This window comes from Melozone crissalis, unplaced genomic scaffold, assembly GCF_028551555.1.
Source record: "Melozone crissalis strain CALT ecotype California unplaced genomic scaffold, PUWL_Pcris_2 ptg000012l_1, whole genome shotgun sequence".
NCBI lineage: Eukaryota > Metazoa > Chordata > Aves > Passeriformes > Passerellidae > Melozone > Melozone crissalis.
The window spans coordinates 8,103,092-8,391,449 of record NW_026535790.1 but is presented as its reverse complement, the minus strand read 5'-3'; the positions used below and the strand labels follow the sequence as shown (position 1 = coordinate 8,391,449).

The following is a 288,358-nucleotide window of genomic DNA, read 5'->3' as shown; positions in this document are numbered from 1 at the left end:
CTCTGGTGCCAGACAGGAGCTGCAGTGCCTGAGCAGCCCTGGGAGGTGCTCCCAGGATAAATGTGAGCAGTGCTGGAATGGCTGAGCCCCACCATGGCATCAGCACCTCTGCTCTGGGGGGTCTCAGCCCAAGCACTCTCAATTTTAACTTTTAGCATTTTTAACAATTCTTGAATGTGCTTTTTAGTCTTCCAAAAGATGGATTTTGTAACTTCCCAGATATGTAATCTGAAAGCCCACTGCAGAGCTTCCCTGGTGTAGATTAATGCACTAGAAATGCCATTTTATGAAAATACATATTGCCAAATACTAGGAGTTTGCTTTATACAAACATCACCAACCCTTCTTGGAGTTTTGTTCTTGCATTTGGACCTGTGATCTAAGATCATGCATAGCAGAGTTTTTCTACCAACCTTGTTGCAGACACTTTCTTCCTGAACATAAGCGCATTGTTCTCCAGATGTAATTAGACCAAGTGTTATGACAGTTGGTAGGATTACAGCACTTTGATAAATGACTTGTTTCTCACAAGAGAAGGTTTGTGAAAACAAGACCATCCATCTCATTTCTCACTCATTTCCTCTGCCCAGCTTCCTTCTTGAAAATATGCACATGGGCTTGGATGTGAGCTGGGGGAAGGTTTTGGTGTCTCCCACAGCCCATGGCTCCCTCTGAGGGGCAGCCCTGCCCCAGATCAGCTCTTCCCCCAGGATTTGTCATTCCAAAGCTGGCAGGAGGGCTCTCAGCCCCTGCAGCTCTCTGACAAAGGTCCCAAGGAGGACAAACCTTGGAGCAGACTCCAACCCTCTGCAACTCAACCATCCATTCCTTTCTCCATCTAGTTGTCTCCTCCACCTTTTTTTAGATGCACATTAAATCATATAAAACACTGTGGGAGGGGGGTCAAAAGCACAGTGAAAGTCAGGGTGGATGAAGATCAGGGGCACCCACAGCTCCCCCTTATCTGCAGCCCCAGATGTTCTCCCACAGCAGCAGTCAGGTTTGATCAGGCAGATTTTACCATTAATCAGTCTATTCTGATTGATCCAGGCTGCTGCCTGCTCAGAACTCCAACAGGAACCAAGCAAGGCAAAGTTGATGCTCCCCAGACCATCTTTTTGGTCTTTTTTGCCAATGGGTGCAATGTTTTTTTCTCTTCAGTCATTGGGGACACCCCCAGTCATGACAATGTCTCAGAGATGACAGGAGTGGCCTTCTCATAACATTGATCCTCTCCCACAGCACCCTTGGTACACCTTATCTGGTGCTGTGAGCCTGGAGCCAAGAGATGGGCTGGGAAATCTTCACTTTGTGATTTTGGAACCACAAAATGTTGGTTTTTTTGGGTTGATGAAACTGTTCTCTGGAGGTCATGGGCACTCAGAGCCGTGTCCCTTCCAGCCCCAGCTGCTGCCAGGAACCTGCAGACCTGTCCTTGCACCCAGGGCAGCTAGACTTGCCTCTCAGCACAAATTTACCTCCTTACAGGCTGTTCTGATGGCTGATCATCAACAGCTAGTGTGGCCCTTTCTGGCCATGCTGGAGCTTCAGAGAGATTTCAAGGTCATTTGGCCATGACTGCTTTTCCAAGGTGGCTGGAGAGAAGCATGAGGACTTCCCTATGAAGTTCTGCATGCTGGTGTTAATAATTTATCTATTTTCTGAGTAATTTGTGTGTCAGAGCTCAAGACAGTAGCTCTTCAGAGGTTTGAACAATGGTGACCATCCATTCCACTTTACAGCACAGTTTTTTATCTGAAATTGGGTTTTAGGCTTTCCTCTGTTGAGCTCTGTGACTGATCTTAAAAGCTTCTTGATATATTACCCAGGCCTATTAGATTCTACTAGACCTCTCCATCACCAAGAATTGATTTCCCCCTCTTCCCCCCTTAATGCTTGAACTCAGAAGGCCCTTAGGGCTTCTGGCTTAATTAAAAATTAAATTTACAGATCATTTCTCAAATCATCCCTTAAGCAGCCAGTAATAATGATCACCCCTGAGTGGTGTGTGTCACTGTCATTTTAATGTGCTGTGTAGTAAATAGTAACGTGTCCCCTCTGTGAACCCTGTGTGCAGCAAGCTGCCCTGTGCTGCTCTCTGTTTATTTATGTGTATAATATACAATTCAGTGTGGTTTGAGTCCTGGGCACCTCTACCTCACTCCACTTCAGTCACTTTTCCTTCTGACCATAGTAAAGGAGACAGTGAGTTTTCCTGCATTTACGAACACTTCTGTTTGTTTGGAAAACTATTGTCATCTCCCCCACTTGTTTCCCCTACAATTTGAAGATTATTTTGATTTTTTGTTCCCTTTGCTGGGGTATTCAGTTTCTGGAAATCCTTTTTCTTTCAGTTGAAAGGGAACTCATGTTGCACATGAAGGGAGTGGGAAAAAGCTGCCAATCCAAACTGGTACAAAAGGTTCTTGCTGTGATGCTTCCCAGCAAACATTGCTGAGAGTCTGTGAGGGGCTGCACTATTACAGGGGGCAGAGCTCATTGCAAACAGCTCATCCGACCACCTGTGCCCTCTCCTGTGAGCATTCCCTGCAGGCCAATCCACAGGCTTGCTCTGTTTTTTCCTGGGAATAATTTGCCAAAATTCTTTAATCTGTGATAAATCTGCCAAGACTTCTCTGATTATTTACTATTTATCCTATGCACTTGATTGCATGAAGCATTTACTGTATTTGTTTTTCTTTTGTTGCTGTTATTTTGTGGGTTAGCTGTGTGTTTTGAAATAGAGAATTAACATTAATGAATGGTGACTGGTTTTGCTAATGCTCCAGTCTCTGCCCTCATGAAATGGAAGGTGTTTGTGTGAAGCCACTTTGAGCATTTGTGCAATAACATCTGGCTGAGCACAGATTTGTGCTGCAGATTTGTACAGATGAGACATCAAGGGTCCATCCATGTTTGCTTTCTCATGAGATAAGTGCTTTTCTTCCCTTGTATATATGTTTGTCCTCTCAACTCAATACTCCATTTATTGTTGTTCCCTTTCTGTATCCTTTTTCTCTACCATTCTCAAAGGCTCTTACCTGAATATTTGAATTTACTCTGGCTCTCGAGTAGAATGTGCTTTTTTCTAACCTGATCTCAGTAGTGCCATGTGAAGCCTGGAACTCCTTGTGCTTATTTCTTGATTTGGCCAGTTTGGCCATTGTTCAGAGCTCCTCACAGATGTTTTAGAGGGCTGTCTGTGCTGTGTCACACCTTCTGAGCTGTTGTTGCCCAACAGCCTCAGCTCCACCAGTCAGGCCTGCACTGTGCTGCTCTGATCTGTGGCTCAATTGTGCTGCTCCCTTCCCTCTCCAGGCACCACTCTGTTCTATTTCCAGATATATTGTTACTCATTAAACTGCTAAAAGAGAGGCTGATCAGAGGACAGTCCCAGGGAGGATTTGGCCTAGAGATACTTTGCCAGATCCTCTGCACTGAAGGCTGAATTTTGATGGGGATGAACATTTAACAGCTCTGCAAGTGGTCTCTGAGCTGAAACCCTGCAGTCATAGTGAGGAACAGAGTCAGGAAGGAAAAAAAACCTGACCCTTTGAAACTCTTCTTACCAAAGTAATGCATAATTAATAATTGTTTGAATTACTCCTGCGGAAACCCCTTGCACTCTAAGAAACATCACTACAGAACAATCAGTGAGCCCCAGCTGATTGCCAAACCATTAACCTCAGCTGCTGGAGTGCCTGCTCCTGCCTGTGTGAGTCAGCTGTTGAGCTGGTGCCACCACAGGAGTGCCTTCCCTCCACAGTGTCCAGAGCATTACCCAAACCACCAGGGCAGCTTTAAACAGGGGCTTGAATCCTGGGATTTGCAGAACCCTAAATATCCCCCAGTGAAAGTTTGAGCTCCTGCCTCCAATGGGGGCCCATCAGATGCCCTGGAGCAGTGCAGAGGAGCCTGTCCCAGCCAGGCTGAGAGATCCTGGGCTCTGATCTGTCCCTCCTGGGGCTGGGGATGCACTGGGCCATGGCACAGGCTGTCCTAGAGCAGGGCATGCTGAACTCCTCTGGAAGGGCAGATCAGCTGAGGAGCGGTGCAGTAGCACCAGGCCAAAGGAAAATGCTCTCAGTTCCTGTCCCAGAGCTGTTGTGCTGTGGCAGATGCAGCAGAGCAGTGTCAGTGTGCAGCCCCTGCTGTGGTTTGGGGTTAGGAGGCAACCACTAATGTCCCATCAGCAATTAGTCATGTTTGCATTTCATTCCCAGCTGTGCAGGATGAACTCGGTGACCCAGCTGCAGGAGGGCTTGGCTGCCTGTGCCCTTGGCTCCGTGTGCCAGTGGCACCCCTGCCCTTGGTCCCTGTGCCACTGGCACCCCTGCACTGCTGGCACAGGGCAGCTCCCACACCAGCCCAGGGGTGTAGGGCATGGAGACCAGGTGGACAGGTCAAGGTGAACCACAGCCACTCCCCCTCCAGGTAGCTTGAGGGCTCCTGGAAGGAAGGAAAAGGCTTCTCCTGAGTGTTGCTCTTGAGTCTGCCTGTGTGCATGCCACACACAACCCCAGGGCCTTCTCACCACTTGGGCTGTCACAGCAGATAGAGTCTGAGGCATCTCTTGCATCACTGATTTGCTTTTTCCTGTTCTCTTCCCTCAGTTAAGGATGTTACTGCAGGAAAGTCCTTGTTCCTGATCTCAGCCCTTTCCAGGGGGTCCTGAATGAACAGCTGAGGTTTTTGGCTTGGCAACTGAGTTGTTGTCCTGCTGTTTGGACTTGCTGGATTGATGCTTCCCCATGGGAAGGCAGGAGAGCAGTGTCCCTGCAGGCTGGCCTGAGGCAGCCTGGCATGGCAGCAGCTTCCCTTTCCCCTTTTCCCTTTCCCCTTGGTTTCCCCAGCACTCCCCAAGGATTTGTTCCTCTCCTGTGGCTACTGCTCGTGGCAGGGTCTGCCAGCACCTCCAGGCTGATCTGGGTACAAATCCTTTCTGGAAGAGAAGTCCTGCTCCAGCAGGGAGGGGCAGGGACCACCCTTGCTGGTGTAGTCCTAAACAACAGCCTGTTTATCTGTGCTCTTTGATAGGGTGTTATTTCCTGGGGTAATGTTGAGGATCAAAATAGCCCAGAAACACCTGATTGCCTGTAAAAGAGAAAAACTATAGATTGCAAGTGCTCTGGAGCTGTTCTAAAGTAAATCTGTTCTGTGTAACTGCAGAAGGTTATTGAACACAGCTGGGAATTGTGTCTGTCTTAGATTGGGCACATGTTGTGGGGTGTCCTAAAACCAGTTCAGTCCTAAGGGCACCTGTGTATGGCTAAAATACAACACTGTACCAGGCTCTCTCACCCTGTGTTCTAGGATCCCTGACTCTCTAGGACTGCCTGATGTGAACTGCCTGGAACTTTGGCAAGGAACCCTCTCCCTCTGACTCGCACAATCTTCCTGGGAGAGAGATCCTGGGGTGGGTGAGAAGGAGAATGCCTGTGTGGGATCAGTCAAAACAGGGATTTTAATCCTGATCTCTTATCATAAGGCACATTCCCATGCCAAGCTAAAAAAGAATTCCAAGTGAAAAGTAGCATTAGGGGAAAAAAAAGATAATTTTTTCCAGTAATGCTTTTTTTCCAATAATGATTTTTTTCCCCCTCATTCCTTCCACTTCTCCCTCCTCTTTCTCTGTGATGTTCTGGCAAAATTTCTGGTATCTTGCCAAGTATTTAGCAAGGAAATGGTTCAGTTTTAGTATTTTTTTGACAGATCCATCACTGATCATTCTCTGGAGTCTGCCCTGTCTGCTTAACAGCTGGTTCTGCTCAAAGAGTCTACTGGAACTATTTGTGCATATTTGTAAATGATGGATTTAGATAATACCCACAATGATTGTGGAGTCCTGCTGCTTTGGCACAGTAACATTTTACATTTGCTTTGCACAGGGATAAAGGATGATGCCAGGTACACAGCAGGGGACATGAGCTCTGTCTTCCTTTAATGCCATGTGAGGTCATGCCAGGTCTGGCTGCTGTGGAGGGAACAGTTGAGTCCTGCTGGGCTTTAGGGGGGTTTATACTGAATGAAATGAGCCCTGAACCTTCCAGTGCTGCTTTGGGGACTGGTTTTGAGCAGCTGTAGCTTGGGCCAGTCGTGGTGTTCAGATAAATCTTCCAGTGATGGGTGCAATAGGTATCATTGGCGCAGGAACATAATTATCCCATTGTCTGAAAAGTCCCTCTTTGGCTGCATGTGGGGTACAAACAGAATTTCTGGGATTCAGAGGCACCGGTTCAGCTCTTGGGGCTGTTGGGTTTTGGGGATGTGCCAGTGCTGAAAGAGTGACATTGACTTCAAACCTGTTGGACGTGTTCTTGTGTCCTTAGCCCAGCTTCTCGGGGGCCTCTGGCATGCACCAGCTCAGGAGCAGATTTCCCTCTGTCCCCCAAGCTGATCACCTCTGATTTGTGCCTGTCCTTCCAGCTGAAGGCACAGCTGCTGTTCCTGTCCCTGGCTGCAGGCTCAGGGCAGAGCTGGTTACCTGTGCACTGCTTTGCTCTGAGCTGCTATCCTCTGTATTGATAAGCATGCACAAAAATTCATGTGTGTATCTCTTTAACAAATAGAATTAAACCCCGCTTTCTCCTCTGCCTTCTGCTGTTTCTCCTGCCAATCTGTGCCACCAGTCCCACTTGCAGACCCAATTCCACTGATGCTGTGCTGCCTGGTTTTTATACACACTTATGTGAGCTTGTTTGATCTGGTTGTTTCAGGGGAAAACATTGAAGCAGCCCCTGTGCTGCACCACGCTGCTGTGTGCCCAGCACACCTGGGCTCTGCTGCAGCAAGATAAGCACAGCAGCTCTTTCAAGCTCCCCAGCAGAGCTCAGATGGTCATCTCAGGGGACTGCTCTGCCAGCAGAACTTTCTGCTCGTCCTGCTGAGCCCTGTGTCTTGCCTCCAAGCTTGTTTTTCTCTCTACTGACTTGAACTAAATTAGCTTCTACTCTCTTTCTCTCTTCCCTCCCAAAAATAAAAAAAGAGAGGAAAGGAAGGATAAGAGCTAGCTTGGGAACTGTTGCATATGTGAGTGCAGTTTTAGAGTTCATCTGTTTTCCTTGGAGGCTGCAGGCAGTGTGTGCAGCCGTGCTGTGTTCCCCGCTCCCACCAGGCTCCCATGTCCCAACATCTTGTGAGGGTCCAGCTCTGCATCCTGAACCCCAATGCAGCCAGTTGGGAAAGTGTCTCCTGCTTGCTCTGCCCCTGGATGCTGCTCTCAGCTGGGTTATTGCTCAGCCATGGTGATATTGCTGCCTGATTTATGTGGCCTCTCTCCTTCTTGCTCCTCTGCTGCTTGAGTACAGCCATTATAAAAGCCATCTGCAGCTTGTGCCTTTATTCCTTGGGTTTCTAGGCTGGCAGATGGCATGGACAAAAAAAGAGCCTTCCTCTGTCTAAATTAAGCAATAACACATCAACTTCCAATCACATTCTTATTATCACCTCGTGATCGCACTTTCATAAAATCCCTGTTTCCACAGCTAAGCATGATAGATATTTCTCAGCCTTATGGCTTGTGTCTGAGAGGAGTCTCTGTGCCACAAGCCCTAAAAGGACATTTCAAGAAATTACACACCTGTCCTTGCCTCCTACTTTGCAGTTTGCAACAGCTCTGCCCAGCCAGCCATTTGTTGCTGCTGAAATAAAACCTGGATAAATTCCAGTGTTTGGTGGGGTCAGAGCTCAGCCTGGCTGCTGTGCTGGTGCCTGAAAGGGCTGCCTCCTGTGCCCTCATTTGGTGTGAGCTTGGGTATCACTGCAATTCAGAATTCTCATTTCAGAGCTTTTATCTTGTCACCATAAAAAGCAATATTTTGATTCTGTTCATTTAGAGATTTTTTTTCCTTCGTTTGACCTGCTGGTTTATTATCTTTTCCTCATTTGGCCTAATTAAAGTGCTGTGTACAGCAGCTTGTTAGACTTAACTACATTCCTGCATCTCGCCAGGAACTGAATCTTCACTGATGGCTTCAGCAGCAAGATTGGCCCTGGGCAAATAATTTGTAGCAAATCACTTGACTGACTGAACATCACCTCCTTTTTTGGGTTAGGATTTGTCTGTGGCAGATCCTTGCTCTTGTTTCTCGTAATGATTTCCCAGCTAACTCCTGGGACTAATTTTGGGCTGGGGTTGCTCACCCCTGGCTCCCTGTGACCCGGATTTGTGGGTCAGGCTGCTCCAGCTGGACCTGGAATTTGTAGACAATGCTTTGGTTGCTTGATTGAATCACTCTAACCACATCAATGCTTAATGTAAATTCCAGATTTTCTTAGACATTCTGAATAGTTTATTAAATCTTTCAGCTTTACTGAAGACTTGCTTTGTTGTATGTAGAAGTTGAAGACAAAATATAGAAAGAAATTAATTACAGAAAATGTTTGTTTTATCCCTGAGTATTTTAGTATACTTTTTTTTTTATTTTTTCCCCTTGGTTCTAGTAGCTAGTATCCCATCACCCCATAAAAAAAAAACAACTGGTTTGTTCTAACTTGGAGAGACATCTGTACCCAAAACCTGGGAGAGCAGAGATGATGCTCATGTATTGGTGTGGCAGGGGAAACCTGTAGCTGAAGGTAAACCCTTCTGTCTGTATCCTGCAGCAGATACTGGAATTTGCCCACACAGAGCAGTTTCTCCTCCTTGGTTTTGGCTGAGTGTGAGCAGGCTGGGAGCAGATGAGTTTTGCAGCTGGGTGCTGCACTCTGGGGCCCTGGGGCTCTGTGGTTCAGCACAGCCATGCAGGGTCACACCCAGCACTTGTGTCCTCCTCTGGTGCTTCCCCAGCTGGGCAGCTCTGTGCCCTGCAGGTGAAAAGTGTCTCACTCCCAGGAGAGGCTTTTACTGTGCAGCAGGGGATAAGTTACAGCATAAATGAAAACAAAGCGCTCAGTTCTCTCTGCACAGCGCTCTAATGGAAAAATATGCTGACTATTTTCTGCTCTTCCCTCAAAAACTGATGTGTTTGTAAATTCTAAGCAAGTACTGACAGGTGACTAATTTATTTTTGTCAGCTTAGCAACAAAGCCTACCCTTTGCCACCACGTTCATTTGTTATGGCAGTGCGTTGGCTGACATTGAGATTCATTTGGGTTTTTAATGGATCTCAGTGATGCAGCATCGCTGCCATTCAGCTGCATTCCTCTCTTCTGAAACTAATTAATGCCTAATTTCTACCCATTATTTCCTTAAGCTCTGTGTGCATCTATAGACAGGCATTTACAGTTTTCCTGAGGTGGAAAACCTAAAGCTGCAGTTTGGAGGCTCATGGGGTCATTGCTGACTTCCACCTCTTATTTTACAACTCAAAACACGAGGAGAAATGGAGAGGAATAGAGGCAATTTGATTTTTTTTTTTCTGGAAGATGCAACGTGCCATTGCCAAAAAAGATGAAGATTGATGTGCCACCAAGCCCATGGATATGTCAGTGGGTGCTGTCAGAGTCAGTGGGAGCCTGGAGCAGTGACAGCACTGAGCTCTGTGCTGGCTGCTCCAGGCAGGGTGAGCCATGGGAGCACAGGGCTCACTGTGAGCACACCAGCACCCCCCTTATGGGGAGAATGGGGATCCTTATTGCAGGAGTCATCTGGGAACAGATCCAGGGCTGCTCTGACACGGAAAGGGCCGGGAAAGTAAAAGGATGGACCTTTTGTATTTCCTATTTTGCTCCTACTGCGTCGTTCCCATCATATGAATGAAGATCACCCTCTTGACCTGCTCCTGCTGTCACCTTCCAGAGGGTGTGACCCCAGGGACAGCAGGACCCACCAGAGCAATGCTCTGATGGTCACTCTGGGGCTGGCTGCAGTGTTTGACCCCGGGCAGTGGTGCCAGGATGGCACAAGGCTGGTTCCCATGGGGCTGGATGTGCCCCAGGAGCACATCACTCACCCAGAACCAGCCACGTGTGTTCTTGTCCTCACTCCTCCTCCAGATGTGCTCTGCTCTGCTGATGGCTCAAATCAGCTGCGCTGAATCCTGTCCAAAGCTCCAGGCATCCCCAGTGCTGGGAGAGGGAGCTCACTGCCCTGTCTCCCACTGCCTTTGGAGCTCCTCGTGTGGCCAAACTCCACTGAGCTCACATTGACAGGTTTGCTCATTAGAGTTTCTTGTCAGTCTCCAGCAGGAGCTTGTGGATGCAATATGGAAAAAGCCAGAGGACATGGTAGGCATCACCTAGTGGTCATTTGTGTGCTGCTTTCAGCATGTTAGTGTAAATAAGCCTGGTAGCAATCTTAGAAATTATTGGTTGGGATTTTTTTTTCGCACATCATTCTTCAGTAAAGCAAAGACAGCAATGGCTTGAACAGGTTTATGTCCTTTCACCTTCGTGCATAAATTTAAAGCAGCTGAACCTTTTTATTTATTTTCAACAGAGTTGCTGGAAACATCTAAATGTTATCAGCAGCCATGTCAAAACATATTTTTATAGCACGTTTCTAGACCCTTTAAGTTCAACAAAGCATTGAACAGCTTTGATGGCGCCATCTCAATTATCTGTCCTCTGTGCATTCCTCTCAGCTCTCAGACACAGCCCTGTGCTAACCATACATCATTATTAGACTGACTTCATAGCACTAATTGACACAGAATGAAATTCAGAGCAGGAAACAGAGAGACTTTAGCATTCAGTATGAACAGAGTGCAAATTAGTGTTACTGCTGTAAAGGTTAACTGAGATTGAAAACTGTTCCATTACTGCCATGTAAGCTGAGTGTTTCCCTTTTCTGGGAAATAGCCATGATTGGCATCTGAGGAGTGGAGGGGATGCAAAGGGAAGGAGAACACCTGAGGAAATCCTACAGCAGATTGCATTTGAGTGTCAGCTTTAATCAGAAGTGGCCACCTGAACTTCCCAGGCAGCTGTGAAACTCCTGAGCAGGGAGGTCTTCAAAACATCCCAAATCCTGCAGGGAAGGGAACAAGTAAACTACAGCTTAGTGAGCTGCAAGTCTGGGACATCTGGAGCCAAACCTGGGTAGAACTGAATGCACAAGTGCACATGGGCACAATGCTTATTTCTATTTCTTACCTAAATCTGTATTTGTGTGACTGAAAGAAAAAGTTATGGAGCAAGTCTTGACTTTCAGAAAATTGTCTAAAGTCCTCCTCCATTTGTTTTTGGCAGTTTTATGTTAAGGTTTTACTGTAAACACCAGAAGTATCTATAGCTGAGTCCATAGAAAATGCTAATTTTGGTTCAGGATGAACAGACACTGAGTGTTTACTGCTGAAAGCAGACCACAGCAGAATCATCACCTGCATTGTGCAGATTTTGTCATATGATAACATGGCAATCTTTTCCATGATTACAATATTAAAATACTTAAAACTATGTTTTACCTTCAGTAGCAGTCTGCAGCAACCCAAAAACATCAATTAAAGGGTTAGCAATACATATAAGAGCCAATAAAACAGTTACTACTTACAAACAAGCTCATTAAAACAAGCTCATATATATAAAATATATTTTTCTTCTCTGTTACTGTGGTGGCAGCTCATCCAAACCAAACACACAGCTCATGTTTCGCTGCAAGGTGAATTTCCATATGGCAGCAGGTGTCATTTCAGCTGGCATGCACACAGAGCCAGTAAAACCCAATACCAGGGTGTTGTGAGAGTGCAGGGGGAGGCCAGAGGTGGCCCAGCCACCCTCAGTGCTCACAGGAGTGCCCAGCCAGGGCTGGGGGACAGCTCAACAATGACAATGCATTGCACAGCTTGTGGAACAGGGCAGTGCTGTGGAAATGGTTCAGCAAATTCACTGTAAATGAACCACAGAATAGAAATCTGATACTGCTAATCAATGCTGTTAACAAGAAAAACTCATTTTAAAAAAACCCTTTTCATTTTATATTAAAAAGGCATGTGCTTCAGAAAGTCCTGTGTAAATGCTGCCTCACACCATGGACCTTTAATTCTTTCCTTCTCCTGGCTCCTTGCTCATCCATCAGCTGATGTGATGTAGCAGGAGCCCTTCAGAGATTTGACCCCACTTCGTGAAATGAACCAAATCTGCTTTGCCCATCTGCAAGTTACAGTGCCATGGAGAGCAGGTCTGAGTCCTACTTTCATCCTTTCAGCACAAAGTGTAAAAAGCCAGAGCACAGTCTGGACCCCTCTCACATTAAATTCCTGCTGCTGTCATGGTCTTTAGCAGAAAGTTTTTAAGGTATTGGAGTCAACAGGAAAGTAGGCAAACATTCTGTAGCTTGAACTTGATAATAAAATAAGTTTTGTTTATATTTTTAAGTGGAAAGTGAATTCTGCATTACCTGCAGAAAACATAATTGCATTTTTGCTTCCAGCCCTTTGGCAGGTGTTATATCCAAGAATGGGCTTAGGATAGGTAATTGCAGCTCAGAAATTCATTCCTAAAACTGTCTAATCTCTTGTTCCATCAGCTGAAATAGTGTACGTTTCACTTAGTTTTTTTTCATTTTTGTTTTTCTTGAAATGCATGCCAGTGCACCAATTAAGTAATTCCTATCTCAGTTTTAAGAATAATTTATAGGGAGATCCTCCTGAGTTAAATAATCTTTTGTGAAAGAGTGCAATGGAAATGTCTGTCTTCACTGTGATCAGACAGCTTGACTCTGAACAGCTGCATTTCATCAAAGATGAATTCATGCCATGACTTGCTAACAGCAGCCTGTTCCTGTCCTGTATCTGTGCTATTAGCTTACCAGGAGAGGGGAAAATAATGTAAATATTCAGTGATGAATTTAGCACTGACATATTGCAAAACACAGATGCTGAATCTCAAAACTGTGAAATGAATGGTTCACAGGGTCTGATATTACCCCCAACATTCAGAACATGTTTTGGTTTATTTCTGAATGAAAATATCTTTTTCCATTTTCAGCACCTCCCTGGTGTGGGAAGCACTGACCATGTCCATCCAGAGCACCTAAAAGTTGTAGGGGGAGCCTTGTGCTAACAATGCCATGATTCTAATCTCATTTGGCTGGACAAGGGCCTGATCCTGGCTGGTCTTTATTCATGGAGAAGCTGTGAGCTGTGGACAGGAGTGAGTGCGGCCTCTGTGGAATAGTCAGAGGTGGATTTTGAGAAGTGAAAGGCTCAGCAATGCCTAAATCCCACACATTGGACAAGGTACTGGTATTAAATAATTATATCAAGGTATAAGAACAGGCCCAGCACTAGCTTGTTTTCAGTGTCCTGTAACAGTTCCCTTTATTATTTCATCTAATTCCTCCTGGAGGTGGATTTAGAGTTTCTTTCTTGAAACCCAGTGTTTGCCCTGTGCTCCTTGCTTGCTCCCCAGTGCTGTGATTTACAATGTAGCTGCATGTACACTCATTACTAATGGCAGATTTGGTTTCATGCCATGTACAAATTCTTTTGCTAAGAACCATGTAGTAACATATTCTGTCACTTTGCTTTTTGGGTTGTTAATGCATTTGCTTTCCTTCCCCTCCCCGAAGAGCAGAGGGATGAGGATTATGCACTTAAACCAAAGTGTGTGCTTAAGGCTTGTGTCTAGGAGAGGAATTTGTGCATCAAATACACACTGAGGCCACTGAGTATTCCCTGACTAAATAGAAGGATGCACCAGGCCCCATAACCCCTCTCTGTAGTCATTAGGAATGACATATTATCAAGGCTAAATTGTTTTCCCAAGGAAAGCAGCGCCATGGAGCTGATCCATGCATGCCACCAGGAGCCAGCCTTCAAACTGCCTTCCTGCCCATTGATTACAGCTCTCCAAACTGCTTCCCACAGCTCACTGTAAACCACCTCCAGAACTGGGGTTTGGCAGCTCCTGGAGAGTCTGGGCGGGCAGTACCTGGGTGCAGGTGAGAACAGGGTGGCATTGGCAGCAGGGCTGCCTGAAGCTTTTGTGTCACTTTAACTTCCACGGGGTTGCCAGAGGGTTTAGTGGCTTATGTAAATTATTCCATGCTTCAATTTTTGCTTTTAGAAACTTGTGCTCTGGCCCAAAACCTGACTGTGCCCCTCTGGCTGTGAGCACAGTGCCCTGAGAGACACCACGCACACTGGGCTCCTGCACTTCAGGCTCAGGAAGATATTGGAAAACTTTGTCCTTAAAAGAAAACTAATTATAAAAAACCCACCATAGTCTGGGTGCAGTTTTGCATTGAAGAGAGGTTTTTAACACAGGGTGAAATCTGCTGTCCTTCAGAAGCTGGTTTTGTTTACCTCAATCAGTGCTGAAATATTCATTAAAGACAGCAGAACTGCTTTGTATTATGCAAAGAAACTTCATATTAAGTGTTGTCTGTATGTGTTCAGCATATGAATACATTATATTCTTAATGCTCAGACACCAGAAATAGTTGTTGTAAAAAGGATCCTGACAACTTTCTAAAATATCTATTTGATTAAAAAAATCCCCAACCTCTGGATAATTTTTTTATGAAAGACTGGACAAAACTTCCTCCCAAAGTTTTTCCAGAGGAATAAATTGATCTAAACAGAAAATGTGAAATGGACAAAACCAACCAGCTGCTGTATCTCTTCCAACAGTTGTTGTCTCTTGTTGCTTTTTCAGGCATTCCTGTGTGTGTTTTGCTTTTGCTTTTGTGGATTATGGCCCTCCCTGCTGGGCTGACTCTCCCTAACCCTGCTCCCCAGGCAACACCTCAGCTGCACTCTTCCAATGTGCAGGAATGTCAGGAATGCCATTCTGGTGGCATTAGTCACATTTCTCACTGAAGCAAATTAAAAATGCTTTGCAAAATGCGCAGAAATGGTTTGTAATCCTCAGCCTAAGAAGCTAGGGAATTCCAAATTAAAACTGGCTTTGGACATGTGTGTTGGTAAATGGCAGATTGAGCTGATGCCCTCCCACCCTATATTTGTGTCCCACAGGCAGTGTATTTCCTGGAGCCTTTGTAGGAAAACATGTCTGATCTGCAGTACATCACATTATTAGGGTGGTTTTTTTTCCAACAGATTGTCATAATATTTTAGGGAGTTTGTGTTGATTTTGCTGTCAGGAAATGAAAGTGAGATTCATTAATAAGTACAAACTAATTGGGCATAGAGATAAATCTGGTTTCTCTAACAGCAACAGTGTTAATCTGGAGTAAATGAGGGTGCTGACTCCTCACAATCAGCTTTGCTTATTGTCCAGAAGAGCAGAGCAGCACTTGTGCAGCTTAGAACAGTATCTGATAATTTCTGAAAAAGGAGTAAAAAGAAATTACCTGAGAGCCACTTAATAAGGCAGTTTTTAGTCAAAATATTGTTTATCCCTAGGAATTATGCCATTCAAGTTCCCTAATTTGATTCTTTTTGCTATTCTAATGGACACTTAGTTATTAATACCATTATTGAGATGAAACTGTGGTGAAAATTTCCTCACCATTTTTATTCATCAAATGTCCTGAGCATATTCTTCTGCCTTTTGTCATAATCTTCTACAGAGCTGCTTGCAAGTGAGCACTTTGCTATTCCCCCAATTGCTATAATTCAATGTGATGGCTTTCAATAATGGAAAGCCCTAAAATATGATGGAGTTAAACAAATTCCAGAGGAAATAATGGGGAAAATATTATTTAGATCAGATGTAGATCTTAGCTTTGGTTTTACCTGTCCATTGCTGCACTAAAAACTATTCCTTTTATGATCCAAATCAACAAAATATAAAACTCCTAAAGGGAAATTTCCTCACCTGAGTAGTGAGTCAGCATTGCTTCTTTCCATATATCTTATTAAACAGAATATAATTTAATGTCTCTTTTATGTGAGACTTTTAAGCATACTTGGTGACATTTGGTTTTCATTGCTGCTGAGGTTAGCCAGAAGGAACAGGGGAGGCCGAGGTGGAGGTAAAGTGCGATCAGCACCAGCCTGGCTTTTTGTACTCTGTGTGTGTGCTGTGGTTTCATGGACAGGGCAGTGCAGGTGCTCCCTGCAGGGCTGCAGCTGCACTTTATTCCTGCTTATGGCAAAACTGCAGTGGGAAAACTCAGGGGACACAGGTCCTGTCTGTGATTTTAGGTGTGGTCTGCATGGGTGTGATTGCCTTCCTCCCATCTCAGGGGTGTGATTGCCTTCCTCCCATCTCGGGTGTCCAGGCAGCCTGTGGGGCACATGGAGTTTGCTTTGGCTCTGGAGGGAGAACAGGCAGAGTGTGAGAGCTCAGGGATGGCTCTGCAGGGAGAGCAGAGTGTGAGAGCTCAGGGATGGCTCTGCAGGGAGAGCAGAGTGTGAGAGCTCAGGGATGGCTCTGGAGGTGAACAGAGTGTGAGAGCTCAGGGATGGCTCTGCAGGGAGAGCAGAGTGTGAGAGCTCAGGGATGGCTCTGCAGGGAGAGCAGACAGAGTGTGGGAGCTCAGGGATGGCTCTGCAGGGAGAACGGAGTGTGAGAGCTCAGGGATGGCTCTGCAGGGAGAACGGACAGAGTGTGAGAGCTCAGGGATGGCTCTGCAGGGAGAGCAGAGTGTGGGAGCTCAGGGATGGCTCTGCAGGGAGAACGGACAGAGTGTGAGAGCTCAGGGATGGCTCTGCAGGGAGAACAGGCAGAGTGTGGGAGCTCAGGGATGGCTCTGCAGGGAGAGCAGAGTGTGGGAGCTCAGGGATGGCTCTGCAGGGAGAGCAGAGTGTGAGAGCTCAGGGATGGCTCTGGAGGCTCCTTTCTTGTCCATCTACAGCCCCTGGGGCTGCAGGGTGTCTGTGCTCAGCTCAGTGGCATTTCAGCCTGGCCTGGCAGAGGGGACAGAGGACGTGCCTGTGGCACTGCCAGGGTCCTGGTGCTGCTCAGGGAGGAAAATGCCTCATTGAACCTGGGCCAGGTTAGAGGCTCTGCTGCTCAACACAGGACACAAACTCAAAGACAAGGATGAATGGCTGTGATTTGTATTCTGCATTACTGTGTGCATGATGATTTTTGTGGAGAGAGGAGGGACCAAAACAGGCCGTATGTCCAAGAAGAAAGGCTGTGCTGACAGCAGGACTGAAGTCAGGTGCATCCTTTACTGCATCAGTAGCCAAAACCAGGAGCACAAGTACTGAACTCTGAGGGGTGCTGACCTCCAATATTTCTTATCTCCATCAGAGGATGCAGTTAAACCGACTCCCCACTTGGTCCTTACCTGGGTCTGCACTCACTGCCTGACCTATAAGGTAGGCATAAAAATATTTAATAAAAATCTTTACTTACAAGGGGAAAAAAGGAACAAATGCTCAAAGGAAGATGGTAGAAGGAAACTTCAGTCTAGGATTTCTGCTAGAATAAGCAGGGAATTATTAATTGGTGTTTTGGGAGAAGTAATAACATTTCAATGGCTAAAATTAAATCCTTATCTCTTTGGCAACAGAAACAGAAGACTACAGAGGATATATTGGGAAATGTTGTACAGGTTACCCAAGTTCATGTGGCCTTTCAGAGCAGGAACACTTGCCAGCTCCAGTACCAAAATTTCCAGCAGATATTTTGTTTTTGATAAGTCTGAATGCTTTTCTTCCATGGCTGAAGGGTTGCAGGAGGCTTTGCTGACTCCATGGGCTGACAGGGTCCTGGAAAAACAGAAGGAGCCCTTGGGGAGGGTGGAGAAGGAGCTGTTTCTCACCCCAGCCATATATAGTTTTAAGATCTGAGGGAGTATCTGAAAGTGCCAGCCCATTCCCTAGTGCACAATGGTAATAATTGTATTTACAGTTGGATGTGAGCAGATTTGCAGAGTCCCATCAGAGATGAAGAGGCTGATGTGGTGTGGCTGCCACATGGAGAGAGGTGGGAGGTGCTGTGGGGAAGCTGCAGGGGCTGCTGGAGCTGGGAAGAGCCTGCTGATGGTATTCCTGAGTGATGGCAAAATCAAGGAGACCCCAAACACAGTTTTTCCAGATAAAGTGCTCATGGAAGGTGCAAGAGAAGCCCAAACACATTTATCTTTCTTTAGCTCTGATAAGGGAATGTCTGAGGACGGGTTTTGTTTGCTCTCTTGGTATTTTATGATTCACACCTTGATTCCAAGCTTTGCCAAAAGCTCTGACAAATTTTGCTTTTATTAGACATTTCCCTTTTTAGCCCTTCTCTCACGCATTCACAAAGCCAGTGGTTTACAGACACAGCCTTAAGCAGTTTCTGCAGCTCCCCAGCATGCCTGCCAACCCCAGTGAGCACAGGTACTGCAGCACAGCCTGTCCTGGGCTGTGGGGCTGCTGGCAGGGCTCCAGCCCAGCCCTGAGGGGCAGCTCCATCCCTCTGGCTGCTCCCCACCTGTGCTGCTGCTCAGGGTCACCTCACCCTCCATCCCTGCCACAGCCCCTCTGTCCCAGACCCCTTGGTGCACGAACACCTGCGTCCCCCTGGTGCTCTCCTGCTGTCTCTGGTACCTTTCAGTGCATAGCAACAAATCTGGGCCTTCAGTTAAATTTTGTGTCTTGACACCTTTGAATTTGATTTTGCAGTTGAGGTTGTGTGTAGGAGATGCTGATCTTGGCCAGATATTTGACCCAAATCACCAAAACTCAACGTCAGGCAGCCCTGGCGATGTGTTTGGGGGCTGGGGCAGCTCACAGCATCAATAAATTGGTGGAGCTGCTCTTCCCTGAGGTGTGTGGAGGTCCCCAGCAGATGAGGGTCCATCAGCCTGGCTCAGGCAAAGCTGGTTTTCCTCTACTGCTCCTAAAAGAGCCTGAAGCAAGCAGCTCAGCCATAGGACACCAGGGCAGATGAAGGCACTGAATCCTTCCCAAGCAATTTTTGGTCTTGCCAAGTACTCTGCTTTCTGTGAAAATGAGCATTCCTGGGCTGGAGAACAGAGCTGAGGTGCTATTCTGGAGAGGGTTTCTTGCACCTTTTTTTCCCCTGCATATTTTCATCTAAAATCCAGAGAGCCAGTACCAGTGAAAGGTCCCCCCAAGGAGGGACCTTTCCTGATATTTGTGTTCCATGGAGCCACTGAAATATGCCCTGTGCATTGCCCCAGAAGGGATGATTAACTTCTCATTGCATAAGGTGAAGGATTTTCCCACAGGGAATTTTCCCAGCCAGCTTGTACATGCTCCTGTATGATGTGCAGTGTGTTGTGGAGGTCTTTGATCTGGTTGTTTGCAACCTTCTGTCCTGGAGGAAACCGCACTTCTGTAGTGGTAGAGTTATACAAAAATAATATACTTTAGATGTCTTCAGCCAGAAAAACACAAGAGACCATGCCATGAATATTACTGAGACACCAGCCTGGAACCTGGAGTAGTTCTTGCTTCAGACAATTATTCAGCTGCAGGTTTTCCTGTGGCTGCAGTGATGGATGCTGCAAGGGGAAAAATACCCTTCAAACTTCACGTCCAGTTACTTGAATGAGAAGGGTAAAGAGAATTTATAAATGCTGCTGGAATTCTGAGAGAGGATTGTGAATAGATCTATCCTCTAATAGAAAACTGAGATGTAAATCATAGTTGGATTTGTTGAAATTTTCCCCACTGGCTCCCCCTGGCCATGAAAGGACTCTCAGTGAGCCTTGCTCCTCTCTCTCTGCTCTGTGTTCTGTTGAATGCTTTTCTCTGTCAATTGAAAATGAGACTCTGTAATGTGGAGACATTCTGGCAGGCAGGGTGTCAGCAAATCTGTGTGTGATGCTCTTGTAATGATGTTTTCTAGTGGGTGCAGCTTTTGTCAAATGAGCATGGACATCCATCCACGGTAATATTCCATAAATACACGACAGAGCCAAATCACTGGGCAGTGCAACACATGGGCTGAAAAGGATTTAGCCTAGAGTTGAGCATTCAATTTATGATATCTCTTTCCCAGACCATCCTTACTTTGCCTTTATGAGCCTCAGAATGACTGGGAGAAAGTGTTTGCTTCCAATGGTCCCTGCATTGCTCGGTGCTGCTTTGGCTTCTGGTTGTGAGCAAACGTTGTGTTGGTTGTCATCACCCTCCTGTCCTTGGCACCCCATTTTGTCTCATTATCCAAGATGCTGATGATGTGCTGTGCAGTCTGCATGGGTTCTCCTCAGGTCTCTTGCTGCCATATGTCTAATGGCAGATAAGCAGGATGCAGCTTGTTATCTCAACAGAGAGGCAGAGCCTGACTGAGGCTGCTGGAGCCAGGATAATCTGTATTGGCTGGCTCTAAAGCATCACTGCAAGTTTTTTGTTTGTTTAATGCACTTTCCTACAGCTGAGCTGCTGGATGAGGGCAGCTGGGCTGGTTTTTGAGGTGGTCATTTGAGCAGTAGGATCAGCAGAAGGTATTTCTGAGCAGCTCTTAACTCTGGCTTCACTTTTTAGCTGCAGTTGTACCCTGGCACTAACTCTATTGCTGTTGTGAGGAGATTGATGGAATAACACTGGAATACTGAAGAATGCAGGGTAGGAGCTGTGCTCACACCCTGTAGGTCTCTCCAGCTATCATCAGTTCACCAAGGGAACACGTGGTAATCTCCTAGAAGAGTACATTTCTGCCTCTCAGCTAAAACCACATTTAATCTGATCTTTTTGTGGCATGCTATTACACAATGCTGAAGTTTCCTTGTGTAGATTTATTTGTTATTTTTCACAATCTGACTGCTCTAATATGTCAGATTTATGACCTAATTATTTTACTTTACTGTAAGATCCCAAATTAATTAACATTGCAGTGTTGCTGGCTCATTAGCAATATTCATTGGGGTCATCCCACACACATAAGCCTATCATCAACCTAAGGACGTGATTTCCTTTTCATATTGTCACATTATTCACTTGTCCTTCGTGCCTCAGTGACACTGGGTTGCTCTGGAGCACCACAAGGGCCCACTTCTCTGTCTCCCTGCCCATTCTCCATCATCACCAGCTCCCATGAGTGCTGCTGGAATGTTTGCTCCTGCTGGGCAGTGTATCTGTTGCAGTGCTCACTCCTTTCTGAGCCCTCTGCCTTTGCTGCTTGTGTGCAAACCACCATGCCTGATGTCTCTGTGGGGATCAGGTGATTTATTTTGCATGCAAAAGAGAGATATCCCAGTGCATTCCCCTGCTTTGGCAATAACCGGGTATCAATATATCAATTGTCAGGTCAGGTCTCCTAAATAACATCTGGCTGAGTGTGCTGTTCTTTATTTGCTAATAAAGCCATTTTTCCTCCTATCATCTTGCAAAGTGCTATTGCTCAGAGCCTGTGTTTTCTTTATGTTGTGGCTCTGAGTCTCATTTGAAAACAAACCTCTGAGCCCCAGTTGTGAAGGGATTGTCTGTCAGAGGTGGTGTTTATCAAATACTGCCTCCACTCTGCAAAGTATTAACCCCCAATACCTTCAAGTACTGTGTCTCAGACACTTCAGGAGCCTCCTGGCTGCACATCATGGTCTGAGACAGCTACAAACTCCTGTGCTGGACTCTAGATATCACCTAAAGATTTGAAAAATGTCTCTCTTTGGGAGGTTTTGACACCTCTGCCCTGTGTTAGATTAAGTGAGGAAGAGATCTAGTGAAGTTTTGCCATCCTGGTTGTTGCAATCACATTGGGGTTCCTGAGGTCACCACTCTCCATGAGCCTGCAGAGAGCCAAGCCTGCATGGCCCTGGAAGTGGCACCACTGCCCTCACCTAACTCAGACTGGGGAACAGAGAGCCAAAGGCTTCCTCAGGGTAATTCTGCCTGTCCCAGGTCACCTGCTGCAGAGAGCAGGATCCAGGTGCAGTCTGGGCTGCCCATCCTTGAGTGTGTGAGATTTGTAAACAAGACTTTGTCCCATCATAACAGACATTTATTTGCTATAGAGAGCCAGGATTTGGGAAATGCCCCTCACCCATGGCCAGTCAGTGTTTCTATCATTTGGGGAAGGGCTACAGGACAGGCAGCTGAGTCCTGCATATGAAACAGGAATGGCTTGCTGAGTTTTGGAGTATATCACCAATGTTTTAAGAGTTCAGCCCATCTGTCAGATAAAAGTCGAAAGGAATGGATTAAAATTTCCCAATATAAATTTGACCTTGTTGAAACATTTTCATCTCCTTGACCTTTATTTCATCAGTGTCACAAATGAAATGTCATTCGCTTGTGTTTCAAGTCACAGCCAGATTTTGAGGCCTGAGAATTTCCCAGGGACGGATTTTGGTCATTCCTATCATTTGGAATGAACACAAGGACATGGTGGGTTGTGGTGGCCTCCTGGGGAGGGAGGTCAGGGCCCCACGAGTGCCTGGCAGCAGGAGCTGCTGAGCTGTGTCCTGGGACTGTGCTTTCCTCAGCTGGGCAGTCTGCAGGGCAGGGCTGGGGCTCCCCAGGGTCACAGCAGCTCCAGAAGGGACTGCTGGGTGTGAGCAAATGTGTTTTAACAGTGGCACAACAGCAGGAAGGGTGAGGCACAGACACTGAGAGTAAAAATGTGCCAACCAAAACAAGAATGTATTTTCTGCCCTGCAAGGAGTGAGAAGTCTCTGAGTAGTGTAGGGGCTGTGCACTCAAGCACAGCCCTCCCAGTGAAGCTTGCAGGTGATGGAGCAGGCAGTAGATCCAAAGGAAAGGGCAGTGGACAGTATTTTGGTCATGATGATAATCAGAATTGTCCTCATTTATCAGATCTACCCAGTAGCTGGGGTGCCTTGACCGCCTCTGCCATAGCTTCCTTGGCCTATTTTGGAAATGTCAAAATTAAATTTCCCAATGACCCCTGAATCAATAAAGAGCTCAGACTCCTGCACAGCTAAAAGATGCTAAGGAGAGCAGAAGCAGTTCAGGACTGTATAAAGCTCCTAGAAGAGCTGGAATTGATGTGCTTTGCTATCTAAGAAGTTTCTTGCTACAGGCACTGTATTGACATTGCCAGTATCTACTGCCTGTGCAAGGAGAATGCACCTTGAGCAAGGACTCTGAAAGTATCAGTCTGTTCAGGAGCCAGACAGCTGGGAGCTGGAGCCAGATATCATAAAGATATTAACCTTTCATTTAATTGCAAACTGCTGTGTCTTTCAATGACCAGCTCAGGAATATGTCCAGAATTTCCACTTTCACTGAAGTCTAAGACTGGAATTGTATTTAGGATTACAATTCCAGTATGCACTGATGAGCTAGAAGAGGTCTGAAGGGAAAATAGATGTAAGCAATTTATTATTGTTGTTAGAGATATCAGGGTTACACAAAGAAAGTTACTCTAAGATTTTGGGTTCTTTTAAGGGGAGATAGATAGATAGATAGATAGATAGATAGATAGGCAGTAAATAGAGAAGTAAAATTCTTGAGCCTTTAAAACATGCAAACAAAAGCACCCAGATGCCTAATATGCCTCAGTGCATGTCTGCAACCAGTCTGTAAGCGGTTCACTGCAGTTGTCCTTCAAAGTTCCCAGGCTGGGATTGCAAACAATTTGGAAACAAATTATTTAGAGAGAGGAAAGAAAGGGTATGGCATCTGAAAGTGTAATAAATCCTTTGGAGCTTGATCTGGGGTGGAGGAAATATTTGGGAATGTCTCCAGGTCAAAACAAATCTAACAGGATTTTGATTTAGCGAGACCCAAACCCTGCTGGCCTTACTGCCAATTCATTAATTGCAGCCACCCAGTGCCATTGCACTGCTCTCCCCTGGGAGTGTGCCTGTTGTGAGGCTCATAGGATTGGGATTACAGTGTCCTGGAGAAGGAAGGGATAATGCCACTCATTGGTATGCACTCCAATTGTACAGTTGTTGGATCTCGAAATGAGCAGAACGGCAAAACCTCTGTTTAACTAGAATTAGTTTCTTTATACGAAAGGGAGAGAGACTTCACTTGATTAATTTAAGTCTGCTTCCTGCCTTTCATTAGCAAATAAAAGCTTCTTTGTGTGCTGGGGTGGGGGATACTGAGGTGGGGAGGGGGAGATCAAAGGCTGCTGTTTCTGCCGGCGCTTCTCCGGATCCAGCCCGCAGGAAGCGGCCGGGACTGGAACTGCCGCGAGGGGACTCAGACACAGATTGGGGCTGGCAGGTTTGTGCTCCAGGCTCCATGAGAAGTCTTAGTCAGAAACTATTTTTGTTTAAAGCATTTCTCACCCTCTGCATTATTCAAGACTTGAGGCCTTTTGCAGAGTCCCTCCGGCTTCCCCGTGCGCACAAAGGCCCATCTGTGCCCTGGCTGCCGGCCACTGCCCATGGCCAGGGGAGCTTCCGTCCTCCCAGCCCTCAGAGCAAACCCAGAAAGCAGAAAGAGACCTGGCACTGACGGCTCCTGACGCTGGGGACTGGGCAGATTTGCTCCAGAGTTTTACCACTGCCTTATGGGGTTGCAAATGTCTGCAGGAGTCTCAAAAGATTTGTGTTGTAGGTGAAGCTGGATCCAAATTTATACCAAAGTTGCGTCTGGCAAATGCAATATGAAGTTAGACCAAGGCAGTGAATTTTTTATTTATTTTTCTTCTTTTTACTCATGAAAAAATTACCTGCAAGAAGCATCATGCTTTTCCTAGAGAAGTCACTCATCTTGGGGTGCTTTGTTAGTGTTAGAAGAACGAAGTTTCTGTTACATTATGCAGACTGAGTGGTTTATACAACCATGAATCTCCATTTGTTGTCCTAGAAGGATGTTCAAGACTACTTTCTAACTGGTAGTTAAGGAAAGCAAGAATTTATCTGAGATTTCTTGTGCTTTTTAAGAGGGAAGGCCCTATGTCCCATGGATGGTGCAGAACACATTGAGAATTGCACCAGAGCCAGTCACCAGGCTGGAATATTGCTGTTCTTGAGAGTGTCCTTAGGACAAAATGCCTTGGGATCTCATGTTGGTTAGGCAGACAGCATAAAGATGTTGGTTTTAATGATGGGGTTTCTTTAATTCTGTCACGGATGTAAAGGTCACACGAAACATGCACTGAAGGAAATGTTACCTGAAGGAAATGAAAAGACTGCTCTTAGCCTTTCCCTCCTCTAAATCCCAAGTGTCCATCCTGGACACCATGGGCAGAAAGGGAGACTGAAGCAGGGAAGTGCTGAGCAGCTCTTGAAAGCCACAAGACCTTGCTGAGCATTGTTTCTGGCCATTGCTGCTCCCTGGCAGAGCACATTCTCACAGTGCCCTTTGTGTCTGGGATTGCTGTGCTTGGTCCTTAGCCCTGAATATCTATGATCTGAAACCCTCTGTGGGGTGAAGAGGATCAGAAACAAAGCCGTGGAGAAGTGTTAAAGGAGGTGCTTTAAAAAGCACACATAAGGGAGCAGGGATCTAGCACTGAAGCACTTCCTGCAGAAAGGAGAGCTGTGCACTGAACCCTCTTGACTTGAGCGTGAGTCAGAGCCTCCCAGGCACACTCTGGTCAGGAGAAGGGAGTGCTGGCCTCACAGCACTGACTCTCAGCTCAAGATGATCAACTGCTTCTTGGAAGGCTTCTGGAGATGAGTCACAGCTCTCCCTTTGCTCTGCAGCCTGAGCAAAACCATGTGATAGGGCAAGAGAGAGTGAAGGTATTGGCCATGGAGCATCAGGCTTTTACTGTGGGTGAAAATTGCCAGGCTCTTGTGGAGCTGTGCAGTCTGACAGCATGACAAATTCTGTTTCCTATTATTTTGGAGAAAAGAAAAAAAATTTTGAATGGAAACAAATCTAATGTGATTTTACAATTTCAAACTGTGACAGTACCCAATATTTTTGAGCTGTTAATCCTCCATCAGAACATGAAAGCAGTGGTTGCTAGAGATGGTGGAGATGTGACTCAGCAGCCTGCTGTGCTCTGCAGGGCTTCCATGGCTTGTGGCTGCAGGGTGGGGGCCTCTTGGGCACCTGCCTCCGGTGGGGTGACCCAGGGGCTGCTGTTCGTGAGGAAACAGCAGATCAGGGCAGGTGCATGGGCACAGGGGCTGCTCTGAGCTGCTGCTGAGCCCTCCTGAGGTATCAGCGAGGGCACTACTGTGTGCAGCTTGTCAGACATAGGGGGCATTAGAAACCTTACTTAGAGTAAAAATTTTACTCCTTACTTGGAGTAAAAATGATCCTTCACATTGGGCCATGAGTAAATTGTGAGTAAGTGCGTGGTGCTGTAAAAAAAAAAGAAAAAAGATAGTGGTCAGAATGAGAGAGCAGAGTTTTGAAAGGCTCCAACACATCTGGAAGTCTGAAAAAGATTAAGCAGCATTTTCCTGTGTGTTTGTATGAGCTGAGCTCTGCCACAGAGGAAGATGGCCAGAGGGAATGTTTCTTGGAGTGATAGCCCTGATTCATTTCACGTGTTTGAATAATGCTGGAGTAGAACAGAACCTGGTCTGGGGCAGAGGTTTTGGGGATGCCATCCTGACATGGCACATCTCAAAGAGGATGATTTTAACTGAAGGATGTGGAAGGTGTGTGGGGCTGCAGCAGAACCCATGAGTGACTGAGGTTGAAGCATCCATCTGGAAATCTTGGCAGGACTTGTGGAGTTTGTGATGAAAGTTTGTGATGATTGGGACTGGGATGTGGAACAAACCAGCCTGAGATGATCTTGCATTAACAATTACCGTGTGGTGTGACATTCAGCTTGCTGTGGAGCACAGTGGCAGTGTGACCTCTCCCTGGGCAGTGACCCAGCACACTGAGGGTCAGCAAAGCCCAGGGGCCCTGCAGAGAGGGGGTGCTGAGGAGGATCCTCAGTGCTCAGGTCACAGCCTGCAGAAACTGCTGCCTGCTGGAGCATTTCAGGCACCATGGTGGTGTTGCATGGGAGGTGACAGCCCGAGCTGCACAGGATTATCCATCAGATTAATATTATCACCGCAGCTGAAGATGAATGGGCTGGGAACCTGAAAAGGAAAGGGACTAGTACTGAGTTAAAATTGAAAATTGATACACAGCCCCATGTATTATCAGAGACAAAAATTGTACTACTGAAAAGGGAGGCATATGGCGTGGAAGGTGAGCAGGTGAAACTCTTTGGTTTTTGGGGATCAGTAAAGGAATGTGAGCCAAAGGAGGCAAGGGTAAATAACTGAAAAAGATTTTGTCATTATAACATCTGGGAAAGGTACTTGTTATTGTGTTTGAGTATATTCAAGTCCTTGGTGTTTTTAGATCTGGGAGTTAGTTCACTGAAAGGTCAGAGACTGAGTTGGTGAGAGGGAATTTAAGGATGTCTCCAGGGAATGAGAAAGTCTCAACAGAACACGCCTAGAGCTGAGAAAGCCCTGCTGCCTGAAGCCATGTCTCAACAACCTTTCCCTTCTGCTGTGGCAGGAATTAAAAGATGAGCTGAATTTCTACTGTTGGTGTCAGATACTGGAAATAAGCATGTTCACTTTGGCTTTTATTAGTTATAGCAGGGGAGAAAAATGGAATATTTAGCTAGTGCTGAAGGAGGTAAATTAAAAGTGAAAACTCTCTACAGCTTCTGAAAAACCTGAATTGCTGGCTTGAGAGGAAGCAAAGCAGGAAGGGCTGCCGTGGGCAGTGTTGCTTTATCTCCTTTGCACCAAACAGTGTGTTCAGCACTGCCATACCTGCAGCAGAGCACCAGGGTCACTGAGGATGGTGGCAGTGTGTGCAGGGTGAGTGTTTGGCACAGCAATGGGTGGCAGTGTGTGCAGGGTGAGTGTTTGGTACAAGAATGGGTGGCAGTGTGTGCAGGGTGAGTGTTTGGCACAGCAATGGGTGGCAGTGTGTGCAGGGTGAGTGTTTGGCACAGCAATGGGTGGCAGTGTGTGCAGGGTGAGTGTTTGGCACAGCAATGGGTGGCAGTGTGTGCCTGGGTGAGTGTTTGGCACAGCAATGGGTGGCAGTGTGTGCAGGGTGAGTGTTTGGCACAGCAATGGGTGGCAGTGTGTGCAGGGTGAGTGTTTGGTACAAGAATGGGTGGCAGTGTGTGCAGGGTGAGTGTTTGGTACAGGAATGGGTGGCAGTGTGTGCAGGGTGAGTGTTTGGCACAGCAATGGGTGGCAGTGTGTGCAGGGTGAGTGTTTGGTACAGCAATGGGTGGCAGTGTGTGCCTGGGTGAGTGTTTGGCACAGCAATGGGTGGCAGTGTGTGCCTGGGTGAGTGTTTGGCACAGCAATGGGTGGCAGTGTGTGCCTGGGTGAGTGTTTGGCACAGCAATGGGTGGCAGTGTGTGCAGGGTGAGTGTTTGGTACAGCAATGGGTGGCAGTGTGTGCCTGGGTGAGTGTTTGGCACAGCAATGGGTGGCAGTGTGTGCAGGGTGAGTGTTTGGTACAGCAATGGGTGGCAGTGTGTGCCTGGGTGAGTGTTTGGCACAGCAATGGGTGGCAGTGTGTGCAGGGTGAGTGTTTGGTACAAGAATGGGTGGCAGTGTGTGCAGGGTGAGTGTTTGGTACAGCAATGGGTGGCAGTGTGTGCCTGGGTGAGTGTTTGGCACAGCAATGGGTGGCAGTGTGTGCAGGGTGAGTGTTTGGCACAGGAATGGGTGGCAGTGTGTGCAGGGTGAGTGTTTGGTACAGGAATGGGTGGCAGTGTGTGCAGGGTGAGTGTTTGGCACAGCAATGGGTGGCAGTGTGTGCAGGGTGAGTGTTTGGCACAGCAATGGGTGGCAGTGTGTGCCTGGGTGAGTGTTTGGCACAGGAATGGGTGGCAGTGTGTGCAGGGTGAGTGTTTGGCACAGCAATGGGTGGCAGTGTGTGCAGGGTGAGTGTTTGGTACAGGAATGGGTGGCAGTGTGTGCAGGGTGAGTGTTTGGCACAGCAATGGGTGGCAGTGTGTGCAGGGCGAGTGTTTGGTACAGGAATGGGTGGCAGTGTGTGCAGGGCGAGTGTTTGGTACAGGAATGGGTGGCAGTGTGTGCAGGGTGAGTGTTTGGCACAGCAATGGGTGGCAGTGTGTGCCTGGGTTCCCTTCCCATCCCACAGAGCTGGCTGTGCTCAGAAGGAACACGAGCAAGGACTGCAGTTATCCAGATTGATCAGAGAGCTCTGCAAGAGGGAGCAGCAGCCCCAGAGACAGGGATGCTGCAGCACACGATGTTCTTGGGCTTTGTTTCCCTGCAGGAATGGGGACCAGAGTTCAGCTATTTATGTCCTTGCTGGCAGATACTGGAAGGCAGTCACCACGAGGGCAGGGGGTTCTCAGAGATTTAAAATCACAGTAAAATGTTCTGCTCTTTCCATCTTTGAAGGGACACAGTGAGCTCACATATGCAAATGAGGATTGAATTCAGTGACAGGTGAATTAGCCAGGCTTGCTGTGGACAGGAGCTACTCGTGGTTTGTCACAGAAAAAATGTGATTTCCTCTCACACTGCTCATCTGTGTGCTTGGACAGGGTGTGAGAGGGAGGATTACATTTTCTTTCTCCTTTTTTTGGGGTTTTAATTATTTAATTTTTTTTTAGCACAAGTGAATGGGAATTTATTTCCAGAAATGTGTTTGAAGGAACTCCTAAGAGGCATTGCAAACACTAAGGCATTCAGGCACACCCCACAAAGAATAAATGGGGAATTGATAGTTGTGAACAGACTGTAGGTCTGAATAATTGTCCTCCCAAATTCTCTCCAGGGAATGCTGTTGGAGTCTGAACATTGTGGGAGGAGAAGTAGGATTTATTCGGTGAAGATTCACTTACCATAAATAAATAAAAATAAATAAGTAGGCTAAATTAGTAATGAATAGTTCAGCCAGCTCTAATGCTAAATAAACACACTGAATTGTAATGAAAATACTAAAGCCTGTTTGAACTGCAGCTAGAAATCCAAGGAGAAATAACTGTGTGGCACTTAAATTAGCACTCACCATAAAATATAAATATATAATATAAAATATAGATTTTTTTTTTTTTTTACCTCATGAGATTTTAAAGATTCATCTGTTCCCTGTGTTTGGAAGGCTTGAACTAGACACTATTCAGTGCTATAGAGTGACATAAATCACTGAAGAGTTATAAAATCCCTTGATGTATGCTCTTGGACAGTAACTATATTTGTAAAGGCTCTCAGGGGGGTGCATTTATACTGATAGGAGACTGTTTTAAATTCACACAGTTATCTCCATATAAAGCATTTTTATAGGATTTTCCACACCACGGGGGGTTGTGCGACTTTAATTATACAACTCAGACTCTATTGGTAAAACTTATAGGCAAAGATAAGCCCTTTAGCAAGGCAGACTCCTGCACTTGAACTTAGAAGAAAATAATTTCCTTCTTGTGAGTTCCCCTAGGAACAGCTGGAAAAATCAATGTGTGCAGGGGCAGGGAGGAGAGGCTGTGCCTGCAGGCAGCCCAGGGAGCTGAGGAGCCAGCCCTGCCCTGGGCCCCTGTGCCTGAGCTCACTCCCCTCGGAGGGGCTGGGGGCTGCTCAAGGGCCACCAAGCACTAATCAGCCTTTTGTGGCCACTTTAGACCATTTATTAAACTCTGCACCGGAGCTGCAAACGGTAGAGTGAGGCAAGGACTTTAAAGCAACTTGAATAAAAAAATAAAGTAGCCATGTAGTTGAGGCTGAGAAAAGCAATGTGCACATGGACCTCTCAAAAATTGAGTATTTCCTTTGGAGAAAGTGCAGCTGCCCTTTTTTGATGGGTGATGGGGTAAGGCTGGCTGCAGACTGCAGCTGTGGTTGGTGGGCAGGGGATGAGCAGTGATGGTGTTCAGGTCTCACTGGCTTTTTAACCAAGAGAAACCAAGAGGGGCACTGGAGCTCAAGGGGCAGCTGGAGACTGATATCAGCATCCCAGAGGTGGAAAGAAATCTCTCAGTATCTATTGCAGACTGGCAATTTTGTGCCCCTGAGGGTGTGGCCAGTTTCTGGCAGTGATGTGGAAAAGAGCTCTCAGGAGGGAAGATTCAGTAGTTCACTTGATGAAAATAGGATTATCTCCATCCCTAAGTTCAGCAAAGCAGCTTTTAGAGGCAGAATATATCTGTGCTCTCTGACTGCATTACACAACAAAAAGAATATAAGAACTTAGAAGAAATGAATAAGGTATGTAGTATCCCAATGTGAACTGAAAATGAAAAAATGAGAGAGCTTTTTGCTTTATTATAATAACATGGAGCAGAGTGAAAGAATGGCTCTGCATATGAAATAGAGTTAGGAGGATAATCAACCCAAACCTCCTATGATCCTACAATAGAGGCACCAACACTGGAGGCAAGCAGGAGAGTTAATAAATTAAGGCGCAACCAAAATAGATTCATGGTCATTTAACAATGTGTCAGGGCTCCTAGAGAAATGAGAATAATGTATGTAAGTCTAACGTGCAACCAACTTTAAACAGGAAAGAATAAGGGAAGGAGAAAATGAGAGAAGATTTATTGCAGCCAGCAGCTGGGGTCAACTTGCTTTCACAGGAGAACAGGAGAAGAAAATGGCACACAGATGCCTGGAGGTGGCTGTAGCTCTTCCACCCTCCCTCAGCAGGAACAAAAACACACTGAGGAAGTATCTGAATACCCTTAGGATGAGTTTTGCAAGGGCCTAGGAATGGCCAGGTGGGATTTCTCACCTTGAATACTCCTGGAGCAGTCACTTTCTGCTGAAGCCAGCAACCTCACTCATGCCATGAGGAACAACACCAGCCCTCCTGCTCTGAGTACCAGCTCTGGGATTTGGCCGCCCAGCCAGCATTCACAGGGGTCTGAGGGTTTTTTGTTTGGTTGGCTGTTTTTTGGTGGGCAGGTAGATTAAGCCTGAGCCATTGATTCATTTATTTTTGGCTCCTCTGCACTGTTTTCAGCTTTGAGAAGTTGCTGTGTCTCTTGGGTTTGCTATCAAGGGATGATAATCACCAATCCATCTCAGGCAGGACAGATGGGAATCCATCTCTGTCTGCACACCCTGGCTGGGCACTTTCAGAGAAGCATGTACAGCAGTATAAATCCTTACTTTAAAGCTCTGCCCTAAGGAAAGTGGGGAGAATTCCCTTGTGCAGGTGTTCAGGATGGTTTCAGGTTGGCCAAGGGCTGGCTGGGTGCTGGAATGCTGTGGGAGATGTTTGTGGGCAGAAGACAAAGCCCCTTTTTGCTGAAAGAGCAGCCAGGGGCTGAGCCCTCTCCGGGCACGAAGCTTTTCCTTGCAGAGCTCCAGCACAGCTGTCCCTGCTGTGCTGTAGGATGCAGTCACTGCCTTCTCCTTCTCCTCCCAGGAGCTGTGGCTCCTGGCTCAGCTCAGTGGTGCCCCAGAGCCTGTGCCCTGCCAAGGCACCCTGACCAGGCACGGAGCCAGCCCTCACTGCTGCAGGGTTAACCCTCGCACCTCCCCCGGGCTGCTTGGCATGGAATGTTTCTCATTCTGCCTTCATCCTCTGCTCTGTGTATTAGGAACTGGGGCAGCACACAGGACCCTTGCTCCTGCAGCTTTTCTCCTCCATTTCTCCTCCATGCAGAGGCTGTACCAGCTCTGATGCTGTTTGTGGTGAAGAAAAAAGGGAATAATTCTATTTCTCACAGTGGTATTACTTTCTCTGCTTCTCTGAAAGCATGTATGTGCTTAAACCTGCTCCCAAGAGCTGCACTTTAAATTATATATATGTGAATACTATAAAAGAAAACCTCTCATTTAAAAAAAATTATGGGATTAAAATAGAGACGTTAATTTCAACATTTAATGGTTTTACTGTGGTGATGTTCACAACCCTTCCATGTTCATTTTTTTGACTTGTTTAGGACTTATTGTCAGTGCTGTTCACTGAAACTGCATGTTGTAAGACAGCAGGCTCCTAGATGACATGGATGATTTATAAATACTTCATACAGTCAGAATGTATTTATGCAGGACAACAATTTGTTTGGTTATTTCCAGAGGCTGAGCCACTAACAGTTACATTAGAGAGACAAAAAGGACTGAACTTGTGCTCAAGAAGGGCTGCTTTGGGCTGTTAACCTAATGAATCTACAACTGCTAGATAAAAATAGATAAAAAGTCTGAGCTTCAGGCTTTGTCTGCTTCAAAGATACCTTAGAAAAATGAAAAATAACTTAGAAAAATGAAATATAAGGTTGTGCATCTTCTAATGTTGATGTAAAACTTCACTGATGTCAGTAGCACAGGTGTCAGGCTTGGGAAGAGTTACAGTGTGAGAAATATTCTTGTTCTTTGCTTTATGAATCAAATGTTTGATTTAAACTTATAAATGTACTTTATAAATCCCTGGTATAAATTTCTTATTTGAGGCAGTAAGTTATCTTATGTCACAGAGCTAAGTCTAAAAAGAAATGTAAAGGAGAAACAGATGTAGACAAACATGAGCCTGATCCTGCTGTGAGATCTCAGCAACCAGACTGGGATCCTTGGGCCAGCACATTGGGATCCACCCGTGTAAATCTCTCAGGGAGCAGTTTTGCTGTCAAACCCAACAAAAACTTGTCTAGATCATGTTTCAGTGGTGCTGCAAATCTTCTCCTCAGAGAGAGTTCAGCAGGAGCCGTGGTGCCCAGGATGGCAGCTCACAGCTCTGTCAAGGCAGGTGCATTACTTTGAGTTTGAAAATAACCTTTGTAGTTAAGCTGTCAGTGTATTTATATGAGAGATTTGTAGGGGAGAATTTTGTCTTGGTTTACTGTAACTCTGTCCAGCTGTAGCTCCTGGAGGTGTGTGCCAGACACTGGCTGACCCTTTGCAAATCCTGGGAGGTTTCCAGCTGTTGCAAGGAGCAGAGCTTGCTGCAGCATCTGGGAGAATCTGCAGTGTTACTCTCTACAACAGGGCAAAGCTAACACAATTGCAATTATAAAAATGCCCCTTTCACAATTCCTGCCATTTCAGGTCCCTCACTGCAGAAGAACTTCATCAGGATGCAGGACAGGTTCACAGAGCCCTTTTCCCTCCCGTTCCATCATCCCTGAAACTGCTGCAGATCTTCCCAGCAGCTCTGCTGGGTTTGTTTGTTTATTTACCTTCCATTATCCTCCTTGTTCCCCATCCTTTGAGGTCAGTAGATGACCTGCAGATCTGCCCAATTTATTCCTGTGTATGACAAACAGAGCTGGGTCGGCCAATGAGCCGTGATCTTCTATTTCTATTTCGCTGCGGTTGTACGCCCATGATCTGCACACTGCCAGTCACCCACCATATTGATGAGATTAGCTGCTAATTAAAAACCCAGCCAAGCCAGGCAGAGGAAGATGACTCAATTAGCAGAATGTCACTGAATCTAATTTACTTTGCTTATCACAGACTTATTCTCTAATGAATTAGAAACTAAGAGCAGGACACCTTCAGAGGGAGATCGAGGGGCTTAAAGGCTTAAATGCTTTCTAACCCCTTTGTGCTCATGGTTTGGGTTGCCGGGAGTGTGCTGATACTGCTAATCACACACCCAAGGGCTGCTTCCCAATACCTGTGTCCTGAGGGAGTGTATGCAGGGAAGCCCTGCTGCTGGCTATTTCATGTGACTGATTAGGTCAGACCTTCCTTTCTTTATAAACCTACATGTACTTATAAGCTGTGAGCAAGCAGGGGCTTTGGATGGCACATCTCTGGAATTGTTCTCAGGGATGGTCTCTGTGATTGTGGAACTGACACTGAATGTGGTGTTTGGCCAATGAGAGTATGAGGGATTTCCTGGAAACAAAAGCATGTCAGAAATAGACATTTCCCACTGTAACGAGTATTTTAAGGCACTTCTCAATGCTTTTCTCACTTCAAATATGATGTTTGGATGATTAACAATTAGAATAACTCATTTTACTGGAGCTCTTTGGAAGTACTTTAAGAGAGCATTGGACAGATGCACAGCTGAATTTGTATGTTAAGTGGAGACTATAAACCATCATTGCTGCTGCTCTCTTCATAGTAGATAACAGAGCATATTATGGCTGATTTAAGTGAGGATATTACTGGGCCCTGAGCTCTTAATCTGATCTGCATGACAAAGCCCACATGGCTTCATGAGCCTTACAGGGCTCACGGGGAGCGTGTGGAGGTCTGGATGTGCTGGTCATGCCAGGGGAGCAGGACTGGAGGCTGGGAGTTTGTTACTGTCACTGAGCTTGTGTGACACTGATCAATAGCTGGCCTTTCTAGCCTGGCCTGGCAAAGAAAAACAATTGGACCAAACCATCTCATTCTCATAGCTTTGTTCAAGTAATGATCAATATAGCACAAAATATGAAGGTTTTAAAGCTTCTAAAGGTATTTGGGAATCTCTCTCCAGAGACTTAACCCACACTGGCTTCTCTGGCAGACCAGGGAGCTGGTCTGGAAACTGCAGTGGGCTGTAAGCTCTTCTGCAAGCACCTGTGCATATGTTGATTGCAGGAGGAAGGGCAGAGTTGGTAATGAGAATGGATGGGATGGGAAGCCTTCTCTGTTTCTGTCCTGAATCTGTTACCAAGGTATGAGAAATGTTGCTTCAGTGACAGTAACTGTCCTTAAAATTCACCACTTTCACTAAATTTATAATGCAGTTTCTGCACAGAAGAAAAAAAAAATTTAGATGTGGATTACTGTGCAGAGATGGACACAAGTACTTTGCAGTTTTACATTTTACACATTCTGCTAAATGTCCTGCCATTTTCAATCCCTATTTCCTTGTTTCTTTCCCCAGTAGTTCTCCATTTTACAGAAACCAATTTCTTTAGCACCATGCAGTCATTAGAGAGCTGCTTGTCTACCACATCTGGGTGCAACAAGCCATTACCCAGAGGTTTGACCATTGCAAACACACCTCTAGAAACTGTCCTGGAGGAAGCAAAACTCAGTAAGATATTCTCATTAAGCTAATAATGACAAGGAAGTCTTGTCTCCACCGAGTCACTGGAGCTGTAGTGCCAGCAGATATCTTGCCATGTTCAAATGCTGTTCACAGCTCTTGGTGAGTGGGAATTTTGGACATGTGCAGTTACTGAGATCACAGCCCTGAGACTTCTGTTAAACTAAGCGAAATATATAAATTTGTGATGAGGTGATTGAAATTAGCAATTATTAATTCCATTCTAACTCTGCTGTTAATATAGTGATTATCCTTGCTATCATTAGTTGTTTTGGTTGTTATCTGGAGAACAGTGCTCACTCACATTGTTCCTCTCAGGCATATAAACCACAAAGCCCAGCTCAAAGACCCTACAAGGTCAGAACTAGATCTGATCTCTGCCCAGTGAGCAGAGATTATTCCCTAAATTTTTCTGGTGACTTTCTTGAGGTAAAATGTTGTGAATTCCACAGTGCCGTTCCAGTCTGGCTCTAAGAAGAATAAGATAGGCCGTGAAAGAGATTTGATAGTCATTGATTTTGCTTTTGGATTTAGCAGCTACAGAGGCTGGGACTTTTCCTGGTTTCTGTCAGTGAGCAATTTCTCAGAGGTTTGGAGCAAGGATTACAAAATTCAGATAACTTTAGCATGGCTCTGTTGTTGTAACTTTGGAGCTGGTGTAGTGTTAAGTAGAAGTGTTAACCCAAAGAGGTGGGAGTGAACAGAAGTGGTAGAGAAAGCTGGGGAGCTCCTCAAGGACAATCTCAGTGCTGTGAAACAGAGGGAACAAGAGAAGTTGAAGGATCACCAAAATCAGCAAAACTTATGCCAGCAAAGATGAGGCTGGGCTGGAAACGTGAGGAAGCCTGCAGGAAGGTGTGCTGGGCTGGGGCTGGGTGCTGCAGGGGATGTGTCACAGCAGAGGAAGGAAGGAGAGGTGCTTTATAGGCAGGTGTAAATGTCTGAACACCTATCAGCTAAAAACAAAGGAAAGCTGTGAATCAAAGCCAGTGGTATTAGAGGAACTGGTGGTTTTACACAGTGTAAGTCTCAGGGAAAGGACAGATCAAAGGGGAGGGGATCCCAGGATTAGGAGTATTGAACTCAGGCTCTCCCCTGAGGCACTGGGGCTGTAAAAGTCAGGGCAGGCATCACTGCTCCACTCAGAACCACTGAAAAGGACTGTTCAAACACTTCCTAAGCCCAGACATGCAGCATTCCTCAACTCCCTGGGATCCCCAAGTGCTTTATAAGTCAGATACAGCAGGAACAGGTCTCTGCCATCCAAATATTTTTTAAAGTTATATCATTGGCAAATACAATTGATAAAAGGGACTAAAACCTCTCTGGCTTGTGTGTAAACCAGTGACAATCATCTGCTCTGATGTTCTGGAGTATCTTGTTTAGATTGCCATCATCATGCATGGCTCTCCCATGGTTCCTTCAGGGATTCCATCCATGGGCCCTCTCTGCAGTGAGGCAGTCATGGTTCATTGAGCTGGAGAGCATTTGGAGGCAGACAGAGGCTGTGTGGATAATGAGGCACAGGAGGGCCTTTTATTGCTGTAGTGGGAGCTGAAGATGAGCACAGCAAGGGATGGTTTCATTCACACATGGCAAAGCTGCCACCACCAAGTGTCACTTTTAACTCTCACTCAGTCAATCAGACAGAGGTGACAGGGAAGCTCAGGCTGGGTGCAAAGCAGGGTGTGCAGTGCTGTCCCCACTCCCAGCCAGCTGTCCTGTGGTAACTGGGGCCCACAGGACATTCATCCCAGCTCATAATCACCATTGCCATCCCCCCTGTGAATGCCAGCTGGTGATGGTGGCATGGGGACACGAGGGATGCACTGATGAGGAGGAATATCCATCTCTGCTTCTCTGGAGTCACATCCTGGCAAAACATGGTTCTAGAGGGAGAGCATCCATGTGAGGGGAATGAGAGGGGAGAGCAGGGATGGATACAGGGAGAAGCGCCTGGGAAGACAAGATGGTTTCTGCTACCTGCAAGAACAGGAGTGAAAATTTGAAATTTTGTCTGTGTAGAGCTGAGGAGCTCCTGGGATGGTGCTGATGGCATCCAGGGCTGCTCAGTTTTCCCATGGCTCACCTGCCAGGAGGCAGCTGGTGCTGCCCAGCTGTCCTGTTCAGCACATGGCTGGCTGCAGATTGCATTTCAACTGGGGGTTTTCTCTTCCTAAAAGTATCTCCTGGCATCTGTTTGCCCAGTCACAGTGCTGCTCCTTGCACATTTGAATGAATGTGTTTTACTCCTGAGCCTTTCAGAGGAGGCTTGTGGGGCTGGCCAGTGTCTGTGCCCTGGGGCTCACCCTCTGCCTGGCCCCAGGAGGGTGTCAAGGCACTGAGGGGAGCTCAGGATGGAGAGGGGGATTGAGGCATTGTCTCAGCACAAGGATGTGCTCTGCCAAACCCAACAGATTGAGTTTGGCACCAAGAAATTTTAACATGACCTAATAAACACACTGCTGCAGTCAAGGAACCTGTCCTGCAGCTCTGGGGAAAGCCAGAGCCCTGCACCTGAGGGGAGTGAGCACAAATGGGGAAGAGAAGGCACAAAAGTGAGAAGGGGACTGGGACACCTGCAAGCCTTTGTCCCATCCCTCTGACTGCTCCTGTGTGCTGAGACCCAGAGGTGGGACAGCTGGGGCAGCCTATCCCTCCTGCCATGGCACACCAAGGGCAAATCCACAAGGATTCACAAGGAAGGGATTTTCCTCCATCATCTGAAAAAAAAAATCCCTTAAAAAAAACCCAGCCAACCAACCAATACCCAGAAAACCTACCAAAGAACCCCAAACCCACAAAAAGCCCTCCCAGGAGTTGCTTTACTTACCATGGAGGGAGTTAATGTGGGCCTTGAATGCAGTAAGATTATGAATCCTTTAACAATGGTCTCTATCTGTGTCAGCCAAATAACATTTCTGTCTTTGACCCAGCCTCTCAAGGCCTTCCACAGATGAATACCAATGACCCAGGCCTTCATTATCCCATCATTACACAAATCCTGCTGTTAATTTATGTATAGGAAAGAACTAGCAGCTACATAAGGCTCCATCAGCTGCATAATTACTGCATGTATTATAAAACAGCAGCAAATGCTTCCTGTGAATACAAACCATCTCTGCTCATTAGAAACCTTGCAAGAATTAATTAATGAAGGTGTGATTGTGCCACTTGAAGCCATGGGTATTGTCCCAGTGTGCCTCAAGATTCAGCTGTCTTGGGTTTTCTGATGACTTTAATGTGGACTCCAGAGAAACTGAGATGAGGATGTGGTCTAAGCCAAAGCTGAAGGAGGCCAGAATTGGGTGCTGGAGCTCCCAGCAAGCCCCATGGCTCCTCCCAGCCTGATCCATGGAGATTTGCACAGCCACATCTGCTCTGCAGAGGTGTCTGTCCCTGGTCCCTCCCAGCAGGGATGTGGAGGGGCTGTGTCCAGCCTGGGTGTCTGGATGCATTTTCAGTGCTCAAGCTTTTGTGATGCAAGTCTAGATCCAACTTCTAAAACAAATGAAATGATCCTGCAATTCAAATAAAAGAATGAAAGGATTTAGGAATTTTCCACAGTGACATTTGTATTCTAAGATTAATTTGCCAGCACAGCTTATAACTTCCTAGCTTTCTGTTTGCTTATGTACAAGAAGAATGTGCTCTGCTAGACTGACTGTAGTGATTAGTTAAATTACTCATACATCCATTATTTTAAAAAGCTTCTATTCTGCTTTGCATCTGTATTTATATAGTGCCACCTGATATTAACTTTCTGCTTGAATGATGGCCACTAATTCTGTGTGGGGCTCGTGAATGTCAATCAGCAGGGGTGTGAAAGCCAGCTCAGTCTGGAGGGTGAGGGTGGGATGGGTCTGTGCTTCCATGGCACCTGCTTTCATTCCATGGGTTTCCTCTCTGGGCATGGGAAGGGGAGCTGGGCTTTACCTGCTGTGTGACCTGAGTGGGACAGGGGGTTTAGTGCCTGTATCAGTGACAACTGGAAAATATGGAATGGAAAATATGTGTGAAAGGGAAAAAGCTCTGCTGGTTGGCCAGGAATACTGGGACAGAGGGGTGAAGAATTGCTTCAACTCTTGATCCTAATTTTGGAGGAGCACTGGGGCAGTCAGACACAGCAGCACTGATCATGCATTTCACGTGGACTTTCTAACCAGCCATGGGAATAGCAAACCTCCCTTGAGTCAAATCTGGCTTAAAGGGTGGCAAACCTCCTTTCAATCTGGCTTAAAGTATGGAAAAGCTGTTCCCCAGGGAGGAAAGTGCTTACTAATTTCAAGATGATTGAGATTTTGAGTTTGTTGCTACTTTTTTAAAGCAAAATGCACATTCTGAACAATTAAAAAAAAATCTAGCTTTGACACTGAATATGCTGCTTGTGTTGGTGTTTTGCTTCTGGATACAAGTAAATAATGTCTGTTTATTCAGACTTGAACTATGGGCATATTCCTGTGTCCATTCTTTCCTGGTGAAAGGCCACTTTTGCTTTCCTGCTGATGGACATTGTGCGAGCCATGGTGCCTCCTCTTCCAGAGCCTGTGAAGGGCTCCAGAGTGGCTTAAAATAACTCATTGTTGAAGCAGCCACAGAGGACCAAAGGCAATCTAATCCATCAGGCAGGAACATTTTCAGTTTGACTATTTCTTCCTCCAAAATAAATAAAGCATGTCCTCATTAAAATGAGAGGGATACATGGAAACTGATCAAATTTGATTTGACAAAAAAGATAAAACATAGATAAAATTTATGTATTACTGATCAGGAAGGCATTTACTTTTCTTGATGACCCTCATTTTTCAGGGAGTGTGTTTATTAAAGATACAGGTTGTGAGTTTGTACCTATATTTATTTTTGTTTCTCCCTCACATGCTCTCTGGCTGACAGAGAATCTTCATTTCAAATGCCTTTTGTCTTTGAGAATTGTCTTCTCATTTATTTACTTTCATTTTGCCTGCTGGAAGTTCCTATTAATAGTAGGAAAACAGTGCCATGCCAGCATGTCTTTATCAGGGGCTTTACAGAAGTTGTCAGTTTAATAATATAGCAATAAATTCCATTTAATGTAAAGCAGGACTTTCCCCACAGCATCTCTAAGTGGTTCATTTTTGTCTTACAAATGTAAAGGTCTTGCCTTGTGTTGGTTTGCCATGGTGAAATATTTCAAATATCAGCTACAATGAGGCCTTTTTGTTGTGTCTCAGGCTTCTGTGCTGTGAGGATGCTGCTTCATTATCAATTCCCCATGAATGTTTCTGGAAGGAGAAAAGGAAAACTTCCTTACAAGTGTTGTCACTTCTCTTGTGACTCCATTTGGGTTTTTCTGTGTATCAGATGGCGTGTGGGGGGACACAGAATTTAATTTGAAATCTTTGGCTCGTTCTGTGTAATCTCACCCCAGCATTTTGATAGCTCTGATGTATTTGTCATTTTAAAGGGTATGTAAGCACAGTAAATTTTATACTGCCAATAAAATGTCTTGGTGAGTTCACTGAGAATTCTCAGATCTTGGAGGCCAGTAATGTTTGAAATACATAGTAACCTCTTTATTGCAACATTTTACACATCTACAAAATTAGGCTACCAGTCAGTAGCTAGCTATAAGCTGCAGTGCTGCGAGATAAACCTGAAATAGTAAATATTGTATATTACACTGTATGATCTTTTTAATAGTCTGATTTTCAAAGGGGTCTTGTAGAGAAAATGCATACTATTTCCAGCTTATTTTGAAATACAAATAGTGGAGATACATAGCTTATTAAATGGCTCTCTGACATATGGCAATTATGCTGATTCTAATGATGGTTAAAATCTAGCTCCAGCTAAATGCTAATAGGGTAGCAGCCTTAATTAAATCCACATTTAGGTACTGCTGTCAATGCTCCCTGGCCATCTGAGCAAAGCTCCCAGTTGCTGCCTAACCAAGCTGAGAGTGTTGGGTCCCTCAGGAGAGCATCCATCACAGAAATACCCAGTGATGGCTGGGGAGGGCTGCTCCTGTGTCCTGGGACTCAGGAATTGCCAGGGCAGCCCTTGACATGGACACAGGAATATGCCCACAGTTCAAGTCTGAATGAACAGACATTATTTACCTGTGTCCACAAGTAGTGTCCTTGACAGCAACCCAGGATCTGGTGAGAGGAGAAGCCCCCATTGAGGGGCAGCACTGGGAAATCTGAGGGAGAAGTTGATCCAAAAACCACCTGGCTCTGCTTGCTCTGGCTGCAGCAGAGTTTTCTGCCAGCACAAACCACCCCTATGGCTTTAACCCTTTGCATTCAATATCCCTTTTTATCCTGCAAGAATTCCTTCTTGCAGAGATCTGTTTCAAGCTGCTTCAAGCCCCTCAGCATTGAGGTGAGGTGTTACATCTCAAAATATGCCCTTTGATAGATGAATTATTCTCAAAGTGAGAGAAGGCTGTAAAGGAATTACATTTGCATGTTCTTGATGGTCTCAAAGAATGTAAATTCTAAATTTAATTGAAGGAAGTGATGGATTGGAGGTGATTTTGCTGTGCTGAGCAGTTGGGTTTGGAGAGAGCTGGTGCTCAACCACTCCTCTGACATCTCTCCCAAACTGAGGGCATCCTCTGCTTCCGTTGCAGCACTGAGCTCTGGATCATTCACCTCTCCTAGTTCCACTCAAAGAGTCAAACTGTTAAAATGGTTGGGGAGGACTGTTTAAGAAACTCTTCACATCAAAAATTGCACAGTAATGAAGTTCTTTGCAAGATATATAATGAAGAGCTTGCAGGTTTCTGTCGGTAGCTAAGTAAATCTGTAATTATCAACCCTGCAAGGTAGAAATTTAGGATGAGGAAGGCTGATCTGGTGCTATAAATACATTGGTTGATAGTGTAATATAGATCACATATGCCTCTCTTGAGAATTCGAGTTTAGGTGCTCACATTATTGCTGCCTAAACTGTAAAGTCTTAGCCCAGGAAAGTTGAAAATGTGTCCTGGCTTGCTGCTCATTCATGTCAACTTCATACAGACTCCTCTGGCTTTTGCTCAGTGGGAAGGCTGGGGACCAGGGAAAACTGAAGGCAGGGTGAGACCTTTGCTCCTTCCAGAAGGCACTGATAAACAATTGGTGCCTTTCAGGGCTGCAACAGCCTTTTGGCAGAAGACTTCCTCCTTTTTCTTTTTCTGTGTCATTGACACTGAAGCATTCATTCTTGATATTCCTGTCTAGTTAATGACCACTTGTAACAGCTCTGTCTCCCTGAGGAAGCTCAGAGAGGGTAACCCAAGGCCAGCCTCAAACTCATCGACAGGGAGGCACTGTTGTGTGGGTTTGGGCCAGGACACAGAATATAAATAATGATTTCCTGATCCTAATGGGCAGAGGGCAGAAATCTAAGACCTTTTTTTGACCTTCTGCAAAATTCAGGCACAAAAAAGCAGATATTGCTGTTCTGTCAAAAAGGGAACCAAGGTCCAGAGATATCTAAGAAAATAACTTCTATTCCTTGTTGATACTCAACTAAAAGAAAACCTTTGCCCCTCAGGTGCTGAAGTCATGTTAAGAAGTCTTTATTCTTTTCCCCCAGTGATATTCACCATCTATTTTCAAAGATTAAGTAAATATATGACTTTACCTCATATCACCACATCCCTGCTCTCTGTCTGACTTTCCCTATAGGTGACTGAAGCAAGGCACATGTGCTGTCAGTGTCTGATAGGCTTTTTATCATCTCTATTTGGAAAAGAAGCTTTGTTCTAACCTCCTTAGGTAGGGTCAGACCCTACCACACAGTGCTGTAACTCACCTGTGGTTGACTGGTGCTTTGGGCAGGACTGAGAGTGCACCCTGAGCTTGCAGTGTGGAGGTTAAAGCTCCTCCTGCAGCACCTCCTTACTGCCTCTGCACAGTCACTCAGCACCAAGTTCCTTTATAGGGTATTTTGGCTTTTTTCTCCCAATTTATGCAAAGAAACTTCCCTCTGCCTTATAGGACTTGCCAAGCACTTGTCCCAGTTCTGGCAATCATGTATAAAGAGAGTTGAATGCATCATAAAATGTGTATGGCTTGGAGAGAGTTTTTGGTCTTTTGAAGAGGTCTGCTTGCCTTCCCCACAGTAAGGCACTTTGAGTCCTGTGGATGAAAAAGCCCAGCACAGTGCAGAACAATGAAAGCACTAACAGTTTCTGGGATAAATCCTACAGGATTAGGCAGGCCTGAGATAATTATCGTTTCCAGCAGAGGAAAGAGGCAGCAAGCTGCGTAGGCTTCTGAGTTTTATCTCTTCTCTTTTTGCCATCAGAAGAGGAACTTTCATGCTCAGTTAGTATGAAAAATATGTAATGAAACTCTACAGCAAGTTACTTAGAAGCTAAATAACTCATTAGTACTTCTGCCCTCCAATTATATCCCAGTTTGTGCACCCCATCAGGTGCTGGTTAAATCCTCCTTTATTTTGTGTTTCTGTCCATTACACCAGTGATCACCTGGATGCCTTTGAGGTTTATCTGGGCTGCTCCCACAGTGCTGTGCCTGGCTGAGAGTGCAGACTGCAGCACAGAGCTGCCTTTGGACACACTTTCCTGCCCACAGCTGTGTGCTTTCCAAGATTGCCACTACCAAAGGTTGTCCTTTCCCTTCCCCCAGGGTTATAATTTGCAGTGAAGCAGTGACAGAATCTCAGAATGGCTGAGGTTGGAAGTCACCTCTGCAAACTGCCTGGTCCAACACCCCTGCTCAGAGCAGGGTCAAATAGAGAGGGATGCCTGGGGCCACGTTCAGGTTTTGAATATCTGCAAGGATGGATACACCACAGCCCCACTGGGAAACACGTTCCACTGTTTGCCAGAGAGATCAAACATAAGATTAAAAATGTCAAACCTTTTCTTAGGTTTAAATGGAGTCTCCAGCATTTCAACAAGTGTCTCTTGTCCTGCCACTGAAAAGAGCCTGGCTTAGTGTTTTACTGCTTCCCATCAGATATTTACATGCATTAAAGAGACACTGCCACCCCTGAGTCTTCTCTTCCTAGCCTGAGCAAACCCATCTGTCCCAGCCTTTCCTCACATGAATGATTCCAGCCCTCAATCATTTTAGTAGCCCCTCACTGGGCTGGCTCCAGTATTTAGTTGTCCAGAACTGGATGAGCAGTGCTGCAGCCCTGTTTTCCCAGGGCTGAGTAGAGGACATTAATCACCTCCTGTGTCTGCTGGTGATGGTCTTCTACCAATGCAAGTTGCTGGAAATGTTTGCCTTGTTTGCATCAAGGGCACATGGCTCACTCATGTTCAGCTTGGCACCCACCAGTACCCAGATTTTTTCTGCAGAACAGCTAAACCTACATGTTACTCTGTTTTGCCAGAGAGATACAGGTAAATGAAAATGTTTTTATCGGTAGAGTGATTTTGCTTTTCTTTAAACAGGCCCTTTGATCAGAGCTGTGTGAAAGAGTCACCCCTGCATGGTTGTGTTTGAGAGGGCTGTAACCTGTGGTATACCTGATCTGGGATGTCCCAAACGCTGCTCTGCTCTCCCAGCACTGTGTTCATAGAGTGGTTTCTATCATTTGTGCAAACACGATGTGAGGCTCAGCCTGGTGTTAGCTAGCCATGAACCAGCAGCAAGCACACGAGCAGGTCCACGAGGCAGAGCTCAGCAGAGGCACTGGCCAGGCCTGGGGAGCTGTGTTAGCCCAGCACAGCCCTCCTAGCAGGGCTAATTAACCTGAGCCTTGCTTGTCACTGCTCTCCTGCTGCCAAAGCTGGAACTGGTCTGGACAGGGATGAAGTGCACTGCATTTATTGTATGTTGTAAATGTGCCTGTAGGTTGCTGTTTCACTTAGACTGAATTCCATGGAAGGATTTGGATACTTAATTCTGTGCCACCAGCAGGAATTAAGCATCCAGCTCTGCCTGAGGATCTGGTCCTGAGGCTTTTAGGTCAGTGTTGCTCAAGAGATATTCAATATGATTCAGTGGATATAAATCACCATTGTTCTCTTTATCTGAAAAAAGGTGGCTTTGATTTATACCAGCTCAGGAGCTGGCACGCTGTTTGTGTAGGAGAATGCTTGCATTCCTCCTGAAGCCTGTGGCTGTGTCTCAGAGTGATCTGTATTCCACTGCAGTGTAAAGTTTTTTCAAAATTTGGGAGCCATTTGCAACTTCAGTGCTATGCTGTGACATGATGTATTGCTTTGTAAACAGGGCTTTAAACAACTGAGGTCTTAAATCCATAAACTGACTGAGGCTTGGCAACCCTTTGAAAATCTCTTTGCCAAATAACATGCATTACAGTACCCTCCAACAAGATCTGACTGAAATGTTCAGGTTCCTTTTGACACTCTACCAAGACATTATGAGACTACCTAGGGCTTATTTCCCCTAAAAATAATAAGAAAAATGTATTTGTGCTATGTGTAAAGTGATGCATCCGAAAGACATGACATGCTCACTTCCTTTGATGCTTTGTTTCCTTGAGGATAGCATCCTTTCTGTAAAAAACAAATTATTGTTATCAATTTTGTGTTTGGAGCCTGCTTGCTAAGACATCCCCCAGATGTAATATCCTTCCTGAGACACTTCAACACTTGTGCCTCTTCTCTTTCCTCTCAGCTCCCTGATCTCCAGATGGAGCCCAGTGGGGATGGTTGCTGTAGGTACTGATTTGTCTTCTGTTATTTTTGTGAACACATTTCAATTCATCTGCTTTCAACAGTTGGGGTTGTTTTTCCCCTCCTCTTCATGAAGACATGGTTTTATTTTTCTGCAGTTTTACTTTTCACTAAGGCATCCATACAACCATTCTAATTTATCATTTCACAGCACTTTGCTGCTTTTAAACACCAAGTTGTCCAGGAGCACTCGTGTTTGTCAAGTGATGTGGTTGCCTTACAGACAGCTCCAACTGCTGTCCAGGCTCTTGGTAAAGAGCCTTCTCCAGCCCTGATTAGTGTGGTTACATGTGCTGCTCTGTATTCTTCTCTGAGACACATGCTTAAGTCTTAAAAGCAGGGAAAAAAGTGAGAAGTGAAGAAGCAGAGTTCTTTGGCACAGGTTTGATGTGATTTTTGGCTATAAAATCCTTAGTCCTGTAAATTCTGCTTGTTTCAAAGACACAGCACTGAAAGCTGACTCGGCAAGTGCCCATGAGGTGCCTGCAGCAGTTTGGTTTTCCTACTGCAGCCACTTGAAAAGCAGCAGTTCCTCAGTGCTCATGCCCAGTGATGGCCTCGCTGTGACCACATGCCAAGTTGAAGTGTATTGTAAAATCTGAAAGAAAACAGGAGTTTTAGGGAGGCAAAAGCTCTGCACACTGGTGCAGTGTGTTCAAAAAATAATAAAGAACATTTTCTGGGTACACCTGCATGTCATTCAGCATGGAAGCAGTTAATAACCCAATTACTTCACAGCATCCTCTTCAGCTTCCGTTTCCATTCTCTTTTACAGCAGTCTAAGGGCCGTTTCCAAAGTGCCCAGACATTCTTAGAACTACCTGGTGAATCATAAATCTGCAGACAATGTTCTCTGAAAGCCAGCAGACACAAATGATGTAAAATGAATTCCTGCCTTTTGCACCAACACCTCTCAACATTTATATTCTCCCTTAACAGACTTTATGGACTTGATGAAGGAGCAGTATATTTTGGGACTTTTGTTGCTTTTGTTGTTAGGCTTTGTATTGCACACCCAAATTTTCATGTAAGAGGAAAGTGCTCCTCTGTGGTGGTCTAGAGGCCACTTGGCACTTGAGGAAAACCAGGAGCTAATACCCAGGAAATACAAAGCATGTCTGGAGATGGGACAGTTTTAGACCTTCCTTCTGGGCACAAAGCCAAACCCATCATACATTATTTATCATATACTGAGCAAACAGAGAGAGGAAATCAAGATCTCAGCCAAGTCACTGATGAATTAGGATGCCTGTATCATCCCAGCCAACACTGCTGACTGAATGACTGTAAGAACCCATCTGTGCCTGGGGCCACCTAATTGTGGAGGTTATTGGCAGAGCCTGATTTGGGGTCAGCACAGTGGTGCCCATCCTGTCATTTTGTCATTGCTCCTCTCAGATCTATCACTCAACTTCTCTGCACACAATCACAGTCAGAATTGTCTCAAAGGGGAAAAAATTATGTCCAGTAATAGATCTCTTTGGTTCTCTGTATACATGGGCTTGTGGAACCTGAGTGGTTATTGAACCAACAATCAGTGCCACACCACTGGAGATGGAGGCCTTTTTGAGCTGTTGTTTAATTTTGGCACGCACTGCATGAAAGAGCAGCAGGGTGGAAAGGGTGTTCTCCCCCTGCCATTCTTCCTTCAGATTCATTCCTAGGCTTTGCTCCTTGGCTGCCCAGGATGGGATAAACAGCCATTGCAAGCCTTTGATAGATAAGCAGGAGGTTCTGAGGGAGGAGGATGTACTGAATGTGAGTAAGAAAGGCTTTATGCAAACTGTTTCTTACTTTCATGTCCCCTGGGATGGGCTCAGCTGAGTTCAGTCTCCATAAGGGGCTCTGATGCCAAGATATGTCCAACCTGGAACATTTCCATCCTCTCCTCAAGCTGCACAGTGTTAGCAGGAGTATGAGAGCAGCTGTGGCCTCTGATTCTCAAGTCCTGCTTGCTCATGGAGCTCCTGAGCAGCTCCAAAGGTCAACTCCTGCTTGTTTCACAGAGAGATGAGATGCAAGCAGCCCCTCCTAGGTCTAAAACCAGGGGCTGTTTTGAGAAATTTCCTTCAGCTCCTCTGTGGGTGCTGTTGGGTCAGGGAGAGAGCCTGGTGTAGCCCAGATTTGGCCACTTCTAGCTCTTGAAAATTCCAATAGACAAAGTGTGGCAAGCAGGCAGATATCTGCCTCCTTCCCAGGCTCTGTTTCTTAATGTATGCAAACCTGAATAGAATGATAAAAAAGTGGGAAAATTTACAGACACAGCATACAATAACAGAATTATATTTGGAAAAAATTATGGAGATTTTGTAGAAAATCTGTAATTTGCCTGAACAATGCGAACAAGCAAATCACCTTCTATCTGACTCATTATGTCTTATTGAGAACTGAATTGTAAGTCTTCCTTGTTCAAGCATGATTAAGACTTACATGTCTCTTGTTGGCAAGATTTCCTATTGAGCAGAGTAGCAGCCAAAGAAAATGATGGTACAATTTTATGTGATTAGGACAAATCCTTAAAAATCTGGGCAATTTTCAGTAACTATGTCAAGACAGTAACTAAAACACAAACTTTGACACTTGTCAAAGCTTCATTGTTGGATCAAACAAATGTTTCTAATTGGTGGAGTCAAACTGTGTTTATTCATATCTCTATGTTTTCTTCAGTTTTGTTTTTTTTTTGTAAACATCTGTTATTTTTCTGTTACTGCTTACGTAGTCTTTTTGTGCACATTTCCAAGAGTAAAAACATAGTTCATCCCTCTTCAGCTTCATTTAGGGGGTCTTCTGCACAGGTAATTTTTTTCTTGTAATTTTCTTTTCCTTATTATTTCTCAAATAAATTCACAATTACAACTGGGAAATAATTAGGATAAACCAATAGGATTTACAAAAAGCCTTGTGTTGGAGATCTTGTCATGCCAGTGTGGGTATTCTGTACATCCCAGAGATGAGAAGGAGAAAAACAAAACCAAGTCTGCAAATGAATCTTATGCTATTTCCTTCTTCAGCAACTGGAAATTTGAACATTTAGCTCAAGGAAAAAAAATTAAAGCAGACACTAAAGGAAAGGAAAACATAAATATTTGGTAGGTTTGCTAATAGCCTTTGAAGGCATAAACAGTGCTGGGCAATAGCCAGGGGAAATGCAAAGAGGAGGTTTTGGAGCTGGTTAAGCCAGGCTCAGGCACTGTCCTTGTCAGTCTCTTCTGGTTTGGGATGAGCTCACAAGGGTGTGCTATCGAAGCCTCAGGCTGTTGAGTTGTCTCCATCTGTAAAAAGTCTTAATCCTGTTTACTTCCTCATGGATGCCTGCACTTGATTTTTGCTGTATTTGTCTTGGAACCATCCTGGGTTTGCAAGCACGGGGGTTCATCTGCCCTGCTCTGCTGCCAGCCTGTTCAAAGATCAGTTCCTTTGTTTCAGGTAACTTTATACTGTTGGCCAAGCATTTAATCTTCTTCCTTCACCCCTTGTAGTTCATCCTTCTCTATGACACCCAACCTAGCAGCCTCAAACTGCCACGAGGAAAGGACAGAACCCTGAGACACACACAGGTCACAGAGGGGAGAGCTGTGCTTGGGTTTGTTTGCTGTTAGCACGGGACAATATCAGCCTCTCTAAAAACCTTTTTTGGTCAATTTGATTTGCTATCAATACTCTAATAAAATCAACTTCTCACACACCTTTCTTTTGTCATATCAGAGGGAGCTTTTGTCATATCAGAGGGAGCTTCTTCTAGTCCAGCTCCTGAGTTTTTCTCTGGGACATGACTGTGACTGTGTTGTTTCTCTATTCTTGATGGGCAGGTTCATGATTGCACCTAGTAATAAACTCCCCTCAAATCTCAGGTTGCTTTCTGAATGAAATTGCTATTACATTAAATAGTATATATATCTCTTTCTTTATTTTATAATCTTCTGCTTTACATGTCAGTCTAATGACTCAGTGCCTTGTTATCACAGCTGCTATTTCTTTTTTTCCAGTAATAATTATCAATTATCTGGTTTCTTTTAGAAGTCTAGTTTTGTCATCTTTCATATTTTTCTGTGCTATGTTAGCTTCCACAATTCTCTAAACAAATTTTAATACCAGAAATTGTTAGCTGCAGTTTACACGCCCTTTGATCCAAAATGTCACAGGCTAAATATTTAAGTTAGGTCAAGATGTCCAGAAATATTTTGTGTCACTTTAATTTTAGAGCAAAATTAAATGTTTTTACTCCATTTTTCATCAGCCTTCTCTCTTTTGTTTTTATCATTATTATTCGGAAAACACTTACTACATTTTTTTAAAATTTGAAATCAATGAAATTGTCAGGATAAAAATACGATGCAGCTGCATGAGTGGTAGTGCTGAAAAAATATATTGCTGTCTCCTTCTCCAATCCAATATTCTTCCTTGAAGTGAAATCCCTTGCAAAATTAAAGCCAAACTCAACCTGGAGGATCACCTGCAGAAATATCCTGACTTGGGCTGGCAAACAACTCTGACTTCTTTTTAGTTTTTAGTGTGGAGACTGGTTCAGTAGTTTGTTTCTTAAGCAACATTTCACGTCTTTCATAATTTTACCCAGGTTATTTTTAAAACTGTTTTGCTGAGACCTAGGAGCAGAGTTGCAATGGTTTTGATCACTGCCTGCTTCACCCAGCAGTTGGCCATGATAAAATGCTACTTACTGCATTTTTTACCCTGTTAAGTGCATGATTCATAGAGGAGTAACAAAGGTAAAACTTGTAGGAAAAAAAAACAACAAAACCCCCAACAAGCAAAGCCCTGTGAGTAAATATTAGCACAAATGAGCACAGAGCAGATGTGTGTGATATTTTGAGGCGAGCTCAGATCCCAAGGATGGGGTGAGGATGGGCCCAGCAGGGAGCTGAGGATGAGCTCCTTCAGGGTGAAATACTTTTCCTAATATAGACTCCTGGAATCTATGAGATACATATACAATATCATAATTTCCTGTACTGTAACTTATGTCCACTGCTGTGAGTCCTTCTGCCAAGATTTAACTCTTTCAAGGCAAAGTTTAATAAACAACCACCAATGTGTTACAGCTACTACTCCAGTCCAAATAATAAGCAGAAAGGCTCTTCCTGAGATGGAGTTATTTAAAATGAGCTTCTTAAAGGTATTATCATGCATAAAAGTGCAAATTGGAACCTACAAGCACTGTAGCCTCTTGAGTAGGTATTCTGAAATCCCCCAGACAGCAGCACTCTCTGTAGATGCGTGTGAGGCTGGTGCAGCAGCACGGTGCATTTGTAGGTGAAGCAGTGCTGAACACAGCAACACTGTGCACAACAGGTTGTTTTAAATAATATGCAGAAGGCCCCAAAAACTAAGTTAAAGCTGGAATTTGATTATGTGTGGCCATTTCCACAAGAGAGAGGTGCAAAGAAGTTGGCTGCAAATGGAGCAGGCTGTTCTCAGGTACCCTGAGGAAAGTCCCCAGTGTGAATGAGGAGCAGTGAGTACAAGACAAGCACTGTCAAGCCAGCTTTCCATTATGGTTGGCTCATTTTAAAAAGCTGAGCTGGGTTTTCCTGGGTGTTTAATGTATGCAGTATCTATTGATTTCAGCTGGTGTTGGTACATGCTTGACTGTTTCAGAGGTGTTGGAGCAGCTGCTGTGCCCAGCCTGCTGCACATAATTGCTGAGCACAACAATCTCAGGGCTTGTTTGGGTTCCCTGCCCTTACCCAGCTCACTATCTCTTGCCTTATCCTTGCACTGTAATGCCTTTAGGACAGGACTATATCCCGTGTTGTGTGCAGCAATTGAAGTGATAAAGATCCTGGCTCTGCCTGGTGCTTCTAGGAACTACTGCAAAAAAATTACCATAATTATTTATTAATATGGTATGCATCAATGCAAGACATTTCATTGGCTTTAATAGGCTTTGGATCAGATTCCTTAGTACCTCTGGCCTTTTTGGGTTCCATTATTCATGAAGGAACATGTTTGATTCAGAGTTAGGGACTGCTAATATAACGACTGTACCTTGTGCTTTTATCTGTGGATACAGAAGTTATCCCTGAGCTTGGAGCTGCTGCATCTCCGTGGATGAGAGCATGGCAGACCCCTTCTCATTCTTGTGTTGGTGTGAAATAAAGGTGGAGTTTTCCACCCAGTGTGGAGGATTTTCTCTCTTTTGCCCGGTGATGGGCAGTGCTTACCTTAGGCCTAAATGCCAGCTTTGCCAAGTCAGCAGAGGAGTTTAACAGGTCAAAGCAAGGGTCATGCTCTGCTCCATCCTATTTCCATTCAGGGGCAATCTTCTTGTCAACCTTCCATTATCTTTTCCCCAGCTTTTACTTGAAGATAAAAAGAAACAGCTTATAATTCATTACAGTTCATTAAAATGAAAATAAAATTTATTTTGCATCAAAATGAAAAAATATGACTTGTTCATTATTAGCATATAAATGGTATTTTTTAATGTCACTCTGCCACAAAATCACTTACATTTTCAATGATCACAGCACACAAAATTAATTTTTGATAGCCTTTTGTGATTTGGTTGAAAATTCTCATTTCTTTTCGTGCATTAACAGCAAACTGTATCCACTGCTATTCATACCAAATTTTAGATAATGAAGCAATTAAAAATACATGGATTGAAGATCTTATCTCATTTTTCCTCTGGCCTATTTCTGCTTCATTATTCATGAAGGAATATGTTTAATTCAGAGTTAGTAATTGCAGATATATCTAGTATAAATTGTGCCTTATATTCTTTTACCCAATTTCAATTTATTTTAGCAAATAGATCTATGGGGAAAAAAAGAGCAGGAAAGACAAAAGGGCAAAAACTACATCTCAGTGTCTCCAAACAAAACCTTACAGGTCTATTGCTTGTAAAGTATGTCTGCAACTCGGGGAAAAGTTGAAGCAATGAAGCTCTGTACTTGGCATATTAATAACCTGGCATTTGTATCAAATGGCTGAATTAAATTATTCTGATTTGAGGCAGTTTGAGAGGCCTCGTGCCTCAGTGTTACTGTCATTCTGCTGCTTTATCCACAAAGCCAAAAAGTCCCAAATCAGTGAAAAGCACAAATAACAGAGATATAAAAGTGGCAAATAGCAGAGTCAAAATAAAATTAGGGTGTTTTAGGCAAAGTAGAGGAACCTTTGTTTGCCAGAAAGTGAAAATGAGTTTGGCTGGTGTGTTTTCATGTGCCTGGAGTGAGAAGTGTAACAGCTTGATAAAACATTCAGATGGGGAACACATAAAAATCACGAGATCTGTCAGTGGGTTTGGAATCCAAGGCAATAAAGCCACTCCTTGCAGCAGAGTGGGCTGGGAGGGGGCAACCAAAGGCTGCTCTGGGGCCAGGGGCTCCTGCCTGCCCCTGCCAGCAGTGCCAGGGGCTGGTTGGGGCTGGGAGGGAATGGCAGAGAGGGAATGGCAGAGGACACAGGGCAGGAGAGGGCTTGGAGCAGCCACAACACCCCAGGGCTGCCAGGACAATGTCCCCAAAGCCCAGCCCGGGTGGGGCCAGGCTGAGTGCAGGAGCTGGGGCGCAGATGAGGGTCTGGGTGATGCCTGTGGAAACAGCTCTTCATGGGGAGGTGCTACCAGGATTAATTTAACCAGGAACTGTGAAGGTTAATTGCTGTTGGTTACTGCAGAGCCAGGGTCCTCTTGTTGGGTTGTAGGCTGTGCTTAGGACTTGTCACAACAACCCCCTTGCCCTGAACCTTCTGCAGAAGAAGAGAGTGCCATGATATGGGTGAGGTTCCAGCTGTTCCTCTGACCATGTGTTAGAGTGCTCTGGAAGAATCTTTTGTTTGAATTTCTAGGGACACAGCCCCAAAACTTCTTTATACCAGTGGAACTTTGTGTATGAATGTCTCAGACTTGAAATAGAGTTTGTAGAATTAACAATTTGGGTTTATTAAACATTGTGATCAGCACTTTCTGGTGCAATTAGTAATGCAAATATTTCAGCCCAGTTATTTGATTAAATGAATAACTTGCAAAGTGATGCATAGCCTTTTCTGTGTAGTCCTTGATTCATAATTTCAATAAGTTAATTAATTACAATCTTATTTTCTCTCTTAATGAATTCTGGTTAGCTTTGATGGCTTTGGCAGCCTTAAATATGTTGTGAGTGATTCTCAGTTAAAGTTTCAGAGGGGTTTTATGTTCTATAGAAAGTAGGTTTTGCGAACTCTCTATCACTTGCTCTGGTTGAAACTCGCTGTGGGCTCACCACGCGGCGGTGAAATTAAATATAATGCAAAATTCTTCCAAGTGCATGACATCTGTTTTCCTGGAATCCTGTCTTTACAAAAAGCAGTAAAAGCAGATTTCCTGGAAGTGGGACTGGTGCACAGAGAAGGACTTTCCAGCAGAGTTGTGCTGTGGGATGGTTGTGGCTGTGCTGAAGCTGACCCACTGATAGCTGCTGGGGACAGGGACATCAGGGTGCTACCAAGCCAACAGTGGTGCCTCTGTAGGAGGACACAACTCACCAGATGACCCATGCTTTTCCCCACTTTGGCATGGTGCTTCACTTGCTCCTGCAGTTTGACCTTGATTTTTTTTTCCCTACTCTGTCCTGTTTGGATTTGGTCCTTTATCTTTTACTGTATCTTTCCAGATTTCGGCTGATTTTGGAGAAACGTGGAAAGAGGCCACGTGTTTGGAAATTATTCCACTGTCTCAGACCATATCTCTTCCATCTCCTCCTCCTTTTGCTATTTCCTTTTTTGCCACATAGGCGTTTCTAATCTCTGCCTTGCCCCCCCCCCCCCCCCCATCACCACAGTTTACTCCCTTTCCACTGTTCCACTTTCCTCCATGCTTTTGTGGGAGGGTGGCATGACAGAAAACACCACTGAGCTCAGAGCAGTCATCTCCTTGCCCTCCATCCATGCTGCAAAATAGATGGCAAAAGCAGTCCCAGCAGGTGTCCTTGAGAGAGACCTGGAGGCTGGAGATGGAGAGGCACAGACTCTGAGCTAATAACCCTTTCTAATTAAGAACTGGGTAATTCAGATGCCCATCAGACACACTATCTGATCATAACCATGAGCTTGGCACAGACCTAGATCTTCCCTCCTCAGTGTCCTAGTCTGCAGTGAACGGTCATCTAAACGGCCCCACAAAGCAAGGCTTCATCAGCTTTGCTTCATTAGAAACTAATTAGAACCATCACCCCAAGCTGGAAAGATACCTTTGAAGTACAAATATTTCCTCAGCTTTTCTTAATCAAGGCTTTCTTTTTATGCCCCTCTATATATGCTGATTCCAGCCAGCACATGAACTAGAAGTCCTGGAAGGCTGGGAGGGAAAAACTCCTCTTGCTGTATTTCCAATTGGATGAAAACCAAAAATCCATTGGAAATCTCATAATTTCCAGCAAAATGTACTGGCCAAGAAAATCTGGAGAAATTGCAAAAAAGCATCCAGATGTCTGAATAAATCCCTGGAACTAAAAAAAAAAAAATCTTTGGTGTATTTTTTTTTGTTATTAATACAGAGAGAGAATAAAATTTGTTCTTAATACAGAGAATAAAACTTTATTTATCAATATTAGTAAACTGCTCAAAGAGCACGGTGCCTTAAAGGCAAAGAATTAGCTGTGCTGTTTGTGTTGATGAGCTTATGGGCCTGAGGGCTTGTTTGGCCTGGACAAACAAATATTCTAATAGGAAAGCAAATTGTGAAAGGCAATTTTCAAGAAGGTAACCTGAGCAAAAGAGAGAGGGGTGTGTAGGTGTGTGTATGGTTTTCTTACCTCTCCCACACTGGCCAGGGGATGTGCTCTACCTACAGCCCAGCACTGTCAGTGTCAGGAACAGAGTGCAGGGACACCAGTGCCACTGTCCCCCTTTCCTCATGCACCAGAGGTCAGGACAAGTGGGTGGCCACGTGTCTCCTGCATTCCACACTGCCCTGAGCTGTGGTTGGAAGTGGGGAACATTGCCTGAGGTACAGATGCAGGATGGGGCCTTTATTCATACATTTTCAAGATGCCTCCCATAAATTCACTGCAGAGTGGCTCAGATCTCTGAAGAGCAAGCTGTGACGTGGCCTTGCTATTTCAGATGTTTTTGTTGTTTGCTCACTGCATCTTTATTAGCAGCACTCTGTCAAGGCTGCTGCATTAAACATTGATCCACCTTGACAGTGGGAGCAGGGTGTGCATACTGAAGGGCAGGTGTCACCCCTTGCCAACAGCATCCCTCACTCACAGATATTTAACCATTTCTTAGGCTCCCAGCAAAGACACATGGAGAGGGTCACAGGTGCTGAGAGGGCACAGAATGGTACTGCTGACTAAAGCAAGGCAGAGTGGAAAGCTGCACTCTTGAATTTCACACCTGGAAACCTGCCAAGCAAGAAGGAACCTCAACCAGCCTCGCTGCTCTCCTGTCGAGGTGCCGTCTGTTCGCTCACATTTGCCAGGTGGGAGCTGCTTATCATTTCACAGCAATTCTGCAGGCTGCAGCCTACTGACCTGTGGGGAAATTACTCAAAGGGCATTTTATAGCACTTGAAGCTTCATCTATGCCTAGTGATGGGCTCACTGCTCTAGTTTTGAAGGTGCTTCCTGCAGTGATTCTTTCATGAATTGCCACCTCATGGCATAGTTTCAATTTCTAAACATTCTGGGATCCCCTTGAAATAGCCTTAAGGGAAGTGGCAGGTTCTGAAAGTCTTGATGCCCTCTTGAAAGCAATTCAGATGCCAAATGTTGGTCTTAGTATTGGGAAATGAACAGAGGGCTCTGCCTGGTGTGGTGGTGACTGAGGGAGAAGGGGTCTGACCTTTGAGGATGTTTGAAAGGGAAAACACCAATTGCTGTGTTTCTGTGAAGGGCGTGATGAGAGGCAGAGATGGGCAGGGTGTTTGTTTCTTTGGCTTCTTGTTTTTAATTTAGCTAAAGGCACTGGGAAATTTCATTGGCAGATAAGAAAAAATCTACAGCAACCTAAGTGAGCCACATAACCCTGGCAGCTGCCTTTCTGAATATTTTAAACTTCCCACTGCAAAACTCACCCCACCTTCTTAAGTGGAGCAATCTTACAGCCTGGGTTCAGTGGGATGCTCTCATTTTCTCACTCTTTATCCAAAGTGCCATGAAATACTAATCTCTGGTAGCTTTGTTCCTCCTGAGCAGAGGTGCTGCTCCCTGGCCTCTCTCTGTGGCTTTCCCCAGGTTTGTCCCAGGTCTGATTTCCTCAGGGTGTGTCAGTGATGTGAATCCCTGGCTGTTTCTGGGTGCTCTGTGGGAGCGGGATGGGAGCAGTGAGTGCTGGCAGACACCCCTCAGGACACGACCCCTCTCGGAGCAAGAGCTATGTTGCCATCAGACACCCCTCAGGACACGTCCCCTCTGGGAGCAGGAGTTGTGTCCCTGCCAAGCTGGCCCTTCCCTGCTGCTTCAGGCTCTGCAGACCCTCAGAGGCTCTGCCTGGAGCTCCTGGCAGGGCCATGGGGCTGGGCTGTGTGTCTGAGGGCCCTGCCTGGAGCTCTCAGCTGGGCCATGGAGCTGGGCTGTGTGTCTGAGGGCCCTGCCTGGAGCTGGGCTGTGTGTCTGAGGGCCCTGCCTGGAGCTCTCAGCTGGGCCATGGAGCTGGGCTGTGTGTCTGAGGGCCCTGCCTGGAGCCCTTGGCAGGCCATGGGGCTGGGCTGTGTGTCTGAGGGCCCTGCTGGAGCTCTGGGCAGGCCATGAGGCCGGGCTGTGTGTCTGAGGGCCCTGCTGGAGCTCTGGGCTGTGTGTCTGAGGGTCCTGCTGGAGCTCCTGGCAGGGCCATGGGGCTGGGCTGTGTGTCTGAGGGCCCTGCCTGGAGCTGGGCTGTGTGTCTGAGGGCCCTGCCTGGAGCTGGGCTGTGTGTCTGAGGGCCCTGCTGGAGCTCTTGGCAGGGCCATGAGGCCGGGCTGTGTGTCTGAGGGCCCTGCTGGAGCTCTGGGCTGTGTGTCTGAGGGTCCTGCTGGAGCTCTGGGCAGGGCCATGGGGCTGGGCTGTGTGTCTGAGGGCCCTGCCTGGAGCTGGGCTGTGTGTCTGAGGGCCCTGCTGGAGCTCTGGGCAGGCCATGAGGCCGGGCTGTGTGTCTGAGGGCCCTGCTGGAGCTCTGGGCAGGGCCATGGGGCTGGGCTGTGTGTCTGAGGGCCCTGCCTGGAGCTCTTGGCAGGGCCATGGGGCTGGGCTGTGTGTCTGGCAGCGCTGCAGACACTGGGAGGAGGCTGCAGGGCTGCTGTGGTTCTGTGCCAGCTGGCACCACTGGGGCAGGCACTGAGAGGGGACCAAACCAAACACACTCCGATGAAATGGCCCAGATAAACCTTCCCACAGTCCCACCATTCCTTCGTGTTCTCCTGGCTTCATAAAGTACCTTGACTTCAAGGTATCTGCTCACTGCATGTGCGAATTTGGCTTGAACATCTGATAACTTTTATTTGTAAGTCTTAATTTTGGCAGCGTTTATGCGTGGGGTTTTTAGAAATTTATTTGAATTCTCTGGCTAAGAAAAAGTTTGAGGCTTAAATTACACAGTTGCATTAACAGCAGTCTGTATGTTGACTACAGTAGTTGATGGGCTTTGAAAGGTTTGCTATAAATCTCCTCAACCCATGGCATTTATATTCACTGTGGCTGCTGCTGCAGGACAGCCTAACACCCAGTGTGTGTGCCCTGTGGGGAACCAGTGGGACTTGTCCCATTTTAGTTCAGTCACAAATATCATATATTTTTTCCTCCCTCTTCATCAAGGGCTTTTAAAATGAGAGCTAAGACAGGCATTTGCAACCTTTTTTTTTCTCCCAGAGTTGAACTCCTGTGTTTCAACATGAAACTTTTAATCCAGCAGTAATGCCTGGGTGTTGCCTGGACCTCCAGGGACTGCTGGCATGTGTTTCTCCAAAACTGATGTGCCCGTTGTAAGCAATTGTTTTCTGAAATCTGTTCAAGCTCTCAGCTTGTTCTCCACAACCCCCCCCACCAACCTGACAGAGCCTCAGCTGCTCCTGTGATGGAAATGCTTGATGGCATGTTAATTAATGCGTCACTTGTAATTTCTTTGCAGTCTTCCATCTACCTGGCCCTACCCTTGCCTTATCTCATCTCTTCTCTTTGGGTGGTGACCCCTCTGGATGCTCTGTCTCCATGGATCTCTGTATGCACCAGTCATGACACTGCTTCTAACAAACAAAGCTTGTGAAAATGTGAGAGCACCCCACCAGGTGCGCCTGGGAGGCCAGCAGCTCACTTTCAGGAGATGCTGGGGCAGGGAATAGCACACACAGCTGCATGTTCTCTCCTCCTCGTGCCACTCACCCCATTAAGAAGTGAGCAGTCATCTTCCCATGATGATGCTCCCATCCAAACCCCGGATGTCTCTGAATGCATCAGGTACATGAATAATTTTAGCACCCTTTCCTGTCTGGTTTGAACTTCCTGTCACTGCAAGAAGAACTCAGAAAGGATCCCATGGCAGTTCTCCCTGCTGTGGGTATTCCTGGTCTCCATCAGGAGCTCTGGAATCTCTCCAGGCTCTTACATCAGCTGGCAGATGACTCAGGCTGGGTGTCTGCACTTTCTGTCAGTGCTGAGGACACAGCTGGGCCAGGGAGCTCTGCTCAGCCTCATCTTTCCAGAGTAAGGAAAGAAGACCGAGCCAGCTCCTGGTGTCCCTCCAGTGGGTTCAGGAGGGTGTTCCAGTGTCCCATGAGAGTCTGTGGGGCTGATCTTGTCTACATGGCATTAGATAAGATTAAGAAGTGGTCAGATACTTTTTTTCATCTATGACACACCACCTCCCACCTTCTATTTCTTCATTCATCTGTGGAAATTTTAGTGTTTGTGCCAGTGAGACCACAGCAAAATCTTTTTCAGCTTGTCCCATTGCTCATTATGGAAAGCTGGGCCAATCTAATTCCCTCATAACCTTATAATATCAGAAAATGAAGTCCAGGGTTTCCTTTCTTCTCTGTAGTCCTATGGTCTCTCTTATTTTTCCAGCATTTGTTAGTTTGACCATCCTGGAATTCCATTTTTGGGAGGTGTGCTCCTTCTGGGTGCATTTCTTTCATGTTTTAGTTATACCTTTGGGGTACCTGGTTCCAGTTTTTGGGCAAATGATTGTCAAGATAAGAAATAACTCAGTAATACATAGTGAGGGGTGTCAGTTGTTCTTAAAGGTGGCAACCTTCAAAAGAACTAAGATTACTTTTATGGGAAATAGATTCTTGTTCAGTCCAATGGACAGAAGAGAGTGTGGATTAAGTGGGGCCAGTGCCTAGATAAATTACTGGAATCAGTTCATGGGGGGGAAAATGTCAGGAAAAGTCAAAATGGGCTGCAGGCTGCTGTCCTGCTGCCTTCTGGGTGCATGAGTGCAAGTGGGAGCTGGAGCCCAGACCAGTATGTGAGGATTATTCTTTACACCTGGGTGACTCTCAGGCTGGACACTATTGCTTAACAGAGATCAGCTCTGTGTCTGGTGTTAGTCATGCAAATAGCACTGAAAAGCACTTAACAGGGGAAAAAACCACAGAGAAACTGGGAAAACAAAATTGTTACAGTCCTAGAAAGAAAGCTTTGGGTTTTGATTGAGTTTTGAAAATAACTGGAGAGTGAGAATATAGAAAGGTGAGGAAGGACTGCTTGGAAATGGTCTGTGAGGAAAAAGCAAATTTAACCAGATTGAAAAGGGTAAGGAGAAAAGAGGGAGTGATGGGCTCAGAGAGTCTATGGAAAGGGCACAGTGAAGTCAGGAGAGTCTGTGAGAAAATGGAAGAAAAGGTGGTTTTGGAATGAGGAAAGCTACAGGAGTCATGTGAAGAAAGGAGAAGAAAGTGTCATGTATATTATTTTCTTTTCCAAGGGATTTTACCTCATTCACTTTTCAAACAGGAGGGTGAAAGTCTCAAGCAGGCAGAAACTCTCTTTAAATTTTCATTGCTTTCAGCTTCCAACCACCCTGGAAACCCCTCAAGATCAGACTCTCACAGTAATTCAGCACATCTGCCTCTGGCTCCAAACGTGGGGGAGGCTTGGCTGTGCTCCGGGCAGCTGCTGGGACAGCATGAGAACATGAAACCAGAGCCAGTGCCCTGGAGCTCGGGGGAAGGGTGGGCTCTGCTTGCACAGCAACAGGCTGGAGAAAGGTTCCTGCCAATCCTCATTATGTTCACATGGATTCATCTATCACTTTGTGGTCTTCCTGCTGACACTGTTTTCGAGGGGTCAGGCACCCCCTAACTGCTGGTGATGGGCAGCTTTCCATCCTGAAAATCCCACTGGAAGAAGTGATTTAGGATTGTGGAAATGGTAGCTCACCCTAGAAATTCTTGTGCAGTGCTCTTAAAAAGGAATTAATTAATGGTTACATTTGTGTTTGTAGAGTATCCAGGCAAACTCTAAGTACTGAGCTTTTGGGCTTGTAATCTTGCAGAATACGAAGGGCTTTCAGTGGAAATGCACTTGGTTGATAATTTTCAACATTAAGACCAGGTCCTTCCTTGCAGGTATTTTAAGTGTTTGTAACTCTGTAGAATTTTTTACCTTTTCTAGTTTTGTAATCATGCGGTTTTCCTTCATTGGGAAGAACAACTTCTTGATGGGATTACTGTGGGGTTTTTTTTCCTCAGTGAGGGTTAATGCAGCAAGGGGCAATGGGAAGAAGTTGTGGATTTTAGCTTACTTTCCCAGGGCAGTCTGAAAGTTCAAACATATGTATGAAATAATTAAAAATTGCTTTGAAAATGGTCATTTCCTTTTCTGGATCCTGGATTTTTTGTCTCTGTTGTCTGGATCATGCACCACGTGAGCACACTACGCACAAGGTGAGTTGCTGGAGCACCTCACCCTCTTGGGGTAAAATCAGTATTGGGAAAAGCATTTTGTTTTGCCTTTAGATCTTTGCTCTCTAATGCATTGAGTGACTCTGCATTCAGTTCCAGTAGCTACATGTGCCTTGCCTGGTACCTGAACATCTCTGGCCAGATGTTCAGGTCACCTGCCAGCCACAGGCCTCTTTCTGCAGACCATTCCCCCAAACAATGTGGGGTCAGAAGAAGGGGAAAGCAGGAGTTTGTACCATTTTGTGATCTGTGGTGTCAGAAGAAGGGAAAAGCAGGAATTTTTATAATTTTGTGATCTCTGGTGTCAGTGGCCTCTTGCATGTGACATTCCAGATGAGCAAATTCCCAGCTGGAGCAGCCCAGCCTGCTCTGATTTCGGTGTGTGCAGCACACAAGCAGACCCTGGTGTGAGATGGACAGGCTCAAGGAGCCACATCACCCTCCTGTGGGGTGGCAAGTGCCTGTGCAGCACCCAGCATGGGGAGATCTCCCCTGAAGCTCTGGAGCTGCTCCATCTGTCCCTCCTGGCTGGCACAGCCTGAGCTTTGCCTTCCCCTCTGCAGGACCCGCTGCAGTGGCAGCAGAGCCTCAGACATGAAGCCCAGGACATCTCTCAGCAGAGACAGTGACTCCTGCCCATGGCCCACATCAAGTCCAGGACATCTCTCAGCAGAGACAGTGACTCCTGCCCGTGGCCCACGTTCCCCCACAGCTGTGGAGCCATGGGCCCTTCCCTGCAGTGGTTACAGACTCTGGAATTCCCCAGTGCTGCCTGATTTCACAGCAGCAGTGCCAGGCTCCAGCCCCCTTGTGCTGTACTCTGAGCAGATGTTGGAAAGCTTAATCGAGGCATTAGCTCCTGCAGAGTGCTTCAGCCAGCACAGTGGCATTTTGCAGCTACAATAATCTGCCCTCAGCACTTCCAGTTGTGTCACTGCTGCAATTAGCAATGAGTTTATAGCACTAAAAGAGACCAGTAAGAGTATTGGGGCTGGTTCCTGGGCACTGAGCAGCAGGGTTTCTAACTTTCACTTGTGATCATTAGGGCTAAGGAAAAATTACACTGACCTTTAAGAAATGGTCAGGGAATTGTTAGAGTGCATGGGATTTAGGAACCAAATGTTCTTCTAAGTTCTTTGATATGGCAACCTAAATCTGACATCCCTTTAAAAATCTCAGTGTTAAATTTCACTGAAAGCAAATGGATTTTTCCTAGAATCATAAAAAATTGAGGCTAAAAGGGAGTTCTGGAGGTCCCTGTTTTCAGCCCCTTGATCAAGGTACGTAGTTTTAAGTGCCAAACTCTGCTCTTGACACAGAGCTGAAGTAGGAGAGAGCCAAGAAGCCTTGAAAACACTACCAGAGATTTCAGTGACCATTGAAAAGGGTCATACATAAATAACTGATACTAACTTTTGAATGGTCCTCCCTGGTCCAAGTACTGAGCCCTTCTCCAGGCTCTTCCATTGTATACAGGGGGTTTTGATGTTTTCTGTGCTCACCAGAATGGTGTTGGAGTTGGTACAGATGAAGTGTTCAGCTGACTGCTGATGGTTACCCTCTGAAGCTGCAATTGTGTAACAGCCCTTTGGAAAGCTTTTTGGGGACAGTATTTTCTCCTTGAATCCCAGGATCATTTAGAAAGGTGGTGTAAACTACTGGACAATTCCTACTTCAAGCACTGATTCCAAAGGAAAGATTGAGTTTTTTATGACATAAGCTATGTTTTTATATTCCATTGTTATTCCCCTGCTCCATTATTAGCTTGACCTTTCTTCCCCATCTCTAATTTGTTCCCAACCTTCCCCTGTAAAAGAAAAAAACTCCTCTATACAACAGTTACCATGGTTAACTCTGGTTTCTCTGCCCACAGCCCCTCTCCTTCCCTGAGGATGCCATGCCAAGAGCCTGCCATGGCCTGGCATGTCTGGCTGAAGGTCTGCATGGCAGTGCTCAGACCTGTGCTTGTGATGTCCCTGTCCTGCACTGGTTCAGATGGCTCTGAAAGAGCATCTGCATCTTCAGCACACACAGCTACTCATTCAGGAGGGGAGTGCAGTGCTTTTTGTTTACATTCTAAGCCTGGCTTTGAATCCCAGAGAAATCTTCCTGCAAATGGCCTGTGGCTCATGGAGGAGCTCTGTGGACACAGACATTCACTCCCAGTGGAGACCCGTTTAGGTGATATTTATTCATCACTCCTGGGAGGTAGGGAGTGGAAGTAGGTGCACTCTGACATCCCAACAAAGAATATTTTAGGTTTTTCTTTTCAGTTTAAAAGTGTAACTTACCAGTGTAAATGAAGAACAAAATGGAGAAAAGTCTGTGATGAAATATTTAAGTTCTTCACATCTTGGTTTTTTCATCTCTGTACCTCGGAGGGACAGCTCACTCTCAGAGGCTGCTTTGTAGTGCCGGGGAGCAGCAGCATTTTGTCAGAGCTTGCAGCACCTCCCCTGCCTGCAGCCCTGTGCTGCTGCCAGCTGGGGCTCCCGTGCAGGGGGAGCCAGTGCCCGGTGCTGCATCCCAGCCTCCCACACAACCACTTGTTACCAGAAGACTGAATTAATCAGCCTGGAAAATTTATTAGGTTAGGAGGAATGACAGTGACCCAGAGAATGAACCCTGGCAGAGGGCTTGAAACAGAAGTTGGGCTTCTGCTTGTCCCCAGGAGAGTTTTGAAGTGTTTTATTCAAGAAAAAGCCTGCAACAAATGACACCACAGAAATGTGGGAATGGTTTGGGGGCTATGAGCTGGTGAGTATTAAGGTTGGATTTCCAGACACATCTGTTTATGCCATCCTTGTCCCTCTGTAAAATTCAGTGGAGAGCATTTTACTGGTCCAGCTTTTACAGTAGGTGAAAGAGAGGCACACAACCCTGTGGAAAGACAAGTTTTAGGGGACTACAATGGATGCAGGGGCCCCTGTTGCCTCACCCTGTTCTTCAGCCAAGCTGCCCAAAGACTGCAGCAGCCAGGTTGGGTGAACAGATATGGACACTCTTTTCAAAGAAATATGATAAATGGGAGAAAGAAAATCAGACCTTCCAGACCCTTTTTCTGCAAAGTCACAGAGGCAAATCAGAATATGTCTGAACAGTCTGAACCTGAGCTTTTGTTTCAGGCATCTAAGAGAGTTTTTCATTGATGAGGGTGTCTTGTCTCTACATGTGTGCATGACTGCCAGCAGCTCAGAAAGGTTTTGCCTTGGGAGCCAGCAGAGATGACATCCCACACAGTACAAATGAGATGCTTGCACCATTCCCTGATGTGCTTACTAAAATTCATAGCAAAAAGCTTTCCCTCCCTGCCTTCTCTCATGCCATGGCTGCAGTGCAGGCTGAGCCCTCAGACTGGGAGTGGAACTGAGGAGTGCCCCTTCCAGCCCTTTCCAGTCCCTTCCAGTCCTTCCAGCCCCTTCCAGTCCCTTCCAGTCCCTTCCAGCCCCTTCCAGCTCCTTCCAGCTGCCCATCCTGCAGCTGCCCTTCAGGCTGTCTCTTGTGTCTGGCCTGAGGATGCCAGAACAGCTTCCAGGCATCTGCCAGACACAGAGACTTCTGCTCTTTGTCTGGAGAAATGGACTGCACAGCCTGAAAGGCAAAAATCTGTTTGTTGGCATTCATGTAGTATCAAGAAACACGAGAATCTGAGAATTACAGACAGGAACAAAGACATTAAGTTCCCAGTTCTGGTCTTTTTCAGTGCTATTATACCAGGAAGAAAACCCACTGTGACAAATGGACAGTTGAAATAAGAAATGTCATTACACCAGGCTGCTCTATTACAAAAACATGTCTGGGCAGGTAAAACAAAGACATGTGGCTTCTTTATCTTTGCTGTTAAATAGTCCAACTTTCACCTTCAAGGTAAAGTATTTCCTGGCTTGTAATTTGTAGTGGGGTTTTGATTTCTCAAATCAGCTAACATTCTTCATTCATTATAAACATGGATTTAAAAGCAGAGAGTAAAACCATCTAGGGCTAATTCATTCCTGGAGATTTTTTATCAGGAGCTGCAGTCTTCATTATCTGAATTTTCTATTAGTTGCTGGAAGGTGTGCATTTCTCATAGAAACTACCACATGAAAATGTGAATAACACAGAAAAGTGAGGAGGAAAAAAGGGCCTCTGACTGCCCCTTCAAATGGAATTTCACAGCTGAAAAAAGGGCAATACCCACTAACAAGCTTCTGGTGTGCTCAGTTGCATCTGTAACATTGGCATAGATTTTGAGCTTGTTTTTTTTCCTTGCTTCAATATTTAATCCTTCTGTCACCCACAAGCAGGTTCTTTAGTGACTTTTGGTCATGCCCAGGGAGGTACTGTTGCTTCAAGGTGCTGTGACATAGACACAACCTCATGTTCCCAGTGTTGGATGACACTTTAGATACTGAGCTCAAGGAAACCAGGGGATGTGGGCAGTGGTGCAGCTCACTCAGCACCCACAGCAAGCACAGGGCTGGCAGCACTGCCAGGGACACGCTGTGTCCTGAACAACCCTGGGCAGCAGCACCCCTGTCATCAGTGTATGATCATGAAAACACAACCTGGCATAAGGGACTGAGTGGCATCTTTGGAAAACTGGGAATTTTAGCAGTATGGGGCTGTGGAGAAGAAGGTGAAATTATGGTACATCAGATCGTGCCTTTGGTCACACCATGGTGGATGAATTGCTCTTCAGGAAGGAAATAGGTGTGTGGTTATGTGAGTCCTGAGGGTTTGTAATTGCAAATATTATGGCTATTTTTATTGCATTAATATATGAATTAATCTATCATTGATAGAACATAAAATATATTAAGCAATTATATTAATATTGAGCTGGCAGGTGAGAGCTGGATGTAGAGATTAGTTCCTCCTCATCCTGCTATGTTATGCAAACCCATAGGAAAATTATTATCTCATTCACTTAATAATATATTGAACAATATCTCATACTCTCAGCTAATTATACCTGGGTCAGGTGTGTATAAATTAGCTGCTGTCATACATAGCTACCAGGTCTGAAGAGAAACAAATGCCTGATTCAAATCTGACTAAAATCTGATAAATCTGGCACAGCTGCAGCCTGCAGCTTCTCATTGCACCTGGAAAGGAGTGATGTTTCCTCTGTCCCCATAGGGAGCTGTGGGATTTAATGGATGTTAATAAGATATTTGGGAGCCACAAAGGCTGGGTACTGAAATGAGCATTGTGAGTGATGCCAAGCTGATAGACAGTTAAAGAAAATGGAAGAAAATGAATTGAAATCTCTGTGAGACAACTCCACCCTGACCCAGAAAGTCAGTATCCTCCAAACTTCACATGCTCTCGGGCAATTCCACTGAAAACATTGACTGCAAATGCCTCTGTGCTTTGTATTAATCCTCAAGGCAAAAGTAAGGTCACTGCTGCAGAAGTGGTAGCATTTTCATTTTAAAACAAGCCTAGGGCTTATTGAATCTTGCTCTAATTAGGAGGTCTTTTTTTTCCTCTCTGTTCTCCTCTCTGTGTCGTGCTGCAAGGCTGCCTTGTCTCCTTGGCCTTGAAGTGGGGGGAAAGCTTTTATTGGAGATTTTTAAACTTCACAGATCTTTTGCTTCTGGCTCGTGTTTGATGGCTGTGCACAGGTCACAGGGAGCAGGCTGTGAGGAGAGGTGTCTGAGTGGTTTAGGAGCCCTGAGAAGATGTGTCCTGCTCCCCTTGGTGCTGCACTGGGACCATGGCCCCTTGCGCTGCCCGTGTCACCAAACACCAGGGCAGGGGGGCTGAGGAGGGGCCCTAGCTCCCTCTGGGAACACTCTGATGGTTTGGAGGCAGTCACTGAAGCTTTGTGATTCAGGGCATTCTTTGGGTGAATTTTGGCTTTCAAGTCAAGGCTTGAGATTTAAAAGCAATATGTTTGATCCCTGTTAAAAACAGGAACCAAAGGCCAAAGGAAAGCAATTCTTCCAGTTCTGCATGTTGTGGAGTGACCAGCTGCCACAGGGTAAGCCCCCTTCTGCTGTGGTAAGGGAGGCATTGCTCTGGCTGGGGCACTGGTGGGTGTAAAACAGAGTTTCACTGGTGGGGTGGAAGCTCACTTATGGTGAGCTGTGCTTTCACCAGCCAGGGCTCAGGCTGGAGTGAACTGGGTGTTTCTGTGACACAGTGCTGTGTTCATGGGCATTTTGGGGCATTTCTTCTCAGGACGGGAGCTGATGTGGGGGTGGGTCCCTCAGACAGGCAGGGCAGCAGGGCTGGCTGCAGCTGGGCTGGAGGGCTCGTGGGTCACGAGTGCACCATGACTGATAAACTGTGTGAATATTGCACCAGCCAAGTGTGCTGGGAGGGGCCTCACTTCTGCCTAGGCTACTCCTTTCTCAACCCAGAATGAACTTTACCAAGAAGGAGAAGGCTCTCTTTTTGCTATCACACTGTCATCATCTCTGGGTTTTTAATTTCCTCTGCCCCTGTCCCATTAACACTAGATAAGTGTGCTAGGGAGATAAAAATCAGCTTACAACTTTATGGACAATTGATTGGGAGAAAAAAACAGAGTGCTGAGCATAGCTGGCTGAAGCCTGCATATAACCTCTTAAAAATTATTTACTAGATGCTCAATAAAGTTTACCAGAATAGCCTGTTAAAATTGCAGAGGCAAGAGCCTCGAGGGAGATTTCCCTGCTCCACTCTGTGCCAGCCCAGCTGTGGCTGTTGGTAGCATTAGGAGTAAACACAGCTCCAATCGACACACAGTTGCTTTCTGTTTGCAGCAAATTTAAGTGTGATATTTATAGGCATCTCTGATCTCTTTTGATCCATTCTATCCATTTGAAAAAGCTGTGCTTTGAAAAAAACCCACCGTATTCCTCTCTTCAGTGGTGGAATTAGAGAAAAATGCCAAGACACCAACTTTCAAAATGCTTCTGATGCCTTTAATGTTTATTTTAGTGCCTAAAAAAAATATCTGAGGGCCTGATCCAGCAGCAGACATGGGTAAGGAAAGCAGCAGCAGACCTTATTGCACATGAGTTTGTGGCTAACATGTCTCGGTAGTGCCAGGCTGGGAGGTTATCACACATACTCCCACCTAGAACACGAAGTCCCTGCTGGAGCCCATCTGATGTAAACACATTTGTACCAAGCATGCTCCCCCTGGCCATGCATATTCATGAGGTGCCATAATGCTCTGTGCAGTGAGCACATTATCATCTCTGGCTGACACATGGATCTCTAATCTAATGTATGGATGTCACACATGGATCACAGGAACTTGGAAGGGAGCTGAGCTGCTTTTGTTACAGCACAGAGCAGAGTGGTACCAAGTCTCCCGAGGTTGGGTGGCACTCAGCAGCTGACAAACTGGAGACAAAGGCACCTCCCTGGCACTGGATCTGCTGCTGGTGTCTGGAAGAGGAAGCTGTGCCATGAGCAGGAGAGGCTGGTGCAAGAGAGGTGTTCAGAGAGAAAATAGCATGGCACCCTCTGAAGTACCTTGGCTGAAGCCTGGGAGACCACAGACTCTGAGTAAGGCTGAAATGGAGTTTCCTGAGCACGTGGAGCTCAGCATGCCAAGGCACACAGTAACCAAGGTTCTACAGCCCCATCCAAATGGTGCCTTCACACCTGTTCTGTGTAGCTACATCGCATGCAACTCCTTTGCCTGTTTTTAAAAGAAAACATGATCTTGAAGGCAAAGGTGTTCATTTAGGATTTGTGCTGAGAACAAACCAAGACATGCTCAGGGTGTGGCTCGGAGGCAGCCAGACCATTCAGCTGGTGCTGGATGATCAGAAACTTCTCAGCTCATGAGCCTTTCCTGTGCAGCACATATTTACACATCCAGAGGGCTGTTTTGTGCTCAGTACTGAGGCTGAACAGGGCATAGCACAACTGATGCTGCTTGCTTTGTGCACACAATAAACCATCAACAGATGGTGGATTGCTTGTATCCTTTCCTCTGTGTAATTTCACAATCCTGCCCTAGCAGTCTCTAATAAGCACCACAGGTAACACAGAGGCTGAAGAACCCACATCATCCTTTCATATTGACAGTGCAGCATGAAGAGCTTTAATGAAATCATTGTTCTATTGATGCAATCAGACCATGGCACATTGTCCCTGCCCGCAGGGGTTTAGCTGTTAAGAGCAATCAGTTAAGTGTTAATCTTGTGCAGCACAAGAGCATGCTTGAGTTCTGAGCTGAAGAGCAAGTGATGACAGAAGCCATATAAACAGCACCCATAAAGGCAGCAATAATAACCTGGTGCAGTTTTTTCAAGATTGTAGTATCCTCTGTAGCCCAGCTTCTTTATCCAAATGAAATTCTACCACATGAAATCCATTGGAAAGCTCATGTCAACTCTGAATGCACATAATTGTTATTCCTCATTAACTTGGTGTGTTTATTTGAATCGGCTGGTGTGTTCCTAAAATATGTTATCTAGCATTTAAAAAAAAATCTGATTGCTTCACAGAGCTTTGAATGGCTCTAAGTGAAAACTGCTCTGTTGCTCATTTGTGTTTCTCATTGGAATGCAATGGATAGCTCACAAATGAACAGGACGGGAAAGGTGTTTAATTTATGAACCAAGATGTAGTTCTAAATAATGCCTAATTAAATTCATTCATGACCTGGCATGTGATACCTAGCTTAGCCTGGGCATTGCAAACCGTTAGTAAACACTTTAATTGTAATAATTGCCACTGGCAGTAATTATTTTCAGGAAGGCAGCTAATTTCAATCAGCAGAGGGAATCTGAAAGGTGAGGAGCACGCGTCCTTGTCTTTTTGAAGTACCAATAAAAGCAGCTGCACAGCAGAGTGGCAAATACTGGGCAGTGCTTTGTAGGAGCAAGGGTGAGGTTTGGAGAAGCTGAGCTGATTCCATCCCAGGCACTGGAATCCCCCTCCTCCAGCAGCAGCCCCTCAGGCAGATGGAGAGGGAGCCATGGCAGGTGCTGCCAGCCCTGCCATGGGGTGGGGTGGTGGAGGCTGCAGGATGGGCTGATTTTGGGAGATGTAAGGCACAGACAGGGGGATGTACACACAGTACCCTCCCTGTTACTGCCATGGCTGACATGCAATGGCTGCCTGTGCTGTCTCTGGTTCATTATCTGGGCCAGGAGCCAGCACCCTGCCATGCTGCTGAGGAGGAGCTGCCAAACTCTGAGGGAGCTGTTTAGGCTGGCCTGAACCACCTCCATGTTTGATTTCTGGAAGATGGAAAAAACTGGACCTCAGTCCAAAAACTGAGAATTGAGCATAGGATTGTTGTCAAATGCTGCAATTAGACACAGAGCTGCAGACAAGGAATAAAGTGCACCATTATTTCTTTGTTAAATTAACTTTTCCACCAAAACCCTGTGATGCTCACTGGGAAGATGTCACTTGTAATTTTTTTCCCTGTGCACTCAGCATGGTTCCGTCTTACAGGCACTTTAGCACTGAATTAATTACTACATTAATGGATGTCTATAGTCCATTAGTAAATTAAGACCTGATGCTAATTCTCTTGGGGGGAAAGAGAGGGGTGTCTATTTAGTACCAAATAATTCAGTTCGTTGCCAATGGACTCTAAATGTTCAAAGGCAGGAAGAGAAGTACATCAAAGACACTTTAATTTGAAAAGCATAGGGGAAGCTGATCTCCAGGCCTGTCCATGTTACAGACTGTACAGCAGCACATAAATTAGCTTTGAATTTATAATCAACCACATCACTAGGGAGTGGGTAGGATGAACCTCTACCACCAGGCATTTTCTTGAAATAGCACCTGACCATGCAGGTTTTGGAAGGGTACAGGTAACCGGGAATTTTCTGGAGATATCAATTTAAATGAGGGAGATTTTTCCTGCCTGCTCTTCAAATCTGACAGACTTGATCAATCATCCTTGAACTCCAAAATAAATTTAGGAGAAGCCAGCAACACAAGGGCAAAGAAAACAAGGACAGGAATAAACACAACATTGTTAAATTTGGCAGAAGTCTGCTTTGGACCCTGCCCAGAGGTCCCTGAGTCCCGAGCTTGTGTCAGGAGCTGCTGTTGTTCTGGTGGGGTTTGAAGTCACCCCCTGGCAGTGGCTGCAATGACCATGGCCAGGTTTGTGTCCCCTGCTCCATCCCCTCTCCCTGCCTTGGGAATGGGCAGCCCTACCAAGGCTGCACTGCTGCCTGCTCAGGAGATCCAAATAATATCTGCATGCTCAAACCCGCCCCTGCCAGAGCTCTGCTGCCTTTTCTGCTCTAGGAATGCAAGCCACACTTATGCATTTTACCTTTAATACTATACAAAAATGAAATTTGTTCCATAAGGGAGGAAGACACCATCCAAAAGCTGTTCATGTGGGTTTTTCCTCTCTGCCAGCAAAAATATAGCAGTTAATTAGGCTGGAAAACCCAAAGGAAAGTGAATTCTGATGGCCAATCATGAAGTGGCATGGAAAATATCTCCATGACAACAGAAATTTATAGCACTTCAATTTTAATATATCAATGGATAAGGTTAGTTTCACAGGCACTGTGCAGAAGCTATATCCCTTTCTTCTTCTCTTGATAGTCCCTGGATTAAATGGGAGCCATGTAAGTGTGGTCCTAGATGTGGCAGTGAAAACAATGTTATGAAACCTGAAAGTTCTGTGTGCAAATACAACACCAAGGTGAAAACTGACCCTGCTGTGTAGGACAAGCATTTGGTTCTTTTTCTGGTAAGATACTGCAGGATATCATAGTGATTTCTTCCCATATTTTAGTGCTATGTACCTGTTTACCTACTCGGGGCTCAGCTCAGTACATGTGGCACGAGGAGGTACCAGTTCCCAAGAGCACAGTCCCCTTCTTGCAGAGGTTATCAGTGATTGCCATCTTCTGATGTTACTGTTTTATACCCCATAATGAATTCCAGGGTGCAGAGGAGAAAAGAAAGGAGAAGGTGAGTTCAGAGATCATTGATACCTATCCCAAAGTCTGACCTACATTCTCTGCTCGTGAGGAGTAGGAGTATTATGCTTCCATCTTAAATATTGTATTTGATATATTTTGTAAATGCATTCATGGCCATGAATGTCTCTTACAGGAAATGTCTTGTAGTGTTTAGTAGTGAATGAATCATTCAGACATCCATGGATATTTCATTGATAATTTCACTAAAATTAATCTATTTGTATTTTAATTTAAGGATCAAAGTTAAATATGATAGTATTGGCTGTTGGGAATATTTCCCTTTTGTTTTTTTAAATCCTGGCAGGAAATACATCACTTTTGATGAGATTTGATGCTCCTGCCCATAAAAGAGCATCTCATAACTTCACCTACAAAGAGCTCATCTCTCATTTTCACACACTTGAGCATGTTTTATGTGGCTCCTTCCCACCAGCCACATTTCTGCCTTGGACTTGGCCTCTTGGGCAGAGTTGGCTGGGAGTGCTCAGGGACAGATATGTGTCTATAAATATATGAAAATGGCAGGGTGAGGAACCACAGCCTTCTGGTTTGTTTTCTGTAATACAATATGGAAAGTGCTAACAGGATTAGCCTTTTGTGATGAGTGATAACAATATATTAAAAACAAATGTTAATAGGCAGCATGAAATTGCTAACAAAGTAGAAATTTGCTAATAAAATTCAATGGACCTAATTTAAACTTTGATAATGCATCTAGCCTTGAGAGCCCTTTTCCACAGAGCCAGCAGTGGGATGGTGTAGGAGAAGGATTTTCAGTGCACAGCCCAAGGCTGCCCATGCTTCTGAATTCTTACACTGCTTTTCCTGCTGCAAAGTGACCTCTGGCATCTGGGAAGTGAACATTTCCAGGTTTTAAAATAATCCAAGGAGGGTTGAACACTGTCTGACTGTGTTACCTGTGTGGAAACCAAGGTGAGCAGGAACCTACCCAAGCCTCCCCGAGACTCAGGGCTCTCTGGTAATACAGTGGCTACAAGAACGGGTGGAAAACTTTGCTTTGGGGCACATTTTGTTCACTTCTGTGTATTGCCCTGGGCAGCTCTAAAATTATCCAGGCTCCCAGTGAATCTGCAGAGCTGGGAGGAAGAATCAGGAATCTGGGTGAGCTGGGGGTGAGCAGACTGGGGTCAGAGCAGGGTGGGGAGAGCAAATAGCTGATGCCTGCCCTGCAGCACCCTGGGCTCTAACTCTGCAGGGCATCTGGGCTGGCTTTGTCCTCTGGCCATGATATAACCATTTCAGTCTTCAGAAAAACTTCGGAAATTCCATTACTAAAAAAAATTAATAGGTTCCAAACCAGCCCTTTTGGGAAGGAAGTGAGAGGCAAGGGCAGAAAGATGAGACAATGCATGGAGGGAAAACTGGTAAAAGCAGACAAAGGAATCTAAAATGCAGAACAAATAAATTAATTGGATAAATAGTAGGACAAAAACAGGCAAACCAGAACAGAGACACGTGTCCTGTAATAACTCTTTCAGAACTACTCAGATTAAAGGAGAAAGTAGAGATCAAATGAGCTAATTTAAGCAGATGCCAGGCTCAAAGGATAATGTGAACCTTAATTACTTACTCTTACTCTTCCTTCTCTTCTTAACTAAGTGAATTTCCCAGACAGTATTTTTGAGTTTTGCCAGACAGGAACCCAACTGTACATTTCAACCAAGGGTTTTGGCAAGGTCCTCTTCCTCAGCACGTTCATCTTTCTGTTTCTTCTTAGATTTAATTATTTTCCAGCCTGGCCTTCTACCTGCTCCCATACTGAAAATCACTTTAGAAGGAATTTATGAGCAGCCCAGGGAGTGGCTCAGATGCTGTAAGGCCCTGCTCCTCTGTCAGTTGGGATGTCCTTTGCTGTTCCTTGACCTCATCTCATCCCCATGGCTGCAGACAAAGCTCCTGCCACTGGTTCTGCTGCACCCAATTTCTTGTAGGAGCACTTGTAGGAGCACTTCACATTATTTTCCCACTTGTGTTTGAGCTTTCTCCTCAATGTGGGGCACATGTGAACTCTGAGATCATTTCAGAGGGGTTTGGATCCCCTGGGCACTCTTTTTCCTGCACAGTGAGCTCAGCAGTTGCAGCTGTGGGGCTGCCCACCAAGGGCTGGGAGAGTTCAGTTCTGAGGAGTGTCCATTGCCCACATCATACTCGAGACTGAGCTTCTTTCTACTCCATGTGAATTTTCAGGATGTTAAAGAGTCACTGCATCTCCACAGGAGTAAATGGGAAATGTATGTCAAGTGAGGTACGAGAGAAAATTACATTTTTTAGTAGGTTTGCATTTTAAATGAATAATCAGTCCACTGATAAAATATAATGACTTGGGACCAGAAAAGATTCATGGAAAGGCAGTGCTTTCCTTTTGTCTCACAAGTGACTCTCAGCTGAGAGAAATAACACTCTTTCTAGAGCAGCAACTATAGCAACAGGAGGATTTGACTGGGTAGAGGTCAGGGAGTATAAGCTGTTTTTCACTGCTGATTTTAACATGCCATCCTCACAATTGGCTATTACTTGTGGTGTTAGGAGCCCTTTGTTGAGATTCTATTTCATCCGGTGCTACGGTGTGCTGAATAATTAAAGCTGTCAGCACAAAAATGAAGTATCTATGCACCTTTGAGAACAACTCCAAAATAATTTGATGTCCCAGTTATCACAAGAAAATTATTAACAAAAGAAGCTATCCACAGGGCAGGAAAAAATATGCTTTGAGAGCATCTCTGTGTATTTTCCACATCATATTGCCTAGAACGTTGTCACCCGTGGCAGTCACATGAAATTTCCTGGCAACTGCAGGTGTGTGGTTTCTGTAAGTGTGTTGAGGGTAAAATTCATGCACCTCCCATCAGAGCAGGAGAGCACAAAGCAGGGGCTTGCAGATGAGGCAAAGGGGTGTTCCTGTACCCAGCCACAATGCCCATTACCCCACTGGCCTTTAGGAGGGAAAAGGTTCACAACACATTTTCATCCTCATGGCCCAAGCCATGGCCTGACCTGCTGGGATGCTTTGTGGGTGTTGTCAGATCTCAGTTCAGAGCCATCTGTGTCCCAGCAGGATGCAGGCAGCATAGGAAAGGCTGAATGCTGTCCCTCCTCTGTTTTTTCCAATGAGCACACCTGTGAGCACTCTAAGGTCCTTTTCTGCTATGCTGTGAGTACAACCTCATGTTATTTTGGAAGGGTGGGACAATATTGGGAATACACAGCTTGCTTTGTAGCCACAATAACTATTAGAGATTAAAGATCATTGGCACAGGCTTCTCCAGACAGGGAATTCAGGAGGAGCAAAGCAAAAGCAGCAACACTTTCCTGGGGATGGATGGGGAGTGTTCATCCACCATGGGCTCTGCGTTTGCTCTGAGTGTGCTCCCTGTTGGTGGCAGGCTGTGGTGACAGAGGGATCCCACTGCCATTGGTGGCTTTTTTCTGCAGGGAGGGACACACACAGCTACCAAGGTCTTACTGTAGCAGAATCATGCCAGAAAAACACTCTGTCTCTGAAGTTCCTTACTGGCATTAACACAACCCAGTTATTCCAAGCACTCAAAATCTCAGTGTACAGGTCAGTACAGCAGGCTCCAGCTGCTCATATCGTAGGACTGCATCAGAATTGTGTGGAAAATGTGCAGCTAAATAGAGGAGAATATAGTGGCAGTGATCTCTGCATAACATTCTGGGGCTGGGAGATTTTTCACAGGGCTCTAAGGACTGACTTAGCTTTGCCATAACCTCCCACAGAAGTGCTGTGCTGCTTTCTTTTTTCATTACACCTGTTTTTAGGTCCTCTGCATCATAAAGGAAATGGGTGCCTCGTGTGATTCTGTACAATAATATCCCTGTAGCTCATGCTGAAGTTAAAGATAAACCCTTATCTTCCCTGGGTTTCTTGCATGAAGCTCCACAAATCCTGAAGCCATTAAGCACAGGCAGACTTGGGTCTCGGTGGAGCTGCTCACATATTCTGTCACACAGGTTTGTCCAGGGGCATTTATCTGCTCAGAGGCACAGAAACCTGGGTAATGCCTGTTTGCAATTACATGTTCTAGCTGGGCACATGGCTCAGCAGCAGAGCTGCCATTTGTACCCACCAGTGCCCCTGGATGTCACTGTTATGTGCCTGTGCCATGAGTTAGCTCCAGGGGACAACCCAGCCCCACAAAGCCACTCCCTCACTGTCCCATGGTGGGCTGGGGGGCAATCAAAAGCGTAAAAGTGACAAACTCGTGGGCTCAGATAAAGTGCTCATGAGAGATGAATAGGTAAAACACTCAGAGCCATCAGGGCTGAAGAAGGGCAAGAATATTTCATCTCTAAGGCCAGTGGGAAGAGTAATTTCCCCAGAAGCCAGAGCTGCTGTAGGTTATCCTTTTGCTGGAAACTTGGTTCTATCTGTGTTGAGCTCAGGAAGTTATCACATGCCCGGAGGTTGGGTTGGCTTTAGAAACAAGCCTGTTTGTGTTTGTGCTCCACATGGAACAGTTTAATATTTGGGCTTTTCATGAAGCTCCAGTGTCTGCTTTTAATAAAATGGCCTGCAAGCAGTTAGATTTGTTCTTGCATAGGGGAATAAATAACTCATGCATTTTGGGGTCCCATTCCTTCAAGGCAGACATAAGAAGCTGCTTTGCCCCCTGTTTTTGCCTAGGGCTTCATTTCACTCTCTCTATAGATCCATATATATATATATATATATATATATGTATTCTGCACTAAATACAGAGAGAAGAATAAAGTGTATATGTACATGTGTATGTATCTGGAGTCTGGGGACACAGAAATACATCTGTATATAAATACATGGAGTTCTGTATATAAATATACAGAGTTAATCTCTTGGTAGGAGGATTCAGCTGTTGAGAGGCCGTTGCTCTTGCTGTCAGTGTGTCCTGTGGAGGAGGCAGCACGGCAGCACACAGGGCTTGCCTGAAGCTCCTGTGGGCACACTGCTTTGGGATGGAGCCCCAGGGTTTGCTGCTTTTGCTGGGAGAAGCTCACAGGGCTGCAGGAGCTGAGCCATGGGGATACCACCCAAATCCCATGTCCTGTTCCCATTGCTGCCTTGCATCAATTTATGTTTAGCTTGTGACTTCTGCCCCTTTACCTCCAACTCTTGAAAATGGACATAATGTGCTTCTTCCTCCCTGCTTAGATCCCTTGTTCAGTGCAATTCCATGTCCCTCTCCTGGCATTTAGCCATTTGTGGGCTTTCTATAGGTTGATGATTATTAAGTTGTGTTCATATTGCATCGCTGCATTCTGCTGCATCCTTGGAAATGATGCCCATTGCCACAAGGACAGCAGATGGGCAGAATATTATGTAAAGAAAATTAAACCTCCTGTGGTGGGAATTCCCCAAAATGGCAGAAAATCAAGGCAATAAATTAAGTGCATAAATATTTGCATCAAAGTCTAAACCTGCAGGGCACATGGAAAGGGCACATATTGTTAAATGTCCCATTTTTTATTGCTTTATCAGACAGGGACATTATTGCATTGTAAAGGATATGTACTTTCCCCCTCATGAGGAGGAGAGAACTGTACAGCACCAGTAAATCAGGTTATAAATTGCTGAGATATATAAGGCTTGATTCTGAGCCCACTGGAGTGGAGGTCCAGGCTCTCATGCTGAGGAGGTCTGCATTGGTTACACTCCTGCCCCTTTGTCTTTATTTCCAATTACCTAGAGGAAAATAAAAGACTTAGAGCATTACAGATGGTGTTGTTTAAGGAAGTAGGGGCCAGCTTTTTGGTTGTAAATAGGGATTGTTTGGGAAAAGCAATGGCCAGTGCAGTGCTGATCAAATATTGAGGCTGTGTCCTAGCTTTGGGAATGTCCCTAGCAAAGCAGTCTGATACTGAGTGGGCAAGCCTGCTGCAGCTGCAGTGTTTGGAAACAAATGAGGGCCAGATTAATTCCTGTTGTCTCTAATGTGAACAATCTGAAGGGGAAAATATTCAACAGGTTTTACAGTCAGCTATTTCTGCTCCAGAAATGCAGAGGAAGCCAGCAGTGAGTACCTCACACCTCTGTGGGCTTTTCCCCCTTCAAGATCAGGTAGGCTGGTCAAAAAGAAAAGGCAGGATCTGCCTTCTGTGAGTTGACACCCTGTGAGAAATCCAGGGCTATGTTCTGTGCACTGAGGGATGTATTTCCATCTGTATTTCCATCTAGATCATGTTAGGATCTAAATCAGACCAATCTTTCAGTTTAATGTTTAAATGGAGAATAATAAAACACTTCTATGAGAAAACATGGGGCTGCTGAATAAAAAAATAGGAAAATAAACAGCCAACAGCTCCCATTTGAGATCAAACAGGATTATTTTTTTGTCAGATTGAAATTATAATTATGTTTGTTTGGGTTTTTTTCTGTTGTTGCTGTCTTTCATCCTTCCTTAAAGCAGACATTAAACTCAATTCCACAGGAATTTACTTTAGAACCCAGCAGCAAGGTTAAAAGCCTAGACATTGTGTGTTTTACCTGAAGAGAGGAAATGTTCCTGCAGTGTTGTTGAGGCTGAGAAGCAGAGATGTGCTGGAGCTGAGTGCAGTGATCACAAGCCCTGAGCCCTGCCCAGGCTCCTGCTCTGGGGGCCTCTGCCCATCCTCAGATGCTCCTGGCTCCAGGTCTGGGGGTGCCTGGGACTGGTCCCAGCTAAAGGCCAGTCCTTGCCATGGGGAAAGCAGGTTCATGTTAATAGTTTACAGGAAGAAAGCCTCATTTCCCCCAAAAGTACAGCAGGAAAAGCCCCAGCTCCTCGTGGCTCTGTGCAGGACACAGGGCTGGGTGCTGCCAGGTGTGCAGGTAAATAGGACTGGAGAAAACACTTGTTGGGTTTTTGGACTGTTTTTAAACAGTGAACCTTTAAATGTTGGTTAAATCCTTATAAAATGGTGCTGAGCCAAGTCCTGTTTCTCTGGAAGGGAAGGACTCGAGGTTCATGGAGGAATGTAAATTGTCAGTATTTCTTTATATATTTCTTCCATTCCTTTTATTCAGGATGGAAAGTGTTGATATAAATTGAACTAATTTTTTGCTCTGCCCTCAAAAATCTTTTTTTTTTTTGTAATAAGAAAAACATTCGGTATGTGAATTCAGTGATGTTTTGCTACAAACCTGTCTGCCTACAAAGAATGTACTGAGGATAAAAGAGTCCAGCAGAGTTAGATTTGATCTAGGGGACTAAAACATCTACAGTTACCAGATCAAGAAAAAAATATCCTCTTTTTCTGCTCTGTGCAGCCTCCCAGAGCCTTTCTGGGAGCACTGGGGGCACTGCTGGTCATGGGGGCTGTTTCTCAGCCCCTGAGATGGTACAGGTGTTGTCAGACAGCGGGAATGACAGGTTTTGGCTATCTAAAGGAATCCAGGACTGATTTATTCCATCTGAAAGACTCCTGGGGTGCACACAGAGCAGAGCTGAGCTCTTGGACAGTGCAGAGCTCCAAGGGGAGCATTGCTTCTCCATCTCCTGTGTTCCCCTGCCCTGCTGGCACCCAACCCTGAGGCTGCTGGGGAAAAAACTGTAGAAAATGCCATTCTCCTTTGGGGAACTTTATTTTGACTGTGCCCTTAAATGGAAAGATTTTGAATCAAAGCTATTTCCACAGGAACCAAGAATTCAGGGTGTTTATTTATCTCCTTGTCACTAATAAAACCAAATTGCCTGTTAAAAATAGTCCTTGTGCCTTATGCAAACAGGCAGGGGATGATGCAGCAGGCAGGGAATGAGACAGGAAAATGAATGATCCCAAAATTACTTCTCTGTCTGCCACGAGGTTTGGGAAAGGTCTCAGGTCTCTGCTTTGCCTTGTGAAGCCTTGGAGACAGAGCCTCCTCCTGCCAGGAGGTGTTTGCTGCTGCCTGGGATGTACCAGCCCTGTGGTCACCCCAAACAACCAGGCTGGGAGCCACCAGTGCTTTTTTGCAAACATTGTTAGTGCCAGAACCCCAAACAGGACTTGGGCTCCCAGGATGGCAATCTCCTCAGGAGCTGGTCAGTTAGTTGAATGCAACAATTCCTATGAAAACCAGTGATTTATCTCTCATTAGGTGTGATTTTTTTATGCCAGACCCTCCTGTCAGAGCCAGCACAATGTACCTATCTCAGGGGGTGCTGGGGCCAGAGAGCTGAAGAGAGGAGCCACAGAGCTCCTTCCTTTGCAGCTGCACCCTGCTAAACAGCAGCCACAGTGTCTCCAGTAGGAGGAAAAACCAAAATCACTCCATGTGCTGGGGCTACCTAATGGGTTATTCAATTCTGTGTAACAAGCAGCAGGGCTGTTCCATCACTCCTCTGAGCAAAGGTCTGGGTAAAGCTCCTGGTGGGTCAGAAAAGGAATGAGGCTCAAAGTGCAGGAGCAGGAGAAAGGATGGGACAAACCTGCAGAAGCAGCATGGCCTGAACCCACACATCGTCCTTCAGCTTCTCACATTGGCTTTCTAATGTTTCATTTATGCCCAGCTGGAGTAACTCAGGCCCTGCAGGGACAGATGGGAAGAGGCAATGCTGGAGCACATGGAATACATGAGGGAACTGCTACACAGGCTTGCATTTGCAAAATGTTTTTAAATTGCACATTTGTCAGCATATAAATGCAACACTGAAAATCATTAGGAATGAAACAGCAGCAGGAAGCTGTGGACACGACCAACAATTGGCCTGGAACCTTTCCTCTTTATCCACTGAGCTGTATCTGTGAGTGTGTCCGTGTCACAGAGACCTCCTGAGGGTTCTCCTCATGGGACACAGGGCTGTCACCATTTCAGAGACACCAGTGCCTTTTCCTTTCCATGTGTGTGTTTCCCCAGCACGCTGCAGCTCTGTCGCCACAGCAGGCAGGAAAGCCCTGAGGCAGCACATGGGGCTCGTGCTAATATTTATCCCTTTGCTGGTATTGATTACTCCCTCAGGGACTTACAAATAATTCAGTCTGAATAACAGCATCCAGAGAGTGCAGCTGCAGTGACTGGTGATGCATCAGACCTGAGGGAGAAGAAAAGAGCCTTCCCTGGAAATTTTCATGCATGGACAGGTGCTCTGCTGTGTGGGTGGACATATTTCACCACCCTTGCCATGCAGTGATGGATGGGTGACAAAACACCTCCAAAAAGACAGAACAGGAAAGTTGCAGCACAAAAGAGCTTTCATGAGATTTACCTAACTAGGAAGCAAAAGTCAGTGCAGGACAGGGTCACCACACTGGGATCTGGTTTTTAGGAGCAGAGTTTTGGATCCCCAGCCAGCAAAGGCTTCTTTCTCTTCTGACACATTCTGATGCTGCAGCTGATTTCCCAGGTAGGTTTGGGGATGACAGGGCTGTCACTCAGCTGTGCTTTTTCACAGTAGTTTAAAAGTCAGATAGTAAGCAAAACTCCCAAGCTCCTGATGATACCTGTCTCAGGAGGGAGTTTTCTCACCAGAGTATTGACTGGTGCTCTGCTAAAAGGAATATATTAAACCCCAGGTCTCCAGGTAACTCTAGCCCCAGCTTTGCTGAAATCCAGAAGAAAAGGAGAGTCCTTGGAATTATGTGTTGCTGAAATATTCTCTGGGGTTGAAAAGCTTTGTCCTAACATGATCAGAAATGTCACAGAGAGAATTTTATGCCATTCAAAGTCTTTCAGTTTAACAGCACCTGCATGAGAGGGGGTCTGAATCCTCACCCACCAAAAGTTGAGCTCATACATCCTGTATCACCTTTTCCCACAGAGCTTCCAGACAAAAGGTATGAAGAACTAGAGAAAACCAAACTAAACAAAAAATACCCCAGACTTACAGACGATGCTCTCCCTCTAGCATGCTCTTGAGGTGATTTTATTAGCCTTTAAGGAACTATGTCTCATATTTCCCCTATCCCTCCTTACTTTATAACTACCCTAGAAGACCTTCAAGGGTTGGTGCAGAGCCCTTCATCAGCCCTGTGCAGGGACAGGAACTTTCACAGCACTGAAATTCTTCCAGCATGGCAGAAAAAAATCCTTTAAATGTCCCCCAGTGTAACTCATCTGAATTAATCCTGCTGCTGGTTGTGGGAGGAGAACCACTTGCAAAGCAGGGAATGAATCACTTGAAAATGAATATTAAGCTTGTTTGGAAATGAAACCAAAAGAACTGAGTCAACACAGACTCTCCTCCCATGGGAGACAGGGCTGCTCAGCAATCCCCATATTCCAGCAGGGCACATTGGGTGTGTGCAGCATCCTCACACAGCCTGGCTGCAGGGTAACCACTGTGCCTCGAGGGCTGCAGTGCCCATCCCCTCCTGGGCTCTCCAAATTGCAGGGGGGACTGAAATACAGTGCTCCAGCTCTCCACTCCGATCCCTGACAGGGGGAATGAATTTTGCTCGCGTTTCCCCTGTCTGTGACAGCATCAGGCTGCTCCAGAGCTCTTGTTCATCCCCAGGCAGACACAGAGGGACGAGGCAGGATCCTGCCTGCTCCAGGTGTGTGGGGTGGCTGTGCTGCTGTCACCCTGCCAGGCTTTCTGGGCTGCCCAGGGGGCTTTTGGCAGTAATTGGTGGTTTTCCATGGGAGCTACTAGGTAATGCTTGGGGTTCTTCAGAGCCACACTACAAAATAGGGATGAACTTGTCAAAAGACACAAACTGTACTGTAATGAAATATGGACATGGAAAGGGGCCAGACTCTGCTGTTCTTTTCACAACAATTTATTTCAATGTATTTTAAATAGTTAATGACTTTGTTGTTCATTCAGCTCAACCCATCTAAAATAATAAAATTAGAGGGAGAAAAGGAAGTTAAAGGTGGTCAGAAACTCAGCCAAAACATTTGGCAAATAAAGAAACCCAGCCTGCCTGTGTGTGAGCAGCAGTATTTGGGGTTAATGACACTTTTTGTCCAGACTGGAGCAGAGAAAAGGAAATTCTCAAGACTTAAAAATATTGCTGTAATGTGAACCGCAGTTCTCAGCCAGCTCTTGTTCTGAAGTTATTTATTTGCCATGACTAATTTGCAGTTTCAAATGCGGTGACCGCCTCACACGTGGCAGTGCCTGGGCTCACTTGGAGCCCAGCAAAGGAGCTCTGCCCGTTCCCATGGGCAGTGCCAGCCCTGCTCTGCAGCCCAAACCCAAAGCCCATTAACACTGAGCTCCTGAAATGCATTTCCCAGGCGTGCAGGACGCTCACACACCAACACTGAAGGGCGGATGCAGACTCAGATCGCTGCCTCGCTATTTCTCATCTTGCCCTGTTTGGTTTTTTTTTCTTTTTTCGATTAATCAGCCCAGGGATGCAGAGAAGCCAAGTGTCTTGACAGCACAGAGGTAATTTGGGAAGGGCAGGCAGGCTGCAAAGCTCCCAGCAGTGGGACCAGCATTTGGCTCAGCTCTGCTGTTGCCCCTGGTTTTAGGGTAAACACGTTGTTAAGTTTGTTCAGCCAACCATCACTTCCCATTTTCCGTGCCCAGAGAGCAGGATGAGGCAGGCAGCACTGCAAACACAGGTGGTTTAAGGGGTCTCCCCACCCTAAATCTCCTCTGTGGGGTGAAGAGAGCATGTCCTGATGCCCCTTTCCCAGCACAGACAGTCTCTAGATCTGCCTTTAATTAAGATGAGAAAGGGGGGCTTGGGGGGATTCTGGGTTGATTTCTGGCACTTTCAAATTCCTTTAATTCTGTGTGACGCACGTTGGGCATGAGCTGAGATGCGCCAGGCAGAGAGCTGGGCTAAAAATAAACCCAGAGTGTCACTGCTGTGTCAGTCTCCTGTTGATACTTCTTGGTTTGTTCTGTGACATCTTTGAGGCCAGTCAAGTGTGGGGGGAAAAACAGAAGAGAGAGAATGTTTGCTTTTTGAGGCTGGATTAAGGGTGAGCTGGTACAAATCATGTCATGTCACTCGGTGGATCCAGAGCATTACAGTCTCTGTGATGCTGGTTCACACTCATGCTCATGCACTCTAAATAAGAACTAGCTTGTTCTTATTTAATAATAATTAGCTTGTGCTAATTTTTAATGCATTATCATATTGATACCAGTTTAACTGATGTTAACTAATTAAAGGAATGGACAAATTAAATCAGCACTTACCTATCCATGTGAAAGAAAGGGCTGTGTTGCAGCTCAGAGTCAGCAAGTAGCAGAGTGCTGGCTCCCCAAAGAGAGACCTGGGGAATGTGAGGTGTTGATCCAGTGGAACTGGGGTTAGGGACTTAGTGGATCTACAGAGAGAAGGATCAAATCTCACAAAAAAAGCTCCTAAACAGGGAATTCTGGAAAGAAATGCATACTTTTAAATGCACTTGGACATTGCATCAGTTGTCTGGGGGTGCAAGGTCCCTGCAGTGAGCAGGTCCCAGTCTGTGGTGGGCTGCAGTGGTCCCTGGGCTGTCCCTACCCAGGGACACCTGCCTCCCCCACGGCTTGGCTGGTCCTGCTGTGGCCAGCCTGCGGGGAAGTAGCTCATAGCACTTTTTCTTTTTTACTGGAGGCAAAAAGTAATTTCTTCCTCTGAAGGCCAGGGCTGGAGCCGTCCTCTTCTAATGAATGCAAACCATCAGTGAGCAGTAATGGAAAATCGGGGATGATGTGGCAGGCAGTGGCTTGCTTTCAGAGCACCAGAAAAGCCCTTTTAAATTTAAATTTAGCAAAGAATTTAAAGCACATATAGGCAGACTCTATTAGAAAGTGAAATATTTGATCTTGGCTATTAATCTGTTATAAGAATACTTTCATTTCCTTGCCATGTGTATCCAGTGATAGACTTTCATTAATGAGATCACATTAAAATGTACTTTACGTTTCTAGTCAAATCTCTCTTATTATTATGCAAGTCCTAGTTAGGGGAAAAAAAACAATTACAGCAGCAGACTAAGAAGAGCATATTATTTTAACTCATTTATACAAGTGAAATACTGCTCCTACTTGAAGGCTGTACATTGTGCACTACTAAACACCCTGGGAAGAGATTGCTCCATTGCAGCCATGCTACCAGATTTGGGATAATTTATGGGCAGTAGAAATACAAATAGTCTAAAACAGCTCACGTGGTATGGGGTACTGCTATGTGTATATACACACAGATATACATATGTATTTTTATATTGAGGATATTGATATTGAAGTATTATATTTGTATTGAAGCATTTCATATGGTCTCTGTCTTACTGAAATCAAATATATTTTAAGGATGGTCTATAATTAATGAGAGCTATCATTCTTGGCACACTGCACCACGGGCAGACAAGTGTTTTAGGAAGTTTCCATGTGCCCAGGGGGGCTGGGAGGCTCTGCTGCCCTGGTGCTACCTGTGGACATGTGCAGGGATTGTGTCAGCCCAGCTGGGCCAGGGGTGAGGGCTCTGCAGAGCTGCACTGCCTGCTCTGGTGGAGGCATTAATTCAGAGAAGAGACCACTGGCAGACTGGAACCAGCACAGAGCATCATGATGGATGTTTCAGGGCGAGAAGGAAAAAGTGCTTTACATCTTATAACTCACTTTGGCTGATTAGGCACAAATGTCTGTTTTAAACCTTCAAATCTGGGCACCCAAACCGTGTCATAATGCTGCTACTTTTTGAATGTCTTTTCACTCCATTCAAGCAGCCTGACAGAGACCCAGCAGGGGCCACAGCATCTGCTGTCATGCTGCTGGAGCAGAAGGCTTTGCTTCCAGATTCACCAATGCTGTGGATCCAAATGCTTCCCCAGGATGGGGCAGCCATGGTGTGCATTGACATCATGCTTTAGCTGAAAAGTCCAGTCTGGTGTCTTCCAGAATAGCAGCTTGAGGCTTGAATCTGCAAAATGCAGGATACTTGTGGATCATGTTAATGCTATTAGTAAATGAATGTAAAACTCCTTGCCTGTGAATTTGGGATCCTGGCATGACTCTGCTTTGCTTGAGAGCAGGCCAGAACGAACTGGTGCTTGGCAATTTACTCCAGGACATGAAGTGTCTGAGCCTTGTCCCCCCAGAGTCCCCCAGCTCCAGGTTCAGCCCTTCCCCATCCAGGTGGGATTCACAGTTGGTGCCTCAGCTGTGCCCCAGCTCAGAGCCCTGCAGTCATCAGGGCAGGGAGCAGCCAAAGGCTGATTTGGCACCAGAATAGACACAATCATCTTTCCTGGAAGAATGAAAAATTGCCATCCGTGTCTGCTTTTAACTGCAGTACAACCTCAGTATCTCCTCTTTTTAAATCATTCATAGACAGTGAATATTTACAGCTGTTTGCATTTGTGAAGCCTCAGATTACTAACAGCCTCTGATTTTTAGAAAATATGTTACAGATTCTTTAGCAGCAGATGAGGAAATGCCAAATTTCAAGATGCTCATTGTCAAGGCAATTAAATACCTCGTTCCTGTTGCACTTGGTTTACTGGGCAGCTGTTGGCAAACTGCTCTGCCCTGGGTCTTGTGTCATTGTGTGAATAACCATGTTCTAGACTAGAAATAATAATTAGAATAAGAGACCTGAGGCATGGCAGATGCAGGGATGTGGTGATGATGTTTCCAGCAGACAGAGAGCACAGCCTTTCCTGCCAGTGTGGCACTCTCTCAGACCAGCCTCTCCATGGGGAGCTGGGATTCCTGTGCCCTACAGAGCAGATTCTCACTGGAGCCTACAAGGCAAACAAAACACTTGAGCACCTGGTAGCCTGATTTCCAACTCCCCCCTCAACCTTTCCTTTAAAGTAGTGGCCAATGACGCATTTGGAGATAATTAAAACAAAGGTTGAGGAGTTTTTGTTTTAATATGCCATGACTATTAGCAGCTGGATTAGGAATCAGCCAGCACAAAAGCAGCATACTTCTTATGCCAGCTATAAATAAAACCAGGCTTCAAATTTGAAAGCAGGATTTTTTTTCCTTTTTCCCCTCCACAGAAGATCTTTTCTTTGTGCCAAGACTAAAATATTAGCACTGTGTTCCCTCCTCTGTTTAAACAGACCTCATTGCATCTAAGTGCCAAAAAAGTGGAATTCCTGAACAGCAGGTGAAAAGAAAACACAAGATCAAATGCAGTTCTGGCTGCCAAGAGGACCTGCAGCACGGCTTGGGGGTGCATGAAAAGTCATGCAGCTCCTTGTGCTGTCAAAGACTTCTGGAAGGTCATCAAGGAGTTTTTCTCAAGAATACCACATCAAAAAGCTGCACAGGGAGACAAACCTGCAATACATCATGGGGATGGTGCTAAAGATACCAATCATCCACTTTTAGGAGAATTTAACTTTTCCCCATCATATCAATGGAAGCAGCTCTGTGTGGAGACCAGGGTATGGAAATAAATGTAAGCGCTCACACTGGGTGAGCATTAGGCAATGGCTGGTTTGGGTCCATAACCCAGCAGGAAGAAATGTGTCTTTCTGAGCTCATCCTTGCACTAAAGGCAAAGGACATGTATTTTGCTGCTCTTGGAACCAGCCAGCCCTTGCAATAATTCATATTTCTGCACTCAGCTGGACATCTGTAAGCCCAAGAATCTTTCTCTTTGGCTGATGCACCCTTTGGGGACACAGGGAAGAAACTGCTCCAGCACTGCTCATGGTTAATGGCCTTCAGGAAACACTTCAGTTGAGCTCCTCGTTGATCCTTTGCCTACCATTCCTTGTCATCACTGGAAAAAGCAGAGAGGCTGTGGCCCAAAAGCAGACATCTGTGTTTGAAAACAAGGATTTGGACGTTTCTCTGGGTCCCACTGTGCTGGCAGTGCTGAGAGCCCTGTAAAGTTCATCCACCTTCCACCCCTGCACTGAGGGCAGCACGCAGGTGAGGCTGCAGCACTGCCTGTGAGCAATGACAGATTCCCAAAAGGTTTCGTCAATGCTTCCCCCATAGTGGCTATGGCTGAGAAATGCCTGACCAGGCAGCAGCACTGGGATCACAGGCTGGAAGTGCTCAGGCCCATTTTCCCTCCTAAAAATCACCAAGCAGCAAAATTCTTTCAAATACGACATACATTGGTGGGGTTGAAAATAATACACATGCACATGGTCCTAAAGACAGCCTTTTTTTTTTTTTATTTTAAAACTCTGCATCTGAAAACACCGTATGACAGAAAGCATTATATACACTGCAGTGTTTTTGGTATAATACAGTATTTCATACATCCATTTCTTTTTCTGCAAAAAAATTTGCTTTGTCGGACAAACAACCAAACTCCCATTGACAAAGAATACAGCTAAGGCACATTGTTTCTGCTAAATGAAAGACAAAAGGGTGCAAAAACGGGTAGTGCAATAATTGCTGAAAATCACATTCTACTACAAGAAAAGCATTCTGACTTTGAACTTTGATTACTGGTCAATTTAAGACATTTCAATATCTCATAAAATACTCCTTTAAATAAATAGCAAAATATCTACATCTTTCAGTGTGTTCCATTTGAATTTCCAATTTTTTTTAAACTTTTTTTTCCCCTGTATATACATGGTTTTCTTTTTTCTTATTCAATAGATTACAAAATATTTCTATACAATTTTATGCATATTATGATCTATAACAAAATAGTTATTTCTTAAAACTATATTACCACCAGTCTTTGAAAATGACAGAATAGGAATAACTTATTATGGACTATGTTAGGCAATAGAAAAATCCAATCAAATCAAAACAGAACCAAAAGGACAAAGTCAGAAAATTACATTGAATTAATTGTTTTAGTTTCACAAATCTTGTTTTATATGTAAACCCTTTTCAGTTGCCTTTGGGTTGTATCCACATATGAATACCAACATAGGACAGGATGTGGGATTCCTAAAAGCACTGCAGCCTGCCGGGAATATTGGTGCTACTCACTGAAACATTACAGTTCTCATGGAGGAAAGTATTAAAGAAACCCAACATATACAAGCCTTAGCGGAAGTCATTGCTTTCTGCCGACTTTGACAACCTTTGAAAGACACTCCAAATGCCAGATTTTTGCAAATGCATTTATGACAAAACAACCATGTTCTAAATGTACTGTTAATTCCCAACCAACACCCAAAATCTGGCCCTATGTGGTGACGTTCTTCAGATTTTAAGACCATACCATTAAGAGGATATTTCTTCTCCCAGCTACCAGTACAAATCTGAGAGGAATGCTACTACAGCATGTTAAAATGAGTGAAATTACTCTACAGTTTGTCTTGTGCAACTGAGAGCAGTCTGTCCTGTTGTAGTCTGAAGATGAATTAGAAGTTACTAAGTTTGTACTTTGTATGTAATTAAACCAAGTTCCTTATCTACAGTGACTTGCAAGAAACAGAGCTCATAATTTCCTAAGGTTTATATGAATGTCTGAGACTTCCTTTTGCCCGAAGGGAAGGTCATTTTCTTTCCTTAAAGACTGCATTTGTAAGCAATTTCCATTGTATTTGTGAAGTGTAAGCTGACAGCAACACAACTGAGCTGTAATAGAAATCTCAAGGTGCCTTTTATTCATTCTGCAACAAACAGAGAAAGTGAGCAAGACACAGACAACACCAAAGTTCCTAACACAGTTTAAGGCCACATTTGGAAAGGATGGAAGTAAGGCTTTCTTTAAGGGGCAACACACTGGATGCCACAATGGGAACAGACACCGAGCGATCCAAAGCTGATAGGATTGATCCACAGAAAAGCTGAAACAACACCCTAGTTTTGGCCAGCAGGTCTGTGCCTTTTTTTGGATCTAAGCAGGAAAATAAAATGAAATGCCATAGACATCCTCCTCTGGAATATTCCCAGCAAACTGAAGGTGCTCCCTTAGCAGGAGTGCTATTGTCTCAGTCAAGGGTGTTAATTACAACAGAACCAAAGACAAGCCGAGTCATTACAATATACAAATGCAGCGCCATGAACCGCGCCTAGAATCTCACTCTGGTATCAGAGGCACCTGTACAGTATCTTGCTGTTTATTTGGCAAGGTTACAAGTAATACTTCTAGGTTGTAACAAAGTAGAAAGAGAATTTGCATAGATTGTACATTCAGTTCAAGGAGATTTCTGGTACCTTTTTTGTTGTTCTCAGGTAAACGTGTTTACAGACACAGTGAGGTAGCAGCTGTGGTAGCACCCATGAGCAAAAGAAGGTAACCGAGGCAGAAGCAAAGAGCAGAGTGATCAACACACTACTGTTAGTAAGAAGGAACAGAACCAACGTGGTACCTGCAGTGTCACATCATGAGGGCAACTGCTCCCAATGCCACACGAAACTGAGACACCCTAATGCTGCCCTGGTCCTGAGCAGCACAGGCTGTAAGGCCTTGTAGCTCAATTTTAAATGCTCTCAGCCTGATTATTCTTTCCCTTACTGTGATGATGGTGGTGAAGGTTTTGAAGGTCAACCTCTTCTACAATACACCTTTGTGGGGAATTACAAATCAGAGGGTTTGCTTGCCTTTGAAGATTCTGCAGGAAAATGTGCTGTCCTACAAATTCTTCCTTGCTGTCCTCAATCCCAATTCACATTTCTTTGGCTCCTCTGTGCCTGGCTGCAGCAGCAGCTGCCCTCAGGGCTCAGCAGCAGGTATTCCTGCTCTCAGGAACTCCTCCTGGGCCTCTGGAAGGGCAGTGCTCTGTCCTTTCTAACACTGCATCACTCCCTACCCTCTCTGTCAGCATCATCCCTGGAGCTGCCTTGGCAGAAGCCTGAGGGTTTGGTTTGGAAAGTCTTTTTTACATGAATTTTTCATTTTTTCAAATTGTTTTCAATTGTCATTTAATATGGGCTTAAGTCCTCCTAATCCTTAAGACTACAGTGGAGGTCTTGAATGGTAGAAATAAAGACACATATGGATCATTATCTTTTCACAACTGGACTGAAGCAAAGGCCAGTGAGAAAGGCTGCCAGCCATGTCCCACCAGGTCTGTCTTATTCTCTTATTGAAATATCAAATAACCAAGTCTTCTTTTACATATATCAGATTCTCAGGCCTGAAAATCAGGACAAGGTAACTGCTGGCTTCCACCAGCTCCTTCCAGTGAGCAAGTACTGAACTGACTGAAGGCTGCTCTGAAAAGCCAACTTTCCTTATCTGCAGCTGGGTTTCTGAAGAGCCTAAGGGATTTAGCTCAGTCAAGTATAAAACTTCCTGCTCTATGGAAAGTGTTGGAGTTGGCCAAGGTTTCATGTGGCCAACTCCTGAAGCTTTGGGAGCTGGGAAGACGACAAGGAGGATGTGTTAGCCAGGGCAAGATGGCAATTCTCTGATGCTCTGATGAAAGAGAACTAGAGAAATCAACAGGAAGCTGGTCCTCATTGCTGGACCACAAGAAACATCTGGATCTTGTCTATCTTGTTTATCAAAGCTGAGATCTCAGGGCATCAATGGTTTTTAGCCTTGCTGTGCGGAAGGAGCCTAGTTTGTTTAAAGGTTTGTTGCAAAGCAATTGTGTCAAACTTTTGCAAAGTTTCAGCATCTTCTCTACCCTTTCTCTCTCCCTTGGGTCAGGTTTACACGATCCCTGTTCTGATTCACTGACTTCACTACTGTGCTCACTACAATCATGGCTAAGAGTGATGGAGGCCTCATTAGGAAGGCAATTAGTGCTGCAGGAGATGGAGGGAAAGTGAATGCACATTAGGTGGTACTTTTGAAGGTGCTGCAGGATCACTGTTAATACACCATTAAACAACTGTACAGGCATTGTGCACTGAAGCCAGTACCCAGGAAAGTCAATTTGTAACACACGAATGCACATTCCTGTATCTCTAGGCTTAGCAATAATGAAGGCTTAACAACAGAGATACAGAGGGACTTTCTTGTATAACACTTGCTATCATGAAGGAATTGTTAAAATTCTCTGCTTGCTGAGAGCACAAAAAAATGAAGACATAATTTCAATTCTAAAAAAAACCCCCTTGAATATCAGAAAATGAAAATGCAAATATTACTACTCAATGTCCAAATGTCATCAAAGAAGGAATTGGACAAATGTGAAAATAAACTGTCATTTGAGCTATTTCATTTAGCCTTGGGGTTTAACATTACCATATAAACAGGTTTGCATAATGCTGAGCCTGACTTTGGACATAACTCATTAAATCACATATGTAGATGTTCTGCATTTTGCCACATTCCCTTTCTGTGTAATACAGATTGATCACAGGAGTGTTACATGGCTGTCATGCAGAATGGGCAGGGAATTTAAACAAGCAAAGCATTACATACAGAGGATAAATGTGTGAATATGGAAACAGAAACCCCTCCCATTGAAAGGAATTTTGATCAAAGCAGGCTTCCAGCTGGGCTCCTGTTCAGCAAGGACTGGCCAGTGTGACTGGAAAAGAACACCTGCACATTCAGGTGAAGATGCATAACTCTTGTGTTTTGTACCAGCTGAGGGTCCCTGCTCTGAATTCTCCTTTTCACCAAATGTAAGATCTGTGAAGTTATTCTCTTCTGACCACTGACAATGTTCTTCCCAGGCTCCCAGTGCTGCCATTTCAAACCAGAGAACACACTAAGCAAGACTAAGTTGGGCTTAACAGCATCACCTTGGAGCCAGCTCTGATCCCTGATGCGGAGTCTGGCTTTATATGCTTTTTATTCACAACTACTGGACTTGGGAACTCAGACACCGAGTCTCATATATGTTTTTTGGATCCATGTCTGCATGAGAGTAGAGGTGGCTGTTTAGGTCCAAAACTTAACACAGCCCCCAGAAGATGTTCCAAACATGGCAGCTTATCTTTTGATGACTTCAAACGGACAGCATTTACCCCTACAATACTGTCATATCCTTTATTTATGCTGGACTTGGCTCTGAAATCCTAATTCAGCACTAGCACTCTGGAAGTTTTGCCTGAGAAAGGACTGCAGGATCAACCCCTTCAGCTCCACATCCTATATTTTACCAATAGCACTGGGATTGCCAGCTTGCTACAAAACTTCACTGTTGAAATGCTTCTTGCCTTTCAGAAAATAATCTCATATAAATTTTCTTTGAGATATTTTAAACCTAGCATATAATGCAAATGGATATATCAGCAACCATCTGTTTTCTTTCCCTTTTTTGTACTAAAACAAAATAATTTGCACCTTATTTTTCAAATGATAAAAGTGGCAGCTTTTTTCCTAACTGCAGAAGATGTGATTGTTGTCACCTTCTGCTTGGTCTAGTTAATGAAAACTTACAAAAAAAGCACTTAAAAACATTCCTGCTTAAGAATAAAAACATCAGATTTAAAAACGAAGTTATCTGCATGCGTGTGCGTGGGTGCACCCCTACACATGTGCTTATGTGCAAGACAGACTGAAGATTTTGTGGCTACCTCAGGAGTCTTACTGAGAACAAGCACTGCCTGGGCTTGTTAATAGATTTTATTTGTGTGCCTTAAATGTGACCTTCTTCATTTAATCTGCAGGGCTTGGACCGTGCAGTCACCATTGCATCAGTGTGAATAAAGCCCTGGATTTCACAGTGAGGATTGGAGGTCCCCAGAAAATATGAACTTCACAAAGGAATGTTACATTAAAAACAAGCACTGTTAAAAACCCCTACTGAATAAGTAATAACACTGTGATTCTATTACATAAACCTGTTGGCAACCCTGGTTTCACACACGTTTGCCTCTAGAGCTGGTTGAAAAGCTGGAACATTATCTTGACTGGAATATTCCAATCAGCTCTCATTGCTACAAACTTTCCTAAAGCTACTGCTCATGACTGACAAAATCGAGACAAAAAAAGAAAGGGAGGTGTGAGGGGAGGAAGGCCTTTTCTTAATAAAGGCAGCTTCAGTTAGTAAAATAACATAATCTTCAAGCTGCAAAAGCAGCACCTACTAATTAGTCATTGACTAAAACATAAATAATAAATACCTAAATTGTTCCTTCTATGCATCCATTTTTGTGCCAGATAAACATTTCAGTGCTCTGCCTTAATGCCAGCACAGCTGACACCACAATTTCAAGTCCAAAGCAAACTGAAGTAGCTTTAAACCAATACGACAGAGATACCTCAAGCCATGGGGATCTGTGTGTTACAGTCCTACTGCAAGTGTTGTTTAAAAGGGAATTCAACCTTCCTGTGAGACATGATTATGGAATGATCTAAGGGTCTGTTTCCCTCCTGATGTGGACACTTCACTCTCAGCAGAAAGTTATCCATGCAACACAGAAGGGTGAACAGATACCTTCCTTTATTACAGCAACAGGACTTCTTTCCTAATTAACCCAATGGCTTTTGATGGTCTTTTTTGGTTCTGTTGCTAACTAGAGATTAACACAGCAACAGCAACAAAGTGCATGTTTTTGCTAATGTAAAACATATTAGTTGGAGATGAATTTGTATATAAAACCTGTATTTCAAAAAGTTATTGGAATATAAATTAATTTTTCCCTCCTGTAGAAAATGCAGGTTGAAATGATGCAAAAACATGACTATTTAAAACAGGATGCAGCCTGCTAGGAATTCTGAAGACAGGCAAGGGTAGATTGTTGACAGAATAAAGTAAAAGCATGGAGAAACATGGCATTGTTCTCCTTCCCCTGGCTTTGGGCAGCAACCCACATCCTGCACAGCCTTCCAGGTTCCCTGGCAAAGGCTGGAAGGATCCTTCTTTAGGAAGAGATGGAGATCTGAGACCAAGGAAGGGAATTAGTGTTAAGACTTACTAGCCACTACTCAAATTAGGGAAGAAACCTGTTGTTGCTGATTTAGGTCCCAATTTTACTATTTTACTGGTTTACAACTCCACTGCCTGAGAAGAAACTCAGCTCAGCTCATGAGCAAAGGGTGTGAGCAGACACATCACATCCCACCCCAGCCTATACACACACACCTGCTCTACTGGCAGCCTGTGAAAATACTCAGGTACTGGTTGCTTCCAAAAATGCCTGCAGATTTGAAAGGGCTGAAATTCAAAAAAGTTCTTTGTTCTTTAATAAATACTCTTAGTACACTGACCCTGAACCCGACTGCATGAGACATAAAAGACTACTATAGCAAAACACTGGTTTCGTTTAGAGTTTATCATTAAATTTGTCTGAAAAAATCTCTGAAAGGAATCTCAAAGTTTCTGCTTTTGCTCGTTCTCTCTAACTAGGATAACAGACATCAGCTATGTCCAGAATTACTTTGTGTTATTAAAAACCCAAGTGAGGCTGTACCATAATTACTTCACATTCTCTGAGGTCATGTAGCCATACAGGCTTCAGCCTGCAGGAACCAACCTCCCCAGAAAGTGTAAGTAGAAGGGAATTTTGATGTGATTTATTCATTATAGCAAAATAATGAAAGCCTATGAAACAGCAGAGGCACGGACAAATTTATTTTAAAAAAACCCCTTTAGCAGCTGCTCCTTCACTGCTCTCCCCATGGCTTGGTGCTGCTGTTTCCAAGCCCACAGGCTGATGGGTGCAGTGGCACCTGGAATGGGACAGCACAGGCTGTGGGATGAGGCCACGCTCCCAACAGAGCTGATGGAGAGGGCAGTGCCAAAGGCCTTGTCAGAACTTCAGAACTTTTTTTTTGTTTGTTTTGATTTTGTTTTCTTAAAATGAATTCTATTACAACAAGTAACAAAAAAAATGTAACTTCCCCTTAGGTTTCTGAGACCTGGTGTGAGATTCACAGAGAAGCAAGGTTCAATTCCCTTTTAAAAACCTACGCTGGGATGGAGCGCAGCGGACGCTACCTCAGGCGGCCGTCGGGTTTGACAGGGCCCAGCTCGGACTTGGGGTCGGGGCTGAGGGAGCTCCAGGCGGTCTGGGCACAGCCCTGCAGCACGGGGCAGGCCGAGGGCCCCACGCTGCACACGTCCACGGCCGACCACACGCCGCTGACCAGCGAGTCCACCCAGGCGTCCAGGCGGGCGCCCACGAGCCCCGCGTTGCGCTGGGCCTGGTCGGCGCGGGCGGCGCTCACCGGGAGGTTCAGCACCGGGTTCAGGCCCTGGAAGCTCTGCTCCATGTACGCATTCTTTGGAGGCCCGCTGTGCAGCTTGATGGCTTCCTCTGGAAACGAGCAAAGCCCACAGTTAGTGCATTGAAAAAGCCACCGCTGAGGATCTAAGGTAAACAAAAAGAGCAAGGTTTAGGGGTGAGCTGTAGGCCACTTCCCACACATTGCATCCCCAGGGGTTGTGCTCGGCTTTGGCGCTCTTTGTGTTTAGTACTATGGATTCGCCTCACTGTGATTCTCATCCTGCAAGTGCTGCCTCTGATCCTGAAAATAGAGCCACCCTTATTATCAACATGTACAACCAACCCCGGAGCTGAAGGACATCCAGGACTGGCTGCACCTCAAAATGAGAAAACAGTTCAAGGACACCTGGTGCAAGAAGTCTGCCAACCCCTGTCAGACATCCAAGTGCTATTATTGATTTATCTAAGAGAAAGAGCCAAGATCTGAGCCTGTTTTGTTGTGGTTTTTTTTTTTCCCTAAACAGATGAACCTTGCTCTGCTGTGGAAAAGCCACAACATTTGTTAGCTCTATCTGCCTACAAAACCCAGGTGGTGCCATTTGTGGCACTAAAAGGACAACACCATGGTCTTGGACAGACCAGACCATAATGAAACACATGTAGTCCCAACATGATTCCAGGAAGTGCTCCAGCCTCACTGGAAAAGTAGTCTCCTGTGAGAGTTATATTTTCAAGCTCCTGTGCTGAACAGTAGATCACAACCATTCCCTAATGACACTTTGCATTGTGGTTGCTTTTCTTACCTATCTCCGTAAAATACAGTACAATACCCCAAATTTGCAATATTGCAGTAAAAATCAGTGTCAGGCTGTGAGAATCCTTTCAGAGACCTAAACTGGACACTGTGGGTCAGGCTGCCCCTGTCAAAGGTTGGCTGACTCCTGAGAGTCTGAGTGCACCAAGCTGCTGCTTATAAAATCAGGATGAGACCCTTGAAAAACCGAGTGCCAGTTGGGAGCAAATTTCCACCCATTTCTTTCCGCTCTCAGCTGCCTTCCCCAGCATCCTCACTCTGGCAGCACAGAGGATGTGTTTAGCTCTGCCAACAGACACACTGTCTAGAACAGAAAATGGGCCCATTCAGGCTGCTCCAGGCGAGGAAAGCCACCGCGCTCGGCGAGCGTCAGAGGCCAGGAATTACATATTCACAGCTACAATTCCTTCCACATGTCCTTGCTGCTTGCACTGCAGCCTGACACTGAATCCTTTCTTCCATGCAGAGGACAGCATCTCAGGTGCTGGAAATAAATCCTTGTATTTATTTAGAGGGAAAAAGGGTATAATTGGAGCTTTGCTGTTACATTTGCAGTCTTTAATGTCAAATACTGTGCAAGTCCCTTACTTCAAATCCCCAATTAAAGTGGTTCAGCACATGCCCATCACCATTATATATCATTTAACCGTTCCTGCATTTATCTAAACCCTTCCTTGTATTTTAAATGGCAGATACACACAATAACCTGTAGTCAAAATGAGTTCAATCTGTGCACATGTGTCAGAAATGTGCTCAGCCAGAGCACTGCAGTTTAAGAAATAGAACAAGTACACATGATTAAATTTCCTCCTTTGGAAGCAATTAAATATGGAAGACTGTTTGTCAACATTTTAGTTAAATAGGAACATTCTGAGTAAAAATTCCCAAATAAATAAGAGTTGGCATTACTAGCAGGATCATCTGATTGAAACAGGCAATTCAGCAAGCTTGTTGAATCAAAGCCTGTTGCACATGTGTTTGATGCATGGAACAAGAGAGATCTTTATTCAGACAAGAAACAGCATGAAATGGAACTTGCTGTTTTCTCTGGCTCAGCCTTGTACATGTCCCACGCCTCAGGACTTGGTGGATTATCAGGATTGGAAAGGATGAAACCTGCAGGAACTGCAGGACTCAGTGCTGGGCAGAGCAGCAGAGGCTGTGTGAAGGCTACCACTGCCCACAGTGAAAGGCGCTGCTCCAGTGAAGACACACAGAGAGCCCTGACCTGGTGCAGGTGGGGACTGCCTGCCCCACAGCAGAGCAGCACCCCAAGTTAGATGTCAGCACTCCTAGAAAGGAAAAGCTGGGCAACAGCAACCTGAGTGCAGAGTCACATGTACTCATCAGCAGGAAAAGCTGGGGACAGACCCAGAGCCCTCTCCTGGAGCCTCCAAGGCTTTGTCAAACAGTTCAGAGCAGAGAGCAGGGAAGGTGCTGCTCATCTGGGCAATGGCACATGGGCTGTTCCTCTTTGCATTAAAGGAAAAATGACAGAGAATCATGACTCCATGATTTACTGAGCTGGTACAGAAGAGAGACAGTGAGGCTCCCAAGCCTTGATATGCTGTAAAAAAAGGAGGCTGGAGCTACTGGGTGTGCTCTTGAAGCACTGACACTTCAGTCAAGTGTCACGAGGAAGAGCTCATGAAAAAATAATAATGAAGAATGTAAAGCTTGCCTCTAAATATTTAGACATTTAAATCTGTATGGCTAGTACAAACAACACAAAATTAGCTGAATTGCAGACATTAAGCCAGACTTTTTGTGCCTGCCCTTTGATTTCAGGAGGATGTGTATCAATGCAAAATATATTCCTCTGACTTGAAAATATAAATTTGAAAAACTTGGTTATTTTTGACCTCTATTTTTATTTGCTCTTCACCCATATGTAAGGACACATTTCTTAGTTGACTCTTCTTGGTCTAACTTTTTTGGATTAAACACGCAGCCATACAGGCTGGGATTTCAGCATTTTTGTGTGGGTTTGTTCATCATTTTGCAGAAAAAGCAAATTAGTTTAGACAGGCAGCAGGCTAAGGAATGAAAAATGTGGTTATCTTGGTACACATTAAGGCACTAGACCTGTGGGTTTTTTAAAGCAACACGAACGTACAGCTTTATTTCTTTCCTTGAGTTGTGTTAAAACCCTCTGGCAAAGAGGTAATTTTTTATTGACATTTTGTTTGTTTTCTCTCGCAGCAAACAAGACAGTGCTGCATTTGCTCATTGTGGAGCTAATCGACTCCTTGTCAGCTGGATCTGAACTAAATTTCAAAGCAAATCCCCGTCTTCAGGGTTTTTCTCAGAATGATGATTCCAGGGCATGTCTGCTCTTCTGCAGTCGTGCGCCTGCCTGCTGCTATTACTGCCTTTATCAAGAACATGTCATGTTACCTCTGGTTAATTTAAAGAAATCACAGCAGTTCTGACACAAGTTGCCACCCACTTTATAATCTGTATAGATGCAATTAGAATTGATTGAGCCACTGCAAACAACCAAGGGCAAAACAAAGGTTTCCCAGTATCTGCTAATTGAGATGATCTATAAATATGGATTAGGTCAAAAGGCCGCTGAGGTGCCTGAGTGCATCACCCATGTCTGCTAATGCTGTCAGCCCTTGAAAGGGGGCATAGGGACCAGGCACTGGTATTTCAGGCTCCATGGGAGCAGCAAAGATCAGCAGCCCCATGTCCAGGACATGCCATCAAGCTGGGAACAGAGTGGGAGAGCAAAGCAAAAAAGGAAGTTGCTCTTTCTCACTTCTTTCCTTGCTTGAAGGAGGAAGGGCTTTTATTGTATCCATTTATTTACAATCCAGGGTTTATTATCATCTTGAGGTTTTGGGGCTTTTTCTGCCCCAGAAGTGAACCTGCTACTGGCTCACAATAACCTCTTTGGCTTTAATGGAACAGGTACCATCCATTAAATGGATGACCACTCATTATTGGCACTCCAGCTGGCAGAGTACTGGGGAAACTTTGCTGTGAATATAAACTCAAATTTAAAAATGAAATTGCTTTGGCTTTTCCTGTTCCCATCACTGTGACCCTGAGAGTCAATCACACTTGGCCCTTAAAGAGCAGGGAAGTGGGGAAAGTGGGATGATGGAGATGCAGAGACAGCCTCTGCTGAATTTGCTGTTTTCTTATGATTTGAAGTCTGCTGGGTAGCTTGGATTACAGTCAGTGAGCTGCTGGCTAAGTGCTCTCAATGACACCTGTTGTTTGCTTCTGCAGCCCCTTCACAGGAGAGCTGGACATTTGGCCTTGAGTCTCCAAGCACTCAAATTCCTAAAGCTGCCAGCAGAAGTCCCCCACTCCTGTGTGATCTGCCAGTGATCTTACACGGTTCTGCTCCCTGTTTTGTCTTCTCCACATCCCATTCCCTCTTTGTCTTGGCTCAATTATTCCTAGAGCATCCTGCTGGTCCTTGGCAGCCCTCCTGTGTCTTTACAACAAGCGTGGAGTTCTTGGCTTTGACACACTCAACCATATGGTGAGAACCTCAAAACTGTTGTTTAGAAGAATAAACTGGAATCTGTCTGTGCAGGAGGTAGAGGGAAGGAGACTCTGATGGAGAAGGTGAACCTGATTTCTCCAAATGATTTATCACAAATGCACCTAATTTCCTTTTCTTTCCTTTCCTTTTTTTGCTTTCTCCAACCAGGCAAATACTTGCAGGCACTCCTGAGCCAGAGCATCTGCTGAAGGCAGAGCTGATCAGTGACACAACTCAAAGCAGAGAACATAGACACAGATTTGGATGGCTGGAGGGAGAGAAGGACCAGGAAGGAATAAGTAACATTAGATTATAGACTCTCCACTGAAATACCTTAGGGAGCCATATTTACAGTGGGAATACCCCAAACAGCATCCTCAGTAATTCCATGTAAGATCTGATCTTTCATAGATTCAGGTTTTGAAGAGGTCAATGAATCTGTGTTTTTAAAACAATTTACATTCTATCAGCTACTCACATCTGGACACAGCATCAAAGAAAATACTCACTCTTGATTTCCCTTTATGGCTTTACTTGCATGCAAAGAATTTAGGCCAAAATTAATAAATAACTGGAAATAAAAAACCCAAATAAATGAGTGGCATATGCTGTTTTTATAAACTGCTAAACAGAACATCTTTGCTGGCAGCTGTCCCATGATTATTTTTTTGTTTTGAATGCAATTACGAATTCTGAGGGCCATGATACAGGAATGAACGTGTTTTACTTTGATTATTCAAAAGAAGAGCCAGTGGCTCCCTTCATGATGCTGGGAAACCAAAACAACTTTTCCTTGTTGTGCTCTGGGCTGAAGTGATGTGTAGATAAGCAATGGTTTAGGAAATACAGGGATTGTTGTCATGCCCATGTTCTCCAGATACAAGATGTTTTTGTGCAAATGCTTTTTAGAATGGCAAAAGCAAATTGCACACAGGATCATGGAGAGATTTTTGTTTGTAACTTTGCGGACTCCACTTTCTGTATCTGGAGTGGATAAGACAGAGAGGGCAGGGCCATTATTGAGGAAATGACATGCAAAGTGCTACAAAATGTGTCAGTCCAGGGCAATCTTTCTGACAAGGGTTGTTATTTTATCAGGGCAGGGGAGGGCAGGGTGGGGGTTGGTGGTGGTGGTGAGGGAGGATGGTTGGAAAAAGGAAAATTTTAAAGAAATCCCTAATTAAACATATCCCCATCTTGTACTGACAACTCTGGGCTAAGTCTGATGTATTTTAGTTTTTATTTTCAATGCTAAGACAGGAAAATAATACTATTCCTTAATTTTAGAAGATTTTTGGCAGTTTTTGAATTGTTTATGGTAAGAGAAATCGTTCTTTTAGAAGTTCTAATTCTTCTGTCAAACTCTCATTATGCCTTTATTTGGCAGAGAAAAATGTTTTTAAAGAATAAAGTGATGACAAACTGACAAAAATCTGGAAATCAAAGGTAAATCATGATTGCCTGCACAGAGCACAATAGTGTCACTGAGACAGAAAGCCTTTAAAAAAAAAACAAAAACAAAGCAGGAATTTGCATTGTAAATGCAATTCTAACAACAGTGCAGTGTCGCTGCCTGCCCCTGTAATTAACTTTCTTCTCTACCTCCATGCCTCAGTCATCTACAGATTACACATCACATCATCAGTAGCAAATCACTCCTGAGACTTTTTTCCTAGACAATATTGTTCCCAAGCTTTATATTTCATTCCTGTAGTAGATTCTAGTTACCACAAGAATAAACAGGCTTCTTAACAAAAATGTGAGCCCAGTGTATCAATGGGCAATACAGGGTAGCTACACAATTTCAGTGGAATTATTCCTGATTCAGAGTTTGAACCAAAGGGAGTTTTGCCTTTACACCATAAAGTGTGGGCTTATTTTGAAGTCTGACACGTGTTTACCTGTCCATTGGGCTCTCACATTGTAGGGAAAAGCAGCAAGGTTGCTGGCTACATGCCACCTTTCCCATCCAATTTATGCCTTAAATGTTCAATTACCAAAGAACATGGAATTCATTAATTTCCAGCAGACAAGTTGGGAGCAGCTGCATTCAGAAGCAGGCTGCCTCAAACTTTGAAAATGTATCCCTTCTTCACATGGTGTCTGTTCACAATTTATCACTGCCTATTAGCTATTAACAGCAGTGGGTTGGAGGTGGTTTCGTTTCTGCTTAAGAAATGATGCCACCAAATGTTAGCAGCAGAAATCAGTGAGTTCACTCTGGTGCTGGAAATGTGTGGAATCAAGCTCCTGTTGAGTGAGATAAGGGCTGCATTAGCACTCAGCAGTTGTCTGCTGGTGTTTGCATTACAGAAGCAGCACTGTTGTGCTGGGAGGTAAATGCCTGACTCAGTTTATTTGCTGCCTTGTCAGGAGGAAGAACTTCTGAAAACTTAATAGGATCATTCTTGTATCTAGGAAATTTAAGATGTCTAAAGTTATGAATATTAATACTGGGCAGATGGAAGCACTTGAGCACTTTAAGAAAAATGGTAAAGATATTCAGAGCAACAAACTTGTTTTGATCTTACTGAATGAAAATCCAGGTGTAGGTGTAAAATGTTCCCTCTTCTCCCAGCACAGTGTCTTGGGCACTGGCTGCAGACCCAAAGCATTTGGATGGTGCCTCTGCCATGCAAACATGGGAGCCTGCAGAGCCTGGCAGCCCCAGCATGGCCTCTGTATTTGGATGGCTCAGGGCTGCTGTGGCAAGAAAAAAAGTTTCTTTCTAAAAACTGTCACTGTGGGTCTGGTCCTGACTGTATTTGTAGATATTTCTGTAACACAGCTGCTTGGCAAGTGCTGAGCAGGTTTTGGCAGGTATCAGGCAGAAGTGAATGCCTGGACCTGACAATATGTCAGGTGAGCTCTGGCCTAAGGTAATTTTGTCTAATCCAGCATTTTGTAAATTAATGCTTTTATTGTTAAACACACAGGCTTTGTCAAAAAAACAGTTTAAACACATGTAAGTCTCTAAGAGGAAATATGAATGAAAAGCAGCACAGAAAGGTCAAATTTTCTTTTCATTTCTAAATGATGGCTTTTATGATAGCTGTTAGATTACTGAGAGTCTGAAGTTCTCTGTATTCTGAACTGTGCATAATTTAAAGATACAAATAGTCTTTTGTTCAAAGTGGCTGTGTTTTACTGACTGGATACAGACACTTCCACTTCTCTTAGTGCTAAAATTTTCTTCTGACTTAGTATCTATAAAATCCCTTTCTTTAATCCTTTTCCAATACACTGCAACTTCATTTTTAACAGCTGCATTTACAGTGAATACAGACAAAATATCTATATTATTCTTGTAGGGAATAATAAAACTTACCTTGTTTGATAGGCTGCTGATTTGAGAAGGTGAGAGGAGTAACGAGGAATTTGGTTTCAGCTACCTGTACCCAGTGGTGCAGAATTTTTATTGTCCAGACACCAGGTCGCAGGGGCAAATTCAGAGGTGGTTTGTAGTGAGTAAACTCAGCACTGGATTCAATAAGAATATCATATGTTGCTGCAATTACATTGATGGGATCCACCCAAATGACAGTCACGGTGACATTGGGGCCTTTCCCCCACTTCTGCATCCCCACTGGCTCATCTGTTGGCCCAAGGAGTCCTCCAAAATTCCTGAAAAGCCTTTCCTTGGCATCCCACTCAGTGCCAATCTGAAATGAAAGAACACAGGGCTGGTAGCATCATCTCTGTAAGCACCTGAGACCTTTATGGCAAATAAGGGCTCTCAAGAGACACAAATCATATTTCTCTAATCACATGAATTATACATACATTTAAAAGCAACATGACCTAAGATCATAATGCATACACAAACTGTGAGGCAAGAAAGAAGGCTTGTTTTCTTGTTCCATTTCTGATTGATAAAAAGGTTTTCTTTATCTTAGAGTGACACAGCAGGTGATGGGAGCTCTCTCTTCCCACCACAGAAGCAGTCAACAAGGGACCAAGCCAGTGCACAGATAAAAAAAAAGTGACCCATCCTCTCCTGGGTCATGAAAATATATTACACACTTGAGAGATGGGGAGATGAACCCTGCAGCTGAGACCTGCCCAGCTGCTGCTAAGAACAGGGAAGACACTTCAGCTGCTGACTTCAGGACAAGTCACATCATATCCTTTACTACAATCCACCCATGAGATGCTGTCTCCTTGTACTCCCTCCCTGCCCCATGTGGGAATTTATTTCTTGTAAACTCTTATTGTCATAATAGTGACATTAGTTTTCATTTATTCACTACAGTAAACAGTAAAAAAAAGTAAAGAAGTTGATTCACAATCCAGTGTAAATACTTAATTGACCTTTCTTTTTCCTAGCAGCTTTCATGTTCCAGCGCTCTTTGTATGAATTTCAATGGTTCACCCATAGCCTGGGGGATGACACAAACTTCCCAGCTGTTGCCACTAACACTTGTGCACTACTGAAACCAGCACCTCTGCCCAGCCAGCATGGAAATGGAGCCACTGCCTTTCTTAGGCCAATGGGGAGACTTCAGTATCCCAGCACTAAAGCCAGCAGATGTTTATGAGGCTGAGCACTATGGAACATTTCCATCCATTCTCCTGTGTCCACAGGACTGAGGGCTGCACTTCTGCTTTTGGAGGCAGTTCTGGTATGAAACCCCTCAAAGTCCTTCTGGTTGTCTTTTGCTCTACTCTCCAAACAGTGCAGATGACCAAAGAGTTGATTTCTTCCCTGTATGGAAAGTCCCTGTGGGTGACCTCTGGAGACCCATGCACACACAGGCAGGATCCCCACTTTCAAAATATATGTGGGTATTGCAGATTTTCCCCACACAGGGCTGTCCTTATCCCTAAGCTTCACCTTACAAGGACACGGTCAGAACCTGCTTTCCTGAAAGCATAAGAGACAATTGTAGCTCATTTGCTTCAGAGATTTTTCTTCTAGATTTCATTTCACTTCATGAGAATAAGTGATTCCAATATAATACCTAAATCCCCCCAGATCCCCAAAACATAATGATTACCTGATGCCTATTACCTGTACTGGAAACTGTCCAGTCTCCAGTCTCTTCTAAATAAATCCCTGTGGTTGGCAGACAAATTACAGGAGGACTGCAAGCAAAATGCTACAAGGTCAGTAAAATAAAACCCTACCATCCTAACTCCATCTGTCATCACACAAATTCCTCCTACCAGGCTATGACACTGCAGAGTATGAGACAAAATGAGTCTTCCACTACTCTGCAATCAACACAGCATTTGTGGTATTTCAGAGGTATTTCACCCAGCACACCAGCTAATCAAACCAGACAGCATAGCCCAGATATCAGACCCAAGCACTGAATGCCTCAAGGAGCTGTCAGTGTGTGCTCTCCTGACAAGACTGACTGAATATGTATGGAAATAAGCTGAGAAAGAAAATTTCCTGACCAGGCCTTATTATCTACTCTGCCAACCTTCACTGAGGTGCAGCCATATCACACCTACCAGTGCTCAAGGGACCTAGAAAGAATAAAGTCACAACATGTGAAACAAACCTACACCCTCCTGGGCAAAGAAAATCTATAAGGAAGCTCTTTCCACCACATTCAGTATTTCTTACTGAAGAAGTCATTGCAGAAAGATTACTTTATCCTCAAAAATTAAACATTCACTCCTGACATCCAACTATTTCCTCTCTAGTTTCTCATCCCCGAGAACATAAATCAGAAAGTTCCAGTCCCCTTGCTCCATGCCAGGCTTCACAGAAGATGAGATGTGCTCTCACACACAGAGGTTTATCAGACTGCTCTGTGGAAGAGCCAAGGCTGCTTTTGGGGGAAAAATTGTAACACAATTGTTGTCTGGTTGTTAAGCTTTTGCAATGGGCTCCCTAAAGCAACCCAGAAGTTGCAGCCCAAGGGCAGGGCAAGAGGGGAGGGAAGGACAGGTCCCCCAGATCCCTGTGTGGGATCACAGCAAGGCTCCACAGGCACCTCGGGAGGGAAAGGCAGGGAGCTCTACACTCTGCTCATGGCATCTGCCCTTCATGTCTCATTCCCAGCTGGGGACAGACTTTCCCATGCTGCACAGCTTGCAGTACCAGCTGCTTTAAGAAGCACAATATTTTATAGGGAATTTTACTTAAAGCACTGGTTAGAGGTTTATAACCCCTTGAACTTTACACAGCTGAGTTCCCAGCACTGAGATGTCCAGTTTTACAGGGCAAGAGATACTACAGCCCTATAATAAGTTTCACAGCTCTTTAAAACATTGTGAGTAGGTTTTCACTTTCAAATAGAATACACCAAGTATGGATGGAATCAAACAGTAATGAATATCTGATAAATTATGAAGAGATGTAGCACAGAAACTGACATTTTCCACATAATTATTTTAATCACCTTTATTTTGGGCCTCAAGAGCAAGCACTGTGCACGGGGTATGCTTGGAAAGCTGGAAATCTCTCATTGGCTCAAAATTTCTGTTTCTATCTCTGTTCAAACCCAGGTAAAATTTTCCCAAGATAAATTATACCCTGATTATGGGTTTGTGTCTCATTGCTCACCACAAACAGGACCATTAGGTTCACACAATGCACACTAATTGCCTGCCACCTAGTTTATTTTATTCTCTGTGATGAATCACAACTCTTAACAAGACCAGAAACAGCATTTAACTGATAGAGGGTGAGCTGAGACTTTTAGTTCAGTGCAGCAAATCAATTCCCTGCCCTGCACAGAGAAGCTGCCTGAACCAGGCTGGCAGGACACATAGTGAGTGCATTGTGCACGAGCCAGTTTCAGGAGGTGTGGGAGTTCCATGCTTGGAAATCATCTCTTGGGTTTCCTGTGGGTTTATTTTCTTTGACTCAGGCTGCAGGAGCCATGTGCCATGGAAATGCTGCCATGAACTCCCCCAGGTATGGGGCAGCCCAGCTGGCTGAGGCCTTCCCACTTGTCTGTCCAGGCTGTGGGGTGAAATCTGCTCCTTGGGGATGAAGCGGGCAGGAGGCAGGGGCTGGAGAGATCCCACCAGCTCTGCTGCAATCTCAGTTGTGCACCAGGGCCACAAATACACTGGGGAGCACACGCAGTGCAGAATATTTGTGTGCTCTTCCTGCTGGCCCCAGTGCTGTGAGCTGGGACACAGGAGAAAGTTCCCAGCTAAAATAGCCCCATTCAGTTTAAAATTCCTGCCAGATCATGGGGTGAAAGTTGTTGAAGAACAAGAAGTTCTATGTCCCAATAAGCATAAATCTTAATTTTATTTTCTGTGAACACTGATGCTTCCATCCCTAGCTAAACTGCTAAGTTTGTTTTCCACATGCTGGACCTTGACAAAGCAGTGGCATTTTAATAAGCAGTAGCAGATCAGAGCTTTCCAGTCACACTGAAGTTGAAGAAGTTAATGCTGGATTTATAGCAGGGTAAACTGAGACAATTTGACTCAGAGGCAGAGATCTCTGCAGGCCAAGGAAAGGCAGAAAGTAAAAAAAAAAAAAAAAAAAATTAAAAAATTAAGTTATTTACTTTGTATGTTCTGGTCTTTTAAAATATGAATCATCTCTGAAAGGAGAGGACAATTAAAGAGGTTAGGTGATGAAAATAAAATGAAAACAAGTAAGCAGCCACCAAAACTCTTTTTGTTGAGTTTCAAACAGAAGAAAATGTTTCCTTATGCTCAAAAAAGCTCACCAGTGATTAAATCCTTAAAAGTACTAAATAAGCAGAAGAAATACTCCTACAAATCACAAGAATTGGAGCTTGTATGAACATTTATCACTGCATGAAATGGCAGGCTACCATCCGACACATTGACAAATGAAACACACTTTCCATCCATCTCTTTAATGGCACATTAGTGTCATGGATTTGCGCCATGCACACCAAAACACTGAATCCCACCTAGGCATTTCTTAATTGCCCAAGAAGATGGTAATTTATGGACTTAGCCATAATGACTGGAACACATTTCTTCAATCAATTTTATGCCTTAACTGAAATTTGTGGCTTAACAAGAAAAATCATGAAATTAACTGCTCAGACAATTGTATCTTTAAAACAGAACACAGATGTCAGGTCCTATTAGTAGTCAACTTTCCTGATATACTTTAGGTAGATTTTTTTATACTCTATGACAGACATTGCGACAAATTTCTAGAAGAATAACAGGATTTGTGGGAAATCTCAGCCACTGCTGTGATAATTTTCTCTTTTGTGTTACAACATCAATATTCTGCTCACATGTGGTATCAGTACCTGACTACCACTAATTTTGAGAGGTTTTTCCAGTGTACACTTGAGAGACACAGTTAAACATGTCACCATTTACATCTGGAATTGCAGAAAAATGGAATTTTCCCCAGGAGCCTTTCACAGCACTCACAACAAACATGGTGGCAAAACTTTTAAGTTACTTTTAAATTACTGAGCCCCTTTGACAACAACAAAAGGCTTCCATTTGTTTTTAAAACAGAAGGGAGTGAGGACACTCAGCTTAATGTAAGAAATGCGTGTTGACCACAGACCTGAACTGCCAATGGTGTCTCCCACGATGAGGAGGTACACTATGCTAGAAAGCCATTCTCACCTCAAATTTCCATGGAAATACATTTTCCAAAGGCTGCTGATTTACTTTCACTTTCCTGATGCCAGAGGAGTGCATGGCTGGCTATAAACACTCACCTCTGTGAACTGCAGCCTCCCAAAATCACTCGGTGGACTTGCAATCTTGAAGACTTTCTTGGGCATCACCCAGGTTTCCAAAGTTTCCAGTTTACTGACAGCCAGGTTGGTTGCGTGGTGCCTGATCAGGAAGCCTTGGAAACGGTCAGCAAGGAAGTAAAGGTGGATGGAAACTGGATGGCCCATGGGGTAGTATCTGTAAAACAGCACATGCTCAGCAGTTATGTAAGAGAATGAAATCTCCATTTACTTGGAGCTAGTGGCTTAAGAAGCATTCATTTCAACTAGAAAATCCACCACTGTACATTAAGAGATTTCAAATGTGTTCATGACTCATCATCAAATATTTTTAGGCTGTTCCGATTACCCCGTAACGTAAAAATATGTTACTAAGAATACAGGCTCATTAATTCCATATCCTCAGCTCAAAGCTCTTTAGGAGTCCTTGTGTTTGCCAGAGAGCTCCTCTCCCTCACCACCTCCCCTGGCAGAAAGTGGCACCCAGAGACACCCAGAGATTGTTAGGGTGCAGCACTGTTTGCTCGGATAAACTGAGGATAAAGGATGCCCCAGGACTGTGCCTGTGCTCCAGAGCTGCCCTTGCTGCCCCAGCAGGGTCAGTGCCTGTCTGCACAGGACACAGGGAGAGCTGTGTGACCAGGCACTGACCTCTCCATTCCCAAACCCCTTCCCCAAGGGCAGGGCTCTGCAGGCTGGCATTGCAGTGAAGGACACCAGGATCCTGTCCTCATTTTTGGTCTCTGTATATCTGAGAAAAAACTACACATTCTTTAAAGACTTGAGATTGCTTTTGTTCTGATTTTTTTACTCATAATCAGAAAAATAAAAAAAAAAAAAAACCTTGAAAAAGGCCAAATAACTGGGCAAAACCAATCACTGAGAGATCTGGAAGCCTTCAGTTGGAGCTGAGATTTCAAGACATTGTAGTCACAGCTTCAAACAATTAAAATGTACAGTTGATCGTCTGCTATGGCCTCGGAAACATCTGTAACAATGTTTGGGTACATATGGATGCATAAATAATTAAAAACGTGTTATTCATAGCTCAAAAACTGAATATTTTGCTACTTTACAGCACTGACATTAACTGCAAGAGAAGTTAAACCAACCAGCATCACACCTTCCCAGTAAGTCAGCCAAGCCTGACTCCTCAGGCTTGTTACCACAATTAAAGGATGAGCACTAAGGATGAGCACCAGGGACAACTTTCCATTGCATGAGGTCTGCAGCACCCCAGAAGGAACTCTTAGAGCTGGAGAAATCAACATAAGAAGACAGGGTACCAACAGGACCAGCACTGATGGACCAAGCAAAACCACTGCAAAGCTACACAGCCAAGGCCAGCAACAATCTGACTTCTGTTCCCAGTACTAAGACCTCCTGTTTTATATGTGTGCAGCAGCAAATATTTACAATATCCCTGAAATAGACTGAGTAAATTGCATCTTGGCAGCAGAGAGTAAAAATGCCTAGGGATGGAAAAAATGAATTAAATCTCAATCACACATGAATGTTGCTCCCACGGAAGATGCTGACACTCCATCTCCTTTGGTACCCGAGCAGTCTGAGGGGGGCACGGCTTTCTGAGGCTGTGGGATGGCCCTGGTCAGGGAAGCGTGCAAGGCAGCTGCTCTTAAAGCATCTCCTGGGCTGCTGTGGGTGGCAGCACGGGCCTGACTCCAAGGGGGATCCAAGGCAGGAGCTGCTTTCCTCCCAGCATGAGCTGGGGTGCTGCAGGCACAGGACCAGCCAGCCTGGGCTGTGCTCAGCCCCACAGCAAAGGGAGCACTGTCGAGGGGCTCAGCCCAAACCCATCCTGCCATTACTGCATGAGAGACATGCAAAACCACGAGGGGGAAAGAGGAAAGGTATAGGTGCAAACACCCAGAAGGACAGCACAGGATCAGAAGTGAGGAAATGTGAATCATAAACCTGAAGATCAGCCATGTTTCTCTGATCTGACCTGAATGCTGACTCACAGTGTCTTGAGGGGGCTCAGGTAGGTATCAAAACAAAGCCTCCACTCTGTATCACTGTTTGCAATTCCTCCCTGCACTGTTTCATGAGGCTCCAGCCTGCTGAAGGATCTGTGCTTTATCCTGGAGACACCTAGAGTCATGGTGTTCCTATCTATAATCTGAGCAAGCTTGAAAAGCACCTTGAGTTCCTATGCAATGGAAAGTTCCTCAGAAACAAAAGTGATAATTGATATAAATCAGCACCAGAATACTGGCAAAAGGACTGAGAACAAAAGTAATTGTAAAATTATTTCAGTACTGGTTATACATAGTCCCCATCCTCTTTGCTGGCTTCATTCTGCAGGACAAATGACCCAGGACTTCCTCAGGTCTGCCTTTATTTCATATAAGGAAGGCATGCTACTAGTGATTATTTCTATCTAATTGTTATTGATCTTTTATTGCTTTGCACTGGTAACCTTCACTGACAAAAGTCTAATAGGAATCTGGAGCACTTATTGCCACATCTTTCTAAATGGGGCATTGCTCAGCACTTCTATCACTACTTTAGGAAGGTCAAGGCACATTTGGTTCCCTCTTGAGAACACAACATGGGCAATGTCCATCCATCAGAGCACATGGAGTGTTTGCTGACTTAGGCTCTATGTGTTTTCTATTAGGATAAAATGAGCAGGCTCCAGAAATACATTCTGAAGATGGAATTAAGAGATGGTAAAGTAAGACTTTAAAAGAAGAACCATCTCTGCTTTAAATCTAAACAGCTCCAGATGTGTTTGCAGGCAGCAAATATCTACCATTAAGAGAACTTTTCTATGCAAGTCTAACTTCAGGAATTCTTCCTTCAAATCCCTTTTAGACTGAATTCTTCTTAGCCAGGCTTAGAGGTGAAAAAGGAATCTAGAATATAGGGATAATTTCCTTTTAAAGAATAAGGAATTTCATTTGAGATAAATATAACTACCTATATATAGATATATAAACACCTACGTATATTTTATGTATTTGATGCTAATAGATCTTACCAGCTGCAGCACTTTTGACACAGAGAGCTGCACCAAGCAGGCAAACTGAGCCAAGCAAGCTCTCTGCACTCCATGTGTGCTCCCAGGGGAACAAACAAGCAAGGACCATTAACCTGCCTGTGTTCAGATTTGTTCTGAAATCCTGTCCTCTGCTTCTGGTAAGCATAATAGAGGTGAACATGACCTCTGCTGCAATCACACGGAGGGTTTAGGAGCTGAGGCTATAATACACTTGCTGAAATTAATCAAGGGAAACGCAGCAGTGGGGGTAGCACTGCCCAACTGGATCCTGTCAGTCTTCATCAGGCTGGAGAGGAGCTCCTTAAAAGTGCAGCAAACAGGTCACATAATGTCAACCCGGAATAACCAACGCTTTATTACGGCCATAAATACTCCTGGAGATCGGCGCTGCGCACTTGCAGCTGCCCGGCTGTGCTCGTGGCCGTAGGCTCCAGCCAGCACAGCAGAGCAGAACGAGCCCCCAGAGCCTCCCTGCGTCCCCTGGAGCAGCAGGGCAGCACTGACCTGCAGCTGTTGTCCCCAGCAGCGTGGAAGGAGCTCTCGGCCCTGCGCAGGCCCAGGCGGGAGAAGGAGTGGAACATGGTGAGGGCCACGTCGCTGAGGGCGCCCGGCCCGTCGGGCTCCTCGTACACGTTCTCCCAGTAGGAGCGCAGCCCCGGCGTGCCTGGCGGGTAATTCCCGTACAGGAAATAGTCCAGCTGCCCAATGATCTCCTGGTTCACCACCGCCTCAAACTTGCGGGCAAAGAAAGTTGGCCTGGCAGTCTGCTGTTGGGACAGGACAGGACAAAGTCACTTGTGGCCACAGAGAGAAACACAACTTGCACAAAGGCTGTGAGAGAGAAACACAACTTTCACAAAGGCCGTGAGAAGATCAGAGAAAAGAATGAGAAACAATTCTTATCTTAACTGGCTGCACCTGGTATTGTGAATGTAGCCATGATATTTTCTGAAAAATCCTTTCCCTAGGATTTTTTCTCCTGAGAAGCTGAGAGGCCTCAGAAACAAAATGTAAACAATGATTATCTGCTGCTGTGGAATGCAACAGGTGGATCTGTGATTGGTCTCATGTGGTTGTTTCTAATTAATGGCCAATCACAGTCCGGCTGTTTCAGACTCGCTGACTCCTGTGGTCAGTGACAGGATTTTGTTATCATTTCATTCCTTTCCTTGCTAGACTTCTGATGAAATCCTTTCTTCTATTCTTTTTGTATAGTTTTAGTATAAAATATATCATAAAATGATAAATCAAGCCTTCTGAAACATGGAGTCAGATCCTCGTCTCTTGCCTCGTCCTGGGACCCCAGTGAACACCACCACAGTGAACATGTGGAATGTGTTATGGAGATTTGTTTAACAAAGGGTGGTTTCTTAATCAGCCAGCGGTGCTGGTGTTTGGATTGGAGGACCAATTAGGTCCAGCTGTATTGTAACTGTCTGTAAGAGCAATGGGTTTCTTAATAAAGAGATTATTAATCAGCCTTCTGTGAATCATGGAGTCTATGCTAATTATTACCCAGCCAGGGGCCTGTTGTGATGATAGACACTGAGTTCCCATTTTCAGACATGACACTTTGTCTTAAGCAATGGGTTGGAGTTGAGGACATGAACTGTTTCTCTCCATGGGCAAAGATGACTTAAAATGTCACCTTTGGGACCATTCGTCATTAGGAGTGATTAGATTGTTAAGATCTAATCTGATTAGAGTGTTAAGATTCAGCTAAAAACTACATAATTAGTCCATGAAAACCCCTTCAGACCAACAGGCACCCTGTGCTGCCTGGCTCAGGAAGGCTTCCAAGTGCAGGAGAGCTGGGGAATGCTCTCCAAACCCCCATGTTAGCCTGGAGACAGGGCAGCACTGGCACATGTTATGCAGGGAGCAAGGTGTACTGTGACACCGGGGCTCAGAAGAGGCAGAGCAGCATTTTCTGTGTATGGATTTGCTGCCAGGAGGTGATGAGAGGTCTCTGGGAAAGGTACCATTTGTGGCTGTGGTTTCTCCACTTCTGAGTGGTCCTGCCCAGATTTTTTCTCAGCTCTTGACACAATCTTGGGCATATAACTGCTTTATATGCTACTCAGCTACGATTAGCTTTCAAAAAGTCTTTGTTTTGCCTTGCTCATATTTGAGCGTGGGTCCTGAGGTGCCAAGGAGTTCAAGAGGTGCCCCAGATAGTTGGAAAATTCTTTTGAGGATGCTCACTTTTGCTCTGAGATGGCGCATGCTGTGGGCTTTGTGATCTCGGCTTACTTTGTGCCTCTGTGGGAACAGCAAGCCCCAGCCTTCTGGTGCTGTGTGCTCATGTGAGGGGCTCTCTCACCAGAATGTGTTAGAAACTGCCTTTTCATCTATTCTAATTTTGAACTGTCCTTTCCAGCTCAGTTTACCTGATTGTTTTCTGAAATATCATTGTGGGTTCACAGCCTGGAGCAGGTCAGGCTCTGTAGTCTGACAGGAATTTTTAAAGATTTGCAATTTATTCTGTGCTTGGAGAATTCCAAACACATATTTGGGACAGCAGAGCCTCCTTTAGATAACATCTCATTTGCTCTTTTTGTGAGTGCCTGTGTCACTGACTTCAAGCCTGCCTGGCAGACAGCACATTACAGCAAAGAAAAGATCTCTGTTTCAGAGCAGTCATCATTTCTGTGCTGTAGGGTAACACACTCCCCATCCCACACAGAGCCTGAACAAACATGCTTTATGCAGGGAACCCCGAGGAGCTGGAGGGATGGAATTGCAAATGTGGTGACCCTGAAACAAGTGGCTGTTCATTCTCAATAGAGGATGCACAGTCCAGATACAGCCTCGAGACTGAGTGCACCCGGAGCACAGGACTCGCTCTCATGTCTGCCTGGAGGAAACTATCACCAAGGAACTGAGCAAACCTTTCAAGACAGTCCTGCCAAACCTGGGTGATCAAAAACCTCATGACTAAGGCTCCCAAAATCATGAGATAAACTTTAATATGATCATGCTGATGAATATAATAATGAAAACGGATTTGCTTTGTGCTGTGTAAGTCTCTAGCACGCACACTGATCAACTTCAAGGCTTTTTTTAAAGTTGATAAACACTGCTTAAAGCGAAAGCCAGGAGTGTGGTGAAATGATGAAAGCACCTGAGCTGGAACATTGGAGAAAACCTTTTGCAATGAACTCACAAGAGTTACCAAGTAATAGTGGTACAGTCAGAGATGTGTCAAGCTTCTCTCCTTTCCAGAACAGCCAAATACCAATTCCAAGGAGTCCAAAGAGTTCCTTTGTGACCTTACCATGCAGAGGTATGTCTCCAGGGCCAAAACATAGGAGAACTTATCTTTCATTCTTCTGAAATTAAGATCAGAGCTTCCTCACATCTCTTTCTCCACCTGCCTGATGGAGGGAAAGCTTCCCTTCCCTCTCCCTGCTGCAGCCATGCATTCAGCCAGCTCTCCAGCCCAGTTCAGGGGGAAGAGCCTCTCTGCAGGTGAGTTCAGTTACCTGGAAGCGGTGGAAGTCTGCTGGTTTGAAGTCATTGGGTGAGCAGCCACACCAGTCAACGATGTGCTTGTACTGGCACTTGCAGCCCAGCTTCCTGTTCCAGTTGGTGATGCGCAGGTTGTTGTCCACCATGGAGTCACAGAACGGGCTGTTCTCCAGCACGGTGTGAAAGAAGGACTGCAGCAAACACAGAGCACAGCACCATATTTAGCTCCTCAAACTTCCATTTTCTCCTTCGCTTCAGCTCATGGGCCCAAACCTACTGCAGGTGACCTATTTTAGTTTGAAATGACAGCATTAACAAGCTCTGTTGTTTTGCCACATATGAAACACACTCTGTGTGCCTGTATTCCACAGAGCATGGAGAAACCACAACACTCTCCAGACCCAACCAAACTGTAAGAACACATAGCTGAGGTCTTGCTCCAATAACCTGGCACACAATAATTGCACTTCTACAATGACCAGCTTTGGGCACTGGCAGCCCAAAGGCCTCCAGGAAAGGCACCAGTACCAGCAATCATTTTATTTTTATTTCAGCTGTGTGAGCAATTCTAAGAAATGCCCATTATTTCCTTTCTGTAAGTTGCTCCCTGGTCTAACAGATTTAGGACTATTTTTCTGAACAATGTACTAATGGCATATTTCAAGTTGTTTCCCAAAACAATTGTCAAAACTGCACTATCACCCTGGTTACTCTGATAAAAACACAGTCTCAGACAGCTCTTATGTGGGTGTCTATCTCCAGCACTCTGAAATGCATTGCTTGTTGAGTGGCTTTGTTCTGAAACACGCAGCTCACTCTAGGCACCAAAAGGACATTCTGCCTCCTGCATTTACATCTGAAATTGTAAGTCTTTATTTGCTGACTCATGGCAGCATGGAATTCCTATTGGGCAATCCTAATTATATCATCATAATAACAGCTATTACATAAACCATGTGTAAAGGGGACTGATACAGCAGGTTAACAGGTCAGTGAAGGCAGGGCCATTTTACAAAACCAGCTATGTGTCTTGCAAAGAAAACCTTGTAGAAAAAAGCTATGGAATACCATCAATTTTAGCCCTGCAAGAGACCATTTTTGGAGCAGTGACTTCTCTTTAAAATCAGCAATAGTAAGATCTATAAATAACCAGCATAACATTAGCATGGCTGGCCCCCAAATAATCCCCCTACCCTTTTTAATGTTAAATGACAGCCCAGTGAATATGGATTTTATGCTTGAACTGTTTGGTTAAACCCATAAAGGCATCCATTCTCATTCAAGCGAGAGGGGAAAAAAAAACCCTACCCAATTACCCATTGCCCTGTGTCCTTTTATAGCAATACAGGAATTTCTCTAGATAATGGATGAAAAGGTTATCAGAGTAGAGAAAAAGGTGATTTTTAACAGAAATGGGATTAAAAGAAGATTATGTCACATGTGTGGGGAATAATAAACCTCTACCAAAAGATAACAATTGCTGTGCTCCACCAGAAGCTAACAAGCAAGATTTGCAAGACTGGTGTCATCCATCCCTCAAAATGTTCAGGAACCAAGGCAGTTATGGGTTTAGAGGCAGTCATCAGCTCTTCCTGGGGCTGCAGGATGTGGAGCAGATGCTGGCAAGCCAGGGGAGCAGTGTACCTGCTGGGGCAGGTGTAGCACAGGCTGCCAGTGTGCCCTCCCTGCAGATAGTGCACACTGCTGGCACATTGCTGCACGCCAGGCAAAGCCCCACACTGCTGTGCACTCCCCTTCTGCATCACTTGCAGCCAGAGCGACTCCTGAGTGATCTAAATGATTTGTGACTGTGCCTTCTGGCTGAGTTTTGAACAGAACAATAAACCTTTGTTTGCAGGGTTTATATTTTTAAGAAAAGTGCTGGATAATAGCAAGGAAAGCTACTTATGAAGACAATTCGCCATCTCTAATATCCTTCAAAAGCTTTGTGCGGGAACAATTTGCAAGCAAAGGGCAGCTGGATTTTGGTTGTTCAGTAACAGATTAATAGGCTCAGAAGTACAAAACAAAGCCACTCTTTGCAAAAAAGTCCCACAAACAAACAAGGCAATAAACAGCTGCAGAAGATGTTCTATCCCTAAAGATGTTCTATCCCTATACTCATTACAGAAGTAAAATTTTCATTACCCACTGTGGGATGCTCCAAGCCCAGTGACATCAGGTGAAGGCCCCTCTGATTTTGGTCAGATTTTTGGGACAAGCACAAACGTTGCAAGTTTGAGCACAGAGAGGATCCTTTGCATTCACATACCTCGGCAGGAAGCAGCGTGTAGGAGTAAAACCTCTTCATCTTTGTCACCAGGTCATCATTGGAAAAAGTGACATATTCCACAAACTTTCTGTTGAGGAGGAACCAGTCTGAGCCCCCATCCACGGTGATTCCTTCTGGGATCTTGCGGTCCCCCAGGCGCCACATGTGCGTGTCGCACTCCAGGAACAGCCGGTCCAGCCCCTGCTTTCTGATAAACCTGAGGGAACGCAAGAGCAGCCACTACATGTTAATTTGTAGTTTGCTATCATCGGGAGATTTATAAATAAAAAGCTACTTTAGCGAACAAAAAAGGATCAAAAGGTCACTGGTTTATATTTCTATTCTACTCATAAGTAATGTAGAGAGGTTTAATAAATGATTAATCAGTTCTATATTCTGTTACAGAGGCAAAGATCAACATATTGCTTTTAAACATTATTTACACCTTCTGCTGTCCTAAGGCTGTGCAGGTGACAGAGCTCTAGGGCAGGAAAGTCCATAATGTTCATTAACTCTGAACAAACCACCACAGAAGAACTGCAACATGAACAGGAGCTAAACACATTCTTCTCTCGCTAAATAAATTCAGTTTTTGAAAAACAGAAAAATGTACATAAAGGTAAAATGACCAATTTTCTCCTATGCTATTATGTCATATATTTTTCTATAGGGATATAGTCAATAAGGAAAAAATACCATTGTATAGGTCTTTGCTGTAGAATGAGCAAGTTTGCTCCATTTTCAGGTCTCTGGGGAGCAATGTTTTGTTATTGCTGAACCATGAATAAGAGGAGCAACTGCAGAACTGCAAAGTTATGGAAATGAATTATTTGAAACCAATATAAAAGAAGAAAGCTGGGAAATCAATCTGTGTTTGAAAATGCTTTGGACTGAATGACCACTCATCTTTTGAGGCTGTCTGATCCAGGTTTCTGTTTGTTATTCCATTTGGGAATGGTTTCCCTGAAGGAGAGGCAGGGCAGCTGTGAATTAGCACTGAGGGGGGCTGAGCACCATCCACCCTGGCTGGATGTGAGCACTGGGCGCATCCCACATGTCCTCAGCAGTAACAAATGCTCACTGACTACACACCAGAGCAACCCACAGCCCCCAGACCCCTCTGGGTGCAGCACCTGCAGGATAACAACAGCTGTGGCAAGAGCCTTCCCTTCCTGAACCCACACAGCTGTGTCAGGGCATTTCAGGATTAGCAAGATGACATTTTAGTAGTCCTCAAACACATGGTACTAAAGGTAAGGGAAAAGAATAAAAGTTAAGGAACAACAAACACCAAAGCTTTCTGGAGTCCTGCATCTGGAAACATGAGCATTAACCCCGTAGGCCAGCTCCCTGGTTCAAGTTCTGTTCTATACCAATCAAAGAACTGAGATGCAATTATGAAATGGTGCATATTAATTTTCAAAAGGACCGTAAATGACTCCAGGGTCTATGTCCTACTGATAGCTATGTCTCTTTTCACAGTGTGAGAAGAGCATCTCTATTAACACAACAGTGCTGAAAACGCATAAATGAGAGTCGAGAAATTTTTCTTTCCATGAACAAGTTTCTAATTTCATGTTCCATTATGAAGGATAATAGAAAAGTCTTGCAATTTTAATGCAGTGCTCTGGAATGTAATCTTCAAATTCAATATTTATGCAGTTATCTCCAAATCAAATATTAATGTGCCTGAAAGTTTGGTCATTTATTTATTTCTCTTCAAAACTAAATGCTCATTAGAGTTAATTATTTTAAGAAAATAACAGAACTTTATCGACTATATTTAAATAGGAACATAAAGTTCTTTTCCATGAAGTAATTTCTTTCAACTGCTATCTCTACCAATTTATCACCCTTTACTCTCCTTTTCGAATGGAAGGTTCTTTGACTGCAATAGAAACCCTCAAACAAAATAAACCACCTGGCTACAGCAAAAACTGCTCTAGATAGAAGCTGCCTCAGCCTGTGTGACATGATCCAGGTCCAGCTCCCTGGTACTGTAACAGCTTCAGCCTTTTTTCTGATCTTGGCAGCAGAGGAGCATGACCACGCTCCAGATGAGAAGGTCCCAGCAAATCCTGACTCACAGCTTCATGGTTCCCAAAGTAGTTGACAGGCTCTTTTTTTCTATATGTGCACAGTTCTATGGGTTTTTTTTTTTAGCTAATGGCTTGGAAAAGCATATCTCAGGATATGGAGTGAAATAAGCCAATTCCTGGAAGTACAACTGTTTTCACAACAGACCTCAGCCCCCAAATCTTATACAGCTGGGTTACTAGAAGAGAGTAAACGTACTCTCCAATCACTTACCCTCCAGCAAGGCAGCACAGCCCAGCTAGAGAGGTGCAATGCCTTTAGAGATCTCCCAAGAAATAACCCTTTGGCTTGTGCTTCTTGAAACCCTCCTAGAAACATCACACCAGGTGTCAGACAGATAACAGCTGAAGAGGTGCTTTTCAGAAGGATCACCCTTACTCAGCCTCTTCACACACAGTCACAACACCTCACTGGAATAAGGCAAATTTGCAATTATTAGCAAAGCAAATCATTTCTGTGGCCTACGAAGCAATGATGTGTCCAAGGGGCTGTGAAGACAGCTCTCCACTGGGTGATGCCTTGCTGCTCATTTATGTTCCTTGGCAGCCAAGGGGACCAAGTGTATTTCAGGTCTGCTGGAAGTGAAATAGGAGAGGAGCTGGCACAGACAGCTGAACAGCAACCAAAGTGGAAAAGGTGGGTGAGGCTCCCTTTTGTCCCTCCAGGCTCTCTGCTAGGATGAATGATGCTCCCAGCTTCTCCAGCAATAGCAATTTTGGCACTCAGGCAGGCAAGAACTTACTCTAAGCATATTGAATACTGCCTGAGGGAAAGGGAAAGGGGTGTTTGTATGCCACACAGGCCTTTCCAAGAAATGAAAATCTCTTGGACACTACAAAGAGTTCATAAAGATTCTTGACTAGCCATCCAAGAATGATTGCAGCCACCTCTGAAAAGAAAGAGAGGGAGATGGAGGGCAAAAGCATGGCCCTACTGATTTGTTTCTAGTCTCATGCTGTATTTCATTAGTTTCTGGTTATGCTCAAGGGAATACCAAATCAGTAAATTTTATGAAGCCAGGCCAAGCTTCATAAAGAGCAATGAAATGCAAAAAAAAAGGAGGTTTTCCCCCTTGTCTTTCTCTCTTTGGTCTCACAAAACTGCTTGCAGATAACTCCCAAATTAAAAGTAGGGGAAAAGAAAAAGGCTTATTAATTGCATTTCCTTAATCTTAGTCAATGTGGAAAAATTCAGGTGTTTCCTGTCACCCTGAGCATCAGGTAAGACTGGGATACCTCTGGCAGCTGCAAATGCACTGGCCAGAACAATGACATCCCACTGAACCAAGGCATGGTTGGCCAAATACAGCAGAGATTATCATCAGGTGAAGACAACTGGCCTTTCTGCTAATCCAAAAGAAAACAACAGGAGGAAAATAACAAAGGTAGGAAAAGAGTCAACCAGGAGAAAATAGAATTAAAAAAAGACTAGGATTAAGAAAAGCACACCATTTTGCCTTATTTCATAGAACACTCAATCTAAGACATTTTATGATTCCCCTTATCAATTTAATTCTTCCAAAAGAGCCTCCAGTTTTGAGAGCCTGGGATTCAAAAGTAAGGAGGAAACACAGGATATTAAGAAGGTGTGTCAGCACCTGAGCTCAGCAATCAGACACTGACGCACATGAAAGGTGCCCCTGTGCCCTGTGTGTGGATCCAGCCTCACAGTTCCTAAGTTATTTTTACACTTTGCTAAGAAAACCCCATTGCCTGCAGCACCTGGTCTGTCACTGAGTGCAATGTCAGTCCAGGCAGCTCATGATTGCAATCCAGCTCAGGCAACTCCTCTTACTTTGTAGTTTATTTAAATATTTATAAATGCATTTCAGACAGGATTCTAGGACTGTATAACACATAAAGCATTTGTAGCACATACTCCTACAACATGAGTATAAACACAGCTCTTATGATATGTTGTAACTGCTAATAAATACTGCCACACAGTTACTTTATCAGCAAAAATATCACAACCAAATATCTCCTTTTTGATAGTTTTCTCCAAGGGACAGTGCAAACCACAGCAACTTGTAGAGACCCCTGCTCCTGAATGCTGTACTTACACAGTAAGTCAGAGAGTTTGCTGTTTTCTTTTTCCTGAAGTTTATGAATGAGTAAAACTTCCTAAAGTGTCAGAGGCTATCAGATTGCTAAATGCCATTTACCAGTAATTTTATCACTAAAAGGTTTTTTCTGGAAAGAATACATTTTTTATGGTGAAAACGTTTCTTCCTAAATGTTTCCTGTTTCTGGCCTCTTGCCTAAAGAACCTCCCATTGACATTTCACTGTTAACCTGGTGCACCTACCCAGGACCCCATCATTATTCAGGATTTAAGAATAAGAACCGTGAATAAAAGTTACAAAATTCCAGCAAAACAATTCCTCACAAGTCAAAAGCCAATGTCAAAGCAAAAATCTGTAGAGCCAGGAGCTCCACTAGCATCATGTCCATGTTTCCCTGAGTGTATATGGACAAGCTCCGCATGCTTTGACTTTATCTGCTCTTCTTTTCGTTGTCTTTAGAAGAAAATTTGAGGAAGAAAGTCCATTTCAGTGCAAAAAGTCAAGTAAATATTTTTACAGATGAGAAATGTGAGAGTCACTTGCTGGTAGTGTTTGCACAGCCACCCTGGAAACACTGACCAGAATCAATCAGTTGGGAAGCACAAAACAGTAATTTGCAGTTTAGGTGACCAACTAGAAAGCACTGAACAATAATTGGACAATCTTGAGTGTAGCAGTTGCAAGAAGTAATTTGTGAGCAATCTCTAGGCTACCACACATCTCCATAAACCAGGCACTGAAAAATTCTTTATAATAAGCAGATTGATGAATCTCCAACCTGTGCAGGGCAGAATCATTCCCTGCCTGCTCAGGGCAGAAATTCTGGCCTCACTGAGTATGCTGAGTCCAGCTGACCCTGATTTCACTCCATTTCCATGAGTAACTCTATTCTGTCAAGGGTTAAACAATATTTACACCTGAAATAATTAACAACTGGCTATTTAAACACAATGTCTATATGGTACCAGCTATTCATCTGTTTTTTGAAGGCTAGGATGTTGCAGTGTGTTTCCTGAGACCTTCCTGTCATGCTGAAAGCCTCCAGGGCTGATCTCCCACTCCCAAAATGGAGGTGAAGCTTGAAAAGGGGAACAGTGTCAAACAGAAATAGCACCTACTTAGTCTGTCAAGATGAGGAAGATTTCTACCCAGTGTGACAGGCATCGTGTGGAAAGCACAGAACAAACAATTCCTGCTGTTTCAAAAAGCCTTGAAAATAACTCTCAGTACAGACAGAAATGATGGAAGAGAAAGAATAATTGTAACTTGCTTTTCAATGTGCTTTAACTGTGACATCCTAAATGCAATTGCTATGAGGTCAAAAATGTTACGAGAGGAGAATTCTTATCTTTTGTTAATTCCCTTACTCAGGGTAAGGGAAACACATAAAGTAAACACATTACTATCTCAACAATCCCCCAAAGCTTTAATGACAATGCAGAAAAAACCATCAACAATATCAGAAAGGATTTCTCTCTTGACTGAATCTGCTCTAGTAAGATTGGGCTTATTTATTGATTGGGCTTATTTCAGGAGCAAAACCCAAAGCCATAAATAAGCACACAAATTGAAATGCTTTTAGCAGTTTTGCCCACTGTGCTAAACGCTCAGGAGTTACCAAAGAACACAAGGAAATGTCACTGTCAATGTGATGAGTGTCTGTCACCTGTATCCCTGCATGGGCCACAGCAGAGCCATGGGCAGGGTGGGTGTGCAGGGCAGGGCACAGCTGCAATGGGAGCACAAGGATGGGCTTCAGAGCAGGACACCCAGGTGACACAGCCACCAAAAGGGAGGCAGAGCTCAGAGATGATCCTGGAGTTTCTGTGGCAGAAGCTGAAGTGCAAGTTGTTGGGGAAGTTGAATCAGGAAAGCCTTATCAATATGATTGCCTGGCAAAAGATTTTGAGAATATAGAAACTATAAGTGAGATTGAAATGAAAGCAAGCTTTGAGATACCTCAGTTAGTGAAGAACTGGAAAACAATGGTGTGGCTGCTGAAGGCAATCCCCTTTTGATGGAACAACAGCCTGTGCTTGCAGACAGGCCCAAGGGTCAGAGCAGACCCTACAGCTTGGCAGAAGGGGCCCAAAGAGGAGTTTTTAGGGTTTAAAATGTAACACAGAGTGGTAATGTAGTGATTCTTATAGGCTGCATGTAAATGCTATAGGACTTGTATATTGTACTAGATTGGTTAGTGAGAATTAGAATATTCAACAAAGAAGAAGATTTATTGTATTGCAACAGGAACATCTCTCTCTACCCCTTTTAAGCTCTTACCCTTTTACTCTCTTACCCTTTTAAGCTCTTACCCTTTTACTCTCTTACCCTTTTACTCTCTTACAGTTTTTACTCCCTTACTCTCTTAGCCTCTCATCCTCTCTGCCCCTCCCTTCTCTCAGTCCTGCTCCGAGCTGTGGCTGCAGCTCCCAGCAGGGCCCTGCACCCAGGCCCTTTGCAATAAACCCCAAATCCCAGCAGGGCCCTGCACCCAGGCCCTTTGCAATGAACCCCAAATTCCAGCAGGGCCCTGCACCCAGGCCCTTTGCACTAAACCCCAAACCCCAGCAGGGCCCTGCACCCAGGCCCTTTGCAATAAACCCCAAATCCCAGCAGGGCCCTGCACCCAGGCCCTGTGCAATAAACCCCAAATCCCAGCAGGGCCCTGCACCCAGGCCCTTTGCAATAAACCCCAAATCCCAGCAGGGCCCTGCACCCAGGCCCTTTGCAATGAACCCCAAATCCCAGCAGGGCCCTGCACCCAGGCCCTTTGCAATGAACCCCAAATCCCAGCAGGGCCCTGCACCCAGGCCCTTTGCAATGAACCCCAAATTCCAGCAGGGCCCTGCACCCAGGCCCTTTGCAATGAACCCCAAGTTCCAGCCCTGGCTGCAGAGATCTCTGGTCTCTGTCCATCCTGACCATCCTACCCCCCGACGCACTGACACAAGTGATGGGAACAAGGAGCTCCACTGGAAGGATTTTTTGGCAGTCCATGTTTTCAAGGTGTGTTAAACACTTTTATGTTCAGAGTGCAGTTAAACCTGGGGCAGACTGCAGCTGCCACACACTCTGGGCAATAGAAACTTTAGATCATTTACAGTGCAGCAAAAATGGCACAGCAATTTGAATATCTCTTTCAAGACACAAGTTCAGCCTGAAATATTATGTTCAATGTGTCCCTTCTCAATCAGTGAGATCTTTATGGAAGCCAAGCAGCCATGGCACTTAGGGTATTCCACATGAGATGCTGTTGAAAGCTGATGAATACAACATTTATCTGGTCATTATTCCATCTCTATATGGACATGATTAGACTTTTCAAGCTTACAATAGGTACCTCATATGCTATATAATTTGTTTCTGCTTCTTTCATATGCAGTCTTCCCAGAATACCCATTTAATGCTTTAGTCCTAGCACATCTTTGCATTCTCTTTAGAAGAAATTTCTCCTGATTCTTTCTTCTCCTCTGCCTTTTTCTACACATTAACTTCCACTGGTTTTGAACAGCTTTTCTTTCCACTTTCTCGCTTTCAAAGGAGAAGTTTCTATCTCAGAGAAAGTCTTAAAAAGCCTCAATGTTTCTCAATATTTTAATGTTGCAGGCCAGGGAGAAAAATGAAAAACCCTCTGAATTCTTTAGTTGTAGGAAACTTGCAGTCTATTTTTTGCAGTAATGACTCTACTAGGAATTGCCTTGTTTTGTCAACAATTCCATGCATTTCCTTGGGAGCATAAAGCTCAAGAGAGACTTTAAAAGACTTTCCTGTGGGTTTCTTTACCCCACTCTTCACTTACACAGTATGTTTTAAGCAATACTGAAACAGCTTTTAGAAGATCAAAAATGAAATGGCTTCCTCTCACCATAAGGGAGGCCACAACTCAAATGTTTCTGTTTCTTTTTATATTAAATAAGCAAAACTGCAAATTATAGTATGCAGAATGCAGCATGAACTCACGACAGACAGACTCGATGATATTAAACGTGACATTTTACCATCTGTTTGTCTCCAATAAATGTCTTCTCTGGAAGTTTTCTTGTCTCCTCACCTCCTTTCTAGTGACTGAGGGCAAGTGTGAGTCCCTTCTATAAAGGTTTTCAAGCTACCAAATCAGGCCACTGACCTTTGGGTACGCCAGGGCCAACATCTGTGCCCCTTCAAATGATGTTTCCTGTCATAACCATTTTAAAAAATGCCTCAGATGACAGGGCTGCAAATGAAGTGTGCTGCTCAATGTTCTGAGATAGCAATAAGATTCCTGATTATTTTACCAGTATCTCAATTTCCACCTCCTTCCTAATTCTGTCCTTGCCCCATAAAGGATGGCTTCTACTTCAAACCTCCTCACTGGAAGCACCTTCCTGAACCAGCAGATGATCTTGCTGTATACACTAAGAACAAAGAACATCCTGCTTAGTCCCACGTCAAGACATATGGCTGCTTTTGTTTCTCTTTGCACTGACAGCTTAAAGCTCTGTTTTCCAAAACTGAGCAGAAATAAAAGCCCTACAAGGAGGTGAATTGTCAAGCTGAAGCTGTAAAGGCTTTATGGCTCCCCTAATGCTTAGCATAAAGCACTAAGAACATTTGAAAGTTAGCTGTAATGTCTAAATTTTTAAAGTGCAGCCTCTCTTTGCAGAGAAGATGCATGTTGCTATTTCAGTCACTACACTTCTCATGCAACTGTTGTGCTGAACTACTTCCAAGCAAAAAATAGATGTCAGTCCATGTGCTCCGGAATACTCAAGTGTTCTGAAAAATTTAGCAAAAAAAAGTATGAGGCTGAGGGTGATTTGTGCCAAAGGAACCACCAAATATGTGACATGAGCAGCAGTGTATGTGCTGCTAGGATGTGTGGTTAGGCTACTCCAACAGCAGTGACAATTAATCCATTCTTTCCCCCAGTGTTTGGGTAATTCAGCAGTGCAATACACAGCAGTGTTTACTGTGAGATCCATTTTCTAACTGACCACCAAACCCCATCAATGCCATGCACAGCACACCAACAAACAGCCTGTGCCACTGAGGCACAAAGGCATGTCTGAAATGGGGTGAAACAGATGTGTGCCAGCAGTGCAGATTTTGGGAACCTGCCCCAGTCCTTTGGCAGCTGAGGTTTCTCCAGCCTCTGAGAGCTGGGAGGGGATTGTGATGCCCTTTGATACAGGTCACCAACACCTCTAAAATTACCTGGAACCCAGAAACAGGACAACACAACTGCAAAAACAGCAGCAATGAGGAGAAAAAAATCAGCAGAAGAAAAGAAGGAGGACACATACCAAAATTTTAAGGGTCTTTTCTTTAGCTGTTTGTATTTTGCCTATGAGGTCACGATTTCTCTAAGATCTAACAGGACCCAGCCTTCTCAGCAAGTTTACAGTGTTTCCCAAATGACTGCTGAGGAAAGGTTTCTATACAAACCCTCCCCTCTTCCTGCCTGCCACTGAAGATGTCACATTTGACTGTCTTTATGTTTTATAATCATCCAGGTGCTGCTCCTGCCAAAAAAGAAAAAATCCTCTGCTATTCCAAATTGCAACAGCTTATACAACTACCAGGTTATTCACTTGCTTTTAATAGTCTTAGACACTGAATATAGGAGGAAATGTGTTGCCCACTAAGCACTATGTAACAACTCCAGCCACTGTGTGCAATTTCATTTCATACATCCACCTCTGTCAAGAAATAATGCTTCCAGCTGAGTGAAGGAGCCATTTTCATGTCCATTCTCTTTGCTGAAGCCACTAAAGGAAAATCAGAGTGATGCACTTTTTCATGACTTTGGCATAACTAAAAGAAAACTTAACTCTATAAAAGGAAGCCTGATTTCTCTCCTTATTTGGCAGTAAAACAAGCACTGATTGTGAACATGGCTTGAATGCAAAGTACACTGTAATTGAGCTGTGCAAGCATTTCAGGTTTGAGATGGCACTTCTAATCTTTCTCTGTTGTATGATCCAAAGACTATGATGACTTAAAATTAAGAGTTTTCAGTTGTTTACAAGGCAGACTTGAAAAGCTTATTGATTAGGTGCCATTATTCATCCACAAATTAAAATTAAAAGTATCAGCAAGGATTATACATTGCTTTCAATTTTGTTTAGATGCTGTGCTCCTGTATTAGCAGTTCCCATGTTTTGAGAAAAACACCTTGGACCAACTAAATCATTATTGTACATGGGGCACCAACCAGTACAGGCCAGTGTCCTCTCCCTTATTATGGTTTCAATTCCTTGTTTTAAACAAAAAATTCTGTTCCAGTGTGTTTTGAAATAGGATATCCAAAGGGAGCTTTATTGCCCAATAAAATGGACACTGGCCTGTGTTCTAAAAGCTGTCCTTTTTTTTTTCCTTTTCTAAACTTTTTCCTGCCAACCCTTGAGGCTGTTGCTTCTCTTCCAGACCTTACTAAGCTCTTGGCCATGCCATACTCTTCATGGGGTATTTCTTTTCCCCTGGGCTGTGACAGGACAAAGCAAGGAACAAAATTTAAAAACTGGAAAAATTAGTAGGAAAAAAAACCCCCATCCCTTACTCTTACAATGAGCCAGTCACTGAGTTTAGCTGTGTAAATTCTCCAGGCAAAGGCCACAAGAGGTTGGGAGAACATTGTAAAGCAGCAGCACTGCACACCTTGTGCTCCCTGGGGACACTGGCTGCAGGACACAGGGTGACAGCCCAGGTGGGGCTCACCTGCCTGAGCTTGTAGAAGGTATTTCAGCCCAGAGGACTCCCCACTGTGACTGCAGGGATAAACCTGCCTGGTGTGAGCACAGCCTACACACCTGGGCACTCAGTGAAAGTGAGGAACGGTGTGTCAGATGGGAGAGCAGAGGGTTCACTGACCAGCTCAGTCAAGACTGAGTCACTCAAACACTAAACATGAAATATCAGACTAGAAATCTTCACTTTAGATATTTCTCTCTCAACAGGTGGACGTGGAGCTGGAAATTCACCCACAATACAAAGAGGGGATAATTACTTTTCGATCAGCTTTTGGGAACAATGGAGTGGATTTTTACCCAACACCAGCACTGCTCAGAGGTGTTTGCAGCTGCTGGCTTGAGTGTGTCTGCAGCTGCCTGGGCTGTGCAGGAGGAGGGAAGCCACTCTACCTCCCTGACAGAAAATCTGGGGATGTGCCAAGGGGTAATGTGAAAGGATCCATTCATCCAGTGGTCAGCAGTGGGAGCACTAATGGGACTCAGGGATTAGGGAGCCATGGCAGACAGGGAGGGCAAATCTGCACTCATATCCCAGATCATGTTCCCTGATGCACGGGGAATTTATGGTAGAAATCCAGGGAAAAAATTAAAACACAGTGACATGTTGTAATAAGCTAAAAGGTATTTAGCTGTTTATACAAAGCGAACCATTGAACTACTAAATCAGTTTGCTATTCCTGTGATGGAAGGACAAGTGGCACATTTGCTCATTTCATTATTAAATTAATACCAGCTTAGCGTGTTTAATTGGTTTAAATTGTTCTGATCCAGTTCAAGTTGGCATGTTTGAACCAGCCTGATGTTGGTGTGTCATAACCCATTAGTTATTTTCCTTTGCCAGCTCAGGGAATTTGAGAAGACTCAGGAGCACCAGAGGAGCAAGGAGGCAAGAGACCAACTGCATTTTCCTGGCTCTTTCTCTGCTCTTTTCTCTACTAACTCTGCTGTCCATCACTATTGCCAGCTAGAGCTGAGTCTGCCAATCACTCTGACACTCTGCATTTCCCAAACCAGGGACTCTCCTGTGAAAACTGTTGACTTGGCTTTAAATATGACTCCTCACAGGATTATTTTTTACTACCTGCTATAGAATTTGTGCATGCACAAGATGAATGCTCGTGAGGACTTAATTTAAACGGGAACATGACAGAATTGATAAATCTGGTGACAAGAGTAAGAATGGCCAAGAAGAGTGAGTTATTCTGCCTGCCTGCTGTGCTGAACACATGACTCAGTGTGTCACATTCTCTGGGTACACTTGACATTTTACAGAATAAAGGGAAGACCTGGTGACCCAAGCAGAATAAAATAATATTTTTAGATGCAAAGCCACTGGGGCCCAGCATATGGAGTCGCTGGAAGTGCAGCAGGACTGCTGTTATGGTACAAAACCAGCAAAAAGGAGCAACAGCAAAACTATGAATAAAGAGGAAAACAGGACCACTGCAGTCAGATGGGAAACTTCTTTCATCTGCAGAGGTTGTTAAAGCCTTTGGAAGATGCTGTTTGGTCACTGCTGCTCCCCCAAACCACAATGGAAAGTTCAAGTACTACTGATGAGTGGTGGGAAACACAGCACTATCCTTCCCCAAGACCTGTGCAGGGTGGGTGAAGAAGGATTTTGATCCAAACTTTGGTAGACTGTGACCAGCTCCAGCCACCACCCTCACTCTTTGTGGCACTGCAGGCTGCCACAGCTGGGGCTCTGCCTGTGCCAGGCTGTGCTGCAGAGCTCAGATAACCCAGCCTTGCTCACCAGTGTGCCTGGGGTGTGGGCAAGTGGCAATTGCTCAAAAAATGTCAATCTGTGCTGAGTCCACAGGAGGATGCAACATCAGACTGCTTACAGCCTCCCTCCCCACAAAAACACCTCTGACTCTGGGTTGGAGTCCCTCTGTCCAAGAAACAACCATCCCCAGAAAAGGGTTTCCTCCTCATTCAGGTCTCTTTCCTGGACTAGGGATTTCTTCAATCAGGTGACGCTGGAAACTGTCCCCATACAATAATTCTCAGTGCTCTGGTTAAATGAAGGTGAGGAAAGGGCCAGCTCACCTTGCATTGTCCCTGCCATGGGATTTCAAGAAGTTCATGTCTCGGTATCTGGACAGGAATGCCACGAGCTGATCGTTTGTCCTGTGAAAGAAAGAACAAAAGGGGCACAAGTTACACTGTGAAACCACTGCATCCAGAGCCATTCATAGATTCATTGTTCTCATTTGGGGACCATGCTCAGATTCTGAAGGAGGTGGTTCCAAAGAAAACTTCCATCCTGTTGCTAAACTTCAGTGACCCCCTCTGCTCAGGAAAGCATACTTGGAAGGAAGCACAGCTTTACTACACCCTAACAAATTTCTTATCAACCCTTGGCAGGTATTTTAAGCTTTATAACAGAGTGTGCATGGAGTAATACTGCTCAACACTTCTTAAGTATAAAAATCCAGCTGCAAGATGACTGCACTGATAGTTCCATTTTACATGCTTTGCTAGATATTTCCTAGGGAGTTTGGTTCAGTATCTATTGGCACTTTATTTGTTTTTATTGTGTAATAGAGAAGACACCAAGGTTGGAATGCATAATACAGAGAATTTTGATGTCAAAAAGGCAGTATAATCAACAGGAACAAAGGAATTTAGAAGGTTAATTCCAATTAGTATGACAGGCAATCCGACACCAGCATTTTCAAATTTCAGCTGACATGTCCAAGAATGTATTTACACTTGACAGCTTTTGTGGTCTGCTCTTTCTTTAACAATGGAGCAAAAATATTCTCTATTTATCTAGGTCAGCATATTTAGGAAAACTGAATAAATCACATTAAAAAGATCTTAATCTCCTGAATTGCATTTGAATCCACAACCTTATGGATACAACACCATTTAAGCAATGGTCTGTAATGAATTTTGTAGCAGAAAGACTCCAGATAAAAGAGCTGTCAATACTACTGTATTTTGAAAACATTTCTATTATAAACCATAGAAAACCAAGTTAAACCTGAATGTGTTTAACTGTACAAAATGTGTTTAACTTCTGGGGTCAGGCTGCAACAACCTGGAAATGTTACAGCCAAGTAAATAAACTATTTTCATAATCTCATTGATATTATCTAGACCAAATGAATTATCTGTCAATCAAGCATCCTGACAGACAGGGCCCTGAGCCCCTCCTCCTTTACTCATGTGAGCTGCAGCACCTCCCAGGCTCAGACTCTGCATCTCAATTGGGCAAACTCAGAAACTGCTTTCTGTATAGTAAGCTGTGCAGATTTTCACATTTGCTGCTCCAGTGACTCTCCATCTTACTGGGATGAATAGGCATTTAGTGAATTTACTTAGCAATGCTTCCACATGAAATGGTTTCAATGGCTGACATCTTCGGGTGACTTTCTAGGCAAAAGCTGGCATGCAAAGATGATCTTTAGAAATATAATCAAGTTTGGAAGTGCTTGAGCTTTAATTTCCTTACAGGATAAAAATCAAATCAACCAAAGTAACAATCCACACCACTCAATAAAACATCATCCTTTCTAGATTGCTCACCAACCTGTATTTTACTATTCAGCAGTACTCTACCAAGTGTATCAGGACTTGGGACTGCCGCACAAACTTCTCATTGCTTCTCTCTCAGCTTTTAAGTAATTCTTATAAATGTCCAAATGATGCTTAGCTCTCAAAGTACTCAATAATTGACCTTTTCTCTCTTCTTCAAAACACTGTAGGTATCTTGGTCCTACTTTGAATATTTTTAATTTTTGTTTTAATGAACTCATACAGAGTTTACTCCTTATCAATTAATATGCTTCGTTTCATGTGTTGACAACATGGAACTAAAACATCATAGTTCCATTTGGTAACACTTTCTAGTTAATTGACATTTAGATTTATGCAGTCAACCAATTCTATGCTCAGCATGGCATCACACTGAATTTCTATTAAGCTTTCACTCAAAGTGCTCCTTCTGGCCCCAACATCATGAGGATGCTGCACATCACCTCTGACTTATTCCATCAGAAGACAAAGAGAAAATCAAAGGTATTGAACACACCATCGATGTTAATGCATTTGTTCAAACCCTCCTCACCTTTCAGAAACCTTTGCCTTGAGGGGCAGATTTCCTAAATGCCTCTGGCACAGATTGCTGCCACACTTCTCACATTCAGCAGCAGCAGAGTCTGTGCCATGGCAGTGCCTCTGGCACAGGCTATTTCCAGTGCCTCTGGCACTCCTTTGGACAAGGATGGAGACATAGGCCTGGTTTTTCTCTAAGTAAGGCAATCAAAAGCTGAGATTTTCACCTGAAGACATCACTGGGAGCAACAGCAACTCCACACTGCCAAATTAAATTCTGCCGTGGCTCCACAAATTTCAGGGATAATTCACTGAGCATAAATTTGGCACAAAATCTTTTACTAACAATCCCGGTAAAACAGAAGGTAACAAGTGCAACAGAGCCTTCCTAAGAAGGAAATAAAGTCATGTGGAGAGGGAGGGTAGTTCATGCTACTGATTAAAAATACACTAATATTACATATCACATTCCTATCAGTTTCCCCAGGGTAACACAGCACGAATACAGAGTGAGGAAAAAGCCCTTCTGCAGTTGGTGCCTGAGGCTGGGCCTGATGGATGCATCCACACAGCTCTCACTTCTATTTCCTTTTGCAGTTAAACTCACTTGGAGGGCAAGGCACCAGGGAGAAGGATTACTCAGCTGGGTACCTGTATCACTGTCAGGGAGGAGCATGGTGTGAGTGTAGAGAGGCTGAGAGAAAATGGGCATTTCAGGTGTGCAGCACACAGGGAGAAATGCAAAATGAATCCTCCAGTGAACTCCAGGAGTGGAGAAAGCTTTTGTGTGTGTGTGTGTGTGTGTGAGTGTGGGCTGCCACGAGAAGATGACAAGGGAATAAGAGTGATGGGAAACAAAGCATGTTTGAGTTCCCTGGTGCAGGTTTGGTGCTCAGCAAGGGCAGGTCTGCCAGCTGGGATGGGGGTGCCCATCTTCTCCAGAACCTTGGTGAGGTGCTACAGCTCCCCCCTGCAGCAGGGGTGACAGGGCTGACAGGGGCACTGTGTCCACTCAGCAAAGCTCAGCCAGGCCTGCAGGGCTGGGCTCAGGGATGGCAGCACTCACTTGGGCAGGCAGGGAGGCTGCAAAAGGGACTCAGTCCCTGGCACTGCTCAGCTGGGGAGTGACTGAGCCCCCAGGCTGGGACCCTGCTTGGGGTTAGGCCAAGATGAGAGTTACAGGTCTAAGGGAGAGAAACAGGTGAGTCCTCTATCCAGAAGCAAATTCAGAAGATAGTGCCAAAGCAAAGCAAAATCTGCTACCAGGGTTTCCTCATGAGCAGCCCCTGGCCTGGAACTGAGGTGTCCCAGGGTGTGAGCAGGCAAACTAGGTACTCAGCAAGCACCTGCTGAGCATGGCAATCATTTCAGAATATGGCCTCTACACTGGGGACTGAAACGAACAGCTGGAGGAGAAGCAGTGACTTTGTGTTTGCATTGTCTGTGCAGAGCAGTCCCTGCACACAACCACAACCAGACCCTGTGGGCAAGAGGCAGTGCTGCTCTTGCTGGGTTTAAGCAAACCCTCCAACCCCAGTGACTAATCCAAGCAAAGAGCAGAGATGCCCTCAGTCTGCAGCTGTGAAAACAGATTAGGAAAGCCTTTGGAGAATATGAGAAAAGGAAATCAAGACATTATTACTTTTGGAGGATAGTGATGGCTAATAGAAATGTTCTGATTCAGCAAGGTTCTTTAACACATGGACATCTTGAAGGATGTAGGGAACAGCAGGCACTTCAATGGGGTTATTAGTATGTCAAAACCTATGCAAGTTAATAACAATTTGGCTAAGTTAGATCAAAAGTTCAGAATCTTTTGGCAGCACACAGGTATGGAAACAAGATGGTTTGATTCTGTGTAGGAATCAGAGGAAGGAAAGAGAGCTGCTCTCAGTTTATTAATTATTCATCTTGATTAACTTAAGGCTATCTAATGGCAAGTCTGCTGGCTGCTTCACAGGAGGAGTTAGTGCAGGGAGGGGATTAACCCTGGCCATGGTGAGCAGTGGTGGCAGCAAACACAGCAGTAGCTCTGTCTGGTGAGGGGCGCTGGAGAGGCAGGCAGGATTACAAAAGCAGGCAAAAAGGAAACTCAAAGGCAAAAATGTTTGGGAGAATGGGGCAAGGAGGCTGATGTGGTTTGAAGCAGCAATGAGGGGCCTCTGAAGCAGGGATGATGAAGGCAAACATACAGTCAGAAAGGAATAAGTCAAAACTTTTACAAGTTCTCCCGGTGCCCAAAGCTTTGGTGTTTCCACTCGTTCCTGCCTGACTCATGCCCACAGTTTCCTTTCCCAGGACTCTGTGACTGTGTGAAGGCACAGCCCCACAGAGCCCAGGCCTACAGCAACCCCAGCAGCTCTTTGCCATGAAACTGTTTATACAGAAGGGAAAGACTGCAGAGAAAAAAACTATGGGGCAAACTCACCTATTCAGAGTTAAGCATGATATTAATGGTTAATAGGGCTAAACACATTAAAACATGCAGAAATGCACAGAAGAGCTTGAAAGTGGAAAACTGAACACCTTAAATTCTGCTACCTTGTTTTCAATAAATTCTTACAATGATACTTGAGCTCCCTGATTCCAGTAAGTTATTAATTTCATATTCATTAACCCAGTATTGTAGAGTGTTAGGGCATGCCGTCACACCAAGCCCCGTGACAGGAGAATTCCTTCAGCAGAGTTGCTCACCTGGCTGCTCCTGGCCGGGGCCATCCCTCTGTGCTCAGCCTGGCTGCCCAGGTCCTGCAGGGCACACAGGAGCTGGGGAGGCAGGAGAGCAGCCCAGGAGACAGGGAAGGGGTTCTGCCACTTGCTGCACACACCTGCACAGCACCCAGCGCACTCTGAAAGCTTCTGCTGGGCCACAGCAGCACTCAGAGCATCTCCCACTCCAGACAGGGATCCTGACCTGCTCTGGTCCCTCCACCAGGGAGTTTGCACACATGTGGGCATGGCATGTCACCCTACAAAAAGATGCAGCAGACAAATGGTACAACAGAAAAAAGCATAAACCTATAAAACTTCCTCCTGGAACACTTACAGCAGGATGATCAACCACTCAAATGCAGCATAAGAAGAATGTGGGAAAAGATTTGCAGTGTTCACCTTTCAGACCTTGGATAGAGAGCCTGACCCTCTTACTGGTGCTCCCAAGTCCTCTTGCCTCTCCAAAGGCAATTTAGCACAAGGGGAGGCTCAGCAGAGCCTGACCCAGGCTGAAATAAGAAAATAAACCCCAACAAGTCTGCCATCTACAAATGCAAAGAAAGGGGAAGGCTATACTTAGCCTTTGCTATCCATCACAGAACAAGGATTAGCACGGCAGGCCCTTCTCAGCAAAGCTGATTCCTGGACAAACAGCCATTCATAAAACAAACCATAAAAATGAGAACAGCAGATATGATTTCAGAGGCCAACTGCATGAGGAGGGCTCTGGGTGACAGTTAATACCTCTGCTTTTACAACAGTGTTGTCTTAAATGGTTTGTTTTGTCTTTCAAGTCAGGCTTAACAGAGGAACAAGATAATGGAGGAAAACTATTGCCTCAGCAGCTCAGCTGCTGGAGCACTTGGAGATCAGAGCTGGGCTGGGAATTCACACCTGAGTATTTCCGTGTCAGCCTCCTGCCTTTGGGTGCTGCGGGCACTGATCACTCATCACAAGGGACGAGCTCCTCTCCTCAGCCCTGCCAGTGCTGGGTGATGCTCAGGACATTCCATCAGCAACACACTCAGCTTGGCTGTGCTTTCAATTACTGCCCCCCATTCAACCACTGTTTCCTATGGAAAAGAAAGGAACTTGCATAGTCAGAAAAGAGTGGAAGTCTTTTTTGGATGGCACACTGCTGAATAAACCTCTTCTAGTGAGAGTACATAAATGCCTGGCTACAAAGGAGATCTGCTGAGAGAAAATAGAATATACTGCACTGTCTGCTTCCTGAGCCACTCCACATACTATTTTCTACAAATTCAAGGCTTCAGATGGTATTTATAAAATAAATAAATAAGCCCATTGCTGAGAAGCAGCAGCACATGCTTAAATGAAAATCCTAAAGAGACCATATAAGAGAATTCCACCAAGGATTAATGAACAAATGTGATTAAAACTATCTACAGCTCTGGACTGCTGCCAAAACGCTGCCAGCAGTGTTTGATATGTAAATGCTTAAAACATTTGCTGTGTGTGCTGCCATTGATGCAAAGCCTCTATAGAGAGTTTCTCCATCTAATTAGAGATATTGGCTTAGCAAACTTTGGAGTCTATAAAACCCTCAATGTCTCACTATTCTTTTAAAATGGAATATTCATTTGTTTGGAATGTTTTCCAGCCATATCCCATGAAACCCTGAAAGGCCCTTGGCTAATGAAAAACTGCAGCCCAGTATCAGCTGATAAACCCTACAGCTTTTATGATAATAAAATTCTCACCACATGCCCTCATTAAAACTTTGCAATGTCGCTTTTGACTTTCTTTAAATATTCACGGGGAAAAAAGTAAATTACTCAAGTCCCAATTATTTTATAGCACGATTTCAACACAAGCATTTAAAATCCCCAGGACCTTATCAAATACACCCTGCAATGGTGCAATCACTGTGTCCCTGATCTGGTGAAGCCCTGAACAGTGAGTGCTGAACTGTAGCACATTTGGAGCTCTCCCAAAATGATGCAACTTTCCCACTGTATTGTCATAAATTACTTCATGGGTCAGGGCCCACATGTCCACGTGTCCAGAGCAGAATGTGCAAGGATTACAGCAAGGTCAAGAGCTGAGAGCTGTCCTTAAACTCATTTTTGATTTCTTAGGGCACAAGTACATTTATTAAGGAGACTTTTCCAGGCAGGCCAATCCAGTCATAACTCAGATTGTCCATCTCCACCACAGATATGTCACCAACTCACCAATGTTTAACTCACTGGTGTTTATAAAACATTTTTACAAAATGCCCTCAGTCCCAGGAGTACCTCTGAATTGATCCTAGGAATTAATTTGTCTGTGACAATGACATTTTCTCAGCATCCCTGCTGCTGCAGTAAAAAGTAAATAAGAAAAACACTACTCTGTAGAGTACCATTTCATATGCAGCTCTTTTTCTCTCATTTTAAAGCCACCACAAGTTGCAAGTTACTATATTTTAGAGTAAAGCTACAAAATACATTAAGGTAGTTTTCCTTTCATAAATCTAATTGTATGCAATTGCTAAGTCTAGATTATTTGTATGCTTAACAACAACAAATGCACTGAAAAATACTTGAATAACAAAAGCTTCTGAAGTACCTTCCAAATGTGCAACTGTGTAAGACCTGGTAGATATGAAAATAATCACAGAAAATTGGCTATGTGCAGGATGACTTATTCCCTACATAACCTGGTATTGATGCATGCAGATCAGAGGTATTTTGCTAAAAAGGAAGGGAATGTTTCACTTTGATTTGTTAAACAATTTTCTATTTATTTAAGTTTATGAATCATCAGCATATCACCGCCATTATTTATTTTTTCATCTTGCTAGCTCAGAATTTGTGTGCCTGACAGATAGCCTTTGCTAGAAAGGCCTGTAAATGCCTATTTCAAATAAATATTTTTAAGTAAAGGCAGTGATGTGTGTCTAACTTAGATAAGGGCTAGAAAACTTGTTAAAGGCATATACTGTAGTAAAGCAAAATTCCTCTCCCACCACACTCACAAGAGATGTCAGTTTACTTGAACTGCAGGAAAAAATGCTCATTTTTATCAGTGCTGGCAAAAACTGCTTATCAAGCCTTGCTGGCATTCCCATTATTCAAAACTGGAAATTAAAATAATGCAAATCAGCGCAGAAAAAATACAGCAACGTGGGGTTTAGACTCTTCAACTTACACTCTGCTCTAAAATGCTTAGCATTGATAGAATCACATGATTACTCAGCATTATGTCAGTTCCAAACACAGAATCACAGAAATGCTTAATTTGAAATAGACCTTTAAGATCATCGAATCCAGCTCTGCCAAGCCCATCCCTAAAACAGATTCCCCAGTGCCACTCTCACAAACTAAGGTGCCAGCCTTCCACTAACAGCTGCCACTGACACCTCAGTCAGCAACTTTCCAAGGTAGCTGTGCTCAGCATAAATGGAAAGAATTGTGATTTTCATGGTAAAAAAGCACCAATTTGGTGGATGACACCAACAAGTCCAAATGTAAATGTTTTTAACCTTTTTCTATTAAGAGTGTAAGGACTGACTGAATGCAGAGTGTGGAGCTAATGAACACACAGTATCTGCTGACAGTTTGGCACAGAAAGGCTGTTTGAATATCACACTGTCAAAGGTCTATCACATTTTTGATTTCCATTAATAAGGAAGCTGAGTGTTGACGTAAATGATCATTTTGATGGACAGTGAGCAGGAAGCAGCTGTGCACCTGAAGAGGTTACCTACACACACTGCTATTTACATTGAGACACATGTCTAAAGAGGATTCATGCCCAGAATTGCTAAATTTATTGAGGTTATTTACTTAGTTTTAATCCTGTAAGGGAAAAAAACAAACTCCCTTTTCAGCATTTTTCTATTTTAAAACTTTTGTGACAATAAGGGCTTTCTCTCACTAGAAAAGAGCATGTGGAGTGACAGAAATGTTGGAAAATCCCCTTTCTGCCCAAAGTGCACATTTGAAGAAAGCAGTACACAAATTACCCATATTTTGTTCCTTAAAATATTTTTAGTACCTTCAATAGTGAGACAAGTTCCCTCTTGCAGATCCTTTAATCAACAAAAAACCCCCTTTTTTTCTATCCTCTTTCCTACTGATAAGCACTATGCAAAGGACTTTATTCTGTTTTCATATATGTAATTCTCCACAATCAGTGCAGTGCACTCAGTTTATGCTTGTGTAAGCCAGAGCATCAACCCAGCTCTGTGTTCCCGGGATAGGCAGTGGGAAATCATAACAAGGGTTTGTGGTGTTTCCCAGTTTAGAGGCTGTGAAAAGGTGTTGTTCCATGCTAATAGATGAACATCAGCACTGTCTTCCTTCACTCTGAGAGGTGCTCTGTCTGTCTTTCCCTGCCTGTCTCATGGTAGGCAATTCTCCATAGGAAAACTCCCCAAGCAACCACTTCTGTCCATAAGGCCCCAATATTGTGTCAGAGTGGCGGCAAATGTAACTGCTGCCAATTACTACAGGACTTCTGAAGCTGCTGAAAAGTATTTACCAAGATAATTTGCTTTTCACAAAGTTGCCTCTGCCTGTTATTATAATAACAAACCATTCCATTTCCAGTCACTGCCTCAGTGCAGGGATCAGGATAGAGAATTCCCACATTTAACTGCCAGGAACTCCTGATGGGCTATGGATCCCAGAATATCGCTTGTGAGGATGCTGCACTGCAAAGAGTTAAGACAGACAAGATTATCCTATCTCAAAAAAACATCTGAGTTCACTTAATATCTGCTGGAAAGCATCTGAAAAAAGAGAGCACTGAAATACTTGACTAACCAGCTGCTAATACCCAAGGATATTTAATTATTAAAAGTAAACATGATATAATTTTAGCTTTATAAAAGCACTGGGATTTTATTTGGTACAGAATGATGCTCACTGCTTTGTATTTTTCCAGTGTTTCTCTGCTGCTGCATATTCATGTAGAACCTCATCTGCCTACACGATACATCTCATTTTGATGAAAACAATAATCACTGATTAAATAAGCAAGTGGAGTGAGCTTCAGAAATGATCAAGTTCATTACTCAAATTAGTGAGACTTTGTATAAAAAGAAAAAAATCTAGATATTGGGCTGAATAGGAGCTTTTTGTTTGTTTATCCCGTGTATATTTTACATTGCATGGTTTACATTCAGCAGATTTTTCACCATCTCTAAAATTAAATTATCAAGAGTTTTGTGCAAAAAGAGAAATTAAAATTAAATATGATTTAAAGCAACCATTCACTTCATCCAATTCACACATTCCCATGTGCATCTGAAATTTTATTTGTACAAGTCAATATGAAAAACGATTTGCTAATTGTTGAAAAATGGTTTGATGCTTGTTGAGCAATTACAATTAAAAATGCTCAGTTTCTTTCAAGAAAGTGGGAAGAAAGAAACCTCCTTCACCCTGCTCCTGATGGCAGAGCTCTGCCTGGTGGGGTCTGTCAGTCTGGGGGTGCAGCCCTGCTGTCCTGCCACAGCAGAGACCCCCAGCACCCCCAGCTGTCACCTGGGCCAGTTCCATGGCCGGGATGGATCTACTCAGCACATCCAACTCGTATTAAAATCCACCATGTGAGCTGTGTGTGCCTCCATCACCTGCAACACTCCTGCAGCTTGAGACTCGTGAGATATCATTGCTTTTCTGGATGTTAGGGTGCCGCTTACCCAGCTTTAATGTCAAATTTTGGTAATTTCTCAGTTTTTGAAACACAACTTGCTCCCTCTGTGGTGATTCACCCCGACACCCCACTGTCCCCACTTTGTCACACCAGAGCCATTCCCACCCTGCCCAGGAGACTCCCAGAGCCAGCAGGAGCCCACAGCCACCAGGGCCAGCTCAGGCAGAAACACCTTCCCTGCTCTGTCCCTGCTGCAGCTCACGCAGGGCTCTGCAAACTCTGCATTGTCCCCTGGTGCAGCTCACGCAGGGCTCTGCAAACTCTGCATTGTCCCCTGGTGCAGCTCACGCAGGGCTCTGCAAACTCTGCATTGTCCCCTGGTGTAGCTCACGCAGGGCTCTGCAAACTCTGCATTGTCCCCTGGTGCAGCTCACGCAGGGCTCTGGAAACGCCTTCCCTGCTCTGTCCCTGCTGCAGCCACCCTGCCCCAGCCCCTCCTTGCAGCCACCTCTGGCTCCAGCAGGGAAGGCAGGACAGCCATGTTCCCAAATAGTCCATCCTCCCCAAAGCTCACAGATGTCACCCTGATTTTTTTAAGTTTTTCTAAGCCTTCTGATGTTTACATTCTTGTAACGAACTTTGTCACACACTTTATGTAAAGAACTTATTGTTTTGCATTCTTTTATAGAAGAAGATAAATTTGATAGACTATTAGTTTGTCCAGTGTCATTGGAGAATGACACTGTCATCCTCCAATCCAGTGTCACTTTTAGAAATCTATAAATATTAGATTCAGAAATTATAAGTGCTCTTTTTACCTTGGAAGAGCTGCGTGTCTGTGTGGTGTTATTTCATGTCCTACAGTGACACACAGACACACTCCCTGCTGCCACACCTGGGGTTCCATGTCAATAAAGAAGCAGAAACTGCTCACACTAAGCTTGGGAGCAGCAGGGAGCTGAGACCACCCTCCTCTCGCTGGGAAAGGAAGCCGGAAAGCCCGTGCTAAAAGGGCTCTAGGTATAAAACTCAGCACTTCTGGGTCTTGTTTAATTTGCAGTGTGATCCTGGACAAAAGCTGGCCAGCTTTGTGTGACACTGCCCTGAGAGCAGGTGGCTCTTCTGATGCAATGGGTAGAGAAACATTTTCCCCCATCTCACACTTTCTAAAAGACCACAGGCAATACACACTCATCCAGTGAGCAGCTTCAGTCTCCTGACTGGAGTTATCCCAAGGGGGAGTGGGGGGACTCCACCAGCACAAGGCCCCTGTGCTGCTCTCTGTGCCAGGGATGCAGCCCAGGGCTCTTCAGCTGCCCAGTGAGACCCCACTGCTGAGGCACTTCCACAAACTCCTTCAAAAGTAAAGAGAATTTTTACAAACCAGCCCCTTCCTGCAGCTCCTCCTGGGCCTGCCACTCCCTTTGATCCTGAGCTGCTGAACCAACCTGTCCGAGTGCATCAATTCAGAGGGCCAGAAGGCAAACAAGGGAAAACGGGGTCAGGCTAATGGGATTTAACATTAATTCTGCACCAAGCCTGAAAAGATGGAAGAACAGGGCCTGGGGGGTGAAAGGGATAATGAAGTGAGAGTTGATGGAAAGAAACTTAATTGGTTTTAACAACAAAAGGTCACATTTTGTTACCTTTATTTGGGTTGAGCAATGATCTTATTTTGATAATTTGTGCCACCTGATGACTTGCCCTACTCTTGGTTGGGACTGTTTTGGAGTAAGTCAGTGAGGAATGCAGAGCTGGGATGTGAGGCGCAAACCTGTGGCAGAGAGGATGTTTGAAATGGGAACATACAGATCCACTACCTGGTATAACTGGGCTGCTGAGAAAACAGCTGGCAGGCTGGGAGGCTGATGTCCCTGCTCACTGCTGTGCTCAGTGAGCTGCAACCAACACAGCCTTATTCCATCAGAAGAGAACCAGGGCTTCAACTCAAGAAACAGCTCCAGAAAAGGCACATGAACTTCAGTGACGCAGTCTGTCACCATGATCTCCTGGCACTGCCAAGGGGACAGGCTGTGACACAGAACCATTTCCTGGCTGCTCTCCCCTCCTGGGCTGCAGTGGCTCACAAATGATTCCCCAGGCACTTTGTGATGATACCCAGCCCTGGTACCTCCTGTACCAGCTGTACCTGTACACCACATGCACCAGTTCCCCACAGAGAGAAAGATCAGGGTGTTTTAGCCTTCAGCTCCAGCTCTACAGCTGCCACCTGTAACACAACTTGAGCCCCTGGGAACAGCTCCAGAGCCTACACAACACCAGCTGTACAGAGGTTTAGCAATGACCCTCACAGGGCAAGCAGAGCCACCGTCCCTGCAGGCCCTTGCCATGGAAATCATCTGAAGCTACCTGGCACCTGACTGGCACAGTGCATCCCATCACATGAATACAATGAGCTGAGCCACTGCCAAAACATCTGAGGCTGCCTCAATTGAAGCCATAAGGTGACACAAATAACCAATTTGGATTTATAGACCTTTTAGTCTTCAGCTGTCCCAAGAATGCATTGTTGCAAGATTACCTGCTAAAAGTGACTTTTGGGGCAGCAAACTTTTAAACCAAGATCAACTCTGCATTTGGAGAAGACTTGGCCCCACACCAGTTCCTAATGTGGCAAAGAGTGCAATTATCCTGATGAAAGCTCAGGGATGCTTGTGCCTACAGCTGGTTCATCAAGTAATGCTGAATGATGGATATAATTAAACGGCGTGCAGCAGAGTGGAATGTGCTACAATGAACCATTTAGGGCCTCATCCCCTCCCATCAGCCTGGAGCTACAGATGGGCCATCACAAACAGTCAGGGGCACTCAGCACTGCTATTTGTACAGGCAGGTTCAGAGGTATCACACAAATGCTCTGTGCAGGTTGGGCAGAAAAGAAATATTCCACTGTAGTAAGGTGCAGTTGTAAAAGCCAGCTGGGCCCTAATTCTAACTCAGATTGCACAGCAAAATATTGGTCTGGGATTTCTGCTTTCTGCACTGCCAGGTCAAAGCTCCCACAATATCTCAAGATACAAACTTTTGACCAGTTAGCACTAGTCAGGATTGAAAGAAAAATAAAAAGAAGCTTTGGAAAAAGAGATGCATTCTGCAGCACATCCCTGAACTTGAAGAACACCACACACAGAGGTGCCCAACTCTCCTGTGAGCCACCCAAGCTCTGCAGCACTGGACAGGCTCACAGATCCTGCATTTGATCTACAGAGCTGCAAGACCTGAAAAATCTTCAACATCAAATACCATTCAACTCTTAGGCTTTTAGCCCTATTTTCAAGGGAAAGAATTTATTCATCTCTCCCTCTCCTTCCTATTCTATATCACCACTAAAAGACTGAATCAGAACAACATTTTGGCTCACTCTTTAACGGCCTTTTGGTTCGCAACTATTTAAGAGTGACTTGGGAAAGGTATAACAGCACATGTTGTGTTATCTTCACTTTGAGCTGCCACCAGATATTATTTTGCAGCTGTTTTATTGTAAGTGCCATCCTGAAATCTAAACAAAAGAGTGTCTTAATGGCAATTTCAGCAGATTTTTAATTTCCTGAGAGAATTCAGTGGGACCACGAAGGGAGAGCACATATAAAATGCAATGCCTTTATAGGAACATTTCCCCCTTTCAAGCACTTTTAGCTTTTGGAATTCTTATAATGATTTCACTGAACTTTCTAAAAAAACTGAGAAAAACTCAAATGAGTTGAAGACACATTAAAGTTTCTGCTCACAAACCCCAGGTGAACACCACAAGGACCTGTTCCTCTGCAGCTTCTGTTACACACCTCAGACTTAACCCAAAGCAAAAGTCACTTGGAGCAAAGTTGTGGGAGAGCACACGAGGGTATAACAGCACATGTTGTGTTATCAGAAATGCACACCTGGGATTTCCCTGATGATCAACATCCCATTGCAGCTCAAACTCCACTGGAGCTTCTCACCGAGGAATGCAGTGAGCAACTAAATGCCATGGGAAGGGCTTCCCAGGATGGGGCAGCTGGTGGGGAATTTTCCTAACCATGGTTTTAAAGTACAAAAACCATTCTGCACAAAGGACTCTCTTCTTGGCTTGGTCACCCCACACTATTTGTCCACAAAGACAAGTTGTAAGTGAAAAACAGGTTTTATAAACATCCCTGAAGCTGTGAAGGAGAAATACAGAGCTGGCCAGATCCCTCATGCTGCTCATTGCCTTCCTCTGCCCCAACACATTGGTCACCCTCACAGAAATACTATTCCAGGCATTACTGGAGCATCCTGATAACAAAAGATGGAACTTTAGTGCACATTACCACAACATTTGTGCTGTTACTGTTTATAGATCACTCTGAATGGCAAATTAATCCAGGGCAGACTCACATTTAACTCTTTTTAGGAGACAGACTTTTTTCTCAGTCATAAATAAGTAAAAAATAAATTACATCCAGAAAGCAAATGGCAAACAGATGAAAACCCTTTGGCTCTTTGCTTGAGGACCTCCCTGTGAGCAGCCCCAGAGCCAAGCCAGAGGAGAAGGGGCCACCAGCCAGGCAGGGCTCAGAGGGGCAGTGCCCACCCAACTGCAGCTCTGGCACCTGGGGCTCTCCTCTGCCAGGCACATGCCCAGGGGCCAGACACCAGCTCAGATGGGGAGAGAGAAAGGGCTCCATGCTCACACTGCGATCAGCAGTGCCAATGCTGCCAAGTACAAGAGCACTTGGAGTAAAAATCCTGTTCTAAAACTGTGCCTTACTGACACATCTTTAATCTGCAGGCACAGTAAAGATGCCTGGACAGCCCATTCCAGTTTGGGGTGCATTTATTCCCGTGGCCAGTCTCAGGCTATGGAGCACATCTCAAAATACCCAGAGGAGTTACTAGGAGCTGCAGATGTCAGTTCCCCAAAGCAAAAGCTGCTTTATGTCCTTAAATCCAGGAGGGGAGGGCAGAAGGAGCAGCCCCAGCTGCTGTGGCTGCACAGAGGAAGGGCTGGGCCTCTCATCACTAACATTTGCCAGCTTGAAGAAATCATTATGTTAACATCAGAGATAAATAAAAATTTTAAACCACAATAATTTCCACATTTTACCCCACCCATTTGTGACCATGCACAAAACCACTGCTCTCCCAACCATTGATAACTAAACAGTAAAACAGAGAGGTGGAACAACAAATCAAAAAGATAACTTTCAAAATATATATAAATCTCAAGCAAATGTGCAGGCAAAGTGAGGAAAGAAGACAAGAAAAGGTTATTTGAGGGATTAAAGAAAGAAGCAAATCTGAAATTCTCAAAGAATGCAGATTCACGAAAAACACTGATAAAGTTCCTTTTGGACAGGAAAAAAAGATTTCCTGTGAAGCATTAAGAGTGGATTGACATCTGGCTTACCAGATAACAATATTCTGAGCAAACAAAGCCACATACAATGTTGGTGACAATCCTCAGATAAAAACCTCCGGCTCTGGCATCTGAACAGATGTTGTAGTGCAAAAGCCACCTGAGCTGCACTCCCCTCTGGATGCAGGGAGAGGATTGAGCACTGCTTCAGCCCAGGATAACATTCCAAAGGGCACTTCAGAGAACACTGCACTATTTGCCCAGTGCCTGGTACATTATTCTAGTGGCAAGGCTCACTTTTCAGATCAGCACTGCAACACTTCACATGGGGTGTCAGGTCAAACTGAGCCTGGAAAGTCAGTATTCTTTATCCAGGCTTTCATGTCCAGCACCAATTTATGTAGTGCCAGGAAGGAGATCTCTCTAGAGGACAGCTCTGAAGTCTGAATCTCAGTGAGACATGGAATTGTTAAATTAAGTCCAGTCAAATGGACGAGAAGTGAGACAGAGAGAGTGGAACTGCCTCTTGAGCCAATGGCTTTGCCTTGTTTGCCATTGCACAGCTCCCATCAGCCCTGCTGGCTTTGGGATTTCCGAGCTCACAGCCATCAAGAGGGCACAGCTGGGTCTCAGACACTTCTCCCAGAGCCAGAGTGCTGTATATGAAAGCCAATTGCTTTGTTTCAGCTCTGAGAGGAGATTTTCCTGTATTTCCAATATTGCATTTCAAGCCTGCACATTGCACAAGCTGAGAAGTTTTGCAAGAGCAGCTGGGGAGCTCCAGTCTGGTGTGCCCACTCCAGGCAAACTGTATTCTCTTTTCTTCTCCCTGTCACCTGCTCCAAAGGTTGTGTCATTTGGTCACAGGTGAAATGGGGCAGGTCATGGGGAATTTGACACAACAGAAATCATCCCTGATGTAGTTTATATAGAATGGCAGTCACCCATGCTTTGCAGGGGATGAAACTGAGCCAGTGGCAGAAACAAGGACATGATCTCCCAGGTACTTCTAGCACCTGAAAAATAACTTGAAAAAGTGCTAAAGCATTTTTCCCAAAGGTTGAACTTCTTCCTAAAATCTGTTGGTTGTAATTATTTTCACCTACCACAAGAAGAAAACCTGAACATCTCTTCCCTGCACTCCCACCTTTTCACTCTTGGCAAATTTCTCTGGCCCAGGGACCTCATTTAGAAGGCATCACTTTGGTTTTTTATCAACCAGTGTCACCTTGACCAACAGAGGGCAATACAATGAAGCAAGTGCAGGTCAGTCATTGTTATTTTCTAGCTCAGTTTTTTAAATTTCTGTGTTATTCTGGTTGGCAAAGATAATCTCCATATTGGCACCTGCTTAAAGGAGCAGGGCCAGTCAGACCATCCCATTCACTCCCTGTAGTGTGCAGCACCTCAGCTGCTATTTTCATGATGATACACCTTCCATTCAAGCACCAGATCCAAACTTCTGCTGAATGGGTCTCATTTAACTGAGGCTTCTCAACACAGGCTTTTATGGGAAGTACACAACTTCATCCTAAAATAATGCCAAGCAGCACAACACAAATAGTTTCACTGGGTTTCATTTAAATTATTTTGTTATACCTGATTGCCCAGGATGGAAATTGTAGTTGTATCTGCATTCCTGGCTCCATCTATAAGACACTTTATTTTCTTACTATTCTGAAGCACTCCCCAAGCTTCTGCTAATAATTTTGCTTGACCTTTATTAAAGACCAAGCATTAGCTGGCAATTAGATTTGGTGATCCCTTTGGTGATTGAGACTCAGTGATTTACTGTAAATTACAAATAGTTCAAATGTTTCATTATGTTTATTCTTTATACAAGCTCTGTGGCCAGGTAAGCACTGACACGATATTCACTGTTAAATGATCTCATTAAACTCCTTAATTTAAGTGGTGCAACACTTCACCTGCCACATTATCCAAGGACTCCTGCAATGCACATTAAACATTCAGCATGAATAGATGCTCTATCATAGTTCACCTTGTTGGGAGTGAAATTTCAGTCCCTGAACATAAGGTTGACTACTTTATGCTGTTTGTCAGAGACAATAAATAATGCAAATAGATAGCCATGTAAAGTTAGAGGTTGAAGACATCAATAGCTTTCCCATAAGGTTTTGAAAGAGGCTCCCAAAAGAAAAGACTTTACATTATGAAAAAATACCACTAAAATTAAAAAAAAAAAAAGTTAAGGAAAAGGAAGGAAGGTGCTGATTTCTTCCATTTCTTTGTGAATGCAGTGACAGTGAGAGATGATTTCTTGAGAAACCTCCAAATCTGTTCCTTTTTTATTCACAAGCCCAGAGCAAAAGGAGGGACAGTCACACAACCTCCCATCTCTGATTTACTTGTGGAGGTTGTCTTTAACCATTTCACCCCTCCTTTTCCTGCTGAGAATGTTTAACAGAGCTGAATGAAGTCAAGGGTGGATAATGCACCACATCTTTTCACTTAGCCCAATAAATAACATATTGCCTCTTGATTAAAGGTAAACACTTTTGTTGGAGGCACCTTTGTGTCCAGACTGTTTGCCAGTGGTTTGTACTCAGTAAGAAGCACATGGGTTAGAAACTCCCCTGTGCTAGTGCTGGACCTACAGACTCCACAAACAAAACATTCAGGCATGAGGAGGAATAACAAGGATATCTGGATTTTCCTGGCATGCATATGTTTTATTTTGCACATTTTTAATTGTTTCCCTCACAAAATGAATAGTTCTAATATTTTTCTCCCATGCCTTTATATTTTATGATGCTTGACATCTGCTTCTGGACATCTCTTCTGAAGGATGAAAGGCTCCTGGCAATTCCACTGTAGTCTGTGAACAGACCAGACTGCTCCCTGGACAGATTTAGGCTTCATCATATTGTATTAACCCCACATATTGAGTATGGCTTTTTGACTTAGAAGGCTGGATTAGCTTTTATTATCAGAAGAGAAGTAGTAAAGGTTTCAGTATTACAGATGGAATGGCAGATGGGAAGCAAAAGCTTAATATGAAGCAGCTCTGGATAAAAACTATTAATCTACAAAATTCATATGTTCTTATGCAGGGAAACCTAGCAAAACCCACTGCAGTATGACTAACCAGAGAGAAGTGTAAAGTGCCCCTGGCCCATTATCTGACAAATCATGGCATGGGGTCTGAAAGAAAAAAAAGAATCCCCCAAACACCCTCTTTACTATTTCCTGAAAAAACAATCAGCTCTCTCTGGGTTATGCAGGGAGGTAATGCCTTCCTAAAGATTATAAATAATAATAATTTATAGAACCTCCACCATGAAAATTAAATGGACTCATATATATATTTGATGAGACGAGACCTTCCATGGTATAGCTGTAATATCCTATATTAAAAGAAATACTTAACGTTACTTGTAAGTCAGTGTCAGTGGAGTTGCAGCACTAAAAAGGTTTATTATTTTTTGTTATTATTTTGAAGTGCATCATGGGATGAAGAGGAAGCATGTTCCCTGCAGTTCTGGTAACAGAGCTTTGGCAGGAAGGGAAGTGAGCACTTCAGAGCCTGCCTGGGTGCTGAGAGCCCCTGAGAGCCCCCAAGAGCCCCTGAGAGCCCCCAGGAAGCCACCACAGAGCTCTGAGAGCGGCTGCAAGGGACAAGCACGACCTTCCAGAGTTCCCCCTCTGAATAAACAAGTGCCTGGGATTTCTCCAGCAGAGTTGGAATGACTGCAAGACAGCATGGCGCTATCACACACTCCATGAACACTGAACCAGCTGCAGTCTGCCCCACAAGGACAGTGGTTGCTGATGGCCATGTCTGGAAGGCACTGACTCCATCTGGCCCTGGGGGTTTGATTTGCTCCCCAGGGAACTGGGAACAGTTCAGACTGCCCCAGGTCATGGCCTCAGCACTACACAGTGGTTGGGGTGGGCTCAACAGCACAGGAATGCTGGACACACCTGCAGGCACGAGGGTACAACCACACCAGACCTTCAGCACTCTCCTGCAATTTATCCTGTTTAATTCACAGTGCCATCACCTACTTATTCCTTTATGGTCCTGCATTAGACCACTTTTCAGCATCAATACAGCATTCCTCAACAGGAAAGTGAATAACCAGGAATAACAAGCTAGCTTTTCCCAAAACTCAAGAGATACACAGAAAACTACATACTCTCCCTTATAAGCAAGGTTGATATGTCAAAACTGTTTTCTCCTTGTTGCACATCAAAAGTGTTTAAATACTATGATTTCTTAATTTAAGTCCCCATGTTCTAATATCAAGGCAGTCTCAAGTAAGTCTTGTGCTCTAATCTTTCTCCCCAAAATGTGTTGCATTTCACTGAGAGTGCTTGGAAATGGGCATCAGCAATAAAGCCTTTTGTCAGTCCTCACAAAATCCTTCCTCAGGCATAGGCTAAGGGGTTTTGCCATTGCTCACTTCAGTGGCAATTGCTGTCCAAGAGCACCTTCAGGAAGGGATTCAAACTTTGAGGGAGATCTTGGAGAAACCTCACCAGTGGAAGCATATTTCTCTTCCAGGAGTATTAAAACCAAGTTGTATCATCAGGAAATCGCCCAAGAAGGTCACTTCCCCTTTCATTGGTTCATTTCAGCATAGAGGGAAACAGAAGCCACAAGAATTTTGTCTTTCCTTCTTCTTAGTAACTCTTACAACCTACCTAAAAACACCTTCAGGACACTTGGGGGGTTTTTGGGTGGCTTTGTTGTTGTTGTTGTTGTTGGGGTTTTTTGTGGTTTTTTTTTTGTTTGTTTGGGTTGGGGTTTTTAACAAGCTATCTACTTTTGCACAACATAGCAAACTTACTGAATGCAGCTCTGAGGCCTGGGTGATGTAAATCCAGAAAGAATATAATTTCATTTAAAACCACAAGCCTTATCATGTGATGGGGTGTGAAATTCTTAGCCTGATGCCATCTGCATGAGGATATTCAGGACACGGTTGGTGCTGAAGATATAATTGACTCCTAGCAACTTATTTGTCACTTCCACAGCCATTATCCTCCACAGAAAAAGTACTAAAAGAAGGGAGAGGAGTACCTGAATCTATATTCATACCTTCAACTCTTGCTGTTGAAGGTATCAAATGACACTGTTAATCAGAGCCCTGGGAGGGAGGAATCTCTCCATGCCTGGGTTTCATTTGCTGAGCTCCAGCACTTTTGGCTACTTTCCTCATCCTCTCTTGCAGGTACCCCTTTTGTGGGAAATAATGACTAACTGGAGCAGCCTCTCAGTGAAAGTGCCCCCCAGGCAAAGGGGAGACACACAGGGTACAGGCAGGTGGTTGAATACCTGGCTAAATTGTGGCTGCCAGACACCAGCTCATCAACAGGAGTTTTCTGGTGTAAAACAAAAGAAACTGCTCCTCTGCTTCTTGCAGCACAGCACAGACATTATCATTGTTTATCATTGCTTATCTCCATACATCCTTTAGGAACAAAACGTGCATCCTTAAAATACTCACTGTACCTGATTGGGTAGTCAGCAGCGCTGAGGTTGATGAAGAAATCCCAGGGCCAGTCACTCATCTCCATTAGGTCCTTCATGGTCTGCAGGTAGGTGGTCAGAAGGCTTGCTCCTCCCCAGATGGTGGCCATTCTCCAGGAGGTGACTCTCACGTTTGGGTACTGGCTGGCAAACTGCAGCACTTGCCGGTGCAAGTAATTGGATCGCTTTAAGGAGAGAAGAGTGAGACATTCAAGTTATTCCATCCAAAATTGTCTCTCCCTGTGTTCACTAAAGGCCTACCCTACTTCTTAACGCATTGAGTGCTGCCATTGCTTTGCCCTCTATTTCACACAACCTTCTTTTGCTAAATGTGCAGAGAACCCTGGTTAATATTTGTTATTACAACTACAGTAATCACTAACCACTGTGATTAGCTTTATTCACCATTTGTCATCACAGAGTTCAAAGGGCTTTTGTTAAGGGGGTGACTGCCACCACCTCCCTTTTACAGTGTGTCACTGGCCCAAGGCACCTCAGGTCAGCTCTCCATCCTCACTCTGCACCAACTTATCAGTTACTGCTAACTAAATGTACAACAGACAGACAAGGGGAGATACTCATCAACAGAGAAGGAGAAATGAAGGCTGTTACATAAATAAGATAACAAGAAAGAAAATTTAAGGGAAAAAAAAAAGAGGCTCCAAACATGTAACAGATGGAGAGACAAAAAGTGACGTGCACTTTATGCAGCAGAGGTAAAGGGAAGATGAAGAAGATGACAAGGATGGGTAGACTGACAGATGGTGAGACAGGCAATTTATAACCAGTGATATATTACCTTGTCAACATGAATGTAATAAAAATGGTCTTTATGGTAAATAGCCTTAAACATGCGCTGGAGCTGCCGGGAAGCTCTGCCATGAACAACCAAGACAAATGCGATCCTGACTGGGTTGGCTGGCATGTACTCTACGGAGTCCTCATCCCACTGAACATTGTTGTTGGCCTTTCCTGTTCAAAAACAAAACACAGGACATCTCTGAGTGTATCCATAGGGCAGGGTGCAGAGAGCAGTACACATTCCAGCTCGGCTCCCTCTTCCAAGGCCCTTTGTAGGGCAGGGTGAGCACTCATGGGGGTGCAGCCCGTGTCCCATCCAGTCTGCATCCCTCTCCTTTGTCCCCACACAGGGCTGTCCTTTCACCCCTTGGGCAGCAGCCCATGCCCATGGGCCTCATCCTGAACAAGGCTGCACAAGCACAGACAGGTACCCAGATGTTTATGAGTTGTATCAAGCTCCACCTGAGTACAGACATCAGAACCTTCCAAGGAATCCCCTCCAAGTTTGTAACTAGTGTCCAAACTATTCAAACACTGACAAGGCTGGTGTTCCCCCAGAAGGAAACCCCCTGTTTAGCCAAAGCTGCTCGTTCCCATGGTCAGCACAGCTCTGCTGAGAAGCTGGTGGGACTCTGCTACTGAACAGCTGCTGAGGATTGCTGACAGATAGCATTCATTCGTAACAGCAGATGTGCCCTGGAACATTTAAATGCAACCTGCATGTCTTCACTTTTTCATGGAGGAGTGAGGCTCTTCCAGTACAGTTTAAAATACCTGTTCATTTTTATTTTACCAGAGTAATTTCTGGCCTTCCTTTTCTGAAGCAAACACCACAGTGTGAGGTTCAGACAGGATGTGCTGATAAACTGAAGAGCTGGAAGGACATTTCTAATAAGAAATTTAAAGTGCTTTGGTTTTGGTTTGTGTACCCACTCTGCAATTCAAAAACCAGAACACAATGTAAGAAAAACATAATTTTATCCAAAACACAACATTCATTCTTCAATGAAACAACACCATTCTTCAGTGCTCTGACCTTGTAAGGACCTTTCTAAACAAAACTGATTTAGAAAGAACCTGAAATTTTGAATATTAGCAGACAAGGAAGGAAAGTACCTCCAAGCCAAAAATCTTCCTCCTGCCCAAATTTTCCTCTTGCAAATTTTAACTTTATTATTTTTTAAATGAAAGGAATAGTGTTGCCTTAAAAGATACTTGATGTGAGGCCCCCCTGCCAGAGGTACAATTTTTGAATTTCTAAGATCTGAGCTGTTACCAGTTTCTGCACTTAGTGCCTTTTGTGATGCCCCTTTCTCCTCCCACCTCCCCAAGGCTCCTCCTGCAGGCAGTGGAGACATTTGCTCCAGGCAAATGTAGGACAAATTTGAGGCTGTTCCTGGGCTCAGTTATCAGACAGAATGAGTGCAGTTACAAAGCCCACTGCACCTTCCAAAACATCTCCTACAGTTATTAAAAACACATGCTCGTGTCTGTTTGATTTGATATAAGGAACATGAAGGAAGACATTTGCCAAGAGTGAAGTGAGACTAAGAGAGAGGGAAAGACACTTTTGTCCAGGTTTTAGAAACTGGAAACATATGTTGGCAAAATTAAACAATACCAAAAGCTTTCTTCTTTTCCAAATGTAATAATTACAAAATAAATGTTGGACACAGAAAAAAGACCTTTGCCTAATCCTTCTTGGGCATTTCGTCCTTGTTCAAGGCAGTAGTATAAACTTGGAAGAAACATAACAACTGAATGTTTGCAGAGCACTGTTTAGGTGATCAAACAATGGACAATATGATGTCCTGAATTGTACTGAAATGCCCTTGAGTAATTGAAACGCTTTCAGCCATGAGAGAGAGATCCTGCTGCAATGGGAGCAGCACATCCCAGAAGGGAATGGGAATGGTTCCAACATCTCCCACAACTCTCCCTTCGAGCTTCTCCTCAGCAGAGCTTCCCTGGCACACTTCTCCAGGCCAGAGTCTGTTTTTGCCAGGGAAGCTGTACATGTCAGAGGTGTTCCTTGTGCCTAGAAGGGGCTCTTTGCTGACTGTGTCCAGGGCTACAAGGCAGCGGTGTCGCTGTCCAGGAGCACACACAGATCCCCAACAGCACAGAGTCCCAGAGGCTCCCAGCCCCATGGAACACATCCTCCCTGTTCATGGCCCCTCAAGGAACATCTCTGTGCAGTAGTGCTGCTCAAAATTAATGCAACTTTATTGCTCCCTGTTGTATTCAGAAATTAGGAAATTTCCAGCCCCATTAGTAATTCTTAACTTTACACGGGACACAAACAATTTAAATGGTATTTCTTTAAAAAACCCTCCACCAATGGTTCACTACGACTCAGAGGAGTATTAAAACATTAGAAAGATAGCTTAAATTTAATTTATTCTATAATTTGCAGTTTGTTTATTATGGCCATTGGCCTATGCCCAGTTCCACTGTTTTCTCCTGTGCAGCTGATGAGCTTTGCCATGCACGTGCTCAGGGTTTCTGCAGAGTGACAGGGACAGAAAGGGACTGTGAGAGAAAGAAAATGTGCTTGCAAAGAGAACTGACAGGGGAATGAAGGGCAATTGCAATTGCAAAAACAAGCCATTTTTCTTTTAAACTGTTTTCATTTCAAGCTGATGATGTCCCATCAATGAACTCAAATATTTTTAGTGGTTTTCATTATGTTTTTGGATATCTCTCTTTCGAAATCAGTGATTTTCTGCAATGATATGCAGAAGGTGAGGGGAATTTAAAACAGTCATATTGTGGGCCTTTTATTTTAATCTAACTTGCTGTCAATACCCACACTATCATTTATCTAGCAATTACTGAGAACAAAATCCTCTCAAATTTTCACCTGAAATGCCACCTCACTGCATCAGTTTTCTCTAATAAATTCCTGCAGTGACTTATTTTGTTCTGATCTGTTTTCCTTCTCTAAACATTTTTTTTTTAATACACTTGTTTCCTTCCTTCTCTTTTAGATTTAGGATTTTTATACTAGCATTTACCACCTGCATGCTATTATGGCTTTTTAAATGTAATCCTATTTGTGGTTGCCTGGAGTTTCACAAAGGAAGAATGCTACACTTTTTCCATCTGTCAGACTACCTGCTACTTTGCTCTGTGCCGTCACTTCCCTGGTTTTAGCTCATGGCTGCTCAGCACCCTCTATTTTGCAACTACTTCACTGATAAAGAACTAGCCCGATTTGCAAAGATGAAATTGGCAGGAAACATTCAGTTGAGGATCTGCTTACTAAAAAATACAGCAGAACTTCAGAGCTGTATGAGCAATGTCAAGACCTGAATAGCTCCAGCCCCTTCATTTCTATAAAGCTGATGCAGACCAAAGCCCAGCTCATCATGTCAGCGCCTACATATTGATGAGCTGCCTCAGGTAGGAGCTCATCCTCTCCAGGCTGCTGGGACAGGATACACAGAAGATGCATCAGATGACTTCACTTAACATCTTACCATTCACTAGTGATAAAAATCTAAAAGGATTTTAAGGAGCACTTGGATTTGACAGCTACTTGGGTGCATCACTACACAGCATTCTCCCCATGCACTAAAGCTGAGCCTCAGCGATGATTCCATCTCCTCCCTCAGTCACTTCAGTCCTGCAAAAAGCAGCTGCCAAGATCACCTTGGTCTCACCCAGCAGCTACAGAAGATGCATGGACAGCTTCTTTCCTCTGCAGCACTCCCTATTCCCAGCCTTCACTACACTTGCCACCTCTCAACATTCCAAGAAATATGAGTCAAGCCAACACAAGAGAATTTCAGTCTCAGTGGAACTCAGTGGAGGTGCACTCCATCTCACCTAGAAAGCTTCTCAGGGTGAGAGTATTGCCTGTTGAATGAAGTTACCTACATGTTTAGGGAATTCCCTTTTCCTGGGATAATTTACAGAGATCAGTGCTTTACAAACATTAATAAAAAGCCCAGAATGCCAATAGAAAGTAAAACAAAAACTATCAGTGCTTTATAAACCATAATAAAATCCCCACAATGTTAACACAAAGTAAAACAAGACTCATGAAGAATATGATTGTTACAGTTCCATATTGGGAGCACAGCTCTACCCTCAAAGTTGCTTTGCACATATGAGTCAGAGTGAATGGAACATCCTCTTGATGGCCTTTTGGCACAGGTGAAACAGCCCTGCCCTTGAAGCAGGACCTGTCTCAAGCTTCCTCAAAGTTTGCTGTTTCATTACACAGTGGGAACAGAGGATAGAAGAGCAGCTTCTCACATTGCCTTGCCCCAGAGAAACTGGAACCTCAGCAGAAGGGGAAGTGCACAGCCAAGCTCATCTTCCAGCCCTTGTATCCAAGAGCATTTATTGTGCTGCCTCCACTGAACACAAAACCACAGCACTTTGTTCTGTCACAAACTTACTAAGAAAAGTAAAATCTCCACTTCTGCTTCCTGCTCAAAGCCTGACAGGCCTGACATCAATGTGTTAGCAGGAAAACCAGTACCTGTTTTGAAGATAACAGGAGAATCTCAGCTCTAGTGCAATTTTAGCTTGTATTTTCTATGTCCAGAGAAATCAATACTCTTAATTAAGAGCTTAATCTTCAACTGTTGCAGTATTACTGAATTCCAGAATAATGAAGACAGTGCAATCATTTTCACATTTGTTGTGATGCCACATTCTGCTCAATCATCCTCCAATATAAGTCAGAGCCAGCCTGCTGATCTCTTACCTCTCCTGTAATTAATGGGATCACACTTCCCCAGCAGCACAAAGCAATCTTTCAATCTATTTTGTGAGCCATCTTATGTTTTGTAAATCAATCCATCATCTTCTGTTCTCAGTTTGGTATTGTCCTGGCAGTCCAACAGATTTCCTCTGCCCAGAGACACCTGGATGCTGCTGAGTCCCTCTGAGCAGAGCTGTGTGGGTACCCTGAGCCTTGGTCCGTGAATCAGTGGACAGAGGACATTAGCAGAGTTATTGCTGTGCAGTTCAGCTGAGTATTTGCTGCTGTTACATCCATAAATGCAATCAGGAGCCCTGTCATTACAGCAGGACTATGAGCCATAATCACTCCAAAAAGGTAGAGCTCTGTAGTCCCTATTTAAACTCCTGGGAGCAGCTCCATTCCCTTCAGTGGGACCATTTCTGCAACAGCCAGCTGAGTGGTAGTTGCTGAACTCAGATTTCTACTATAAACTCCTTTTCAATTGCTCACAACTCAACGACACAGCAGGTTGAAAATTTCCAGGCTTGGCTTCCATCTAAAAACGTTTTCTATTTTGATTAGAGCACCAACAGGTTTGCCTTGTTCAAATGGCGGCAAGACCAAAAATAAATAAATAAATATAATGTTTTCATTTAGGACACAAAAATTTTGTATCAGACCTAGTAATAGAAGTAGTTGGAGGGTTACATAAAAACCACAAAAAATGTCACTGAGCAATTCACCAATGAGCCAGGACCTGATGAGAGAAGTCTTTGTCTGAGGGTTTGATAACAGCAGCATTGCCCTGGGCTGAGCCAGGGCTCCTGCTGGAGCTAAGCCCCAGTGTCCATCACAGCAAGGGCATCTCTTGCCATCAGGCTCAAGGGGGAAGGTCTGACTTGCTCCAGTGAGGACACCCTGCACAGGAGAGCTGACTTCTGAAGCACAGTGTGTGTTATTGTACTTAGCTGAAAAGACAATTTTTCCTATGCCAGCACCTAGAAAACTTTCTTTAGCAACATTGGTCCCACCTTTAACATGCCAATATTCACTTCCAGTCTAAGAAATTAGTCACTTGTTTCCATGATGGTCCTTGGGGAGATCTTCAGTGAAAGAAAGGATTCCAGGTGAGCACTGATTACACATATATATTTTAAATTATTACAATTATGTATATGTAAAATGCCCACTGGTCTCTGGTCTGCTTGCTGTGCAGAAGACTCCTCTGGTCAATAAGATCCCTACCATAAAGTGGAATGAGCACCTTGTGTGCCCACTGAGCCCAGCACATCCACTGCCCAGGCCACTGAGGGGCTCTGGCAAAGCAAACCTGAAGCTCCTGAAGGAGAAAATTACCATGACTGGTCACAGGTGTGGGTTTTCCTTGTGGGTTTTAACTCAGCAAAGTAGGAGAGGTGAAATCAGTTGAGATGATCTTCTGCACAACTGTCCCCAGGCATGGGGAATAAAGAGGGATGGTTATGATTACAGAGTGAAGTATTGCTAGTTGTGTTCTGTAGATTTCCTTAAAACTGCTGTTACCTGTACTTTTTATCTCTGAGTTAGCACTGAGCACTTTAGAAAAAAATTCAGAAATCCCACTGCTATCGAGGAGTGGATATTCAATTTTTTTGCAGTAATGTTTTATCTCAACAACCCTGTTTTACAACTTTTCAGTCTCAGACTCTATCTAAAATTACAGGAACTATTTATGATCCTCTGTAACTTCATATGATCAAGTAACCCATAAGCAAGAAATCAGTGCAAGGCAGGAGGGAAGCAGCGAGACATAATTTAGAAGCACTCAGTGGCTACCGCATTTAACATTAAAGAGACAGATTTCAGTAATGTTCTTTCCATGCTGAGAAGAAGCCCTGGCTTGGAACAAAGGAGCTGCTGATGTGGGCATTTTGAGTCTTCTTTAATCACTTCAGAGGGTGACAGCATAAACTTAGGGCAGTGAGAGGAGAAGAGCCACTGCCTCACAGATGGAAATTCCCTTCATGAGATCATTGGGAGATCCTCTACAGTGAGTTTGGGAGCTGATGAGCAGCTCTGCATCCCTGAAAAATTTATATAAAAAGGGAAACTCACTGCAATTACAGATGTGGGTTCAGTTCTGCTGTCCATGAACAGAAAAATAAAAGGCATGAAAGAAGAAGGGTAGAAATATAGAGAATACATGTAGAACTGTTTCATATTCACAGATGGATTATTAGAAGATGATTTTTTTCTATTTTATTCTAAGGGGAAAAAAAACTAAAGATATTTTTCAGTTTGGGAATTTAAAAGAAACCACTTCTACCCCAGCTTTGTCATCCTCCTGTTACAGCTATGTAACGTTTGTGCTGCATGCAGCATTTCCAAGATCACCCAAGAACCCATTGGAGCAGACACCATCCATTACACAAATCCAGAAAACACCATGCACCAGAAAATTTGGTGAATGTGTCTTTTTTTCACATGATTTGCAGAATTCATTGTAAATGAAGAAATATAAAAACCTTGAGAACAAGGACAGAAATTTTTTGTATCACAAACCTGCAAAAGCAGTTGGGGTAACACAGAACTGTTCAAAATCAACCTTCAGGGTCCATGTATGTGTGTGTGCGCAGCAGCAGCACATTCATATTCACTAAATTTCCAGCAAAAGCAAGCAGCATTTGGTTTGAAGCAGCCTACCATATTTCAAACAAAAAATTTGTTCTATCTTGCAGTCAGTATTGAATCATTACTGAAACCATTTTTATGATTTGCAAATGACCAACTAATTATCAGATTCCACTATACTGCACTTGCAATTCACACTAAACTTAATTTACTACAATACTTATCTAGGCAGGCCAATCATCTCTGTAACAAGCTTGCTTTTCTGACTATCCTAATTATGGAAATGCTAGCATTCCTGGGAGACAAATCTCAATTATTTGTAGTTTTGCTGGAGTGTGTTAGTCAAGCATTTTCTCCCTATTCCTACCGACTGCCATGAATAAATAACACTCAAAAGCAACAGTAAATTAATTAATGTTGAATTAGAATGAATCTTGTAATAATAGTGTTTATCATATCAATTAACAGCCAATTAGCACATCGTGATCAGTGTTATTAGGATGAATACAAAATGCCTTTTAAATGAGCATCAGGCTATTTTTACGATATCCAGTGACATTACTGGACTCCAGAGATGTAAAGCAGATCCAAGAACAGCCACAAAGATTCCGTGGTCAGGAACTGCAGGGACAGGACAAGAAGCAATGGGTACAAACGGAAAGAAGGGAAATTTGGGTTGGATATTGGGAGGGAATTCTTCACCATGAGGATGGTGGCATACTGGAACAAGTTTGCTCAGGTAAATTGTGGATACCCCAACTCTGGAAGTGTTCAAGGCCAGGTTGGATAAGGCCTTGAGCAGCCTGGTCTAGTGGAAGGATGGCAGGATGATCTTTAAGGTTCCTTCAACCCAAACCCTTCTTTGACTCTGTGATTTGACATTAGAGAGGTAACACCCTTGGAAACCACAAAAAAAGAGGAAGACCACTATTTACAGATGCCTCTGTCACACAACCTTAGAAAGAAATTCAAATAAAAGAGATTTTCAAGCTTGGCTCTCAGGACAAACCCACAGCCCATTCCCAGCTCAGAGTCAGAACTTGTGGAGCACCTCCTGAGTGCACCAGTTCCACGACAATACACCCAAGATAAAAGGGAGAACAGCAGTCCTGTATTTTTTTGGCTAACACATCAGGTGTGAGAGTTTTCCCACCGTGTGGAGCCACCCTCCTCTGACAGAAAGCTCACTGCAGGAGGAGACAATTGTGCTCCAAGAGCTGACTTGTGCTTGTTAGGGGGGGAAAGGCTACAGAAGGCAAGAAGTGAAAGGGTTGAAATGAAGCATGTGTTTAGTTATCTTATCCACCACTGGTTGTTGCTAAGGATGCTCCCATCAACAGCCCCAAACTGATGAGAACAGGAATTTGTCATACAAGAGAAGTCACCACTCCCAAGAAAACTGATGACACAAAGCCAGACTGAAACATTTATAAAACCTCATTCTCAGTTTGCATTTTCTGAACAATCAACTACTGATTTAGGTGGCTTGAATTCCACTGCAGAGGCTGCCAGCCCTCCTGCTGCAGATGGATCACATCCCAACTGGAACACCAGCGACAGCCTCACCACCCTTCACGCCAAAACCAACAATGGGCCTTGGAGTCAGCTCTTCTCTGAAGAGCCTCACTCCCTTCCCTCCAAAAAGCCTCTAGATTTCTTGTGCAGGACAAGAAGAAATGCAGAAAATGCCCTTATTTCAGTTCAGACTTTCTCTTCTGCCTAAAATCATCAGGAAGTTTAAGCCTTCAAGGAACAGAAACTTCAAAGTCAATCAGTTACTATGGAACAACCAACATAACAAATACTAAGCAAAACAGCACCAGAAGTATATCAAGGCTTATAGTTCAAATTAGCATTTGAAACAGCCTCTGCTGATTGGAGTGTCTGTTCCAGTGTGTTTGGAGACTGGCACGCCGTAACCTTTACACCATCTCTTCCTCTCATGCTCACAGCAAGAATAATCAATATGGAGTGAAAACACAAGCAATTACACACATCTCTACTTCACATAACCTCCCAGGAGATATTATGTACTGCTGAGACTACCAAGAAATGAATAGGTAGATAAAAGCATGTTTGTTACCTGCCTGATCAATGTTTTCCCTTTCTGTTTTACTGTGCTGTCATCTTTCAAGTCCTATGTAAAGTATCTCTTCCCCCAAATAATCTTAAGAAATTAACATTTAATCATTACAATCAGCTGGTGTAAGACCAGGACCAAGTGAATTTATACCATATGAGTATCTGGTCTGTTAACTCAAAGTTAATCCTCCCTTTGAGATTCCATTACATCTGTCTCCTATTTTTTGAATGTAGAATTGGAAGGACAGAGTCTGCCTTTATTCTCTGTTCAAGATAATTATGAACATAGTGTTGGAAACAGACCCAAAAAGTAAAGACTTTCACATGTATTTTACATAGCTGGTTTGAAAAGGTCAAGTTAGGTACTGAGAATAAAGGCTGCACTAGCAGAAGCAAAAATCACCCCTCATTCCTGTTCCCTGTGCCAACATGGTACAAAATGGGAAAGTTTAGCCTCATGTTTTAGCTGGCACTTGCAGTGTGAGTGAAATTAATGGGAATGTCACAGTACAGTCAAAAGAGAGAGAAAAGATAAATGGCACAGGTCTGTGCAGATTCCCTGCAAAGCTGTCAGGATCTGCTTCCCCTGCATCCCTTTGAGTTACACTTTACAGGTTTCAAAGGCTAAGCACTGCTAAGAATTTCACACTGTGGCAATAAAAGATGTGTCAGATATCAGATTCATGTATGTGTAGGTACAATAAATACATATATGCCTAGAGTTTGTATACACTGGCAGATTAGCTAGGAAACAGAGGGAACTGAAGCATTTAAAGTAAAACAGCACATCTAAAAAACAAGCTTCCCCCAGAAACAAGTGCAGTTTCTCCACTCAGTATACATTTTTCAGCATAACTGATTTTTTGACACATAACTGTTGTCAAATATCCATTATGTCAAAGGACACTGGCAAGCAATGGTTTTGTCAAATGACCCAAAGCACTTCTCATTTGCCCATGTGAAAAGTAACACATGAATTATTTTATAATTGATCAGCTTTTGTGCTTCCAGACAGCATCTGTACTCTTTGCTACCATGTGTACTGCATAAAGGGTTATTGTGGAATGGGAATAATTTTACTCAACAGAGAAGGAAAAAAGGACCAATCTTCTCTGAGTGTATTGCTTGTCAGACAGAGGAACACAACTTAATTATATTGTGACACTTCCACCAGCAAATAGATTATACTGTAAGCAATTAACACTGGTTCCTTCAGCAGTCTTCAAAAATGTAATTGTATGGTGTGCTCAGTTACAATAACATCTGATTAATAAATGACACTGCACTACTTGAGCTAGATTTTAGCATATACAGACAGGCTAAAACACAGAACAGATGGATGTTAATTCTTACACAGGCCACCCTTACACCCCAAAATTGTTCATTAATATGGGAAATGTTAAGGACATAAATATTCACATTTTCAGAAAAAAGAAAAAGTAGCAGTGACAATGAGTACTCTGGATCTGACTAAAAGGGAGAATTTTGGTCTGTGTAGTGAATATAACAGCCTAAGTCTCCCCTCCTGGAGATGGGGAAGGTAGGGCTGGGCTCTCCTTCCTGGCTGGAACGCTTTCCAGAAGCTGCTTCTGATCGAGAGGGATTAGTAAAGATGGTTTAAGAAGGAAAAAAAAAAAAAAAAACCATTGGGCATTAATCCTCTAAACATTTCATAGCCAACATATCTTTAACACAATCCCTCTAATCCAATTAGGGTGCCTTGAAAATCATATCTGGAATTCCATGGTTCATTGTGATGGGCTCTGTGCGAGTGAAACGTGCACTGAGCAGGAGCTGCTGAACACCTGCTCTGCTCCAGAGCCCCAGCCCTGCTCCAGCTGCAGCTGCACCAAACCTGAGCCCTGACACATCTGGCAGGGTCAGCACTCCCAGCATTAACCCCTCTGAAACAGCACGGAAAACAGCTCTCAATACAAAGCTTTTGCCAGCAAGAAACAAATTAGAATGAATTAACTGAGCTTGATATTTTAAATGTTCTCATGGAAATTGTTTGGGCTGGTGTTCATGAGGATGGATATTCACATTTAAAGTGATGGGCAAAGGATAGAATAAAACAGCAGAGTCTTGTTGCTAAAATAAAGGACTTGCACTCCATTACTCCATCACAGAATAAAAAGATCCCATTAACATACCACTAGAGGAAAACAAAGGGAAAAATCAAATTGCCAGCATCAGAAAATGTTCAACAAAAGCAACATAAAGTGATTTTTCTGTATTTCAATTGACATTACAGCTTTGTTAAAAAAATCCAATATGCAGAAAACATCACTTTATTGACTAAATAAGTTACTGGCTGCTGTTAAAAGCATCTGGGGAGAATTTGTATGCAAAATGCATTCTCGCAATAATACCATAACTTATACATGAGCTATAAATTTCTCTCAGATTTTAACAAGTCTATGAGACCATTGGATGTCAGGGAGCTGCTTAAACAGTAACTTGTGGAAGGGTCTTCTCTATACTGCACAAGAGGAGTATCTGTGCAACATCTGAAACAAAAAAATTCATGCTGACTTTTTACAGACAAAAATAACAATGGAGATAATTTCTAAAATTATCTTAACTCTGCCCCTCAGTCTCTCTTCCCATTCTGCAACCTCATTTCACGTCAGCAGCCAGAGGTACTAAATTTGGCCCCAGGCAGTTCCCATTTCCTGCAGCTGGCACTGATCCAGCCTGGGGCTTGAGCAGGACCTGGGCACAGGGAGGCTCTGCCCATGCACAGCTCATCCCACCCCTCTGAATCTGGGGAGCCTGGCAGAAGGGAGCTGTGCATTAGCGTGGATCTCCAGAATAACTTAAAGGTGCAGCACACTGTGAGACAGGGCACACATCCAAGCTGTTATGCATTTTAATTAGGTAAAACAAGTGCTAAAAACTGCTTGGAAGGTCTAGATGTAACCCAGCAGTATTGTTTTCCCATATTTGGTTTTTCCTCCTGCCATCTCTCATTCATACACAAGCTATTTGATCATCTCTATCACAAAGGGAGGCTTAAAAGAGAAAAATTAAAAAAACCCAATCTCAAACAACTCGTGTTGAGATGTAATTCAGTTCCTCCTCCTCTAAATGACAGAGCCCCAAACAAATTCATTCACAACTTGGCTTTTATGGTACAGTAGGGCATGAAAATCATCAACTGGCTGCAAAACTGCTAAGTAAACCTAATTTAGGAGATGAAAATGTGTGAAACGCAAGGAGCATCTCACAGATTGCAAAATGACATGTTTATTTAAGAAAGAGCCCAGGAAAAACAAGAAATGTTGGCAGAGGATTGCAGTAACAACCCCAAGCTCCCTGGCTGTCGGGGGCTCAGGGCTGCCATGGCCTGCACAGGCAGGGCAGAGCTCAGAGCCTCAGACACCCAGCACACCCAGGAAGGGAACAGGAAAAGATGATTTGTAATTGAGACAAGAAGAAATATTATTGGTTAAGGGAAGGAGGTAGTGAATGAGTAGTAACAACATGACTTCATTCAGTTCATCTCCTGAATTCATTTCCGTCCATCTCCTACTCTGCAGCCCCTCTGAAATCAATGGAGAATGGACAGTGTAAAATCAGAATCAAAAGAGAATTAGCATGTCTGAGCCAAATTCTGCTCATGTTCCAGTTCTGAACAATCCCTGATCTATAAAAATGCAGATTAACTTTGAGCCTCCTTAACAATCCTCCATTATGGCTAAAAGAATCAAAAACACCTGAGCTGCAATTTCTTTCAAGTATAATTTAATTCCCCCATCTTTATTTTGACATTAAAAGAATGATGAAAAATCTCTTCATATTATTTCTCAAGACACTGTTGCTAGAAGGTGAACTGTTTATCCACACACACACACACACACCATTCATTCTCACCCTTTTTGTATGAGACTGGATCACCCTGCCCCTATTATCACAGCAAGTACCAACTTTATGAAATAATTGAGTTTCTGGAATGACTTTTTATGTAAACTAATCCAATGCCTCCTGACACCAAATCCTTACTGTTCAACAGCACAACTTTGTTAAATTGAAGACAACATCTGAAATAGAATGCCTGTGCTGGCAACATTTTTATTAGAACAAAATCATTTTATAAATGCAAAGGTGAACCAGTATGGAAAAGTTAAATATTATTGTAAATGAAGAAGTATTTAAAGGTAAAAATTATACTTGACACTGTAATTACATTGCCCCAGAGTATAATCCCAAAAGAACACAGAAACCTTTTGCCAAAGGTGATTTGAGTGTTAATATGAAACTCAACGTGGGCTCATTTTAATTACATATGTGCCTGCTGAGAACATATGATAGAGTCCAAATAGCTAATTCGTTGTCAGCATGACAGCAGGACCTAATATTAAATCTTGCACACCAAGTAAATTTTCCAGATTACCAATTACTACACAAAAATAGGACACATTGCACAAGTGGTAATCAGCATGAAAGCAGAAATACAAAAAAATATTGCCAAACAGAGCTCAGCTCTGGGCCAGCAGGGGGTACAGGAAATCTCCAAGCAGTTCATTCTTTTTTCTTCAAAAGCAGCAACATTCAGTGGGTCCATCTCTAACCCCACTGACACCAGGTTTGCAGCATTGATCTTCACTGGCACTGTTGTCTATAAAACTCTTTAGCAATATATAAAAGCACTTCAAAGTAGATTGTAGTGTGCTTTTTTCTTTTTCTATACTTAGCCCTAAATTTTCTTCTAAAATTCTTCTTCTTCTTTTCTTCTTCTAAAAAGTCATTCAATAATTTAAAAGAAATTACTGAGTGACTTTTTGTTCTCACAAGTCCCTGACAGGTTTCTGGCACTGAAAAAAATGTGAGGAGTAAGTTTATACCTGTTAATATTAATAGGCATTTTGGTTTACTTTAAATTGTGGGTAAATTCATGCACCAGACAGTATTTTCTACAGAAAGTGCCTGGAGTATGAAGAGGAGAACCCAGAGTCACAAGGATGAGCTAACCCTGGGGAAACAAGACATAATCACAACTCTGAAGGCAGCAGAGACCCAGCCAATACTTGTAACTGCAGCTTTACCTGCCCTTTGCTTTACTGATGCATTATTAATTAATAACTACTGAGCGTTCCCAACAGAGCATTTTAAATAACAGCTGAATTTCTTTATGGATGATTATGAATCATAAAATAAATCTGCAATGTTCAAAGCAATAAACAAGCCCAGGTAGGGAGCCTGAACTGATGCAAAAACTGCCCTTTGAAGTTGGAGGTTTTGGGGGTTCCTAAATGTCTCCTGTGTAGAATTATACAATTTCCAGTGTAGCTTGATGAAATTAGTCTGAAGAAATGTAGGATTTCCTCTGTTTTGCCTCAGCACAGGCAGATGCTGTTTGAAAGGGAGATGATGGCATTTCAGAAAAGCTGCAGGGTTGGTTTGGTTCACTGCTTTATCCAAATGAAGCTACACCAGTTTAGGCCAGCTAACAATTACAGGTTTCAGTTCTCAACTCAGATAATGAAAAGAAAACTGTTAAATCACAACTACTTATACACAAGATTTATGCAAATGATGAAAAATATTTCAGCAGCTCTGCAATGCATTTTCAGGGATGATGCAAGGTCTTCACATTCTACTTGAATTCTGGACAAACTTACCAAGCACTGAAGGTGTACTTAGGGCACCTCTGTGGTATTGCAGCTGGATGGTTTTAGGCATAGTTGAAATAAATTTTTAATGCTTTAAGATGAAAACTCATTTGGAGATTCTATTTTTCCATAAGATAATTTTTTCTATCTCCACCTCAAAAAATGAAAAGCCTCCTACTATTTGAATAAAATTCCAGCATTAATTTTCAAAATTATTGCTGCCTTTGAGGCAGAAAGGAACTCACATTCCTATTCACTCTTCACTAGATTTAGTTACTATCTGAATAAAGATAGGGATTCATATAAAACAGAAAGAATAACACCTTTTTTACTTTCAGATATTAAGATGTATCATTATTCGTCCTGATGTGTTAGAAGATATTTATCAGTTTGAATTATGAGGCCTTTCTGACTGTGAAGACTTAAACATCGATTTAATGCCAACTTAAAGACTACTAAAAGTGTAGGAGATTGCATTAGATAAATAATTTAACAATAAAAGGTATATCAAGGCAGACATTATTGCAACCTTCCACCAATCAATCACCATTTTCCATGTTTATCCAATTTTCATCTCAAGGTTCTGTACATCAAATTGCCCAGACACACACTACACAACTGAAATAACTTCATCATTGAATAAAATTGCATAGCCATTAAAATTCTCTAATATCAAGACAGCTGACATTATGTTAAATATTGGCTTCAGTTCCATAGGGTAATAAATTTTGACCTAAATCCAATCTTTCATGGATAGCTGATTCATAATGAAAAATTACTGGTTTGTCACTTTACCTTGGGAAATTTATTGTGGAAACTAATATAGTACCAGGCAGGCTTTGAAATATATGATAAGTAAAACCACAGTTCCCTTCCTAAGCACTCTAAAACAAAGGGAACAGATTTGGTCTGGTTCAAAAACATCAGACATACTGATAGCTACCAGAAAAAGAGAGAAAGAGAGAAAAGAGAGAATTTTTCCTCCTTAAAGATACTTTTGTAGAGCAAAATCCATTGGGAACTCAGAAAAAAAGCCCTGTTATGTTTTAACAAAGTTGTTTCAAAGTCTCTTGATAAACAGGATTTAAAATCCACATTAACACCAAACTAACTGTAACATCACCACCCCCATTTTTCCTCTGCAATGGAGTTAAATACCTGGGCTGAGCATGGCATGAGCTGTCTGAGGTGTCTCAACGAGCCTGTGCCACATCAAAGAACAAACCCCAAGTTTCCCAGTATTAGTCCAGGACTTAACTTCTATTAGAGCTAATTTGGTTGGCCCATGCTATGGTGTAATGGAGCATATTCCTGCTGTCCCTCTTTAGTTTAGATCTCTTTAATAACTTCTAGAGCAACCACATTGCATCTTTCTATTTTCTTCTTATTGAAGTAATCCTTCTGCTTGAATAGATTTCAGTAGAATTTTCTGAGTGATTTCAAGTTTGCACCTTAGGGGCCCCCTAACTTCCCTGATTTATTTCCTAAAATTCTGCAGCAATGGAAAGCAAATGCCATGACAACACAACTGTTTGCATGTTTGGCAAATTATGTCTACAAATGGCCAGAAATGATTGAGAGAAATAAAAATGAGTGAACTTGTGTGCTAACTGCAGCCTTTTCAACTGTAAATGATGGAGCTGAATCTAGCAGGATTTCTCACTAAGATTTCCTTTTTGATGACCAGGTTAAGAATGCCAGAGATGTCTGAAGCTTCCTTGTAATATTCCTCATGAGCCTGTCAGCAGTGATTTTCTCATTTGCTTTTCAGGGATCTGCCAGGTAGAACATTTTCAGAATCAGAACTGCCATACAACTGTTCTTATTCCCAAATGCTGGGTGGATGGGCTTTGCTTTGGGCTATAAACTTCCACAGATTGGTAAAACAAGAATCCCTACCTCTTTATCTTTGCTTGCTCCTGTAAGAACAAAATTGTGTTGTTTATTTCTCAGTGAATTTAAAATTTTGATGATAGAAGTGCATAGAGACATTTTATGGTTCACTGATAAAGGTTATAGAATAAATTTACTGAAGTAAGACATCACTTAAAAGGGGTCAGCAAAGCTGCTTTATTACATCAGTTACACCTCTAGCCCACTTTGCTTTGAACACTTTACAGGAAGCTTGGTTTTGTGATCACCTCCTGGCAGAAAATTATGGATTTGTTTACAAAACCACTTCAGCTCTGTGTAACCTCCCTCTGCTCTGGTTTGGCAAGTCCAACGTGTGTTATACACAAGTCTTTTCCACAATGTCTCTCCTCACATTTATCTCAACACACCTCTCCTTAGCCATTTCTTTCTGTGACAGGCTGGGTTCTCCTGCCCAGCTTTCCTTTCTATAAGAGGGTATATTCCTCACATGTTTTTGAATAAATGACCAAAGAGACTGTCTCAGATACAGAGAATGAACTGGGGACAGATCCTCAAACCTGCTCAGTGCCACAGGAAAATTGTTCCAGAGCACCTACACCTCAGTCCCATGCAAAAGAGAAAGTATAAATGGGTAAAACATATATCGCAGTAAATTTCTCTTTTGAACTTCCCTTTTCCTCTCTACTATTCACTAAATTGCCCAGAATGAATCACAGCCCAGAAATAGATGCAGAACATGGCAATGTATGGTTCTGTTTAGTCATACTCCTGTCGAGCTCCACACGATTGTGCAGCGCAGTAACACACACAGAGCTTCAGCCTGGGAGGAGCAGGGATTGCAATGCTCCACTGCACAGCAACATCCACCAGCTGCCTGGAGCCCTCCATTTGCCATTAAAACCACAGGTGAGTAAGCAGCCAGGCTGCTTAAGCTGCTTTTTACAGCCAGGCACCAACAAAGGTGCATTCTCACCAGCAAAGTGTTTCTCCTACAACTTGTAATGAGTTGCAGAAATTAATCAAAACTTCAACAAAAACACTTCCATTAGTATGGGCAAGAAAGCCTCCACAAAAGAGACGGAATAACCTTGCAACAAAGAGAATTTATAAACAATTATATTCTAGTTACACCGAGGGCTGCCCTGAACTTCAGCTGAGTAGTGAGGCTTCCAAAGAGATTTGCAGAAAAGTATCCTTTTAACTGACAGCTCTTTGTGAGGTGCTCTCTGACAGGACCTACACCTGTTGCAGGCTACTGGGGGAGGTTCAGGTTGGATGTTAGGATGAGGTTTCTCCACCCAGAGGGTGGCTGGGCCCTGGACCAGATATCCCAGGGAGGTGGTCAGGGCTCCAAGGCTGACAGAGCCCAGGGAGTGTTTGGAGAGTGCTCTCAGGCACAGGGCTCTGTTTTAAAAGGCAAAAAGCAATCCAGGCCTTCAGAAGAAATCCTACAAATTACACAATTTGAAAGCACATACAATTGCTATGCAAATTATTTTCCAGAGACCACAGAGTTCGAGTTACTAGACAAAGATTTTCCTGCAGCATAATTTTGCTCTTTGGCTTAAATCTTCCATCATTTTTACAGTAACATCTGTGGATGAGGACAAATGGGTGAGCACTGAACACAAGAGTTGATAGAGATCATTCAGCTTGCAACAAGCCCCAAAAGAAAGGACTGAAAAATTCTTTGGCCTCCCTGGGAGGTGGTGAGAAAGCCAGAGAGGAAAAATGATGGACAATTGCCATGGGCCTTTCAGTAGGGCCAGGACTTTAAACCAATATCTTATTTTATAGTAAAAGTGTAAAATGCTTCAGACTTTACTGTGCATTCAGCTGAGCCTGATGGTGACAGCAGCAGGGACTGGGAGATGGGAGTGCTCCGTTCCTTCTTACAAAGGTGCCAATCAGGAGTAACTTATTTGACACAACTAAATGATAAATCAGTGAGATAGCTGGATATTAAAATAGTTTGAGCAGTGAATCAGGGCTATTCACTTCTAACACGCTCTCAAACTATCAAAGACAAGCATTTACTTGGAAGACTAAATATACAGTGAGCAATTTCAAAATCTTTTTCAAGGTTGCTCAGCTACAGATTCTTGTCATTCAGTTTTTCTATGGAAGTCATGATTACCCACAGAGAGAAAAGATGGATGTTTTAAAACTACCTTCTGCATAAGAAATATTTGCAACAGAAACAAATTATGGTTTGGAATCTTAAAATGGCAATAATGTCCTGTAAGATTGGCTTCCTGCCTAGATTGCTGGCATTTTAATTCAGAGTTAGATCTCTTAAACAACTCTTCCTCATTTCCAGGGGAAGCCATTACAAACCAGTGATCTCATAAAGCTCAGTGACTCCAGAAATACATCAAAGAAATGTACCCTTTTAAAAACCTTCCTGAAACAGGGTGCATTCCCTTTAATTACATTTTTAATACAGTAACAAACTCTATATATTCAAGGCATTGTTTCAAGAAGCCACAAAACAGAAAAACCCTTCACCTTGGCTCAAGAGGAAGAAAATAAATGTCAATAGTTTCTCCCCAATTATTTTAAAAATAATACACTCAGTGCCATTGGCTTCAAACTCAACTGTGGCAGCCTCGAGCTGCAGCTAGTGTGGCATTTCTGGAACATAACACTTCCCCATTCTCAAAATAATAGTTCATCAGCTGCAGATTCCCATGAAAACTGAGTATTTGCTAAGTAATGGTACTTGGAGAAGGGCAATGGCTAGAAAGACAGAGCTGAATCTGTGCTCCTTTGTCCTTGGTGGCATTTTAGGCTTATAAAAAAAGCAAATTTTTTAAAAGCTGCCTGCTTACAATTAGTATGTTACACTGACACCCTGACACAGTTTTGTTATGGTTGGAATGTTGAATTAGAAAAGAATAACATTGAAGCTTAACTCAAGCTCAGTCCAGTACTAATGTACACAGCTGCTTGCTTAGCACTGAATAAAATTAAGATAATTAGATGCCATGTTTCCTCTTCAGGGTCTGTCTACTAAAATCAGCATAATGGGCCCACTGCAGAGGTCCAACAACAATTTTATATGAAAGACATTATGCATGAAAAAGAGTAGGGCTCAAATTTTCCTTGTACAGGGGGAGGCTGGGTTTGGTGCTTTTGTTTTGGGTTGGGTTTCCTGGTCCTTCTGATTCTTCTCTCCACTCCCCCAGCTCATACCAACAATTTTCTTTAGCCATAGTTGTATTTGACTTTCCCCATCAACACTGGGGATCACTGAGAAGCATTAATGATCACTTAAGTACTTTTCTTTCCTCTCTGTACATACAGAGTAATCTTTATCAAAATACTCACTGAGCTCCTGCTGCCCTCACACTCTCTTCCCAGGAGGTTTGCAGCAAGGACATCCTCAGCCATTTGCCTCTCCCACGCTTGCCCACGCTCCCCCTTTAATGCTCCATAAAATGATAACATTTTCCAAAACAGAGGCTTGGTGAGAACTAGGACTGCTGACCATAAATTTTCCATCCCTTCTGCCCCCCACTCCTTGTGTCATGCATTGCTCCCAGCATTTCCTTGAGATGCCATGTGCCAGATGATTTCTGCAACTCTGCTCTTGGGGACCAATTCTGCAGCCTCCAGACCCACAGGTGACCAGACAGGCCTAATGTGGAGGAACGTGAGCAGACACTAGCACCACTCATTTTTCTCCTGCCACAGCTTCACTGGTTTTATTAGAGTTGGTTCTGCTTCACACATGTTAAAGGGAGAGACACATCACTTACTTCATAAATTCATTTAGCCCAAAATGCAACTACTGAATCTTGAAATGGCCCTTTATAATGAAAGCAGTGCTGGAAACATGGTTTGCAGAACAGAACACAATCTCTGTACATGGTGTAATTACATCTTAGCATTCTGCAGAATACCAGTGCATGGCTTAAATGCTATTAATTGTAAGGAGTTTTGTTCCACAGGATGTTGTTTGCTGATAACTACTCAATTAGGGTTATTTTGCAATTAGTCTACTCACAGTAAATTTACTGCAACCAGAGTCATCTGTGGTGTAGCAAATTAAAATGCTGTCTGGGCTGCATGTGCAGTGGCTCTTACATGCTCCTTAAACTGTGTAGAGCTCACCACAGTGATTCTGTCACACTAACAGATTAACCGGAAAGCAGCAGCAGCCAATGTCATTTGGAATCCTGAAAGCAGCAGAAAAAGACAAATCTGGGGTTCAATGGTCTGTAGATCAAACCCAGTGAGTCCAAAAATGCACTGCCAAAATGTTAAAAGCTAAACAAACCACACATTTATATGTCACTGTGTGCATACATGCATATTGAGCAGATGAAATCCTCTATTTGCTTCATTACAGCTCTTTTAAAATTCTGTAGGGGATGCTCTCATTACCATGCCTTGAAGAACAGCTCTGCTCCACCCCAAAAGTATTTGGCATCTTGTGGCTTCTCCTCTCCCTTCCGGAGAATCACACCTCTTTCTGCTGAGTGCTTTGAAGTCATCAGATAAAAACATTATGGACATTCAGATTGCTATTACCTGTGTGTTGCTCAGTAAGCAGAGCTCCAGAGCCCTTTTCTCTCAGTTTGAAAACCAAAAGGTTGTGTTTCTAAAATAAAATGGAAAATTTTCTTCCCAGCAGCCTCTAAGAAGCAGAAAGCACTTGCTTCAGTGTGCCAGAGCAGCATTATCAGTAAGTAACCAGGGAGAAGGCAGTCTGAACTGCAAAAAACTCTTCCAGTGCTGATAAATTATTTGGAATGAGGGAAACTTGATTATTTTCCTACTTTATTGTAATCTGGGTTTACCCCACAAGGATGAAGGTAGTGGAAAACCTGTTTGATTTAAAAACTAAGAAAAGACAACAAAAACACCCAGAGGAAATAAATCAGGACCAATGGAGGCTCTTCTTTCCTAGGGACTTCTCATTTGCTAGAACTACATCTTAGAAAACACTTCTCAAAAAACTCTATGTACTTTGGTCTATCTAGGGCCATAATCTGGGCCAAGAATAAAGCCAGCTGGGTAATTAATGATAAGGATTAGGCCAGAGCCTCCCCTGGGGATGTGGCAGCTGGGAGAAGCTGGCCCAGAGGAGGCCTGGTGCAGGTGCCACCTGGGACTGTCTGTGATGGCTCCTGACCTGGTGGCAGTGACCAAGCAGGAATTGTGCTCTGTGTCCATCCAGCAGCCCTGCAAGGCAAGGGGTGCAGGGCTGCAAACTGCCTTGATCACATGGAATGAAAAACAGACAACTCAGGGATGAATCCAGGCACTGGGTCACAGCTAGGCTTTTCTTCACCTCAAGAGGACAGGAAGCAAAAATCACAAGTTCAATATCATGTTGAAATGTGGAGTTGTGTAATGGCAATTGCAGTGCTCCCATTGCTGTTGGGCAGGGTCACAGTGGCCATTCCAGGACTGTGCTCCTGCCCACAGTGATAATGGATTCTGTGTGGGTTAACATAGCACAGATCAGCTTGCCTGGGCTTGGTTCAAGGGGATTTTAGCTAGGCACAGAGTGATGGGTATTTTAGAGACAAGAATCCTCATTTAAACTTCTGCTTCTTCCCAGTACCTCTGAACAAGAGGAGGGCCATGCATGATGATGGACAAAGAAGGGAGGCAGCAGGTCCACACGCACTGACAGCTTTGGTGAGCAGAAGGGAGTCTGGCCCACCAGAGAATCACTGTCTGTGCAGGACTAGGCCAGAGATGGCCCCAGCAAGGAAACATCTGCCACTTTGCCCACAGGTTGCTGATCCCTGTCTCCTGTACCATGTACCATGTCTCCTGAGACAAAAGGAACTCCCCAAAGGATGTCTGTGGGTATCTCCTCAACCTGCACAGACTTGGACTTGCTCTTTCCTCATCTAACCTTGTGCAGACTCTACACTTCCCATCTCACGTTCACTGAATGCATTTTCCCCAAAACATACTTCTTTCTACAAAGGCCAAACATTCCCTTCTGAGCCAAGGGAGACCTGCAAGCTGCCCCTTGCCCTGCTCTCAGCTGTGACTGGGTAAGGCTGCACCTAAAGCCTTCGACACCAATCTCCTGTGCCACAGCTTTTGTGCCGTGTTTTTAGGGCCAGCTTGCAGGGAAATGCCAGCTCACCTGCTCTGCACATCAGGTGACTGGTGAAGGTGCCATGTCCTGTTCTGCTCCAGCAGCCATGCCCCTGGAGGGACTGCAGCCCTCAAGGAAATAACACCTGCACGTCAAGCAGGGCACATCATGCTCTTGATTTTAACAATCCTTCCTTTCATCACTGAAGATCCTTATTATCAACTTCCTTTGCCTGTTGCCTTTGGAAACAATAAAACACTTTAAAAAGTAGCAGCTGGTATGATCCTGTTCCCGTTGATAAGCACTGAAGTGAATGTATCACTTAACATTTCTGACAACCCAGCTGGATGGAGTCCTGTCCATGATTGATAGCTGCACTTAGCAGCGTCATGGTTTTGATCAGCTGAGACAAGATCCAAGGGGATTAAAAGCTGGATGACATCTCAATGGAAACCACAGCACTGGGAACACGTTTATATGTTGGGATAATGGATGAATGTGCTGCTCCAATGCATAAATATTTATACTTCACAGTTTTGCTGAAAACAGACAGGAAACCTTTGTTCAAACCAAGCTGATGGGAACAGCGCTCACATGCTGAACACACAGGCTCAGACCCCAGATGTCTGACTGCTGCTGACAAACACCAGATCACTTTTTTAACACAAGAAGTGCCTCTACCCACATCTCCCCTATCAGCAATCCCACCAATGGGGTGTCGTACATCCCAAAAGCTGATGTGCAGTACTTCACAAACTCTCCTGTAATCAAGCTCAACTCTTCAAGGACCAACAGAGTGGATGAAGTCACCTTTCATGAGGGATGGAGTCACTCTGGGGGTGAAGAACAGCAGTATTTATGTTCTACAGTGGGAGGAGAGATATGAACACACTGAAACTCAGACAATGGATCTTTAACAGGCCTATGAAATTCAAGGAATCTACCAAATTATATACATACAAGGCCTTCCAGTAGGCACTGGGTGGTTTCATGAGGTTTTGGGGTTCCCCCATGTCTGTCTTGACAGTTCTGTATTCAAACATTTGGGAAATGACTCCGAGGTCTGGGTCTCCTCCATAGGTTTGGTGACCCAATCTTCTTGTGCACTGGTGCTTCTTGCATTAGCAGCTCATCTCCCATTCCATATGCTGCTGCACTACCACTTCTCCACAGCCAAGCTCCCAAATCTGCTCTACAGCAACCTTCTAAGGAACACAGGATGTCCAGACTTTCTGCCAAGGAAATCTGGCAGTTGAAGTGGTTAACTTCAGCTGTCAGCATAGGCAGGAGGAAATAACCTTGAGGCAAAGAAAAATCAACATTTTCCACATGTATCCATCTGGCTAGGCTAACATGTCTCTGAATTATTCTTTTTAAACAAGTGTCACCACTTAAAAAACTGAACAAAACTCTAGCTCAGCAAACCCAAAAATTTTAAGCTCAATCTTTATGCACCTAATATTTTAATGTGGAATATATCCATACCACATAAGTTTTTCCTAAATTAATCACATTTGGACATTTTCATCATTTTTCTAGACATATTTGTAGCTCCCAGTTTTCCTGAGAATTTTACTCTGACATTACAATGGAAGCATTTATACCAATGTGCTATGTACATATATGAAAGGCTTCAAGTGTAAAATGTGACCTTGTTCTTGGTTCTAAGACCACGCTATTATCCTGACTGCAGGGCATAAGAGATAAATCCTGTATTTAGAAAAGAAGCGGTAAATATTTATTGAGAAATCTGTTTTTAAGGATGGCAGTTGTTTAAAACTTCTGGAAAGTCACCCTGCATCCCTGGGAGATCACCAAGCAGGGCATGGAACCATAGGTGTGTGCAAAATTCAACAGTTGCAGTGTCTGCCCACACTAATGACAACACAGCTTCCAGGTGTACCAGTTGCATATTTGTATCTGGGATACATTTACCTACACAAGATTTATAGCATTGGTCCCATTACCAAGACATCTTCTCAATCCCAGAAGTGCAGGGCAGTGTCTACAAGGTGCTGGCCTCCCTCAGCGTTCCCACAGAGCACAGTGACTGCCCTGCCCTGAGGGAAGAAGGGAGAGGAAGAGGGAAGGAGTAGCAAGGACATCACAGTGGGTTCCACCAGTGGCACCTCAGTGGGGCCTCAGCAGTGCCCAGGGGTACTCACTGATGCTTATCCTGTTACTGATGTCTGCTTCTGCTCCATTTTTAACTCTCTACAGTTCTCCTCTCTTCCCTTCAACTTGTGCTGCCTTTACTGTCCCTCTTCCCTTCTCCCCACTGAACACCACGTCTCCTGCCTGCTCCATTAATTTTCTCCAGCATCTGCCCACCCAGCTTAACAATCTGGAGTATTACCATGATAAGAAAGGGAGAAAAACACCAAAAGAGACATGGTAAAAAACCAAAACAAACAGTCACAGATGCACTGGATTGGGGAATGAGGGTGCTCAGACCATTCATCCTGGTAAGATGCAACATCTAAATTAAAAGCCTAAGAATCTTGTTACAGGGAGAAGTGCTTTTTTGGATACATTCTCTGGGGCAGCTCCTCTTTTTCACTGTACAGGGAATTTAACCTCCTAATCCCTGTCATAGCAATGCTATCCTTCTCCCTACCACGCTGAAATCACCCTGCAGTAAGCACTGCTTTGTGATGGTGCAGTAAACAAGCCATTAGAGGATGTTCCCAATGAAAGGAACTAAATATCCCCTGCTTCCCATGGATCCCCATGGTTATTCTACAGTCTCAAAGCAAGACTTATTCTCTAGTTTATAAATCCCCTCTGCACTTTCAGCCTGGACAAAGACATAGCATATCCTCCTGTGCATGGCCAATTACAGGGCTGGGACTCTGGACTGTTGAGTAAAGAAATGCTGCTGTGGGTAATGCTGCTCCTTGATCAATACTCATTTTGATCAACTGATCAATGCTATTTTTTTAAAGGCATTTTACTCTATGGAGATCTCATAGCTGGATGAACAGTGGCACATGAAGCACTTTTTTTTTTGAAAAGTAGAAAAAGGTCAGCTCAGACATGCAAAGTGACAGCAAGCTGAGAGGTAACTCGTGATCTGAGGGCATGGAGAAACCAAAGCAACAATCAAAGCCTGGCTTAGGCCAGCAGAGGTAACTGACTTTCCAGCAGAGATTCTGAAAATAACTTTGCTGATTCAAGAACATTAAAAATAGAAGTCAGCCACAAAATTGGATTTTTCCCTGTGCTTTTAGAATTTTTTTATATACTTCTAATAATTACCTGGGTTATCAAAATCTTAGGACTCCAGTGTGACATAAAAATGGCCGTAACAGCAATGCTACTCATGTATTGGTTAGCAAAAAGCTCCAAAATTCACAATGGCTGTTCTCTGATTACCAAAAACCACACAACTCCAGCACAGCATGGCAAGATTCTGACTATTCTTCTCTGTGTTGGTGGATGAAGAACTAAAAGAAACAGGAGTAGCAGCTGAATACCTAGATCACATTGTGCAATAAAAATCTGGTGGAAGTGAATTCTACCGGAATCCACCAGGGATCTTGTGACATCCACATTATTCCCTTGTTCAAAGGGAATTCAAAGCCTCCCTTGTTTTCGTGGGCCAAGCCATCACACATTCCTGCAATAAAGCCACTTCTGTCAGCAGAAGGCCGTTCCAATCCCACAGAATGCCTCCCCCAAGACAGTGTTTGACTTCTCCATCTCCCCACTTACCCTCCAGGGCACAGAAGCGTGTCACCTGCTCCGGCATCAGCTTGCCCAGCTTGTGCTGGCAGTACACGTCCGCGATCTCCTGGCGGCACTGCTGGGACTTGGCGCGGGACATGGCCGAGATCGCCTCCTTGCCCGTCACCTCGCACTTGGGGGGCTGGTCGTATTTCAGCTCAGGGGAGCTCATCTCAAGCTTCTGTATAAGCTGCTCTGTGGGAAACCTGTCAACGTCCTTCAGGTTGTTGCTGTTGCTGCTGTTTTTTCCCAGGGGATTGCTGAACTGCACCACCTCGTTGGAGTTCTTCCCCAGCAGCAAGTTCTCCTTCATCTTCTCCTCTTCCAGCTTCTTTCTCAAGTGCTCTTTTTGTTTGCTAAGGGGTTTTTTCACCAGCTCAGTCTGGTGTTTTTGTCTCTGAGTCCTGGGAACAAAGTTACTGTTATCAATAGTTTCAAAGTCCTTGGGGACAGAATTTTCATTATTGCTGTCTGTTCGCATTTTCTCTTTCGGTCGGTGGGAAAAATAGCCATCCTATAAATGGGGAGAAAAATTACACTCATCTTACTAAACAGTCACATCCCATGCATGACAAGCATTTCTTATATGAAAACATAGATCAATTACAATCCAACACACTGCAGAAACCCCTGTGTTGGGGTTTGCAGCAGACCGAAGCTGAGAGGCCTCTGTGGTGCCCCAAGTCACCTGCACTGGCATCTCTTCCTCACTGGGCCAGAGTCCAAGCCCTATCTCAGATGGAGCAGGGAGGCTTTACACAGGTTTGTGAGCAGTGATTAACCAGACACTTCACCCTGACACCATTAAATATCCATGAGAAAACAGACACAGGTTTCAAAGCAGCAAAAGCAGGTCCTTCAATTCTTTCCTTCGCTCCTTGTGATTAACCATCACAGTTTGGTATCCCAGAACTGCCTCATTGCTCTGCAGAAAACACCACATGACTCAAGCCTGAGCTTTCTTTCAGTGAAGTAACTTTGCCACAAAACAAATCCCTCCCAGTTTTGCACTTTTTCTTTTCCCCTTGAATTCCTGCACGTTTGAACCCTCCCTGGGAAGGTCAGAGTCAGGCTCAGGTGTCAGTTCTTAACCATCATCCTCCTCCCCTCGATGCTCTTAGGTAAATACACAGCCCATAATTTGCAACATTCAAAATCTATCATATAAAGGGAAAGGAATAGACCATGTAAAATATTTGTCTGCATCAGGGATGGGTGAGGTTGAGCTGCCTTTGCTCCAGCTGTGGAAACTTAGGGAGGACACAGTTTTTAGATCTGTGGACATGGAAATATCTCTGTTTGCAAAAGAGAACAGTAGCAGATAAAATCAATGATGAACAGCTATTACAACATCTGAAGACAGGAGTAAAAATATTGGTAGATTTTTTGAGTCTGTCCTGTTTCCTTTCCTCTTGTGGAACACATAACCAAAAATCAGAGACTAGGAAATGACAGCATCATTAATGATGACTGACGGGAGCATCTTTTAGCACCTATCAACCACATTTTGTATTCAAAACATTTTATCAGCATGAGCTAATTGTTTCTTACACCTCTTCTGGGAGGAACTATTTAACAGTCAGGGTTTGCAGAGAAAGGAGAGAGAGATAATGACTTATCCCAGGCCATGCAGGGAGTCACTATCAGTTTGACCTCTGAAGCTCAGCAATGGGAAATGTTTGAATAGCTTATTCATTAGAAGTAGTTGTTTAGTGAGTGAATAAAGTGATTCTCTCTCCATGAAAATGTCTAGTTTGCAACGAGTTTGAGCTGTCAGACACAGATGAATGCAAAAGAGTTCAAAAACACGCCAACACCAGACAACAACTCACAAACCAAAATCCAAATATTTTTCAAACAAATAAAATACTTATAGTTTGGGAAGAAATATTTTTAAAAAAAATAAAATTCTAACATTTAAGTGAAAGCATAAAAACCAAAGAGAAACAAAATAAACAAAACATAGTTTCAACGCAACCTTCATTCCCAAGAATGATTGAAATAAAATAAAAAAAAATTACTTTCAGAGCCTGGCTCCTACCACTTGTCCTGTATCTTCAATGGATCTTCAAAGAAAAAAAGCCAACTCTGTTTTCTTCAATAAACCTTTTGTAAGGTCTCTAAGGCAATGCCATGACAGGATATTTCCATGTATCTTGGCAACATTCTCTCTCACAGGCTGACTCCCACTAAATGATTTTTGTCTTCAAATTTAAAAAAAAATCCTAATCTGGAAAGCAAATGCATATTATTTAAAAGGAAATGAAGGGAGAGGAGATTTGCAATTGGTTCTCCTGTTACCCACAAAGGAGACCCTGGCCTGCAGCAGAGCAAGAGGCACACACCTCCCATGTCCTGGGGGGCACAGAGCCCTGCCCGCACCCTGCCCTCCTGCTCCTTCCAAACCTCTCTGGAGCAGGACCAAGTGCCAGAAGATGAGGTGTGGGCAGTTCTTGTGTCACACAGCATCTGACACCACACTTGTGTGATGTTTCAGTGGGAATCTTTGCTCCCCAGTTTGCCAGCCCTGCAGTGGAGATCCCATCACGCTAGGACGAAACCCCAGGAGAAAAGGCAAAGCAAACAGCAGATTTATCGGTGTATGGTTCACCTCTTTAAACTATTTTCCTCCTTCAAGTGCTTTGCCCCTCTGGGAAATGCTTCTCCAAATCTACATGCTGGAATCTGAAATAAACAAATGAATTCTAAATGCTTCCAAGGCAGACACAGCTCTCCCCTGCCTGCAGGGACGGTGAACAGCACAAAAACTCCCACCACACAGGTGTGACACACCCAGTGTCTGCAGGGACATATCTTTGGGAGCAGCAGGGACGAAAAATAAAGCAGGGTCTGTACAACAAGTGTAAAACCAAGAGCTATAGACACACCTTGAAACATAAGGACACCTAACAAATACTCCAGCTGGAAAGTCAAATCCAGCCTCACGCAATCTCACACCTGTTGGTGCAAGTGGTAAATGCCACAAAACCTGAAATCTCCACCCACCTTTGATCTGCATTTCCCTCTCGATTGCTTTCACCAAAGTCACGTGTGATTTTACAGTGCAATGATTTCAAGACAGGCTCCACACGTTTGCAGTGCAGAGGAAATGAAACTCAGCACTCCCAGCTCAGAACAGCAGCAGCTGCTGACAGTAAGTTGTGCTCATTCGTGAAGTTCAGGGCTACAAGCAAAAAGCAGCACATCAGGTGCTCACCTGGCAACACAAAATGGGTTTTGCTTGCTCTGCAATACTTTATTTTTACACTGCTGGATTAATTGCAGATTTTACTTGGCACAGATGTATAAGACATTCAAGATAGGGCAGAGCCATCTCACAGAGAGATGATCTTGAAACCAGGCAATCCCAGTTCTGACAGTACCATGGGGCATACATCAGCAGGTTGACTGTCTGAATCATCATTTATTTCAACTTTTATCAAACTATTTTACCTCCTTATCTCTGTGCTTGCAAATCGCTGGAAAAATGGAAGGCCATACCAGGACCAAATGAGAAGTGTAAGCCCATTAATACAGCCCTTATGTGTCCACAGCCAAAATGAAAGCAGTTTTTTCAAACCAACACCTAACACTGCTCTTGAAAGCACCATTTTGGTCTTTGCAATAGAGCAATTCCCTCTAGGCATAGACCAAAAGAGGCTACGTCCAAAATCAACTCATTTGAGAGGCTACCTTATTAAATTACTGAGTATTACAGGTGTCACACACAACACGTGCACCCCAAGAGCACATCTTTCACCTGCGCCTTTCCTGCAGTCCTAACCTCTGTAAAGCCATCCCCTCTCATCCAATCATTCCATGCCTTGCTCAAAGTCCCTCTCCAGCTCTCCTGCAGCTGTTTCAGGTACTGAAGATGCTATAAAGAAACCTCTGGAGACTTTGCAGCACTATATTTCCAAGATGAAGTGTGACACTGGATCTCTATCACAGGCTAAAGGATTGCCACAAGCAGAAATGTTCTGTCCTGACTTTATCTGCTTCTCAGAAGACACAAGGAGAGGTTAACTGCTGAGTCCTCAATGGCAAGAGTCCTGGCAGGGAGAGTTTTAATGACTTCTGAGCATGCAGTTCAGGAATAACAAGCAAACACTCCAAAACTGGGAAAGAACAGTCTGTACCCAGGAGCATGCATGGGATCACTGCCAATTACATACTGATTGCCATTGATGTTAAAAATAGTATTATAATATTAATGCAAAAATAACATTTTAAGCTCAGAGCCATTTTATGTAATGTGAGAATTTGAATTCTGCTCCAAATCCCGCTCCCTGTTGATCACACAGATTTTAATTCTCCAAACTCCACTTCTGGTGTGTTTTTCAGACACAATGTATGCTCTTTGGTGTATTAGCCACTTCATCTGCAGTGATTGAGGGTCTGGGGCTTAGGTACTCTGAGCTTGATTGATTTCAATGTCCCATCTATCTCAGGAGGGAAAGCCTGGGTTTCTGCAGAGGCTTTGCAATCTACTGAGGGAACCATGGAACAAATTGCTGCTGTCACCTACTATACACCCAGCAACAGCTGCTGCACCTAGCACAAATACAGAGAATCTGGAAGAACTTCCCAGGTGTCTGTAATGACAAATGGATTTTAATGACAGCCTGTTAACACTCTCAGAGGCTTTTACAAGTACAACCCACACCAGTTCAGCCAGACCCCAGGTAGGTTTACACACCTGCAGACTGCCTCTCTTCACATTCTGCTTGCCTATATTTGGAAGACACATCTGTCAGCTATATTTGCATCCAAGCTAAGCATGTTCAAGCATAAACATGCATTTGGGGCTACCCAGGTCACAAATTCTCCTGTACTTTTACAGGACAGTTCTGTATCCTGCATGCAAAAGGCAGGAGGTTAAAGATAAAGACTATGGCTCCAATACAGGGTACAGGAAATCTCCAACAAGCCAGTGGGGCATCCCATTGCAGGATCAGGACACTGCAAAGCCATTAGGTACAGCTCACAGAGTGCCCCACTGCCCCTGGAAGGAGTTCCTCTGCCAACAGCCTGGATTAGGCAATAGAACTGGTAATTTTTGCAATACACAAAAAATCAGCATTACATTAGACCAATTTCAAATCTGCTTTCAGAGAGAACCTAATGGGCATTTAAATCAGTAGAGACCCAAACATAGCAGACAGGGGTGTACCAGCTCTGCAGGCAGCAGGAGCACACAGACAGTGGCTGAGGGATCCAAGGCACCAAAGCCAAGGGAAGAGCCCACACTGTGCAGGCAGGCACTGATCCAGCATCCCCTGGTACACACCTGCACAGTGCTGCTGCAAGGCTCCCTCTGCACAGGCTTTGTGGGGAACCTAAAGGAAAACCCTACTCAGCTCACAAAGGCACACAATAGGAGCTTGCATTTATCTGCCAGAGGTGTTCATTGCATTGTGCAGAGCACTTCCTCCTGACAGTAAGAAAATGCTCCCTTCTTAGGAAAAGTTATTCACTGTACAATTTCTTTATCAACAAACTCCTATAAATACTGTACAGATGGATGGACCATGTGCAACCCAGCCCTGAATGGGAAATGTTCACAGTTACAGTTTATCTGACAACTCATTTTCTCCCCAGCACAGAAGGATTTGCTGTCTTTTTGTACTGAGAACACATTCTTACATTCTTCCTCTGGTATCTCAAAGACACAGCAAAACAAACCAGAAATGTGCACATGCACACACAGAGCAACAACAAAACACAAAGATCTATCTCTAAACACAAAGCACTGGACACGCTGGCCTTGAGGACCAGCTATAAATCTATAAAACACCTGTACTATAAAAAAACTACATATTTTTCCTCCTTTCACATTGTAAAGCACCCAGTTATTGACCTCCTGTGACAATATGCAATGGCTGGGCAGTCCTGCAGGATCACACACAGCTGAGGCCCCAGAGCTGGGGCAGGCTCTTGCTGCTTTGCTGGGGTGAGCTGTTCAGGGTCCAACCAGCTCACAGCTCCCAGAGGTGGGGATAGCTCCAAAATCTGCATCACATGTCAAAGCCTCAGAGACCTGGTCAGCTTTCACAGGACCATCTATTTTATCTGTCTTGTGACTGAGAAGAATTTAAACAGAACTATGAAAAGATAATTAAACCAAGTTTCTGTTCACTATTAATCACAACTGTGACATATTAGTTGGTAGTGCTTGTTAATTATTTCAGTAAAGAGACCTTCCAATTGTCAGAGGATGGCATCTCTACAATTAAACCTTCTTTTCCTGCTCTTATCTTTGTGCATTTGTGGGCAGTTTTTTAGTTGAAATCAAAACCTTTTGCATCCAGAAGCACAAACTTTACACTGTGGTCACCCCATTGTCTCCTGTCCTACCACACTCACATCTTTCCAACTGTGAAACCACCACTGCTCTGCCTGAAGCCTTCATGCAGCCACGTGGATGCAGAGCAGACATCCCATTGTGCCATCAAAACAAACAAGAAATTGGGAACTTTAATTGAAGATGTGGTTGATGTGCCATGAGACCCTTGGAAAATGAGTACTTTTGGCAGGTTTGAACAAAAGCGAGGCCAAGGACAGCAGATGGAGGAAAGGCAGCAGATGTTAATGCAGTTATATTTTTCCATATGTTTTTCAGTTTTGCTGTAATAAGTACATTGTACTTTAATTGTCAGTGGCTGAAGACTTAGGAGAAACATTTTGTGAGAAATATATCACGTTACTTTATGCCTTTCATTCGAGAGGGAGGTGCAAAAGGTGAAAATAGATTTATTGACTTGCAAGCTGGCAACAATGAAAGATGCAACTGCTTCAAACACAGTGCTTTCTGCTATGTAAAAGGAAAATGAGACAAAGCAATAAATTGGGTTTAAAAGGGGGATTCTGATACTTGAAAAAGCACGAGTCCTTCAGGTTCAGTTCTAACAGATACAGGCACAGGCAGCCCAAAACTATTGCAACACTTGGCATTTCAAAATGCAGAGAAACAGATGGACCACCACAAAGTGCACAGGGGACCCCTCACTGGAACATCTGCACTGGTGATTGTTTGGAGGACTGTTTTTCCCTTCCTTTCCAAAACTGTTAGCATCCATTTTTATTTTTCCTTAACATCAATTTCAGCAGTGTGACCCAAAACTCTAGAAACAACATTGTAAAAACATCATTAATGGAAGTTGCTTTTATCCCTTTTTACATACATACATTAAGGGAAGATGCTCTGGTTTGAAATTGAAGGAAAACAGCTTCAAAACTTTGGCTGCTTTCCTCAGAATAGTTTTTCTGGTTTTTGCTAACATGTGACTTACTTTCAGAGTGATTTAGATTAGGGAGTAAAATAGTATTGCATCCCTCAAGAGACCAAACAGATTTTCACATTCGTTCCAGCTTAGCACAGTAACTGTTCAAAAAGCCATAATTATATCAACAGTAATTTCAGATGTTCCGGTTATTAAAAAGTTTGGAATACTGCTAGAGGGAGCTGTGAAAGCACACATCCACAGTCCTTCCAAAACTGACCACTTTGTTTTCTGCTAATTTAAACTTCTCAGGAAAGTTTGCACTTTGACATCACAGACCAGTCAAATGTATTCAATCAGTAACAGAATTTGATTTATAACCAGTAACTGTCCCCACTTTACATATTTTGCTCACTTTCAAATGACACTGGACCTCATCAGGACTCCAGATTGAGGCACAAGCCCTGCCTTTGGCAAAGTCCCTCGCAGGGATTCACCAGCAGGAGCAGCAACACTCCCTGGGCTGGGGCAGGTTTTTGTCTGTGTATACACACACACACTTTAATAGTTCCCATCTCTGCTCTGCAGCAGCTTTAGCTCTGCCTGGGTTGGGCAGTGGAACCCATCCCTGCATGACACAAGACATTGCTCAGTTCCCAGCAAACAGGCCCTCAAAAGACTGTTCATTCAAGCATCTGTCCTGCAACATTAACCAGGGGCACTGAGCCTCCTGGACCCACTTCAGCACAGCCATCTTTAACAGAATTCACCACAAAACCAGGAAAGACATGAAGGACTGGCCTGACAGCACAAAATGCAGCTCCTGAGAAAGCTCAGGAAAACCCTGGAGGTTTATTTTCCTACAGCTTCTCCCCTAGGGAAGGTGGATCTTGCAACAAAGAGTTCAGACATGAAGGAGCTTACAAGGAAGTCAGTCTTCTGAAATACTTCTTAAATACTTTCAAGGGAAAGTATTTAAGTGACTTTTTATAAGAATGTCTATACTTTGTGATCCTTGAACAGAACCTCAGTTGAAAAGACAAGGCAGAGCAGCAGCAGACACTAATTAATGCCACACAAGTTCTTAACAGGAGCTCAACAGGAGAGGTCAAAAACTGATAAATCTACATGATTGTTTTTCCTGATGGCTATTCTGATACTGAATGGAGATGTTCTGTGTTTTTATTTCTCACCAAATTGTACTGCTTTGTTATTTGACAAAGGTACTTTAAAGAAATAGTATGTAAATAAATAACATAAAGTAAAAACAGGGTAAAGCTCAATCATTCCCATGTTTAAACTATGGACATGATAACCACACTGAATACCCATTACCAGCCAAACTTTCATTTCTATTTTTTTGCCTTCTCCTCTCAATGACCTAACCCATAAAAAAAAAAACATGGTTAAGCTGAATTCCTCAGCTTTCATCTCTGTTTCTTTCATCCAATATAGATTTTATATCTTTCAGAGCAGTAGTAAACACATGAAATTGCTTCCTGGTGACTTGTTATTAACTAGATTCCAACTAAATTCATGAGGATGCCTATTCCAACTCCAATCTAAACAATCTTGAGCAGCCCAGGGTGAATTGCTGAGACACACAATAGATCTCTGGCAGCTATAGAAATTAAATATAATCAGAATATGGATGGTAGAAAGCAAAGACGCCCTCTCACACAAATGAAAACATCCTTGTAAAATACAGTCAGTTTAGCACAAACGTATTCAGCCTTAATTAGGTAGAAAATCTATTTAGATGAATACAATACAAAGAATAATAATGAACTTCAGGATTACATTTTGTTACTTGGAGGGAAAAAAACAATACAAATAAATGGGAAGTAATTGGACCTTATTTAATAGTCTCAGACTATCAGCTCAAACAACTATAATCATTAAAGGCCCTGCAGTGATCTTCTACTGATAAATGCTGTTAAATCAGAATTACAATACAACAAGCATGAAGAGCAAAGCCTATTAAAATGAGCAACACTAAAAGAAATAGATTAATTCAAATCTTTTTTCACCAGCACCACAAGGAGTCTTTGAGCCAAGCACATAGAAATGAAAGGCTTCCATGTTTCCTCTTGTTTTGGGTGAGATTGAAATATTAACACTTCCACACAGGTGACCACTGCAGGGGGACTGCCGAGTGGATGTGCCAGATTCTGGCTTGTACCTTCTTCTGCAAGGCCAGTAGTTACATTCATGAAATAAAACTGCAAAAGGCAGAGGATTATTATGGGCTGTGCCACCCACCTCCTTAGCTACCCTGTCAGCAGCTCAGCCTGGGACTGGCCTCAGCAGGGGTGGTCTGTGTGGTACTGCATTCTCAGTTTTGGCAAACTCATTCAGAGCTATACAAATGAGCAGTTTTACCAACGTGATGAAAGATAACAGAGCTCTGGGGTCAAAAGACAGAGCAAAATTAAAATTTCTGACACCAAAAATGATGCATCTTAGGTTCAAAAACGTGTCATTTTATTGGCTCCAGCAAGGATTATGAAGAATATAAGCATCAGGAAAAGACAAGAGAAAGTTTTCTAGGAAACTGCCCTCTTCGCTTTCTTGAATAGATACTCACTTTGGAGACCAAACCCTTTTTCTGTACGGTACTAAACACACTGAGTACACTTGAGCCAAACACCAGATTCTATAGTAAATAAGATTATATATCTTTGGCCACAGAGCAGCTTCCCTCTCATGCTGTGAGCACAGTGCTGTCAAAACAGTTATTTGTAATTACACTGCATTTAACAATGGTCATATTTCCATAACTCCACACTTACAATTCTGTCAGAAACAAGGACTCCCTCCACACACAGTCAGTGATCATATCCCAGCATATCCACATCCTCAGCTGACAGAACCAGATGGGCAGCACAGCATACTGTTAACTTAGCTCATAGACTATGCCACACTGAAAAATCAAATCACAATATACTCCACTGTTTTAATGAACATCATTATGCTAGAGCATAAAAAAATGGAAGGCAGAGAAAGAGTGATGAAAAATGACTCCTGTCTATCTAGAAATTCTTGCTTGTGCCTTCCTCATACTTTACTATTCTAAACAAAAAAAAATAATGTAAAGTGAGCAGGGAAACTTTAAATTTGCATCTACAAATAGATATTGTGTGGATTTTATAAGATTTATTCAGAGATTTTGGTAAGTTGTCTTCTATAACATCAGCACCAGTCCAAAACATGCTGTGAGGGAATAGAACAGTGGTGATACTCAACAGTGGCATTATTTCCACTTAATTGGAATTAAATGGGCAGTGGAAGGATGATTGCAGGATGAGATTACTACTTTTGGCTTTCTCTACAGCTGCTCTTTGGATTTCTTCTTGATTTTGCAGCACTCCTGAACTCCCACCAAGCACTGAGATAGGCTGAAAGGCAAAGACACATTTCAGTTGCAGGGACAAGGTGTCAGTGATGTCACAAATCCAGTGGTGCTTTCTCTCATAGAACAAATGAGAAAATTCAATCTCTGTTTTTATATCTCAAACCTGGTGTGTAGGACAGGATTTAGTCTTTTATACACTAAAGAGTTCTCTTTTACAAGCATATTTAATAATCTACAGCAACCTTGGTGCACATACCACTACTGTAGTGCACTGTAATTCTTTAGAAAGAAACTGTTTTGAGAATTTTCTGATTGCTGGAACACAGTTTCATTTGCAGAGACAGCACAATGATAGCTCACACATCATCCTATGTATATCTTTCAAAACATGTATTTCTCATTAGTAATTTTACTATGCCAACCATTCCAAATATCAAAGTGACACCTGACAATTATAATGCTACATGTTCACCAACATAATAATAACGCTTCAGCAGAGTGATATTTTCAAGGGTTTAAAAGGAAGAAAATCTCTACCTAAAATCTCGCGTAGGATGCATCAGCTGCAGAGATGAGGGCACAGCCAGAAATCAGCCTAAGGGAGCTGTTGCTATTACAGATTTGAAGCTAACAGCTTCTAATGCATGGTTTGTAAGGAGGGATCTGTCCGCATGAGGCAATGCCAAGGAGGGACAGACACACACTGTGTCTCTTAAGTGGTGGGGGCAGATCAAGTACTGCCATTCTGCAAGCTTTGGCCCTTTGGGCCATATATATATATCCAAGAGAATATATATCCAAGAATATATATCCACATATCCAAGAGAAAAGACTTTCAGTGTCCTGTTTTGTCTGATGAGCTGCTGTCTCTCAGCGATGCTGCTGTGAAAGGCGCAAATTCAGCAAATGTCCGCGCTCCTGGTCCTCGTGCACATCTGCCGGCAGCAGATTGCCTCTCCTGGAAGCAGCCAGGAAAACTCAGGGACACCTCAAGGCTTTCCCCGAGAAGCCCCTCGTGGTGACAGGTTGCACACAATCCCTTGTGAAGGCCGGGCTGTCTGGGGAGAAGCAGCACGGGAAAGATGCCGAAGCTCGCTCGGCCTGTGCGGCTCCCCCGCCGCCCTGGCACAGAAATGTTTGCTGAAGGCCGAGCCGGCCGGAATACCAATGCAGGCCGGCAAAGAGCTGAAGGGCAAACAGGAAGGAGGGCAAAGCCCCTGTGACACAAAGGACACAAAGGGCCGGAGAGGAGCTTTCCCAGCAGGGCGATGCCCAGCGCTCCGCAGATGGGGAGCGATGCCGGACACGCTCCGGGCAGAGCAGCGCTCACTGCCAGCCCAGCTCAGCGCTGCCCTTTCTGACTCCCCGTTAGCATGGAATGATGCTAGCCCGGCCGATCTGCAGAAAGCTGATGCGAGCCGAAGCCTGCTGCAAATCCGCATGTGAAAGGATGCGTTTGGCAGGCGGTGAAAGCCGAGAAGGAGCTGTCGTCTTCACTTAGTTTAATTCCTGCGTGTCCTTTAGAGCAGCAAAAGCCGGCGTCGAGAAGAAACAACGAGCGACTCTGTCTATGGCTCAGATTCTCAGGTTGTGCCCAAATAAATTCTATACTCTTCTGAAAGTAGCCCCTTTGAATGACTGTTGAAATGGGCTATTTTTGGCTTCTCGAATTGCTCAAGGAACTTTAAAAAGAGCAGACTTAGGAATGTATTAGGCAACATTTTCTCATTGCGTTGAAATCTCCACGATAATGAATGTCTTGGAAAGAGCAACAAGATCGTTATCATCCTTAACTTCTCGACTGAAGGCATGAGCTGGGCTGCTTCCAGTAAACAAGTGGTTCGTGTTAATTTTATAGACAGGATTGAAATAAGTTAAGAGTCACTTGAATTATCTGTTTCCTTTGCAGCTAATGAATAAATGTGGGCTAGTTGGCCAAAAGTCCCCTGTGACACAGAATATTGCAGCAAGACAATGGTGGTTGAAAATCCCCCGTTCATCTTACCTGCCATCAATTGTCCACAGAGAGAGGGAATGCCAATTGCAATGTTACACATCTATAAATACAAATTCCTCTGTTCTCTACAGCCAACAAGACTGTTCCCACACAAAAGAGTATTATTCAGTGCTGGTTTTACAAATAAGGTGAAATTCTGGCAGTGCCCTCCCAGAAGTCAATGGACAGGAGGAAGTCTTCAACTCCCGTCAGCTCCACAGGGATCCAGCACGATCCAGCACAGTCCTGCTCACAAAATACACCACCACCAGTGTCTGAACTCAGAGCAAATCTAGATGATGAGCTACAACTGCTTGCAGTGCTAATTATCCTATGCAGTGCCCACATTCTAATGAATCGCCTATAAAGAACCGGTACTTTTTTCCAATATAATTCCATTTATGTTGTGAGCTGGCTGGCAATGAAATTTCTGAAGCTCTAAACACATCTACCTTGAAAACTGGCTCCAAGTATGTTCAGGCTGCTGAGCAAGGAACCAGGATGATATTGCATGGAGCAGAAAAGTAAATTTACTTTTACTGCTCTTACAGGCATTTGGAGGGGCAGAGTGGGGGAGAACGGTGAAATAAAGGATATCCAACACCAGAAAAAAAACATGCATGAACTCTAATAAAAATAGAGTCTGAGCAAGGAAATGGCCTACCCACTGCACTGAGTAAACTGCAGATACACAGCCTAGTGCACAGGAAAAAGGCAGAGCCAAGAGTGCAAACTGAAAAGGCAACTATCTGACATGAAAAACATAATTGACGAGTATCTGTAAGAGATTGTTTGACACCAGCCCTCTTGACTGTCAGTCTGACATTCATTAAGTGCAAAGAAAAAGTCTTTAAAAAGCAGCATTTAATTACTTACTGAATTGCTATTACAAAGCAGTTGTTTTTAATTACAGATCACATTAATACAAATATGGTCTGATCCTGATCATTAGGATTAACTGTGGTGATCTTGTTTGCCAACAATAGAATCTTTGTATTTAAAGTAAAATGTCATTAAAAAGCCACGGGAAGTTCATCATTAATGTGCAAGCAGTGTAATCTTAATTTCCTCCTGCAGATACTGAACTGAGACCAATCATGCAAGATTTTCCAGTATGTAAAATAACTGTCAGTTTTCATTACAAAGAATATGAAGCAAAAGGGACACTGAAATAACAAGGCTGAAACAATTTTCCAGATTTAGAAAAACCCATGCCACACTTTTTCTAAGAGCTAAAGAGATTTTTTTCAAGGGGTAAATTTTCCCAGGAATCCTGGAAACAAGATGTAATGTTGCTTTGTTCAGAGCTCAGTTCTGGGTTGGTAAGTAAGACCATTTATTATGATTATTCAGCCTAACTCTCATGCAGATGATGGTACAACCTCAAGTCTATGGCAGATATTATTTATTTAAGAAAAACTGACTGAAGATCAGGGGAATTGCCAGCAGTTAAAGATTTTAGGTCTTGATAGTACAAAAATGATCAAGCAGACCTAATGACAAAATGTACAAAGGCAAGAGTATGGCTCAGAAAAGGGAATTACAAGGGAAGAAATCCAATCTTCAATAATAACTTATGTCAAGCAAGTGCAGACTGTGACATCAGCACACATGGGTGTGAAGGTAGACAGCTTTCAGGAATGTTAAACAAAGGGCTCAGACCTCCAAGACCCTGAGCAATTTACAAAAACTGGGCAAGAAGTAAGGAAAACAAAGCAGCTTTCTAAAATGTACATGTAAATATATAGGTAGCAAAAGTTTTACATATTACTCAGGACATACATGGTATAAACAATGAGAAAGAATGGGTTTGATAAATATCTAGATTATTCTCTAGAAATTATGGACAGTTTGAAGACATGAACTCTGGATTAAGTGTATTTAACACTTAGCCTCAGTCTCCTTCAGACTACAATTTCTGACCCCATCTTGAACCTTGCTGCTGGGCACCCATCCTGTCAGATGCCATCCATGGCAAACACAATGTGGTTTATGTTTGTCTTTTAATCTTATCTCTCAGCTTCTGCTTTGGTGTTCAATAGTTCACCTTTTGTCTGATTGCTACCCTTGCCTGGGTTCCAATCTTTGCAGAGCTGCAAACCTGTCAGACAAGGAACAAAAAGCTCATTTCTGAATAGATAAGGGAACATAAAAACAGCCATGGGTCAGGTTCTGCCTGAAGTTAGGACAGTAGGTTTTGTGAAGTGCTGCCAAGATGAGTCAGGCTTCCTCCTCTACTGCCTTGCACATGAAACATCCCAAAACTTTTCAGCCTTAAAGCTCTAATACAGTTTCAGCCAAGGACCAAGGGCTGCACTGTTTCTCCACCTCATCCATCCCTACCTCCATCCAAGGCTGCCCCTTGCACTGCTGGACTGGCACAAGTGTATCAACAGCTTAATTTGGCTGGCTCAGGAGCCCTGAGTGGGGTCAAGGAAGCCACCAGTATTTTCCAGATCTTTGTCAGCAATGAAAGTCATCAAACAAAACTCCAAAGCCTTTCCCTAATAACCCCTGAGGTCAACATCTTATCTCTTCTTTCTCAGAGTGACACAACAAATTGGGACCAACAGTTTGCTTTCTTCTCTTACTACTCTTTCTCAAATTCCAGATAAAATGACATTTTCACAATTAGTTTAGTAGTTTAGAGCTAAAGGACTATTAGTCAAACTGGAAAAGATCTGAGTATAACCAAAACCACGGGTTTGACATTTCCAGCAGTTAACTCCCCAGGACATTGCATTTCTATTGTTGTCAAAGTGCTGGAACAAGCCTCAAGGCTGCACCATGCAAAGCTGAAACAAGGATGGGCTGAGGGTTCTGAGGGTTTTCCAAATCCAAGAGCCCCACACCACAGTGTGCCCCAGAGACCCCCACAGGAACAACAGAGCCTCCAGCCCCAGCTGCAGCCACAGCAGATGAATCTGGAGCTGTTGGTCCACAGGCACAGGCTGCCCCAGATGGCACCAGGGCACATTTAAGAGGTTCTGCAACCACAGCCATTATCACCATGACATTGTTAGTGGAGGCAAATCAAATGGAAGTCACTGGGAAGGCCACAGTGTCCTAAACCAAAGTCTTGTTCATTGTGGCACTGCTGAGCCAGCAAACCACAGCTACAAGGATTTGACCAGATCTATCATGTATTTGTTACCCCCACAGCACAGGGTAGGGCAGTTCATCACGTTCAAAGGAACTTGTATTTTTTCCTATTACAAATAAAATGGTTTGAGGTTACGCTCCCTGCATGGTAACACTGTCCCAGTGTTTATGCTGAACATCTCTCACACGGTTCTGTTACCCAAACTCCCCCCATCATCTATGATGGTGGTCTTGGAAGGACAAGAAAGAGGCATTCAAAAATGCATGCAGGCTGCATGTATTCTTTAACAGGAATATTTTCATGTGTGTAAAATGAATAGCTAACCAAGCAATTCACAGTCAGGATAAAGCTACTCCAATACAAAAACTTTCTGTCCCTCTAAAATCTGGCCTATGTTATCACAGAAAACAAATAAAAATTAATTTCTTGTTCCTTTTCCAGACATTTCAATCAAATTTTTGACTCCCTGCAAGTCTCTGCCTGTCCTGCTGGTAATGGCCTTCATGCAGGAGACAAGCCATGGAAGAGCACTGAGTGTTTTCACAACTCTCTGCCTTCTTTTCATTTGCCATCTCTAACATCAACAGTCCCAAGTCTCTCTTGAATTATCACTCCTCAAACAGACTTGTATTGACACTGGAGATCTTCCTCCTACTTTTCAAGTACCATTAAAGTCCTTATGAAGATGCACACAAAATGGAAATATTTATAAAACTGTGAAACTGAAATATGCTACATATGCTGAAGACTAAAGTAAAAACAGCAGATGTCATTATTATGCATACTTATTATATATTTACATTTTATGTATCATTTACATATTACACACTTCCTCTTTTTTTTCAAATATCAACACACTTGATATTATCAAATAGCTTTTTAAACAAAAACCTGGAAAAAGCCGGTTTGTCTTCTCTGCAACCTCATAAATTTGCAACATCTCTTATAAAGATCTGTTTTGCAACAAAGTAAGCAAAGGAGTGGGTGGAAGGAAAAAGCCTTTTCTGACAGGCATCCTCTTTGCTGATCCAGTTAAAGGAAGCTGGATATTCACACAAGTGGTTTAAACGTAAAAAATTTGCATGTTTTGCAATTGCAACAGATAAAGCTGCTGATGTGGCACCTTCCCAGCGCTAAGAATTGCAAGGTTTGTGATTGGAAGCTTTTCCTGCCCCAGTGAAATTTTAGGTGCTAAGGAACAGAGAGGCAACTCCTGCTGTTTGCTCAGAAAAGGTTAAGGGAACAAAGGAAAAATCAGCACATTTGCTTCATCTCTGACACTCACTCAATCCAGGGTGACTCACTGCTGCTGACAAAGCCTGGGCTCCGGAGGAAGCCTAAGGCTTTTTGGTCTCGTTTTTTTAATTTCGAAGTGAGAATAGCTGTAATTATCACGTAGCTGACACTCATCCCACTAAAACCAGTATGTGCATAAAACAGCTAATAAAACAAATAAATGAGAGCTGGATGAGAGCTGGTTATGGGACCGGTTCTGAGCAGCCTGCACAGCCCTGCAGCAGCTCTGGGAGAGAACCAGTTCCCAGTGGTTTTCCAGCAGCTCAGCTCCAGCAGAAGCATTTCCTCAGCCACAGCTCTGGACAGACTCAGGTCCCTCTGAGGAGTGCAAATGTGGGAGCCCAGCACTGTGTAAGTAGAACAATCACAAATGAGTACAAACAGAACTAAGTAGGGCTGACCCACAGTACTGTGAGAATCCAAAAATCAATGATAATAGTCAGGTGAGAGAGTTGTCCAGACCTGCAAGTGAAACAGAGGCATTTTCCATGGGAAAACTACAGCTCACCTAGAACAAAATAGGAGGCAGCAAATTCAATTTGCAGATTCAGCAAATTCAGAGGGAGAAAACAAGGATGATTTATCTTTGTGTTCTTGCTGCAGTCTTCCACTAAAATGCAATGTGTCTAATGCTTATACAGCATCTTCCATCCCAAACACTCCACAACACACAGCTCCACTGAAATATTGGACATTTCAATAGCAGCACAAGTAATAAGTAATTTCTACTGAAAAATTAAAACAAAATATCTTCCTGAATTGCTTCAGAAAGCTGTGGGCAAGTATCCTACATAAGCATCAAAACAGGACTCCTTTAACAAACATTCCCTTTCTAAAAAATCTAAAAAAAATCTCATTTGGCCTGACAGTTCATTTTACATAAGGGAGGCTTCAGAACCAACTCACAAAGTCTATATATGAGAATGCGTGCCAATATTAAATTTAGATAAGTCATGACGTCTTTCTGACAGGGTTCTGGCAGCTGCCAGTTTGTGTTTCACTGATTTTATAGGTCAAATAATAGACATTGTGATGTCAGACATTTGAGTACGTGATCATTAAGCAATACTTTAGCAAATCCAAAAGAGCTTAGAAGCTACACATATGGTCCACAGCTGATTTTAGCCACCAGTAAAGCAACTGTATGTTGCTATAATAAGAGATGCAACTGCTGCACTCAGATGACATCATTAATTTAGAAACTACTGAGCAGCAAGCAGGCCCTGCTACCCTGACTGTTCATCTGCAGCAAAGAATGACGTGTCCAGTGAGCCACCCTGGTTACTCAGTGACAAACTGGGACCATGCAGCTTTTCAGCAGTGCATCACCATCACTGAATTGTTGTGGTCCGTACCACTGATCAGTGCCACACTGATGCCAAGACAATTTTTTGCCTTTTCTTTTATATACCTTTTAGGTATTCTTAGTGCCCTTAGCATGCATTCTTATAATTCCTTAAGTCTGATAACTTAACACAGTCTTGGTATTCTGTTAAACCAAAAGACCAAACATCCTAAAGACCTTGTAGTTGGAGGCTAGAATACCCTACGCTATCTTAAAAAACCAAGGCCTCCTCTAGAATACACCCTGTAAACTAAGATTAGGCCAGTCTAAAGAATACTTCTTTAGAAAAAGAAAATTTTAGAAAAATACCATGCTATTATTTCAAGCCTCTCATTCAGAAGTCTTTGTTAGATATGCTAATCTGCGAGGTCTATAAAATTGTATATGTAATCTACCATGTGTGTACATTTCGATGTATTCACCTTGGCAAAGTGTTGCACCAAAAGACCCTTATTAAATACAGAAAGAAAAACCCTTTAGCCTTAAATGTGTTTAACTCTTAATTTTAGGATCAAGAAAAAGGCATCAATGTGAAGAAACAGAAAACTGACTGTCATGGTTTGATACTGGCTCAATGCCAGCACCCCCATGAAAATATATAAACACATGAACATAAAGAAGCGACAGAAGGTAGAAATATAGGAGAAAACAGGGAGATGGTGCTTATCTCAGGGCCCCAGGAAGACAATTTCAGGTGAGTCTGAAGTCTCTACAGCTGCCATCCAATAAAGGGTGGCTGTCACACTGTGCTGCAGCTCTGTACCTCGCTGCCAGCCCTGCCTGGCCCCAAAGAGCAGAGCAGAGCAGATCAGACAGCTGCACTGCCACAGCACACACACAACAGTTATGTGGACACAAACAGGGCACAACCCACCCACTGCTGGGCTCAGCAGCTGTGGAGAGGGGTCTGCAGCCCCCACGGCACACCTACAGGTCACTGCAAGCAGCAGCCACCAACACAGCCCCTCCTCTGCACACCTGAGCCAAACCCTGGAGCTGCTGCTTCAGCCTCTGTGCAGGGCAAACCCCTTCAGTCTGACACCTGCACTCCAGGTGTCCCCACTGCCTTTGCCGTGGATTCACCCCACAGCCAGCGAGCACAGCAGCCCCTGCCTCACCCACACCCTCCCAGGGAAATGCTGGCACATGCTGGGAGCTGCACCTTTCCTGAGCACCAACACAAAACAGGGGTGCCACATTGCCCACAGGTAAAGCACAGGGAACTCACTGTATTTTCCCTACATGGTGAGGATGGGTTATATAGAAAATAGTAGCAAAATTAGGTATTTTCCAGGAATTACCTATATGGCTCATTAACATGGTTATCTTCACCTGATAACCTCCTAGGAGCTATTACATAAAGCATATGGACAGGAACATAGAAACTTCTCAATCCCTATCTCCCACCATAACCCTTGTCCAGTTGTCTTTCTTTGTTCAGATTTCCTTCTGGAAATGATGGAAATGTGAATCATTTAAGATGTGTAATCTGCTATGCAAGAAAAATGACACACGTTGGGAGGTAACTGAGACAAGCCATAAAATTCTATTTACGCTTGGCTCTGAATTTCTGTTGCCATTTGAAGGAGCACAAGGGCTCATTTAGAGCTAACAAATGACAATATTTTGTTTTGCATCTCCTGGGTTTTTAACAAATCAGCTGTTGCAAGAATGCTTTTTAGCTCCCCAGAGGGACTTCTTCCATGTGAAGAAGTTTCCTAATATAGAAAAAGAATTAACCAAATCAAGGACCCCAGTCGGTCCTAATGCATACTGAATTTTAACAGTTAGTCTATGAGATATGTAACCCCCAAACTCTCTCTACCTTATTTACATAAATATATACACAAAGGATGATAGTCAAGGCTATGAAATTACCTACAAATCCATGGAGAGATACATGTAGCACATCACTGCAAATTATCCCTGCAGTAGGAGGGATGTGGGAAAACCTGGAGGAGAAAAGATTGCTCATGCTATTTCTCCTGATTAATATCTTTGACTAAATGAAATTACATGCTATTGTTACTCTTAACAGAGCAATAGCCAAAAAGGAACCTTTCTGTGGTGCCAGGAGGAACTGACACAGCCCAGGGGCTCAGCACCAGCACATTTCCACAAGCTCTGCCTTTTCTAGATCCTCAGCAAACCTGCAGCTTAGACACAAGCCACAAAGACTCTTACAAGATTTCCCTGCAACTAATTTAATGGCTTTTTCCAGCAGATAAGATAAATGAGAAACAGACTTAATATATTTTTTAAAATCCCACTATGATTAGTAGGAAGATTTTAATAAAATTATAATTAAAAATATTTTCTTCCAGCCATACTTTATGTAAAATAAAGACCACCAGGAAAACGAAGATCACTTTTTTTTATTCTAAAGCTCTGGGATTTTCTGTATTTGCCTTTCACCCTTACCAGAAGGCCAGAAAAGACTCTATGAAGTGATACATCCAATGGATAATATGCCAAGTAATGACAGGTTTATAACTCTAGTTAAAGATTTAACTTTCATACTGAGGCCATACACGCTATAAAATATGAACTCATTGCTGTAACCTCCAGTTAACCAGTCTGCCAATTTTATCTCACCCTTTCTTTCTCATTTGTTTCAAAACACTTTGTAGTTGATATTTTGAGCAGACAAAGACCTGAAACTGTGACCCAAGACAGAGCAAAACTGTAACCACCACGATGTGATAGCAAAGGAGGCAAGAGGGCAATCTGGATTTTGAGATTTTAAGATCTAGGATAACATTAAGTGGCTGAAGTACAAACACAGAGCAGATCAATGCAAACATGTTCAGAGTTAAAAGAAACATCTTTTGGTGTTAGTGGCAAACCAAAGACCAGAAAAGTTTCCTTTGGTACAGTACAGTTCTTTGACTCAACTGAAAAACTGTGTTCGCTGCTAATTTTTTAAATTTATTTTTAGTACAGAAGAGGAGTTCTTTCCCAGATGTACCTTGGAGATTCTGTTCAGGGCTGTGTTTTTTTCTGCCAGCACAACATGACTGTCAGGCAGCTGCTGAAAGAGCGCCCTGTGCGCAGCTGCAGCCCCGCGCAATCGCTACCCTGCCCACGGGCAGCCCTGCTGCCTGGGGACAGGCTCGGCACAAAAAGGGCCTGTGCAGGAGCACAGAGCAGCTTTAGTGCCCAGCAGGAGCACAGAGCTGTTTTGGTGCCCAGCAGGAGCACAGAGCTGCCTCAGTGCCCAGCAGGGCCTGTGCAGGAGCACAGAGCTGCTTTGGTGCCCAGCAGGAGCACAGAGCTGCCTCAGTGCCCAGCAGGGCCTGTGCAGGAGCACAGAGCTGCTTTGGTGCCCAGCAGGAGCACAGAGCTGCCTCAGTGCCCAGCAGGGCCTGTGCAGGAGCACAGAGCTGCTTTGGTGCCCAGCAGGAGCACAGAGCTGCCTCAGTGCCCAGCAGGGCCTGTGCAGGAGCACAGAGCTGCTTTGGTGCCCAGCAGGAGCACAGAGCTGTTTTGGTGCCCAGCAGGGCCTGTGCAGGAGCACAGAGCAGCTTTAGTGCCCAGCAGGAGCACAGAGCTGTTTTGGTGCCCAGCAGGAGCACAGAGCTGCCTCAGTGCCCAGCAGGGCCTGTGCAGGAGCACAGAGCTGCCTCAGTGCCCAGCAGGGCCTGTGCAGGAGCACAGAGCTGCTTTGGTGCCCAGCAGGAGCACAGAGCTGCCTCAGTGCCCAGCAGGGCCTGTGCAGGAGCACAGAGATGCCCAGTGCCCAGCAGGAGCACAGAGCTGCCTCAGTGCCCAGCAGGAGCACAGAGCTGCTTTGGTGCCCAGCAGGAGCACAGAGCTGTTTTGGTGCCCAGCAGGAGCACAGAGCTGCCTCAGTGCCCAGCAGGGCCTGTGCAGGAGCACAGAGCTGCCTCAGTGCCCAGCAGGAGCACAGAGATGCCCAGTGCCCAGCAGGAGCACAGAGATGCCCAGTGCCCAGCAGGAGCACAGAGATGCCCAGTGCCCAGCGTGGCTGTGCCTGTGCCCAGCTCGGCACTGATGGAGTGAACCAGCCCCAAACTCAGCCCAGCTCCAAGAACCACCAGTTCTCTTACCATCCCCTGGAGCTGCAGGAAAACAATCTCACCATGAGCCCTTTCAGGGGAATTCTCAGGGTAATTCCCTAAAAAGTAGCTTGTTTCCATAGAAGCCTTCAACATCCCTTGATTGCTGCTGCAATAATTCAGGAATTCAAATAACAATTCAGTAGTTATGTTTGGAAAATAAAATAACCTACAGAAAACCACCACACACAAACAAACAGAAGTCAAAAATTCCCCACCCAAACAAGGCCTTCTCTGTCAGGGCAGATCCTTAGTCAGTAAATCAGAGAATTTCTACTGCTCAGTAAAGAATTGAGTTAAAACCAGAAAAATGCTTGGAGTAAATTGATTTCCTTTTCTTCTATCTATTAGAGTCAGCAGTGGTGGGAGAAAGAAGAAAGTCAAAGTTTTCCTGGTGCTGCCAGGTGGGCTGACAGGCTCCTGCTCCACCTCACTGGCGCTGGCTCCAGCTGGGAGCCCCGGGGCCCTCGCTCACTTCAGGTTGGTGCCTGCTCCCAAAGGGGGGGGCTTTCCTCAGTCACACACACCAAACCTTTTGGGGTACCTTGTGAAAAACAAAACACTACAGATCACTTTGACAGCTTGAATCCCACAGATTTAAGGCCAAGTGATATTTATTAGGGAAGATTCTTGAGGATTTCATAGCTGTAGGAGCTCTCTGTACTGGAAGGGGTGGGGTGTGTCCTGGCTGAGAAAGGACCTGGCTCTGGGGCTGATGAAATCATCCCTTCCACACCCTCAGCTCATGGCAGCCCACAACTAAACAACAAGAAAAGTGATGACTGTTTAAGCGAAAAACAGAGCAGGACCTTCTTAAGCAGCTCCACAGGATGTCCCACAGCAAGACAAGAATTTGTGGGATTCAAAATAAATCTACTCCAATTCTAATGCAGTTTCATCTCTAAAGAGAAGTTCTGCTGGTTGACATAGTTGGTACAGTATGAACTCAACAGTCTAAAGGAAGCAGCTCTCTGGAGTCCCTAAGGATTAGTGGAGACAAATTATAATGAGAACATCAGTGGCATAATTGCACAGCAACCCAAGAAGCAAAGAACAGAAAATTTTGTCTTCTTTGTTGCTAACTAAAATCTTAAAAAAATAACAGTTGCAAAAAATGTGTCAGCCAATTACGGCACTTGGCTTGTTTCTAGATGCAAGATTAGGCAATGAGAATTTCCAGCAGCAGCTGCCAAGGCTGCTGGAGCTGCTACAAGGATGGTACGTCTTCCCCTTGGCCCAAACATGGGCTGGCCATGGCTGACAGCTGCAGGAGAGCCTCTACAGCAGCATTTGTGCAATCAGTGCTTGCATGGTAGTGATTTATTTAAATTCAGGTTCAGAAACACAGGATTATACAAGTGCAATGACATTGCAGGTGATTTTTCACCAGCTCTAAAGCAGGTTTTACTATCCTGCTGTTATATGCACTGCTGGTGGGACTGAGAGATTAGAATTAATTATTCACATGTGTGTATTTTAAATCTACAGGTAGTACCAGTGCACCACTCCAAGGTAATTTCCAAGATGTCTCAGGGGGACAGACAAATGCTGAGAGTATTTTCTGTCAGAAGGGATGTGTCAGGATTTGCCTCCTGCTTCCCAAAGCTGGGCAATTCCTCAAACGCACTTGAGCACAGGCCATTGTTGTCAGCAGCAAAGCTGCCAGCAGCAAAGCTGCCAGCTGGCCTCTTCCCTTCAGTTTCTTTTGGGCAACTTGGCTTCAGTTTCTACAAGTGCTGTGCAGAATGTGAATGTACAGAATCAATGTACATTTATAACAATGAGATAATTTATGCTACCCTAGCATGTATCTGTGTCTGATAGGTTAAGTATTTGTAAAGCTAATGATCCCTTAACTGCACAATGGTACTCTGGTGCTCTCTGTTCATTCCCATCAGACATTTCAGGGCTTGGTTTATGAAAGAAATTCTCTAAAGTGTACCAAATGGAAAGCCATGACAGAAAAATCCTTCCCCTTTACTAGGAATAACAGCAGCTTCCATCATGAGAAAAGTGTTTTGCCTTACCTCTGAGGTGAAAGGATTAATGTAAAACTCTGCTGCTGCTGTGTTCTCTGTACCTACCTTCATTTTCAGCTCATCCCAGTGGTATCAGTGCTAACTGAGCTCACTAACTTCTCCCAACTTTTTTTTTTTCTGTTTTCAAGATATTTCCTGAAATATGAAGTTAAGGAAATGCTGCAACCATTTTTACTTCTACAGAAATCAGAAACTGACAATGGAGGAAAGCAACTTAATAATTAACACAGCTCCACAAGGCTTTTGTGCAGAGATCTTCATATATTTGGCATGTAGTCTGCTAAGTCCGTGTTTTCTCTTATGGGAATTCAGAGCAGTATGAATGTACTGTCAGAAGCAGTAAAATAAAAAAGTTGTTCCATTTACTGTGATTACAGAGCTGGTGGAAGACATCCTGATCCCACCAGGCCTGGCTCAGTTGCTGGTTCCAACACACTGCCAGAAATCACACACAAGAAACCCAAGGGGTGCAGCAGGTCACACATTTACTGCAATCTCAAAATTCCTCTATCCTGAAACCCTCTGCTTTTGTGTGTGGAAGCACTAACACCAGCCCATCTTATTTATGCTGATTTAAAGAAATCTTTATGGGATTACACCTCAGCATCAATATAAATGGTCACCTAATTAATGCCTAGTTCAGCTTCCTCCTGTGACTGATGGAAAGCAGTAACTGCTGCTTGCAGAGAAACCAGATTGAATTCTCCAGCCTTTTCCATCTTATATTGATTCAATTCTCCTGATTTCAATACTTTAGCTGGCCTAGACTGTTCAGTATCTCTTACAGCGTGAGGTGTCCCAGTGCTGCCTACACTGTACAAGACCTAGCTGTGCTCTGGCTCATTACCAGGTCTAAGCTCTACAAGAAACGAAACAACAGCAGAATTCAGCTAGTAGATTGTGCTGGTAGTGAAGTTCAACTGGACAGATTTGCTGTCTGGGGGAGAAACGGTCTTCTGCACCACAGCAATGGCCACACATGTTGGAGCTTTTCATATTCATACTTAAAACCAGCCAGTATCATGAGAGACAATCACAAACTTTTCCTAAATAGGCTGACAATCACAAACTTTTCCTAAATACCCTGAAAAAAAATTACAAGAATCCATGAAAAATATAGAAAGACTGTGTCACCACTCTGTAGTATTTAGCTTTCATCAAGCCTTCCTAGGTACAGACCTACTTCAGTGGATCAATTTTAATGCTGTTACTGCAAAGCAAAGAGTGAAATTATCACTAAATTGAATTTATCAAGTACTGCTCTTGATAGAACAAATGTGGTTATGTGTTTTTGTGGTCACTGAGATCACATATGGTTATTTCTTCTTTCTACTTTTAATCAGGTCTATAAACTGGAAAATTATAGATAAATTGATGAGAAAAAAAAGGCATCTTCATTCTCTCCTTCCATATGTATATCACAGGCAGAAAGAATAAGATAAGTATAAAGCCAAGCCTATTTAATCAGTGCTTGGCTGTGGGCAGTTTCACATTTCAGTAATATCCAGCTTCACAACATTGAGCACTTGCCCAGTGGCTTCCCCAAAAATACTCAGATGAGAGCATAGGTAGTTTTTGTTCAAACACTGTCTCTTCCAATGAATATTCTAATAAATACACTTAGATTTTAGTTGAGTTGTTTTCCCATTGGACAGATACCTGATGTTTTTAGTGGTTTAACAGAACTGGATTTCTACTGTAAACCAGCATGAACTCTTTAGCAGTGCTATTCAAATAAACCATCAGAAGTATTAATCTGGCCCTTCTAAAATTTTGGCAAACACTTCAGATAACCTCAAAGAATTTAATAAAAGGATTGCAGGTTTTTTTCAGTTTCATTGACAAGAAAATTGTAATTTTTAATACTTGCAACCTAGAGTAGTTTTGATACACACTGAGTATTCCAATGCAGACATAAACTCACTTCTCTTCTTTCACCAGCTTACCTGTAATTCACAGTTGTGTTTCTGCAAGTTTAGTTGGATTGATTTAATTTTTTTTTTGTTCCAAGCACTGGATTTAGGCTCTGGAAATATGGGTTTAGGTGCAGCAAGACCTTCTTTCTCTACTCCCATAATGAGGATAACATTACCCTACTTCATGGGACGTCAGCAAGAAGAAACCCTCCAAGCCCCAGAGCACTGCTGGGTGCATGCCCAGAGGAGCCTCTCCCAGCTCTGTGCCACTCCTGCACCCTGACAGCCAAAACCTGAGCCCATGCTGCCAGTTCTGCTGGTGACACTGCAGCACAGAGGGTCTGAAATGTCAGCAGGAGACATAAAACATTGTATCAACTACTTGACAGAAACATAGCACCAGCCAAAATATTCACATTTCCACAGTCTGTGACTACAACCATTACTAGAGCAATTACATTCCTCCAGAAGTGCTCATTTTACACTCACAAATGCTCACTTTAGACTGCATGACCTAACTTAAATCTGCATTTTCCAAGAGCATTATTCCTACTTTTCCCACATGCATTGATACTTGAAGCCAAATTTACAAAGGTATTTAGGGACTTTGCAGTAGTAATTGGTACTTTAGCAGGGAGCTCAACACCATCAAAGCAGGCATGGGAGTTGTACTTGTATGTCATTAAGTACTTTCCCTGTATTTTTACATGTCTATGTATCATAATCCATTCTGAAACAGATCTAACACATATTCTTGTGCAGAAATATTCTTTGCAAAGTAAATTTCACCACTGCAGAGGAGCTTTGAACCTCAGAATAAAAATCACTGATAAACTTGAGATTAAAAATATGCCGCTTCAGGGAATATTCGGCAATTGTCCATATCTAACAATGTAACTGTTTTGCATGGGTGTAAAATGACCCTCTCCCTAAAACTGGATGGGCACTAAACCTAGGGGCAGCCAAGATTATTATCAGAGCTTTTCAAGGACAGAGCCTCTGCAAGATCCCCAAAGGCTTCTCTGCAAGAGATTGTTATTCTGGTGTTTTCCCCAAAACTGGGCAGTAAAGCCATCCCAGAAGAATGGTTATAAACCAACTTTACAAAGCAATCTGCACTTCATGGTAACTGCTCTTTATCATTTTCCAATCAACACTAGTTGGCTTCTAATTGATTTTATATTATGTCCCTTACCAGAAGTAAGAATATTGTGTTTACTAGGGCAGCACAAAGAGGGCAGGCCTATTCTTACTGCTGTATTTAATGCTGCTGCTAATCATGGAGATTAGACTGAAACAATTACAACAGCTAATTAAAGAACAATGCGGTTTTTGGCATCTTTTCTCAGACAGCACTACTGGGAATTCCTAACTCAGGCAAAGCAGGGATAATTAAAAATCGAGCTCTGGTTTCCCCTGCACTGGCAGCTGGATCACGCTGATTAAACTGCAAATAAAACACATGAAACCAACACTTTGTAGTGTATCCAATTTCACTTAAAAGGGTCTTTAAACTGAATCATAAACAGAGAAACAGTGCACGACAAATGATTTAGCTGAAGCTGGATATAGTCTTCACTGCAGTTGCTTCACAGCTCGCTGTCTCTGGCACAGAGCATGGGACACTCATTAGTGCAGAGCCTGGTGAGCCACTTGAATCATCCATGGCCCTTCCAAAGGCAGCACTGCTGAAAACATCACACTAGAAGCCACTGAGCTCAATCAAACACCAGCATAAATATTTGGAAGACCCCTGTGGAAAACGCAGCATTGCACCCAGTGACACTCAGGTTGTTACTGTAGAGTAAGACAGGGCTAAACCCTTCCAGTGAGACTCTGCAGGGTGGATGAGGTGCTGAAGAGCAGCTGGTTTATGACAGCTACAAGTTCAAGACAAACTTGCAGAAATGTCAGTAGAATGAAGCCTTGTTCAGGATTATCTGGTGCTCTGCTGTAAGACACCATGGACAGCAGAGCATCCCTTTGTCCTGCTCAGGTCTCAGCACCACCTGGGCTCAACATGCAGAGACCCAGAGGCAGCTTAACTTTGTTACAATGATAATAAAAATAATAACCTTGACTCTTGGCTAGTACTTGCCTGTATACTTTTGAGCCACACAAGAGCAGTAAGAACACAAACAAACCCTAAGAATAAGACACGAAAGTTAATGCAAAAAAACCCCAAATTACTTGCCTTAAGCTTGTTTGGGTGTTTAAAAATCTGCCTGAAGGTTGTTACTGTGCTCTCTGGACAAGTACTTAGTGCTTTGTTAAATCACAGGGGAATCTTGTTAAAATTTTTTAGCTAATGCCAAGAAATTTTGTATTCATACAGCTCTGTGGAAAAACATCAGTATTAACCAATTTCACTAACTGGGCATACCTCATATGAATTTGATCCTGGTACAGCTCAACTACACAGAGTCTGTAAACCAGCAAGAGCACCACCTTCCTTCAAAAGCACAACTATTTTTAGCTTCAATATATAAAGTAAATATATTTAACAGCAACAAATAATAACAAAAAGCAGGGAGGTTGCACTTGGCACCTGCAATACTTGCACTAAAGCAAAGTGTTTAAGGGACAGGGTGCTAATGCCAGCAGATGCAGAGGAAGGCATATAATTAAAGGAAGTTTTCTAAGACAAGGCCCTTTCAAGTTTTTGGTAAGCATTTGAGAGTTTGGGCTACGGGACAGAAAATCTGCTATAGGAAAGAATAAGAGACCAAAAGGGGAAATAAATTTTTTCTACCTCCCTACCTACATATGGTGCACAGATTACACAGCACTCCTGCTTTAGCCACATGTCATGGGAACAGTTTGGAAGGCTGGCTCAGAGTTAATTAAGAATAAAATTATGCTAAAGGTCCTTGTGGAAAAAGCCCAGTTAGCACAGTGGTACTTCAGAGGAAACGCTCAACTGCTCAAGAAACAACCAGCCTGGGCACAGAGGTGTTACAGACATTGGGCTGGTCTTTGTCAGGAAAATACCAGTGGGGAGCATCTCCTGTGAGCCCTGCCCTGCCCTCTGCCACCAGGGAACTGGCCTGGTGCAGCTGGACACTGCCCCAGGGTCAGCTCTGTGCAGAGGCAGACAGGTACACAAGTGAACAACCACAGCCCTGCCTCAGCTTAGTGTACGAGTTTGGTGACATTTCAAGGCTCACAGAGGATTTTCAGAACCTAAACTCTGGAGACCTCAGAGATTCCACTGAGGCTTCACGTCTATTCCACACACACTTAGCCTGAACTGCCACCTTTTATTCTCTTCATTACCTCAGAGTAATTTTTGCATTTCCCTTCATTTCATTAACCTTATTTACCTAAGACAAACTTGAAAAATAATTTTAACAGCCTGGACTGCCTAGAAATCAATGGCAGCAAGCAGTAAAAGACAACATCACCCTGACAAAGGGCTGCAAGGAGAAGTGGCTGTTGGACACCAGTAACAGGAGAGAATAACCAAAAAGCCAAATAAAGAAACTTAGTGGCCTGGCTGGCAACTTGCAGTGTGGTCTTGAAGGTTTCTCCTCCACCTGTATCAAAGAGTGACTGATAAGGACTGGGCAGATTCCTTTTTGTCCACTTTTTTCCTTAGATGTACATATGCTTTATTACAGCGACACAAGATACTCTTTATTTTAAGCTATTTGTTATTTCCTATTACTTTTGTTAGTCTCTGGTAACACATAAAATAAGTTTATACTGGAGAAGTAGCTTTCATATTTTTCTCTGAAATTACAAGTTTGTTCTCAATCCCTGAGATGATATCTCATGCTTAAATGAAATTTTGGCAAAGAAAAGCAAAGCACTTTACAGCTATCCTTCTCCATCTAGTACCATTATGTCTTTATATACCTGTGTAAAAGCAAGCTATGCAAATTTTCCTAAAAATAATGATGCTAGTGTAATTGTTCTTTCTAGGCTATGTTCCAAAACCAATTTTAAACTTGAAAAAACCATGAAAGTGGGATAGCTGGAAAAAAAAATACTTCATTTTTTACTTAATAATAAATGCTTGAAAGGATCACAGCATTTTATAAGGTCATATGTAACACCAGTTATGACACCACAGTAATGCATTATTCAGTGCCAGCAAAGAATATAAATCCTTGTAATGTACATGGGTGAAATGTGGTTTAATTCTTATTATCCTTTGGCTTTGACTCAAAGTTCCTGCTGAGCATTATAATGTTTAGATGATGCAAATTCCCTGGGATGCTTTAATTAAAGCTGCAATGCCAGGCTTTGCCTCTGGCTGCTGGTCACAGTACCTGGCACTTCCATTTCCAGAGGTAGCACTCAGCAGGCTCCAGTGTCCAGCCTGAGCTCAGCCCCCAGTGAAATGGGCATTTCTGCTGCTGCTCAGGCTGGGACAGACATTCTGTCTTTGCTACTGCATGGCTCAGGTTTAGCAGGAAAATATCGCAACTAGGAGACTGAGAAAATAAAATTCCTGCTCCAAACTCTCCTTTTTTAACAAGGAATTTCTCTGGGGGACTACATGGATGTTTAAGAAGTTTGCAGCCCAAGTGCTACTTCTCAACAGCGTTTCCACTGTGCTCCAAACACTGGTAAAGGAAAGACTTGTGGGATCTGTATTACCTGGTGACTGCCATAATCCTCTCCTGCTCAGCAACAGGGCAAACCCCTGAACCTCCAGGACTCCTCTGCTATGGGCATGCACAACACAGCACTGGGCTTAAGGAGTAGCTTCTGCCCACCTTTTATGAAAATATCAAAAGGCATTGCTTTGTTTTGAAGTGAAAACCACCTCAGATCTCTAAACCCTACAAGTGCCAAGAAAAGCTTTTCCTGCTCAGCTCTGTGGGACTCTCATTCACAGGCAAGGACAGCTGGATGCCTTCAAGCAGTCTGGCAAACACCCTTCAGCATTTTTAGGAATTTCACTCTGTCTTTGCACAGCACTTGCACTCCTGTGATTGTGAGCAGCCTAATGGATCCTTCTCTCCCACAGAATGCTGAAGCAGGCATTTTAAATGCAATTGTTCACATTTGTTTGTGACTCAACATGCACACATCCTGGAAATTCACCTCCTTTCAGCATCACTGCCAATAAATAATTTAAAAGCCTATTAAGATAGCAAAAGGCAATTCACTGAAATTATAAGCAAATATTTTTGCATCAGGGCCCAGACTTGGGGAAACACTTAAACAGCACCTTCAATCCAAAGCAAGCGAGCATTCACATTGATGCAACTGCCTGACTTGCAAGTCTTGTGTTTACTGAGTAAGAGCTATTACTCAGCTCTGCAAATTACTTTCTCTTGTGGAAACATACAGTTATTCAAGATTTCAAAATATCTAACAAAAACAACAGTTTCATAAGTAGAAAGACAAGTCTGATTTCAGCCTAAGTCCTATAATTTTGAATCTGGATAGAAAAAGCAAGTAGTACAAACAGAATTTAGCCTCCACTGTATTTTTTCAGACATCAAAATACTTAGATAGACACAATATCACAAAGGCAGACAATAATGGAAATAAGGACATCAAGAAAGTGTTCTACTGCAGGCAGCACATTTGCAAATATTACTGGAACAGAATTAACTACCACAGAGGGAACACAGACATTAGGCACAAGGAATCTCAGTTTGAAAAACATTCAGAAAATGGGACACATCAAACTAAAAGTTAAATTCTAATTAAGAACATGAAACCTAGGAGGAAAAGCTATGCTGTCAGAGCCACAGCAGTAACATCAGGAAGTGACAAGGCAGGAAAAACTGAAGAGGAACAGGGATATTTAGAGAAATAGCAAACACTTAGAGAAATGAAAAATCCTCTTTTGGGAACAGAGCATCTCTGCCAGACAGCACATGTGTCTGGCAGCACACCTTGGGAGACAGGCAAGCCCTGCTGACCCTCTATAGTTTGAATTTCCCAGGGTGACCTTCCCCAGCTTCCTAATTCTGCATTTTCATGACCAGCAGAGATGATGGGCATGAGGGGCAGGAGAGGATTTGATGCTTCCAATGGAAATTAAAATTACCAGCTGGGACACCACTGGTCTTTGACTGACTGCAATGCCCACTTTCCCACTCAACAAATGGACAAATGCCATTTTCTGAATTATGCCAATATTTGGATTGGTGTTGGATGGAGCACAGAGGCTCAGACAGCTGTTTCAGGAGCATTTGCAAGGAAATTATGCTTTTGAAAATACACAACCTATTCCTGGAGCTGAACAGATTAGCTCAAGATGTAGGATTGTCTACTGTAGAAAGTAATTTAAGCTAAAACAGAGCAAGAATTCACCTTGGACCAACAATTTTTGATTAACTTCCTTTGCTGGCAAGCTTAGTGTAAACTAGGCACTATGCCAAAGCCTCCCAATCCACTCTGGAGCAAATGCAATTTGAAATGCTGCTCTCATCCTTTAACAGCATGGACTTCAGGGTGAATTTTCAGGTAATGGTCAGAAGTGGCACATCCCTATGGATCAGTCATGATACTGGCACTTTGTGTAACAATAAATCAAACCAGGTCTTTACTATCTCCCTTCATTGCACAGTCAAGGAACAGCTCCCAGACTGGTGTGTGCACCATGGTCTGCAAGGAAAATGCTACTGCTGTGCCAGAACCACAATTCACCAAAACTGCCAATGTTTAGAACAAGCTGGAACAGTGGGAAATTTATATTAAATATATTTTTAAATATAGTAATACCCAAACACAATCCCTAAATGTCTTTAACATGAAAGAGATCTGCACACCCCTGGATTCACAGGCATCACACCAGCTCCACCAACTCTGCAGAAGCTGCTTGGCATTTTGCTGTGACTTCTGTGGCATCCTGCAGGCAATGGACACAACCTGGATTTCCACCCCCTGGCACCACAAGAAACAGATACAAGCCAGAAACCTGTTTGTCATGGAGATGGAAGCCAGTCACTCCATCAGATGTGCAGGCTGCTCACACACATCTGTACACAGCTCCTCATGGTCACTACTGCTGAGTATGAACCCTAACAAGAGTTCCATTTGAGTTTTAGCTTCTCTGAAGCTGTTGGGCTTTCCAAGTCCATCAGTTTGCCTCAGGCCAGCTGGAGCCATGCTGGGATTTGCAGCCTTCCTGCAGGAAAGCCAGAGGAGCTCTGCCCAGCAAACATGCACCCAATGAAACCACACAGACATCCCCAGCTGCAACTGGGGCAGCTCCTCCTGCACAGCACAACCTGCATCTGTCAGGGACCTTTTAAATAAAAATGCTGAACTAAATAATTTCCTTATGAATGGCCAAGTTTTTGTGTGCTAAATCTCCCACACAAACACCAATTCAGTGACAGGAGCAGTGCTGGCACACCATCAGCACTTTCTGTGCCAGGCTACCCAACCACCACAGGACCACAAAGGGACTCCTGCACTGGGTGGCATCAGAAATCTGGAACAGGGACCTGTGCATGTTTAAACTTAGGCTCCTTTTTAAATCAGAATTTAAAGACGAGATAAAAAAAACATAAACTGTTTTATGTGCGTCAGTTTTGAAAGGCTGGGCTATAAAGAACACAAAGCTATTCAACAAGAGAAAAAAAATGAATGTGAAGAATATGTCAGTTTGATACCTAAAATAAAAAGGTAATGACCCCCATTTGCACAACATTTCTTGTTTTCATAGGCAAAGGAACAGCCAGCACACCTTGAGAAAAGGTTACCCAAAGGCTGACTTGGCGCCTCATCTGTTATTTAAACTGTCTTTTGCTTTTTTGCCCTTAAAAAACCAACAAACCAGCTATTAGCCAAGGTAACTTTTTGACCTTTGCAAGACACTATGTTCAGCTAGCACATGGTGATAACAGTGCCAACACAAGTTCAAAGCTGAGCTGCCAGAGGTGCTCTGTAAGCAGCGATCAAACATCGCCTGTTTCCTGCTTACTAAGAAACCAAACACTGCTGAAGACCACAACCAAATCAGCATCTAGATAATTTGTAAATAATTAACTTAGTGTCATTTTATAGACATTAAGTGCTTGCTCTTCTAATATCATGGTTTAATTATCAGCATTTAGTAAAAATATTTTGTTTGCTGTATGTAAACGCAAACATTAGAAGACAGTCAAAAGCAATTAGAAATGTAACATTTACTACAGAGGATAAAGCACAATTAAATGCTAAAAGACACAGGAACAAAGAAATAATAATTCTTTCTGGTTCCTGTGGAGTCATGGAATAACATGTGTAATAAATTGTATTATGCATAAGCAGCAAGATGAAAACTATTTCAGTTTACAAATGTTTTACCTCTCTAAGTAGAGCAGGGAGCTCATCAAACCTCTTGTAGCAAAACCTTTCTTGGAAGCTCCACTTCAAGCATGGCCTTACAAATTACTAACCCATGACCAATGGCAGCACCTAACAGAAGCCAGCACCACAGGCTCCCCCAGTCTTAAAATTGCTGATTTCTCCTCCAGTTGAGCAGCACATATTAAAGTAGAGAAACAGTCCTGCAACAAGGGGCAGGGAACTGACCTGTCCTGCAAGGGACAGCATGGCTTGCACTGTCCACAGTCTCAGTGCCTTGTGGGGCACAGGGCAGCGTGGCCAGGGATGCAGTCACAGAGGCGTTGGGCTGTGCCCTCCCAGCCCAAGGACAGGGCTCCTCTGGGGCTCACACTTCTCAGACAAGAGCTCCCCACCAGAGAAAACTCCACTGACAGAAGAAACCCTGGCAGGGTGGTGTGGTTGGTTTTGTTTTGCTCTGAGGATATAGCAATGCTGTGGCTGTGAATGCCCAACACCAGAGGCACACTCTGGCTCTGCCCCAGGCTGTGCTGGTGTGAGAGGCATGACTCTCCCAGCCTCGGTATTTTTTGCTGCATGACAGATTTTGCTAATCCTGTTCTGAGGCTGACTACTCTCTACACACACACAATGCACTGAGCTCAGGCAGCAATGCAGGCTCTGGCTGGAGCTTTGAAAGGCAAGCCTCAAATTCAGATGCTCTGTCAATTACTGGACACAGCTTCCAAGAGCTCCCAGAGCCTTATCTAATGCATGGCTTGCTGTGGCTGGAAATACAGCTGATAGAGGAGGGCAAGGCTGCCTGAGTGACTGATGGGATGGCTCACAGCCAGGGCTGTCCCTGTCATCACTACTGGGATGCCACAGAAAGGCGCTGGAGGGGAGGGGGAGCAGCTAGGGCATGTGGGACATGCCATTTCCACTGCAAAAATCACCTGCTTGGCCTGGGCCAGCACAAGATTTTCAGTCATGGAAAGGACACTGAACCACACATTTCCCAAAACCATCTTTTTGGTTTCTTTTTCCTAAAGAGGAAATACAGGGAGTATTTCAAGTAACCCAAGATTATTAGCCTCCATCCTTCATTTCCCTTGGAAACATGTTTTCAGACAAATTTTATCACTTGCACAACTGTCCAGCTAGCAGCTTTGGGAGTGACAAGTGACAGATTGCCCACTGCCTCAGCATCCTCATCAACTGTGGCAATAAACACTGTTGTGTAAGGCAAAACAAGCAAACATTTGTGTCTTTTTCTTTTAAATCTTGCTTTGGCTTCAGCACTACAGCCCATCCAGTTGGAGTCATTTTCCCAACCAGAAGCCAGAACACAGGAGCAGGTAACACAGAGCTTGATATCGCTGTGGGATTTACCAGCTACTCATAGACTTTTACTGAGTCTGCAGCCCAGTTAATTCCCCACCAAGGGATACTGGGGAGCTCTGACATTGAGCCAGACTCCAGGGACTGCACAGCCACATCAACAGGGCTGAAAAATGAAGCAGAGGAGGAGGAGGAAGGTGAATGTGAAAAATGCCCCGGTGATTTGTGCAGCAGCCCAGGCAGGTGAGCAAAACAATGTTCCACATAACTCACTCCACTCCTGGGAACAGGAGCTCCGGGAGTGGATTCTCCCTGTGCTGGGGCTCCAGGACTCAAGGGAGGGGCAATCACAGGAACAGACACAAATCCCAGCGGGTTACATGGAAATGGGCACAGGCACCTCAAAGCTGCCCTGCTACAAAATTACTGTAACTACATCTGGGAACTGCTGCATATAAAGCACAGCTGTGCACGTCTATATTTATCCAATTATTATCTGATGGTTTGTAAGGCATTCTTGGTGCATTTTTATTTTCTGTGCTGTCCTTCTCCATCCCAATAATGGAATTAACACTTTAAATCACTTTGCTATGCAAAAGCTATTTATGCCACTGAGGTCTATTCCCAGCATAAACCTGAGGAAAATTGCAGGAGTGTGTGTGGGGAAAAAAGCAGGAGCACAAAAGCCTTTTCAGTTGTGTTCAGCTGTAGCTATGACAGAAAATGAAATAAAACACAAACACACCCCACATTTCAGTATCACTTCAAACCAACCCCAAAGTAAAATGCATCCCAGATAGTTTTCAAGAAATGCTGTGCAGAAAACAGAAGATAACATGAACCAGGGCACCTGCACACAGCTCTCTGTCCTGCCTGCTGCACAACCTTCACCCTAGCAAGCCAACTCACATTTTCCTCACTGCCCACAGGGTGCCTGTGACTCAGCAGGCTCTGCAGTGCCAGCCTGGCAGGGGATGAATGGGACCCACCCAGCACAGCACTGGAAAATAACAGGTGAGTTCTTGTTTTGATGTTCTGACAGCAAGTGACACACAGGAAAAAGGAAGCAGCACTAAAATCCTTTACAGCCCTCACTTCAACATTGCAACTGTCACAAACACATATTGTATTTGCAACCACTGAGATATGAAGTACTTCTTTATTCCTAGATATGTTTATCAGAACAACTTCTACATTTATTTCACTCAAAGAAATGAAACAGATACCCAAGCCTTTAATTAGTCTCCAAATATTTTTGTTACTATAACTGCCTATTTGTTATGAGCAAAGATGTGCCTTAGAGCTTTATTTAAGCAATTAGCCAGACCTCATGCTATCAAATATGAATACTTTACGTTTTATCTCCAAAACCATTACTCTGAAAAAAATCAAGATTTTTCCTGTTCTGTGACATCATTTGAAGTGCAGAGTGTAACAGCCCAGAACAGCTTTACAGTACAGCAGAATGAGAATGACACATTTGGTTCTGAGAGCAGTTGATTATAATTAACACAATTTAGATACTTTATAATTAGTATATCTACCCCTTTGCCAATTTGCCCTATACAATAAAAACAGGCAAGTACAGAACTCCATTTCCTTTCCTTCACCAAACTTAGCTATTGCTGCTAAGCATTTTGAATGCAGCACAAATTAAAAGGGTACTGCTGGGAAAGATCACAATTTCCCTAATTTTTTAAAATCATACCTTGGAAGCATAAGGCTTTGGTAGGTGCACTGCTAAAAATATATCTAATTAAAGACAACTGCATAAGAACACCTCATGTTCCTGAAGCTTCATCTCGCTTGAATGGACTTAGGGACAATTAAAACTTGCCCATTTGTAGAAAAGACAAGTATGTTTTATCAAACAAGCATACAGAAGGGGCAGACAAGCCACTGGACAGCTCAGAAATGCTTCTGGGAACAAAAAGAAATCCAACCCAGAGCTGACATGCAGAGAATACAAGCTGTAGTTCAGGCTTAATTAAATGAGAGCAAGGATGCATAGCAAGCTGTGGCTGCAGAGCTCAGGTAAGAGCAGAAAATACCCTCCTGCCCATCATGGATGTTCCCCTCTGCAGGTGCTGGCTCTGGGAACTTTGCCCAGGCTGCAGAGAGGAGATTTCATTCCCAGCCCTGTCCATGGGACAGCTTTTACAAGCACCAAGCAGACTAAAAACATGCTGAAAATATCAAACAGCCTGCAAAGAGCAAGAGAAAGGAATCACATTATTACAAGCACCCAGGTCACTGTGAGCTGACAGGTGCTTTTTTTGTTACATAAATTAGAAAGCTTTATGTAAGCCTTTTTTTTTTCTTTTAAACTTGATTTTTAAAGATGTTTCATATAAAATTCAAGCTTCCCAGCATTGGAAGAAGGCTTCCAGCACACAGTGTGTAGCCTTTTTATGCAACAGACTGTTGCAAAGAACTCCAGTGGCCTCCAATGCCAGACGTCTCAGTTTGTTCACAGGTGCAAGTTCAAAGCCATTAAGAGCTTCCATTCTGTGTCCATGGCTGAATTCCCTACAAGGACTGTAGGTAACAAAAGTTACAGTACGTACAGGAGAATTTAAAACCTCCCAAAATACTGCATGAGATTGTACCTCAGTATCTCCAATGCAAATAATACCCAGTTAGTGCTGCAGGCAATTTTCCACCTGTATCCAAAAGGGACCCACTCAGCAGATAGATTTGGAGACACATTCCCCTTATAATACCTAAACTCTTTCCTGTGTGATTTAACAATGAGGACATTTCTAGCCACTGTGTTTCTGGGCTTATCTTTGCCAAAATCAGTGTATCTGATTATTAGAGAACAGCAGCTCAGCAATTAGATTGCACTGGATGCTTCTGTGGGGAATGCTTTATGAAAATTGCAGAGGGAAGCTCATGAATTCTACTTGTATTTTCATGTTCCTCAGCAGAAAGGAAACATGCTGTTTCCTCTTCATTTTGACAGCTGAGTGCAAAATCCTCAATTACCGTGTGCACAGTCACCACCAGAAATTGCAGAATTTTCCCCATGGCCATGTCCCCTCAGACAGGTGAGCTCTTTCCTTGCCTTGGCACATCATGGACTGGCATGGATCCCTCCTCACCCCCCAAACTAATGCTTTGGAAGAAAAATATTTACCTGCATCTGAAAAGCAATTACCCTGGAAGCTTCCTTTATCTTCACAACAGGATTTTACTAAAGACTCCATGCTTGTGGTGTCACCAATCACAATTATCTTGTCACAAGAACTGCAAGACATTCTTTTTCTACAGGCTCCAAGCTTCCTGGATTCATGGGATTTTTTCACTAATATTTACTAAAACTGAAAAAAAATCCCCAGGTTTCTAACACATGAGGTAACAATAAAATTCAAAGTAGTTCCAAGAGGCACAAAACCATCACACAGCTTGTAACAGGCACAAAGCCCCAGCAATGACCACCTCTGTGACCCAAAGACAATCACAAACTCCACTGCTCCAAGGGAATGGAAAACCCGGCCAAAATCTATCTCTGGGCTAAAGCTGTCCCATTTGGCTCCTGCTACTTCTGTGAAATGGAAGATGGGAAGTGCAAAATGGAAACAGCCACAATCTCATTAATGGAGATAACTTCTGAAATTGTGAGAAAAGGAGTCACAAACAGTCACAGCTGCTTCAGATGTAATGTATAAACATCTAAGCTGCTGAAAACAGCTTCCATTCTCTTTTTGTTTGCTTCATCCCAGAGTTTGCTCAGTTTTTCTTTGTGTGATAGTGCAGGCAAACAAGCCTGAGCCCTCCAGAAGAATCCTGATGTGACCTTATCAAACACCTCAGGGCTATCTGGATTTGGCATTAGCCCACAGTGAGATTTAGAGATAGGAAATGGGAAGCTTGTCTTTAAATTTTTTTCCAATTAAGACCAAGTTTCTGGGTTTTACCCTAGATGAGAATCATCTGCAACATACTGCAAATAAATTTGCCATTCCCTTGAACATAAGTGATTAAGTAGTTGTTAATCTCTTGCACCAAATTTATAAATTACATTATTCATGCTTTTTACACACCATTTAACATGAGAAAAGCTAAAGAATAGTTGTTTGTGAGCTATATAATCACACTAGGGGGAAAGAAAATGAAACCAGGAAAACCAGAAACTTACCTGACCGTATCAAGTTGTGACACACTGTCCCAGCACAGGCAGGTATAAATGAATCATACTGATCACCACTACACTATTTGATTAGCACAAGCAGTGTGATTTGGCAGCTCCAATTTGAACAAACTGCTTTGATAAGCCTCTAAAAGAAAGAACATGAGGGAATTCTGCATCTTTTTCTTGGAAAAATATCAGGGAGAACACTTGCTTAGCTCTCAAGTCAATAGTTCCCTCTCTTCATTTGCACACAAACCAAAATGTGTCTTTACATGGGAGTTCAAAGAGATCAGCTGAAGCTGAGCACACTGAAGAGCACACACTCTCTCTTCAGAAGGCCACTTGCAGCCATACCTGTAAAATTTCCAACAGCTGTGTGGCTGATTGAAAGACCAGGGAAAGGAGGGGAAATTGTATGAAAAATTCATGAGAAGGCCTCCAGAACACAGCATGGATTGGAAATGTCAACATTCAAAATACCAACCAAACCAAGGCGAGACAGGAAACCAGAGGGCAGTGGAGAAAAACTCTCAAATGAGCTGATTCATGCCAAGGTTGAGCAGGAAAGCACCCAGCAGAGAAGCTGCTCACCAGTCCACTCCAATGAATGCAGTGCAATGCTCTGCTCCCTTCTGCCCCAAAAGAGCAGAATAAAGAATGCAGGAAACTTGTGCAAATTTGGAGATTCTTTACTAACCATAGGAGCTAGCATCCTGTTCAATGTTAAAGCTGCTGATGTTATCCTTCTCAAAGTGCTTTTTCACAGCAAAGAAAACAGACATTGCAGCTAAGACTGCTCATTTCTTAGGATGTAAACCATCAGCTTCCACTGTTAATCAGAACGTTTTTGAGGTAAAGAGAAATACATCCCTAGAAACCAAAGCTGCACCCTGACCTTCAGCTGAGAAGGTTCTCCAGATGCACTTTTGCCTCTCACAGAGAGACAGTCTGTTCCCCACTCCAGGACACCTTCTGCATGTGAGCCACCCCCAGTCTGCAACACTTTGGGACACAAGTGCATTGCCCATAAGAAGTTTTGACTCTCCTCATCTATTTCAACATCAGACAAAATCAGCTTTCTACAGAAAATAGTTTCAGAAGCAGATCTGGCTTTCAGTAACACTGACAGAAATAACAATACATAGGAGGATACACTTAATTTCTATCTGTATTATTCACTAAATAATGCATTTCTGCCTTCCCTGACCCTAAAAATATTAAGGTCTCTTGAAAATACAGAAACTTTGGGACTGGCACTCTTACTGGGAGTCTTAGCAAGGAGCTAATGGGCCAGCAGAGGGAATGCCATGCAGGTCAGAGAGGATGCAGGCTGGCAGGGCAGGGTAAGGAGGAGGTCTGTTGGGGCTGAAGGCACTCTCTCAGCCATAATTCACAGCAGCTGGAGCTGCTGATTTGTCACTTCCTTCTCCTCCAAATGAAAAGTTCTCTTGCTCATATTCCCAGGTGCATTCTCCCCTAGCACCTTCACTAACACAAACTTGTGTTCTTACATTATTTCAAATATCAAGTAATACTGTAAGTCTTCATTATTACTGTGTATTTCTAGTTCAACAGTATGCACAGATCAGTACTTTATTACATACACTGTGTTCTGATACCACTTTCTAATGCCACTGTGTTTAACAAACTCTTTGTGATCCTTCCTTGCCAGTTCTGACTCACAAGGACTTGGCTCTGAAGTGAGGTCCATAAAATAGATGTAGTAGGCTTGTTGAAACAAATAACAAAACAGTCAAAAGCTTTCTCCAGAGAAAGGCCAGCAGAAGACAAAGGTAGAAATATTTATGCAGTCACTCAGGGGCATTGGAAATGTGTTCTGAATAAACACTCATCTTCAGTATGCAAGCTCCATAGCCCTTGCTGTCTCCCAAAGATCAGCAAGAATGGAAATCAATGATGCTGCCTTGTTAGAAAACACAAATCAAAGCATCAGTGACTTTGTAAAATCCCTTCTGTCACTTTGACCTTCTGGTGCCAGGCAGCTCCACAGATTCATTACCTTTCATTGTAATGTATAAAGAAAAAATCAGCAGCACAAGTGTTTGAGAGCAACAGCAGAGATTGGGAAAAGGCTGGGAAGCAGAATACACAAAAAGAAACGAGAACACCATGAAAGGATGCTCACTCTGCCTTGAGGACTGTGTCCTCTCTTCCAACACATCCAAGTCAATTCTGCTGCTGTGCAGCTTCACACCAGCTCCGTCCTCACCCCCTGCACCTGCTGCTCCTGCCCTTGCCAGCCAGCCCTGTCAGGAGCTGCTGCTACACCTGCACCCTCTGCAGGGACACCCCAGCAGCAAACACCATAAGGATGGTGGGGAACACCAGCCCAGCCCTCTCCTTCAGAGAATCCCTTGTCAGAAAGAAGTGTGGTGTGGTGGGGTGTTACTAACCTGGGTCTCCAAGCTGGTGTAGGGACTTGGAGGTTCAATCTACAAAGAGAGCAGACAGAAACAGCCATTACTCTGGAATAGTGGAAAAGAAGCTGTTCTGAGCTGTTACTGGTCCAAAGTAGTGATATCAGGAACAAACACACCTTCTTCAACAAGGATAGCAGGATTTTTTTCTTAATTTTCTTTTAAGATTTACCACTTTTCCAGACATCTGGAAATCACACAGAATTTACAGAATCTCTACCATATTTGGACGAGCAAAAGAAGTTGCAGTAACAGGAGGACACCAGAGGGCCATGCACAGGCCCTGACATCTTTGATTTGATTCTCTCTTACAATTCCTTGATTACAGCTGACTGGTTTTATATCAGACTAATATTTGACTGGTGCTCCTGTAATTTCAAGGCATCAAGACCTTTTCAGAAAGTTGCTCAAGACTTGAAGGTGAAAGGGTTGGCCACATCCTTGGCAAAATTTTTCCTCTCAACAGCTGCAGTTAGCTGTGGTTATTTTGTTTTCCATTGCATTTCTTCCTAATTAAAGCTTCTCTCCAGTTCCGCACATTATAATGCAAGCGCACTGTACGTTTTCTGCAGTCTGGCATCTTCCTTGGTGTCAAAATCTGAACTCTTAGCTTAACTTGGCCAGAGGATTCAAACCTCATTAAAGAACTGCTAAACACAAAAGCACAGAATCGTCTATTTAGCCTGTTAATTAAAAGGTTAGCAAGAGATAACATCCCTGTAGGAAACTCCATCATTAGTGTTTCGGGATTAGCACTCAAGCAAAATCTTTAAAAGCACATCCTTTAAAGTATAAGGAACATTTAAAACCTCAGTCCTGCTGGTCCAGGTATTACTCTGCAAGGTCTTGCTCTCCACATCCTGTTTAATTGGAAAGCCTAACAGAGCAGAACCAGGTCAATGGTGCTCTCTCAAATCCATCACATCTGTCTCAATTAGACACTTTTAGTTTAGAGAATTCTTGTCTATCAGATTATTGGGCTCCTGAGACTAATTTTGAATTTGGATCCATTGTGATTCTCACTTTGGCTAAATCACAGAACACAATGGGGGGGAAGGGGGAAGTGGGCTTCCTCCAAGAAACCATATATTCCTTTTACTTTTAATTATGCCTATGAAGCAGCTTTTAACAATCAGTATAAATATACTAAAGGAAAAACAAGCTACCAACCCAGGAAAAAAAGTTTAAGGAGGAAATTTGCCTTGAAAGCCTTGGCACACCTTTCCTCCGCTCAGCGAGCCATGGGTCAGGCAGCACAGGGTGCACAGGTGGAAAAGCCCACGATTGCCTCTGTCACACTGCTAACTCAGAACAGGCTGAGGAAAGGTTACATTTAACACCAGAGCTCCATTATGACACAGATGTAGTAGACATTATCTGACAACTGGCCAAATGACATCAAGAGTGGAAGGAAACTGAGAAACCTCAATGAAATTCAAATATCATGTCATCAGCTAAGCTAGAGGAGGAAAGAAATCATCTGAAGGTGAGAGATGAGGTGAGAGGACTCATGTCCTTGGACTGCCTAACTCTAAAACAAATGATGGCAACACTCACATAGACTTAGCTGGGATAAATTCATCCATTTTGCAGCTGGACTCCTAAGCAATGCTAGTTTGGTCACAACACTGTCCTCCATTGTGCCACTCACATTTATATCATAACAGGAGGATCACAACACTAGCAGGTGTGTGGGGCAGACAGAATACAGAGTGTGTTTAAATACAAAAAGCAAAACACTGCTGTAACAAAGCACAGCTCAGCTGCACAGGCTCCCCTTTGGGAGATCATCTGGATTTTCTCAGTTGGTGCCAATTTGACTACAGACAAAAGCTTTTTCAACAGGCACTGTTCACTTCCAAATGACAGTATTTCCATAAGAGGAAGTAGCTACTGTATGTATAAAACATCCTGGAAAGATTAGGGGATTCCTGTAAGAGATAAGGCTTCAGACTATTTAAAAGCTAGACAAGCTCAGTCCAATATTTCCTGAATAGAACGGATTTCTTATGTTAATTACTAATTTCCAAAGCTTCCTGGCCAATGAAAGCTGTAAATATAAACCAGGTTGTGAATGGCATTATTTCACCATGCATCAGCATGGGCCTGTGATCCACAGTTTTTCCTGTTTATTTCCTCCCTCGTTTGGCTGTGGTGAGTTGTATTCACTTGTGCAGTCACCATTGTGCAGCATTGCAAGGGGGATTGTTCTGCCCCACCATTAGAACAAACAACACTCAAATGTCACATTCACTAAAAAATTATCTGAAGAAAAAAACTCCAAAGCTTGGCTTTTATGGGCAAAAGTATGAACAACTCCTTGCCCAGCTCACACTTTTTTGCACAATTGCTAGAGATGGTGACAGGGAAAAACCCCAAACCTTTCTCCCAGCTGCAGTTCAATGTACAACACTGCTGCCTCTCAGCCTGCACTCCACTGCCTGTGGAACAAAGGGATGAGGCTGGGATGTCTCTGGATGCCACCTCTGCCCTGCACAGAAATGCTTTCTTTCACCCTGTACCTGCTGCCCACTCCACCTGTGCAGTTACAGGTACACTCAGGACAGCTCTTGGAGCCAACCTGAGGGTCCCCAAAACACAACTGCAGAGAATACATCCCAATTCTCCTCTTTAAGCAAGGAAAGGATAAGGAATAATAAGGAAATTGAGGAATAATATGGAATAAGGAAACTGAGGAGGACGAAGAAGGTGGGACGACATAAATAGTCAAATTTGATTTTCAACAGCAAAAATTAGTTTTAAAATTCAAGCCCAAAGTCAAAAAGACTTCCACTCTTACTGCAGGAAGAGGCATGTTCTTAAAATCAGCTGCCTATCACTAGTGCCAAATAAATATCATATTTTGGTAAATCCCAGAGCTCTCCTCCAGCTCCTGTGCATGGCCTGATGCACAGTTATGGATGACAATATGCCCAGGAATAGCCCACATGTGAGGGATGAGGGTACACACTTCTTTTTTTAAAGGTACAACCTCTGTGCCTTGTCCAACCTGCCTGCCCTCATTGATTATTAGCTGCTAATGAAAGACGAGAGCAAATTATCACACAGAAACACTCAGGAAAAACAGCAGAACAACTGGCACCATTCCAAGCAAAGTTTTGGTTGGTCTGTGTCTGCTTCACTTTAATTCTAGCAAGTTTCAGCAGCCTGACACAGAACCACAAGAGCTGTGATAACTAAACCCCAGGGACAACAGCAATCATCCCATCTGAAATTTCAGACTGCCATTTTTCAAGTGCTGTGAATCATTAATCTCCAGTGCTTGTGATCAAATGAAATCTGTAGTGGGATTGGAGTGTAAACACTATGACAGCGCTGTATAAACAGCCTGACACATTGATCACCTCTAAAGACTGATCAGGGTAAAATTCTGTTTACTATTGAAAGGTGACACTGGAAACAGCAACTCAGCTCTGGGGTTTGGCCACTGTGTCTTCCATCATGGGTTCATGTCTCACACCCATAAAGGAAATAGACATGTTGTCAAATACTTTGCAACTTTCCCAAAACAAAACTAAAGGATAGGAAGAGTTGGAGGAACTGAGGTACAGACAAATAAACCAAGTATTCCAAAGTCATGTGGGAAATATGAGAGAAACCTGCAAAGTCTAGGACCTTGACCACAAGACCTGCCTCTGGCCCATGCCACAAAAGATGTTTTCCAGCAGTTTCAAGAGACACCAGGTTTGACTGTGGTGACTCCATCTGCTAGTCACACATGGTCTCAGCCTGACTGAGGAGAGCCCAGGGCTCAGACTCCAGGTGCTGCTGCCTGCACTGGAGCTGTTCCTGCTCACAAACCTCCTGCTCACTGCCCTCCCATCGCTCCTGGACTGCTCACCTTTGGTACCAGTGCAGCTCTGCTCAGCTTTGGGGAGAGGGGCAGAAACTCCAAAGGATTTTTTACACTTGATGAGCAATTTTCACTCATTTCTAGTCACTTCTCTCCATCCCTGGAGGCCGCATGGATCTCTGTGTGGCTTGCCACAAGGCAATGGCCCCCAGCAGCAGTGCCAGTCACTGTGCCCTCACCCCAGAACCTCAGCACTCCAACTGCAGGAAGTTTCCCAGGTTTTGTGCAGCTGGACCCTGAGACACACAGGAGAACTGACTTGTAAAGGTCGTTTTTAGTTTTATTGATTTGTTCTATGTCACTTTACAGCTGAATCAGTTCTCTCAGTCAGCTCATGGCACTGGGCAAAGAGAGCTGTGCTGGTGCAGCAGAGGGGGCCAGCAGAGGCAGGAGCAGGAGGATACCAAGGAAGAACCAGCAGCTAGGACAGGGTAAGAAGGCAGGTAGCAGTAACAAATGCCAGCACCAACACCAATTACTTCTTCCCATGAAGCCACAGGTTCAGACAAAAATACAAGATATTCTCCTAAAAGTGACATTTCACATGTTCTCTCCAATTGCTCTGCAGCCTGCAAGGCAGGGCCATGGAACGGCAGCTCCCTGTGTGGGCAGTGCTGTTTTTGCAATTTGCAGTTGAGGGTTACAGCTATCGCAGGGCACTGTCACTTTGTCTCTTCTGCTGACTCATTTTATAACCCAGAGGTTTGTTAGCCTGCCAGCCTGTGGTTTTTATCCTACACTCAAATGTGACTCAAAACCTTTGTACACTCACAGAAACGCAAAGTAAAACAAAGCAACAGGATTCGGAGGGACTGCCTGGGGTGCCATTTCCCTGAGCTCCTGCCACCTCTCCCCTGGTGAGGGGGAGCACCAGCCAGGTAACCTCCCACACCCCCCGAGGATGGGGGTGACACCAGAGCCCTGGAGCAGCACCAGGGCAGGAGTTTCCCTGCAGACATGTCCCTGCTCTGAAACCCAGCCTCTAATGACAGGAAGTGTTCAGTGACCTTAATTGTAACCCTCAGCTACAAGTCACATTAACAGCTGCCTCTGCAGCACCAGCCATCTCACATGCCGGCTTATTTGGGGAAGAGTGACTTCCCAGCAGTGCCAGCCCTGCCAGCTGGGGCACGAGCTGCAGAGCAGGGTACAGGAAATCCTGCATCACCCAGAAATGGTCCTGCAGAGCTGACTTTCATCACATTGCCCACTATCAGGAGCTGCAAAGAGTGAGCATTTCCAGGGCGGTCTGAGCAGAGTGCAGTGACAAGATGCGGCTGTGGAACAAGCCCAGCCAGAGGTTTGGGTGGTCCTGCAGCTCCTGTGAGCTCTCCAGCCACCAGAGTGCGCAGGGGCTGCTCCAAACCACGGAGCTGCCCTCACTGCCAACAGCCTCAGTGGTGCACAGCTTAACCAACCTGCTCCTCAGCAGCAACATGAGCCCACGTGGCCTCTGCCAGCCCTTAATTTTGACAAATGAAGTGTTTGTGTGGCCAAATTGCAGAACTGATCCTAACTAAACACAAACCGCTGGGTGAAAATGTATTTACTCAAGATCATTTTATCAACCAGTTTGCTGAGAAGCTGCAAAGAATGGGAGGGCATCTTAATCCAGGACACCCACCAAAATTTAAGATGCAGATCAGCTCTATAGAAGTACTGTCTCGGGCAACACCCCTAAGTATAAATTATAGTCTCTAGCATTCAAAACACTTCTACACATACAGGGCTACCACTCCACCACCTCTCCTCCCATCTATCCCAAATCTGGATATTTTGCCACCAGAAAAAACTGCAGCCTTTAATAGCTGATGGCTTTGGTACAAACTGTTCTAATCCTTGAGTAGTAAAATAAACTTGTACAGCTCCTTCAAAGTAAAAAATCTGAGGGTCTGTGTCTTCTCGCAAATGAACAATCAAGTGCTTATCCAGCAGTGGAAGAGCAGATCAGTCAAATCTAAGACCTGCTAGTTCCTTGCTTTTCAGTAAAGATAAAACTGTTCTCTTGTCTGCTGGAGTTGTACAGAAGACTGTAGTCATTTACAGAACCTAAACTGCAGCAACACCTACTACTCCTTAGCTTACAATGACAGTCAGTGCCCAGAAATAGCCCAGCACTCCTAAAAACCATTACCCAAAATAAATCCATACCATCCTACTGAACATTTTAGCCACACACTGAATCTTCCATCTATTACTGCTCCAGTTACAAATGAAGCTGGAATTATTCCTATCTTCAGTGTCTTTTACCACCTGAAAAGTATCTGCTGGAGCCAGCTCAGCACAGACCTGTGAACATAGCCAGGGCCAGCAACTGCAGCACACTGATAGCAGCAGGAGCTTCCCCAGATGTCTGTAAAATATGCCTGGCCACCGAGATGCTGCTGTCCCAGCACTGCTCTGACATTTTGGATATGTCACTCCCCAGGCCAGACATGCTGTCTCACAGGTACAAGAGACGGACAGTTAATGTTTGCACTTATTAACTCCAGGCACACTTATCTTTCAGCCCTGACACCTCAATACAGCACAGCTGCTCCAGCACCACTTTCCAAATCTGTGCTTAAGAATGATACATCTGACCAGCTCACAGCAAGGGTCAACTGTCCTGCTTTCCTTAATAATTTATGAAGAGCTGGCAGGAGCCACAGCTTTGCTGCACCGTTCAGTTGTTCTAACAAACTGCACCGCTGGTTTCAGGTGGCAAACGAACTTCAGCACGAAATGCAAATGTGTAAAAAGGCAAGGAGCACTAATCTAATGGATCAATAGAAGTGGGTTGCTTAGAGATGGCAAAGTGCAGCGGATGCTGCTGACAAAGATCTTTTCCCCGTGCCCCAGCTCATCTCTGAAAGCCCCACACGCCCTCGCTGCTGTGAGCCGCAGCTTCATGCCCACTTCCCCAGCAGATGCTGCTTTGGAAGCCTCCAAGAGGGCACCCCAGGAGGTACTGCCTGGATATGACTTTGAGTGTAATTACACTCATGGATGTGGGTTATTTGTAGTTCTACTGATGGAAAGGAAAAAAAAAAATTTATAAAATGACATGTCCTTACGCAACATTTTAACAGAGCTGGAGGAGTCTATATTTAGAGAGTAACCAAGTGTCTTAAACAGCTACATAAAAAGCAAATGGAAGGAGACACTAATTCACTTGAGAATATAAGCATTGCATTTTTAGGGGGAAAAATGTCCTGTCTGACAACCATTCCAGTCAGCATCTGTTATGAGAACAATCTGCCTGAATATTATCTGACACAGGACATGGTGTAAAAAATCAGCAAGAAGACCCTGACCAAATTTAAATATTAGCCTCATTTGAAGTTTCCAGACAAGTAAGATACCAGAAGCAAATTAAAGCCTGCACAGTAAGGAACATGTTCCAAAGTTAAAGGAGCAGCTGAAGAGAACAGGGCAGGGCAGTTTCAAAGCTGAGGGGGGCTGTGAACAGAAATCAGCCAGTCAGCACAAGGGCTGCACGCTGCACTTGGAGCTATCGCAGGTAATCGAGCTGGAAACCCACATCAAAGCACTTGGAAAAGAGAGAGACACGGTGGTGGGCCAGCTTAAGTGATGTTGGCATCACCCCAATAACGACAACAACAAAAAGAGAGCACATTTTCACCAGATTTGGCACTGCACACAGAAAAACACACCCCTGCAGTCCCTGCTCTCAAAGCAGAGCAAAGCAGTGACAGCCACACTGGGCAGTCACCAAACTCTGCTGAGAGCAGCAGCTCCAGGTCTGAGCCCTCCTGAACCACCCAGGGCCCTCCCAGAGAGGGGCACAGAGCTGGGGCCCTGCCCTGAGCCTTTCCATCCTGCTATTCTCAGGAGAAGGATCTTTAAAAGAATAAACTGAGGACACCAAGAAGCTGGGAACACAGCCCTGGGTTTTTCTTGAGGGAAAGGGAAAACCAGCTTTAAGAAAATCCAGCTAAAAGTCTTGAGGGTAATAGAACAAGAAGCAGCCCATATAGCTTCATACAGAATAAAGCCTGCCAGACAAATTTAATTGCTCTATTTGTTCTTTGATAGAGTTAGAGATCAGTGGATGAAAGGAACACACAGGAGGTCATGTTTCCTGGATTTCAGGACAGCACATGTGTCTCATGAAATCCTAATTGAAAAATTAATTCAAAAAGACTTGGGAAGGGGCAAGCACAGCACTGGAATTGAGAACTGGCTGCAGGACTGTAAACAAATGATAATGATAAATGGCACTGTATTGAGCTGAGGGGAGGTCATATTGAACAAATTCATTAATGACCTGGAACGAGGATTAAAGAGCACGCCAACAAAATCTGATGATTGCATTAAAGCTCGATTGTGTCTGACGGGTGCAAGGCTGCTGGAAGGTGAAGGGGACACGTCCAGCACCAGGATCCTGCTCCCAGATCCTTGGCAGGCAGGGCTGGCATGCTCCAGCCCCAGCAGCCTGTCATCCATCGCCCTCACAGCGCTGCACATCTCCTTCCCTGCTGGCCACCCTGAAACCAACAGCAATTCCTGCTGCCCAAGGGCCAAACGAGATGTGTGGCAGCAACACAGCCTTGGCACACGTCAGTGCACTCCTGCATTCCTGAAAAAAGGAAGGCTGAGACCTCCCAGTCAAGCATAGCTAGGAAAAGAAAATCCCACCGCTAAAAATAACACAAATGCCTTAAATCCCACCAAGTTGTGTTTTCATGATCTCCCTGATACAGCTTACAAAATTGTGGGGTTATGGATTAAAGTCCCTGATAAATCCATTTAGGACCAGACACTTCCTCTGCATGAACTTACTACATTCCAATCTTTATGACAGGGGAGGAGAAAATTAAAGAAACAAACAAACAAAAACCCCTAACCCAAAACAACAGATACGACCAAAAAAATCCTGACCCAACAAATGTTTTGAAAAATTTGAATGAAACTTTTAACAACAGAATTGGGTAATACTGACCTTTAAAGGATGAAATAGATAATTTACTTTTTTCAAGTACAATTGCTGATTTTCAGCTTTGGAAGTATAGAAGGTTTACCACTAGACTTTGAGTTTTATCAATAAGCTACAGAAAAAGATAAAGAACATGCAGGTAGAACAGCACTTTTGGCTCCCTTCTGCAGTTTTCATGCCAGAACTAAAACATATTTTTCCCAAATAACAGAACCTATCCATCATTTTTATTATCAGCCTGGATGCAGATCCAAGTTTCATCACTTGGTAAGTTAGAAAAACTCTCATTAGCATCTGTATGTGTAGGGAGCCCATAAGAACACCTCATTAACTCATTAAAGAGGATTCTCACAGAGATTAGCTTAGTCAATCCTTCATTTAGCTACCAATCCATTCATGTGATGCTATTAAGCCCCTCATAAACAGCCAAGTGCTTAGTAATACACTGTAGGAGCTCAGGTTTGAACCCTACACTGGTGCACACTGCTCTGGACTCGTGCACCATGGAAATCACTGCAGCCCCAAAGGATCATTTATTCCCAAATGATGAGTGGAGCCAACACGTTGGACTAAGATGGGACACAATAACAGTACCAAACCCCATGATTTCAAACCATTCTTGAACAAACCTTGCTCCACATCACACATTTGATGACATGACAAGAAACATGCACAGGCAAAGAAAGGGTTGCAGTATTGCAGTGCAGATCAACTGCTGCTCACTGGCTGAGTGGGGAAGCATCAGTGAGGAACCTCCCACCTCCATCTCTAATTTCCAGGTTTTTCTTCTTTTCCTTCCCTCTAACCCTCTTCCATGCATCACTGCTGTCGCACCATCTGCAATCTATTTTCAATAAGCCACCTCTGCATAAACAGCACATCTGCCTCTGCCAAGAGAGGCTCCCTCTCTTCTGGAACAGGTTTCCAGCACTGCTTTGGCTCACTACAGCCACAATGATGACAGAAGAGGCAAAATCTGCCACTTGCACACATCAGACAGGTATTGTGTGTTGGTAAATAGCAATTATCATCCAGATGGCCCTACAGCAGCTCCATTTTGCACTGGCCTTCAGATGGCACAGTGACAACTGCTCCTGTAAGAACATGAACATGAGTCCTTTGATTCCTGCCAAAGCATCTCCATTCCCTGCACTGCAGTCAGTGCTGCCTCCACACTGGGCGGTGTCAGAGGATCTCAGCCCATCTAAATTCATATCTTTAATACAGATGCACAATTTTATTTTCAAGCTGAATAATTCAAAGAACATTAATTCACTCCCATCTGCTTCAATGAAACAGATTTGTAAGCTCCTAATTAGCTTGTGTGTCCACAGTACCCTTTTTACCAAGAGCACTGGCTTGGTTTGGGCTGTGGCTGTGAATAAAAGGCCCCACAATTCTTTACTGCAGTTCAGTATCATCTCACAAACACTCAGCTCAGACCTAGCAACTGCTCTGTGACATCCAATCCACTCTGGAAAACACAAAATAATCTCTGTTACTGGAGGATGAACATGGCAGCCTGCAGGATGTGCAGGGGGGCAGAGCTGCCTGCCTGACCCCAGGCAGCTGCCTGGCACCGAAGCTGTGCCTAAGTGGCTTTCCAGATTTCAGGAACTCAGACAAAAGATGCTATTAATGGCACTTGGGGCTGGAGGGGGGAAATCCTTGAATGTAAACTTTCAAGTCATTGCACACTGAGGAAGAAGAGTAAACAACAAGAAAAACTTGCCCACAGTAAGGGACTTTGTGAAAGGGAACTCCACAGCTTGGTAGTGTCACAAGCACCCTAGGAATCTGGAGAATGAGATAGGAGAAACTGTGGGGAGACTGAAGTTAAAACTGCACACTGCATGGTTCATTTTGCTGTAATTCCTTTTATTCATTGCTATAATCAACTTGACATGCAAAGCTGTTCCCAATTTACTGACAGCTTTTCAGTTGACATCTAGCTCTCAAGGTATTTTTTTTTTTAAACTTAAATAGCTAATTATTCATTGCCTTAAACCAGGATATATAACAATGTCAGGAAATCATCTGTTCAAGTTATATCAAAAAGCCTTTGGGGATTAGTTCATCTCTTTTGTATGCTGCAGAAAACACTCACTTGTAAACAATTAAATCATCATTTGAAATCTGTCTACACTTTTAGCATCTCTGAATGCAGATTGAAAAACCATATAAACAAGTACCTTATTGTTGCATCTAGAACCCAGAGCTGGAAGGTTTTCCTCCACAGTATCTTATTTGGTGGAGGCTGAAGACTGAATTTACAGGCTAATACAGGTTCTCTGTGAAATCTGTAAAAAAAAAAAAATCTAAAAAAATGCAATAGCTGCTTAAGGAGACCAGTTAACTACTCTTAGGTTATGCTGAGGGCAGAAGACATACTGCAAGGATATCAACACATTTTGGCACACAGGCACTTGACCTCCATGTAACAGAGTCATGGCTGATAGAAAAGAAGCATTTAAATTTAGCCATAAAGGCTCAGCCATTGGCCTGAACCTACAGTACCCAAACCTCAGAGTAGCCTGCTTCAAGATGCAAGCTCCTGCACAACACACATTAGACGAGACCAGGGACATCACTGGAGCAGAACCATTTAAAACTGGTTTTAGATTCCTACTTGAAATTAATCTATTGCTTTTTGGTCTCCTACTGACTCCTTGACTACATTTTTAAGGGCTGCAGCTTTGTGGAATACAAACACAATGTAAGCAGAGCATTCCACAGGAAGAAGCTCCTTTCTCAGTCTGCCTTGGGCTGAGCACTGCAGCAGAAAGTTACCAAGGCTGGACAGTGCTTGTCTGCACATCTCAATACAGCTGTGCAGCCCGAGAGCTTCCATCACCACTCCTGAAAGGGAGCAGTAATATTCCACTACCCAAAGTGTTCCTTAGTTCTGAAAATTTGCTTGGGTAATTATGTATTTTACAACTACACTGGTCACTCGAGGTTTTCTTTACAGAGTTATCCCTATGCTCAAGAATTTACCTCTCTATTCTACTTCTCTGAATTAAAAACCTGTACAAGTATTGAGATGAAAGGCAAACTTGCTGTTACTGCTTCACCACTAATTGTGTGATTTCGTGGCTTTAGTACCTTGATAAATGTTTTGGCTAATTGATTTGAATCACTGCAGCTGTATCCTTTTTATGATATAATTGCTGACCCAGTCAAGAGAACAAAACAAAACAAATTATCTTCCTTATGGAATGAAAGCCAAGTAGGTTCCTGTGAAACTACAACTTCCTTTCAGCTAGTGGAAGAAAAGAGAGACAGAGGGGATGCAGAGAGCACATCATTGTTTCACAGAGGAACTCCTCCATGGCCAAGGAACCCACTGAGATGGGCTCACTGAGGCACAGAGCCCCAGCTCTCTGGCACTCAGGGAGCCTTTGGCCACAAAAACAGGACATGGGCACTTTCTGCCTGTAAGTCAGTGCCCAGATCTGGGATAGTGAGTTACTATGATGGAAATTAAAAATATGACAAGACAGGAATGAATTTTACATATTTAAAGGGTGTTTTGCAACATCTTGAGTCCTCAGCTGCACAGAAAAACTGACCTAGAAATAAAGGCAGAATGGTTAGACCCAGCTCATCCCAATTGCCCAGAGGAGAGGTTTGGGTTTATTGTTTGTTTCTTTATGATTGTTTGGTTTGTGGGTTTTCTTTGTTTGCTTATTTGATTTTTAAACTAAAAGTGAGGAGTACATACTTCAGTTTCTGACAAGGTACCTTCAAGTAAATGAACACAGAAACTGTAAACTCGGGGGAAGTTGTAGGCAGGTTCTCACTCAAGCATAAGGAAAAGTTTCCTATTTGCTGGAACAAACCAGAACTTCTGAGAAGAGTGCAGACTGATCATCCAGGCTTAGTAAAAAACAGAATTACAAGAAGTTGGTACATGTACAACATCTCTTTTCTTGAAGATCCCATCACTGATCTAAAGCATAAATAAACACTCTTGCTCTGTCAGAGGCAGATAATTTACTGAACATGACATTGCTAATGGCAATATTATACAAGACACAAGTGTTTCAGACAAAAAAAAAAAATCTGAAGAAGGTATTTCTCATTCTAACAATTCTGCAACTGACAGGTGACTGCTGGGCTGCAGATAGGAAATTCAGTTTTATCTAGAGGAAACACACCTCAGCTCATTCTTTTGGTAGTTTCCGAGAGCAACAGTTCCTTTAAGGAAAGTCAATGCATATATCAAACACCTCTTAAACCATAAATAACAAGATTCCTGTATTAGAAAAATAATGCAGGTTTTCAACATTATCTCCCTCCTAGAGTAATTATATTTTTAGAAAGGTAATAAGTTTTAAAATGCAAAATTTCCACAGCAAAATCTGTCAATGTAATCAACAGTACTCAGTTCTAAGGAAATGGCTTTATTTTTTTAAACAGTCTACTAATTAACCTTTAGAAGAAAACATTTGATTTATTTGTAGGATTTTGATTGAAAATAAACTGAAAATTTCAGGGGAAATAAACCATAAGTCTACTTGAATGTGAACTATAACTGCTCCTGCCCTATCATGCATGTATGCTTGAGCTGACACTGCTCATGCCTATCATGTACCATATCAGAATTTGACTTTGGGGATGTTTTTGATTTCAATTAAAAAAAGAGCAAGTCACCACACCTGACTTTGGAAAGGGCATAAGGGGTAGGTTTGTAAAGAAAGGATCATCAAAATAGCAATCACTGGCTTTTTAAACAGATGTCTTTGAAAGCAACCAAACACATCCTCCCATTCATTCATTCCTTAATGGCCAGGAGAAAGCCTGTTCCCCTGGAGCAGGGCTCACACTGTCTGAAGGCAGGGCTTTCTCAGTAAGCAAGAAACACCATTGTTCTAAGCTAAGCAGAAACTTAATGCACAGCCCTTCTGATCTGTTTTAATGGACTGAAGGTTAAGAAACTTCACGACCTTCTTCAACATGTGCTAATCAGGATCTTTAAATAGCAATGGATGGGCTTTATCCTTGAGTTCTCCTAAAAAAGACAGCTCATTTCCAAAAAAGGAAGCAAGGAAATGAGCCTCTGAATTTTTGATTGCTAGCTGAGGAAAAGTAATACACAAAGCCCTGAAAAGGAGGAGTTACAATGCTGGAGTGAGATGACTCAGAGTTCTGCAGTTTAGAGCTCAAACCTGCAGTCAGCCCTCGGGAGGACAGGAGCAGGGGCCAGGGTGGTCTGGCTTGCATCAATCCTGGCCATGACTTTCTGCAAGTAATGAAAGATCCAGATGAGAAGATGACTGATGAGGAGATAAAAATACCATAAAGTAATGTTTGAAACACATAATAAGTGCTTCACAGCAGGAGAAAGGAAGCATTGCTCTCCATGAACACAGGGACTCACTCATTCAAACACTGATGTGCTCAGCACTACCCCATACAAACAAAATGCCTCTTCACCATTAAGGGATTACAATCCTTTACTCTGTACTCACAGATATGGAAGTCTCTATTTCAGAGCATTACTCTGCAGTAAGTAATGGGTGTGGGACATTAAACATGTCCACACCCTTCCCACCAGGAGACACACTTTGACTACTCAGTAACTTTGCTTTTTGTATTAATTTCTCCTAAATCCGCTTTCTCACTGCATGGGATGTAAGAGCAATTAGAATGCTCCTTCCTTCCACGTGTACATCCTGGGAAGAAAACAATGCCATATAAATCGGACTTTTACTGAAAAGGCAGATTATTGTATCACTTTACAGCAATCCACTACAAACTAATTCCTTCCAATCTAAAGCCAAACACACCAGCTGATGGTGTCTAAGGAAAATAAAAACTATCAGGCAATGAAAAAACTCTAATGGCAACTCAAGAACAGGTCTTGAAGGCAAATCCTTTCATCCTGCACAATCAGTCCTTGTTGATGGCAAGGCAGAGAGCTCTGAGCATGCAAACACTCTCTGTGCTGGCATGCTATACCATCAGCACCAGGGCTCTAACTCTGTTATTTCCCTGAGGAGCAGCAATTTTCTGTGTGCAGCATAAGGCAGTGTGGCTTTCCAAGAGCACCTCACAGCCAGGTTTTACACTGGGGTGAAAGCAGCCACTGAGTGTGGCTGCCAGCAGGGACACAGGGCACAGCCAGGGCTCCTGCCAGGCTGCCCCCACCTGTGACACCAGGGGACATTTGACACCTGGGATTATTGCAGAGGGAGGCAGCCAAATTAAACCAATAATGATTAGGAGGGTTTAAAAGCAGAAATGCATGTTACAGGGCCTTTTCTTTTCCTTGGACAAAAAATTATGAGTGAACCCAAAAGGAAGCTGGAACTGACTCCTGGAAATAGCAGTTACCCAAGAGAGGCAACCCTCAAAATGCAGCTGAGATAGGGCTAACCTGAGACACCAGCTGAACATTGTCTCCATTTACACACCATTTTGTCTGTAGCTGTTGCAAAATACTAGCCAAAATTTCTCTTTTCACTACACGAAACAATGGTGATATTTGCTTTTCAATTTTTAGGAGGCCACCAACAGTTTTAGTGTAACCATAACATTTTGAATAGTATCTTCCAAGCTCTTTGTAATGGATGCATAGACACAAACAGTCAAGCCCATTGAAATTCACAATATGAAGCAGATGCATGTACAAGGTGCACCAAATCTAACATTTTGCATCACAATATATTTAAACATTTCTGAGCTGACATCGGACGCTGCTTAAATTCCATGTAGATAATGGATGGACAGTGGCATCCACAGCTCAAAGCTCTGGGCAACTTCTGCATCAAGAACAAATTGCAAAGAGCAGTGGAAGGTAACCAGACATGTTCAGGGCAGGAGTGGAAGCAATCTGCACTAATGCAGGGGTGTGGGGAAGGAGAGCCATTCTGCACAGCTCTGCTCCCAAAGGAACCAAAGGCAAGGCCAGTCTAGTCAGCAGACCAAGAGTTACCCCACCCTGCTAGGGCTAGTGCTTAAAAATAAAAAGAAGTACAAAACAAAACAGTGGTGTTAGGCAAGTAACCTAAATTACAAGTCTTTTTACTGTCAGGTGTGAATATCAGTACGAGCAGAAGTCTGAAGTATGGCATCACAGAGTATCCTGAAAGTGATAAAAAGATCTCCAGCTAAAGAGAAGCAAAGCCCTCCTACACCTCAATATGTAATGCAAAAGCTCCTTACTTTGGTTCATACAAAAATAGCAGAGCTAAGTTGATCACTCACAGACTATCAAATAACATGTTCTAATTCATATCCTCCCAACAGCACCAACAGCTGGAAGCCAGTGGTAACACTTGTCACAGCTGACCTGGCACACCACAGCCAGCTCAGGGTTAACCATGAAGCCAGCTCAGGGTTATACAGATGGTCCTCAAAATATTCTATACACTGTCATTGAAAATTGTGCCCAAGAGCAATTTGAATTGTGTAGCTTAGAAAATCACAACAGCAGCCTGCCCACATACCAGTAAATAACAAGGATAAGCAACTTATTAATAAATTAAACCAACCTACACAGAGTGCTTAGCAGGAGAAGACTTGTTTGGGATTTCTGCAGGGTGTATTTAAGTATTTCTGCCTGACATAGCTTTTATGTCAGGGAGGTAACACAGTAGAGCTCACTGAACTTAATTTATGCTCACTATGCAAACCACAGCCAGCTGTGAATTCATTAAAATCCTTATTGCAATAACCATATCACTTCAAGCATGAAAGTCAGAGTTCCACTTTCAGGCTTAGTCAACTGATTTAAAAAAAAGGAGGGTAGGGTTAAGATAACAGTGTTAATAGTGTTTAGGTGACCAAGTTGGAAACATGACCAAGTGAGTAGCTCCTACAAAGCAGGGCTGCTCCTTCTTGCAGCTGTCCCAGCAGAATCTCCTGTGGAAGAGCCCAGGCCATGGGTCTGGGGCTCTGATCCCAGCCAGGCTGGGACACCAGGCCTGGCAGCCCAGGGAAACACAGCTGGGTTTTGGTAAAGATGAATGAGGCATGCACACACACACAATGAACTGCTGAACTCTTGGACACAGCCTTCCATCACCATTTTAGAGCCATCCAGCAGCTCTAGTTTTTCATTCACTTGGCAAATAACTGAATTTTTCAAAACTGCTGAGACCACCTGCAATGGCTAAAGGTACCGTTACCTGCAGATAACATGGAGAGAGATATGTCTCCTTTGATGAGAAGAAAACATGGATCCAGACAAACAAGGGCAGATTCAGGCAGCCAGGAGATGAGGTCTTGATTTCTTATTGTAGATCTGCCACCAACTCTTTGTGAGGCCTCAGGCTACCTTTCATTTCCTCATCACATGTGGCAGCATATTCACACACATTTATAGGGCACCACACTTGTACTGAGGCCAAAGAAAATCAGGAATCTTTTTACAGATCATCCTGCAGATTTCCAGCACTACTATCAAGTGGATTACTCTAACCTAATCCAATCTAAAATAATTTGATGGGAAAAAGCCCCCAGATATTCCAAATTCATACTACAGCCCAACTTCAGCATATCATCATGGGGGTACCTCCTTTGCCTGAGGGCTCTCACCCTTTCAGAGTTCAAAGGCTCACCACAAAAACAGGTGTGACAGCATTTCAAAAAAGGCTGCAACCCCATTTTCTAGTCAACTTGCAACGCATAGTTCGCAACAGAGCAACTGAAATGACAAAAATTACTTTTGTGATAATCTCTGCATTTATCTTCTTTTTCAAAATCATGTAATACAGCTTTACCCAATTATCAGCTGGAAATTGTATGTGAGAAACAAGGGCATCCCAACATGATGTAAGGAGGAAGCAATGGTGATCCCAATGAAGGGATCCCACTGAAGGACACACAGCTGAGGTTTCCAAAAGGAGCCAATTTCACTCAAAACTAATGGCATCTGCAGGTCTAAGTGTCAAACACTCTTCAAAATTACAGGTGTTAACAAATATTCAACTGAGACTTAGATAAAAGTGGCAAATGCCCTCTGGATGGTGCCAGAGATCTGCACTCTATTGAAGTGCTTGAAAATTGTGGGTAGTTGCACCCATAATGAAGTGGGTTCCACATATGTACCCCCAAAATCCTAAAGCTCAGCTTGGGAGCAGTCTTTACTTTAAATGATGCATTTTGACTGCATAGCATCACATTTCAACAGAAAATCAATTGAAGACAGCAGGTGAGTGAGAAAAAAATAAAATAAAATACAGTATCTGCTTCTCACATGTGATGTTGGCTCATCCTTGTCAATAAAAACAGCCAACATACTCCTAATTGTGTCTATGTAACCACTGACCTTTAAAAGAAAAAGTCACTTCATTTCAGAACACTCAAAATTCCTGAAGAATAAAATAAATCTGTTCTGCCAACAGATGACACATCATCACAGCAAGCAGATCTATAATGCCATAGGCAGCAGCAGCAACAAATTGTTTTCAGCACTGCACAGATTATCTGAGTAATCTGAGTATTTATGCAAAGCTGTGAGGTGCTGAATGTGCACCATGGATGATGCTCTGGGCTGGCCAACTGCAGGCACTACAGCAATGTAACCCAGCCCTCAGCAAAACCCAGCACACAGAGCAGCCCTGCTCACGTTCACAGAGCAGGAGATGTTTCTACAGCACCCTGGCTGTGTTCAGCCTCACTGCAGCACACATCTGTACAACAATAACAACTTTCTTAAAACCATGTAGCCCAGTACAATGACACATGTTAAATATAGCCACGGGAGAGCTGGGAGCAGAAATCCATGAATAACTGTATTGATTGCAGTAAAGAAAACCTGGACATACTTGGAGTGGAGACATTTCCTGATGAAATTCTTTCCATTTGGTAAAAACACAGACATTGTCTTACACCTTTCCACACACTGAAACTGTAAAACAAAACTCCAGACACTACTGTTAAGAGTTCAAGTATCTGCTAAACTACTGCTGCAGACAGGGACAGAAAATGGATCTTCCAGTATAAGGAAAATCTGATGCTTTGAAATTAACCATAATCCTTAATATCAAATGGAAGTTGGAAAATTTTAATTTAGTTCTATGAAAATTCTAGATAAAATTTCTTGAATGTTTGCTATGCTTTTATTTTAGGAGATTAAGAATTTACTCTAATACCCACATTATCCCACATGTATAGTCATTACCAGGTACTGTATATTCAGACCATAATGTAAGGGATGGGATAGAACAAGATGACAACACTAGGAGGGTGGCAGAGCAGTAGTCTCTCTTCTGGTCTCTAGTTCTTTAAAGTCTTACACTGAGTTTTTACATATGAAAGTGCATTTCTCAATGTTAACAAACAAATAAATAAAAAGTCAGACATACTACACTGACTATCCAATCTGTATGTGAAATTCCTCAAGACTTTGGCTGAGACCCCGACTAAGGTTGATTTTACTACCCCTGAAAATTCAGGCAGTTACTTTATGCAAGAATTACCGGTTTCAAAAATTCACTCTATTGCCAACAAACATTAGGAAACTTCCCCAGAGACAACTCTGCCCTCTGAAAGCCACAGGCAGCACTTCTGAGAGTCACCTCTCGGGGTGGCAGTAATTGCCTGGCACGTTATCCCTTAACATCCCAACTTTGTGTGTGCTGGTCCCAGTTTCCCCCTACAGCAGGTGACAGCAGCTGGCACTGGTGGCTCCACAGCTGGGCCATTTGTGCCATTTTGTGGGCACCACACAGCACTGTGAGCAAACAGGAACTGGCCCAGGATTGCCTGGCCCCAGGCACAGGGTGCCACGAGCACCCAGCAGAGCTGGGCTGAGGCTCCTGCAGAAACCCAGAGAGGAAGGGCTGCAGCACTGAGAGTACAGCACACACAGCTGGGATCCACAGGGGCAAAGAGAAAAACGAAAGCCAAGAGTGGCTACAAGATCAGGAACAGTGATAACAGCCAGGGAAAGGGAGGAAGAGGTAGAGAAAGAAAGTTTTAAAGTGGAAAACTGACAAAGATCTTTACAGGAAGCACAGATGGGAGCTCCTCTTTGTGAGCATCCACCTGTCTGCAGGGGCTGGCAGAACACAGTGCCCAATGCAGGCATCATCTCCATGACAGGCACTTCAGCAAAAATAAAATCTTTCTCTTCCTGAAAGCTTAAGCTCTGCCCTGGAACATAATCCTCTGCTGTTTGCTTTTCTGCTCATCTCCTTCCATCAATCATTTCAAGTGCTAGGAACCCACAGTCCTTGCTGTACCCAACAGTTTTCATTAACAATACCTCTGCTACCTTATCCAAAAGATCAGAATTTCAGAATCTGCACCGTAGGACACATCTAAATTCCCTTAAAAAAAAAAAAAAAGGCCTAAAAACATGTAATGAACATGCAATAAACTATATTACTGTGTTTGTCAAACTTCCTCAGGGAATCCTCTGCCTAGCATTTAGAATCCCCTTGGCACAAGACTTTCAGCCATGCATGAATTAGATTTGCAGTGAAAAACTGTATGAGAAACCCCAACAGGCAGGTGAAACAGCTGTGTTCCAGCACAGAACAGCTCCCCTACACCCAATAAAACTCCTGCCTTGTCATTTACTCACATTTAAGTGTTCATCTTTCTGTTACCTAAGCAGCAGCATGGAAGGTTTCTGTCACACTGATCTGTACTGTGTGGAAATGATTTTAAGCAGGTAAGCAATGTTGAAAGTACTTCCAACCAACACAGTAAGGAGCAAGAGCAGTACATCCTAATTGGGGCGCTCAGGATCATCACCTTACACACCAGTCTGCTGCAACTGAGAAACCAACACCAACACAATGACAGCTCATACCAACTCATTTCTGTAAGACAAAGAGCTTGCAATGACCAGAGGACATGTGCAGGAGAGTACAAATGAAACCTGCAGTTGTGCAGGACACACAACCTGCTCACTTCAGATGAGACTGGTGAAAATAAATGAGCAGATGAAGACAGAGGCTATCCACATTGTTATCAAAGCTCAGTTATTTTGGTTTTCCATCCATGATGCCATTATGGGCAGACAAAAGCTTATTTATTTATTTATTTTTCCAAAGCTTTTGCTCTCACAGCTCACACCCGTGCACGTGAGACAGTGTTTAATGCCTGTTCCTCCCTGAAGCACATGTCCCAAGGAGTTCCCTGCCTGGGCAGAGCTGCTGAGGGTGTGGTGATGCTCAGCTGCCCTGGCCCTGTGGGGTGGGGGTCCCACTGCTGCAAGCCCTGGGGGCACTGAGAGCCCGCTGGCCCTGCTGCCCAAGCACACAGGTAAACTCTGATGGGCTCCCACCACTGCCAGGCTTTGCAATGTACAGCTGTAACAGGGCTGAGCCAATATCTATAACTGTGATTTTACAACATGACTGAAGTGTCACATCCCAAGCAGTGCCTGCAAGAGACTGTGCAAATGCAGATCAGGCCACAGCAGCCAGAGACCCTGCAGAGGGAAAAGCTGTGCAGCCCCATCACACAAATCCATCTGACAGGATCTTGAAATAAAGCCCAATGCAAGTTCCTCCCTGACAGAGTCCACCCAGGCCTCTTGCTCTCCAGAGAAACAAAACAGGCATTTTTGTGTGGAAACACTCTGCTCCTTTGCCTCCTGAAGACTTTGAGATCACACACACTTATTAGCTATTCCATGCAGGCGTGTGAACCTTTGCACTTGGATGTTGAAGGAAAAATTTATCCTTGACATAAAAATCAATCACATTAACAGTGCAACTTTCCAAACTCCTGCAGGTTCACTCCAAAGAGAGCACTAATTCTTTTTTAAACTTTGAATGAGTCAGATAAAGTGTCTGCTCAGGGCTTTGTTTGTAGGAATTAAACATTTATGTGAGATCCCTGAGAATTTTATGTAGCAGCATTTAGCAGAAAATTAATGTTTCCAGCCAATTTTTATTTGTATTTGTATTCAATACCACAGCATTTTCTTATGGTATTGTATTGTAGCAACTGTTTCAGAGCTCCCAAACTTGTTCTCTCCCAAACTAGGAAAATTTGGCCAATCAATCAGAACTTATGAAGTATTTAATACAAAAGGATAAATGGCAACAAGAAAAGTTTGACAGGCAAATGAATAATCAGAAAGCTGAAGGAAGAACATCTTAGCAGAAAGTGTTACAAAGAAGTAATTTATTCCTCACAGAGTAATAAGCCTCTATGAGATAAAATTCAATTTTTAAAATGTTTACCATCCCTGCAGCTCATGGATTGGTTTAACTACCATAGTTAGGAAACTGCAGCATTTTGTTGCCAACATGAGATTTCTGAAAGCAGCAAACAGCAACACACACCAAACCACGTCTGTAAATCAATCTGCTGGGAGACAAGAAGTGCTAAATGAATCAAAACTCCTAGTAGACAGTATGCTGTAGAATAGCTCTTCAAAGATGCAAACAGAGTAACAGAGTTCTGAAGACAAACTGGCAGAGTGATGTAAAGGTAAACCCCACTAAGCACTATTTCAGGAGATGATAATACAGCTCTAAGAGTCTTGCCATCAAATCCAAGAGGTTTCAACAGAAAGCAAGCAACCTGCCTCTAAAGTAGCTCCACAAAAGTCCTGGGACCAACTACTTTTGTTAAAATAGCAAAATACTCATTTGGAAAAGGCCTTTTCCTGAACCATTTAGATGCAGGGAAGAAGAAAAGAAAAACTGAAAAACTGGAAGTGTGTGGAAACCTGCAGCCAAACATTTCTTTTGTAACAAACTGCAGTTTCCTGCAGTCAAACAGATATTTATGTGCAAAGCTGCCTTCAAACCAGAAGCACATTCTCCTCTCTGGGTTTGTTTTCTTTGCCTTTTTCACAATGCAGAGCATCGTTACATGTGACACAAAAGCCCCTGGATAACCCCACTGGGAGCGGGGGCCTCTCTGTGCTGAGCATACAGCAAAATAACATTCCTGCTTCAAAGAAAACTTACCAGATCCAACGAGACAAAAGACTCAATCCAGAAAGAAAATGAGGCATAGAGGCCAGCAAAGGCCACAAAAAAGGTCAGCAAGAATAAAACTTGCGAGTTCTGTCCCCCTGTATGCAGTGTTACCCCTGCAGAGTCAAGAGGGCTCCCAGCACGGCCTGATCCTTTCTCCCAGTGCCAGTAATAAACTGCAACACCCTCTGAAGTCAGGAGGAGACACAGGACAATGAGGGAAGCTACTCCTGCACTGTGCAGAACAAAAGTCACCCCTATAGGGGCTGCCTCACAAGGCTTAAGTGCAGAGTTCACTTCTCTACAGGAACCAAGATAAAGATCACTCTATATTTAATTTAACTGAGGTGAAGTTACTGCAGCAGTGCTGGACAGCTTCACTGAGGCCTGAACTGCAACTTCTAACATTAATTTGAAATTCTTGCTAGAACTCAGAAATTCAAGGTTTATTAAATTATCAATGCTTTAGTAATCAAAAAATAATTCAGGCTATGAATTAATTTGAAATTATAAAACTAGAGACTCTTCACATAGTATTAATTTATCCATCTTTGGATGCTTTATCATGAATAGTGATTGGTTCATTATATATTCTTACCCTAAGATACATTTTAAATATGGTTTAAAATTCTAGAGACTGCATTACCAACTGAATTGTGGCAGCAAGAACTAATTTAAATAGAAAACAAATAACTAATACAGTGATAGTTTCTGAAAAACTGTCAGATGACAAAGAAAAACTAACAAGGTCAGCACCTCACTTGCTATGTCATCTTGTATTTCTCCAAGTTTAATACAGGACTTAATTTGGAGCATGAAACAATACGTTATAAACATGTTTTACTTTGAGAGAAGGCTCGGAGGTCATTGCACGTTACATTCTGCTGTCATATCTGTCCTTTCAATTTTTTCATCTAGAAAGATGCCAACAGGCAACTTGAAATAGAGGTGCACGAGAGTTACTTGGTGCATCAGCTCCTGCAAGGCTTTAACAGCATCACCCCTCCATGCAAGGTGGGACCTGTGACAAGTTGTTACCTCAGCTGAGGTTACAAGGTTCTGTTAAATTATGATGGCATGCCCTGCCTGCTACTGAGAAGCAACTCATACACACAGGGAAAACACTTCTTCAGATCTCTTTCAAAGTAGAGCGATAAAAGCAAGCCAAGAAAAGAGGATCAGCTATTTACTTGACAAAGAGATTTTTAATGTAGCTTTTAAAACAAAGTTCTCATCCCTGTGATACAAAGAAGTGTTACCAATCTTATTCCAGGAGATAGAACTTCAGAGGAAACTCTCAACAAATGCATTGCAACAATAAAAATGGGTAATTTATTTTGAATATTTATTTCTACTCTTTCAGGCAATGCCCAATCATGGCAGGATGCTGCTCATCACTTTCTCACAACTTTCTCAAGCAGTGTCCTGTCAACAGCTCTGGAATGGAATTGCTCATTACTACTCTGCAGACTCATCATTCCTCACCTCTTTATCATCTATTTTGCTGATAACTTCAGCAGACCAGCAAGAGCTCACTTTCCTTTGCAGAAACTGAACCTTTTATGCTCCAAACTCCTGATGATGCAAACATAAACAATGGGGGGAAATCCACAGAAACTGGCAAAAGATGGGCAGGATCCCACTACAACCTCTATAACCAAGGAGACTGCAAATAAATAAAAGATATCACACCTTTATGCTGTTAGAAAGGTCACCAGATTATCAACATTTGTTTTAGATTAGAGACAGACTACTTCCCTTTCCAAATCTTTATTCTGCTTTCTCTTCCAGCTATCAAAGAAAAAAAAATTGTGCCAGTTATTTTTGTCATGGAGTGAACATGAAACAAAACTTAGTTAGCAGTTTTTGTTATAAATACCACAGACAAATGTTTCAAAAAGGAAAAAAAATACAAAAGTAGCAGGCAGGAATCACTTCCCAACTAATAGTAGAAAAATTTAAAGTTCCTTTAAAAAAAAAACTGAAGGCTTTACATAGCTTTAACCTGAAATCAAATGTGACAAAGAGATTTTGGATGTGCTGCAAGAGACTAATAGCAACAATTTTGTTAAGAATAAAAAGCTGGTTTGTCACAGCAGCACAACTCTGTGCACAGCCTACATCTCCAAACACCTGAGCTGTGTATGAATACAAATTTCATCTTGTTATTTGTTGAAGATCTCTTTCCTCAAGATTCACTCTCCACAGATTCTTGTCTTCCTCTAAGCAACAAAACAATGTTCACTGGGCATCTAAAGCTGCTTCATGCAGCAGCAAAGTCCTACATCAATCTTTTATTGCAGTAGCTGGGATGGGCTGACACCCTACTGCCTTTCAGGGAGAGCATTCACCCTTTCATCTCCAGCTTCACATAGCAAGGAATCTCCTCCACCACAGAGATATGTACATAAACATAACAATGTACATATATGCATATATGTTCATATATATATTTAAGTAAGGGTGGCTGATTTGTCAACAAATGTTGCACAGGGGAGCATTTATTCTAAGTGATTTGTTTATACCATAATTGAGACAAGTGTATTTCACAAGCAGGGAGAAAATCCATAAGTGCTTTGCATTGGCAAAAGAAGCCTGAACATCAGCTCAGGACGTTGGTGCATGTGCCACAGTATAAATGTCACAGCACACTGCACTGCCTCAGCTGAGGGCACAGCTTGCTTTGCCTCTTTGGTGAAGCGAACCAAAGCAGAACTTGATTTTGAGTAAGAAATGTTAAAGGAAACATCAACCTGAGCTTAGAGAACGAAATGTCGGCTTGGTGAAAAGCTCCAGGTGACTTTGACTGCAGTCAGTCACTACCAATCACTGCTGAATATTTCAGGTCTTACAGCTCTGCCAGGACTTTATAACTCAAAGGACAACAAGCCTTAAGGTAAATCTTAACTCCTTCAAAGTAATAGCTTGGACTTGATGATTTCAAAGGTCTTTTCCAACCTAGTTAATTCTGTGATTGGGAATTTTTCCACCAACTTCAGAAGAGTTGAGAATTCACTACATATTCAATGCTACATATTAAAGGATAATGGACATTGCCATTTTATTTTAACTCATAAGAGATCTTGAAAAGATAGAAACCAGAAATATCAAGCACAGTGTCCTTGAGCCCAGCTAACAGAAGCATTAGCAGCACACAAAGCTCCAGCGCAGTGATGTGGATGAATCACACACAAATCTATCAAGAACAGTACCTCACCTTCAGCCTGAGCTCCACTGCCTGTCTGCCCTTTGGTATTCCAACACACCACCAGCACAGACATGTCCTGCTAAGGCCAGGACATTACCCTGTGACACCTGCACCAACTTCCAGTTCCCCTAGAGATTCTAGTCTTCATTTAAGAGACCTCAAAATTAGAAAATTCACAGATTTCCTAAGAAATTCCTTCCACATTTAATTGCTTTTACTGTTGATACAGTTTATAGTATTTCAAACGCTGTTTGCAACCTTCCCATTACAGCACATCATATTATGGCATCATTGCAGGGCACAAACTGCAGTGCTCTTTGAGAAGATGTTGATAACCCCTCATTCATATTATTCAATATCTGAAAGGACTGCGAGCTCATATCAAACATGAAGCACTTGCCAGGGTCCCTTGCTGCACAAATAAAAGTTACATATCAGAAATACATTTCCAGAGGCATTATGCTAAGCACCAGCTACAAAGACACACTACAGAGTATGCAAGTGCACAATGTGAATTTCTACAACCACTTTCTTTTGCTATTGATCAAAGTTGGTCTATCTCAGCAAAAAGGTGACAAAACTGCTACTCAAATGCTCAGAAACGATAAATTATCTTTGTTCAGAAAAGGAATGGAAGAACAGAAGTAGAGATACACATCAGTGGGAATAAAAATGAAATGGATAACAGGAAAATCTGATCTTTAGAAAGAAGAAAGCTGCGAGCAAAGAGGAGCACAGATGTGGACATAAAATCAAATTTCCATGGCATGCTAAGGGAGAATCCAGAGACTTCATCTCTGCCCCAGAGATGAGTCGTCCTGCAGGTGAATCAGCCACATGGTGTGGGCTGAGGGGTGGGTGAAGGTGCAGCCTCCTGCAATCAGCCCTGGACAGTGGCTGTGCCACAGGGCAGGGACAGAGCAGGAGCTGAGCTCCCATGGGACACTGCCAGCCTGGGCTAACAGCAACTGCACCTCAGCCTGGTGGGGAATGAACCAGCCAGCCTTCAACAAACAGGAATTTGGGGATAAGCACAGCAGCCAGCAAGTCAGAAGTAGCATAGTAACAGAAATCAGCTGCTCTAAAATAATTTAATCCTACACAAGTTGCTTGGAACCTCTCATGAGCTAAGTGACTAAAGTTACCTTCCAGTAGCAACTGATACCTCTAAAAATCCATGAAACACATAGTCTGAAATCATTATTAAAACACAAGACCTCTCAAACACATGCCAAGTGTTTCTTTTGTATTTTTTTAACATAACAGCAGGTCCTGCAGCAACAGACAGAGCCTAAGTGGTGAGATTGCTCAAGCTTGCTCTAAAGCCTTAACACACTCCTGCTCTCCTCTGCAAACCCTGACCTTGTCTGTAGGCAAACTGTGAGGGTTGTGTAAGATCAGGGCATCCTGCAGGCACCCTCTGCTCCCAGGGCACGTCCACTGCTGTGCCACAGCTCCAGATCTGGACATTGTTTCTGGCTTCTTCTTCACAGCTACATCATCAAACTCAGTTCTAAGCCTGAAGATCTTACTCCCACAAAAAATTGTCAAAACAAGGAAATAATTAAAAATAAAAAAGCAGGGAGGCAACTTGACCAGAGTAATAGCAAAGAGTTGCTTTGTCACAACATACAGCCTGGAACCAACTCACAATTATTCCTTTTTCATCATGTGGAGAAAGTTTCTTACAAAATTGTTGAAACCAGCATAACCGGAGTTTAGCCAGTATTAAAACAGCTGTGAAGGATTTATCTTCACTACTGTTTTTGATTCTGGTTTTGCTCAACCATGAGCCACATAGCTGCCCCCAGGATGGCAGGCAAATGTCTGTTCACGTGGTCATTCCTCCAAGGATGGGACTTGACCTCAGCACATTGCAGTACCCTCACAGCACTTCCATGTGGCAAGAAATGAGCTTTTGGCTGATTTAAACGCATCTGGGTAATTCATTAAGTGGTTATTAAATTGTTAACACAAAAGGTATTGCTCAGCAAGCCTGTTCCACTTCACAGGAAGTTTCCTTGGGTAGGACTGAATTGTTTGGTCCACAGATTTGTGCACACAGAAGTTGCAGCTGAGCAATGCCTTGAGTAGTGTCTTCTCATGAACTGTATCACCAGCAAGGAAACATCTGTGTTCATTTTGTTTATCCAGCAAGCTTTGGAGCATTAGAGATAATAGAAAAGCTTCTTCTCAAGGACTTATGCTCACAGTCAGCAGCTGGAAGGCCAAAGGTTTGGGGGTTTGCTGGGTTTTTTTCCCCCTTCATACACACACTAAAGGAGATTGGTAATCTTAAAAGAAATATCAGGTTTGCAACTAGGTGCGTTCAGAAGATGCTCTTATTTATGCTGATACATGCAAACCAAATGACTTCATAAATATCTTTGTTAAATCCTGAAAAATAAAATGCATAGAATTGAAGCAGCATAAGCTGCTTCCTCTACTGGCAAGTGAGCACTGAGCTGTGGGAAATGTTACCTTTCACTGACTTCCTCCAGGCTGAGACAGGTTTGGGGCCACAGATGTGTGCAGCTCACAGAAAAATGATCCTGATTACTGATGTAGAGAAAAAAGATAAAATGAGCTCCCTGCACCAACTGCTCCAAAACAGAACCAGCTGCTCAAAGCGAGCCAGCCACAACCCCAGCCTGCAGCACTGGTGACACAATCTAACCATCACTGTCCACACCTGGACCACCCATCCCACCAAACCAGGGTCTATCAGACAGCTGAAGTGGAAGGGCTCTTCTCTTGGGGCAGGAAAGGTGCCTGCACAACCCACCTGGGCACCTCGAGGGCTGGCAACTGTTCTCTAACTGACAGGTTCAGGTTGGGCTCAAACAAATTCAAGACTCTGAAACTGAAACAGAGAAAAGAGCTCACCTACTTCTGGGAATCCTGCACAAGGTGATGTCAGCACATGACTTACACTCAGAAGCTGAAGGCAACAGTCACTTTTTGCACTGGAATTGGAATAAAGAATCTGTCACAGCAAAGTACATTTGTGCCATCTCCTTAGTCACAGCAGGCTCCAATAGATACTGTGGCAAAAACCCCATCTCATGCTTTTCTTCAAATGCACCTTCTCTTCTGCACTCCTCAGTGAGTCACTTCCCAAGGCATGAATGCCCTTTACACCTTCCAGCTCCTTTGGGTGACTGCTCTATGCAGGACAGCCACCCTGCCACTAAAACAACCCCAAACAACAAACAGACAAGGATGCGTAGCAAACCTCACTGCTCAGAGCAGCTTCAGGCCCCGTGTTTGCTGCCTGCCAGGCACTGGCACACACCAGCCTGGTCCCTGTGCAGGAACTCAGTGCGTCTGCTGGGCTGGGAAGCAGAGCCAGCCAGCCTGTTTTTGCCTCCTCCAGGAGAGGCCACACAAGCAGCACTTGCAGAGCTGGGAGGGGAATCCACATCCACTTGCTGCCACACACACAGAGCACCTTTCTTCTAGACCCTGAGGCTTTTGCTTCTCATCAAAGTTCAGTTCATACAACCATGGCATCATTTAGGTTGGAAATGACAGTAAGACCATTGAGCCCAATTGTTAAAAACACCATAAACCAGCATTGGAGCAGACACACTGAACAAGCTGATCTGAATACAAGATAATAACATTAATGTTTGCATAAACTTCAACATAAATGTTTGCAGTTTCATCTCACACTGGCAGATGCCTGGGCTGATCATCACTTATGGGTAATTTGTATATCTCCTTAGGTGGGGATCAATGCATTTAAATTGAATTCTAACCCAGGTAATCCACTTAAACACAAAGCAGGCATTTTAAACCCATTCAGAAACCCCACCCATCCCTTCAGATGTGGCCCAAGGAAGTCCACCAGTCACACACCAAAGCACATGACCTCTAAAAAGCTGACTGAGAGGATCAGAGCTAAAGCAAAATGCAACAGAGATGGATTCAGCACACCAGCCATCATCATAATATTTCCATAATGCAAAACTCAGTGCAGTCTTCTTGCATGAGCATCCTTAGTAATTCAGCATGGGATTAAATTAACTTTCCACAATTTTCACTGAGACCAAACAAGGCCAGCAGAATATGAAGAGCACTTTAAAAAAAATCCTGAATTTCAAGTTTTTGCACTCATAAAGCCACTAGAAATGGAGAGTGATTGTTAAATAATTCCACCACTGCCAGGAGAAATATGCAGGAACTCAAGCTGTAACCACCCAGCCCCACCAATCTCTCCTATTACAGGTAATTCCATTCAGAACACAGAAAAGAGCATTATATATCAGTTTTACAGAACCAATATTTATAAAACACACTTAAAGAAGTATTACTATAAAATATTTTTTTCCTAGTATCCTGGAACACTTTAGGACAACAGAACAATCTTTATTTGAAGACCCTTTCCACTTTAACAGTTTCAATGAAAATACAAAGGCTGTATAAAAACCCCACTCTAACACAATCATATTGCCAAGACCATTCTTGACTGATTTTATATCCACATCTGCACTCCATGTCCTAATGAAGACACCATGGCTCTGAAGAACCACAGGTTATTCTCAGTGTGCTGTTTTGCTTGAGCTCTTACACATCTGCATCTCCATCCTATAGCAAACAGCTGAGAACACTGAAAAAGGTGGAATTTAGCTGACAAGGGTGTCTCAATATCAGTCCTGTACAAAAATCTCCCATACATCATTCTTACACAGGATAACGATCAAAGGAAGAACCAACACTAAACGTGATGATTTTCTAAAAGAATCTACTACTAAAAGAGCATGAACTTGATGAAATGATGACTTGCCACATCCTAGACTTGTTTAAACTGCATGCTGCAAGGCAAAATCTTTCTAAGCAACATTCAGTCTGGAAAATTCTAGCCTGAGCAACTCTTGCTTATATTTGACCACAAATATTTGACCATTGTGGAATACAGGTATGCGCGCCTGCCTCTGTTTGCATGAGAGCTGCAAAACCGAGCCTTGAACACATTTTACTCTAATAAACAGGAAGGGGAGAAACTCAGAAACCACCAAACCACCAACTCTCTTCTAAAGAGGAGATTGTAACACCTGTGGTATCTCCGTGTTGCTACGAAACTACCATCCCAACCGTAGCAACAGATTTAAGCCTTTCAGGATACATTTTGCTCTCTGTAGGCAACATAAAACAGGAAAATGCTGCAGAAGGGTTTATTTTAAGCCAACAGGAAACAGTATTTCAAACTGGACAACACAAGTTAGGAAGACAGCAATTTACCAATGACAGCAAGCAAGGGGAAAAAAAAAATCCCACATCAATTTATTCAACAGTGAAACAGTATTTCATAATGGAGTTACTATTTACCAAGTGTGGAAGAGAGACCTGAAGCACTTTCCCCACCAGTTACCTTAATCCATTTCCTACCAAAACATCCCAGCTGAGCTGCTGAAGTCACTGCCGTAGAGCCCAGCTGGAGCAGCCTCTCAGCCACTGACAACGGCCCCAGAAAAGGAGGGAATTGTTCAAGGACAAGGAGGAAGTGAGTACACGAGGCTGTGCTAAAACTAAGAATAATACACAAACACTTACAGCAAACAAAACACACAGCACCTCGTTCATTGCCTACCAAAGCCTTGAAAGCACTGAAGGTGGCAGAATTTAGAGCAAAGCTGGGCTAGTTCTGGAAACTAAACTGGAAACACACCCCTGAGGCTGAGTCCAGGGGAGAATGAAATTCAAGGGCTTCCTTTCACTTATCCCCTCCAGGTGACACCACTGCACAAGCAGGGAGCATCTGGAGCACAGGGCACGGCTGCTGAATACACTCTGCAAAGTTACACTGACACTTGAGAAGCAACAAAACACTCCAGCAGTTGCTGAGCTGTCCACATTGTCCAAAAATGGAGATTTTGATGAACCATTTGGCCTGCAAGACCCTTTTTTCCCCTCCAGTTATTCACTCATAGGTCCTCAATATGAGGACGCCTGTAAATTTACATCAGTGCAACTAGAAAGTGAAAATCCCCTGATGAACTTGAACTACAGAATAAGCTATTGATAACATTCTGGGAGATCATTGTTCAGACTCATGACAGTGCTAAAATGGACACACCCCAAACCACTTTGAATAACTGCATCAAATTTGTCTGAAATCTTCTAACTTATATATTTGGTCGCATAATGGCAAACAAACCTTATAACAACTTTCACATAAAATACCTTTAGGTCAAGTTTTGCTGTGTAAAATACATGCTTAAACCCACAGATCCCACAGCATCTATAGAATTAGACTCTCAGACTACACAAACCTACCCAAAGTTCCAAATTAACCTGGTTCTTTCTCTGCATCAGTTACCTTTTAAAATGGCTATTTGTTATGAGATTCACTTCTGGAAAACTCCTGTCCTCTGAAAGCACAATAAATGCATTTATATTTGTCCAACTTTAAACCAGTTGTGCTCTCAGAGATCCCATGGAACCTTGCAGCTGAGCCAACTTTTTTGTTCTTCCCCTCACAGGAGCTTGCCCTGCAGTACAAGCTTGTCCTCCTGCCCATTTCACATCACATTTCACTGAAGCCCTAACCAAGGGGAGCAAGCATCCCTAAATTCACACTCTAGATGCCCACTGCAGCTTCACACAGGGGGACAGGAAAAGGCCAGTGCAGTCTGCTTTTCTCAGACATCCAGGGATGAAAAAATCAACTTCAAAAGAAAGCAAAGAGAAAAAACACCATATATTTTAACTGGGGGTTGAGGGTTAGGAGCAGAAATCTCTGTTCACACTGTCTGTGAAGTGAGCAGGTTTGAGATCATCTTCTCCTAATAAATAGTCATTAATCACTTGCAGCCACTTAGCACAGGAGGTCATGTGGTGGCAGCCTGGGCAGTGTAAATGTTTAATACTGAATTAGATTAGAAAGGCTCAGGACAGTGTCATCCCAGCTACAGTGCTACCTGCAAAACCTACCCAACCTTCCTTTGGTTTCAGCATCACTGAGGCCTGACCCAGGCCTTGGGATGGGATGATGTGGTCTTGCTGTGAAGGTGAGACACAGCAAACATCACAGAGCTAACTACAGAAAGCCAGATGGCCAGGAGCTTATTGCACCTTTTTATCACTGTGCTGCTGTAAAACACTGTCACCTGTTTGATCATGTCTCTGCTATTAGGAACATGAGAACAGGGGGGATGAGCTGCCTACAGGACAGACTGCTTGGGAATCTCCAGCTCTCTCCTGGGGGACCCACCCAGCACACAGGCACTGCCATGTCCTAACCCTTAACCCAGCACACAGGCACTGCCATGTCCTAACCCTAACCCTTAACCCAGCACACAGGCACTGCCATGTCCTAACCCTAACCCACCCAGCACACAGGCACTGCCATGTCCTAACCCTAACCCTTAACCCAGCACACAGGCACTGCCATGTCCTAACCCTAACCCTTAACCCAGCACACAGGCACTGCCATATCCTAACCCTTAACCCAGCACACAGGCACTGCCATGTCCTAACCCTAACCCACCCAGCACACAGGCACTGCCATGTCCTAACCCTAACCCTTAACCCAGCACACAGGCACTGCCATGCCCTAACCCTAACCCTTAACCCAGCACACAGGCACTGCCATGTCCTAACCCTTAACCCAGCACACAAGCACTGCCATGCCCTAACCCTGACCCTTAACCCAGCACACAGGCACTGCCATGCCCTAACCCTTAACCCAGCACACAGGCACTGCCATGCCCTAACCCTAACCCACCCAGCACACAGGCACTGCCATGTCCTAACCCTTAACCCAGCACACAAGCACTGCCATGCCCTAACCCTGACCCTTAACCCTAACCTATCCAGCACACAGGCACTGCCATGCCCTAACCCTGACCCTTAACCCAGCACACAGGCACTGCCATGCCCTAACCCTGACCCTTAACCCAGCACACAGGCACTGCCATGCCCTAACCCTAACCCACCCAGCACACAGGCACTGCCATGCCCTAACCCACCCAGCACACAGGCACTGCCATGCCCTAACCCTGACCCTTAACCCAGCACACAGGCACTGCCATGCCCTAACCCTGACCCTTAACCCAGCACACAGGCACTGCCATGCCCTAACCCTGACCCTTAACCCAGCACACAGGCACTGCCATGCCCTAACCCTAACCCACCCAGCACACAGGCACTGCCATGCCCTAACCCACCCAGCACACAGGCACTGCCATGCCCTAACCCTGACCCTTAACCCAGCACACAGGCACTGCCATGCCCTAACCCTGACCCTTAACCCTAACCTATCCAACACACAGGCACTGCCATCCCCTGCACAGGACATGCAGAAATACAGACCAACCATCCCCACCTGTGTGCACACACCTGAGGAGCAGCACTCGGATGGCTCACAAGAACATTTCATAACCCTCCTCCCCCTGTCCTCTACTCTGTTAGCAGCTCAGTCAGAGCCAGCTACAGCTATAATTATTGTCATAATTATTATTTTAATACGTATCAATGACTTATCAAAATATTGCACTGAAGACTTTCACGTCTTTTGTTGTAAGACTGCCAAAAAGGCAGCTCATTGCTGAGGTGCTGCTCCGTGTACTCTGCTAGCAGGCAGCACCTCCAAGTTTCTATTTCTGCCACTCAGTGACTAAACTCAATTCCAGTGAATGCCAAAACGTAAGCAGTTTGAGGCACAGTAGCTGTGCAAAGTATTATTATTCTCGTAGTGCATACACACTAACAGCTTTGTTTACTACATTCACTCCTCCTCTGCTTGTTTCCTTGGTTTTACACACTGTGGGCCAAGTTGCTGAACTTAGGTGCCATAAGGTAGCCACCTGAATTCTTATTTACATATTTAAACAGCTGTCAGGCACCCACAGCAAGTTTTAAGAGCATAAGCAAGCCTGTAAACATCTAAGTCAATACAGTTAGGTGCCAAGATGTATCCCCAGCTAGCCAAATGTGGATCTCTGCAGACAAGATGCTAGTTGTCATGAGATTATTCTTTTCTACAATGCAGGATTAGCTTGATAATAGATTATTTTGTATTTACATGCCTGTTCAAGAGGACTCTAACCCAGATCTCTGGTAACACTCCATTTCCACAGAGAACTCCAGTTTACATTTTCATAATTAGCAGATGGCCATTTATTTAGTTAGAGCTCCAGGTACACAGAGAAACAAAGTTCCTTAAATAACTAATGACAATTAGTAACTTAAATAACTAATGGCAACTGTAGGACTTCTCATCAAGGGTATCAGTTGTCACCCCACTGAGTCCACAGGTAGAGCACCTAGGACTCTACCTGCCTCTGTGACATGCAGTGGTGCAATTCTAAAGAACCAAAAAATTCCCCTGGAAATGTCATTTTTCAGGTTTGTTGTGCCTCTCCCAAGAAAGGGTCACAGGCTGGATGAAGTTTCAGGGAGCTTGCTTCACTTTAGTCAATACAGCCACGACCTCACACGCTTTTTCTTTGAAAGAAGACACTTCAACTGAACCATGTGTGCTCCTGAAGCAGAAAGAAGGCAATTATAAAGAACAAAGCTAACTAGAAACAGGTTGAGTTTTAAGAACAAAATGAGAAATGTCTCAGAAATTCAGACAGCATGAAATCCAAAACTGACCACCACAAAAAGTCAGCGAATAGCATCAGCTTGAAGAAAAATACTCAGATTTCACCAACATAACTGAACCAAAAAGTACATCTGAAGGGCAAGCAAAGGCTGCAGCATGAAGCAGAAATGAGTGTCCATGACTCATTCAACCAAATCCAAGTTAAACTGAAGTTTGCAGTGTCATTCAGCTTTGTAGAATTGTTTTAAATAAGCATCCCACTTACTCTCTAATAATAGAACAGCAACAGAACAGTAGCTTGAAAACAAAATATATGTGGGAAGCATTCACGATCTGACCTCAGAGTCAACCACACACTAGTGTGAAATCTTTTTTAGCTAAGTTTTTTAATTAACTGGTATTCATTTATTGGTTTAATTTCATCATAAAGAAAAAAAAGCAGCAAATTATAGATGTGTTATAAATAGTTTGTCCCTTGGAGGAATTCTCTAATCATCTCTAAAAATAAGAAGTCATATGATTTCAGTGTCCTGTGCTGACCCTTTCAGTACTCAGCAAGGTTACACTGTATATATGTTTAGGTAATGCTACATGTTGCTCAATTTTTATATCCACACAGTTACAAAAGCCTGGTCTCTTCACTTCCGGAGCACACTCACACTCCGTAAAGCACTCCGTCCTGGATTTGTGGTAAAGCTTGGGAATTACTCCATAGGAAGCACAGATCCACAAGGCATGAAAACCATTTTGTTCTTCCAAGTGAAGCCTGGAAATGTCCTTTACTAGCCCAAAACTAGCTGGGCAGCCAATTTATAATACTAGCCTCTTGTTGTGTTCTTTCTTGATCCCTCCATGCTAATCAATCCTTGAACTTATCCCACCCCTAGGCTGTACAGTGCCATCACAGAGCAATTCCAAGCAGGAATCACTGAAGCAGGGTTTGTGGAAGGCCTGTGCTGAACAGGTCCCTGAAGGCAATACTGAAAACTTCCATTTGTGACTCTGGTTAGCTGCTAGCAGCTCTAACTTGCTATTCAGCCTGCAAACTCTTCAAGACAGGGACCTTTCCTCACATGTGTCTGTGAAGCTTCTAGTGCCCAGATGGTGCCATACAAATGAATAATAATTATATTTTCATGTAAGACCATTATTGTGCATAATGTAAATTACTTTCACTGATCCAAGAGGAAATAATTTTCTCATTTTGAAATGAAAAGAGAGAGTAAAAATAATGATTACTTGTTTGATGCTCTCATTATAACAATAATTACATTTGTGGGTCCAGAATCCCCAGCTGGTCTGTACTGACTTTAATGGAGTTATACCAATGCATGGCAGCTGACAAGCTCCTGGTCCTTGCTAGAGACCTCAACTGCTTCACATGAACAGATCACTCCAAACCCACACTGCCTCCATGAAGGATGGGACACTAATTAAGCAATCAAGCACACTTTGCAGACTGGGGAAGACAAACACCAGACCTGGCATCTGGAGAAATGGATTCCTACATGCACGGCAGGTACCTGAGCATCACTGCCATGCCGTGCCTTGCTGGCACAGAGGAGGAGGCTTCTGCATGGATGCACACCTCAAATGAGCTGCAGTGCCTTCTGGAGACACTCAACCCTGCTCATGAGAAGGCCTCAGACCCCACATGTCCGTGAGATTCAGCCCAAGCTTAAAAAGGAAACACCCAAACACCCACAAAAGGAAACAGCCCTAATCAACAGCACCAAGTGCAAAAGGGAAGAATAAAGTTGTGACCTGCTAGGGCTTGGCTCCTCTGGAGGAAAGAGATAAAAACCACAATTATCAGACCAAAGAGGACTAGTCTGGAGTACCAATAAGTGAAAAACCCAAAACTACCTGTCACCTCAGCTATGTAGCCCTAAACCCTTTGGTAAAGATGCCAAGAGGTTACTGATGAGAATAAGCAACCAAGACTTCAACATTCCCTTGTCCCACAGAGCCGTCTCCCATTTAACATGTGCTCTCTGGAACAGCATCAAAGGCCTACCATTACTTTAAAAAAAAAAAAATGAAGGACTGAGGTTCCAAGTCTAAAAATCCAACTCAAACCCTTGGAACTGCTAGGCTTAAACTCCAGTCATACACACCAGAACCCACATGCCCTCTGAGCATCCACACAGGGATGCTCCTGCCTCTGCCCAAATCAGACATCCCATCAGCCCAAGCCAAAAGAAAAGAATACAGGACATTGTATTCCAATTAAAGAGTCACTGCAAAAGCTTCAGTGAAGTGCCAGGTCTAATTTTAACACTATAAAGAAAAAATTAAAATTAATCCTTGAGGTTATGTAATTTGACTATTGCTACAAATTAAGATCACTTCATGCTTCCATTTTACTCCTGGCCCTTCAGCAAGCACTAATAAGATGCCAAATCACAGATCATGGATCTCCAATGCTGAAAGCAAGAAGAAATATTTTGAAAAATGTTTCTGAATAGAGCCAAAACACGTGGCAGGTAATGAGGGCCTTTTACACCAAAATGTACCCATTTTGCAATAGCTGACATGAAGTAAATGGGATTTGTACATCCCCTGTACAACAGCTGGTCTTCTCTTGCTAAAAAATTAAAATGCTTCTGTTTCAAAGGGAACATCTGCAAAATCCCATCACACATTAAGGAATATAAACACAACACAACAAAAAATACGCCAGTGGCCTGGAAAAGGCTTCTGATCCATCTCATGTAACACATTCCTGCAGAGAAGATGCTTAACAAGGTAACTGCTGCAGGAGCCCAACAGCCTAATCTGGCTCTAATACTCCCCTTAAATGATGCATACATTACTTCTCTTGCTGCAAAGATTTGTTTGTTTTATTAATGTGTGCCTTGTTAAGTGCTAAGACTTTGCAAAAATGATTATGCACCTTCCAGCTGCAGATGAATTGTCTCCCCCCTTTGCCATTACTAAATGATGAGTTGTCTCCATTCTCCTTCTCAATTGTTATTAAAGCCATATTACAGCATGATTAAGCTCTTGATAATAAGTAAAACTGTATTTAACAGTCAAGTCAGTACTATGGACCCATTCTCTAAGAAATATATCATTTTTTGGTCACATAATAGCTTGATGCTATTAATTTTATTCACAATGCAGAGCAGCTTAACTCAGCAGTTTTACTGAGCCTGGTGTACTAAAGGGAGACTCAGTTTCCAGAGATTGATTCATTCTGGACTGAAGTTTAACACACAAATTATTAGCTCACATTAAGCTTCTTCAAACTTCTCAGGTCTGGAAATTTTTCTGAAAACCAGTTTTTCTCTCATTTCCCATGTTCAGATTAAATTACTGATGCCACAGGTCTACATCAAGACACTTAGAGTAGAATATATTTAAATAGGTACAATCTGATTGTGTCTACATATATAGAACCTATATATTCACTGATTGAAACAAAAAGGATAAACCAGTGGTGGGATAGTGTTGTTATCTTATTACAAAAGTTCCATACCTTCTTGGTGATTTCTCATGGACAGCTCCTCACAGCACTGACTCCTTCTTCTTCACAGCCCGGCCAACAAACTCCAACAACTCTCCTCACCCAGCTCACCCACTCTTTTATAGCACTCATCCTCATTGGACACAGCTGTGCCCTGTTAAGGGCAGGCCTGCTCCTAATTGTTGGTAGTTAGCACAGCTGCAGCTCTTCAGGGGTGATATTACCTGCTGCACTATCTTTAGTTTCTTACATTCTATCCCCCCACAGGATAGTTCCTTTTGAAAACTCATTTGTTTTATGGAGCTCAACAGCTTATTTGACACTTACGTGCAGCTCTGCAGAGTGAACTGCCAGGGACTGCAGTGGCTCTTCCAGCAGCAGCCCTGTTCCTCACCCATGGCAGAGGCTCCCTCCTTCAAGGCACAGCTGCTGCCATCCCTGGCAAAGCTGAGCTTTAGCACTGGTGCTGCACTGAAAGCTGTGCTCCATCCAGAAACTCACTTGTCCTGTACCTCCCACACGGATGCTCAGCACAGGGAAGGTCCAGGCTGTGTGTTTGTTTCTGGCAAAACAGTGCTGGGAATCCACCTGCACAATCTAAACATTCCAGGGGCAAATACACTTCAAAAGAAAACTCTCATCTCCAAACCTGAAAGAATCTCAAGCTTTTATGTGATGCACAAGGTGAATTCTGCCCTGGTCTTACTTTGGGGAAAGGCTGGGGGAAATAATTGATGGATGAACCTTAGAGAAAGTGGAATAAAGTACAGAAAGTGGAGTAAACCCCTCCTGGGTTTTCTTTCCTGTATGATTCCCATGGTGCTGTCCAGTATTAGAGTTGCTGCTGCTTTGCTTCTAGCTACAACAACTGATCCCAGTTTTTATAACCCTTAGCATGGAGCAGAGCAGCTCCTGGATGCCTTTCCTAGCTCCAGTAGCCAACAGGGATTACAGAGTTTAGGCACACATTGTAATTACTTTTTGCTTCTTGCACCTTTAACCTGGTGGAGCTCAGCATGAATCACCAGGAGGTGACAAGGAAGGAAAAAGCAAGAAAACACAGGCTTGAGCACATCTATCTGATCAACCCATGCAGCACCCAGCCTCACTCTCCACTCTGCCAGGGGAAGGAGAAACACCACATTTCCCACTGCAGATATGGAATGAAGGAGAGGCACTGGTGATCCTCAGGACTGTCATCCCTGGCTTAACTTTTTCTTGGAATTAAAACTGCTCACTGACCCCAAACACACTTTCTTTTCATTCTACAGCTCTCAATATTTTGAGCTATCGATATGTTTGGTTCCTTTGACAGCTTCATGCTGAAAGAAACACACCATTGCTTTAAAAGAACACACAAAATTTCAGACTGAAGAAATGCTTTGATCCCACACCAGCAGGCAAGAGCTGTATTTCACTGAACTGACAGTGAGAGTGCCCTGGCATTTCTGCTTTATGGCCAAACAGGCAGCAGTGCAAAGCCAAGGCTAGCAGGAGGCACAAAGGAGCAGCATGTACCCACAGACAGTGCCTCCAACCCCCAGCTCTGAGGCAGGGGCCACAGCTGGGCAGCACAAGTGCATCCCTGTGATGCACAACAGCCTGTCAGTGCAACATCACAGCAGCAGATGCTCTGCTGTCACGTCCCTCTCATCCTCAGCAGCCCCAAAGCAGAGATTTGCATCCCATTTTTCTGCCTTTGGGCTCCTAACACACACCATCCACCAGCCCCTTCCACCATCAGCAGGCTGCACTAAGGAAACCCAAGGCTGAGCAGCATGCTTACAGTGTTTTCACAAAAAGCTGTTGCATGCTTTTCAAAGATAAAGACCCTCCCATAAAAATCAACCCATTCTCAGAAGGGAGCTTAATTCTTCTGTGCTTTTGACACTTGAGTTGTGCCTCATGAATAAAGCTTGAGCAAGGGGTGCAGCTGCCAGAACAGTTGCAAGTACACACTGAAATCAGTGCTAACCATACAGCTGATACTTTAGAAGTATCTATAAGCTGATTTAATTAAATATGGAACAACTGCAGGAAACTGCTTATGACTAATGAAAGCTCCAGGTGTAGCTGGTCAGGGGATCTAGCACAGTGAGGGTTTTCAGTTGCAAAATTGCTCAATTCAAAATTGTTTCTTCCTGCCAAGTTGGCAATTCCCATTCAATTACGTGCAGGTACAGTGGCAAACCTTTTACTACAGTACAATGTTATTTTATCTACCAAATGATAGTGCTTATTGCATGTATCTGACAGCACTTAATAAAAATCTAAATATATGTTAAACACCTGGTTTAAAGGATTATGTTTCTTTTCCCACAGACACAAATTACCAAATCCTCACACTACTTATGTCTAACTCAGTAAAGTAAAATAGGGACATCCATTTCAGTCTTTTACACAGGACTGAGACAAATTAAAAACAAGATAAATAAAAGCACTGTAGCCTCATATGGCAACTTTCAGACATAGGTTTGAAAAGCACTGTCTTCTGCCAAGTATCCAAAACCTGGTTTGCATAACTATTTAGTATAAAGGCTCACATAAGGGTAGTTAACAGGACAAGTGAAAAAAGTACAAAAACTATGATCAAGTACTACATTACAGATGAACATTTAGCAGCCTTTCAAAAATATACCCCTCAAAATGCATTAAAACTCAGCATTCCACTCACAGACCAAAGACACATTGAAATTAATACTATTTTTGGTTAAAATGCAAGACTGAGAATTCTTTGAAAAATCCTTGGAGGGCCCCTCAGATGCGCTTAACCCAAGACATGTGGATATAATGGAACCAGTGTATTCACACCAGCCAGCTTCTCCAACTGTTGCAAAACAATTTGACATACACAAACTATGGAAAGCTCGGATTGAGAAGGATACAAACTTTGCTTGGATATTACATAAATTGCATTCTAATGTGCAAACAACACAACAGGAAAAATCTTCCTTTGCACAGATGATACTCAATTCCGTTTCTCAGAGATTCTCCTCGTGAACTGAGTCAGAAATCACGACTGGTAACACAGGCAAGGCTGGTAACTTCACCGACCAATTTAACACAGGTGGCAAGTTTTTAAGGCAGAAGGCTGCACAAAGACAACTTCCCTATCACTTTTCCACCAAGCACACATTGCAGTTGATAGATGAATACTTAAGTGTGAGGTTTTGTATTCTGACAAAGTAACTTTAAGGATGGCGGCCCCTTCCCGGTGAGCAGGCTAAGCAAAACCACAAGTACCATAAAGTCATCTTGAAGAAGCCTTGCCAAATCACCTCTACACAGTGTTGTTAAGTGCTGCCACTTGCTTTGAGCATTGTTGCCCTTTATTTTTTTAATATCAAAGTCAGACATTGTGGCACAGCCCAGTGTGATCCATACCAGTCATTTAGATAATGAGGAGAAAATAGGTGCACTCAGCATGTGTTTTAAAGCACGTTTTCCATTCAGAACCCCAGTGCTCCATCTTTAGGTCTCTGATCAAAACTGTATGCAAAAGGCATGATTCATAACTGCCAGCATCAAAACACTCACATTCAGTGTCTGCCTGTGGCCAGCATGGAAACAATGAGCTCTCCACCCGAACCCAGCACCCGTTCCAGCACATCCAGGGCAAACTGGACACTGTGCCAGGACATTTGTAGGACAACTGCTTAGAGAACGTGTTCCAACACAGCCCTGAGCCCACAGCAGAGGATCATTTCCTAGAAAGTCTGGGGAGCTGGAAGCGGGGCTGAAGCTCCAGGTGCAGCCTGCCCTCTCCCGGCCCCCTGCCTGCCCAGGTAAAGCGTCTGCCAACCTTGGCAACCCACAGTGGGGAGATCAGGAAGGAAAAGCTGGACAAGACTGAGAGATGAAAGCATAAATGACTTGATGGATTGATGGACAGGAAAAGAGGCAGAGGGCAAGGTGATAGAGGAAAAATAGTGGAGCTTAAATAGCTACATTTATGAACACAGCAAATACCAAGATAAGATTATGTGTAGAAACAAACGCTGAATTCAGTAAAGTAGAATTTTAACTTTCACATCTAGAAAGCAGAGCAGGATCAGCGCTCAGTGGATGAGTACGTACTACAAGCTATCCCAAACGTTAGTGATGGAGTACTGGTGTGCTCAGCTCAGCTCTTTGCAGCCTTTTCAGGCCAAACCACTCACTGTAATTTACAATGGTAAATCACCTCTGTGCCCCAAGTTCCTGCTTTCTCTCTCAAGGATGTAAACAAAAATAGAGAAACCGACAAAACTAAGCATGCACTTTCAGAGGCATCACGTACTTAATGTAAGCCTACTGCTGAAAGAATAAAATGAAAACCGAAGGAAGCTTCTCCTGAGCTGGAGAATAATGGTACTGGTGTTACATCTCTGAGGTTTGCAAGAACATGGTTAATTTGCTTTTTCACATGCCTAATAGAAAATTTAAAAATAGAAAATTCAAAACTAGAAAATTCAAAACCAGAAAACTCAACTGGCAATAGAGCCAGATTTGCAACCCCCTCTGGTTTCAGGCCTGAGACATCTGAATGAAAACCGGAGAGTTTGCAAAAGAATGAGATAAAAGACAAGGTCCTCATCCTGTGTGGGCACAGTTTCGGTGTCCCTGAGTTGTCAGCGGTTAATAAAACGATTGCATTACATTTCACTGCCCGTCACCTCCCAGGCCTGTTAGAGCTGTGCAATAAAGAAGAGCCCCCGTGCGCTTTTCCGTGTGGAAAAGCAAAGCAGCACTAAAACAAACCCCCAGGACGGTGTGGGGCAGGCGGCTCTCCCGCGAACTTCGGGGATGCTGGGATGCCCGCGGCAGGCAGCGCGGGCAATGGGACGGGAGATGCTTCTCCCGGGGAAGGGAGAGGATCCCACGGATGCATTTTCCGCCTCTGCCCCGCGGCCCCCCGGGCGCTGCCCCGGGCCGGGGCAGGACCGGCCCCGCACCGCGGCACCTGCGGGAGGCGCCCACGCGGGAGCGGGAACGCGAGCCCCGGGGCGGCTGCCCCGAGTTGCCCGCGCCGCAGTCCCGGCAGAAGTGCCGCCAGACGCCGAGAGACACCGCCGCTCCCGCTCCCCGCCTACCAGCGCCTTGCCGTGCGGGGCGGCGGGTCCGCGCCGCTGCGGCTGCCCCCGCTGCTCTCCGCCGCGGTCTCGCTTCTCGCGGCCGCCGCGCTGCTCCTCGCCGGCGTCGAGGGAGGAGAAATTCCAGACGAGGAGGGTCTGCAGGAGCAGCACGGTGAGCGCCGCCACCAGCGCCGAGCGGGAGCGCCGCGCCAGCCGCCGGGCGCACGGAGCCGCCACCATCTTCGCTGCTGCTGCCGCCGCCGCGCTCCCGAGAGCCGCCGCATCCGCCGCGGCACCGAGTTTTCAGCCGGGCAGAGCCAGACGTCAGCAGGAGGAGGGCGGAGGTGGGGAAGGAGGGAGGGGGGAAGGAGGAGGAGGTGTTCGCGGCGCGTGGGGATGGGGGAAGCCGGCGGGGAGCCCTGGCGGCGCGGCAGCCCGCGGCCGGGCCGGCCCGGGGCCAGGGGTGGGGTTGGCGGAGGAAGAGGAAGGAGGAGGAGGAGGGTGGGCTGGAGGCGGAGGAGGAGCGGTGCGGGGGCTCGGCGGGCCCGGCGCTGCGTGAGGGGAAGGGGCCGGGGCGGGGCGGTGGCGGCTCCCGGCGGGCGGGCGGTGACTGCCATCTTCTGAGGGAGCGCGGCCTCACCGCGCCGGGCCGCGGCACCTGGCGGGCGGCAGCCCCCGCCTGCGCACCGCTCACCGGCTGAAAGGGCCCCGATTGCCCCAGGCTAAGGTGATGTTTAGGGGTTTTTTGTTGTTTTTCTTTTCTGAATCAGAAGGATCCCTGGCATCATCTCACCTCAGCGGACTGAGAGCGAGAGCAAGGTGCAACACCTCCGCAGCCCGGTGAGGTCCGCACGGACCAGGCTCAAGGCGGCTGTAGCTGAATGCCCAGTGTCTCAAAAAGTGAACATAACGGACGAGTTCAGCTGCCTTTTCCTCCCGTACTGATATTGGCTTTCTAATCTGAGAGATCTCATTATCTGATGATAGGACTGAAGTAGGGAGGTTTCTTTAATCTGCCTGCACAGTGCTTCTTTTTCTAAGCCTAATTCCACTTTACAAACCAAATCCAAAGGTAAAAATATTATCTCCTGGTAAGAACAGTTGCTTTTTAAAATGACAGCCAGGTAGGATTTGCACAGACCAGCGGGATTTTGTTTCCATTGGAAGTGCTTTAGTTTCTGATCTGAAGAAAATGAAGCAACTAGTAAGATTCAGGAGCATCTTTTATTATGAGAATTTTCCTAATGATCCAGTGAGGCTACAAATAAAATTTTACAGGAGGTATCTTTGGTTGCAACGTTTCACAAGCAGCTGAAGCACGTGTCAGTTTCAAGGAGTGCCACTCCCTGAGTATCACTGACTGCAAGGCATCTCTGAAACAGAGAGGTCAAAATACATCATTAGCAACTTCCAGGAAAGTCAGCCCAGAAAGGCTCTTCCTGTGACAGCAGAGCATCGTCTGGCTGACCTTCCCTTCATGCACTGGAACCGTGTCCCATTTTTGCCAGCTGGGGTGATGGCAGGGAGCCCATGATAACAAATTTTGACAGTGTCAGGCTTCCACACCAGTTGCACATGCATCAGATTTGCTGGTCCCACAGTACAGTGAAGTGAGCTGTTAGAACAAAGAAATGAGAAAGGCTCAAAGTGTTCCTGAATATTCTGACAGGTTCTGCACAACTTGGAAAGATGATGGATAATTTTTATTCCAGACTGTCGAATAATTGGGCATTGTAAACACAGTCAAGCAAATTTGCTGACAAATACAAGATAAAAGCATCTTCCATTTGGGATTAAGTGCTTTTCTCTTCAAAAGGAAGTTATGGTGAATGATTGCTCCCTGCAGCCTTCTCTTGGGCTTGTAGATGGCAGGAGGTGCTCATGGTGCCAGAAAAGAAACAGACTCTGAACAGGCCAAATGACCAAGCACTCCCAAGAGCCTCAGGACCTGATTCCAATCCTGCACACCTCATTGGGAAATGGGAGACTCATTCCCATGGATACCCTAAAATGGCTAAAAGCCCTAACAGCAACATCCAAGGCAGGCAATACCTCAGCACAGGGCAACACTGCTTTCTATAAAAGGAGCACAGCAGTAGTTGTGATGAACTTGTGATCCATAGTTCTTAAAATTTTTATGACCTATTGGAAAATTTCCTCCAGATTTTATGGGGTAACATATATGCTGGAAAATATCTCAGGGTGTTCCTAATCTCTGTATACAATTACTGTGACTGATAGGGCAGTGAGGAACAGCAGTGCACAAGTCTCACACATGTCCTACTGAAAGCCCTTCTGGAGAGAAGATTTGTATCCAAACCACAATAATTTATAGGCCATAAAGATCTGAGTCTTCAGTGTAAAATCAGCCCTGTGTATGGGTGGGAGCCCCAGCATGAGACACTTCTGCAATGACAGAAAAAGCAGAGCTGAGAGAGGAGCAGACTCCTCCTTCAACATTCTCCTTTCCCCATATTTAGAGACGTAAAATCTGGAAAGGACATTGCAGTAGGTATGGCATTCATTTTTGAAACTGTGGTATAACCAATGATCACTAACTGTTCAAAACATCCTTCTTCTGATTTCTAAAGAAAACAGCCAAATAGAAGGAAGAGAATATAACTAGTAACTTACTTTTTTCTTGTATTGATTCAAACTAAAAAGGGGAAATGGCAAGGTTGAGCATCTTGAGAATATGAAGATGGAAAAAAAAAATCACAGAAACTGAAGAAATGAACTGTACCAATCCAAAGAACAAAATAAAATCAGAAATTGCATAAAAGTGTTAAATTAATTTTCTTATTATAACATTTATGAATAATGGCAGATTGATTGAGCTGTGTTGCATCAGAAAATATTTAATCAGGTTATACAGAAGACACTTGAGAGAGTTACCACTGAAAATTCCCCATGTTAGGTGAGAATTAGTATCTAGCACAAGGTTTATAAGAGAAAAACCAGATTCGACTCTTATATAAGTATTATGTTGGTTGCACATAACTGTCAAAGAGCTGGTGTTTTAAGCACAGGTAACAACTGGGACTGGGCTAATTTGCTCTAAAATCCCAAGACAATTGATTTAAATATTTTTTTGCCACTGCACAGGTATGTAAATTCAGTGTGGGCGTGTTTGAGAAGTGGAGGGTATCAATCTTGCCTACTTAAAATGATGTAATAAAGGAACCATACTCAGTTCCATTTTAGTCTGATCTACTTTGCTAGATTTGCCTATCCTGTTATAAAAAAATTGTTTCCTCCTCCTAACAGTGTAAATACAGTCTAAAATTGCATCAAGTAACCAGACTTTGTACAAAGAAATAAGTGAAGTTGGGAGCAGTGTTAATAAGCAGTATCCTTTGCTCTACTTTGCAGAGCTTATGGTCCATCTGGTGAACAAACACTGCAGGCTTATCTGAACTCCAACTCACAGCCTGACTCATCGGCGGCTCCGAAGCACATTCTGTAATCACTGGAAGACTAAGCTATTTCAGAGTGAAGATTAGCATTTTTCTTAAAAACAGTCAAGTCCTTATCACACCAAAATTTAGATTTTGGATTTGTGTTATGAGATGAAGGGGAAAAAGGTGAATGAACTGATTTGTCCAAGAATGGGTATGTCTAAAATACTCAGTCTTAAAATCTGTGAAGAATACAGAACAAATAGCAAATTTGTGTATATTCCAAAGATATCAAAAAAATATCACAGCACCTAAGGAATGTGCCTTAGGATTAGAAAACGTTGGAAATAGGCCATGAGAGTGTTTAATGAGTAATCTGCAGCAGCAATGTCATCTGAAGACTGGGTTTCTTTCCTGAAGTGAAAAAGTCTTACTATTTTTTTCCTTCCATCACTACCAGAACAACACAAGACTCCTAATCCCTTCAGTGCATATGGAGGACATAGACCTTTTCCCTGGCAGTCTGTTGGTCTTACTAGTCTAAGCATCAAATCTGAAAGAACAAAACAGGGTAAGGAATTACTCCTTGAGAATTTCACCATCTCAGACTACAGGTCACTGCCTGCTCTGCAACAAGTTCCCAAAACATTGCTTTTTGTTTTTAAACACTGGTATATTGCTAGACTTAAAAGGTAGAGGAAGTGTATTTTGATTTTTTAGGAACCACAGAACCACCATTAACTTCATGTTCTGCAATTCAGTCACTCTATGGTTTACATGTGTGTTCTTCACCACTCAGGTATCCTGTACCATGGATGTGCACTCTTTCGTATTTTCTTTTCATAAACAAAACCAAGATTCTTTGCCAGGTACTCATTTTCTATCAGGCTACCCTCCAAGTGGGTTATAAAATTCAGGTTCTCTCTTATGTGCATGGACAGAACTAAAGTCAAAGGAGATGTGACCACTGCATGCAAGAAATGCCTTCCATACTGGTGGTTTTGTAAAACTTAAGATTCCAGCAAACCTTTCTTAATCCACTCTGGTTTCATTTTGCCACATCACAAATGCAAACTCTGGTGTCAATGAATATGCAAAAGCAAAATTTTTGACACCAGCATTTCCTTCTGGTAACACTGTCTATAAATTATCAACTCAACATACTGTGTCAGGATTCAAAGACAATAAAAGCAGGTTCTATGTTCAGTTTGTATGAAATACCTGATATGGATATGGAATGTATATTACACCTTCCTTCTGAGAGAGAAATTTAGTTCAGGACCTTGGCATATGCTCCACTTCACGAAGTGAAGGAAAATGGAAGAATTATTCCCTTCACCATCACATTAAAGCATCCCTTTTTCTTTACAATCTCTTGCATATAAAACCTTTTACTATCAATGAGGGGAAATGGCTGTAGATGCACTTTATATACAGCCCTCCATGTTGTGACAGCTTTTTCTTTCAGCCAGTGGTCGAGGATAATCACGGAAGGATTACCCATCTGTTCTTGCCATGTGGCATTCTGTCTCAGTGAGGAGATACTGCAGTTCACAGCTTCCTGCAGTTCTTTTTTTTTTCTGATGTTCTCTCATTAACTAAAAATTGTTTTATTATCCATCTGAGTTGCTAAGTTGGAAAGTCTGGAAGACTCATGAAGGTGACCTACTTTGGATTATCTAAATTAGAACTAACCACTGCCTGTTGCAAATATAATTTTGTTTAGATGCAGATTTCTTTGGCTTGGGCTTCCATCCTGGGTTTTGCTTTTTTTTCTGTCCACTTGATGGAAAAAGACAAGTGGTACAGAAAGGAAGATAACCAGAGGAGAAGAGATGGAATAAAGAGATTTTTCACTAAGAGTGACTTTGTAGGTTGTGTTTACATGAATAGCCGGTTTTTCAGAACACCCAACAGTTTTTAGACTACATTTACTATGATGACATACCTGTGCAATGTATACGTAGGGATTTATCCCAGTAGCCACCTGGAACATGTTCTGTGTGTCTAAACTTCTACTGAGATATCGCTATCACTTGCTGACAGAAGAATAACTAGAAAGGAAACAAGGTTTTAAAGAACATTTCCATAGTCTTTCATTTTTCCTAACACTGGAAAATACAGTATTTTAAAGACCAAGTTTTATTCTTAACCTCCTGATATGATACAAATTCATCTGTATGAAAGCTTGCTCTGAAAACATATCTGATTAAACAGTGTGACTGCTCTTCATAAATAGAGACATTTTGTGGTAGTTGATTTAACATAAATCAGCTTTTCTGTCAGGAAACAATGTTTATGATGGTGTGTCAAACCCAGCATTGGCAGCCTCAACAAATCATTTGCTACCACTGATGCACTCATGTCCATTGGGCACACTGGGCAGTCCCACAGAGCAGAATGTGTCAGGTGGGGCTGGGACTCCTTACCAGTGTGTGACAGGGACATTTGCCTGAGCTTCTGCATAAAGCCTCCAAACCCTTGGACAAAGCTTCCCAGGGCAGGGAGTGGGAGAAGTGCATTTGTGCCATTTTCCCTGGGAGAGGGGAGCTGAACAGGTAGCCCGATTTCCTGCTGCAGTTTCTAACAGCTGAGCTGGCAAAAGAGTGTTTCAGCTTCCCTCTGACACTGGTCTGCCAAAACCACGGGCTATGTGGGATATTAGAGAGCAAAGACAATTATACAAATTTAAGCAAACAAACTTGATAACTATCATTAATCTTTCTGTATTTAGAAAGTCATTAGCAAAAGCAGGTGCAAAAACCTGTTTGGCTGTAATTTGGATGCTACAAGAAAAGGAAGTTTTCAGACAAGGTATTTGATGTGCCTTAAAAGAAATACAGGCTGGTTTTTTTAAAGTAAGGCATTAGTCCATGTATGGCAAAGATGACTGTGTCATATATTTTATCTTCTGAGCTGGAAGGGACCCACAAGGATCATCAAGTCCACTCTTAAGTGAATGGCCCATACAGAGATCCAGCCCACAACCTTGGCACTATGGGCACTATGCTCCAGCCAACTGAGCTAATACAGTGTTGGTCTGCATGGTTTGGGCTTCATAATGAATTCTGCTTTGATGAGCTTGAGGGCTGGGAGGAAAAAGAGCTGGTAAACGTATCTGTCCACATCAGCAACCTCACACAAAACACACCAACCAGCTCCCTGCAATTAGCAGAGCCATGCTGCTGACCGTGCCTGAGCAGAGGCTGCTGTGCAGTGCTGGCTTGCACACACCTGTAATCAGTGGTTTGTGTGCTGGTGTGTCAGCCTGCAGCTGCACAAAGCAGCTGTGCATGGACATGGCCCACTTACAGCACAGTACAGCACATACTGCTGGAACCACTTTTAAGGAGGGCATGGTTTGGTGCCCACCATTGCAGCTCCATCAGTTTTTAAAATTCTCACATAGAAGCGCTGTGGATGTGCTGACTCTTCAGTGAGGGCTGCTGGAGGCAGAGACTTGTTTGCCCTGTGGTCTCATTGAGGGAGATACTAAATTCTGCTCTTTCTACTGCATCCAGGTCTGCCTTATAAGATGGAGATACTTACATGACTGCAGTTCTGCCTTTTGAATAGTACAGTTCTTGCCATGACAACTCAGTGCTGAAATTACTGGTTCCTTCCACCTATTTCATTATTAAGTTGTGGGTATGACACACATCTGACAACTCACCCGGAGAACATTCTGCTCCAAAAGTCCAGGAAGTGTTTGCCACTGTTGTGCTGGTGAGGTGATGTGCAGGAGACACCTGCTTGTGTAGTTCACATGCTGCATTGCAGAATTGTTCAAATACCTAAATGCCTCTATGCACAAAACCCAGGATATACAGGTATAGGCCTTTTGAATAGACAAGTAGATGCCCTGGATTAAAGTGTAGCTCACAGAATACAGATTAGGGATTGGAATTTAAATTGAAATACTTTGTCCCAGGACTGATCCTAAAAGGTGTTACATTTCTTGTACAGTCAGAGAAAATAAAGAAAAGAAATATTATTCAGTGAAGAGGAAAATAAGCAGACCCTAAGTGATTACACCGTGCTTTTAAAACAATTCAAGTATTCTCCAAATTACAGTATAAGATAAATTCTTCAGGAAGTCCACAGAACAAGTTATTTGTATATAGTGTGCAAGTCACCCTTAAGATCAAACAAAATGTTATGATGAATTTTAATCCAACTTCTGAATTGTAGTAAATTTTGACAACACACTTGCACAATCCACTTCAACACAATCTGCATTTTCAACAAGGTGACTCGTGTGACATGTGGCTCTTTTGCCCTGGGATGGCTTCTAGTATTGCAATTTGATATAATAGTGGCACACACCTTTCTTGATTAGTGAAAGTATTGCATTAGATCTTTCTTTTGCTGAAAAGTATTACAATAAAATATTTTATATCTCTCATGATGTAAATAAGCACCTGAAATTCCTATAAATTCAAGCTATTAGGTCTCTACCCAAGAAAGCACTTAATGACATCTATGGTCCCATTGAATTTGGGGACATATGCAAGGACTTCAATCAAAACATGCATTTGGAAGCTTTGCTGAGTTAAGGCCTTACAAAATGATGCTATACAGATCAGCTACTATTCATAAAATATAATTTAGTGAATAAGGTAATTTGCTTGTTAGCCAAAAAAGAGGCTCTAGATTCCTTCTCAAAAAGTTATATACAGGCAGATGTCACATTGCTCTTACCTTCTTAACTTTGATCCTCCAGATTTACACAACTGTTGATGAGACTATAGCTGATCCTATACAATACTGAAACTTCTCAGATGGCCACATTCTTGCCTGGAAACTGAACCAACAAACTTGGTAGCTCATTCTGCTAGATGAGCTCCCCTGGAACAGATTCTTACCTCAGACTTAGATTTACCTGAGGACATATGAAAAAAGCAAAGAGGATCTGTATAATTTAGCTTTAAGCCCCATGTAGTGAAGAAAAAGGCATATTATGTATTTCATGCATTATTCTCTACTTTGTGCTGTATATAATTGGCAGAGCTTTTCAGTGAAAAAACTATCTGGCCAAATTCTCAGAGCCTCATGCTCTGCAAAAATCTGTCTTAAGTTAATCTATTTTGGGAGCAATATTCAAGCTGCCTGCACTCATATGAAAAATGTATTTAAAAAGGTCTAGAAGATACAATCTGCTATTTCTTGCCTGACTTTGTTCCCTGCTGTTGTTGGTCTCTCACGGGATTTCTTGCAGAGTGGTTAAGTGATCTGTGCTGAGGTTTCAAAAGCAAAGATAATAGGAGTTCTATTCATGGGTTAAACACTTAGCTGCTTTAATAACAAGATGTGTAGGAGCAGCCCCTAATGACATTCAAATCTTGTTATTGCTGTGCTTCAGTACAGTATATACTTGGTTTTGTGGCTGCAAGAAGCAATTGCCAGAGATGACTGTAAATCCTGAACAGCGAATAAATCCCAGCACATGATAAAAATGCCTGATTTTGCTCTTACAGCAGGGCATCTTTGGGCTTCACAGTGCTGGCTCCTGACTTACAGCAATGCAAGTGACCCAGAGCAGGCAGTGGCTGGTACCAGACCTACCCTGGGCTCTGGCTGCAGGGGCACCAGCTCTTAGCTTCACATTGGCTGAACATTTCCTACCCTTCTTTTGCAAAACACTGCTGCCTGTTCTTAGGGTCTGGGCCATTCTCCTAAACGCAGTATTGTGACAAGCTCTGAGCATTCAGTATTTTTGAATCACATGAACAACTTGCCTTTCTTATGTCCTCCAAGGCTTGCTAGTACTTGTTACCATTCCCTGGTGGAGATAATTCTACTGAAAACATTTACAGGAACACTCCTACAGTTCCTCAAGCAAATTTGTCTGACATAGCTCAGACTATTAATTTATAAATTTTAAACTTACCCAGCTGGCTCTGTCAGAAGCCTATCAGGCAGCACTCTCACAAACTGCTCTCCTTTAAAACAGTGAAGACTGTTTGAGAATGGTGATTTGTCCTCTGACACAGCTGGACTGGAAAGGAAGTGGAAATGAGTGAAAACAGCAAACCCTCCCCGGGTTTCTAAGTAATTGTGCAAAAGGGCTAAAAACCACTTAGTCTTACTATGGAGAAATGAAAATGAGCCCTCTGAACATGGAGAAACACTTCTGGCTCTGCTGTTCTTTGTCTCACATTGCTTCCTCCTCTGGACTAACCTACAAAATATTACTGTTGACCAAGCACAAGTGTCACAGGAACAATTAAAAATCTTGTGGAGGAGAAAGTCCTGTATCCTTTACCAGCCCTTGCTAAAAGTCAATGAACAAACCATCCAAGTCCTTCACCCAGCATGGGGTAACATTGAAAATGGTAAATTCTGTGACACAGCCTATCTGTGCTGTGTCATAAGAGGAAAAAAAAGAGAAATGAAAATATGCATTATATATCTCGGGACAATATTAGTAGATGTGCTCATGGCCTTTAACTATACATAAGACTGTTGCAAAGAGAAAAGCAATTAATTGTTCTGAGTTCAATTACAACAAGAAAATGTTTAGAATGACATTAATAAAACTTCCTAGGCACTGTTTGGATCATTTAGGGAAGTTGTGAGGACTCCAAAAACAGTTTAGATGAATAAGCTGTTGGAATGGCTTCAGTGCTTCTGATTTTCCCCAAGGTCAAAATGAATTTTCAGGATCCCTTCCATCTCAGTATACTGCAATATTACAGAACGTGTTCGCAGGCGAAGCAAAGGGACAGGAGCCTGCCAGTTCCACATGGAAACACAGATGAATTTCATGTTTCCTATCTGCAAATCATGATGCTAGAAAAATAAACACAGTATTAATATATAGTATTATTTCATTGAAAGAATCTAGCGGAACAACTGCAATAAGAAGATCCAACCACAGCTTAAGAAATGTTTGCAAAGAGCAGAAACAGGAGGCCAGAATTCAGTGTTTGTGGAAGGCTGGCAGCTCCCACCAGGCTGCATTTCCCACCCCAGCAGGCAGTGGCAGCGAGGTTGGGCAGTGCCTGTGAGCTCCAGCAGAGCCCTCTGTGGGCAGCTCCTCTGAGCCCCTCATTCACAGGTAATTCAGCTTTTAATTGACTGAGCTCAGCCCTCTGGCTGCCAGCAGATATTCAGATCCCTGTCTCTTGCATGTTGCATGCACTGCAACTGCATGGCCGAGATTGCGTCTCTCCTTCAGAATTCATGGTGAGCACAGCCATTACAGCAAACAGCTAAATACGGCTTTGGGCCGCCAAATTTCACTTTCATTGCTGTCAGAACATCACTTACCATGGCTGGGCTATAATTTTCAGGCTTGTAAAACCTCAATTGTCATGTTTGGATTTTCTTTAACACTTATTATAAATGCACGAATTTGATTTGTGTAGAATGGAATGACTCTCAGTGGCTCAGGGATTTGGCAAAACCTTCATACATTTCATCAAAATTCTGTTTGGCCTAGAGAGGCATTACAATTCTAGATAAAAAATGTGCTTTTTTAATACAGAAGTAATTTGTGATAGAATGTTCCAAAATAATTCTGTATTAAAGATGTACTGAAACAAAAGCAACATGATCTTTTCCTGTCCACTATGGGAATTAATTCAGATTGAGAAAATAGAATTGGGAGAGTCTGATTTGACACATTTTGCAAAATACATTGTGGGTGAGTGCAGGGGAAGGAAGCAATTCCATCACCTTGAGCAGGATGCCAAGAAGTGAGCACATACAGTTCCTTGCAGTAATCCTTGGAGCTATCTAGGAGCTTAGGTAGTGTTAGGGAGCAGCAACATTTGTGTAAATCATAATTAGTAACAAAGCAAATTACAGTAAAAGCTCTTTGGTAAACAGAAAGAGGAAGCCTGCTGAAATTTGCTTCCTTTTAGTAGGACAATTTGGATTATTTATTGGCATCTGAACATTTGGAAAAATCTAGGAAGAATCTTTAAATGCCATATTTCCAAAACAAAAGATAAAGTTTTACCCTTTTTGGGTCATGTAACTTGGATCTATATTTACACTTGGCTGAAGCCTTCGACTAAGCAAATACATATGTATGAAGTCTTATTTTTACACTTAATTTTGGTGTTTTGGTAAATGCAAATGATGGAAGAAGTTGACATGAATAAATTGGCACCAGCTTAGAAGTCACCTCATTGCAAAGCGAGAGACATTTGGGACTGTTCCTCACCTTGCTACAGGGGAGGCTTCTGGTGTCAAGTCAGTCAGTCACATGTTATATATCAGGAATGTTTTTAGCTCTAGGCTGAGGGAGTACAAGCTCTTGAAGGAGCCAAGAAACAAATGCAATACTTGAGCATGTTTACTGTAAAATGAAGGGCTATTTTATCTCAATCAAATAAACCAACAAGTGAACTGCAAATCTGATACTGAAATAAATCCAATTTACTCTTGTGTAATTGCTTATTTGATTCTCAACTATGACATGAAGTTAGAAAACAAATTGATATTCTGTCACTTCTGTTTCAGTAAACTTAACTCAAACAAGTTGCCCTTTAGGTGCATCTTGGATGGAACGGTACTTTATCTTCATCCCAAGGAAATCAGTGTATTAAATTTGTTTGAAAAATTATTATCCAAACCATGACTCCTTTTCAGACAGTGTTTGAACTGCATACTAAAAAGGCCAAATTTCCCCCGAGAGCCAGCACAAGCACAGAGAAGATAAGTACTGTATATCCTTCCTCTGCAAGAAAATGTACCAGCAAAAACACAACAGAAACACAAACTCAGTAGGCACAGAAACTGCAGAAATCTTGAGGGCATGGGCATCTTCCTCTTTCCTCATGGTCAAAATACAATCCTGCTGTGACTCAGCATTTAAAGAATAAGCTAAATAGACCCTATACTGTCTCAGCCATGATCAGAATACTAAACCCAGCACCACATCCATAATGGGTGAAGTTAATAAAGTGAAAGGTATCAAAACCAAAGGAGCGATGAAAGGGCAGGCAATAGGAGGAACACCCTTTTGGCTGAGAAGTTCTAGGGGCTGAAAATGTTTGTTAAAATAAAAGAGAATCAAGATTAACCCCCCAAAAAACAAGGCTAGGTTGTTTGGCACAGCAGAGGTCAGGAAAATGGGCTGGCTGACTCTGCAGCTGGGCACTGCACGGAAAGGCCGGGATCGAAACCGCCGATAGAACACCTCACCCTGAACCTGCAGGGAATAATCCTCATCATCTCTGGTTTAAAGGTCAAATCAAGGCAGGTTTAGGGAAAAAAAATCCCTTTAAAAGGTCCAAGACACAACTAATGTCTGTGCAAGCTGAGAGAAGATTACAAAAATGGTCCCTGTGATTTTTTAATATTTTTTCAATTTATAAATATAGGGGAAAGATTGTTCTGGACAAATTATCATTTTTAGTGATATGTTCTACTTTAATTATAAAGAATTTCAGATTAGTTCATATGCTTAAAGCTACACGATTAAAATTAGTGTTACAGAAACAAATATTAATTAAATAATGAGGTAGGACAAATTAAGTCATGGCGCTAAGTGCCAATAGGGATGGGTTAGCAGTTTGTAGGAACTGGGAACATTAACCAGAATTTCCAGATCAATCCAATTCCACCCATTCAAAAATTCTATTAATGTATAGAATACATTATAGAATGTATTATATATTATATACATTAATATTAATATACATTAATATTAATAAACATTAATATACATATAATATTATATATAATGTATAACAATTATTCTAATGTATAGAACCATAACTACTGCTAAAATATTTAGATTTTATGTAATATGTACTAGTTCCTCTGCTGTGGTACCCTTGGCCCTTAGATAATAAAGGCCATTATTTTTTAGGCTTGTCAAGGCCTGTCTCAAGGAGACTCTGTGGATAACATTCAGACAACCCTTCCTTATATCTTCCTTGAATAGGAAGGTTGCCACAGTGTTCATGCCATACTCTTTGCTGATTAATTTCATTCAGATTTTCAGATTTCACTGATTTTATATTTTCTGGTTTACTTTGTGTATTCTTCTGGCACATACTTTCCTCTAAATAAATTACATGTAGAGAGATCTTGTTTTGCAAGATCTTTCTCAAAATCAAAAGTATTAGAGCTTGTAAAAATAAGGTCTCTAAGACTGGGTAAACTCAGATTTTTCAACAAATCCTCGGTCCCAAACCATCATCACTTTCTCTCACTGGGAGTTTTCTACAGACAAACTACATCTTCTTTTCAATTTACTCTTCACAGTCATTTAAAAAATTGATGTTTCACTACCAGAATTTGTGCTTTACAATTGATTACCTACATTGTGGTTGTCCTATGGAAAACATCCCATGGGAGAGCCATGAGGCTCACAAAGAAGTTTCAAGACCTATGTATGAGCACCTTCAAAGCAGAAGCAAAAATCCATTTACATTTGCACATGTAGCCATTTTAATTAGAACCACAGATTTATCTGTGTAAGTAGACACAGGGCAGAATTACTTTAAAAAAAATCAGTGACTTGAAGAACTTTTTTCCCCCATTTCATCCCACTGTAAGTAACACTAAGCGTTGATTATTTTAATAATAACAAAAAATGAAGAAAGAACAAAGCCCAAAGAAGATTTAAGGATCTGCAATGTGCCATGAAGTGTGGATCTGTGAGTGGAAGCAGGGCTGCAGGGGCTGTTCATGCTGGGAGAAGCTGCTGGTGCTGTGTCACAGTCACAGGGCCTGTGCTGCTCCCCAGGACGTGCCCAGCAGAGGTCCCTGGGTGCAATCAGCTCTTGTCTCCAGCCCAGGCAATCCCCTTGCTGTCACCAGGGTTTTACACGCAATCAGGACCTTCCTTGGGGGCTGAAGGTCACAGCTGGGACAGAGAGAAGAGAGGCAGCACAGAGAAATGTGCTGGAGGGACAAACTGAGGGGGATTTGGATTAGAAGATTCAGAGGCTGGGGTGGATTTGGTGAAAAAAACACAATTTTGGGTTTTTAACCAGAATGATTCTGTTTAGAACTCAACCAAAAAATTTAATGTTAGCATAACACCAGAACAGAACAACCTCTTCAGTCCCAGCATGTAGTTATGTTTTCCTGCTTTGTTGAAATTGTGGCATAAATACCTGTCCTGATTTACATGTAATGCAGTGTATTAAATTTTTAATGTTTCTTCTGGGCTCAGTACAGCTCTTTCATCCCCACTACCATTATGTTAATGATGTAGTGAAATAACATTGATTTTAAAACTCTCATTTTCTGCCTTATTTAAAAAAACCCAAACAGATGTAAAGCCTAAAATATGATTTTTGCCCCAAAAGCAGAATATCGTTGGCCTGGATTAGGAACAAAGTTGAAGTCACAAACCTGAGTATCAGGAACTCCCTTGAAATGGGAGTGGAGAGGGAACACACAACCCACAAACAACAAAATATCTGAAGGAAGAAATGCAATAAAAATTGGGTAAAATTATCCCTTGAGTAATGCTGGATGAAATCCAAACTAAAATCACTGAACAGTGAAGCTATTCCAATTTATGCCACAGTAACATCAAAATACTTCCTTCTCCTCTGTAAACATCCTTTAATTCTTTCTGGAAAATGGAAGAGTACCACATGTGACAAGTGTTCCTAAGCAGCATGCTGAGCACCAAATGTGAACTATAATTCATAATTCATGCTCAATTAATCATAATGTATAAGGAATGGCTCTGTTAATGCTTCTGCTAACTACCTAACCTATTTTGAGAGATGCAGGCAGAATTTCAGCTCTTGTGACTTGCTGTTGTGAGTGATAGACTATGGATACCCCGGCAGCTGTCAAAGTCACCAGCCTTCCCTCAATGAAGAGAAAAGCAATTCTCAGTATTGCAGGAAACTAAGAAAAGCTCTGAAAAGCAGAAATGAAAGTATGTGAGGGTGGAGAACGCTATCTTTTCTCATGTAAATCCCACTGAAAAGCAGCCTGTGTAATCCAGGCCTTGCATCAAACTAAGATTTGGAACAACCTCAATTTAGCAAATGAGCAATTTCTAAGTGATACAACTGAAAGAGGAGAAGTCCAGTGTCTCCAGATATTGTTCTGGAGTTATTTTTACATGGCAGCCAGGGAGCAAATCCTGATTTAGGGGAAGAAGCTTTACCTTCACATGCTACTATTTTTGTTAATCAGAAGGAGGAGTTAAAAATGGACTGGCCCTTTGCTCTGCTCCATTCACATTCTGACAGAGGGAACTGATTGGAATCATTAAAGCCACACTCACAGCTGATGCACCTGGAATCAGCCTCTCTGCCCCAAAATCTGCTTGTGGATATTAGAAAGCTGGACTTCATGGTCCACCATTTCTGAGCTGCATAAGCTGGCAAGAAGAGTGGTAACTTGATGAATCCTTGAAATCCTCTAATTTGTGTCATGTCGCCCACAGGTACACAGTGATATTCTAGAGTGCCCACAGCTTATTCAGGTAAGTGCTTATGTTAGAAAACACATATAAAACTATAATGATGAAAGAGGAGAATTGCATAAGGAACTCTCATGTGTTCTACCAATGAAATGTGTCTGTTTCACCCTGCCACATAAAGCTTAGGGACAATGTGGAACATATTTTTTAAGCTTCTTGCAATATCATTCCAAGAGTCTCCTGTAGCCCTCAGTATTGCAGGGCTTTCCAGCCAGGAGCAGCTCAGATAATTGTATTCCAACCTGTCATCACTAGACTTTGGGGTGTTTTCTTTTTCCTCCCTCTCCATTTGTAACAGCTATTTTCCATCCCAAACCAGTAAAACCTGCCATGGAAAGCTGAGCTCAGCATTAGAGCACCGCTCTTGGAAAATTTCTCGGAAAACCTCGGTACACGTAGCATTCTTCTCTCTTGAATGTCAGTTCCCGGTTGTTACGCGAATCAGGAGAGCGCGGCTGGACAGAAGCGAGCCCAGGGCGGGGCCGGGCTCATGGAGGGGCAGCGCTCCCGCCTGCGCTTAACCGAGACCGGCAAGGATGGGCAAAGGGGTGGGCGAGGGCAGCACCCACGGGTGCGCCGGGCCGGAGGGGCGGCCGGTGCCCACCTGAGCCCTCTTGTGATCGCCTAAACTCACCTGAGCTCACCTGAGCCCTCCTGTGCTCGCCTAAACTCACCTGAGCTCCCCCGAGCTCACCTGAGCGCCCGCGGGAGCGGCCGCGCCTCCGCCGCCTGGCCGCCAGGTGGCGCCGCAGCACCGGCTCAGGGGGGGCGCGGAGCCCGCGCGGGACCCGGACCGGGATCGGGATCTGGGACCGGGATCGGGAACCGGGATCTGGGACCGGGGATCCGCTCAGGGCCAGCAGCTCGCCCAGCCGTCAGGGAGCGCACCCCGAGCCTGCCCGCAGCTTTTATTGGGAATAATTTCTCGTGCTGCTGTGATTGCGGCGCTGCCCCGGGAGATGGGATCTGTGCGGCCGCGGTGGGCAGAGCAGGGTCAGACACCGCCTCATCCACAGCCACCGTGAAATTGTTCCTCTGCCACAATGAAAGCACTCGCAACAGCCTGATATCCTCAGACAACACCCACACATGAATAAGTGTACTCAAATTCACAGTCCCACAGAATCCAATTAAACAACGCAAGAGCATAAAGTTACTCATGTATTCATGGATACGGATAGCTGCATCCAACATTTACTTTGGGCTGGTGCCAGTTACAGTAACCATCCCTTATCTGCATTTCATTTCTCAGCTCTACAATTAAAAGTTACATTCAAGCATCCTCCTCCCAGTGGGCCCGCAAGGATGAAACTTTTATAGGTCTGGAAATACATTATGTATCCACTACTTGTGTTTGTTGTCCAGGAAATCTCCAATGGACTCTATAGGGAAAACACACAACAATGTACTATGTATTCAAGATTTTGTGCCGATCTCAGTGATTGTTACAATGCTCAGAATAAAAGGAACATAGCTATGTGATGATTAATTACACTCTAATTGCATTCACCTGGGAAAAATAGATAACACTAAGGGGCAAACAGGGGTCAATAATATTAGTATAGGTGATCAACAATCTTGCATATACAAGTACCAATTAGTTAAGCAGAGTCAGTGATAATTTGCATGAAAGATCCTGAATATAGAGATAAATTAAACGCATGGAAAATAAGAGAAATAAAGCTACAGCTTAATCTAAACTAGTGATCAATTTTCCTTTTTTATGGCTGCAACAGCAGGTTAACCCCTGGGAGGAATGGGAGCACCAATGCCACCTCACAGCTGAACTGTGCACAATCCACCTCTGCAAAGAGCCCCCCTGCACGTTTTGGAGTGCAGCAGTGCTGTATTAATTTGTGCAAGAGATGGAAAACCAGAGCTGCTCACTCCTGTGTAATGACAAGCAGATGGTGCAGTGTAACTTGGCCCAGACAGGGCTGGAGCTGGCTCTCTGCTCAGGGAACACAGTTGGGCCATCCACAAGCAGAAGGAACTGCTGGTGAAACTTTCTTACTCAAGAAAATGGGGCCCTGGTCTTTCATCTCACAGAGGGGAAAATAGATGGAAACAAGGCTTGACTGCTGCTGATTCATAGGGTATTGCACCAAAGCCACAAAGAGAGGTAAACTTTGGGCTGCTATTTTGAGGCCTCTTACTAATCTTCAGCATAGCAGAGCTTTTCCCCAGCCCTTAGCTCAGCAGCAGTGACACAACTGAATGGACTTTTTCATGGGTTTGGTAGCACAGAGCTCCCCCAGGACTCCTTGGCTTGTGCCTACAGAATCTGGGAGTCACATATGAACCCCACCCAAGCAGCATAAAAATCACTGCTGCTGATCCTGGCGTTCAAACACATTGAGGAGCACTCAAGAAACAACAGCTTAACACAACCAATGAGAACATGAAATTTGCAATTCCTGAATTAACAGCTTCCAACTTAAAGACCTGTGGCTGTATTCAGTTGGTATCAGACCAAATGGCTGGGCATTCCTCAGGGAAAACAAGAGTCAGAGAAGTACAGCACAGCACTTCAGGGCTGCTGGGTTTAGAGGAGCTCAGCTCTGCCCTCAGCTGCCTTACAATCAGATATTCTCCTCAGGCATTGCCAGGGTAGAGGAGGAGACAAATCACCAAAAAGGAGCCCTGCAGCATGCAGAGAGAGCAGCATGCTCTGCTGTTGAAGTGCAGGGTCTGCTCTTGCACATCTGTGTTGCCATTTAGTCCTTACAGACTGATCTCCTCTCTCCTGGGACTTGCAGCTCGTTCAGCATTTCCACTGCCTTTCCCTTTGCTGATATGCAGTGGGTGTAACTGCTGCCTATCTGCTACATGGACTTCTTACATGGCCAAGTGAGTCTGTACAATGTTGTTATTATCATGCAAACTACTGCCCTTAGGACTGAAAAGCATCTCAGATGGAAGCATGGAACTCCTTGGCCAGGGTGAGGAACCATTATGTACCTACTGCTCAAAGGGCAGTTCTTTTAAACTGAACTATGATGAAAGGCACAAAATTGTAAAAACATCTGTGATGAAGTTTCCAGGCCTCATAAGGACTCTGGGACTCCTGCATGGTTGTTGAATAAAGAAAAGACTGTGCAGTCGTTTCACAAACAGCAATGAGGCCCTGTTTTCTTGGATTGTAGCCATTGGTGAAAAGACAATTTCTCATTAGGCCCTTTTCATGGTCCATGGAATGAAGAGCAGGTTGTCCAGCACGAGGCCAGGACAGGCCCCAGCAGAACACCTGAAATCCAGCTGCTAATCCAAGAATGCCTTTGCTGGTGGATGCATAAGTGGAATTGATTATGGACCCGTCCAAAGCCACATCCCAGATCCTCAGGAGCATTTTTCTCACACAACTGTTCTAACCTTGAGGACGACTTGAGCTCTCATCAGCCATCTGCCTTACAATAAGTTGAAGTCCTTATGTATTCTCTCTGCCAAAAGGCAACTTTTAAAATGCTATTAAAAAAAAACTGTGTACAAATTAAACAGTCAACACATTTTACTGCTGCTCAGTAACTAAAATGCTTTCACTATGCTATGCAATCTATAACTGCTGAAATTACTTTCATGTGTGTTTATAAGTCTTCCTATATTTTCTCCTCATTACTCCAAATACATTTTAAAAGCTTGTTAAGATAGATTTGTTGGTATTTTGTATCTAGCTGACTGTGCATGTTAAAGGCTTCAACTGTAACTTTCCTAACTTGAAACACACTATTCTTCATGCTGCTTGTTAAAACACATATCATTCCAACCATGTACATTAATTGGCTTGTCTGGGGAAACAGAACTCAGTTTATGAAGTCTGTCATCCTGCTTTGTAGCTTAAATATAAAATAAAATTAATTTTCCTTCACCCAGCCAGACTATTTGCTCTGTGTTTTTCTTTTTTCCCCCCTTCTTCATGCTGCTGTTTAAATTCCAGGGCTGAGTAACTGATCCTGCTCCAGCAGCTGCTCCCAGGGCTGGTGGTGAGCACAGTGCTCCTCAGGGAGTGCAGGCTCTGCCAGGGTCCAAAAATGCCCTGGTAACCACCTGGGGCTGAGTGGTGCTGGCAGATAATCCTGCCCAAGCTATAGTCTGCCATTTCCAACAGAGACAAAGGATTATTTCAGTTCTTGCACAACGACTTGTGATGTTCTGTGTACACCCAGTCCCGCTACAGCGCAGCAGGGGCTCCCACATACCCAAAAAGCAGGGAAGCTCAGACATTTCCAGGGACAAAGGAACAACAAACCTGTAGAAAACAGGTGGAGTAACTCTTGTCAGAGCCAACCCTCAAAGAGAGATGACATCAAGCTCCTTTGAGACCAACACTGAATAAAGTGCCCAACATTGGTAACTCCACTGGGTTCACCTTAAGGGTTTTCTTTTCCAATAGCAGAGTCCTTACTCAAGGGGCAATGGCACAGCCAGAAGTCAAAAGCAGCCCAAATTAGACTGCCCAGGAGAGAGGTGGCTCACGGCAGAGCACAGAGCTGAAGGATAAAGTCGCAGGTCAGCAGCTGCAGTCACAGCAAGATTCCCATTGACTTCAGAGGCACCAGGAGCTCCCCCGTGGAAGGAAAAAAGGCCTTATTTCTACAAACCGAAACCTGATGTACTAAAGAAGGGATTTTTTAAAATATCCAGAACTATAAGAGATCTCTATGAAAATTAATTTTTTTTACTATATCTTCCTGCTCAGGGTCTAAATCCAGAGCTCCCATCCAGCAAGTCCCAGCTCCTTAAACCTCCACTCTTCTGAGAGTCCCCTTGATAGGCTGACTTTAAGGCAACTCTTCAACAGTGGAACAGTGCAAAGCAGCAGGAACCTGAAGTACTATTCAACCTTTACAATACCCAGGTATGCTAATTGTTTCTTCCTTCTCTAACACACAATTCTGGTTGTTATACAGGTCAGATCCTGTAAAAAGTCTTCTGAATCAGAAGACAGAATCTTGACTCAATTTGGGACAGAAATCAAAACTATCAAACTTCACAATGCACATGCTACAGCAAATTTTGTTTCTTATCACACAAAATCTAATTTCCCTTTACAAAGAGATCAGTCTAGACCAAGACATATGTCTTCCAGCAAGCAGCCTCTCTGTAAAAACATTCAGGTAAAAACCCTTACTTTAAGAAAGGCACCAGAATCCTCCAAGTTCTCCCTTCTGACTGCACCAGCCCACTCCCCCCACAGTGGCAGGAAGGCCATATGTGCCAAGAGTTATTGGCATCATCTGTAACTAGGCATGCTGCTAGTGATTTAGGAAATCTGTTAATGGGAAATTAATTGGAATCAGGATCAGCCAATTGCACAAATTTTCCCCTTGATTAACACACCCACTTGTCGACAGGATGAATTACAAGTCGTGCCATTCACTGACATAGATGGGCCCCAGGGAACTCGTCGGTGCTCTTGCAGTGTGGTGGCATTTTGTGTCCAGGACCTGGTGATTCTGGCAAAGCTGGGGGTGTCCCAGCAGGAACTGAGCAGGGAGGGCAAGGCTCAGTCCCAGCCAGCCCTTGCCTGTGACCTGCCCTGAGCTGGGGCTGGAGCCGATTGCTGGCTCTGCAGTGACAGTGACACAAATACGGTGTGACCAGCCAGGAGCTCCACAGCTGCAGCACCTGCAGCAGCCCTAAGAAAGCACAGAGTGGGGAAAGGTGAGCTCAGCAGAGCCCAGCACAGCCTGTGGTGCCTCCCTGCTGCAGGTGTGATTGCTGCACACCCCTCCTGCTGGGCCTGGCCAGCACTGGTGCCACCAGAGCCAGCCTGCACACAGCAGGCTGCCAGCCTTGCTCTGCTGCTCCCTGCAGGCAGCCAGCTTATTGCGCTGGGGTTTCTTATGTGGTCATGGCTGGGCTCCAATCTTCATCTTTCTTATGTTTGTAACTTAAGAAACCTTGGTGAAGCCGCTGAAGTTAGAGTAGTGCCTGGCGAGTGTGGGGTCAGCAGATGCCCAGCAGAGAGCTGTGGGCTGAGGGCACTCTGCCCCAGGAGCACCCAGCATCCT

At 43.7% G+C, this 288,358-nt stretch overlaps 1 protein-coding gene across 2 annotated transcripts; it reads right to left on the bottom strand.

Moving 5' to 3' along the window:
* Positions 1 to 96,273: 96,273 nt before the first annotated feature.
* On the bottom strand, positions 96,274 to 266,850 carry XYLT1 (xylosyltransferase 1). Of its 2 annotated transcripts, none has more exons than XM_054271126.1 (11): positions 266,553 to 266,850; positions 180,021 to 180,546; positions 153,357 to 153,529; positions 152,540 to 152,742; positions 131,391 to 131,471; positions 118,449 to 118,665; positions 116,191 to 116,367; positions 113,210 to 113,472; positions 109,663 to 109,858; positions 104,352 to 104,685; positions 96,274 to 96,797 (listed from the first exon to the last, which is right to left on the bottom strand). In XM_054271126.1, exons 1-11 carry the CDS (start codon positions 266,772 to 266,774, stop codon positions 96,475 to 96,477), a joined length of 2,715 nt encoding a protein of 904 aa, XP_054127101.1. In that variant the 5' UTR covers positions 266,775 to 266,850; the 3' UTR covers positions 96,274 to 96,474. The 2 variants fall into 2 exon arrangements, with proteins under 2 accessions (XP_054127101.1, XP_054127102.1); XM_054271127.1 differs by having other exon boundaries at positions 113,210 to 113,469.
* Between the last annotated feature and the right edge of the window lie 21,508 nt (positions 266,851 to 288,358).

Coding starts and splice junctions, on each gene's coding strand:
- XYLT1 (XM_054271126.1), bottom strand. CDS start 266,774: ATGGTGGCGGCTCCGTGCGCCCGGCGGCTGGCGCGGCGCTCCCGCTCG. Junction 118,666..131,390: donor CATGGCAGGGACAATGCAAG/GTGAGCTGGCCC, acceptor GCGTTCCCTCAG/GTTTATCAGAAAGCAGGGGC. Junction 104,686..109,662: donor GGAGGCTGCAGTTCACAGAG/GTGAGTGTTTAT, acceptor CTTTCATTTCAG/ATTGGCACTGAGTGGGATGC.